Genomic DNA, 278,304 nt, shown 5'->3' on the forward strand with positions numbered 1-278,304 from the left:
ACTAAAAGCAGACGCCTGTGGCCATTAGCTCTAACTAGGTCACGGGCCCATTACACATTAGTCCGATACTCACAATTCACCATACCGCGTTCAATATAATTGTGATTTTGGTCAAATTCATTTCGCTTAAATCATAAAAAGAAATTGAATAAAACACATATTACCAATTAAATAAAACGGATATTACCAACAAGATAAAACACATATTATGAATTAGATAAACACATACAATGTATTACCAATTAAATAATACACATATCATCAATTAGATAAAACACATATTTCCAATTAAATAAGTACATATAATCAATTAGGTAAAACACATGCATGTATTACCAATTAAAACCGCCAAGTAAATAGTTCTCATTGAATACTATTTTCTTTAGAAAGAGAGACAATCACTCACCTATTATGAGAATGCACTGAAGTGTACAACTTTTTATCAAATTTTGAAAATCTCTAAGGACATTATTGTCATTCCGTTTTCAATCAATAAAGAAATACAATGTTTTTTGGACTGATTAATCAAACTGCATTATATAATAGGATTGATAAATTGATAACGAATTTTTTGTCTGTACTAAGCGTTACATCTACACCAAATGGTATGCCTTTAGTTAATTGCATTAAAGATTGCTATACGGTTCTGAATATATTGCATATTGCAGAATCGGATAAAATCAGTTGAACTTGTCTAACCCTGACAGTTATGCATCTCACAGTATGTCTACACGTATATTATCCTCCCTTTTATACCTATTATGTTATACTTTCTAATTCTGTCGTCTTCACTTTCGATTTTCAGTAACTTGATTTAAATAGGACCATATATGGAACTCATTTTCCATATTTTAGTTATTTTTTCATGTAAAAACGATACATACAGGCTTGACTATGCCTGTTCGTTAAAATGCTCGTTCCCTTCTCCTGTTTTTCTCCATTCAGACATCTTCATCAATGCCTCTATCTATTTCTTCTTTCTTTGTTTTATTTTTCCTTTTCTATTTCCTCTTTTCTACTTTCCTTTTCTCTCACTAAAAAATGAGAGAGAAAATATGAATTTCGTGGTGTATGGATAAAAATCATTTTGTATATTGACACAAATATATTATTTTGTCATTGTTTAAAACTGTTGAAAAAAAATAATAATAAAACATATTATCAATCAAATTAAAAACATTACCAATTAAATAAAACCTATTACCAGCAAAATAAAACACATATTACCAATTAAATAAAACACATATTACCAATTAAATAAAACACATATAACCAATTAAATAAAACACATATTTCCTAATAGATAAGACACATGGGTGTGTGATTAAGTATATGTATTGTAAGGCTGTTAGAGTTATACTACTACATACCACTTTCGGTACCCAGTAACTATTACTTACAGTTACAATACTTGATCTGCTTAAATGATATTCTACAAACGGTAAAATGGAAGACTTGTCCAGAACCCGTTGAGAAATTTAGCAACATTGTTTTAAGACATTTAAGACGGATTGGTACTAAACATTCTGTTACATTTTGTATGTATTGATGGAAAGACACAAAACAAAAGAGCACATGTTCCAAAACACGCTGCATTAAAAAACTCAACAAAGGGAAACCGAATGTTGTTATGGCCAGAATTACTCAGAACGGCTGTGCGACAAATGTCACGTGACTGCTTCGTGTCAAGGTTTGTTTTCAATGTTCTAGAAGCATGAGGTAAGATTTGAAAAATACATCGGAGTTTCCAGTCCAAAATAAGCCATTCACGTGATAACTGATAATGATAAACAAGGAAGCTTTATCACACTGTTATGCAATAGATTGTATATTTAGTGTAGGCAAAATCATGAGTTGTGACTTTAAAATAGAATGTAAGAACGGAAATGCGCCAGTCTTACATAGACATTGCCTGTGTATGTTGGTATAGAGTTATATACAACTGAAAAATGGATAACTATGCCCTCAACTGTTACTGTGATGAAAAGGTGTTGATGAAGAGAAACGAAACAAAAAGGAATGTCAAGGAAGTGCTTCCTCTTGTCAATGAGATATTGAGATACGTAAATGAACGAGACAAACGTTTTCTGATACAACCACTGAGGATGGGCAGTTATGATACGCACCTGAAGGTGGAGAGGGCAGACGAATTTTGAATATACATGTAGATATATCTCTTTTAATCAAGGATATCTGTAATTTAGATACAGTAGAGACATATATCCCTATATACATGTATATGTCTCTGGAAACAGGCATGCATATTGTATTTTGTCAATGAATACAAATATCTCTAATTTAGATAAAGATATCTGAATTAAATGGGTACCCATCGTACAATAAGTGTTTAGCACGCTAATTAATCAAATATTGGTATGACATTCTATGTAAACACACTCATTTGTCAAATAGGGATTGAATGGATTTTCATTCCGGCTATGAATAGCAGTAACTACATTGTATATATCCAGTGGCGCGCGTTAGCGGGGAATGAAATTTAACACCATATATAAAACACACACACATTCTACTTCGAACGGACCACGGACTTAGATATAGTGTTTTCGGACGACCTTAAATGGTAAAACCCACATTTTAAACATCACAAACATCTTTTTAATCAGCGCCCCTGTGCACCCAACTCCAAAACACTCCACGAAATCGTCATTATTGACGGAAGGGAGTTATCATAAGAAGAAGAAGAAAGCTAGATCAGCCCTTTGCTTCCCAAAATAAACCCGAAACGCTGCCCATTGTTTTCCTTTATCACCAACGATTTCATTACAAGGGAAGAGGGATTTGTCACACAGATGCCCGAGGACCCGTGACTACTTACACTTTAGACTAGGCGTGCACAACAATTTAAAGAGTGGCTTTTATGTACAAGACTGTTGAGGGAATGTTACAGCCATATCTCTGAACGAACACCTTACAAAACAACGACCAAAGTAAAGTTTTAAATATAGAAATAACGTTGGCTTTTACGTACATCACGTGTCACAAAAAAAACACCAAAAAAACAAAACATAAACCCGAAACCTCTTGCAGAACCAACACACAATTGTCATGACTCTGAATACCGGACGCTTTCTTTGGGATACAAACAGTTACATATAGTCTGGAGGAATCATTTAGATAAAATAGTGTGTGTGCTCGAAAATTGGTGGCTTCCAGAGGTGCAATAATGCATCAAAAGACTCTTATCCCCTGTGCACCACAAAAGAAACTACCAATATTTGTATGAATTTGGCTCTTTGCACGAAGTGCGATGCAATTTAACTATTTGTTACCTTGGTTACAGGAAAAATTATATACATGTATATAGAAAACGCAAACCACTCCGTACCAAAAGGCACAACTAGACCGCTAGATCAATACGTGAACCAGGTTTTGTGAAGTTACCTTATTAAAAGTTTAAATGTTTTGGAATTAAGTTTCGGAAACAGTAACATATAGCTGTCAACACTTGTTTCCGTGGTTACAAGATGATAAGAGAAATGCAAACATCCCCATACCAAAAAGCACTGATAGACCACTAGAGCAAAACGGTAGTCGGACAGGCGGAACCCGCTAACACGTTTCGCGGGGATAAACATATGCACATAGGAAAACAAACATTGGAAAGGGAAGAATTATATACGGTCTGAACAGTAGGACACTTCAGTCGACGTGGAAAGAAAGGGATATCAGAGTTTTTGTGGATGAAGACCTTACAATGGAAGATCTACAAAAACAAGGCAAAACCCCAGACACTCGCCTCCCGATCGCTATTCTTCATAAATTGGTTTCTACATTGTCAAACATATAGACTTGACACACTATGAACAATTGACTATGGAACAAGTTTATGTATTTGTTAACCGTTGATACTTTCTTACGGGTAGGTGAATCGGCTGCTGTTCAGGACAAACACAACCCTTTGAGCCTTGCTGACATTCAGTTTTTTTGACTTTTTTACCTCTGCCCTGTGAGTCGTGTAGAACTCCAATGAGATTAAAAATAACTTTAAATCTTATAAGGGTTATTATCTCACTGATCCGCCGGCATTCTCGTTGAGGAGTCGTTATGATAATACGAACTGCCAAGTGCTTGCACTGTAGCCCTTTGTACAGCTGCGCGGCTCATCCCCAGGTCCGAAATTGATCATTTCGTCTGGTAAGACATTTTCATATGCTTATTTCGTAAAGATAATGAAGCATCCTTTGTAAGTTCCAGTTTATAGCTCTGATTCCTATAGGATTCATAGTTTTAGGATAGGTGCAGCAAGCTCAGCTGCAATGATGGGGTCCACGAATGTGATATACAGGAAATGGGTAGGTGGTATCCAGGTGCATTTAAGCGTTACCCACATATTCTTCAATTTTATCATTTTGGTTTGGTGGATGTATGTCATCTGCATACCTAGTTTTTATTTGTTTGATCCTAATCTTCACAGTAGCCTTTGTGTATGATTAACTATTTGTTACAAGTTGTTCATGTTATTAAGTGCTCAATGGACTTGTATGAGCATACATAGGAATTTTCATTTACGAGGTTATTAGTTGCAACTGATAGGCATGGGAAGATGTAACTCTGCCTTTCTTTTGATGACCAGTCCGACAAGATATACTCGTACATCTGAGGTTGCTACCACTTCAGGATGCGAACATTTCTCCTCGCTTTCACAGTCTCAGACATAGTGTAACACGCTTCTGTGGTTCTGCATTATGATGAATATGCGGTGGACATCATTGGAACAGAGCTGCTGACGCTGAGTGATGCACCTCTGCCCCAACTTCCATAACAAGTAATAATAGATAACATTTTTATGAAAACAAATAATGCAAATTGGATACATGGGATGAGGCATCTCTGTTCTCACTTGTCTGCATCCTTTCTATGTTTGCTTTTAACCTATTTTTGATCTTCATCGGAATATGACACTTTGCATGGGATGACGCATCTCTGCTCCAAAAATATGAGAATTCGTGCATATAATGCACATGTACATATTGTTGTTTATTGCAGTGTTTTATAATATTTGTTGGCTACACTAATTTCGTCTGATTGTTCCCAGTCATACTGCGGCGGGTGGGGGATGAAGTCATTTTTCTCGTCGAGCAAGGGGACAACAGAATAAATGTTGGCAGAATTAACAAGATACTTTTGTTTTTCATTCTACACGATTAAAAAAATTGAACAAACAATAAATAATGTCATGTAAATAGAGGTTACAAAATTAGTGGTTGCTGTATATGGAAAATCTTTCACGCGAGTTAGTTATTTTTCAAAAGTTACAACAACGAGCTTCTCATTGAAGTGAATAAAATCTTGAGTAAATAAATAAGAAATAGAAAACCTCTTGCATTTTCTACTCAATGTCAATATTTGGCAATAAAAGTGGCATAGCCTTGGTAGAAAATGATCATAAAATTCCGTAACACGAACTCGTTCGAGCTATTGTGGTATAGAATATTTGAAGCAAGTTTCATATATATATATCTGTTGATAAATAGAGCTAAGAGAGTGCTAACAAAGAATTCTTAATGAATGAGCTTTACCTGAACAAAAAATATAAAATGTCGTTATGCCAATGGTTGAAACACGAACTAAAAACCGTAATCAATGTTAAACTTAATTGCTTGTAGTTGTATTTAGAGAATCTTCGAGAAAAAGAATAAAAAATAGAAAACTTCTTGCATTTTCTTCACATTGCCCATATTTGGCAATGAAAGGGGCATAACTCTGCTAAAAATAGTCGCGAAATTCTGTAATACGAACTCGCTTGAGCTATTGTGCAATATAATATATTCTTAGCAAGTTTCATAAAAATCAGTTGATAAATATAGGCTAGAGAGCACTAACAAGAAAAAGTTAACGGACGGACGTACGGACTGCGCAGGGTATACCATAATACGACCCGTCGATGGCGGGCGTATACAAAAGTAGTCCCGGTTATATCTCACCGTGCCAGCCAATCGGAACTCGTTTACAGCTTATTACACATGTCGTATAAAGTGTTTATTTATACAACAGTTGCAATGATTAATTGGTGCATTGTGAGTTGAATAACACCCACCTTTTGTTGTAGAAACTTAGGTTTAGCTAGCCCGAGTTCCCTCTGGCCCTGACACAGACATGGTGTCAGGGCCAGAGGAAACTCGGGCTAATGTTTAGCCAGCAAACCTTCATGTTTTAATTTCACTGTTTTTAACATGCATCAATGAAACGATATCACAAGGAAATAAAATGCTATGCATTATTTATTGTCATCACCGACATCCTTTACAATTGTATCTTTATATGGAGTCTGTGGAATAGGCAGAGGTAGAATCATTGTTATTAACCAGTATCTTCCGAAAACATCCAGGAAATTATCAATCTTTGATTTAGAAACTGTTCCACCTCCAATCGACGTGGCTTCATGTGTAGTCTGTCCCGCCATAGTGATTTGTAACTGCCAAAACCACAAGCCGGCGGCTATGAGTCCTGCCGTTAGACAAGCATACATGAGAAACAAAAGGAATATATAACCCAGCTCAACTTGACCATTCGTGGCTATTTTTCCAACCATGTCAATCAACAGGAATATAAATGTCTGTGGACCATGGAAAGTGACATTATATAACTTTTTTAAGTGTACCACAATCATAATCATTCCATAGAACGTGCCGACCATCATGTAGAAGCAGTACATAACGAAGAACTTCTGGTTGAAGTAGCCGACGCACACAGTCATAAAGAAACAGTGGTGATCGCGCTTTAGGATGCAAGTCTGACACAACACACAGTGATGTGACCTGGGAGGAGGAACTATGTGACAAATCTCACAATACTTCTGGTCGTTGTCCGCATTTTTACCTCCTCCGTCATTTTTCTTGCCTTTACTCTTTGTCTCACTTGTTTTCCTTTTCCTTGCCATGCTAGATCCATTTTCCACCAACCGACCCTTCTTGTCAGTATGTTTCACAGTGTGCTTTAGTTGACAACCTTTGTCGTTACATGGACTGTCAGGCTTAGCTAAGCTGTTAACTGCACTCACTTTCATGCTATTTCCGGATTTTACCGCACGTTTGATACTTGTATCAGTGAAGACACACAGAGCGAAGTTACCTACAGCATTGATAAATGTAAACAAGACGAACAATCTGTGTTGGCGTAATCGGCCTCTGTCACCCACATACAAGTCCGGTAGTATTTCTGACCAACATACCACAGTAACGACAAGGGTCATTAATGTAAAGTAGAAACAGAAGAACAAGTTTCCAACTGCCATCAACCGAATCCTGAATGGTACACGCCATCCAAAGACTAAGCCTAGCGACACCATGTCTATCTCGTGTTGAAAAGTGTAACAACACAGACTGGCTACACTCTGTCCGGACTTGAGCACACAAAGTTGTGTTAGTATACTAAGTATCTGGACTGTTGTATTTGACTTGCTGTCATACGACTGGCGATCAGTAATCCGATAAGTAGATCAACATTAGCGGTATAAAAAGTGTGTGTATTTGTTTGAACATATGCAGTGACACACAGTCGATGTTTACAGGTAAACCTATATTGTTCATATTGCCTACACAGGTAAAACACCCCGGCAGATCAATAATGTAAATTCCCAGTATTGATAAGCAAGTCTTACCGAGGCAACGACATGCCTTGCTGGTACGATTTATCATCCTACAATTTCCGTTGAACAGAAAGCGAACTTTTATTCCTTCAAATATTGTAATTTAACATTTTGGCTTGACAGGAGTAAGTCGATAACCATCCATGACGTTAGTCAGCATTTTGTCAAATAAGAACTCTCCAATCCTGAAGTGATTTTGCAATGCGTTCGAAATGTCTGGGTTTAAAAAAAACTTACTTACGATTTTAGGTATTATATTCGTGTGTTAAATTTAACTGGAACATACTTGAATTCACCGTGGGTTTGTGAACCCGGATGTGATGTACAATTTAGTCGTAATCTGCCCATGTTTCAATGTAATTAACGATCGAAGTGATAGGCTGACGTGAAAGAGACGTGGTCTACATTTTTTTTCTTTATACAACACTTTTTTGGATTTGTTAAGTGTCCACATTACGCTATCGTTCACTTTGGTGAAGCGGATGACAATTTTGACGAAGACTTAATTTAACAATGGGTCGAAACTTCAATAAAGTGATATTTTGGAATACAATGTAAACGAGACCCTACATCATTTAATGTGGTCTTGGCATCGAGATTGAATTATATTTTTAAGCTAATTAATATTTTGTGATGATGGATTTATTCCACTCCAACAGCATATTCCGAAGTTTCAAAACTTCAGTGCCTCAATAGCCGTTGGATCCTTGGTTTTTACTGCAAGTTTCTCTCATAATCAAAGACAACATCAGCTTTTTTTGAAATCATGTTAAGTAAAAATAAAAATAATTCGATTTACATAAACGCAGAACATCTAAAATTATCTTACAAAGGATACCTTTCTAAGCAAATTGAGAGTTACGTCAGTAGAGTCAAAATTAATGAGACTGCAGCATACATCTCGATATTCAGAAAAGTGTCAGTACACTGTATTCACATGAACTAAAACGTGACAAGAAAGTTAAAATGGACCTCGAGGATTGAAAATCAACTAGCAGTCCCCACCTGCAGTCCCAAAGAATTGTACCAAAGACACATAATACATTAGATAAAACTATAAAATGTGGTTTATTTCATTAAAGAATAATCAAGTACATTGTTTACAATGTTCAAAAGTGGATTTCGAAGTGTACACTATGTGAACATCATGCTTTTATTACATGTACGTTATTTTTTACTATCGTTAACTAAAGCACCTTACCTAATACACTGTCAATTTATAACTGTGGAGAAAAAAATATATATCAGTAACATCAGAAAGAAGAGGTACATGAATGTCAGTAAAAAGGGATACATAAAGGTCAGTAAAAAGATACATAAGTGTCAGTAAGATGAGATGCATAAAGGTCAGTAAGATGAGATGCATAAAGGTCAGTAAGATGAGATACATAAAGGTCAGTAAGATGAGATGCATAAAGGTCAGTAAGATGAGATACATAAAGGTCAGTAAGATGAGATGCATTAAGGTCAGTAAGATGTGATACATAAAGGTCAGTAAGATGAGATACATAAAGGTCAGTAAGATGAGATACATAAAGGTCAGTAAGATGAGATACATAAAGGTCAGTAAGATGAGATACATAAAGGTCAGTAAGATGAGATACATAAAGGTCAGTAAGATGAGATACATAAAGGTCAGTAAGATGAGATACATAAAGGTTAGTAGGAAGAGATGCATAAAGGTTAGTAAGAAGAGATACATAAAGGTTAGTAAGAAGAAATACATAAAGGTCAGTAAGATGAGATGCATAAAGGTTAGTAAGAAGAGATACATAAAGGTCAGTAAGATGAGATGCATAAAGGTTAGTAAGGAGAGATGCATAAAGGTCAGTAAGATGAGATGCATAAAGGTTAGTAAGAAGAGATACATAAAGGTCAGTAAGATGAGATACATAAAGGTCAGTAAGATGAGATGCATAAAGGTTAGTAAGAAGAGATACATAAAGGTCAGTAAGATGAGATGCATAAAGGTTAGTAAGGAGAGATGCATAAAGGTTAGTAGGAAGAGATGCATACATATCAGTAAGAACAGATACATACATGGGAGAGTATGCCAGTCCAAGAGATTATGTGTTCTATAACCAGTCATGGAGAGTGTGTGTTCTGTAACCAGTCATGGAGAGTGTGTGTTCTGTAACCAGCCCGGGAGAGTATGTGTTCTTTAACAAGCCCGGAAGAGTATGTGTTCCCTTACCAGACCGAGAGAGTATGTGTTCCCTTAACCAGCCTGGGATAGTATGTGTTCCCTTACCAGACCGAGAGAGTATGTGTTCCCTTAACCAGCCCGGGAGAGTATGTGTTCTTTAACCAGCCCGGGAGAGTATGTGTTCCCTTACCAGACCGAGAGAGTATGTGTTCCCTTACCAGACCGGGAGAGTATGTGTTCCCTTACCAGCCTGTGAGAGTATGTGTTCCATTTCCAGCCTGGGAGAGTATGTGCTCCCTTACCAGCCTGTGAGAGTATGTGTTCCCTTACCAGCCTGGGAGAGTATGTGTTCCCTTACCAGCCTGTGAGAGTATGTGTTCTTTAACCAGCCCGGGAGAGTATGTGTTCTTTAACCAGCCCGGGAGAGTATGTGTTCCCTTACCAGACCAAAAGAGTATCTGTTCCCTTACCAGACCAAAAGAGTATCTGTTCCCTTACCAGCCTGTGAGAGTATGTGTTCCCTTACCTGTCCGGGATATTATGCGCTCCCTTACAGATTTACAGTTGTACCATCAGACAAAGGGTTATCTATCTGACTCGCACATCTCGTGATTTACAGTTGTAGAATGGGTCCTGGCAGTAGATATTTTAACTTCGTACATCTAACCATTCATAGTAAAAGTACTGTACATTCCAGCACCCTTTTTCGGTACATACAGCTCACGATTCTGTTATAGAGTAAGTTATAACCGCTTAGTAAAGGCGAGACGATAGCTTATACCGTAAAGTTCTGTTCTCTTTCTTATGTAATTATAGACGTGATAGAATAACATACATTTGTATATGGCATATTAACATATATATTGAACTGGGAATAATATACCGAAACAAAGCACTTAAGTAAAACAATTGATCATTTTAAAGAGATATAATTTATTCAGATAAGGAATCGATAATGACATTGAAACAAATGTAATACAGAATGAATCTGGTCAACATCTACATTAAGATTATTTTCTGATTTTCTTATCATATATGACATAATTTTCAAATTAAAAATACAAAATATGTTAAAATAATATTAGATGTGCAGTTACTAGTATATTCATATTATATGTACATCAAATAAAACATATATACAGCTAATATACCGAAATAACCGTTGTCATGAGAACGTATAACAATGTAGTAAGCCGACCTTGTTATAAGTGCATATTAATTATCATGAAGCAAATACATTTTGTATATTGTTACAATGCATAAATCAATATCACTACATTAAGATATCACTTCATCATCTGTATCTGTATTTTGGTGCAAAAACATATGATGCAGAAGTTGAATAAGATTTATACTTCGATTCTCAGCATTACAAATTGTGTTTACGTTACAACTACTACATGGAAATGATACCTAATCTGGCGGGATTTATTGTTTTTTAATATTTTAGTAATTACCATACTGTAAGTCACTTTATACTTATACTCTACTGCGCAAAATATATGCAATTGTAGGATTCGTTCGCCTATGTTTAAATATCTTTCGAAAGAACTATATATATTCTATTATTAATATATGTTACCAAACTACCGGAAGTTATTTAAACTTTCGAGCGTAATTGAATAAATATTTCTTCTTGAAAATAGTGAGCTTTACAGGAGTCGATTGTGTGATAAAAACGTAGTTAAAATACTTTGTATTAAATTTCATTTCTGGGAAAACATGTACAACGCCCATGGGCATTACACCTACAAATATTTCTTTGGCTGCTCAACAAATGACTTGATATTATTTGCTACCTGCTGCAGTACGTCTTTATCCTTGCTGGAGAGCAGATTGACCCCGGTATGGAAGTACAGCGGAAGATTCCCTCTCTGGAGATAACCCAACAAACGATATATCATTGTCCTCACCCGGGTGGCCAGAAGTTCCTGCTGCCATTCGGTATCGAATGGGTGATCCTCACACTCCCAGAACAGTACGTTCTTCAGGTGGTATGATGTTAGACCTTTTCTGGCATTATCAGTGCACCATATTTTTTCTTTCAATGTCTTCAGAATACGAAGGCATTTCCTCCTGCATGTCCCGTTTTCGTCGATGCTTTCTAGAAGCTCCTTTTCACATGCAGCAAAAGACAATGTCCAATAAAATGGCGCTTTGGCTACTTCATGTATCCCGATATCCTTGATACAGGAAATCTTGTCACCTGACGGCCATTGAATACCCAGTCTTGGCCAATTGAATTCATTTTTAAATTCCAGTCTGGCTTCAATCATGGGGCACAAATCAATGCTGATTGGATAGCTAATATTCGGAAGTGTTATAGAAAGTGTTATTGCTGGGGACTCCGACAAACGATCTGCCGTGACACGGTTTCTCATCTTCGGCTGGTTCACCGCCTCGGCTACAAGAGCCTTGAATCTTCTCTTAACTTTGATCGGCACTATATCGTTATTAAACGTCATGCTCGCTCCACCATCGTTAAGTCCTTCGGAATCCCACCTTGCTACTAGACTGCCAATTTTAGTGAAACATTGACCAGTAGGAGGGTTTGGTAGAGCAATTGCCTTGCTCTCTATATTTTTCTTAAATTCATCAAAGCCATAGTTTCTTGGATAAGAGTTTGACCAATACAGTTTCCCTACATCGACGACTACACTGAAATCAAACTCGTCAGGCCTCTTTACTTTGAGATGTGTGTGGTAGCTCCCAACTTTCTCTGTTTTTATCAGAAATCGGCTGTCTCTCTGATTAACATACCTTAGTAACTCGTCCACAAGTGGTAGCACCTCTTTAGTAACCCTCTTTGTTTCGTCACGTCTCATTTTCACATCATTCTCATAAAAATGGTTCAGAATTGTGTTATCCATTGCTATTTAGTAACGTTCATACAATCTGCCGAGGTATACCTTCACAATTCGGGAACAGACCGGTTGAATGTGAGTAGCAAGCACTGCGATAGCTAGGCCTATTGATATCCCGGGATTTCCGTCTAATTATAGAGCTGACAACTAAAGTGTATCTATTTTTAGCTCTTCTCTGCTTTCCAGAAACATGCAAGTACACTTTGTATATTGATTCAGTCAAAGTTTTTAATATAGACTGTCATCCGTAGGAGGTGTAGAAGTACGGAATGGTATCAATCTGTTAACAACGTGTTAAACCGTTGAATACAGCGGTAAAGTCCCGTTCTGATCGTTTATATGAATATCCTCCTCTATGTTGAGGTCCCATTACAAAAGTATCGAGTTCCGAGAAAATCAAGCGGTTACTTTCATTTTCGCTTTTGGTAAATTCCTAACGAACGCTTACTATCTGGTCAATTATTACGTAGTTAACATATTAAACACGAAATAAACCCTTTCTTGTTTACCTGGTTAAACACGAGTTAAACCCCGTCGCGTCAAGTGATTATTACTTGGTTTAACACGCAGACACGAGGTTACATTGTTTGTGATTATGATATCAAAATAGTAAATTGTTCACAAAATGTCCCAACCCATATTGTCACGAAGACAATATATATACAACTCAACTTTACCGAAACGTAGCTAAATTAGATCTATTGATAGTTTGGCCAAGCTAACCTGCAAAATGTACACAATTCATGTATAATTGGTATGATTTCATAAGTTTATACAAACAAAACGATCAAAATTGCACATAGAAAATCGCAAACATAAAAAAATGTAAACATGAAGGGGTTAGTAAGTTTCTATTTATAGGACTTCACCTATATAGAGATTTGGAGTTCTGAGTAAATCCGGTGGTTTTATTTTCGATTTATGCTAGAATACTCATGGAAGAGATACCATCCATAAGCATTTATTGATTTAAGCAGAAAACTAATTCTGGAATAAATTACAGGGATAAATTATTTGCATCAAAATTGACACATTTTTTTGCTATTCAAACTCATTTTCGCTTTTCATTTGTCATTACACAGACGCCTGCTTCTGATTTGTATTTAAAGAATTAAGAAGAAAAAGTATTAGGAGTAGGTGTTATTTTTCAATAAATACTAACCAGAAGCAGACGCCTGTGGTCATTAGCTCTAACTAGGTCACGGGCCCGACTATTACATATTACACCTTAGTCCGATACTTACAATTCATCATACCGCGTTCAATATAATTGTGATTTTGGTCAAATTCATTTCGCTTAAATCATAAAATGAAATTGAATAAAACACATATTACCAATTAAATAAAACGTATATTACCAATAAGATAAATCACACATTACGAATTAGATAAAACACATACAATGTATTACCAATTAAATAATACACATATCATCAATTAAATAAAACACATATTTCCAATTAAATAAATAGATATAACCAATAAAATAAAACACATATTTCCAATTAAATAAATACAGATAACCAATTAAATAAAACACATACATGTATTACCAATTAAAACATTTTTCACCAAGTAAATAATCCCCATTGCATGTTATTTTCTTTAGAAAGGAAGACAATCATTCACCTATTATGAGAATGCACTGAAGTGTAAAACTTTTTATCAAATTTTGAAAATCTCTAAGACATTATTGTCATTCCGTTTTCAATCAATAAAGAAATACAATTATTTTTTGGACTGATTAATCAAACTGCATTATATAATAGGATTGATAAATTACATACAGGCTTGATTATGCCTGTTCGTTAAAATGCTCATTCCCTTCTCCTGTTTTTCTCCATCCAGACATCTTCATCAATGCCTCTATCTATTTCTTCTTTATATGTTTTATTTTTCCTTTTCTATTTCCTCTTTTCTACTTTCCTTTTCTCTCACTAAAAAATGAGAGAGAAAATATGAATTTCGTGGTGTATGGATAAAAATCATTTTGTATATTGACACAAATATATTATTTTGTCATTGTTTAAAACTGTTGAAAAAAATAATAATAAAACATATTATCAATCAAATTAAAAACATTACCAATTAAATAAAACCTATTACCTGTAAAATAAAACACATATTACCAATTAAATAAAACACATATTACCAATTAAATAAAACACATATAACCAATTAAATAAAACACATATTTCCTAATAGATAAGACACATGGGTATGTGATTAAGTATATGTATTGTAAGGCTGTTAGAGTTATACTACTACATACCACTTACGGTACCCAGTAACTATTACTTACAGTTACAATACTTCATCTGCTTAAATGATATTCTACAAACGGTAAAATGGAAGACTTGTCCAGAACCCGTTGAGAAATTTAGCAACATTGTTTTTTAAGACATTTAAGACGGATTGGTACTAAACATTCTGTTACATTTTGTATGTATTGATGGAAAGACACAAAACAAAAGAGCACATGTTCCAAAACACGCCGCATTAAAAAACTCAACAAAGGGAAATCGAATGTTGTTATGGCCAGAATTACTCAGAACGGCTGTGCGACAAATGTCACGTGACTGCTTCGTGTCAAGGTTTGTTTTCAATGTTCTAGAAGCATGAGGTAAGATTTGAAAAATACATCGGAGTTTCAAGTCCAAAATTAGCCATTCACGTGATACTCCTGATAATGATAAACACGGAAGCCTTATCATACTGTTATGCAATAGATTGTATATTTAGTGTAGGCAAAATCATGAGTTGTGACTTTAAAATAGAATGTAAATCCTCACTAATTATATGGTATAGATATATGTTCTAGAACGTAAATACGCCAGTCTTACATAGACATTGCCTGTGTATGTTGGTATAGAGTTATATACAACTGAAAAATGGATAACTATGCCCTCAACTGTTACTGTGATGAAAAGGTGTTGATGAAGAGAAACGAAACAAAAAGGAATGTCAAGGAAGTGCTTCCTCTTGTCAATGAGATATTGAGATACGTAAATACACGAGACAAACGTTTTCTGATACAACCACTGAGGATGGGCAGTTATGATACGCACCTGAAGGTGGAGAAGGCAGACGAATTTGACTACAATGTCATCGTCGATGTCGGTAAGCTGATATGGGGATCTGGAAAGACCAGATACTACGGATTTAACGACACCAGGGATCAAGTAGTGGAGAAAAAAGGATACGCATTACCGAGTCCGTCAGTTGGCCAGTGTTTTATTGAAATCGGTTCCTTAAAGAAGAAATGGGAGGCTGATGGACTTGAAGACGGAGTGTCGAGCATGACATTTGACAATGACATAGTTCCAATCAAGGTCAAAAGAAGATTCAAATCACTTGTCGGTGAAGCTGTTAATCAGCCGAAATTCAGAAATATGATAACAACCGACAAAATATCAGCTTCTCCTGCTACCACACTTTCTGTGCAGTTCCCAGACATTCCATATCCAATCAGCATTGATCTGTGCCCGATGATCGAAGGTCAATTAGAATTCAAACCAGAGTTCAATTGGCCTAGACCAAATAGTCAGTGGCCATCACGACAGAAGAAGTCGACCATAGCTAAAATTGGCGTGAATGAAATAGCAAAGGCGCCATTTTATTGGACACTGTCGTTCGCTGCCTGCGAAAAGGAGTTATTGGAAGGAATTGACATTGGAGGAACACGTAGAAAGAAAAGCCAGCGGATCATGAAACGACTAAAAGACGAAGTATGGTGTCCACCTGGATTAAAGAAAGTCCTTACATCATACCACCTGAAGAACGTGCTGTTCTGGGAGTGTGAGGATCACCCATTTGATGCCGAATGGCAGAAGGAACTTCTGGCCACCCGGGTGAGGGCAATGACATATCGTTTGTTGGGTTATCTCCAGAGGGGAAATCTTCCGCTGTACTTCCATACCGGGGTCAATCTGCTCTCCAGCAAGGATAAAGACGTACTGCAGCAGGTAGCAAAAAATATCAAGTCATTTGTTGACCAGCCAGAGAAATATTTTTAGGTGTAATACCCATGGGCGTTGTACATATTTTACCAGAAATGAAATTTAATATAAAGTATTTTAACTACGTTTTTATCAACCAATCGACTCCTGTAAATCACAATATTTTCAAGAAGAAATATTTATTCAATTACGATCAGACTCGCTCGAAAGTTAAAAAATATTGAAATAACTACCGGTAGTTTGGTAACTGATATTTATATATTTATGTACATATAATATGAATATGCTAGTAACTGCACATCTAATATCATTTAAACATATTTTGTATTTTTAAGTTGAAAATTATGTCATATATGATAAGAAAATCAGTGAATAATCTTAATGTAGATGTTGAGTGCTGGTTGACCAGATTTCATTCTGTATTACATTTGTACTTGATGTTTCGATGTCATTATCGATTCCTTATCTGAATAAATTATATCTCTTTAAAATGATCAACTGTTTTACTGTAGTGTTTTGTTTCAGTATATTATACCCAGTTCAATATACGTGTTTTATGTTAATATACCATATACAAATGTATGTTATTCGATCACGTCTATAATTACATTAGAAAGATAATAGAACTTTATGGTATAAGCTATCGTCTCGCCTTTACTAAGCGGTTATGTCTTACTCTATAACAGAATCGTGAGCTGTATGTACCGAAAAAAGGTTGCTGGAATGTCCAGTACTTTTACAATGAATGGTTAGATGTACGAAGTTAAAAATATATACTGCCAGGGCCCATTCTACAACTGTAAATCACGAGATGTGCGAGTCCGATAGATACCCCTTTGTCTCACTCTACAACTGTAAATCACGAGATGTGTGAGTCCGATAGATACCCCTTTGTCTCACTCTACAACTGTAAATCACGAGATGTGTGAGTCCGATAGATACCCCTTTGTCTCATGGTACAATTGTAAATCACGAGATGTGCGAGTCCAATAGATACCCCTTAGTCTCATTGTACAACTGTAAATCACGAGATGTGTGAGTCCGATAGATACCCCTTTGTCTCGTGGTACAATTGTAAATCACGAGATGTGTGAGTCCGATAGATATCATGCCATATCCTTTATCTAAAATGTAAATCTAAAGTGTATGTCGTTAAAAAGACACTGACATGTACCATCCTACAACTGTAACAAATCACCAACATAACTTTCTTTTCAGTCTAGCACTCGGGAAATACTGAAGAGACTTTTCAAAAACCGACAAAAAAAAAATAACGAAACGTAATTTTAAGTGGAAATAGATAAGACGAGCGGAAATACTAACAATGGTATAGATTTTCCTTGATAACCTTGAAAAAACACACGAAAAGACACCGTGTGTTCAGAAAGGTAAAGCGTCTTCTGCTTCATCGACGACGCCCGTCATACAAATCTAGGTCACGGCGACACCCGTCATACAAATCTAGTTCACGACGACGCCCGTCATACAAATCTAGGTCACGACGACACCCGCCATACAAATCTAGGTCACGACTACGCCCGTCATAAAAATCTAGGTCACGACGACGCCCATCATACAAATCCAGGCAAACTCGAGGGTAACTTGACTTGCACTTTCTTCAGAAAATTTTTATTATTTTATCAAAGCATCTTTAATAAATATGTTTTTTCACGTCGCCTTTCGTCTGATGTCAACCAACAGTCATTCTATTAGATTTTGCATATTCCTTTTGATGCTAGTTGTGCTATATTTCCTTTATTTTTATATCAATTAAATATGGTCGCTTTCTAACGTTCTGACTGTGGCTGTGTCTTCTTACAAATACTGTCGTACTGTGGTTCCGCTTTTATTCTGGTTGTGCAACACCACCTTGCTGTATTGTCAAGAACAGAGGTCAATAGCACTGTTTTTCAATTTCCGCTTCCACAAACATTGATCCTAACACGAGATAATGAAACCAATTTGTTGAAAATAATAGCAATTGTTTCGCAATAATATAATGTGTAGGGAATATGGTGAAAGGTCAAGGTCGTCGTGGTAAAAACTGTCTAGCATAATGATCCAACGATTCAATGATCCTCCAATGATGCAATGATCCAACGACCCAATGATGCAATGATCCAACGACCCAATGATGCAATGATCCAACGACACAATGATACAATATTATGATACAATGAAACAATGATCCAACGACCCAATGATGCAATGATACAATGATCCAACGACCCAATGATACAATGAAACAATGAACCAATGATCCAATGACACAATTATACAATGGAACAATGAAGCAATGATCCAAAGATCCAATTATACAATGTCCCTTGTTCAAAATCCAATGTTTATCCCTCTCTGGTTGAACACTGTGACGTAATATTATTGAGACTTAACTCCGAAAGGAACACTTCATCTTATCTTCTACGTTTAGATATTTATCTAGTTACATGTAGTTATGTATTTAGTACAGTAATTGGCATTTGAACAAGTAATGTATGCCATATCTAGATATGCTGATAAATCGTGTATTCTTATACATGACCAATGGTATTTCCCGTTCCAGTCTCACAAATGAATTTTTGATTTCAAAGTCAAACAGAATAAACGTCATAAACACCGTATTGTCACCTCTTAGCTACACCGTGGAGAAGGTTGACGGACATGGAGGGCACAGGACGTGCGTTCCCTTGCATCATGCGACGCGGCGACACACTCTGGAGAGAAGCGTGAATATGGCGAGAGATACAAGCAAGAACTTTTTTTCAATCAGATCTCAGAGAGAGATATCGTTTGCTTGTCTAGTTCTGATCAATTTATTTTCGCACGTTCAGTTAAAACAAATCGTTGTACAGTGTTGATTTCAGCGAAGAGTTCGCGATTTTCTCAGGCTAATACACGTTAATGACGCGATTGAAGACGAAGGATGGTTGTTTACGTTTTCACTGCTAAAAACGGCGAGCCTGTGACGGTTTCCCATACTTTATTAACTTCGTCTGTGATATATATGGCTTGGTCGATGTCCCCAGAATATTTCTGTTTGTGTTATTTGTCTGTTTTCTGTGTCAAAGCCATGAAATAGCGAAAAAATTGGGGAAGGAGTAATGAGGGAGAATAGCGGGAGCTGGCGACGGTGTTTGTTTGGATTGAGGTATTTGCCGAAACGGAAATGAATAGAAGTGAAAGACGTTTATCGCAGTAATTATAGCGTTTATATAACTCTTTCCACTAGGTTTGACAGGTTAACATATGCATTTATTGCCAAGTCTTACATTTGAAAATCTATCCATTCACAACAAATTGTATGACGTTACAGAAACTAAAAAAAAAAATACAAAAAAAAACCGTAACGTCGACTATGTGTTGTATTTGTGCAATGTCAATGATCTTTAAAACCAGTGAATGGATTGATCATCTAATTAAAAAAAAAAAAAAACGAAAATTTCTTCTCAAATATCATGGAAGATACATGTATGACAGTCAGTGGAGATACATTTTGAGGATTCATTTGAAAATGTCATCAATGTGATTTCAAAATGGAAGACGAGAGATATTGTTTATGACATTGTCACCGCTACTGTGTATGAACACCATGATGATGACCAAGAAAATGTATAGTAATTATGTTTTACATCTTTTTCTTTTTCGTGACTGATAACGAACCACGAAAACTAACACAACAAATGTTATCTCTAAACTATTAGATTATGTGGAGCATCCACGGAAGTCTGTACCACAAGCTATGCCTATTTAACAGCTTGGTAAACCTTTAACAGTTCGTATCACGCAGTAAGAGGCTGTCACGGCGCATTACCTATACATTGTTAGCATTGTCATCAAATTCCAGTATCAGTCATCAGAAGAACCGTTTTCTTTTAGGCTGACGCCATTTAAGGAGAAACTTTAAATAACGTGTAGCCGATTTGTTTCTGATCAGGTGAACGATGGCAATCAAGTGCTTAAATGATTGGGACAGACAGTATTTTCAAAATCAAAGCTGTAGTCCACCTTGGTACTAAACAGTTTGTTACATTTTGTATGTATTGATGGAATGACACAAAACAAAAGAGCACATGTTCCAAAACACACCGCATTAAAAAACTCAACAAAGGGAAACCGAATGTTGTTATGGCCAGAATTACTCAGAACCTCTGTGCGACAAATGTCACGTGACTGCTTCGTGTCAAGGTTTGTTTTCAATGTTCTAGAAGCATGAGGTAAGATTTGAAAAATACATCGGAGTTTCCAGTCCAAAATTAGCCATTCACGTGATACACCTGATAATGATAAACAGGGAAGCTTTATCACATTGTTATGCAATAGATTGTATATTTAGTGTAGGCAAAATCATGAGTTGTGACTTTAAAATAGAATGTAAGAACGGAAATGCGCCAGTCTTATGTAGAAATCGCCTGTGTATGTTGGTTTATAGTTCTATACAACTGAAAAATGGATAACAATGCCCTCAACTGTTACTGTGATGAAAAGGTGTTGATGAAGAGAAACGAAACAAAAAGGAATGTCAAGGAAGTGCTTCCTCTTGTCAATGAGATATTGAGATACGTAAATGCACGAGACAAACGTTTTCTGATACAACCACTGAGGATGGGCAGTTATGATACGCACCTGAAGGTGGAGAAGGCAGACGAATTTGACTACAATGTCATCGTTGATGTCGGTAAGCTGATATGGGGACCTGGAAAGACGAGATACTACGGATTTAACGACACCAGAGATCAAGTGGTTGGGAAAAATGGATACGCATTACCGAGTCCTCCTGTTGGTCAGTATTTTATTGAAATCGGTTCCATAAAGAAGAAATGGGAGGCTGATGGACTTGAAGACGGAGTGTCGAGCATGACATTTGACAATGACATAGTTCCAATCAAGGTCAAAAGAAGATTCAAATCACTTGTCGGTGAAGCTGTTAATCAGCCGAAATTCAGAAATATGATAACAACCGACAGAATATCAGCTTCTCCTGCTACCACACTTTCTGTGCAGTTCCCAGACATTCCATATCCAATCAGCATTGATCTGTGCCCGATGATCGAAGGTCAATTAGAATTCAAACCAGAGTTCAATTGGCCTAGACCAAATAGTCAGTGGCCATCACGACAGAAGAAGTCGACCATAGCTAAAATTGGCGTGAATGAAATAGCAAAGGCGCCATTTTATTGGACACTGTCGTTCGCTGCCTGCGAAAAGGAGTTATTGGAAGGACTTGACATTGGAGGAACATGTAGAAAGAAAAGCCAGCGGATCATGAAACGACTAAAAGACGAAGTATGGTGTCCACCTGGATTAAAGAAAGTCCTTACATCATACCACCTGAAGAACGTGCTGTTCTGGGAGTGTGAGGATCACCCATTTGATGCCGAATGGCAGCAGGAACTTCTGGCCAAACGGGTGAGGGCAATGACATACCGTTTGTTGGGTTATCTCCAGAGGGGAAATCTTCCGCTGTACTTCCATACCGGGGTCAATCTGCTCTCCAGCAAGGATAAAGACGTACTGCAGCAGGTAGCAAAAAATATCAAGTCATTTGTTGACCAGCCAGAGAAATATTTGTAGGTGTAATACCCATGGGCGTTGTACATGTTTTTTTCCCAGAAATGAAATTTAATACAAAGTATTTTAACTACGTTTTTATCAACCAATCGACTCAATTACGATCAGACTCGATCGAAAGTTAAAATATATTGAAATAGCTACCGTAGTTTGGTAACTGATATTTATAATAGAATATATATAGCTCTTTCAAAAGCTATTTAAACGTTGGCGAACGAATCCTACAATTACACTGTACATATATTTTGCGAAGTAGAATATAAGCGAAGATAAAGTAACTTACAGTATTGTTAATTTAACTTCTGCATCATATGTTTTTGAACCAAAATACAGATACAGATGATGAAGTGATGTATTATTGTAGTCATATTAATCTATACATTGTAACAATATATAGGCTTCATGATAATTAATATGCACCTATAACAAGGTCGGCTTTCTACATTGTTATACGTTATCATGACAACGGTTATTTCGGTATATTAGCTGTATATATGTTTTATTTGATGTACATATAATATGAATATACTAGTAACTGCACATCTAATATCATTTTAACATATTTTGTATTTTTAATTTGAAAATTATGTCATATATGATAAGAAAATCAGAAGATAATCTTAATATAGAGGTTGAGTCCTGGTTGACCAGATTTCATTCTGTATTACATTTGTACTTGATGTTTCAATGTCATTATCGATTCCTTATCTGAATAAATTATATCTCTTTAAATGATCAACTGTTTTACTTTAGTGCTTTGTTTCAGTATATTATCTCCAGTTCAATATACGTGTTTTAATATACCATATACAAATGTATGTTATTCTATCACGTCTATAATTACATAAGAAAGAGAATAGAACTTTATGGTATAAGTTATCGTCTCGCCTTTACTAAGCGGTTATGTCTTACTCTATAACAGAATCGTGAGCTGTATGTACTGAAAAAAGGTGCTGGAATGTCCAGTACTTTTACTATGAATGGTTAGATGTACGAAGTTAAAAATATATACTGCCATGACCCATTCTACGACTGTAAATCACGAGATGTGTGAGTCCGATCGATACCCCTTTGTCTCACTCTACAACTGTAAATCACGAGATGTGTGAGTCCGATCGATACCCCTTTGTCTCACTCTACAACTGTAAATCACGAGATGTGTGAGTCCGATCGATACCCCTTTGTCTCACTCTACAACTGTAAATCACGAGATGTGTGAGTCCGATCGATACCCCTTTGTCTCACTCTACAACTGTAAATCACGAGATGTGTGAGTCCGATAGATGTCCCTTTGTCTCACTCTACAACTGTAAATCACGAGATGTGTGAGTCCGATCGATACCCCTTTGTCTCACTCTACAACTGTAAATCACGAGATGTGTGAGTCCGATAGATGTCCCTTTGTCTCACTCTACAACTGTAAATCACGAGATTTGTGAGGCCGATAAATACCCCTTTGTCTCATGGTACAACTGTAATTCACGAGATGTGTGAGTCCGATCGATACCCCTTTGTCTCACTCTACAACTGTAAATCACGAGATGTGTGAGTCCGATAGATGTCCCTTTGTCTCACTCTACAACTGTAAATCACGAGATTTGTGAGGCCGATAAATACCCCTTTGTCTCATGGTACAACTGTAATTCACGAGATGTGTGAGTCCGATAAATACCCATTTGTCTCGTTGTACAACTGTAAATCACGAGATTTGTGAGGCCGATAAATACCCCTTTGTCTCATGGTATAACTGTAAATCACGAGATGTGTGAGTCCGATAAATACCCCTTTGTCTCACTCTACAACTGTAAATCACGAGATTTGTGAGGCCGATAAATACCCCTTTGTCCCATGGTACAACTGTTAATGACGAGATGTGCAAGTCCGATAAATACTCCTTTGTCTCATAGTACAATTGTAAATCACGAGATTTGTGAGTCCGATAGATATCATGCCATATCCTTTATCTAAAATCACATAATGTATGTCGTTAAAAAAGACACTGACATGTACCATCCTACAACTGTAACAGATCACCAACAGAACTTTCTTTTCAGTCTAGTACTCGGGAAATACTGAAGAGACTTTTCAAAAACCGACAAAAAAGGCATAACGAAAGCGTAATTCTAACTGGAAATAGATAAGACGAGCGGAAATACTAACAATGGTATAGATTTTCCTTGATAACCTTGAAAAAACACACGAAAAGACACCGTGTGTTCAGAAAGGGTAAGCGTCTTCTGCTTCATCGACGACGCCCGTCATACAAATCTAGGTCCCGGCGACACCCGTCATACAAATCTAGGTCACAACGACGCCTGTCATACAAATTTAGGTCACGACGACGCCCGTCATACAAATCTAGGTCACGGCGACACCCGCCATACAAATCTAGGTCACGACTGCGCCCGTCATACAAATCTACGTCACGACGACGCCCGTCATACAAATCCAGTCAAACTCGAGGGTAACTTGACCCGCACTTTCTCTCAGAAAAAGTTTATTATTTTATCAAAGCATCTTTAATAAATATGTTTTTCACGTCGCCTTTCGTCTGATGTCAACCAACACTCATTGTATTAGATTTTGCATATTTCTTTTGATGCTAGTTGTGCAATATTTCCTTTATTTTTATATCAATTAAATATTGTCGGTTTCTAACGTTCTGACTGTGGGTGTGTCTTCTTACAAATACTGTCGTACGATGGTTCCGCTTTTATTCTGGTTGTGCAACACCACCTTGCTGTATTGTCAAGAACCATGGTCAATAGCACGATTTTTCAACTTCCGCTTCCACAAACATTGATCCTAACACGAGATAATGAAACCAATTTGTTGAAATTAATAGCAATTGTTTCACAATAATATAATGTGTAGGGAATATGGTGAAAGGTCAAGGTCGTCGTGGTAAATACTGTCTAGCATAATGATCCAACGATTCAATGATCCTCCAGTGATGCAATGATCCAACGACCCAATGATTCAATGATCCAATGTTCCAACGACCGAATGATGCAATGATCCAACGACCGAATGATGCAATGATCCAACGACCGAATGATGCAATGATCAAACGACCGAATGATGCAATGATCCAACGACCCAATGATACAATGATGCAATGATCCAATGATACAATGATGCAATGAAACAATGAACCAATGATACAATGATGCAATGATCCAACGACCCAATGTCACAATAATGCAATGAAACAATGATCCAATTATACAATGTCCCTTGTTGGCGAAAGATCAAAATCGAATGTATATCCCTTTATTGTTAAACACTGTGACGTAATATTATTGAGACTTAACTCCGAAAGGAACACTTTATCTTATCTTCTACGTTTAGATATTTATCTAGTTACATGTAGTTATGTATTTAGTACAGTAATTGGCATTTGAACAAGTAATGTATGCCATATCTAGATATGCTGACATGACCAATGGTATTTCCCGTTCCAGTCTCACAAATGAATTCTTGATTTGAAAGTCAAACAGAATAAACGACATAAACACCGAATTGCCACTTCTTAGCGACACTGTGGAGAAGGTTGACGGACATGGAGGGCACAGGACTTGCGTTCCCTTGCATCATGCGACGCGGCGACACACTCTGGAGAGAAGCGTGAATATGGCGAGAGATACAAGAATTTTTTTTTTCAATCAGATCTCAGAGAGAGATATCGTTTGCTTATCTAGTTCTGATCAACTTATTTTCGCATGTTCAGTAAAACAAATCGTTGTACGGTGTTGATTTCAGCGAAGAGTTCGCGATTTTCTCAGGCTAATGCACATTAATGACGCGATTGGAGACGAAGGATGGTTGTTTACGTTTTCACTGCTAAAAAAGGCGAGCCTGTGACGGTTTCGCATACTTTATAAACTTCGTCCGTGATTATATATGGCTTGGTCGATCGATGTCTCCAGAATATTTCTGTTTGTGTTATTTGTCTGTTTTCTGTGTCAAAGCCATGAAATAGCGAACACATTTGGGACGGGGTTATGATCGAGGGAGTGTTGGGGTATTTGCCAAGCGGAAATGAATAGAAGTGAAAGACGTTTATCGCAGTAACTATAACGATTATATTATTCTTTCCAACAAATTGTATGACGTTACGGAAACTTAAAAAAAAAAAACAACGTAACGTCGACAATGTGTTGTATTTGTGCAATGTCAATGATCTTTAAGACCACTGGACGGATTGATAATGTCATAAACTAGAAAAAATAAGCATCTAATTAAAAAACCGATAATTTCTTCTCAAAAATCATGGAAGACACATGTATGACAGTCAGTGGAGATACATTTTGAGGATTCATTTGAAAATGTCATAAATGTGATTTCAAAATGGTGGACGAGAGATACTTGTTTATGACATTGTCACCGCCACTGTGTATGTTCTTATTTTTCGTTGCTGATATCGAACCACGAAAATAAATACAACAAATATAGTCTCACAACTATTAGATTACGTGGAGTATCCACGGAAGTCTGTACCACAAAGCTATTTAAACAGCTTGGCAAACCCTTAACATTTCGTATCACGCAGTAAGAGGTTGTCGCGGCGTATTACCTACAGATTGTTAAACATTGTCGTCAAGTTCCAATATTTGTCACCAGAAGAACCGTTCGTTCTGTACATTTTCTTTTAGGCTGTCACCATTTGAGGGGAAACTTTAAATAAAGTGTAGCCGATTTGTTTCTGACCAGGTGAACAATGGCAATCAAGTGCTTAAATGATTGGGACAGACAGTATTTTATTTTCAAAATCAAAGCCGTAGTCCAACTTTAAGACCATGTAATATAGAAGGTGCTTCAAGGGCAATAGATTGTGGGTTCAAATTAGTTCCTGACCCATGGTCCATATCATTATATACATGTATGCATTTATATGTAATAAATGTACATTAATTATATAGATACATGGCCAATATATAATGGACCTAGAATTTGGAGTGCCAAGTTGATGTGGTATAACTGATTGACGCTGACAAAATATAATTTTTTATTAAAAGAAGAAGATGTCATTTAAAAGGCGATTACATCCTCTCCGGTGACATAAAATGGTATCCAGTTAGAATCCAAGTGTCTGACAAGAATTCATTGGATATCAAATCCGTCAACACGATTTGTAAGCGTACGCGCGCCACATGCGGTCATTTACTCACAATTACTGACTGCTCCCTGTGATCGGTGTGGATTCGCTACAAAACACTACCAGATGGTTATAAAAATAAGGGTTCTATTTTTTCTATCAGCTTTAGGATTAATTGTCGATAGGAAAACATCGCTTAAACAAACACACAACTTAATCATGTGATACAAGTAATAATAAATGCTCCCCACACTAGGAGAAAAATAAGATGGCGGAAGGCGTACGTGACATCCCGAACGAACACATCGTGTGTCAGTTGTGTGGGTCTCGCGATGACCTCCAGTTATGCAGTAGGTGTAAGACGACTTGGTATTGTAGTAAAGAACACCAAAAATATGATTGGAAGTATCACAAGAAAATATGCAAGAAAAAAACACACAACGACACTAAAACTAATGGTAGAAATGACGGCTTCAACATGACAAGCGCGGAATTACAAACCGGAGTGGGCGAGGTCAACAACCCTGGTATGGAATGTGTAGGACGTGACAATATCAGTGTATCACATTTAAAAACAAACACATCATGTGGTTCATCAACACATGCGATAGAAGTTGCCAAAGATGTCAAAGACTGGACTGGTGAATCGGATTCTGCATCTCGTGGACCAAAATTAAATGTTAAGCTGCCTATGGACTCTGATGGGCAAAGTGGTGTACGTGAGAGCTCGGACATAGACGACAGGGATGTGGAAAACATGTCATTCCGTAGCATGGACTTGTCTGATAAGGTTGTTTCTACAGGTTCTTATTCGGAAAGTAACGATACATTTATCACAGAAGGTAGTTCGGAAACCTTTATTTTAGAATCTGACGATTCAGCCTTGTGTAAGCCTGATTATAGTTCAAACAAATCCCAACATTCCGAGAGTGCAATGTACCCAAAAAGTGATGTAGACACCCGACAGACATACATTTCTATTATTGAAAGCAGAAACAAGGCTGTGGCCCAGTATGTTGTTAATTGTCTCAATAAATATGGTATATGTGTGGTTGACAATTTTCTGGGTGAATCCAAAGGACAAGAAATCTTGGAAAATGTGCTGTCATTGCATAAGTTGGGGACATTTTCGGGGGGACAGGTTATAGACCAGTCCACAAAATCTACGAAAAGAATACGTGGTGACATTATTACCTGGGTAGATGGAACAGAACCAGGCTGTGACGATGTCCAGTTTTTAATTTCCTCTGTGGATGCTGTGATTTTACAATGTGCTGGACAACTTGGAAACTTTGATATCAATGGGAGAACAAAGGTAATCAGTTTGTGGTTTTAGCAAAAACATAGCATCAAAACATATGCATGGGATTTAGGCCTAAAGATTTTAATGGGGAGATGAGTTCTTTAAAAAATAATAGTTCTTTAAATTGTAATACATAATTATTGAACATTATAAGCCTACAGTAAATATAAGTGCTTTACAAAATCTAAATAATTAAAATAACTATTACATTTTTACGGTTCATCAACAAAAGTCATCAGTGCCAATAAAAACATAAAACAAATTAAACTAAGTACACTCACTTTTACCAGGTATACTATTCAATGGGGAACATTAGTCAGTTACCGCCCCTGAATGGTATAATAGGTGGCGCTCTAGTTGTTGCGGTCCCAGTGTATTTCCGGTAAGTACACTTGAGATTGGTAAGAGAGTGGACGTAAAACCCGTTAAATGATCCAGCGGAGAGGATATGCCGAAAACGTGTTGCTGTGTCCCGTATTGTAGTGAAAGAGGGGGGCATGCATTCCCGAAGGATGAAAGACTCAAGTTATTATGGTTGTCGGCTATCAAACGAAACTCGTCGGAGAAAAGATTCCAGCGGTGGACCCCAACAAAGTCGAGCGTCGTTTGTTGCGGTCACTTCAGTGATGCCGACTACAAAACAGAGACCTCATACGGTGAGTCATCGGCTTTGATGTTTCGATTATTGTTAATTTTGACGAATTCATCATGTTTCTGTAATGTTAAAGCTAGATGGTTTTGAAAACGCATACCCGTGTTTTCCCACCTAGGGTCTGGGTCGTTATCAATATCGGTACTGTGGCTATTATTAAACCCGTACATATGTATACAATGCAAGTCGAGTAACAAGCAATAGCAAAAGCAGTCATCGGTATTCTTATAAGCGTGTCCGCTTCTTGACCATCTGTTTTTTAATTATTCTATTTACAGTACGCATGCTCAAATCATGTATCAAGTATAGTAGATTCCTCACCCATTCATAATGACCCAGCAAAAAAAATCTTTCACTTGTTTAATTTCAACATATATGCTGTTTACTGTTGTTGTTGTTTTATTTTCTTTTGTTTAATTTACTTTTGTTTTGTTTCATGTCATGGCCGAGTCTAATGCAGCAACTACTAATGATCAAATCAAAATGAACTATATACTAGCCAAGCGTTCTGATAATATTGTTTGGATATATGTATAGTCATTTTGTTTGATTGATCTTACAACATTCAAGCTGCCGAAGGATGGATAGTATCATCTGATGGTGAATCTATTTGTAAACAATGATTAAAGGGTAAGTTTTAACAGTTTGACCTAGAAACTATATCACGACAGCAACACTATAATCTTTGGCCTTTGTGAGGCATCATATCTGCATTATAATGCTTGAATTATTGATATTACTCATGCATAAGCACACAATTTGATTTTGAAAAAAAAAATATTGGCTATGTTTATATTGTGTTGGATTTGATAAAAACAAACATTTCTTAAAAAATCATTTTAATCAGTGGATGTATTACATGATTATAGCAAAAACTCAATCTTAGATGCCTTACTTTTAACTCATTTGATTAGCAATGAATGAATATCAAATATTACAAAGACAATATCTTTTATACCAGGTACTTTACCATTGCGCAAGCAACTGAGGGATGGAGCTGTCCCAAGCATTTTTGCATGGAAACCAACAGAAAATTCCGGTCCCAGAGCAAAACGTCTGTGTGTACGAAATGCAGAAAAAGAATCTAATGGTAGATTTGTAATGAATGATTTTTTATATGATAGTCGCTGTCCTTCTTCAGATGATCAAGAGGTGGAAATTGATCCTTCTAGTGACTTGAATGTTGCTTATGAGGAGTGTGTTACTGACTCATCTCTATCGATCTACATTGAAGAAGAATGTATTGATATTGCAGAGTCACCGTTGCTGACAAATGCATGTACACAAACACCACATCTACCTGTACTTTCCATTGAATATTTTGTAAGTGATGATGCTGGAACCATGTTTTACACAGGATTGTCTTCGTACAAGGATTTTAAGTTTGTGTTGGCATGTCTCGGAGATGGTGTGAATCATCTGAATTATCTGTACAATCGGGTAGAAAATGTTTCTATTGAAAATCAACTCTTTTTAACTTTAATTAAGTTAAGACAGAACAAAACAAATTTTGAACTCAGTCGTCTTTTCAATATTTCTGAGACATCTGTTGCTAACATTTGGATCACATGGCTTAATTTTATGTATCGACAATGGCAAGAGATACAATGGTGGCCTGAACGAGATCTTGTAAGATATTTTTGTCCAACTGATTTTTTGTCCAAGTTTCCTACTACCAGAGTAATTGTTGATGGAACAGAGTGCCCTGTGAAAAAACCTAGGCCTCCTGTTGCTCAACAGTCAACCTATTCAACATACAAAAATAGGAATACGATTAAAGTGTTAGTAGGGACAACTCCAGGTGGATTAGTCTCCTATTTATCTCCTGCTTATGGAGGGTCAGTCAGTGATCGTCAGATTGTTGAAAGGAGTAATTTGGCCAGTATTTGTGACCCAGGAGATTCTATAATGGCAGACAAGGGATTTAATGTTCAGGATTTGTTTGCTGTTAGAGATGTAGCTATTAATATACCTACTTTCTTTAGAAAGAAAAATAGGATGACAGGCAAAGTTGTGCTCAGAGACAGGAAAATATCAAGTAAGCGTGTTCATGTTGAACGTTTAATTGGCCTAGCAAAGACTTATAAAATACTAGCAATGCCAATGAACAATACGCAGACAAAGCTTTCGAGTGAAATCACATTTGTTTGTTTTATGCTTTGCAACTTCAGAAAATGTATTGTTCCAAGACATGCATGAAAAGATTGACATCAAAAGTCAGATTACCGGGTATATAAAAAGATATTTTGTCATAAAGATTTTACTTACAGTTGTAGATTTTATGTATAACTTCATTGGCAGTTCTATCACTATCAAACTTTGATATTCCATATCTGAACTACTTATCTCCTATCTTCACACAGTATGATTAATATCAATGGGTCATTTATACAAAATCTGTTAAATAAAAAAACATCATTTAATTTTGGTAGGCAAATAACTTTATGATCAGGAAGTAGTGTTGATTAATTTAAACAAGGCTTTTTGAAATATATTTTTGTATTTCAAAATCAAATTCCAACATTACAAGTAAAATGAAGATAATACAAGTCCAACTTTTAACTGGCGGTCATTATCACAAATGTTACACACCTATATATGTACTGGTAGGTTTGGTTTATAATATTTTACATCCTATTAGTATAATTACTATAGCAGCCATGGTTATTAAAGGAATTGCCGGGCTAAGGTGGATGAGAAAGCCAGTGTACCCGGAGAAAAACCATGTTTATATGCCCTGCATTTGTTTTCAAACTGGTAACCTAAAGGTAGATGGCTAGTGATAGCATTCAGCCACCAATATCTATACATATAATGTACACATTTATCATCTTTGTCAAATATAGAGTACATACCAAACACAATTGTTGATCTAATTCAAAGAAAGAAGACCAAAAAGAAGTAACTGATATCAAAAGTTCCATCTTATTTCATTTTTTTCTGTTGTGTGTTTACATTCAAGATCTTATACTTTTTAAGAAAATCTTCTGTCCATATATGGTACCCGTGTAATTATTTTCATGAACCCCAACTTAATGTATTCAATTTCCTTACAGTTTGAGAAGGTTGAACAATAGTATAGTTTATCATCACTATTTGTCTTTGTAGTCATGGATTTGAGATGACTACTAGTAGGTAATCAATGTAACACATAATTGAGAAACTCTAACTACGGACTTTTTGAGTAAAATATCTTTCCCATCTCTGGACTCGGTATTAAATATGGGTACTATGGATATATATCCATATTAAGTATACTTACATAGAAGGGAAATCAACCCTTTGATATAAAGTGATTTAGCTTCGAGTCTATGGTAAGATATTTCGATTGAATAGTCCTTAGTTTAAGTTATGATGTCTCTAGTTTTGAAATGAATATCTGTTGTAATCTTTGAAGTAGAACCTTTCCAGAACAGCTGCTTTAAAGTTAAGGTTGAAAAAAATCTCAAGTTCTGTAATCATGTCCTCTATAAATGTGTCATCACGAGGGACACTAATGATCTTTGTGTCTTTGAAGGTGTACACAACTAGTTTGCACAGATTACGTCCTGTACAGAACAGCTGCCCCTGAATTTGGTAGTAGTAGTTGTGAGTTTGGTCAAGTACCAGTTCTCCACTAACAAAGTCTAGGTAAGGAACAGTTTCAGGAGTGATCTCACTGTCTTTTGCACTGTATGGACATTTTATTTCAACTAGTTCAGACTCACCTAGCAGTGCATCAGGAGAAGATGCTAAGAAAGGATAAGATTTACTAACAAATAAACCACATTTCTGTGTTTGCACACCAGTCATATCCTCAAATTTACTGAGGGCAAGTGATTCATATGTCTGTCCATGATGAATAGGTGCAGGGGATGTTGATGTTTCTTGGTCATTGTGTACATGTGAAGTGTTGCTATGTTGTGTCAATGTCCTTGCCAGTTTTACCATGTTGGTCTTGTTTGTTGCTTTACTGATTCTGCCAAAATTCGATGAGGTAATCCGTATGCATCTTTCTTGAAACCAACTCTTACTTGAAGCTTGATCGCGAGTGTTTTTTTCAATTTGTGTTATCTCGTCAACAGTTATTTTTGTAATTTTCATTTTCTGCAACCAAATGTCGGAGGATGTTAATTCAAAATAGTCATGATCTTTATCAAGGGCATATGGGTTTGCTGGTTTGAAAAGTTGTGATACAGGATAGTCATTAACTTGATTGTGGTTCATCCAAATTGACCTAAAGTGATCATTGTATCCTGGAATATTTCGGTATTGCTGTGGACGTGGATCAAAATTTACACATTTAACAGACTCTTTTGCAAGTGGAAGTTCACTGGCCTTGATTGGGCTTCCATGGTAGGGCTTTGTTTTGTGAAATGATTGTAGTTTTTGAGTACAAGTTTCCTCTGTAAATACTTCCTTAGTAACTGAAAATCTATGGCATGCAAAAAGAACAGCACAAACATGTTTACAGTGGGCTTTCGGACCCATGCCAGCTGCACATTCACACTGTCCCTCAACCACACAACCCTTCTTGTCAATACATACATCTACAACATATGATACACTTTTCTTCATTTGCGCACGGCATTCAGATCTTATGTAAAAGCTGTCAGCCTCTGATGCCAAACGTAAATATTTGAGAAATCGATTTGAGTACAAATCTTTAGCGTCACTGTCTATAGTCTTTTGTAGTGGAAGGAGATATGACTCTACTGCCTCTAATGTCAAGTTTGTGAAATCTGTGTCTTGGTTAATATCTCTATAACTCTCGAAACCTGGCACACTCATACTAAATTCAGGCTCTAACTCTTCACGACCAAAATCTTTGTTTCTATCATACGCCTCAAGTCTGAAACATGCAAATTAGAATATATATTATACATGCAACTATGTATAGATTTTTATGGCTCACAAGCTAAAAGTTGACCCTCACATGTCTAATGCTATTTTCATTTGAGCTGATACATGATCCTATTTGAAGTATAAAAATAATCTAAATAAAATTTAACAATGTAATTAAATTATCTTCACTTTACTGGAGTTGGTCATCAGTGTTTACAAGTGTTGAAGTAATAAAACAATATCAAACACAAATATATTGTTTATTTATATTGTACAGTTATCAGTATCCTGCAGTGAAATAGGAAAAGTGGTTGGAACTCAATGACGATTATTCCGGCAAATTCATAGGCCTTTCAAATAAGACTAGCTCACAAATTTAGGCCTATAGTATATAATCGCCTTAGGGCCACGCCACTATCGTATCGTTTTGTAAACACGTAATATGTCTACCCTACGATAGATTATAAACATGTAATTTTTTACAAAACGAATTATATTGACGTGGCCCTGTGAATCGACGAACGAGAATCCGTTATTTGTTTACATTACAATAGGAATAACGGACTTTACAGGATGACGGACGGACACTGGACTTTCATTATATAATTTTACATTTATATTTGAAACCATTAAACGATGACCGATCACAAAAGATTTAGACCAGTGCGGTATAACAAACCGGGGCTTCACGGTAACGTAACGTTCACGTAATGGACTAGCCGATCCGACAGTTTACAATGCAACGTAAAATAAAACGAACCTCTCAATCAATTCATTCTTTCGACCAGATACACGAGCTCCACGGGTTCGCAACTCCTTCCTTAGCTTTGGAAGGTCCCACGATCCATAGGATAAGGGTTTACTCAAAGACATAATTATCGATAGATATATATGATCACTCTAGAGGTCGTTGACATTCAGATTTCGCGGAATGTCAGGACCGCAACGTACTGTGCGCCACCTATAATCAGGGGAGTTAACTCTAAATGAATTCCTACCGATGTTCCCCATTAAACTAATTGTAATTTGATGGCTAAACAATGAACAAAACAGAAATAACAATAAAATAATAAGATACAAATTATTCTTAACAAATAAGATCAATAAAAAAATCAAATGAATCATTTCTTTTTCTAAAAAATATATAGAGAGTGAAAAATGTTGAGTCTCTTAATTATGAAGACCAATTAAATGCTCTGTCCAAATTGCCAAAAGGGTTTTTGATAACCAGCTTTAGTGACAGAATATGTATATATATATATAACATCAGGTATTTTTCCTGGTTTAAACAATGTTTGTAATATAATTTGATAAACAGGCAGAGGATACTACACAGGTATTCACATCTAGATCCTGTTTCACGCTGTGAATATTAAACAGTAATTATATAATCTGTCCGTGCTGCTAGGTCTATTTCAGATAATTAAAAGATTTAAAGAAAGAAATATAGCTTTTGTCATTTCTGACAGAATAAAATTTAACTTGTACTTAATAATTATTAATGACTAGCTATATATATGTATAGGCTATGTAATTATATATGCCATACCATCAACACCATTCTTGCATGTTTGCCATATTTATTAGTTTCCAGAGATTCAAGTGTTCAGCTTCAACTTCCATCATCTTATCATTACATTAATCACTTCTGGAATCTGGTACTAGTGTCAGTACCAATCTGGAATCACTATCATTATGATCATGATCATAAGTGTTCTAAAAAATTTCGTTGTTTTACAGCCAGTACCATTTTGAAATGTATTGTTTATTGAATTATTATCAGCACCGTTCTAAATTTAAAATGTTTATTGCATTACTGTCAGCACCGTTCTAATTATAAAATGTTTACTGTATTACTGTCAGCACCGTTCTAATTATAAAATGTTTATTGTAGTACTGTCAGCACCGTTCTAATTATAAAATGTTTATTGTAGTACTGTCAGCACCATTCTAATTATAAAATGTTTATTGTAGTGCTGTCAGCACCGTTCTAATTATAAAATGTTTACTGTATTACTGTCGGCACCGTTCTAATTATAAAATGATTATTGTATTACTGTCAGCACCATTCTAATTATAAAATGTTTATTGTAGTACTGTCAGTACCGTACGGCCCGCGTTCTAATTATAAAATGATTATTGTAGTACTACCAGCACCATTCTAATTATAAAATGTTTATTGTAGTACTGTCAGCTCCGTTCTAATTATAAAATGATTATTGTATTACTGTCAGCACCATTCTAATTATAAATTTTTTATTGTATTACTGTCAGCACCATTCTAATTATAAAATGATTATTGTAGTACTGTCAGCACCATTCTAATTATAAAATGTTTACTGTAGTACTGTCAGCACCATTCTGATTATAAAATGTTTACTGTATTACTGTCAGCACCGTTCTAATTATAAAATGATTGTTGTATTACTGTCAGCACCATTCTAATTATAAAATGTTTATTGTAGTACTGTCAGTACCGTACGGCCCGCGTTCTAATTATAAAATGATTATTGTAGTACTACCAGCACCATTCTAATTATAAAATGTTTATTGTAGTACTGTCAGCTCCGTTCTAATTATAAAATGATTATTGTATTACTGTCAGCACCATTCTAATTATAAATTTTTTATTGTATTACTGTCAGCACCATTCTAATTATAAAATGATTATTGTAGTACTGTCAGCACCATTCTAATTATAAAATGTTTACTGTAGTACTGTCAGCACCATTCTGATTATAAAATGTTTACTGTATTACTGTCAGCACCGTTCTAATTATAAAATGATTGTTGTATTACTGTCAGCACCATTCTAATTATAAAATGTTTATTGTATTACTGTCAGCACCGTTCTAATTATAAAATGATTGTTGTATTACTGTCAGCACCGTTCTAATTATAAAATGTTTATTGTAGTACTGTCAGTACTGTCAGCTCCGTTCTAATTAAAAAATGTTTATTGTAGTACTGTCAGCACCGTTCTAATTTTAAAATGTTTATTGTAGTACTGTCAGCTCCGTTCTATAATTATAAAATGTTTACTGTATTACTGTCAGCACCATTCTAATTATAAAATGTTTGTTGTAGTACTGTCAGCTCCGTTCTAATTATAAAATGTTTATTGTAGTACTGTCAGCTCCGTTCTAATTATAAAATGTTTATTGTATTACTGTCGGCACCGTTCTAATTATAAAATGATTATTGTAGTACTGTCAGCTCCGTTCTAATTATAAAATGTTTGTTGTATTACTGTCAGCACTGTTTTAAAATGTTTATTTTATTACTGCCAGCACCGGTACCGTTGTAGAATGTTTGTTGTACATGTATTACTATCAGCACAAGCTGCGCAAAAATGTTTATTACATTACTGCCAGCACCGTTCTAAAATGTTTATTGTATATTACAGCACCGTTCTAAAATGTTTTTTGTATTACTGTACATATCAGCACCATTCTAAATTGTTTGTCTGTATTACTATAACTATGTCAGCACTGTTCTGAAATGTTTGTTGTATTAATGCCAGTATTTGATAGTGTGTATTTTAAAAGTTAGGATTGTGAACAGTAACGTTGTAAATTTCAAAATTGTTCCAGAATCTATCAACATTTTCTCAAAATCAATTTCTTCTCAATTCTGATAAAATAACCAATTGTGGAAGAATTTCTGTTACATTTCAATATACCGGTATATAATGCAAAATGTAAGATGAATACCTTACCAGTGAAATTAACTTGGGGAAATCACATTAATGATGATTTAAGTTAAATAGGATGTCCTTTTTTCAGTAGTCTGTTTATATAATTAAGATGAGCTGGGGATTGTTATAATGTACATATACTTGTTGTAGTTAAATTACACTAAAGGGGGAAGTTTTTGTTCAACTAAATAAAATAGATGGTTGGAGCAAAAGCAACAAAATTTTGAAATAAAATGAACCATATTTTTCACAACTGTTAATCCCTTTGTTACAGGCGATGGTAGCATGTTATCCAGGGAAGGGTTCTCATTACATGCGACATGTGGACAACCCTAATGGTGACGGGCGTTGTGTCACCTGTATTTATTACCTCAACAAAGATTGGGAAGCAAAGGTTTGCTGTTTATATCCATTCTAGTGTTTTTTATGTACATTTTGTACAATGTACCTGGTCCAAATACAGAGTTAATTATAGAAGAGTCATTACCATAAATTTAAAAGTTTGGTTAATTTCCCCTCGGGAAAGGCTTTTATATAAAAATTTAAAGTCTAATTTGAAAATGAATGATGTAAACTTTATTTATTTTGCAACAATTGCAATTCCAAAACAAATTATATCAACATAATATATTAATGATGCTTGTTGGCTCAGATGGAAAGCATGAAGGGCACTTAGTGTGGAGGAAAGCTTTTTTTCTGGAGGAAACTCAGTATCCTTAATTAATTTGAGAAGTTTTACCCCTTTTTAAAACAAAATTCCACTTACAAAGACTTAAAGTTACATATTATTAATTGATCAATGATCATGACAATAAAGTTAGTATTTAGAACATTTTAGGTCAATTTTTTTTTAAACCCATATGCCAATTTCAATGAAACTTTGCAGAAATATTCCATGGCCAAAGGTCAACCAAAATTGTGAGTTATATATGGTGCCAATTGATCCACAAGGTACCTAAGGGGCAGGGCAAAAAGGGGTCAAATTTGTTGAGATATATATATCAAAAATCTTGTTCACAAGACACAAATTAGGTAGAATCAAATACTCGATCTACATAGATGTAAAGGTCTGAATTTCATGACCCTGGGGTTCCACTTTTCCCCCTGGGAAGGGAGTAAGTTTTACTTAAGAAATAATTAACGATGACTCATGTATTGTTGCAGGATATACAACTCTGACTCGGATATTTTGCAATTTTAATTAATAACTCAGGCCGCAGGATATACAACGAGGACGAGGATATTTTGCAATTAAATTAATAACGAAGGCCGCAGGCCTGAGTTATTAATTAAAATTGCAAAATATCCTCGTCCTCGTTGTATATCCTGCAACAATACACGAGTCAAAGTTGATTATTTCTATTCTACCATGTACTGTTTAGTTCTGTGATCGACCTCTTTCTAATAGGAAAACAGCAAAGAAACCCCGGGAAAACCTTGTAATTTATTTCTTGAGTATTGCATTATTTGTTGATGAAATATACATTTCTTTACAGGCACTACAGTACTACGATCAAGAGCATCTATTATATGGCATTGATTATGAAAATTAAAAAAAAGGGATATAGAAAAGAAAAAAAAAGAAAAAAAGGGGGCCTCCGTAGGATTCGAACTCGCGTCGTGATAAAAATTTAATGAAAGACTAACCCATTAGCCCACTCGGCTATTGTAACCTTGTAAGAAATAAGTGAATATTAGATATATAAAGTTGTAACAGCCGTGACTCACGAGCGTGTATTATTGGCACGAGCGTGTATTATTGGAAAATAATACATGGTTTTAAACCAATCAAAACTGGCGTTGCAAAGCAAACATGGTAGAATATGGTTTATATAGGGATATCACATTTTTTAGCATCATTTGCTGGATTGCCATTGAAAATATTTCAATCTTGATTAGAATTTTCAGCATGGGATGACAATTTGATGATATGCACATTTTATCCCTGACTGACTCCAAGGGACCTAAATATTCTGTAATTGTACTTAATTTGAAAGACTCAAATTTTAGCACAAAATCAAATTAAAACATTACTGGAATGATAATTAATAGTGCACCAACAATATGATTGCCATAAAAACCAATGTAGATAAATTACCTTTAGCACAATCATATTTAGCAGAATGCTGCAAGCGTGGAAAATGTTAGAATATACAGTAAGGGGTGGGAACAAAATGGGTCAAACTGACTGAAATTTCAAAAAATCTTCTCAATACCCAGGTATGGTAGAATCAAATTCTCTTCAGATTCACAGATAGAAAGGCGTGAAGAAATTGCTTTACCAAAATTGTAAATTTCATGACCCTTAGTGAGGTCTCGTGTTTCCCCTTTAGAATAGAAGGGCTAAATTAACTTTAGTTTATTATTTGTTGACTTACTGTTGGAAATAATTAAAACTTAGTTAGTAATATCATTATTGGATGGCAATTTAAAAAAAAAATATATATTTTGCATGACTGATACCAGGGGTTGATGGGCAGGGTCAAAATGTGTCGTGTTGACCGAAATATTATGTGTATATTAGAGTTCAGGTGACCATATGATATAGGCCTGAGCCTCTTGTTTATGAACAAATATAAAATATAATGGGTCCTATTTTAAAATTCATATTCAGATTCATATAATACCTTTAAGTCAAAATCCAAATATATGCAGTTCACTCCTGAAAATCTCTTCCCCATTCACCACTTTTTTTCCCAAAATGAGACAAAAATAATCCTGTCCTAAGCAAGTAAAAAATCTCTGGTTATTTAATCCACAGTATTTTGTTACATATTCAATCACAGTACTAGTTTTGTTCATTACTATTTATTTAAGAGTTTAATAAGTGTTGGCACTTTATCCTGCATTGTTACACTTGGACAATTTCAATCTGAAAAAGACAGCTCAAATATCAGTTTATTGATTAAATGGTCAGCATGCCACTTAAAATTGTAATTTTGCAATATAATTCTTGTATTTTTTCCACAAAGGACAGCTGCCTGGTTGTGAAGTTTATTGTTTTGTTTTAGTGAAAAAACATTAGTTTTTCAATAAAAACATATATTAAATAATAATTTGATGACAATATGAAACAGCACTGTATTTTACATATGGTTCCGAGAATTCTGAGTAGTTATCGTCTAAGAGGCCTCATACCTTTATATCACTGACACCCGTTTTTTATCCCTAAGTTTTTGGTTAGACCTCAGAGCAATATGTCTTATATTCCTGTCGTTGCTTTTCTGTCTGATATTATCATCATACAGTATGATTACTTACTATTGTCATGTCACATCACATCACTCAATTTCACAACAATAATGTAGACTTACTGTGATGTTATCTTTTGTACTTATACTGGGTACACTCACTGTCATGTGATCAGGCATTGATAAGACAAATCTTAATGTCTTTACAGTAGTTTTCTCTTCAGTATCATAACCATTGGTATATATTTAAAATAAACCCTCTATCTCTTCATATAGGTTAATGGTGGGCTATTGAAGATTTTTCCTGAAGGGCAAAATTTAGTGGCTTCCATTGAGCCCAAATTTGACCGCCTGCTGTTCTTTTGGTCGGACAGACGAAATCCCCATGAAGTTATGCCAGCTTACAAAACACGGTAAGATATCAGAATACATTCATATAAGATATCTAATTGATGTTAGAATTAAAAAAAACTGGTGTAAATTAAATGCAGCGAAATTTGGGTCCAAAATATCCAGTTAAAATTTGTTTTCCCAATTGCTAATCTACCATTATGTCCAAAAATAGCCAAGTAGAAGGGCATCTCATAATAGATTGTAAATGGTCTTTACAAGGTGGAAGAGACAGATGGTCACAGTTTTGTTTACTTGACAGAAATTGTAAAAAATAAGAATGCACGATGCCAAAGTAATCAATGTTGTTTGTTTGGCTAAGAGTATCCTAGCTTGGTCAATGACTACCAATTTACTGTGTATTGTACAAATTTGAAGGTGTAACCAATAACAACTTCCAACTCCCAGCACAAAAAAAAAGTTTTATTTGTAAGTAGTGTGGTGAGATTGGGTCCAAACTACCGGGAAAATAAATATGATTATGGAATCTTATTTTTTAAAGTAGGATACCTTGAATTGATAGATATCATTTTCTGAATTTTTCAGTTCTTCTTGATACATTTCCATTGTTTTAATCTTTTTGATACAGGTATTTACATCACATTGGTGCTTGGTAAGGACATACAATATGCCATTGGTTTATATTGACAGGTATGCCATAACAGTATGGTACTATGATTCTAAGGAAAGGAAGAGAGCTGTGAAAAAGTTCAAAGGTAAGAGTTCCTTAGGTAAAATATTTTTTATCTGTATAATTGATGTGCATTGAGGAAGACAGGAAGCCAGACTGGCAGACTCTATAGTAGTGTGATCATACTGTGTTGATCATGTGTCTTGGAAGACTGCAGTCTCCTGTCCATCAAAATCATCTAATTTTTAGCTCGCTCAGACGAAGCCCCCTTGGCATTGGCATTGGCTGTAGATAACTAGGTTAAAGTTTTGTGTCCATACTAATGAGGATGCAGGTTAGGTATTTGACATGTGTGTGGACCTGCAGACCTTGACCATGACCTTTGACTTACTTAAGTAAAGAACTGATTTTGAATTTCAATCCACTTAGCAAACTACAGTCGAACCTGTCATATGTGACCTTCCAAGGGAGTCAGTAAAAAAGGTCACATATGACAGGTGGTCTCTTAATCCAGGTTCAAAGAAAATGACCCGAAAAGGAAAGTTCATAATTATTCTGCCACATGTAATATTTATCAGCTACAAGTATTAGTACATACATGTATATGAAAAGGAATTACCTCAGTCATCAATTAAGATTGTGAATGTAATCAAATCTGTAAGAGACCTCTTGAGGAAAACGAAAGAAAAAAAAGAAAAAAAAGAAAAGTCACCATTCACTTAATGAAATAAAATGCTTATAATAATGGACAATATATAAAAATATCCCCATTTCTACATATGTAGTACAATATTTATTTTTTTTAATTTAATTCAGTTTCTTTTATTTTCATTAATACATGTATATATATATAAATTCTTTTAGCAGGTTACAATAAATTTATTTTTTTATTTTAAAATACAAAAAATAATCAAAGAATTTGAATGGCTAATTTGATTATTTCCAGTACTGGATACATTTACATAAAAAAAAAAAAAAATGATTTTTTTTGCGTTCCTGAATTCCTGGCCCGGACTTCCGTCCGGATTATTAGTCACGTAACTGCATTTCCTTCATAACGATGGAGACGTTTTTAACTGGCAAATATCTGTCCTAATGTCTCAAAAAGAACATAAATTTCAGTTAAACAGTAAGTTGACTGTTTATTCACTCTTTTTCATACTTCCCAAGCAAATGTTTTTATTTATATCTATCAAAATTTCGTGAAAATCGTCTGAATGGCGAGGACGTTTTTTCGCCATATCCCATCTCCTTTCATTCTTTAGAAGTTAAGTACAGTTTCGTTCGTTTTTGGGTGTTATCAGGGCAAAGATAATAAATTCAATAAATTTTTTGAGACAGAATCAGACATTTCATGCATTTCTGAAGTATTTTTTAATCTTTAAAAGCAGACAAGTTCGTCCGGTTTCTTCTTGATTAGGACTTCTGCTTCCGTTTTAAAACTCGGAAAGTCGCTGAAAAAAGTCGCTTTTCAGCATTTGGGACACGGAAATGATGGTCGTTAGTCGCGTCTGACAGGTAGTCGCTTAATCCAGGTCACTAGTATAGTAAATAACGTTGGGAGGAAAAAATACGGTCGCATATGAAAGGAAGTCGTTTAATTCAGGTGGTCGCTAAGGCAGGTTTGACTGTATGTTGTCTTCTGGCAACTCTTGTTTTAGACTCGTGAAACCAGAAGTGTGAACGAAAAATATTATGTAATCCCTATCGCTGTACCGCTCAACCTGTTCATGTGTATCAGAAAAGGTGTAGGCACAAGTAGCCTTGCATTTAAAACGAGAGCCGTGATCGTTTGAAACGAATGCTGTGATTGGTCGATCGCGAGTGTACACATATGTGCAGATCCAGTTGACACTGCCAAGCACGTGCAAAATGAAGGACGATCCTGATAAGCTTTATCAATGTTTGAAAGGAATCAACCCTGGATTGTCTTAGTTTCGAGATGAATTTAAAAAGATCGCTTTCTCAGACCACAAGAAGTATTTAATATGAATTTACCCCTGGTGTTTAAACGGCTACTGGTGGATCGCATTGTTAATCTGCAGACGCCAGAAACAAAACAAAAAATGAAAAGGTCAGCAGAAAAAGATGACGACACCACAGTTCATGATACTCGAAAACCTAAAAAAAACTGTGAATGTTAGCAGGTAAATGCAAAATCCTGCATCCCAGTGTATTTAACGAAAGATTCATACAATGTTTACAAACACATCATGCACCCGTACCTTCATTTAGGTTAGTGACCGCCCGCCCGCTATCGAATACACTTGTAACTTTATTGACATGTAGGCCTACCTGTGACAACATGCACTCCTGCACACATAACTTGCAATTCCGACCAATCACGGCTCTCGTTTCAAACGCACCTCATGTGATTGGCCTAGCAAAGTTACTGTACACCTTTCTGATACACCTGAACGGTTAAGCAGTACAGCGATAGGGATTACATAATATTTTTCGTTCACACTTTTGGTTTCACGAGTCTAAACAAAATTGCAAATGAATTGAACATGCCTATATGTACATATTAAATCTGTTCATGAGAAAAAAGATGGAATTAAGATATTTAGTTTAGAAGGTTCAGTTTTGTAAGGAATAGAAAAAAATACTGAAATGAAATATGTACCCTGTATCTATGAATGATTTTGAAAATATTTACAAGATTTCTTTTTTTTAATTTTCAGGTAATAAAAGCCCTGAACAGTCTTCTGTTCCTCTAATTAGCAGTCAGAAGTGATGACATTGTGATGTTTGGTATTTAATTGTGATTGCTGGCTTACTGTGACCTCATTTGCATTAGTGACTGATATGTGGATGTGTCGGCTATTTGATCATCAAAGTAGGTCAAACCTATACTGGAGAGGATTGAATCGTACATCTCATTGTGGACAGGCAACTTGCTGCTTTGATCGGTTCACTGTACAATTTACAATTGTTTACTGTTTGTCACATGACCTCCCTTTGACTTAACCTAGAAAAGTAGCTCTTAAAAAGGGACAAGCAATGTAGACGGATCATGTTCATTCCTGCAGTTCACTATAGACTGGTAATGTTCCTACACCTCATTGTGGACATTGTTCACTTTCTACAGCTCACCGGTATGGTAGACAGGTCTCATTAATGGCTATGGCTCACTGTATACAGATTCTGATCATTCCTGCAGCTCACTATAGATTGGTAATTTTCGTACACCTCACTGTGGACATATGACTTTCTACAGCTCACCAGTATATTAGACAGGACTCATAAATCATTGGATGACTATAAGCTCACTGTATACAGATCCTGATGATTCCTTATAGCTCACTATGGATAGTTAACTCCCAATTGACTTTGACAAAGGTCTGATTAAATAATCTATTTTGCTTGTTTGTGGTTGATTTTGTAAAATTTACCATCAGCAGGCTGTAAAAGTCTTGAAAAGTGTTGAATATTGTCCCATGGCCTTAAAAAGTATTTTAATGTGCGATAAGTGTTCCTTGAACAGACATAAATATGAGGAAGTTGAAATCTGAAATTGGAACAGCAAACTTTTGGGGGCAATAAAAGGTGACAGTTCAATTGACAGAAATTAGCAAATAAGTGCAGAAATTGTGCATGGAAGATGTCCTGCATCAGGCATTGTAAATGCAAATTTTATTTTTTTCTGTATGAGAAGACTTTATAAAGGGATAATCTGTACAAGTTCAGATTTAATAAGATACTTTTTATAAAAATTGTACATAAGTATCTACTTATGCTCTTATGGGGATTGTTCACCTTAATTTACCATATGAATAATCAAAATATGATTTGTGGAAATCTTTATAGATCTCTATCTAAATCAATTTACTTACATGGCATCATGACAGGTTTGCATTGTATTAGCTGAACAGTATGAAATAATTGTGAACATTATAAATCAACCATAAATAAGCCTAAGGAAGCAATGGAATTGGCATCCCAGCAGACATTATAAGTGATCATGCAGTGTACACACTTGTGTAGTTACTGAATACTTTGCATGAAATTAGTGGCTGGGTGGTTAAGGTGTCCCAACACTTGATCACTAACCTTCCACCTCTGGGTTGCCAGTTCGAAACCCATGTGGGGCATGCACAGTTGCCTGGTACTGACCGTTGGCCGGTGGTTTTTCTCTGGGTATTCCGGCTTTCCTCCACCTCCAGAACCTGGCATGTCCTTAAATGACCCTGGCTGTTAATTGAACGTTAAACAAAATAAACCTAAATGCATGAAATCTATGATAAAGCCCTCAGCTCTATTTTCCCAATATACTCTATTTAGGTAGTCTTCCAGTTAATTATATCTGTAGCTCTGCCATAGACAGGACTTTCTTAAGTCAGAACACTGTCCTACATCAGTTTCCAGCAGCTAGGATTTGAAGCTGTGTCATATATAGGTCTTTCTATAGTCGGACAACTGTCCTACATTGGTTTGTCTGTTTGTCCAACAGCTAGGATTTGTAGCTGTGTCATATATAGGTCTTTCTATAATTAGACAACTGTCCTACATTGATTTGTCTGTTTGTCCAACAGCTGGGATTTGTAGCTCTGCCATAGATAGGACTTTCTATAGTCGGACAACTGTCCTACATTGGTTTGTCGGTTTGTCCAACAGCTAGGATTTGTAGCTGTGTCATAGATAGGTCTTTCTATAGTCGGACAACTGTCCTACATTGGTTCGTCCAACAGCTAGGATTTGTAGCTGTGTCATAGATAGGTCTTTCTATAGTCGGACAACTGTCCTACATTGGTTCGTCCAACAGCTAGGATTTGTAGCTGTGTCATAGATAGGACTTGTTACATATCCAGAACATTGTCATACATCAGTTTTCAAGATCTGCCATAGACTGGACTTGCTATAGTTAGAACACTTTCCTACAGTAGTTACAATGTTAAGTTTCCGATAGCTAGGACTCGTAGTACTCAAACAATGTAAGAGGTTTACTCAGCGAGAAACTTGTGACTGGTACCCGTCACTGATGGCACAATAATGTCATGCACCACTTCCTATAGTCAGAATACTGTCTTAAATCAGTTAAAATGTTATATTTCTAATAGTATGACTAGTCTTAAAATCATTCCATCCGACAAAAATGTCTCAGTGAGACTCTGTTAATGTAGCTATGTTTCCAAAAGCTAGGACAATTACAGATTTTTAAATGAACATTAATGTTCCTTTATTTCAAATGCACGATTTAAATTTGAATCCATATTGACCTTGAATAAGGTCATTAATTTATAAAAAGTGATACATGATCATGTTCAGCAGCTGGTATGTGTGAACCATCCTTACTCCTTCAACCCATATGCATGCTGGGCCTAGTTTCCTCTACCTAAGTAAACTCCTAGGAAAGCATTATTGGATTTTAGGGGAAATCCTTAGACAAGGATCTTAACTTAAAATCTTTAATGCATTCACATAAAAAATTTCTGTTAAGGAGAAAGCTGGTTTAGAAAGGTTACACTATATTGATTGGATATTAAATATAACAGCATGTGAACATTTTGAGCCATTATAATTAGCATATAATGGGTTATTTTAGCCAGTGTAATATCTAGTTTTAACATAAAAATTCAAGAGTTTAATTTTAGAGTGTATGGTTTTAGCTATTGTCCTACCTAAGATCTTATTCTAGCATTTAAGAAATAATGTACTATGTTCCAACATTTTCCACACTTTTGACTTGTCTGTTCATAATTGTTTGAACATTGTTATTAATTACACTCAAAACATGTGGTCCAAGAATTTTCTCTAGATGTAAGGGAGGTAACTTAGGCTGTACCTATTTTCAAGGCTTTCCATTTACCTGGTTGCTATTCTTCCATGTTCTATTTTCACAGCCATCGTCAGAAAATTACATATTACAATGACGTTAAAACCCCTATCATTACATTTCTTGTCTAACAATGAAATACAATGTACATTTACGTTAATAACAATGACTGGCTTTGCAGGTAATTCAGTGTTGATGCCTTTAAACTTATCATACCTTAGGTATATACCATTGTTTAAGAGTTCATGTTTTTACTTTATACAAATTTGTTGACGAATCCCATAATAAATTCTTATTACATGATATGTTTTGTTTGTTGTGTTTGGATATTCTAAAGGAAGCAATATTTAACACATTTATGTATATATTGAATGTGCATATGTATATTTTGACACTGTACAACTACGACAGAAAATTTAAATAATTAACTTTCAGATCTATCATCAAATAGACAAAAATAAAATAAAATTTAGTTAAGATAGCTCTGTTAATTGTATATGTTGGCTAATGGTGACCAATGAAGGCAAATTTAATTCCTAATTTGTTGTCTCAAACATTAACCATTACCAAAACAAAAGGCCCAGATGGCATGAATTGCTCACCTGGATAATTCAGTAATTAAGGCAAAATAATCCAATTTTAAGTTATACTAGGTATTTCAAATATTTTCCTACTTTTTAACTGCCTCTCCAAACAATGGTTCCAACTACAGGTGGACCAAATCCTGTTATTCTTGAAAATAAAGTTTTAATTTTTTTTTTTGCTATACTATCCTGATTAGGCCCCTTTTGTCCCACCCTAAGTGGGTCACATCCTTCGTTTAAACAACATAAGATGTCATTTAGCCAATTATGTGCCAAACCAATTTTCATCAAAATCCATTCAGGACTAGTGGCAATTTAAAGGATTAACCTTAATTTCCCTTATTGGGCCCGGCACCTCCTGCCCTAGAGGAGTCACAACCTCCGTTTATACGTTTGCCAATAATGCTCCAGACCAAATTTCATCAAAATCCATTCAGGCATTCAGGACTAGTAGGGATATAAAGGAAATGGTGACGGACAACAGATGCTGCACCATGGCATCTTCGGGCCAGGTGAGCTAATAAACTGCTAACAAAATCACATGGTGTCCTTCACTGCCTAGAATATAAAATATCAACATGATCATGTGAAAAATGTCCTATTTCACAGCAGTTTGTATTACAGTTCCTGTGCTATAGGATGTAACAGTGTCTTTCCAGCCTAATTGTACCTATAAACAGATTACATGTATATCACCCTTGTACTTGTTTGTAGTAAGAAATACAAAAGTACTGCAAGTCATATTTAAGAACAAACAAGAGGCCAAGAGGGCCTGTATTTCTTGCCTGGTTCACCTGGTTGGATTTGACCAAACATCAAAATAATGTTCATGTTCAATTCGATAATCGCTTTACTTGTTGAATTTGAATAATGTTCTATATGGTTATGGGGTGGGGATCTCAACTTCTTTCAAGGATATAACCCAGATATGAAGTCTAGACTCCCTTGGGGTGTGAAAAGAGGGATTTTTTTTTTTACATATTGTGTTTCAAGAAAATAAGTCCCTTGGGGTGAGGAAAATTCCCATGGCCTACTTTTACATCAGGATTATGTTTATCTCTTAATGCCCAGCAATGTTATTGCTATAAGTCTTCAGGGGAAGGGAAAGACCACAGGGCCTATTTTTACAACAGGATTGTGTTTATCTCTTGATGTCCATCAATGCTATACAGAGCAACCCGCTTATTTGCATAGCCCTTTTTCCATGACAAAATATGCAAATAACCGGAGTATTCGTATAGGCGGAGTTGGGTTTTGGCCCCTCTAATACACATGTAGATCGTCAGGTAGGTACTCAAAACGGGCGCTATGATTGTTTACGTTATTTGCATTAAACATATATTAAAACAAAATATCTAAAATATAAGAGTAAATACGAAATACATGGGTTGTTATTCTTTGTAAATGTACAAATAAAAATATTTGCATACACTTCATTGTTTACTAAAGTTACTTTTCACTCTGGGTCCTGGCCAGCCCCACAACTTGTAGCTTCTGAATCCCCACCACCTAGGGATGCTACCAGTAAAATATGGGCAATATCTATAACTTAGTTCCAGAGAAGAAGTCATTTTTAGCAATATAGCTTCGGACCAGATGAGCTAAAAATAAATCCTTTAGTAGGCTTCTTAAAATAAACTTATCATGGCATTTGGTTGCTTTAAGACTATCTAAAAACTTAACACTGTTATGGTCACATATATAGAGTTTTTTAAAAGGAAACTCCAACATGAGTAATCCCAGTACAAATTTGAGGGATGAACAAAGCACTTTCTATCGGAGGATGTGCTACAGCATTGGACTGGTGTGAAGATCCAAGGTGTGTGTTTCCGAAACCGAGATCACATACCATCTAGTGTTGTCCTGGTTGAGCCCTTGGAAAGACTTTACCCCAGTCAGAGATGATCTGCATAACATGTCACAAACCCCCCATATATCATTCGGTGAAAGAAATCACAATCTACTACAAAGAGACCCTGTCTCAAAATGTTGAGCAAACAATTGATCTTTTTACCCAGGTAATTGACTGCTTACTTAATGACACAACATTACTGATAATGCTTTTTTGTAACAGATCCTGTAAAAAAAAATTTAATTAAAGATGTTGTTGTGCTAGAGCATTACTGGCACATTGCTAAAACTGTAGTATCATCTGTTCCAAAAAATATGAAAAAAACAACATTTTGGATATTGGTAAGACATACAAAAATGTAGATGTTTCATGATTTATTGCGTTGATCAGATAGATAAGATAACAGTTGTATTGGCATTTTCATTTTATTTTACATTATATATATAAGTACACAATGAAAGAAGCTTTACACAACATAAAAATTGTGCATTTCATCAAATTCAATATCCAATGCAAGTCATCCCATATGACTTGTATAACATAAACACCATGTAACTACAATCTCATTATTATGGAAGATTGTATCCTTTAGAGATATCCAACAGTTGTTCAAAGTTCTGATAATCAAACAATATAGTTGTGATATTGGAATCAACAGATCCACACCTCACCATATGAATACTCTCACAGCAATATTGAATCATTCAAAAGTTCTGATAATCAAATTATGGAGTTATGATTTCAGACTTCACAAAGTGCCACACTTGGCAAAATAAAGCTGGTTTGACATCAGGATGTGCTATTTTTCTGCAGAGATGTGAGTTTGCTGTGCCAATCCTCCTCAGAGATATTCTTGGCCCATTCAGGAATATTGGTCGCAGGAAGGTGGATAGAAGACATAGCGGCCTTCACACTCTCTTCTTGTCCTGTTTAACATAAACAACTCTGATTATGTTCATCTTTTATTCAGAGGATTTTACAGAAGAAATACTATACAAAATAAGGAGAAAAATGTAAAACTATTTAGTTCTACAGTTCACTGCCTGGCTCGAGTATTTGGGACGGCCTTTGTATCACTACATGACAGATAAACAAGAGGCACATGGGGCCTGTATGCTCACTTGGATATTTCTAGCAAAACACCAATGCTTTTCCCATATTCAGATCCCCTTTAACTAAAATTTAACTGTCATTTTCCAAGGAAGATTAAAAGCAAGTTCGGAAGCAAATCACTAACATAATAACCATTTTTGACCATTTATTCAAAGCTGATTTCACTTTCCCCAAGTATTCTTCTGACCAAATTTGGTTAAAATCCATTCAGCCAATTTTCATCAATTTCTCTTAATTATAACAGGACATCGTGATGAAATATTAAGGGGAGATAACTCATCTTTACTTTCATGGTAAAAGTAATGTTTTTATTCTTTCATAATTGAATATTAATTAATCATAAGCAATGACTGCATGAAAGGTTATCTGATTTCCATTCATGACAAAATAGTTTCATTGAAAAAAATGTTCCAATTTCCGTATCTTGGTGCAATAAAATGCAGCCAAAAATACAATTCTTACTTGTGATTAAAATTTCTCAACTAAAACATGATTCTCCTTGAAACACTAAACATTTACAGAGAAATGTGGTCTTTTATCATCCTTATTTGAAATAATCACTTTTTTGAAAATTGTATGTTTTCTCTAAAACATTTTGATACATGTATTGAGAAAATGGTGGCACAAAGATCACTCATGTCAATTTTTATGACAATGTGTTCAGTATTTCCTGACCGTGTCGTATCCCCTTAATTACTTCTATTTCCCCTATTGGACCCCCACTCCTGCCCAAGGCGAGACCTTTATCCCTATTTATCAGATGCTATTGGTAAGTAGATTTCCCCAGTGGAACACTATTAATTTGTAAGTAGATTTCCCTGTGGAACACTATTTATTGGTAAGTAGATTTCCCCAGTGAAACACTATTTATTGGTAAGTAGATTTCCCAAGTGGAACACTATTAATTGGTAAGTAGATTTCCCAGTGAAACACTATTTATTGGTAAGTAGATTTCCCAGTGGAACACTATTAATTGGTAAGTTGATTTCCCAGTGAAACACTATTAATTGGTAAGTAGATTTCCCCAGTGAAACACTATTTATTGGTAAGTTGATTTCCCAGTGGAACACTATTTATTGGTAAGTAGATTTCCCAGTGAAACACTATTGATTGGTAAGTAGATTTCCCAGTGAAACACTATTTATTGGTAAGTAGATTTCCCAGTGGAACACTATTTATTGGTAAGTAGATTTCCCCAGTGAAACACTATTAATTGGCAAGTAGATTTCCCCAGTGAAACACTATTTATTGGTAAGTAGATTTCCCCAGTGAAACATTATTAATTTGGCAAGTAGATTTCCCCAGTGAAACACTATTTATTGGTAAGTAGATTTCCCAGTGGAACACTATTCATTGGTAAGTAGATTTCCCCAGTGGAACATTATTTATTGGTAAGTAGATTTCCCCAGTGAAACACTATTGATTGGTAAGTAGATTTCCCAGTGAAACACTATTGATTGGTAAGTAGATTTCCCCAGTGAAACACTATTTATTGGTTAGTAGATTTCCCCAGTGAAACACTATTTATTGGTTAGTAGATTTCCCAGTGAAACACTATTTATTGGTAAGTAGATTTCCTGAGTGAAACACTATATATTGGTAGTAGATTTCCCCAGTGGAACACTATTTATTGGTAAGTAGATTTCCCCAGTTGAACAATTTTTATTGGTAAGTAGATTTCCCCAGTGAAACACTATTTATTGGTAAGTAGATTTCCCAGTGAAACACTATTTATTGGTAAGTAGATTTCCCCAGTGAAACATTATTTATTGGTAAGTAGATTTCCCAGTGGAACACTATTTAAGTAGATTTCCCCAGTGGAACACTATTTATTAGTAAGTAGATTTCCCTGTGGAACACTATGAATTGGTAAGTAGATTTCCCAGTGGAACACTATTTATTGGTAAGTAGATTTCCCCCAGTGAAACACTATTTATTGGTAAGTAGATTTCCCAGTGAAACACTATTTATTGGTAAGTAGATTTCCCAGTGGAACACTATTTATTGGTAAGTAGATTTCCCAGTGGAACACTATTTATTGGTAAGTAGATTTCCCAGTGAAACACTATTTATTAGTAAGTAGATTTCCCAGTGAAACACTATTTATTGGTAAGTAGATTTCCCAGTGGAACACTATTTACTGGTAAGTAGATTTCCCAGTGGAACACTATTTATTGGTAAGTAGATTTCCCAGTGGAACACTATTTAAGTAGATTTCCCAGTGGAACACTATTTATTAGTAAGTAGATATCCCTGTGGAACACTATGAATTGGTAAGTAGATTTCCCAGTGAAACCCTATTTATTGGTAAGTAGATTTCCCAGTGGAACACTATTTATTGGTAAGTAGATTTCCTCAGTGGAACATTATTTATTGGTAGTAGATTTCCCAGTGGAACACTATTTATTGATAAGTAGATTTCCCTGTGGAACACTATTGATTGGTAAGTAGATTTCCCTGTGGAACACTATTTATTGGTAAGTAGATTTCCCAGTGGAACATTATTTATTAGTAAGTAGATTTCCCAGTGGAACATTATTTATTGGTAAGTAGATTTCCCAGTGGAACACTATTTATTGATAAGTAGATTTCCCCAGTGGAACACTATTTATTGGTAAGTAGATTTCCCAGTGGAACACTATTAATTGGTTAGTAGATTTCCCAGTGGAACACTATTAATTGGTAAGTAGATTTCCGAGTGGAACATTATTTATTGGTAAGTAGATTTCCCAGTGGAACATTATTTATTGGTAAGTAGATTCCCCCAGTGAAACACTATTTATTGGTAAGTAGATTTCCTGAGTGAAACACTATTTATTAGTAAGTAGATTTCCCAGTGGAACACTATTTATTGGTAAGTAGATTTCCCCAGTGAAACACTATTTATTAGTAAGTAGATTTCCCAGTGGAACATTATTTATTGGTAAGTAGATTTCCCCAGTGGAACATTATTTATTGGTAAGTAGATTTCCCCAGTGAAACACTATTTATTAGTAAGTAGATTTCCCCAGTGAAACACTATTTATTGGTAAGTTGATTTCCCAGTGGAACATTATTTATTGGTAAGTAGATTTCCCCAGTGAAACACTATTTATTAGTAAGTAGATTTCCCCAGTGAAACACTATTTATTGGTAAGTTGATTTCCCAGTGAAACACTATTTATTGGTAAGTTGATTTCCCAGTGAAACACTATTTATTGGTAAGTAGATTTCCCCAGTTGAACACTATTTATTGGTAAGTAGATTTCCCAGTGGAACATTATTTATTGGTAAGTAGATTTCCCCAGTGAAACACTATTTGTTAGTAAGTAGATTTCCCCAGTGAAACACTATTTATTGGTAAGTTGATTTCCCAGTGAAACACTATTTATTGGTAAGTTGATTTCCCAGTGAAACACTATTTATTGGTAAGTAGATTTCCCCAGTTGAACAATTTTTATTGGTAAGTAGATTTCCCAGTGAAACATTATTTATTGGTAAGTAGATTTCCCAGTAGAACACTATCTAAGTAGATTTCCCAGTGGAACATTATTTATTGGTAAGTAGATTTCCCCAGTGAAACACTATTGATTGGTAAGTAGATTTCCCTTTGGAACACTATTTATTGGTAAGTAGATTTCCCCTGTGAAACACTATTTATTGGTTAGTAGATTTCCCAGTGAAACACTATTTATTGGTAGTAGATTTCCCCAGTGAAACACTATTTATTGGTAAGTAGATTTCCCCAGTGAAACACTATTTATTGGTAAGTTGATTTCCCAGTGAAACACTATTTATTGGTAAGTTGATTTCCCCAGTGAAACACTATTTATTGGTAAGTAGATTTCCCCAGTGAAACACGACACTATTTATTGGTTAGTAGATTTCCCCAGTGAAACACGACACTATTTATTGGTAAGTAGATTTCCCATTGAAAACACTATTCATTGGGCAGTAGATTTCCCAGTAGAACACTATTTAATGGTATGTATTGGTAATAGAAATTCAAGCTTGAATTCTATTCTTACCTGGCTCCATTTGTATGGAAGATGTTCTCTGTTTGTTCCATAATAAATCTTTGGATTCAGGTTTTGGTAATTCAGGTAACTGTAAAATAGAAGTACATATGTAATCCTATATACCCAGTACCAGCTGGCATACTGTAATACAGCCAGTGTGTACATGGTTTGTTCTTTACTTGAAGTGGTACATACATGTATATGTATGGATGATATGGAGAATAGTCACAACTACTTTGTTGATGAATGTATAGCTATCAACATTGATGTAAACAATTGACAAACATTTCATCATCCTAAAGACCATTGTGTTAAACCCCATCTGGCTAATATCACCTGACAGCTTAAAGGGTATTTTATTGAAATACACGATAAGAAGTAAATAGACTAGAATTACAATATTTTACTATTCAGCAAACAGATTTACTGAATTTTAAAATGTTTTCTGTAAAGTGTCTAGGAATTTGTGGATGGCAGTGTATTTTAATGTTACCTTGCAAATGAATATGTACAATATACCTTCATATAACCTGCTGCCTGTCCGCCAGTGTTTTTGTGTAGCACATAGTGATCGAGCTTATTTAAATGTTCTGAATTGTCTTTATCACAGTCAGCAGAGTTAGGGCCCTCAGCACCTGCCTCAGTTGAGCTCGCACTGCTCTGACTTGATTGGCTGTGGTCATCTGTGTTCATTACACTTGTGCCTGGCACATCATTAGGTATATCATCAGGTTCCTGTGGCAACATCTGATATCCATAGTAACTGTCCCCATCCTCACTTTCGCTCTCGGAATCAGAGTTAGCATTGTCAATGACAAACTGGGGGGTGGGGATGTTTTCCACTTCCTGTTCGTCCTCGTCTGAGGGGGGTCCCTTGTCTGTTTCACCATCTGGCTCAGGCTGGGGAGACATTCTATTAGTCTTTTGGTGTTCCTGTAATTATATTTATATAAATATCAAACAATTTTATCATAAGTAAACCTAGACACAAACTTAAGAGTTTAATAGGTTTCAAAATGATGTATTTCTTACATTTTATTTGAGCTACATACAAGGAAATATCGAAAATATCATTCTATTTCCAACTAAGCTTACATTAATTAATTGACCAAGAAAGGAATTAATACCAGGGGACTAACTTTCTTTTTTACAGCTTACAGACTTCCATCATTAGTAAAGGATATATCATAGGTTTTTATTTAACAGACTGCTCAAACTCTAATCTCTGATCTCCCTGTGACCTATTCCACCACCTTGTATAGGTTATATATGCATGCACTCTATCAAAAAGTGCAAATGCAAGGGGTTCCTGGACAACATTATGTAAAAACTATGAAGCGATTATATTTAAAAATTTGGTGTTTCTTCTTGACTTCATGATCAGAACATATGTAATATATATATTACGAGGGCTGATTGATAAGTTATCAGCCTCGTATTGAAGGAGGTTCTCAAGGATGTTATTTTTAAGTCCTACTATTATTTGACTACCGGGTATATAGGACAGTGTTCCCAAGGACTGGTCTCATTTGGTTAGTTTATATCATCGAGGTAGCACTCTAAAAAGTAAACAAGACAAGTGGCTTTGCAATATGGACAAACTCAGTTAGGGTGAAAGAGTCTGTCATTGCTATGGCTGCCATTCACGATTGTGGCTTTAAATTGATTGAGTATCTACCTTATTCACCTGATCTTGCTCCATCAGACTTACCATCTTATAAGTCATGACACATTCTTATAAGGCATAACACCATAATGATCTTACAAGTCATAACACCATCATACAAGTCATTACACCTTGTAAGTAATAACACCATCTTTTAAGTCATAACACCATCTTATAAATCATTACACATTCTTATTTGTCATAATACCATCTTATAAGTCATGACACATTCTTATAAGTCATAACACCATCTTATAAATCATAACACATTCTTATTAGTCATAATACCATCTTATAAATCATAACACATTCTTATTAGTCATAATATCATCTTATAAGTCATGACACCTTATAAGTCATGACACCTTATAAGTCATGACACATTCTTATAAGTCATAACACCATCTTATAAATCATAACACCATCTTACAAGTCATAGCACCTTATTTGTCATAACACCTTCTTATAAGTCATGATCATAACACCTTATAAGTCAGAACACCTTCTAATAAGTCATAACACCATCTTGAAGTCATAAACCTTCTTATAAGTCATGACACCTTATAAGTCAGAACACCTTCTAATAAGTCATAACACCTTCTAATAAGTCATAACACCATCTTGAAGTCATAATACCATCTTATAAGTCATGACACCTTATAAGTCATGACACCTTATAAGTCATGACACATTCTTATAAGTCATAACACCATCTTATAAATCATAACACCATCTTACAAGTCATAGCACCTTATTTGTCATAACACCTTATAAGTCATAACACCTTATAAGTCAGAACGCCTTCTAATAAGTCATAACACCATCTTGAAGTCATAAACCTTCTTATAAGTCATAATAGCATCTAATACAGTAAATCATAACACCTTATATTTACTGTTCCATGTCATACAATATAGACATTGCACCACCTTACATTGTTATCTGATATATTTCAAGTAACATCATCATATACTGTCTTGTGTCATTACAAGACATAACCCCATCTTATATTGATCCTTTATAAGACAGGACACTATTATAGTTCATATGTACCTTTAATTAAAAAGTAATATATTAAGCTCTTTATTTGAGGACCCGATTGGAAATAATTATAAGCTTTCTTGGCTTAATTTTATAGCTGCTGTCAGAGACATATATACAGAGAGATTAGTAACATCGCTATTTCCCCGTACACGTAGTGGCTCCCTTTATTCGTGACCACTCTAGCATATCCCTTATCGAGAGCGTCCTGTCTCCTATCAAACACATGCGAGCGCAGGTAAATCGGGCTTTGCGTATGTGTGTATCGTAGTATTGGAACTTATTCGACATGTTCTGGTTAATCCGCCATTACGTCAGACCAAAACATCATCATTTTAAATACACACAGAAAGCACATCGTTTTATTTTTGCCACTACAAAAGTTACCACATTAACCAAAAACTATCAAACTTATGGGATATAGTCTTATTGATCATGCATATTGTTGTCATTTATCCGTATTTTCGAAAATCCATTGAGTCCTATTCGACATGTCCAAGTTTGTAATTAAGCCGCCATTACGTCAGACCAAAACATCGTCAATTTTAAACGCACACAAAAAGCACATCGTTTTATTTAGGCCACTACAAAAGTTACCACATTAACCAACAACTTTCAAACTTATGGGATATAGTCTTATTGATCATGCATATTGTTGTCATTTATCCGTATTTTCGAAAATCCATTGGGTCCTATTCGACATGTCCAAGTTTGTAATTAAGCCGCCATTACGTCAGACCAAAACATCGTCAATTTTAAACGCACACAAAAATCACATCGTTTTATTTTGGCCACTACAAAAGTTACCACATTAACCAAAAACTATCGAAGTTATGGGATATAGTCTTATTGATCATGCATATTGTTGTCATTTATCCGTATTTTCTAAAATCCATTGGGTCTTATCGACATGTCCAAGTTTTGTAATTAAGCAGCCATTACGTCCGACCAAAACGTCGTCAATTTTAAACGCACACAAAAAGCACATTGTTTTATCTAGGCCACTACAAAAGTTACCACATTAACCAAAAACTATCATACTTATGGAATGTGGTCTTGATTATCATGCACATTGTTGTCATTTATCCGTATTCTCGAAAACCCCATAGGGACTTTTCGAAAATTGGAGATTCCCGCCGATCTTTCCTGCGTTGTGCTTGACTTTCATACTCAAAATACAAACACTTGGACAGCAAATTGTGATATATTTCATATTGATGACACTTCTGCACTTTGATATTAATAAAATTAAAGCACATAATTGGATCTTGGTGATGATTTCAAATAGAAATTATCGATAATTATGTGTCTGGTTTTCAAGTTTTCTCCAATATGGCGTCTGGTGAAGACTGAACTGAGCGACCGCAAAGGATTGTGGGAAGGTCAGGGGCCACTATGTAAACACAAGGGCAAATAGAGAGCTGCCAATCTCTGTATATATGTCTCTGCTGCTGTGTATACATTGTTTACCATGTATGGTGCCTTAAACTTTGTGTTATACTGTGATAATTTTTAACTCAAATACTGGTGATATATATATAATGTATTTAATTAATATGTGATCTATGTATTTGTAACATGCTATTACCTGATGTATGAATAAATAGAATTATTTTAGTGAAAATCAGCCATAAACCTTATTTAACTTTACAATTGTATTAGGCCTTTACATGTTCTTTGAAACTGTGATGTATGTTTTGATTGTGATTATGTTTTGTTGAATTGGGTTTATAGTTTGATAACTCATGATCATATCATGCAGGTCATTCAATCGACAGTTACAGAAAATTCATAAATTCATCAACAACCCATCGTCCTGTCTAAGTTTCGTTATTAATAGTCTACCACTCAGGAAGAACATGGAAAACCAACACCAAGCATTACAAGAACTATGAAACAGCAGCAAATCTAAACAGAATCATTGTACCATTGCAGGATATAACCCCACTTGACGATATAGTGTCTTGAACGTAGAAAGAGTAGAGGGATTCAGATCAGCCCTTGCAGAAACCCACTAAGATATGTCTCTCTCTCCCGTCATGTTATGTCATTCTTGGTACCTACGACGTATCCAATGTAAATGTAAAGGAGACTTATTTTTAGAACTGACTCAGATGACCCAATCCATGAAAATTGTAAATTAAATCAATCACCGCAGGAAGGGAGATAATTCAATGTGTTTAAAAACTAGCTGTTCACAAAATGACACTTGGAAAATAAAGCCTAAAAGACAAAAAGAAAGTAAGTAAATTCAACAAAAATGTGAGCAAAAACTCCATACACTTGTCAATACTGATTATTTCTTGAACCACAAGTCCTCTTCGATTATTTGCTAGTCCACAGTAGAATTATACTCAATCTCCCTGCCATACACTCCTCTGTCAGATGATAGCCTAGCTCCGTGTTATTTCCGGAAATTGTCCAAGGGAGACAATTCTGGCGAGTGCGCATGCCTGCTGTTCTGTTCCGGTTACAAAATGGTAAGAGTGTGTTTTGTCATGAAAGAGGGGATTTTTAGTTGATTTAAGACAAGTAATCCATCAAGTATAAATAACTAGTACCACGTTTATTTGTGGCAATAACCCATTACGGTTTGAATTGAAATTTGACCATATCTTCTTTCTTCGTCCGAAAATATTCCAATATCTTGATTCCATGACTTGCTATTTTGAAGACCCCCCCCCCCCCCCCCGTTTTTCAATTTACGTTATACAAATCTTGATAGTTTTAAGAAAAATGATAGCTTTTATTACCATTTTCCATTGAACATTACTGAATATTTTGATAGTCTTATCATTGTTTTGTTTTTAACGTTAATTTGTTTAATTATGGGTATTTATTTGCCTAATTTCCAGCTTTTGTCAATATATAAGAAGTAGAATACTATCATTGTAATCGTATATCATTATGATAATCCCTATATGTTATAAAGTTAAAATCATATTGTGGCATGGCTGACATCATACAAAGTGATTCTGGACTTACAAAGCAATCCATAGTATTTGCTTCCATGATGCTAGCTGGTTGTGCATCACATACATGTGTATATGGGGCGAGTACAAAACCTGGAATGCACTCAGGCGTGAAGAGATTTTTGTTGATTTATTGTGTTTATTAAGTCATATCTCCGTTATTACTGAATGGATTTTGTTCGGACACCAGCAGTAAAAGGGTTGATTTATCCCCTTTAAAATGGTATAAGTTATATTGAACAGTATCAAAAATTAGAAGTGAAAGTGGTGGCCGGAATGAACCCATATGAAATAAAAACCTCGATATTGACAACTGTTTTCGTTATAATAAATACCCATATCTAAAATAATACTGAACAGATTTTTGTTGGGAAACCACCAGCAAACGGAGAATTTAGTACTCTTTCACGTGATATAAACTGTCTGAATACATGTTCGATATTAATCGCAAAAGTGGTGGCCGGAATGAATTGATGTGGTGTGAAAAATTGATAAAATAATCAAAGTTACATGTAAATTTCCATCTTTATTGGCCCATAACTCTTTTATTACTTAGCCGATTTATGTTTGGGAAACACTCTAGCCAAGATAATTTTATAGGCTTTAAGCTGATATAACTTTTAATAATATTCATTACAAATTTGGTACAAAAGTGGTGGCCGGAATGAACCTAGGTGAAATTCACGGACGCCATTTTACGAGTATGTCCAAGCCGATACCACACTACGTCTTATACAAAATGTACTAACATTAAAACAACAAATAGGACTACGTATACGTATATACACGGTACACTGGTCACCATGACCAGGTAACGGGCGGCTCGTTCACACCTTGATGAATATAATTAATCTTTAAATTAGCTTATACTGGTCAATGTCGGTTAACTAGAAAGCCAGTTATATACTACTTATAAGATACTCCAGTCCAGCTTGCAGATTTAGAGAAGATGTAACTGATGGGTTATCAAATAAAACGCCAAAATCTACGAAAAAACTAGGTACGTCAAAAACTCCTATTCAACAAATAAAAACTCCCACAAATCGATCTATTAAAAAGGAAACCTTAAGTCCTGTAAAAAAGGAAACCACGTGTTCCAAAAAGAAATTCAAGATTTCAGTTAGAAGATTATGATACTGTAATATATGCGAAGGTAATGTACAACTTATTAAAAAACGTTAAGTTGCTGAAGACGCAGAGTCGCTACAAAAGCCATATGTAAATAACTTGAATGAAGGACATAAACTTAAAATTTCCAATAAAGAATAGATTTGTTCTGATATTATAAACGCAGTACAATCAATAATGTCTAAACAATTTCCTGGTTTGAATGGTTTTCAGTTGACAAACTTAGCTCCAGTATATGATTCAAATAAATGCAAATGGAAAAACCAAATAACTTTTCAAGCTGTAGTTGCACCTTCTGTCCAAATTCACCATAATGGAAGAGACCACTGCATGGGTAACAAGTTTTCAAACAAGTAATGGAGATATATCAGTTCTAGACAGTCAAGCACCAAAAGAAATTCATACAGTTACTGTTAATACTCCGTCAATCAAACTTCAGCTTTGTAGTATTTACGGTAGCATCCCGGTCAAAATTCTAGATGTACAGGAACAAAATAACGGTAACGTTGTGGGCTTTATGCAATAGCTAATATGGTAGAATTTTGTTTTAACGGTAATTCATTCAAACAAAAAACTCATTTCATTGAAAATCAAATGCGGGATCACTTAATTTGGTGTTTAGATAAAGGTCATTTCATGCCGTTTCCACAGTTCGTTAAAATAGCATCACAACTAAAAAAGGCAAGTAATAACAGTATAACAATAAATTTTAGTTGTTCTTGTGGGTTTCCAGATTGGATGGATGAGATGATTGGCTGTGACTGGAGAACATTGCAAAACGTTGAAGCATAAAGGGTGTGCAAATATTAGAGATTCGGAAGAAAACTAGTCATGTTCCGAACATCGTAGGTTTTAAAAATTCATTTTCATATAACAATGAAACAAAAATATATTGACTCTCTATAAAAATAAAAAGAATAAAAAAACTTATAAAAAAAAAGATAGACATATAAATGGGCTCTGAAGTAGAACTGCGTCCACGTCTCAGAGCCTGGTAACAGAATGGCTTAAAGTTATACAGGTAATTTTTTTCCCGTTTGAGTTACTTCCCTTGTAGTCCAGAACCTACATGTAGCTTGTGTTGTTTTTACATTCACATTTTGTTCAAAATGGCGTCCGTGAATTTCACCTAGGTTCATTCCGGCCACCACTTTTGCACCGAATATGTGATGAATATTTTTAAAAGTCATATCAGCTTAAAGCCCATAAGATTATCTTGTCTAGAGTGTCACCCGAACAAAAATTGGTTCAGCAATAAAAGAGTTATGGGCCGATAAAGATGGAAATTTACATGTAACCGTGATTATTTTATCAATTTTTCACACCACATCAATTCATTCCGGCCACCACTTTTGCGATTAATATCGAACATGTATTCAGACAGTGTATATCACGTGAAAGAATACTAAATTCCCTGTTTGCTGGTGGTTTCGGAACAAAAATCTGATCAGTATTATTTGTGATATGGGTATTTATTATAACGAAAACAGTTGTCAATATCAAGATTTTCATTTCATATGGGTTCATTCCGGCCACCACTTTCACTTCTAATTTTGATACTGTTATATATAACTTACACCATTTTAAAGATGATAAATCAACCCTATTACTGCTGGTGTCCGAACAAAAATCCATTCAGTAATAACGGAGATATATCCTAATAAATACAAAATATTATGAAAAATCTCTTCACGCCTGAGTGCATTCCGGGTTTTGTCCTCACCCGTGTATACGTATCTGGGGGGAAGGGGGGAGTCCTGGTATGATCCTACATTACAGAAAGGGCTTATGCTGAATCATATCTGTTCGAATGATCACCTGTTGTCCTGGTATATGAACATGTCAAGTCCTAGCTATAGCCAAGTCAATATATAGGAAGCAGTTAGTATTAACAGTGTTACATATATAATTCTCATCCAGGAAAGGACTTCTCTCAAGTTTTTCTTACAGCATATTAACTATAAGCAATTACTAAGCTTGTGGAGCAAGCTTGTGGAGAATTTTGTCAGTAATTCCTGGGTTCCTTCATGTACTTCAATGTAACAGAGCAAGGTTATTATCATTTCCAATGTCTCCACTAATAATCAAACTTTAGGCTATTATTTTATACAAGAGTTAGCCAAAGCTTAGTAGGTGTTTCTACCCAATTACTAAATCACTCAACCATGTCATTATCATCAATATGACATTTTGCATTGGTAAACATGTACAAATACCAAACCCGATAATATTATGTTTTGTCTAATCATGACCTATCAGTTGATTCTACTTAGATAGATATCCTTTTGTGAATTTCATTTCAGTAGTAACAATTATTTTGTTAAATCTTTACCTTAATATATATGGATATTATTCAGTAAAATTCACAACTGAATGTTCTGTTGAAAAGCACAGTCTTTGACGTGGTCATGTTTAGTACAGGGGTACAGATTGCAGAACAAGACAGTCTATAGACTTATTCCTATGTAAGATCATCGAGAATAGAAGATTTCAAGCTTGCAAGTAACAATTGCAAAAGATAAAATGACATAATTCTTATGTAATGCAGGGAACAATTTTAAAAAGACAAAATGGTCACCTGTGTATGTTCAGTTTGTTGATTGTTTATATTTCAGGGCCAACAACAGTCCGGTGGGGCTGGAGGCCAAGGGGAAAAGAAAGATGACAAGGTTTGTATAAAGGATGCCAACTTTCAAATAATTGTAAAGCTTTATACGAAGTAACCTGAGAGTCTGTTTGACATCATTCGAGATCATCAAATATTTTCATGAATATGGAGTGATTTATCAGAAGTCAGATTTTATGTATTGTATGACTGCAGGGGTTGACACTAACTTAATCACCTTGACAGACCGCCTGGCTGCCAGGTTTTAAAATGAGGCAGCCTGGGCTGCCAAAGGTGAAGCCCTATCTTGGGGGATATGGAGGCATGTCCCTCCAACCCCTAACCCCAACACTGAGGAAAACATTGAATATTCTAGATGCAGTTTCCTACATTCTAGTTCATTCTGAGCATAAAGATATTGGATATAACACCAGAAGGTTTTATGAAAAAAGTTTTGAAAATAAACTTATTGAAGTAAATGAAGAAAACTTTAGCTGGACATTACCAGGTATACATTTGACTGAAAAAAAACTGATTGGTTATGTATACTATATGCAGTCTGCAAATACATTTTTGTAATGCTGTTTCAAGATAAAAGATTGCTTGTATTATAATGAAGTTTTGAATTCATATTATAAATGCATATGTTATCATAGTCTTATATAGATTTATATTGGACACATTTGCTTATTTCAAAGGAGAAAAAGAAGAAGTATGAGCCCCCAGTGCCGACTCGTGTCGGCAAGAAGAAGAAAAAGATGAAAGGTCCTGACACCGCCAGCAAGCTCCCTAAAAGTACGTCATCATTTATTTTTCTATTCATAGTAGCGCATTAAAAGCACATAAACTTTGTAAAACCAAGAAACACAGCCTGAGAAATAAACCTTTATGCACAATGCAACATATTTGATATATCAAACTAGGAATGTAAAATAAGGCTTCTATTTACATATAATAGATCATATACTTTAATATGGTTAACCTAATATCAGTATCTTTGCTTCATTTAACGAAGTTTCATGTGTGATGTTTCTTAATACCAGTTAGTATGATCCTCCTGATATTGAACCACTGTTGTAACTATCAGGAAAGGTGTAGAATACAAAAAATACTTTTCTATTTGACAGTTACACCACATACAAGATGTCGACTGAAGCTATTAAAGATGGAAAGAATCAAAGACTATTTATTATTAGAGGAAGAATTTATCAAGAACCAGGAGAGACTGAAGCCACAAGAAGAGAAACATGAGGTAAAGTTTTATTGAGACTACATCTTTGGAATATACAAGGTTTCCACTCTTGCTACTCATGTTGTCTCTTCTGCAAAATGAAAGACTCGCTCATCAATAGGTATTTGTTGTCCAAATTATTAAAATGATTCATTAGCTTTTCCATATTGGTCTAACATTGATTAACTTTGCATCTCCCACCCTCTAAAACATAAAGAAATATTTTTATTCGTGTCATTGAGCAACATTGTTTGTGAAAGTGACATTTTTTTTTTACAGTAACCTTTGAACACTGACCTAGGTTATGTCACTTAAGTTAATTACTTCCTTTGTGTTAAAAATGACCACAGCTCGGATCGTAATCAAAGCCATACCTATATCAAAAGGGCTGATAAAATTTCGAAATAATTCAGACTAAAGTGATTTGTTGAATCCGAGCATAAAAACTTTGTTGATAACTGTCTTATTAAGATGAAAGAGGAGTTACAGAAATTTAAACTTACACTAAATTAAAAGAGAAAAATCTCCAGTCGGAGAGATTCTGAGGAGGATACTTAGTGGCATGCATGACCTTAAAAAAAAGTTGTAAACAAATGAGAAAGAAGAGGTCAACTCCTGAAACCAGGTTTCCAAACAGTATATTCTAATTTCTTCTTCTTTAGCTGGATGCCAACATGTCTCCACGTCATTAGGGCACAGCTTACATGGTGTACATATAGCTAGGAGTAACAATAGATTATAATGTCATTGTTAAGTTACCACAGAAGTTGTTAAGTATCATAGACAGAGCTCATTTGTTATTAGTCTAACACATTACAGAAGATATATATGTTTGCAGGATTTTGGTTCTTTGAGAATCTCTCCAACTGGAGATTTTTCTCTACTTGTTATATATATTTGTGCTGAAGTTGAATCCCTGCTTTCCTTATGGAGAAGAATCTGTACTCTCCTGACCTTTTCTGACTCTCTCACCATTTGGATGAAGATCGAAAACCTTATCTGAACATAAAATTTTGACACCCTGTGTTCTACCTACTCCGTGTTGTGGATGGAATGACAAGCACTACTTCTTATGCCTCACTTACATGAATGCCAAACTTCAGGCCTTATATATATATAATGGACTAAACACTTGATACATACTGTATTTCTTGAATGCAGAATAAAACTCTTGTCTCAAGACAGCAAATGTCACCCAAGGAAAAATTATCCTATTATTTTCATTCAACAAAAGGAGATGGATCATTGAATACTGCTCAACACACTATTGCTCGGCCATAAGAAGTCAAATCCAAATCTACTGCATTCTCTACTTGCAAACTGCATCCCTATATATATACCATTCTTCAGCTGAATATAACCAAATCTATGAAGAGCCCGTTATTTGTTGGTACGTCCATAGAAGATGTCTTATTATTTGTTAACAATTCACTATAAAATAATCTTTTAATTGTTTACAGGAGGAACGGACAAAGGTAGATGAACTGCGTGGCTCGCCCATGTCTGTTGGTAATCTGGAAGAAATTATTGATGACAACCATGCCATCGTGTCAACATCTGTAGGAAGTGAGCACTACGTCAGTATTCTGTCGTTTGTGGATAAGGACCAGTTGGAGCCTGGCTGTTCAGTCCTCCTCAACCATAAGGTCAGTACAACTTGTGCTAGCATGTCATATTTCAGGTCAACATGATGCACTGTTAGGGTTATTCTATTAAAACATCTATCTCACCTCAGAACTCTAGTAGATTTTGTACAAGGACCCAATGAAATTTTAATCTGCATTGAAGTAATAGGCAGAAAACTCAACATAGGCAGGTTCAAAGCAGAGCATGAATTCTAACCTATATTCATATACTAATTAGTTGGTATATATAAAGCTATTTAACTTGAGAGGTTTTAGTTTTGTTGTAGAACATTAGATGAAGTGAAAAATCAAAATTCTAGGATTGTGAATGTCTTCCTCCTTGGAACAACAGATTGCCTGGGGGGTGGGGGGCTAATCCTAGGGCTCTTTGGCAGTCTTTGACATTTTGCTGGGGAAAATAAAATACAATTTTACCTTAATAAAGAATAAAAGCTGATTTGTATCTGATCTTCATTTTACTTTGAACAGGTACATGCTGTAGTGGGTGTACTGTCAGACGATGTGGACCCTATGGTGACAGTGATGAAGCTAGAGAAAGCTCCACAAGAGACATATGCCGACATTGGTGGTCTAGATCAACAAATTCAAGAAATCAAGGTTTGTGTGAATACTTGTTTAAAGTGGTGTATAGCCTATAGCCAGGTAACATCTATTTCAGCCACAAATGAATTTTGAAGGAGGGGGAGACACTTTAAATGGATAACAGTTGATACATATTTGGGTGTGAAAGTTAACATCAGACATTGTATATCTGGTCATGAATGGAAAAAAATAGTGGTTGGCAGGCGTCTTAAAATCATGCTTTCTTTACTCTGAGGAGTTGATTTAGGAATACATTCATTTCATGTGATTTTCAAATAGTAATCTTCACATTAAAAAAATGACTTGAAAGTCTTGTGTGCATTCCTTAAGCTTACACTTTCATATTTTCTTACCTCTCCCACCATTCTGGAAATCATATTAAACAAAACTGACCAGCTCTGACAGAACAATAGTTGCTGTGTCACAATAAGTGTAGAGTGGATTGTCGCAGAAAAAGGTCCAGTCAGGTTTTGTGTTGCTGCTTATAACATGCAAGTTAGACATAATGGATTTGCAATTAAACAAAGATTTTCTGATAGATTTTGGTGCGATAATGTGCATCAATATCTATTATTTCATGAATTTTTGTACATTTGTTTGTGCAACAAATTTCTATTGTGCTAATATGATGTTTCAGGTGTTACAATTTGAGTAGACTGTATGTCTCTTTGTATTACTGACTCAGTCACTATATGAATTAAAGAGTCATTAAAACTTCAAAAATCTTTATTCAAAAGTTGAACATTGATGTAGCATGTTCTATTATATAATTATAGGAGTCTGTAGAGCTGCCTCTCACACATCCAGAGTACTACGAGGAGATGGGAATCAGACCTCCAAAAGGTGTTATATTGTATGGTCCCCCTGGTACCGGTAAGACCTTATTGGCCAAGGCAGTGGCCAATCAAACTTCAGCTACCTTCCTCAGAGTGGTCGGCTCAGAACTTATACAAAAGTATCTCGTAAGTTTTGGTTCATTTAAATTTTCATGAGGAGGGAGGGGCTCTTAAATAAGATCACCCTTTGATTATCAGATATCCTTAAACAGGTCGTGTTATTGGTATTTCACCAGAAATATTGGAAGGATTTTTCTTCAATTTCAAATATAGGTTCCTTTTGTCCCTTTACAATTGTGTTCAATTTGAAACTGATCATGGAAGCAATATGCGAGACAGACTGCAATGGATTATTTCATTTGTAATTTGTTATTGCTATTTCACAGATTGGTCAATATTGATCTTTCATCCACTTTCATCAGTCTTATTCTCTACGCAGTTGTAAATGTTTACTTTTGGAAATGATCAGAATAACAAATGCACAGTCATATTTTTGTTATGCAACATGTCAATATAAAGAAGATTAAAGGGAAAGACAAGAAAAGTACATCAAATGATACCAAGAGATCAAATTGTTAGATTGACCTTTACTTGTTTTCATATATAGGGTGATGGGCCAAAGCTTGTTCGAGAGCTGTTCAGAGTTGCAGAGGAACATGCCCCATCTATTGTGTTTATAGATGAGATTGATGCTGTGGGAACAAAAAGGTGGGTTAACCAACAGTTGGATTTCCATGGGTGATTTCAAGGCTATTCTATCTAATGCAATTACATAATTATGGGGATAAACATCAACCAATCATTGCTGTGCTTCCAAATGGTGATGCTTGTGCAGAATTTAGTGGTGGGACATCGGTTGGGAATTCAAACCGATCCGATGATCGGATCGGCTAATGCTGCCGATGTCGTTTACCGATTATTTAATGGTTATAAGAATATCTTCCACAACAAAGTGCAGAGTTATTTTATTGCTCTCAAACTACTAATAGTTGCTTAATTGGTTGTGTGTGTGTTTCTAACTTATTTTGCTTATCATTTATTGATATACAGCTTGCATTATTGTTGATATTGTGTTACTCTATTAGTGTAATATCAATAACCCTCACTATTGGTAGTTATGTACTTAGTAGAAGTAGTAGTACGGACTAGTACCACTAGTACACTTGCATGAACTCGCACATTATATTGGATATATAATCCTATAGTCCAGGAGTGTTGTGGTAGTTTAGTGCACCGATATCCTGCACATTGTTGTTGTCTCTGAGATTGACTTTTGTCGGCGGCAAATTATCAGAAATTTTAATAAAATCCGAAATATTTCCATACTTCGCTTTTGGCTTTACTTCCGGGATGAGGGTATATTGTCTTATTTTCCAGTTGTTCATCGTCAGATTTAATTGTGACTGTAATACTACTACTAGTATCATCCTTAGCGGTGTCACTTCCATCAACACGTGCCGCCATTTGCAATGGTTTTTAAAGGCTAAAGAGTAGTCTCCCTTCGGTCATGTTCGAATAGTATTCAAGGGTGCGTTCGGCCGAACTATGATCGATTAATCGGTTTCGGGAAACAAGAACTGATGATCGACATCGGAAGGCTCTAACAAGTTGTCAATCGATTATATCCGATGATCGACCCACCACTAGTGCAGATGTATCAAGTTTTAACACTGCAGTTTGCAGTTTTAATCATAACAGTTAAAAAGATCAATATGATGAATTCTAAAGCAGATTGACAGATATATATTAAGATTACAGGGATCTATTTATGTTGTGGGAAATTTTCACCTAGTCACATAGATGTCATATACGTCATGTAAAATTTATGTTTGCTTTGTTCAACACTCCATATTTTATAACCACATAGGTAAAGAATGTGTTTGCTGATATTTTTGTAATAATATTGTTTGCCCTTATTGGGAATGTTAGGCTTAAAAAGGTGGGGAAGGTGTGAACATAAGGTCTTTTACAGTACATGTAACCATATATTGGAGTTACCCTGTCTTGGCTTTACTTAATAAGGATTATTCCCCTTTAACTCTATGTGAGAGTTGGGGACTTTACTAAATTTGGTGTATGGTTTGCAGTTCTAGTTTTATTTGCAAATTGATAAAGCAGGTATTGTTATAACTTCAGTTTTGTCACAGTAATTTATTTTTGTTTTAGATACGATTCCAATTCTGGAGGTGAGAGGGAAATCCAGAGGACCATGCTCGAGCTGTTGAATCAGCTTGATGGTTTTGACTCCCGGGGAGATGTCAAGGTGAGTACATTAGCTCTGCTGTTATATCAGCTCTGTCACAAGCGTTGTTATAAAGCAATTTCTGGAGAAAAACCATTTGTTGCAATTTTAAAATAAATAACATTGATAGTTCTTTTTAGAAAAAGGAAAAAAATGTCACAGAAGGAAACTTTTGTCACCTTATGAAAATCCTTTTCTGAATATCAGTCGGTTCATCTGTACATACTGACCAGTTTAGCTAAATCTCTATTTTCTTCATGGATTCGTCAAGGAATACAATACTGTACTTTATGAGAATTTCTATACTGTAATCTCACCCAACTATGGTTCAACCATGTTTAGCTACAAATTCTTAAATATAGGACTAGAGCATACCTATACCTGAAGAATGTATCACAAAGTAAGATTGAATTTTAGTTATAGGACAGGATACTCAAACATGAACAAAAGATAGGGACACGTACATGATATTCAGCCACCTATTAGATGGATTACATTATGAAGTGTTCTGATGCATTTTCTTCTAACTATACTTGAAGGTTGTAATGGCTACAAACCGGATCGAGACTCTGGATCCTGCCTTGATCCGACCTGGTCGGATTGATAGGAAGATCGAGTTCCCATTGCCTGATGAGAAGACAAAGAGGAGAATATTTAATATCCATACAAGTAGAATGACCCTTGCTGAAAATGTCAACATCGATGACTATGTCATGGCAAAGGATGACCTGTCTGGGGCAGATATCAAGGTGAGGAATATGAGACTGAGCTTGGCCTCTTTAGCTACCATTGAATCTCTGAAGTTTTTTTGTGACAATGTGCTGTATAAATTATAATATCACTCAGTTTCTTCATATTAAATTACATTCTCTTCTGTCAAAAATGGATAATTTCATTGCATCAAATGAGTGTCTACAATGATGTCTTCAGCACATTCATTGAAACTATTTAGGATTCGTAAATCTACATTTCCTACACATTACAAACTCCCTCTGAAAACTTTCCTACATTTTACAAAATCCCTCTTGAAATGAGTTACTTAAATTGAACTATCTTCATACAGGCAATATGTACTGAAGCTGGCTTGCTTGCTCTCCGAGAGAGGAGAATGAAAGTGAGAAATGAAGACTTCTCAAAGGCAAAGGAGAATGTGCTGTACAGGAAGAACGAGGGAACTCCAGAGGGCCTTTATCTCTAATGTCTGTTCACAGTAGTGTCATGCTGGTAATAGTCACCATTCCTAGGACCAGCACAACCAAGTCATGGACTTTCTGATATTTGTAGTGCTAAGTTTAAATTATCAGGTGGAAACTTGTTCTGGAAAAAAAAAAGGATTCTATGTGTGAAAATCATCTAACATGAAAGGAAGTATGTGTGAAAGTTATTTGTATGATGAATAAAAACTTTGTTGTCAACAAATTAGGTGTTGTTTTAATAGAATATTATCTTCCCATCTAGCTGTCTGTCTGGGGATATATAAAGTGGTCTAGAGACCTGATATTGGGTCTGTAGTATCCTGGGGTGAATGACCTTGACCTACATGCAAGGTCACATGGGTAAAATATGCTTAAATCTTTAAATGACGACTTCTGAATAACCAAGAGGCCCAGGGACCTGATACAAAACATGTAGTATTCTTGGTTGACGGGCCATAAAGTTTGTTCAAATGATGACCTTGACCTACATGCAAAGTCACATGCGTCAATATGCTTAAATCTTAAAAGACTTCTAAATAACCAAGAGGCCCAGAGACCTGACAATAAACATGTAGAATACTGGGTTGAGGGGCCATAAAGTTTGTTCAAATGAATGACCTTGACCTACATGCAAGGTCACATGGGTAAAATATACTTAAATCTTTAAATGACATCTGAATAACGAAGAGGCCCAGGGACCTGAAACAAAACAAGTAGTATTCTTGGTTGACGGGCCATAAAGTTTGTTCAAATGAATGACCTTGACCTACATGCAAAGTCACATGCGTCAATATGCTTAAATCTTAAAAGACTTCTAAATAACCAAGAGGCCCAGAGACCTGACAATAAACATGTAGAATACTGGGTTGACGGGCCATAAAGTTTGTTCAAATGAATGACCTTGACCTACATGCAAGGTCACATTGGTAAAATATGCTTAAATCTTTAAATAACGACATCTGAATAACGAAGAGGCCCAGGGACCTGAAACAAAACAAGTAGTATTCTTGGTTGACGGGCCATAAAGTTTGTTCAAATGAATGACCTTGACCTACATGCAAAGTCACATGCCTCAATATGCTTAAATCTTAAAAGACTTCTAAATAACCAAGAGGCCCAGAGACCTGACAATAAACATGTAGAATACTGGGTTGAGGGGCCATAAAGTTTGTTCAAATGAATGACCTTGACCTACATGCAAGGTCACATGGTTAAAATATGCTTAAATCTTTAAATGACATCTAAATAACGAAGAGGCCCAGGGACCTGAAACAAAACAAGTAGTATTCTTGGTTGACGGGCCATAAAGTTTGTTCAAATGAATGACCTACATGCAAAGTCACATGCGTCAATATGCTTAAATCTTAAAAGACTTCTAAATAACCAAGAGGCCCAGAGACCTGACAATAAACATGTAGAATACTGGGTTGACGTGCCATAAAGTTTGTTCAAATGAATGACCTTGACCTACATGCAAGGTCACATGGTTAAAATATGCTTAAATCTTTAAATGACATCTGAATAACGAAGAGGCCCAGGGACCTGAAACAAAACAAGTAGTATTCTTGGTTGACGGGCCATAAAGTTTGTTCAAATGAATGACCTTGACCTACATGCAAAGTCACATGCGTCAATATGCTTAAATCTTAAAAGACTTCTAAATAACCAAGAGGCCCAGAGACCTGACAATAAACATGTAGAATACTGGGTTGACGTGCCATAAAGTTTGTTCAAATGAATGACCTTGACCTACATGCAAGGCCACAGGAGTCAATTATGCTAAAATATTAAGGACTCCTGCTATACAAGAGGCTCAATGACCTCATTAGTCTCATAGGTCTACAAAATTAGTCTAAATGAATAAAACTAGCCTACTGAATCAGGTTAACATTTGCATAAGACTTTGATCGACTTCAAACTTTCATTAGATATAGGTGATCGATACAGGCCCATTTGTCACTTAGACACATGTGTTAAAAAATCACAAATCAGCAAAGTTCACAATTACACCGAACATAAATATAATTCCACTTAAAGTAATCTTTAATCTATTTACTTTTATAGTTTTACTCAGACCTTTCTGGGCTCTGAGTCAGTCTACTATATTTGGTAGCGATGTGAACCATGGTTTTGGTACTACTATATTTGGTAGCGATGTGAACCATGGTTTTGGTACTACTTTCATGTAGTATGTTATAGCGCCGATTTCTAAGGTTTTGGAGTCGGACTTTGCGTGTCCTATCTTTTACTAGTGACATCACGTATATGGCTGTTTAAAACATTGGCAGTTTCAACGTAGTTCGAAGCAACGTCTCCATCTGATGTTGTAATTTCGTTTGGTCGTTAATGGAGTCTCTCGCGCTTCTAAAGAAAATGATACGCGCAACCTCAATGCAGTAAAACCTACTGGTTAAAACCGTCAAATGAACGTCATTTGCTCCATGGCCGGTGTGACCAAGCAAATCCAATGGCCATTATGAATGGAGGCCATCCTCTCGTGAAGGCTCTGAACAAAGTTATTGACGTCAGATGTTCGTCCGCCATGGTAATGTTAGTCGCGCTAGTGTCTGGGCCGGTACGGTTCCGATTTATTTTTGTCCTGATAATGCTGCCGAATGATAATCCATCCCGTCAAGATTCTGCAGCGCCCTCGTGATTCCGCCGAATGAGCGTCTATCCCGTCAAGATTCTGCAGCGCCCTCGTGATTCCACTGAATGATCGTCTATTCCGTCAAGATTCTGCAGCGTCCTCGTGATTCCGCCGAATGATAATCCGTCCGGTCAATATTCTGCAGCGTCCTCGTGATTCCGCCGAATTATCGTCCATCCCTTCAAAATTCTACAGCGCCGTCGTGATTCCGCCGAATGATAATCCATCCCGTCAAGATTCTGCAGTGCCCTCGAGATTCCGCCGAATGATATATTTATAATCCACCCCGTCAAGATTCTGCAGCGCCCTCATGATTCTGCCGAATGATCGTCTATTCCGTCAAGATTCTGCAGCGTCCTCGTGATTCCGCCGAATGATAATCCATCCCGTCAAGATTCTACAGCGTCCTCGTGATTCCGCCGAATGATAATCCATCCCGTCAAGATTCTGCAGTGCCCTCGAGATTCCGCCGAATGATATTCTGCAGTGCCCTCGTGATTCCGCCGAATGATAATCCATCCCGTCAAGATTCTACAGCGTCCTCGTGATTCCGCCGAATGATAATCCATCCCGTCAAGATTCTGCAGTGCCCTCGAGATTCCGCCGAATGATATTCTGCAGTGCCCTCGTGATTCCGCCGAATGATAATCCATCCCGTCAAGATTCTACAGCGTCCTCGTGATTCCGCCGAATGATCGTCCATGCCGTTACGATTGCCCTCATTATTCAACCTAGTGATTAATCATCCCCTGATGGCTGTAATAGTTTGCGGAATGGTCGTTAGTATTTTGTGATTTCGTTCAGTGTTCGAGTTGGTCGTTCATCTTGTTAGGACCACAATGATTGTTCGTCCTCTCTGTCACAAGTCTCCTTTCCGAGATGATTGCGATAAATTGTCAATTTTATCATGATTTTACCGTCTCGGCGTTGATACTGGTGCCAATGGTCAGCTCTGCTGTGATATAATTCGTCTATCCCGCTTTACGTGTCCCGATTGATCTTGACCGACGTTAATCCGTCATGAACTTGAAAAGAGACCATAATTTCCATCATATTTCCGTGGATGCCAAAGGAAAATGTCGAGTAAATCCGCCGAATTTGGGAAAGTGTCTAGAATCGCTCTTTTGATCGAACTCGTTAACGGTTAACGCCGTAATTAACTGTATGGAATGGTGCTTACTGCTTAGTCTTTATCCTCGTCAAATTCGTCAAGTGACCGCCATCCCGTGATCGCTGTGGCGGTGTGAATCCATCATGGATCCTAAGTGAGCTAGCGTTACGTCAACGATCTCTCCAGCGTGTATTGCTGTCCCGTTTGTGCAAGGACTCTCTAGTTCCATCATTTGTCGCTGAGTGAGCGTTCATTGCATCATGACTACAATCTGAAGAAAACATACAACGAATAATACGAGAATATCGAAGTGTAAATGAAGCATAAACATAATCCATGTTCGATAAAACGATGGCAGAATATCAACAAAGTGTGTAATTGCATGGATGTCATTGAAACTGAATGTAAAGGAGAATAGGACCATATGTTCCAGATGTGTAAGCGTCTTCTGCTTAATGGGTCACCATCAACACTCGTTTTGGTCGTTGTCAAGTCTATTCATACTGATGGTTGATTCTGTCACAAATGCTGTATCACGTCTTCGCAGATATGGTCTTCCAGTCGCGTAATCACCAGATCCGGTATACCATTCACATATCTATTTTAGATTATGTTAAGCTGTTAATGCCGTGATCGTACAAGGACAGGCGTGATCCGCCCTTCTTGACTTCACGGTAATAATTCCAATGTGGACTTAAAATGTCCAGGTCACGTTTTCCATTGTGTACTACCGGTCTGTGCGGATGTTTCAAAGAAGCCTGAAAGTCAAAAGACCATCTGCGCGTCGGGTATTTTCATAAGAATTTAAACGCAAAGTATAATGTTTGATGTATCGAAGATATAATAGCTTACCATATCATAAATAAAAATTAAATATCTTACATGAAAAACACTGATGTGTAGTGTGACTACTGAACCGCTACATCTATTGTAGTTCTCCAAAAGGAGGTGCGGTGGACTACCTGGGTCGATTTAACTTAGAATGTCAAAATAAAGGCTACTTTCAATTTCACAGTAACATTCTATATTGAAGCAAACGGAGGAAGGTAATTTGTATAATATTTTACCTCGTGTGGTTTCCTCTTTCGAGTGAGGTAAATACCTGGATAGTGACATAATATCACAGGTAGATTTTAGTACTGATGTAATCATTGACGTCAAAGAAAGATATTTTTAATATATATATATTACTACATAGCACTACATCACCAAAACTACAGAGAAAACAAAAGGACGGCCCTTTAAAATGGCAGGTGCTATAGAAGGCTATGTACATGTAATTGTTAACTGCCGCTGTGATCGGCTTTACGTAAATAAAAACATGTGTTGGTTGGGAAGCAGACAGATCTACCTAATACCCGATTATACAGTTATTTGACGGGGCTTTAATTCGTCATACCAAAATGTTAGTGACACACAACCTCACCTAATATCGCAACAATAACGTGATCTATTTAGCGATTTATGTACTGTTTTATAGACCCCCAACACACCCTCGGAGTTCTACCGCGTTCTTCTAGAGTAAAACCACAAAAGGTACCCGTACGTGCCACATTTAACCAACTAACGAGAGGTATAGTATACGGAAATTCTTGGATATTAAGTTCGGGAAGACTGGCTGTGATCTGGTGTATCTACATTATGAGTAAGTTATCCGAGTCCATTTATATATCATTTCCGAAGGAAAAAAATTGTGGTCGAACCATTCTTCCATTGCGATAGTGAGTCCAAAGATAGGTAATTTTACTAGTAATCCAAGTGTTATTTATGAGGTTTTTTTTTTACATCTTTCGTTAATGTGTTAAGTGCGTATTTTAATATACATAGTTCGATACTATCATTACGGTAATATACCGATTGAAGTAGTTCTACTTAGTTAGATTGTATATGTTTTGTGGATCATTTTGTATTCGTCATTCTTACTAAACCTGTCTATTTACCTGTTTATTGATAAACATTTCTATGCATTTCATTGTTATTTGGCCTACATCACAGATGAGTAATCAAATATTAAAATTAATATCCCACATACGGACTGGTACAAGAACAGCGGGTCTCGTCATAGGTAGTCATTTAATAGCATTCTTCTGGTTTTGTTTTGTTTTTTGTTTTGTATTTTTAGATTTTGAAGTCTGTTAATGTGATTTCCATTGATGAGCATTGGTATTTTATCTTTAAAGTGACCATCCCAAACATATTTTTAATTTGTAATTACCCTCCTTCATTGACATGACATCGTATAATTAGTTATTTACTGAACTGTGTAGAATACAATCGATCTATATATAATACACGTGTATACTACATTGTTTTGGGAAGCAAATATCACCTAACAGATTATTTCCCTTTCGAACGTTGTTTCTGGAAGTAAATTGCAGGTAAGTCGTACGCACCCACGTGTCTCATTTGCATGTATTGTTCGGGTGGCGATATACTTGCAGTACGTGTGACATGTCGTCTGCTAATCCTTCGTCAGATCGCTAGCATGTGAGGTGTTGTAAACATGGAGACAGACATTTTAACCGATTTTCTTTCAGATTCTGGCACCCGCAGAGGATTTTCTGTGATTTAAGTAAGAACTTGGAATTAATGTGTGGTGAATTCATGTGTTCAACGGTTCCATAGTGCCCCTCTAAGCATTACAACATGCCGTCCAATTCTGACAGTGTGAAGGTGGCCGTTCGTGTCCGGCCATTCAATCAGGTAATGTATTGTTTTAGATTTATTACTGAAAATGTAAATAGTTTATGTATAATAACGAAGACCATGTAGCGAAGTCCGTGACTATGTACACACGTTAGGGACTAATGGTGTCAGATATGACTACACGGGCGAGGTAGATGAGCAATTGTATCGGCAATCTGTACCTGTCTAAACACAGGTAACACGGGTAAAATAGCAGGGCATTCCATCACTCTATTGTTAACGTCACTCAACGAAATCAAAACAGATAAATAGAATATCGCTAAGGCTGTCGAAAGGTAGACAAACATCTAAACAATACACTATTGTTTGTTACTTACCGGCTAATTAAATAAATATGTTAAAATTCATTTATTCCTAATAACACATATATGATTTCATTCCAACCCTTCCCCCTGATTTCTCTAGATCTTGACTTAACTTTGGTCACAGGTACCTTATCACGATTGAGCCAAACATGTACACTAAAATATCAATTAACAAATCGTATACTTTACTGTTTCTCATTGATATCAGACAGAATTTAGTTTCAATTCATTGCAGTAACTTAAATTTGTGCTGAATGCATAATTCATGAAGCTAAATTAGGCACGGTTTAAACCACAGTTTTTACATTGAATTATGACTGTGAATTCATACATCCTTTTACCATGGTTTACAAATAATAAAAACTAACACTACCTAGCTGAAATTTGTAATTTTTATTACTAAAGCACATATATGTCATGAAATATTACTCAAATAGAATCGTAATATTTCAGAAATATCTGAGTCTCCAAACAACCAGTGAAGTGGTTCAGACTCGTTTCAGATTATAAATCCCATATTTTGTATAAAATAAAACAGTTTTAGCAACTGATGATATTACTGACAACCTTGTTTGAATTGGTCAGTTCTGAAGGTCTGTCCGGATGCATTAAGAATCAATATAGGGTAGCATTGCTTTTATTTACTTTGTTGGCATTTGTCAATAGAATTTGCATAAGGAATTATAAAAATCATCAAGGATAGCATTTATTTATTATTATTGACATTACTAGTATTAATTTAAATCTATATATTATTTAATTTATTATTATTTATTTTGCTTTAGGGAGAGCAAGGTGCCCACACAATGGTCATTTTACTCCTTGATTATAACCACAGCCTTTTCTCTCATAAAAGGAATGTTTTTATGTGTGAACAATTGATTTTATGGTCAATAACTATTTATGACAGGCACACAGTCACTGTAGAGCCAGAGTGATAAGACACTCGCTTTTGTTTATAGGACCTTATTGAAGATCCCATTGTCAATAAAAAACACCCCCTAAAAGGTGATATGGGCAGTTAAATCAAAAGACCCTGGGTCTAATGTGAGTGAATTCAATGGAAGATAAGGGCTTGAAAAATGGATTACCATTGGTCAGGAGATCAAAATCTTCCTGGTTGTGACATGAAAAGCATTCAGTACTTAGAACTGGACTTTGTGTGACAAGAGCCTTAGCTTTATGATAGGTTGACCTCTTTACCAGTCTAGAAATGTAGCCTTAACTTCATTGTATAACAATTTTAAAACAAATTATAAACTTATATTAATCACCTTTGTTGGCCTGGATGAAAACACAGGTGTTTGATTTTTCTGGAGAAATCCCACAGTCAGGAATGTGACCCCATTCCTTTCCATTTGGGGAAATCACCCGCCATCCAACCATTCAGTAGGCATTAATTGATTCAAATTTAATACTTTGATCATCTAATTAACTTAATAAATTTATCATTTAAGTTATTTGATATTAAGATAAAATGTCACTTTCTTGAGAGGGAATTTGACAACCTTTGTCTCGATGGACACAAATCTGCTGCTGTGAAAAGGAACATCATTTTTAGGTTTGTTAGGTTTCTGGATTTCTTGTTGGATTTAAATTTTGATTTCCTGTTTCCTTGTAATGCAAATCCTAATTTCTGGTCTCACTTGTTGATAAACACTATCAAATATCTTGTTGGGTGAAAATCTCAATTTTCTTTGGTATGCAAAATACTAAATTCTTTTCTTTTGTGAAAATACTTAATTCTTTTTTTTTTCTTCAGTGAAAATCCTAATTTCTAACTCAATAGGTCCAAATCCTATTTTTGCATTTGTTGTGAAGTGGACAAAATGGCTTAAACTCCTGTTTTCTCTTCTTATTGACCCCTTCATTTAAAAGGATCAATACAGCCAAGAATGGCATGCTCCAGCTTTTACATAACTCATTCTTTTTGAAGGACACAATTTCTTTATTGACTGTGGGCCATATTGCCCATTAGCACATATTTCAATATACAAAGTCATAATATACGTGAACAGCAATAGAAATTACAAAGTGGAGAACGAGTTCAGAGTTTGTACATATAGCCAGGATCTTATTGGCTTCGAAAATAAGATTTGCATATACAATTCACTGACATAAGTTATATTAAATATAAAAGTCTATACTTAGTCAAATCATGTACTATTGGTTACATATAATATTGATATAATAACAGTATATTAAAAGCTATGTATTTGATCCAAATGAATGATCTCAACGGTGAGGGAGATGCGAGAGTGGTTGGGGATACCCCTACCAGAAACTCGCACATCCCCCGTTGAGATCAGGCAGATCTGATTGTATGGTGAAATACTTATGTGTATCAAGTTAAAATATATGGAGCGAATGTAGGGGAAAGTGAACAAGTTAAAGACATGCGGCTCGAATCTTATTAGCTTCGAAAATAAATTTGCCTAAACGAGTTAGCTGTTTGATATTATTTACATTCAATAGCTGTATCAATTTAAACATTGAAGGTTTCTGCCAGTAATATTTTTTAATGAGACGACGTCTTAAGTTATTGTACATGTTACATTTCAATATAAAATGGTATTCATCCTCTACTTCAGTCGTTGAATTACAAATTATACAATATCTCTTATGTCGATCAATATTCTTGTAGCGGCCGGTTTCGATTGCTAAAGAATGCGCAGACATACGAATTTTCGATAAACATATTCTGTAATTCATAGGTATATATTTTGTTAAGTAAAATTGAATGGAAAAATTGTCCACAATATACTGATATAAAAAGCATTTAGAAGACTTTTCTAAGAGATCTCTTAAATATTGCCTAGCTTGATCAAAAATTCTTTGACGTATACAAGATAAAGTAGCTTTAGAATTATGTGATGATTGGCAGAGCCATACATCACCAAAACCTAAGGAGCAAAGCAGATCCTTTACACATTGTACCCAATTAAAACATGACCCAGTGTTCTTAGTTAACAAAAAGTTGTACGCAGTATTTAAAATACAATTTTTCGTGTCAAGTAGTTTGAACCAGTATTTTATTATCCTATATCTCCTTGTGTATTCTAAAGGGAAACGGCCAAGTTCCCAGTATACCATTGCATTATTTGTAGATTTTTTAACTTTAAGTAATCTCTTACAAAAATGTAAATGGACCTGTTCAATATCTAACCCTTTGGTCGACCCCCAAACTTCACATGAATAGAATAAAATGCTACTTACATAGGTGTCAAACATACTCAGCATGGTTTTACAATTTAGATTCATGTTTACACATTTAGAAAACAAAGCAAACATAGCTTTACGTCCTTGGTCAGACAATTTTTTTTGTACATTCGTGAATTTATTATTGTATCTAAAGTTTACGCCAAGATAGGAGAAATCGTCAACACAATCAAGTTTTTTCTCGCGGTAAGGCCATATTTCACAGTTACGGATTTTCCCGCCTTTACGGAAAACCATAACTTTTGTTTTCTCAATATTAACTGTTAGTTTCCATTTGTCACAATAAGTTGCGAGATTATTTAATAATTCCTGTAAGCCTTCGACAGTTTCAGAGAACAAGACTAAATCGTCAGCATACAGCATCAGAAATAAGCTTAATTCGCCAAAATCGTAATTTTGGTTACATTTCGATATAAAAAAAGATTCAAAATCATTTACGTACATGGAAAATAATATCGGCGACAAAGTTTCGCCTTGCATTAAACCAATATTGTTTGAGAAAAAATCAGATAAACAACCTTTAAATTTGACACAAGATTTAACATTGTTATAAATTGATTTAATTATTTGAAGAAGCTTGCCCCTGACACCTAATTTCGAGAGTTTATACCATAAATTAATTCTGTTCACATAGTCAAACGCCTTGCGAAAGTCGACAAAGCAACAATACAAACGTTTATTTTCACTTAAGGATTTAGTAATAATAGAGTGTAAGGCAAAAATCGCATCTACAGTGCTTAATCCACTACGAAATCCAAATTGTGCATCTGTAATTGTCTCATAAGTTTCGGACCAACGTATCAATCTTAAATTCAGAATGGACGTAAATAGTTTGCCCAAACAACTTAGCAAGCTGATACCTCTAAAATTGTTGGGATCAGTTTTTACACCTTTTTTATGAACAGGAGTTATTATTGCCACAGACCACTCGGTTGGGAAGTAACCAGAGTTCAAAATTGAATTAAAAAGTGTACATAAAACAGGCATAATTATTTCTTTTCCAACTAAAAAACATTCGTTCAAAATTCCATCTATTCCATGTGACTTGCCATGATTTAAATTATTAATAGCCTTCTTAATTTCATCAATACTAATTGGACTGTCTAATTCCTCATATAATGGGACAGTATTTTCTTCAGAATCGTGATTACAAAAGGTACCAGTTTCATCACCATCATTGGTGGCTAAACCTTTGAAATGTTCAAACAATGTACTGATATTCATTTCTGGACCTGATGACTTGGAAGATGAAAACTTTTTATAGAACTGTTTTGGGTTGTACTTCCTTAGGTATTCAAGCATATCCCCTTCAAATCTAATATACATCCTTTTCTTTGTAAGTTCGGCTAATTTATATAACCTTTTCTTATCAATTAATATTTTATGATTATTTATGGATTTACATCTATTGAAAATATTCAATGCGTTTTGACACATCATGACTATATTTTTTTCTCATTTGATTGATTAAAATTCACTGTATTGAATTTGATTGGTATATATAATGCATTTCTCACTGACAATAAATTTAGAGCTTTTGTAAGTATAAATATATATTATGAAAGAGACACCATATATTAGGATTATTTATGTCACACCACATCAATAGATTTTTATGAGGTTTTCCTAAATTCTTGAAAAGTCAAGTTTTCCCTCAACTAGTACTGTATCAGTATTGACAAATACACAAAGCAAGCAGATGGTTCAGGTCTCTTACTATAAAATATGTATCATGACTAGAACCATAGACTGACTTGTCGAGAATTGGAAAACCTGGAATAGAATTAGCTGAATTATTCATAAAACATGCAGTGTATCAAAACCCAGAAAGGTGTTTACCCCTGTCAGCTCTCATCTGTTTGGGAACATAATTAGTAGATTAGAATAGCTACGTATACATTGTTAAGTTTTCACCTGTTTGGCCAAGATTAGGATAGCTACATTGTTAGTTTTCACCTGTTTGGCCAACATTCGGATAGCTACATTGTTAAGTTTTCACCTGTATGGCCAAGATTAGGATAGCTACATTGTTAGTTTTCACCTGTTTGGCCAACATTCGGATAGCTACATTGTTAAGTTTTCACCTGTATGGCCAAGATTAGGATAGCTACATAGTAAAGTTTTCACCTGTATGGCCAAGATTAGGATAGCTACATTGTAAAGTTTGCACATACCTATCGTCTATATAAAAATGAAATTGGTACAAGTTGCTGTGTTGAAAATGTTAGAAATAGATATAGAAGAATTTTGTCTAACTTTAAAAATGGTTCTCTGCCATTAGCTATTGGAACGGGTAGATACGTCACGCCTACAATACCTTTACAAGAAAGGAAATGTCAATATATTGTACATCAAATTGTGTTTAGGATGAAACTCACTTTTTCATTGACTGCGTTTTTTATTCTGATAGTAGACTTAAAATTTTCGATAAGGCAGAAGCATTATCACAAAATATTAACTTTTCAAATAGTAAAGATTTTTTATGAAAGAATATCATTGACAAAAAGATGTTGCCAAATAACATTGTTTTATATGCATTAGCGAAGACAGAACAGTCTAGTAATAGTGTCTCATAAGCCAAATATGGCTGGATAATGATGTATTTTAATGTTTAAATGAAACTATGCCTATATTCTATGTATAATGTATGTATCGATACATGACACTTTAATAAACGTATCTGAATCTGTATGGCCAAGATTTGGAAAGTTGCATTGTTAGTTTTACCTGTATGACCAAGATTTGGAAGGTCGCATTGTTAGTTTTACCTGTATGGCCAAGATTAAAAATTGCTTGACCACTTCGTTCTAGATCTCTTGCCATTTTGAGTGGAGGGTACCTGGTCTCATTTAAACCCCGGACTATTGGAATACTTTCAGTCTGATATTGTTTTCATCTGTCATTGCCTATATAAACAACCAAGTACATGATTTTAAATCAATACTATACTGAAAAAAACTTGTTACGACTAATTATAGTCATAGACAGTTGTATAATTATCCTGTGAGACACTTAGTTTAGGTTGAAGATTTTAAAACTTGAAGTTGATCCAACTCTGATTTCAATTATGTTAATTCTAATTTGTATGGATGACTATCAGGTGATTTCTTAGCTTTACAAAAATCGTGGCATGCAGCAATACACAGAGATTTAAGCATAGTGCTGCTTGTTTTAAATAAAACAATCTCAAACCTGATTTGAATGATTTTAAAGTTGTAAGTATCATCTGTTTTATCAATTGGAATTTCACGAAACTGGGAACAATTGGAGAACCACCTACAATAAAAAAAATTCATAAGAGGTATCGCAACAGTATTTCAATAGACACCTATGTCTTAGTTTAAGGGCAACAAGTATAACTTTAAATGTGTGGAGCTCCAGCCTTTACTTATATGACTTATGATATAACCTGTGTCAACATTACAAGTACACTTATCACCTCCGTGACAATGAGTGTCACTTTAAGGGCCACCAAGTAATGGGTGTCAATGGTATTGTTTTGGTGGTTTGAGATTGTTTGATTTATCCCGGAGGTGCTGTTATATATCATCCTTCTATAAATAGCATCAATACCAAAAGATGACTAAAAATATTAATTGCAATTTTAAATTAGACATTTAGATGAAGTTATCAAGTTTTTCTGTGAACCATTGTACATGTAATACTACTTGTTTTGATGTTAAATTACATGTATACAAACATGTATCTGTAGTGTTTATTAAGTTCTTTATTCCCTGTAAGTGTGTATAGGTACATTGGATGACAGCCTATCTTGTGTCCATGCAAATTCAAATTCATTTATTATCTCAACACCTATACAGGTATACAGAGATAGACTACAAAATACAATACATGTAAATTTACAATAATATGAAATTTGGTGAACATGCGTGGATATACAGAGGGATGAAAGTATCATAAAGATGTGAACTTATATTTGAATTAAAATATCTACTCAGGGGAACATACGAAATTGATTTTTTTGATAAAGTTACATAACTTTTTTAAGGAAGAGAGTCTTTTGGACATCATGATATCTTGCAATGAAATTACACTATGTCGGATGATTAATTTTTGAGGTAAAAAACTTCTCCTTTCAATATCTAAGGTTGAACATTCAAAAATATAGTGATATTCGTCTCCAATATCTCTTTTATGACATTTCTGACAGAGACGTTCTTCCCTCGGTTTATGTCACCAACTTCCAGTTTCAGAAGAATCTTTTGGCCATTGTACAGCTTGGTTTTGAAGCACAACACAATTGATATATATTTCAAATTCCTAACTACAAGAAAATAGCAGTAAGAATGCTAATAAGCCACCATGGCTCACAAAATACATTTACTTTGGTAGTGCATCTTCAGATACCACAGATGACAGGACATGTCTGTTATTAGTCCCCTACCAGTGAAACAGTCAGCGCTTCATTCCTTGAGGAATTTTCATCAAACTTAATTAACATTGTAAGAAAAACACCTCGGACAAGTTCAACCTTCAGGGTTACTGTTGACCTCCATAGTAAGTTTAAGATGTCAACAAACAGACCTTACTTACGGGGTCTGAGGGCACTGCAAAAGGGGAGCAATTTGACTATTGCTATAAACAACTTCATGTATCTTTGAAACTGTTGAGTTCCCCACCCCCTAACCATATATACCGTAGTATTGCTGGCCATCAAAAGATATACACATTCATACTGTAAAAATAGGCCTTTGAGTCTTTCCCCATCCCTGAAGAATTAGTTCCTTTGTTATATCTTTGAAACCGATGAGATCCCTACCCCATAACCGTATATAGTATTCCTGTGCATCTAAAGATAAACAGATATAAAAAATAGGCCCTGGGGTCTTTCTCCACCCTGAAAGATCTTTGCATTGTTCACTCGAACCAACCAGGTGAGGGATATACATTGTAGGCCCTCTGGGCCTCTTGTTACAAAATGCAATAGACATCAGTGGCTAATCGGAATGGCCTGTGAGATAATATAGTAATAATAATGAATCTTAAAATATTATCCTATTCATGATAAAACCAGATTTTCTCTCTAAAAATATTATGTCTATAACAATTTTCTACCTAAAATGACATCAAGTCTTGTATTAGTATAAGCAAATTGTTCAATTATGCCTTGTTTGTCTTGCTTTGTTGCACAGTTAGTTGGGGAAAAAAACTATTAATTTTTTATCACCAGAATAAGTTAATTAAGAAGATATTTGCATGCTCTTGAACATAAAGATTTGTGTAATTTCTAGATGCATTATCATCCATGGTTTTATCTAATAAGAAAATATGATGGGATTTTCAGATGATTAGGTTTTAAATATGATTGATAACTTCTTTATGATCAGGAATCTACAATATTGTACGAGGTTTACTTCAAAAGATTTAGTGCAAGCTACATGTGTGTAGATGTAACATGGCCTAGGTTTACATTCAATGCTAAACAAATATGACTGCAACTTTTTTAAGCGGCATTGGAATACTTCCAAGCTACTGTAGAATATTCCTCCTTTGTAGACAGATTCAGTAAGGGGGGTGTATAGGAATGACAGGAAAGGTCAAGCAGGTGCATTTGGAATCAGTTTACCAGTCTTGTTAAAGTATTGAATGTGTTTTATACAAGTTCTGATCAAGAAGGATGATCACATTTCAACTTAGTTAAGAAAGACTATACCATACCCATTATGGAAATAGGACATTTTTAAGTATATACATTGGAGACATTTCCAGGCTAAAGGTATTCTAGATAAGTATATTAATCCTGGCATCCACTCAAAGCTCATTTATTCTAAAAGTAACATTGAGCCATTTTTGCTATTTCGCATACATGGGGCATTATGTTCACCTACGTGAGGCTGTGTGTCAAGTACCAAAAGTAGGTCACTCTGACCTACATTTTGACCTTTGACCTATACCAAAGAAAAACCTTGTCTATAGGCTTTACCTTCTACACTAATTAGTCACTAGAACTTCATTTTTGGGGCATGAGTTCACATAGGTGGTGTGGTGGGTTCATCTTACTTGGAGCATGGGTTCACTTGTTTTGAATTTCTGATATCACCTACAAAAATTAGCGATATTCCTGAATTATTCACATTACTATCACCAAATGCAATTTAAACATGGTGAGTCCATCAAAAAATATGTGCAGAATTAGTTTCAGCATGAGTTGAAATTCATTAACAATGTATTCTTTGCATATGAATAATTTTACATCCATGGGGGACTGAAATTCATGGAATTGTCTTCTTTTATCTACTTTCAAACTTACATTGGGTAGGGGTCTCTGATTTCCCAATCCCTGATACTGATATGTGTTACATACTGTGCCCTAGTACTGTATCTGGTCACATTGTTTGTCATTATAAGATGTTTTAACAAATCTGTTAAAATGGTTCATAAAATAGTTCAGGTATCTAAACATCACTTGTCAGGTGTGACATTCTGAGAGACTGTTGTTAAATAGGTAGTCAGCACCACCCTTATCATCTAATGGTATTGTATGACCTCAACAGCTCTCTAAATATTCAGGAATAATTTGCTGGAGATCAAGGGGCTATGTCAATACTTAGTGGTATAAGAGGACCACTTAGCTGGTCCTTGATCCTGTACAGTGGCTACTTTAATTCATGGCACTAGGAAGTAAAAGTCAGGTATACACAAAACCAAGCATGGATCTGGCATAATTTCATCTCGCCTTGACATGAAGCCAGTTAGTCAAGTATCAGTGTATAGACTTGTTATTTAGAGATTAAATACATCTTGAACAGATATTTTGTTGTCAGATGTATCCTTTTTTTTTTATCAATCAGAAGCACAAAATCCAAGTCTTTATGAGCCAAAGACACTTTGAGTAAATTACACAGGTTTTTACGGTACTAAACTGGATCAGTTATCAGAGTATTATCTCATGCAAACAACAAATATAAGTACATTGTTTGGTTAAGGTTATTTGATTAAAAGTATTGAATCTGAATCACTACACATGTATAAGTCTGGACTGATAAGAAAATTCCATTGTGATTCACCTGAGGTCAATCAGGTGAGGCAGGTTCAGCACACCTGTATAGCAGTCAGCAGGGTCCTCTTCATAACCTTGTCAGCTTAGTGCAGCAGTAATTGAAATCAAATTTTGTTTTTAAAATGCTGTCTTACTTTGTAAAAAAATATATCCCATTATTATATTTAATACCATATTAAAATATTAAGGAGTATTTTTTTGTTCTTTTGGAAAATGCATGTAGAAACAATGTATCTAAATCTGTTAAGCAGACCATGCTATTATCCTGTTATCGTATGTTTATTATATTATTATCAACATTGACCAAAATCAATAGCTATTGGTAAAGACATGCATTATCTATACTTGTATCAGGTTCTCTCTCCAGGGAATTCTCAAATGAACCAGCTCCAGGACATATTGATTGGACCTACCTTAATTTGTTGTATTATTAATACTTCACAACATCATTGCTAAACATGAAAAGATAGACAAGGATTAACATGTTTTTAAGAAATGATAAGAATCAAATCTAATCAATGAAAGTTTCTTTAATAACTTATTTTCTGTTTGAATAGGTAATATTTTGGTTGATTGGAAACTATCATTGATTACTGGTTAAAAGTGAATTAATAATTATCAGTTATGTAATCAGTTGGTCAATGTCACATTAAAATTTTCTTAGCATTTTAATGAGATGTTACATTAATTCTATTACCTTGATCCTATAGTTAACTAGCTTGTAAATAAACTCATTTGTTAGATTTATACCAGTCTTAAACAGTTTTCTGACCTCAGCACTACATCAGAAGAAAATAGACAATAATTGATTACGGAAATTTTACATTCAATTTACTTATTGCTTAATTGTTACCAAGTGGTTATCAATTTTAACTAGAAATCCTGAACACTAATTGATTGCATTTGGTAATGTTTTTATGCGATTTTAGAAATTGTAATGATTTAGTCTTTACTTATTATATTTTTACATTTTTGATTTAATATGCATTGAATACATGTCGTATTATACAATTATGGACTTTTTCCTTGGTTAATATGCTCTGATATTAACCAGAATGGAACTAATATTGACCGAGGTGAAGCCGAGGTCAATATGGTTACATTCTGGTTAATATCAGAGCATATTAACTAAGTAAAAAGTCCATAACTGTTTTATTGTATAATCAAAGTATATATGATGAAATGATAAACGTACTCAACTCAAGAAAACAGTCAACATTGTATGAAGTTCGGTGCTGTCTAAAGTCTCAACGTCCTCTGCCACATTCTTTTCTTTTAAATATTCCTTAAACATTTTTACAGCCGAGTCTGTCGCTCTTCTTGTGTTTATGTAATCCTTTTCTGCCATTAACTTGTTGATGTTCTCATCATTTAGAGACGCAAATCGCTTTTTTTAGGACTCGAAGCCGGCGAAACAGCATACGCAGCCATTTCCTATGCGTTGCTATGTTATTACGTAACTTCCGTTTGGGTATTTCCAGAATCTATTTTTAGCGGAGGTGTTATTAACTGGTTTTTCATAATCTATTTTTAGCGCCGGTGTTATTAACTGTTTTTTTTTATATTAACTGGTTTTGCTTTGGAAACCAGTTAATATCGCTATTTATCAAAAGTCACATGTTAGCGATTTAGCCAATGAAAATTTGGATAAATACACATTATATAATAATATAGGTTATCATGAACCTATATGTAGCATATGATCTACTGTGTAAATGATAATGAAATTACATATGTGTATACATCAAAATGGATGCACTATAGATATAAAACCAAGATTTTTTTATAGCATGGAAAAGTGTGTTCCTGCAATACATTATGTATTTGTAAAAAAAAAAAAAAAAATATGCAGTAAAAAAATATCTTAGATTTGCTAAATTTGTATTTGAAATTGATGAAATGTCACATTTGTTTTTTTTCTATTTTAGCTCAGAAGCTTTCTAAAAAGAAAACTTCTCAGTCTTGATTATTGAATCTTGACTCGATGTCATGTCTCAATTCATGTTGCTTTTGTTTCTTCAGATAATAGCTTCAATGTTAGGTCAATTTGTGTATTTTACAGAGAGAGTTTTAATGTTGGGTCAAGTTGCGTTATTTCTTTAATTGTTGTTTTTGACTGTTTTTTCAGAGAGAAAAAAATGCTGGGTCAGCTTGTATAATTTCTATGAAGGGAAATTCCACTACTATAACAGATCCTAATTCTGGCCAAGAGAAAACATTTTCATTTGACCATTCCTACTGGTCACATGATGGCTTCATCGAGGACAAGGATGGAGTCAACAAGTCTGAATCTGACCATTACGCTGACCAGGTGAGAACTTAGTTAGAAATAATGGCTTATTTTTTTTTTAAAGACTGTCTGATATGTGTTGAATTTTACTCTGAAATCATTTATGAATTTATGATTCATTTGATTTATAAATTCAATTTGTTAGTGGCTAAATCCTGATAATATTTTATTACATTGACAGCATTAGACCACTGAAATCGCAATCATTATTTCCTAATTGGTAAAATGTTTACCGTGTTCTTTTTGTTGACAGAGGCGGGTGTTTAGTGACCTTGGAAAAGGTGTGCTGGATAATGCCTGGCAGGGCTACAATGCTGCCTTATTTGCTTATGGCCAAACAGGATCAGGAAAAAGCTACTCAATGATAGGATATGGTCCTAATAAGGGGATAGTTCCCATCACATGTGAGGAATTATTCAAGGTCATAGAATCCAACAAAGACAAGGACAAACAGTTACAGGTGAGTTAATAATAAGTTCAGTATTGTTTCTAACTTGTAGGGATAGGTCCAGGGGAGCTATATTGTTATAACCCCAAACGTCGTTGTCTTTGTGTTACATTTCTCTGAATGGCCAGTCAAATGAAATACATATCATATAATTACCTGTGTAGCACAGTGTATGATAACTTAAATTTAAATCACTGCCTCTGCTTGGAATCAAACCTGGGACCTCTGGCTTACTTGTCTTACGCTCAACCGATCGAGCTAAAGAGAAGATCTCTCTAGCCAAGCGGTATATTTTGGCTAGTATTTACCAGGGTTACACGATTCTCTCTACCCGAGCGGTATATTGTGGCTAGTAGTTACCAGGGTTAACGATTCTCTCTAGCCTAGCGGTGTATTGCAGCTAGCATTTACCGGGGTTACATGTATTCTCTCTAGCCTAGCGGTATATTGCGGCTAGTATTTACCAGGGTTACACGATTCTCTCTAGCCTAGCGGTATATTGTGGCTAGTAGTTACCAGGGTTACACGATTCTCTCTACCCTAGCGGTATATTGTGGCTAGTAGTTACCAGGGTTACATATATTCTCTCTAGCCTAGCGGTATATTTTGGCTAGTATTTACCAGGGTTACACGATTCTCTCTACCCGAGCGGTATATTGTGGCTAGTAGTTACCAGGGTTAACGATTCTCTCTACCCGAGCGGTATATTGTGGCTAGTAGTTACCAGGGTTACACGATTCTCTCTACCCGAGCGGTATATTGTGGCTAGTAGTTACCAGGGTTACATGATTCTCTCTACCCGGGCGGTATATTGTGGCTAGTATTTACCAGGGTTACACGATTCTCTCACCTGAGCGGTATATTGTGGCTAGTATTTACCAGGGTTACATGTATTCTCTCTACCCAAGCGGTATATTTCGGCTTGTAGTTACAAGGGTTACATGATTCTCTCTACCCGAGCGGTATATTGTGGCTAGTATTTACCAGGGTTACAATTTGTATTCTCTCTAGCCTAGCGGTATATTGTGGCTAGTATTTACCAGGGTTACATGATTCTCTCACCCGAGCGGTATATTGTGGCTAGTATTTACCAGGGTTACATGATTCTCTCACCCGAGCGGTATATTGTGGCTAGTAGTTACCAGGGTTACACGATTCTCTCTACACTCGCGGTATATTGTGGCTAGTAGTTACCAGGGTTACATATATTCTCTCTAGCCTAGCGGTATATTTTGGCTAGTAGTTACCAGGGTTAACGATTCTCTCTACTCGAGCGGTATATTGTGGCTAGTATTTACCAGGGTTACACGATTCTCTCTACCCGAGCGGTATATTGTGGCTAGTATTTACCAGGGTTACACGATTCTCTCTACCCGAGCGGTATATTGTGGCTAGTATTTACCAGGGTTACACGATTCTCTCTACCCGAGCGGTATATTGTGGCTAGTATTCACCAGGGTTGCACGAATCTCACTACCCGAGCGGTATATTGTGGCTAGTATTTACCAGGGTTACATGATTCTCTCTACCCGAGCGGTATATTGTGGCTAGTATTCACCAGGGTTACACGATTCTCTCTACCCGAGCGGTGTATTGTGGCTAGTATTTACCAGGGTTACACGATTCTCTCTACCCGAGCAGTATATTTCGGCTTGTAGTTACCAGGGTTACACGATTCTCTCTACCCGAGCGGTATATTGTGGCTAGTATTTACCAGGGTTACACGATTCTCTCTACCCGAGCGGTATATTGTGGCTAGTATTTACCAGGGTTACACGATTCTCTCTACCCGAGCGGTATGTTGTGGCTAGTATTTACCAGGGTTACACGATTCTCTCTACCCGAGCGGTATATTGTGGCTAGTATTTACCAGGGTTACATGATTCTCTCTACCCGAGCGGTATATTGTGGCTAGTATTCACCAGGGTTACACGATTCTCTCTACCCGAGCGGTATATTGTAGCTAGTATTTACCAGGGTTACATGTATTCTCTCTACCCGAGCGGTATATTGTGGCTAGTATTTACCAGGGTTACATGATTCTCTCTACCCGGGCGGTATATTGTGGCTAGTATTTACCAGGGTTACATGTATTCTCTCTACCCAAGCGGTATATTTCGGCTTGTAGTTACCAGGGTTACATGATTCTCTCTACCCGAGCGGTATATTGTGGCTAGTATTTACCAGGGTTACATGATTCTCTCTACCCGAGCGGTATATTGTGGCTAGTATTTACCAGGGTTACATGTATTCTCTCTACCCGAGCGGTATATTGTGGCTAGTATTTACCAGGGTTACAATTTGTATTCTCTCTAGCCTAGCGGTATATTGTGGCTAGTATTTACCAGGGTTACACGATTCTCTCTACCCGAGCGGTATATTGTGGCTAGCATTTACCAGGGTTACATGATTCTCTCTACCCAAGCGGTATATTGTGGCTAGTATTTACCAGGGTTACACGATTCTCTCTACCCGGGCGGTATATTGTGGCTAGTATTTACCAGGGTTACACGATTCTCTCTACCCGGGCGGTATATTGTGGCTAGTATTTACCAGGGTTACATGATTCTCTCTACCCGAGCAGTATATTGTGGCTAGTATTTACTAAGGTTACATGATTCTCTCCACCCGAGCAGTATATTGTGGCTAAGTATATACCAGAGTTTCATCTGGTCCAGTATATTAAGCATCAATTAAATCTCAAAGGTCAAGCAGTTAAGGTATCTTTTGAAAGTCAAGTGTTCACAAGTGTATGTCTAAGATCAAACAGTTCAAGGAAATCACCTTTGAAGGCCAAGTAAACATTAACTTTGTGCAAGTTAAAGAGTCTCCAAGATCAAATCATATTACAATATAGATATAAGGAATTGTCTCTTGAAGGTCTTTTGAGGGTTTGTTTGAATGTCCAGTTTTCATAATTTATGGGATTATATAAAGTTTTAGTGTTGACAGTTATCTAGGGGAAACCTTTGTAAGATCCAGTGTATATACAAGTCAAACAGTTATTTCTTTGGGATACATTGTGCATTTGGGGTATATTTTAGGAGAACGATCCAAATATACCATGTAACCTTTTCAGAAATCAATTGCTGGAATAATTTATTGAAAATTTCATTAAATCATGTGCGCTTAGGTAGATCAAGAGCCCCCCCCCCCCCCCCCTCCCCCCCCAAAAAAAACCCCACAAAAAAACAAAAACCAAATAAATAGCCAAGTAACCATTTTTGGCAATAATTAAAACAATATTCTAAAGTCCATCTCAGACCAGTTTTTCAAGGTACAATCATGTTTATACTTGTGTGGCAGTTCCTTGATATATATTCCAAACAGAAGTGGCATAAGCTGTCTGTAAAGCTGCGTCATTCATATAATTGAATAAAAATGTCATATCATGACTGTTCGATGTGTTAGTGATTTACACTATAATGTGCCTCATTCCCTAGAGAAATGTACAGGTCATGTCTGGGAAGGTTCAGGGCCTTTACCTGATGGATAGGTACTATACTGTAACAGACAACCCTATATAGAGAACAGTTCCCTTGGTAAAACTAAAGAGGGCAATAATTGTTTATGTCGTAGATGGCTGTAACAGTTTGATCATGTTATATCGGTTTGTATTGTTACAGTACCTGGCAGAATTTTCATGCCCACTAGTCCTTGTTAGTTCATTCAGAAGTGTTTGAATGTAAAGAATTAATAATACAATAGTGAATGGATTGGGCATGTGTATTATTTCCTAACTATGTATAGCTCAGTAATTGACTGAATCAGCAGGGCTTATACAAAGGGATATTTAACTTAAAATCTATAGCCCCAGGATTCAGGCTAAGGTCTGTTGGATTCTATTGTGGTGCTTCCTGGAAGTGAAGCTAAAAATGAAACCCTTCTTCTATAGCTTGTCTGTAGTAAAGATACAGAAACATTTTATATGCCAGTGTAAGATCCAAACTCAAATTCAAGAGAGAAAGTTTTCTGAGTTAAATATCTTGTCATTTGAAAATCAATAAACGATAATTAAATTTGATTAATTAACTCATATAAGTTAGATATGATAAAAAAGATAAAGGAACCAGAACCTACTTTACAGACAATGCTCATAACAATTTCTAGCCTGATTACTGATGGTCCCTGAGATTGAGGACCGCAATATTACCAGTACCTATATTTATAAAGCATTATGAATGCTGCTAAGAACAAAAGCTTCATTGAAACTTTTTTTTATCTGCTTTTTGTGTGTGTTTTTTTTATCGCCCATTGACAGTTGGAGTCATTTATGGCCAAACTTGAAACAGAATGACATTGGGTAATTACTTAGAGACAGTTGTGAGTTAAAAAATCGAAAATGTCATAGAGTATTTAGGACTACAGTCACTGTAAATAAGCTCATGCAGCAATATTTATTGTCTGCCATGTCTGCATCAGTTCAATTTTACAAGAGGTATAACAGGCTTAAAGGTGTGCAATAGAAATATTTTTGATTGGTGTCGTAAAGAAATTTTTATAGTGACTGGATGTAAATTTGCCACCAGGAAATGCACAGATGTTTATAAGATACATACGACAATTGTTGAATTGCTACAGAAAGCTGTGCAAGGCGTCAACCCTAATCCCTAGATGATTTGTGTGTCTGAAGATCTTCAATATAGTACATGTAACCTTCTGAACTTTAACTGAACACAGTATAATCTGTCTGGTATGGTAAAATTTCCTTAATTTTCCCATCATTTTACTCATAAATCAGTAGTGGGAGTGCATGTTAATGAGCCCATGTCCCCCTTTTTGGGTCGAGTTTTTAAGATTGTTTACAACTTATTTTTGTAACTTTTATACACCTGTCAACATAAATAGGAGTATTTTGTTACAGAATTGTTGGCCAATTTTTTTTTATCTCTGACAGTTTTTGATCAATCACTTTGAAACTTGGAGGCAATGATTTTGATCACACAATTATTGACAGAGTTGTTGCCATTTTTAGTTCTTTGATATTTTCTAAAGAACTCCTTTTTGAGATTTTAAAAGTCTCTAACTTATTCTGCCTTGTAATCATTTTAAATTAAATAGAGTTATTGCCCTTTGTTTAGCATTATCTTGTCCAGGGACCTTCTTACTCAATTTTTGACTTGATTCCTATGAATTTTGTTTAGACAATTCATGTTTCTACATTTCAATATTCATCTTTAAACAGATTTCAATTATTTGGCATTGACGGACATTTTAGAACATATTTTCGGAATCAGTCAAGGATATATTATTACATGTATATTTAATTGATGAATTTGCAAATGAAATCTGTTAATTACCAATAGAAAAGAAATCATTTTCAAATTACGCAGTAACCATTTTCAGTATTGTTTAAGAAAATCAGAATATTATATATTTACTGTGTATTTTGGTATCCAATGCCATCAATCATCATAGAAATATAAATTACACTGCATCTTACACATTTGTTTATATAATCAGTGTTTGGGATGTTTGGCATAGGTTTATAGGTTTTTTTAAGGCTGTAAAAAAACATTTTCCTCCTTCGAAAAAGGGGACCGCTAGTGTGATTGATCTCATGGGGCCATACTAGATGATTTCTTGTTGAAATGAAAATGTTGGGAAATAAATGTACGGGTGTAGCCTTAGCTGTCTGTAAAGCTGCGTCATTCATATAATTGAATAAAAATGTCATATCCTGACTGTTCAATGTGTTAGTGATGTACACTATAATGTGCCTCATTCCCTAGAGAAATGTACAGGTCATGTCTGGGAAGGTTCAGGGCCTTTACCTGATGGATAGGTACTATACTGTAACAGACAACCCTATATAGAGAACAGTTCCCTTGGTAAAACTAAAGAGGGCAATAATTGTTTATGTCGTAGATGGCTGTAACAGTTTGATCGTGTTATATCGGTTTGTATTGTTACAGTACCTGGCAGAATTTTCATGCCCACTAGTCCTTGTTAGTTCATTCAGAAGTGTTTGAATGTAAAGAATTAATAATACAATAGTGAATGGATTGGGGCATGTGTATTATTTCCTAACTATGTATAGCTCAGTAATTTACTGAATCAGCAGGGCTTATACAAAGGGATATTTAACTTAAAATCTATACCCCCCCAGGATTCAGGCTAAGGTCTGTTGGATTCTATTGTGGTGCTTCCTGGAAGTGAAGCTAAAAATGAAACCCTTCTTCTATAGCTTGTCTGTAGTAAAGATACAGAAACATTTTATATGCCAGTGTAAGATCCAAACTCAAATTCAAGAGAGAAAGTTTTCTGAGTTAAATATCTTGTCATTTGAAAATCAATAAACGATAATTAAATTTGATTAATTAACTCATATAAGTTAGATATGATAAAAAAGATAAAGGAACCAGAACCTACTTTACAGACAATGCTCATAACAATTTCTAGCCTGATTACTGATGGTCCCTGAGATTGAGGACCGCAATATTACCAGTACCTATATTTATAAAGCATTATGAATGCTGCTAAGAACAAAAGCTTTATTGAAACTTTTTTTTATCTGCTTTTTGTATGTGTTTTTTTATCGCCCATTGACAGTTGGAGTCATTTATGGCCAAACTTGAAACAGAATGACATTGGGTAATTACTTAGAGACAGTTGTGAGTTAAAAAATCGGAAATGTCATAGAGTATTTAGGACTGTCACTGTAAATAAGCTCATGCAGCAATATTTCATGCCATGTCTGCATCAGTTCAATTTTACAAGAGGTATAACAGGCTTAAAGGTGTGCAATAGAAATATTTTTGATTGGTGTCGTAAAGAAATTTTTATAGTGACTGGATGTAAATTTGCCACCAGGAAATGCACAGATGTTTATAAGATACATACGACAATTGTTGAATTGCTACAGAAAGCTGTGCAAGGCGTCAACCCTAATCCCTAGATGATTTGTGTGTCTGAAGATCTTCAATATAGTACATGTAACCTTCTGAACTTTAACTGAACACAGTATAATCTGTCTGGTATGGTAAAATTTCCTTAATTTTCCCATCATTTTACTCATAAATCAGTAGTGGGAGTACATGTTAATAAGCCCATGTCCCCCTTTTTGGGTCGAGTTTTGAAGATTGTTTACAACTTTTTGTAACTTTTATACACCTGTCAACATAAATAGGAGTATTTTGTTACAGAATTGTTGGCCAATCTTAATTTTTTTTATCTCTGACAGTTTTTGATCAATCACTTTGAAACTTGGAGGCAATGATTTTGATCACACAATTATTGACAGAGTTGTTGCCATTTTTAGTTCTTTGATATTTTCTAAAGAACTCCTTTTTGAGATTTTAACTTATTCTGCCTTGTAATCATTTTAAATTTGATAGAGTTATTGCCCTTTGTTTAGCATTATCTTGTCCAGGGACCTTCTTACTCAATTTTTGACTTGATTCCTATGAATTTTGTTTAGACAATTCATGTTTCTACATTTCAATATTCATCTTTAAACAGATTTCAATTATTTGGCATTGACAGACATTTTAGAACATATTTTCGGAATCAGTCTAGGATATATTATTACATGTACATTTAATTTATGAATTTGCAAATGAAATCTGTTAATTACCAATAGAAAAGAAATCACTTCCAAATTACGCTGTAACCATTTTCAGTATTGTTTAAGAAAATCAGAATATTATACATTTACTGTGTATTTTGGTATCCAATGCCATCAATCATCATAGAAATATAGATTACACTGCATCTTATACGTTTGTTTATATATCAGCGTTTATATGAGTATGTAAACAACAGGTGTTGTTGGCACTCTGGTGGCTATAGTGTTAAAAACTGTCTGTGCCAGGTAATTACTTTACTTGATGATGGTTGCCATAACAAAATGTATCTGAATATCGATTAATACAGGTCAAAATGAACGCAGAATAATAACCTTTTCATACAGGCAGTATTTAACATACAGAACATAGTTAAATCCTACCACAAATCAATTAGGAGACCTGTTCACTCTGTTATGAAAGAACAACATGATTACTCGATGTAACATTATAATCCATATCTGAGTAATTAGTAGTGGTGGGGCCCATAGTCACCACATCCATGATTACTAAGGGACAAAACCAACACTATTTACATGGGGATATGGATTCAATTTTATACTTAGTTCTAATGAAACAAATAATTCCTAATTGATTAAAACACCTCGAAATAAAAGCTTTTATATGTATATATGAACATCAGCTTTATGTGTATAAATTTCTACTGTGCATGTACATGTACATTGATATAATTCTGGGTAGTGTTCTGTACAGTCCAGTGTACATTGATATAGTTCTGGGTAGTGTTCTGTACAGTCCAGTGTACATTGATACAGTTCTGGGTAGTGTTCTGTAGAGTATACATTGATACAGTTCTTCTGGGTAGTGTTCTGTACAGTCCAGTGTACATTGATACAGTTCTGGGTAGTGTTCTGTACAGTCCAGTATACATTGATACAGTTCTTCTGGGTAGTGTTCTGTACAGTCCAGTGTACACTGATACAGTTCTGGGTAGTGTTCTGTACAGTCCAGTGTACATTGATACAGTTCTGGGTAGTGTTCTGTACAGTCCAGTGTACATTGATACAGTTCTGGGTAGTGTTCTGTACAGTACAGTGTACATTGATACAGTTCTGGGTAGTGTTCTGTACAGTACAGTGTACATTAATTGATATAGTTCTGGGAAGTGTTCTGTACAGTCCAGTATACATTGATACAGTTCTTCTGGGTAGTGTTCTGTACAGTCCAGTGTACACTGATACAGTTCTGGGTAGTGTTCTGTACAGTCCAGTGTACATTGATACAGTTCTGGGTAGTGTTCTGTACAGTCCAGTGTACATTGATATAGTTCTGGGTGGTGTTCTGTATGTACAGTCCAGTATACATTGATACAGTTCTGGGTAATGTTCTGTACAGTCCAGTGTACATTGATATAGTTCTGGGTACCCAGAACTGTATCAATGTACACTGGACTGTACAGTACACTAGTGTTCTGTACAGTCCAGTGTACATTGATATGGTACAGTCCAGTGTTCAATATTATCTTTAGAGTTCCAGTACAGTAGATGATCAGAAGGTGTTACACAATTGATTTGGAAGTGGAATTGACTGGCAGACAGGTGCTCATCAATCTTTAAGGGGATCAAGTTTTGGCCTGATCAGGTATCCCCTGGTTCTGCAATGTCCCAGACATCGGTATAGAATTCCAGCAAGCTTACATTATCATCTCACGTACTTTTATTATTTCAGAATAAAGTAGATTTTAAAACTTTTTACCAATATACACTCCAACACAAATGTGAATACAAGTTGTGTCAGGTTATAGGAACAATTAAGAGTTGTTTTGTTTGTGTGTCCCCCCCCCCCCCCCCCCCCCCCCCCCCCCACCTAAATTAAGATAGGTGAGCTCATAAGACAATTAAATCACATACTGAAAAGCACACCTGTGTAATGCACAGCACATACCTGTAACCTGTGTAATGCACAGCACATACCTGTAACCTGTGTAATGCACAGCACATACCTGTAACCTGTGTTATGCACAGCACATACCTGTAACCTGTGTAATGCACAGCACATACTTGTAACCTGTGTAATGCACAGCACATACCTGTAACCTGTGTAATGCACAGCACATACCTGTAACCTGTGTAATGCACAGCACATACCTGTAACCTGTGTAATGCACAGCACATACCTGCAGTCAGAGGTAGTTTGACTTTAACAACGGACATGGTTATCTCATTACCTTTGTCGGTATAAGCCATTTTACAGAGTGGTAGAACATGAGTATTATCTAATTTATTACCTGTGTACACCTTTGATATTTCTTAATGAAACTTTTTCTTTTTGTGATGAAAAAGCATTATTGACTTGCACTGTTGCAAGACAGGTTAGAAGATTCATTTAAACTGCACTTGACACTGTTGTGATTGCAGCCACGAACCAGTGTAATAAACTTTATTATGCTTTCCCAAAATATGATTTTCTCATCACGTCAGTAATACAGTCTGGCACTTTCAAACTTGTAACAATGCATACAATAGTTTAGTTGCAATACCCAGACATGGTATAGCATGTAATCTATCTCTATGGAGAATGGGGCCATGATCTAGTCCTCTCCACTCTTGTCTTTTACTCTGCTTACATCCACTCATGATCTAAAACTTAGTGTCCTTCTGCTCTCCCTCTACAGTTATTCTCCATGTTTCCTTTGGTCTTCCTCTCTTTCGTTTCCCTCTGGTGTAAATGCTTGTTCTTATTCAGACACAGAACATGTCCTATTAACTTCAGTCTCATTTTCCTTATGAAAACAATCATCGACTCCTACAGCTCCTTCCATCACTGTCTCACTTCACAATATAATAATATAACTAGCTAATCTCAGGAACTGCTGACAGGGTGTCAAGTGAAAGCGGAGGCAATTATGTCTTACGGACATTTTCTAGTTCAAAGATATCATTTGACATGTCATTGAGATAACATCTATTAATTTGATTGTTTCTTCTGTGGATACTTAACCGTCGTATTACCTTAGCTGGTGCGGGTACCAGAAAAAGTGCAGGATTACTCTTGTTATCATTTTATAAGTATGATAAAACTTACATGAACCTAAAATTACACCTTTTGCTCAGGGTTATAACCATGGCTATAATTACCGGACATGTTTCAAGACAGTGATTCTTTTGTCATTCTGCCTTTCCTGATTTAAAAAAAAGTTCATACATTAGAGTTTTAAATGGCTAGTACATTAAGTACAAGAAAGTAAAATACTTTTTAAAAATATACATATCAGATCTCTCCTGCAAAGTAAAATTCACTATCCCACTATGACGTCACCGATATTTATTCATCGGAACAGGTATTTAAATTTTTATATCGTATATACCTTTAAATATTGCGAAGGAATATCATTAGTGGGACGAGTAGTATGAACCAGGAAGTAAATTCCAGTACAGCTAGTGAAGTGTACAACATAATATTTACTGTATATAGTAGACAGTGATTTAAATTCATCTTCAACAGCAGATAACCAGATATATCAAAAGTCCAACTTCACAGTAAATTGATTGTTCTTTTGATTGGTGAACAGTTCGGAATAACACTCCAAACTAATCATTTATCAAAATAATAAGACCTAACCAGTAGTCAATTTAAAGTAGGATTATCTGCTAGATAATTTGTACTTCTAATTACAAAGGAGATCTGTTCACTGATATATACCATTTTTAAAGTGTCCAGTCTAGTATCATTTTGTTCACTTTGTATGCATTTCTTATCAGCAATGTACTGATGATCAATCACAAATTGAATGGTTCAAACCTTTACCACTCAGTGTTGACCTCTTTCTCAAGAGATCTTGCTGTGCTGCTAATCCAAGTATATTAGGATATATCTGTTTTGTTTGGATATCCTGCACATTTGTATTGTGCATATGTATTAAACTCCGCCAATATTTATAGTTTTAGTGAGGTCTATAGCTCGACAATGCAGGCATATCTGTGTAATTATTATCTGTCTATTCTATCTGATATCGAGACAATTCTGGTAAATAGGATTCTCCCCAGATAGTAAGCAATAGATGTATGGCCCTATCTTGGATCTTGTTTGAGGGGGTATTTCCTGTTAATGTGGACTGAATGGTGTCCTTTATTTGTGAGTTCCTGAAATGGATGTTTACATTGTATAAAAAATGTTAAAGAGATAAAGCATGTTTGTTGAATTGACCTGTCTCAGTTCTGATCAGCTGTTATGCATAACCTAATCCCCTACTGCTGTGTTTGTCTTGTAATAAGCTCTTTGGACAAACTCAATGTCTTAATCGTTGTTTTTTTAGCTTTTCTACTTAAATGTGATACATGAAGATATTTCACCGGGAATCAGGTTATTACTGGATAAATACAGTAATTGAAACACATCAGATCTCCCCAATGATCCATGGCACAGATACCCATCCCATGGTTGGGTTTATGTTCCTGTGTTGTATTACACAGGTGTGACACATGTCCCCTCCCCACAGTCTATGTGCCTGTGTTGTATTACACAGGTGTGACACAGGTCCCCACCCCACGGTCTATGTGACACAGGTCCCCACCCCACGGTCTATGTCCTTGTGTTGTATTACACAGGTGTGACACAGGTCCCCACCCCACGGTCTATGTCCTTGTGTTGTATTACACAGGTGTGACACAGGTCCCCACCCCACGGTCTGTCCCTTTGTTGTATTACACAGGTGTGACACAGGTCCCCACCCCACGGTCTATGTCCCTGTGTTGTATTACACAGGTGTGACACAGGTCCCCACCCCACGGTCTATGTCCTTGTGTTGTATTACACAGGTGTGACACAGGTCCCCACACCACGGCCTATGTGCCTGTGTTGTATTACACAGGTGTGACACAGGTCCCCATCCCACGGTCTATGTCCTTGTGTTGTATTACACAGGTGTAACACAGGTCCCCATCCCACGGTCTATGTGCCTTGTGTTGTATTACACAGGTGTGACACAGGTCCCCACACCACGGCCTATGTGCCTGTGTTGTATTACACAGGTGTAACACAGGTCCCCACACCAACGGCCTATGTCCCTGTGTTGTATTACACAGGTGTAACACAGGTCCCCACACCACGGCCTATGTGCCTGAGTTGTATTACACAGGTGTAACACAGGTCCCCACACCAAGGCCTATGTGCCTGTGTTGTATTACACAGGTGTAACACAGGTCCCCACACCACGGCCTATGTGCCTGTGTTGTATTACACAGGTGTGACACAGGTCCCCACCCCACGGTCTATGTCCTTGTGTTGTATTACACAGGTGTGACACAGGTCCCCACCCCATGGTCTATGTCCCTGTGTTGTATTACACAGGTGTAACACAGGTCCCCACCCCATGGTCTATGTCCCTGTGTTGTATTACATAGGTGTAATATGTCCTTGTGTTGTATTACACAGGTGTGACACAGGTCCCCACCCCACGGTCTATGTCCCTGTGTTGTATTACACAGGTGTGACACAGGTCCCCACCCCATGGTCTATGTCCCTGTGTTGTATTACACAGGTGTAATATGTCCTTGTGTTGTATTACACAGGTGTGACACAGGTCCCCACCCCACGGTCTATGTCCGTGTGTTGTATTACACAGGTGTGACACAGGTCCCCATCCCACAGTCTATGTCCCTGTGTTGTATTACACAGGGGTGACACAGATCTCTTGTGAGAAATACACAAACATACCATGTATTTCAAATTTCATATTTAATTTCATTTTACTTATTGGAATTTAGAGGATCTAACTGCATGCAGTTCCTGGATGCAGGTTTAAAATACAATTTTATATTAACAAATAAAATTTAATTATTACTGCCTTTCATAGAAATAACTGGTGATGAATAAGGCTTATTGTTTTCCAGGTATCCTTCAGTATGCTAGAAATATATAATGAGAAGGTACGGGATCTACTGGTGAAGAATAAAGCCGAAACTGGAAGCCTGAAGATTCGACAGGATCAAAAGATGGGATTCTACGTGGAGGGCCTAAAAGTAGGATTTGTTTTATATATCTAGGGTGCCAATCTAGTCTATGTTCTTCTTTTCACATTTCTTTAGACAATTTAGAATTCTGAAGAAAACTTTGTGTCATTCTTATGTGATTCCCTAACATCCAACTTTAATGTAAAACTTCTATCGAAATGATTTTATGATACTCAATGTTTGCAGAAGTGCTACCCTGCATGCACATGATTAACATACTGATAGCATTAAATGTCTTCATTCAGCATGTGCCTGTGCGCAACTACAAGGAAATAGAGAAGTTGATGGAGCAGGGTACAGTGAACCGGACAACTGCCTCAACCAACATGAACGCAACCTCATCACGGTCCCACATGGTCATCACCATACGCTTCAATCAGGTAGGTTATTGCAGTTTTATACTTAACATCACCGCCATACACATCATATAATATCTCATGATGTAAAATTAACATCATCATCAGCACCATCATGGTACCACCACCTCCACCAGCACCACCAGCACTACCTTCGTACCACCACCACCACCACCATGTAAATCTGATCCAACATATATCACCATTTCATTAAGTACATCATCTGTACCACATTGGAAATACATTTGTACACAGATAAATATACAATGTATCATATTTTCCGTATACTATTGTAATGTCCTGGTGTTAAATCTCAATGGCTGAGTTAAACGATCCTTCTCAGACATCAGAACAGTGATCATATTGAAGGCTGGCACATCTCAGATGTACCTTAAAGAATTAAACGATCCTTCTCAGACATCAGAGTAGAGATCATGTTGAAGGCTGGCACATCTAAGATGTACCTTAAAAATTAAACGATCCTTCTCAGACATCAGAGTAGAGATCATGTTGAAGGCTGGCACATCTAAGATGTACCTTAATAAATTAAATGATCCTTCTCAGACATCAGGATTGTGATCATGTTGAAGGCTGGCACATCTCAGATGTACCTTAAAGAATTAAAAAAAATCCTTCTCAGACATCAGAGTAGAGATCATATTGAAGGCTGGCACATCTCAGATGTACCTTAAAAATTAAACGATCCTTCTCAGACATCAGAGTAGAGATCATGTTGAAGGCTGACACATCTAAGATGTACCTTAAAGAATTAAAAAAAAATCCTTCTCAGACATCAGAGTAGAGATCATGTTGAAGGCTAGCACATCTCAGATGTACCTTAAAAATTAAACGATCCTTCTCAGACATCAGAACAGTGATCATATTGAAGGCTGGCACATCTCAGATGTACCTTAAAGAATTAAAAAAAATCCTTCTCAGACATCAGAACAGTGATCATATTGAAGGCTGGCACATCTCAGATGTACCTTAAAGAATTAAAAAAAATCCTTCTCAGACATCAGAACAGTGATCATATTGAAGGCTGGCACATCTTAGATGTACTGTAAAACATTTTTGTATTGAGGGCTCTGATGGTGACATTTCAGGAAGATAATATCGCCTGATTTAAAAAATTACTGCTGAATATGTCGCAATTCAGGCAATAATAGATTAGATATGATTGCGCATAGCTATTTCTATACATACACAACAAAAAGCTGGTTTAAACCTGAACAATGAGAAACATACAACTAATTAGTTTCATTGTGTGTTGATACTATCTTTGGGATAAACATTCTGTTTACATCTTGTTAAAGGTTTTATTGGCGTGAGAAAATGGTGTCCCATAGGAGTGTTCCAATATATAATGTTGACAGATTGGCAAAGAAATATTTTTAAATATTTGATTCAATCCTAAAAAGAAGGCAAATTGTTCTCTGAAATGCTGTCAACATGATTCCAATAAAGGACAAACCAGGATGCATTAGGTTTTACTGAAATAACAAAGACACCTTATACAATTGTCCTTATTTTACTTTGTAATGCCACTAAACAGTGGATGGTTCTGGAAACATTTTCTGTATTTGATCAGTTAGTAGAAACAGTTGACAAGGTTCCAAATGTTTACGGCAGTCAAGGGAAATAAATACATTAGTGGCTATAGTGCTGGAACAGTTCTAAAGTTTTGCTAGTGAAGAGCAGTTATAACTCTTTGCAGCTAGGTGACTCTTTAGAGGTTATACAACAAGTGGTTGTTGGATATGGAATTTATTTCACACAAGTTAGTTATTTTTTAAAAGTTACAAAAGACACAAGCTTTAGAGAGTGTCTTTTGTAACTTTTAAAAAATAATGACTGTGAAATAAATTCTATATCCCAAAATCACGAATCTTTTGACCTGTTTCTACCACAATGATATTGGCTTGATTCGAAGAATAAACTACCTATGAAATTAGAGTTCTACTTATAAAACAAACTACATGTACCTATGAATTCAGAGTTCTGCCTATAAAATAAACTACCTATGAATTCAGAGTTCTACCTATAAAACAAATAACCTATGAATTCAGAGTTCTACCTATAAAACAAACTACCTATGAATTCAGATTTCTACCTATAAAACAAACTACCTATGAATTCAGAGTTCTACCTATAAAACAAACTATCTATGAATTCAGAGTTCTATCTATAAAACAAACTACCTATGAATTCAGAGTTCTACCTATAAAACAAACTACCTATGAATTCAGAGTTCTACCTATAAAACAAACTATCTATGAATTCAGAGTTCTATCTATAAAACAAACTACCTATGAATTTAGAGGTCTATCTATAAAACAAACTACCTATGAATTCAGAGTTCTACCTATAAAATAAACTACCTATGAATTCAGAGTTCTACCTATAAAACAAACAACCTATGAATTCAGAGTTCTACCTATAAAACAAACTACCTATGAATTCAGAGTTCTATATATAACAAACTACCTATGAATTCAGAGTTCTATCTATATAAAACAAACTACCTATGAATTCAGAGTTCTATCTATATAAAACAAACTACCTATGAATTCAGAGTTCTACCTATAAAACAAACTACCTATGAATTCAGAGTTCTCCCTATATAAAACAAACTACCTATGAATTCAGAGTTCTACTTATAAAACAAACTACCTATGACTTCAGAGTTCTACTTATAAAACAAACTACCTATGAATTCAGAGTTCTACCTATAAAATAAACTACCTATGAATTCAGAGTTCTACCTATATAAAACAAACTACCTATGAATTCAGAGTTCTACCTATAAAACAAACTACCTATGACTTCAGAGTTCTACTTATAAAACAAACTACCTATGAATTCAGAGTTCTACCTATAAAACAAACTACATATGAATTCAGAGTTCTACCTATAAAACAAACTACCTATGAATTCAGAGTTCTATCTATAAAACAAACAACCTATGAATTCAGAGTTCTACCTATAAAACAAACTACCTATGAATTCAGAGTTCTACCTATAATACAAACTACCTATGAATTCAGATTTCTACCTATAAAACAAACTACCTATGAATTCAGAGTTCTATCTATAAAACAAACTACCTATGAATTCAGAGTTCTACCTATAAAATAAACTACCTATGAATTCAGATTTCTACCTATAAAATAAACTACCTATGAATTCAGAGTTCTACCTATAAAATAAACTACCTATGAATTCAGAGTTCTATCTATAAAACAAACTACCTATGAATTCAGAGTTCTATCTATAAAACAAACTACCTATGAATTCAGAGTTCTACCTATAAAATAAACTACCTATGAATTCAGAGTTCTACCTATAAAATAAACTACCTATGAATTCAGAGTTCTATCTATAAAACAATCTACCTATGAATTCAGAGTTCTACCTATAAAATAAACTACCTATGAATTCAGAGTTCTATCTATAAAACAATCTACCTATGAATTCAGAGTTCTACCTATAAAATAAACTACCTATGAATTCAGAGTTCTATCTATAAAACAATCTACCTATGAATTCAGAGTTCTATCTATAAAATAAACTACCTATGAATTCAGAGTTCTATCTATAAAACAATCTACCTATGAATTCAGAGTTCTACCTATAAAATAAACTACCTATGAATTTAGAGTTCTATCTATAAAACAAACAACCTATGAATTCAGAGTTCTACCTATAAAACAAACTACCTATGAATTTAGAGTTCTATCTATGAATTCAGAGTTCTACCTATAAAACAATCTACCTTCCTAATGTAGAGTTCTGCCTACTACCTACATACATCTGATATTTGCAAGATAATGTGTGTTAAAAACAATGTAATTGTATGAATATTTTGTCCTGGTTCTGTATGAATAGATACACTCCCTATACAGAGAAAATGCTTATAACAAACTACCTATGAATACAATACAGCCTATAAGAGACAATTAATACAGAGATCTTTCTATGTTTATATCAATCAATAAACCTAAAGCCTTGCCAACCCAAATAAGCTTTTAATATTCCATTATATACTATTTTACACAGTATGGCATTGACTGGTTCTGTTGTTATTTTGTCTGATCAAATCATATCCGTAAATGTAAAGCACTTTAGAAAAAGTATTTGTATAAATTGAAAGGATGCACTGAACAAACATTGCACATTGTAATTGCCAGGTATTATCTAAAAAATACAGTGTACATAGGTCTGGACTATGGTTTCTGCAATTTCTCCCGTCCTGCCACATACAAGTTGAATGTGACCTAACCAGAAATAATGACGGTGATAAATGTGACTGGTCTCTGTAATAATGTTTCCTTTGAAGCCTTCGATAAAGCTCCCTTCATATTGATGTATATAGATAATAGCTGTATGATTGAGTTTTTTGGCGATGAAAACTTTGCTGTGGTCCATTACCTACAATCCACACCTTATTGTTAGACTTGAATATCACTACAAACCTTGGGATGTTTTTCCGGAAAAACCTAAAATCTTGAATATCACTACAAACCTTGGGATGTTTTTCCGGAAAAACCTAAAATCATGATGTTGATCCTTATCAGACTGGTAATCAATATCTGTTATGTGCATTATAAACATGTACATGTTGAAACTATATCATGATCTATGAAATGAGTATTAAATGCAAGAAATAATCAAGTCAAGATCCTTCAGAGGATTTTTTTGAACAGAGGGTTTTGTTATTTCATTAATTTTTTATTTATGATTCTCAACGTTGCATAAGAGGCCATATATTTAGTTTAAAAACCTTAAGCTGGTGCAAATATTTCATGTAATAAATGAAGGTGAGAGGTTAAATACAACGGTGACACTTATTTACTGTAAGTTGGTAAGACCTTATCTGTATGTCTGGCGGGAGTGTAATATGGTAGATAATGTAATGTGGTGCACCAGACACTCAGGGGTGGACTTTGTGTGAATGAAGATTTAAGCTGTCTACACTGATAAGAGTACATGAAATAAATTAGTACACACTGTCTGAAACATTAAAGAGCATCATTGAATATTGATTTATGAGGCTGGCACTTTACTGTATATAGGTTGTAAATTGAGTGAATTATTGTACTAAGGTATTTTTTTAATCTTCATGTGTTGATATAGTTACAATGTACAAGATAAATGACTCTTAATAGCCTAATGTACTGAAATCCAGGAAGTCATTTATAGGCTGCCTTTATACACCAAAATGTATGTGTCTTCATATGATACCAGGATGAAACTCCAATCAAGCAAGTTCATACTATTTTATTTTTTTTCTAGTATTTATTTAAGATTCCTGTTGATTCTGTTGGTTAAAAATATTTTTCTGTGCAATGTTCTGCAATGTTCTGCAGCAATTCATCATTTCCTGCACGGAATTTACGTCAATGTCACGTATTGAGAAGTACCTCACTATAATAGTTGTTTGCTGATATGCATGTTTGTTATCCATGGAGTTATGTCCCATTTATTTATACCCTTCTATAAAGTTGTGAGAACAGGGGAGTTATGTCCCTTTATTTGTGGCCTTTTATAAAGTTGTAATAATAGGGGAGTTATGTCCCTTTATTTATGACCCTCTGTAAAGTCGTGAGAGCAGGGGAGTTATGTCCCTTTATTTATGTCCTTCTATAAAGTCGTGAGAGCAGGGGAGTTATGTCCCTTTATTGACATCCCTTTATCAAGTCGTGAGAGTGGGCAAGTATGCCCCATTTATTGATATCCCTCTGTAAAGTTGTGAGAGGAGAGGAGTTATGTCCCTTTATTTTATATCCTTATATAAAGTTGAGAAACAGGTGAGTTATGTCCCTTTATTTTATATCCTTCTATAAAGTTGAGAACAGTTGAGTTATGTCCCTTTATTTGATATTCTTCTATAAAGTTGTGAGAGTGGGGACAATTAGGCCAGTCTAGAGTTTACAATCCTGGTGTGTCTTAATCATTTGAACTTAGGTAATGAGATCAGGTATATGATCAGGGGGTCCAATGTGTTTGGTATGATGAGCGCATATTTTGGTATGAGAAGATCAATATGGCTGACAAACACTGCTTCAGACCCCACCGGTGAGTATACAAGGCGACACATACCAATGATTGCGTACACCAAACTAAACTGATCGGTAATGGGAATATAGGGCATTATAGCGAGTCAAATTTGGCTTGATTATGGTTCGATAGTGATAGTAGTTGATTATATGTGCTACAATGCTATTCCAACTCGACTTGAAAGTATCAATCTAGTGGAAAATAGGTGCGAGGTGTTGATTTTTGTCTCAAAATATCACGTTAACTGCTCAATAACTTCTAAACCATATACTGTCAGCAAATATATCATACATGATTGGAAACTGCAAACATTTCGTCACCGAAACGCAATCTCCATTAATCTGTCATATTCTATGTTAACGAAATATCAAGGATTTTGTACTCACCGGTGGGGTCTGAAGCGGTGTTTGTCAGCCATATTGATCTTCTCATACCAAAATACGCGCTCATCATACCAAACACGTTGGACCCCCTGATGATTGCATCTAGGTGATAAAGATAAATTAGGATTGTTATTAATATTTACCTGTATTTCGTTGAACTCATTTAAAATTTACAATTTTATATAAAAAAGTAATTTAAAAAAAAAACATCTTTGATAGTTTTGAACAAAAGAATAAGTTGATAAGCTGACTGTCAAAGTTAAAACAGATAGGTGTGTTTTCAATTGTGTAGCTTTTCAGAATCACTTATAATGCATCTTATAAGTTTAACATAAAATGAAAAGAAAACAGGAAGGTTTATGTAAGGATGAGTTGGATGATTATATTTACAAGTGTATTGCTATTGCTAACCACCACTGTCCACTTAAAATCTTGTAACAATAATCCTAACAAGGATCCAGGATTCAACTCGTAAATATACAGGTTGATGTTAGGGTTATATTGTTTTTATTGGAGAAGCGTTCTCAATATTTGGTGCATAGTAATAAACTAATCTGTTGTGTAATAAAACACTTGAAATAACGTCACGTTGAATGCTATGTACATGCTATCCTTTTTGACTTGTGTCAATATAGAAGTGTGTGTAGATCTTGTGTGTATAGTTACCTATTGTTATTTATTAAGTATACACAGGAAGAACAAGAATTATTGGTTTCTTCAAGTGTTAGTGTGGGATTAGTAGTCAATACTATTAATATCAAATCAATAAAATAACACCCATTATGAAAATGATTTACTTCGGTCTATTAACAAATCAATCCCATCCCACTATACAGAGTAGCTACTTTTGTGCTTTCACTTTTACATACAACTACTAAATATTATAGATATTCTCTTGGGAGGAGTGTGAGAGTGATTCATAATGAAATTGTATCTTCATAATATTTCATGGCCCTCTGTCACTAAACATGCCCAAGACAAAAGTACCTCACTGCATGTAATATTATGAAAGCATCTAATTTTCATTTTCATTTCATATTTCATTTTGTTTGCAGGCATAGCCATAAGAATCATGTTAAAATCATCTGTCCACGACTTCATTACTTAGTCTGAGCATATAAGTGATGAAGCCATAGAGAGATGATGAGATCAAACCCGTAATCTCAAAATTAGAGAATTAGATGCTATGTAAATTCACACATTGTCATAAATTATATTGCTACTTGACTCTCTATGTAAAAAACTTATTATTTTTGACTGTTTCCCAGCAAAAAATATTTACTGGCAACATTTTTGACTGTTGACTGTCGGCGAGAAACATCCGCAAACGCAAAAACATTCAAATGATTATGATGAAGCATCTTTCTGATCACGATTTGTAAAAAGTATCCATAGAAATGCTTAATGATGGCTGCAGATTCAAAGTCAGAAATGTTCGAATAAATCTTCGACCAGGGTTTGTTGTGTCTAGGTGACAACAGGGATTCGCCTAACACAAAGAATGTCATGAAAGGGTCTGTAAGAATTGTTACAGCAAATGCCGACTTTGGAGTTCGAAAATTCACAAAAGGCAAAAGCCAGAATTTACAGTTGACTGATGAATTTTTATGAAGAGCTCAGCCTAATAAGATAACATATATCTGAATCTTGTTGATTATTCAGGTAACAAAATAATCTAGGGGAGAGTATACAGGGGAGATAATCTAGGTCATTGAGTAATGGTTAGTCCAAACACCTTGGGGAAGAGTTTTGAACATTGGCTGATAAGGCATGAAAAAACATGATTCAAAGATGTATATGTAATGAAAGCAGCAAGTGAGTGTGAGTGTCATGATAGATGGTCAAGGGTACATGGAAATTTGGCCAACACATGTTACGGTGTTCAGAGTCTGCATCCGATGTTTGAATGATAAGATATTCATTGTTACTTGTTTTAACTTTAGGTGATCATGGGTGCTGACGGCAAGAGCAATACCAGGAGCAGTGATATCAATTTGGTAGATCTGGCTGGGTCAGAGAGGAGTGCTTCTACTGGGGCTACTGGGGACAGACTGAGGGAAGGATCAGCCATTAACCAGAGTCTGTCCACATTAGGGAATGTCATCAGGTAGGCACCAAGATAATAATGTACATGGGAGATAATCTGGGTCAAGGAATGAGGGACAGGATACAGGGGAGATAATCTAGGTCCTAAAGAAGGGGACATGATACAGGGGGGATCATCTATGTCATCAGGGAGGGGGCAGGATACAGGGGAGATAATTTAGGCTGAGTATTGAACATGGTACGGAGGAGATAATCTAGGTCATTGAGTAATGGACAGGATATATGGAGGTAGTCTAGGCCAAGAAGGGGACATGATACAGGATAGATAATCTAGGTCATTGAGTAAGGGACGGGATACAGGGGAGATAATCTAGGTCATTGAGTGAGGGATAGGATACAGGGGAGGTAATCTAGGTCATAAAGAAGAGGACAGGATATGGGAAGGTTATCTAGGCTGAGTAGGAAACAGGTTACAGGGGAGATAATCTAGGTCATTGAGTAAGGGACATGAAAAAGGAAGATAACCAAGGGGACAGGATACAGGGGAGATAATCAAGGGGACAGGAAACAGGGGAGATAATCATGTGGACAGGATACAGGGGAGATAATCTAGGTCATTGAGTAAGGGACATGAAAAAGGAAGATAACCAAGGGGACAGGATACAGGGGAGATAATCTAGGTCATTGAGTAAGGGACATGAAAAAGGAAGATAACCAAGGGGACAGGATACAGGGGAGATAATCTAGGGGACAGGATACAGGAGAGATAATCTAGGGGGACAGGATACAGGGAAGATAATCTAGGTTGAGTAAGGGACCTGATACATGGTAAATCATCTAGGGGAACAAAGTAGAGATGATCTAGGTCATCATGTAGGGAACAGGATACTGGGGAGACATTTGGTGTAATTAAGTTATAAAGATTTTCTGATGATGTATAATCCTCAATCTTTTCAGTGCCCTTGCTGACCAGGCAACATCAAAAAAGAAGGTCATTGTGCCATACCGCAACTCTGTACTTACTATGCTGTTACAGTCAGCGTTGGGTGGGAACAGCCGCACCATCATGGTAAGTAACACCACATGGTCAGCTGTCAAACCATTGTGGTAAGTAACACCACTGGGCCACCTTTCACACCACAGTAACACCGCTGGGCCAGCTTTCACACCACAGTAACGCCGCTGGGCCAGCTTTCACACCACAGTAACGCCGCTGGGCCAGCTTTCACACCACAGTAACGCCACTGGGCCAGCTTTCACACCACAGTAACGCCACTGGGCCAGCTTTCACACCACAGTAACGCCACTGGGCCAGCTTTCACACCACAGTAACGCCACTGGGCCAGCTTTCACACCACAGTAACGCCACTGGGCCAGCTTTCACACCACAGTAACGCCACTGGGCCAGCTTTCACACCACAGTAACGCCACTGGGCCAGCTTTCACACCACAGTAACGCCACTGGGCCAGCTTTCACACCACAGTAACGCCACTGGGCCAGCTTTCACACCACAGTAACACCGCTGGGCCAGCATTCACACCACAGTAACACCACTGGGCCAGCTTTCACACCACAGTAACACCGCTGGGCCAGCATTCACACCACAGTAACACCACTGGGCCAGCTTTCACACCACAGTAACGCCACTGGGCCAGCTGTTACATAGTAGATTTAAAACAAATTCACAATTAAAATTTTGAACCTTTTTAAAGATATTTTATATGTGTAAGAAAATATTGTTGATGTGGAAGCTGATTTTACACATAGTTCAAGAATCTTTGATATAGTACATCACCTTGTGACATTTAATTGAACATTTAATTTTTTCTCCTCACGTTTACTGAAAGGGAAAAGATTAGGTCAAACAGTTGTGATTTGTGATTCTTCATATAATAAAACAAAGGAATGCACTTCGTCTTTAGAGTTAGTCAGGGGTGACCTCACTTGACTGTTGTCCCCAATAACAGACATCTTGATTGACCCAACCTGTTTAACCTGTGTGACCTCTGTGATCAGTGCATAAGTGCACATGTCCTTAATCCTTTCTGCTGTCTCCTTATCCACATTCCATTACATTGTTTGGGAGACCCACACGTTGACCTGTTCAGTTGCCTTGTTGTGATAAAATTTATAGTAAATTTATGGTTAATTCACCTTCTCTGACTGTTTCTATTGGATATCTTCTAAGGTAGACACATTTCATCTCCACATTTTATTGGTCATTTCTGATAAAGGTAGTTATAAATTTACTCCATTATGAAACTAGATAACCTCCTAGCTAGGGTCAATCCAACACCCATCAGGTTTTATATACCATTCATCACTGGTCACTTTCAGTTTAAAAGTTATACTTTGCCATAAAAATCTGAAAATTAATGTTTCTTTTTGGTTTTTAAATATAATTGTCATGGTTAAGTTATTTTTATACAGGAGGTTAGTTCAGGGTTATTGATTAATTTTTTTTAGTTATTTGAATTGATCTATCCAGTGATTTTATAGAACCTGTACTTGACTAATGGATTTCATAAACCCATGAGTCCTTCTATACTATATCTGTCACATTATTTCTAGAAAAAAAATCCCACAAACTTTACAGTCCTGGATCTGTTTCACTTGTTAACAATGGACAGTCCTTTGTTAATTAAGTTGCTTGGTTAGAGGCATACATAATCAATATAAGGTATTTACACTGCCAACATACATATTTAGTTTAAATCCTGCTATCAGATTTGAATTTTTTAAAGATCTATTTAGAATAAATTTATGAATTTTGTAATCATTACTTGTATATAGCCCCGTCACATTATAATTTAGGGGCCTTTAAAGATTAAATTATGTCTAGATTACATTTTGTATTTAAATCCATTTCTCCTTTACCATATTTGTGAATAAGCACATCCCTGGCAATAAGCACATCCCTAGTAATAGTGGTAAGCCTGTTTCTGGTAACAAACCCATCCCTAGTAATGAGTCCATACCTGGTGATAAGCCCATCCCTCAAGTAATAAGCCCATCCATGGTAATAAGACCTTCCCCAGCAATAAGCCCATCCCTGGTGATAAGCTTGTCCCTAGTAATAAGCCCTTCCTTGGTAATAAGACCTTCCCGAGCAATAAGCCCATCCCTGGTGATAAGCCTGTCCCTAGTAATAAGCCCATCCCTGGTAATAAAACCTTCACTAGTATTAAGCCCATCCCTAGCAATAAGCCCATTCCTGGTGATAAGCCCATCCCTAGTAATAAGCCCATCCCTAGCAATAAGCCATTTCCTAATAATAAGCCCATTGATGTCTTTTATTTCAGTGAAAAATTTTAACAAGTGCAAAGTCATTGTCCTGTGATAATGCCATCTCCTATTTTGTGTAAAAGTTTGTGTTTGTTCCCCAGGGTTGATATAGGATAAATACGGTATTACAGGTGCCGAGTGTGCATGTCACAGTGACTAACATTAATAACCCTATTAACATCAGTTATAATTTGTATTCAGCCATGTTTCTTTGGTTAGAATTTGTGTTTAACTCCACTTTGATCATAGTCAGAAGAGTGAGACATTTATCTATTTTTACAACCATTTTCTATTTCATTAAACATCTCTGTAAAATGTTTGCTGCTGCCTTTCTAAGTTTTATTGCATATTTTAAAATAAATGTGTTTTTCTGTGTTACAGATAGCGGCTCTTAGCCCAGCAGCTATAAACTATGATGAAACCCTCTCCACACTCAGATACGCAGACAGGTGTGTATTGCATAGCTAATTATCTCCACACTCAGATACGCAGACAGGTGTGTACTGTATAGCTAATTCTCAGAATGTGCCTGCCCGTGTAACAAGGGAGATCAATACTGCTATCTCAACTTAAAAATCCAACAAAACACTGGTTAAATACAGGTCAGTCATTTAGATAAATAAGTGGCCAGTGCATTTTTTCCTGGTCCCTATAATCTGACTGGAATTGTTGATTTTTAAGTTTGAACCTCTTCAGTTTGATTTACAAATCAATATCTTGATAACTTGATACTTGAATAACTTGAACTTTATTATATTTAAGATACAGCCAAAACTTATCAACCCACTGTGACTTCCTGTCTTACTGACCTTTTCAGAGTCCCCCTGATGATTTTCACAACCATCTCGTAACCGTATTGAATGAATCCTTGTGTAATGCAATCAACTACTTTGATTTTGCATACCAATTTTACCCTAATGAACACCTGTTGAGGGAAATAAAGCATGTTCCTCAGGTTGTGTAATGAAATATAAGACACACAACTAATCTGTTATAACATTTTTGTTATCAAATCACTCTTTATCCGTGTTCTGTGGCTGTCTGTTCATGTGTTCATATGTTCTTAAAAAGTCCTTGTTATTGTTTCTTCTGGCGAAGTACTGGAGGGATATTTCTCAAACTGCATATGTTGGTTCAACGTCAGTCAGCAGTTTTGCGGATTCAATTTTGAGTCTGATCCAGAAATAATATGGCTGATGTCAGCCATCTTTTATTTTAACAGCTGAAGTTTGTTATCTCAATTTCTTGAGAAGTAGTCATATGACTTTTCTCAAAATGTATATGTAACCCTTTGGTCCTTAACTGTGCCCATTCAATGTTGAGTCTGACAAAATGGCCAATGGGCTGCCATCTTTGATTTAGACTGTTGAAGTTCGATATCACAATTTCTTGAGAAATACTCAGTAATCATTAATGTAGAGACGAGATCATAGAGGAAAATCATTATCTTTCAATGGTGGGCACCAAGGTCCCTCTGAGATCTCTTGTTGAAACATGAATGACAAGAGTTTGCCCCTGGGCCCTTAATGTGTCTTTCCTATCTTTTAGAGAAAAAATGGTTCTCCATACCATAATGAATTTCGTTTGGTGATTATGGAGATATGTAGGACAAGGTCAGGGCCCTTAATGACTTGTCAAATGGTGGATATCTGAACAGTCAAATTTGTTGATGATTGTAAACAAAGTTTTGAATCTAACGATTCTCCAGTTATCACAGTTCAGATCCTTAATAGAAGTATGTATTACTATATAAAGGGCACAATGCTGTTGTAGGGCCAAACGAATCCAGAATAAGGCTGTGGTGAATGAGAGCCCCACAGAGAGACTGATCCGTGAACTGAAGGAGGAGAATGCCAAACTCTTGTCCATGTTGTCTAAAGGTGGTCGTGGAGGACCAGACTCCTCAGAAGGTAGGTCTCATTGTAAAAATAGGTGTAACACCATGTAGGAACATAGGCATTCTTTGTCTTCATGGCAGATTTAACCAATTTAGATTTGGCAATTAACACTTCAAAAAAAAAAAAAAAAATGATCATTCAAAATGTTGTTTTTTTTTTAATGGCAAAAAATTGTTAGAATAGAGTCTGATTGATTTTAAAGGAATGGTCTCATTCAAATTTTTCATAATTTAATTATTTACTACTTCCACAAAAATTCTCTATTTATCATCTTTTCATTCCTTGAATGGTCCTCGGATGTAACTGTGATTGATATCATTATATGCTTGTTGGCTAATTTCATGAAACACAAGTCTGATATTCGTTACCATCAAGTTACCAGTCAAGAGGACAAGTATGCAGACTTTGAAAAAGCTGGTGATTTTTTGTTCTGCATGACTATCGACATTGACGAATCTGTAAATATGTTGAAGTGTAAACATGGAATGTGCTTGATACCTGATGTTGTGTAGACACCATGTACGACAGAAAACATGTCCGTAAAACTACAATATTTTGTCATGTGATAAAGCATGCCTCCTTATCATTGTTATGACTTTGTGTTTTCTGGCTAAGTTCCATTATTGTGGTGTATTTACCTTGAATTCACTAAAACTACATTTTTGTTCATGTATATCAATGTCTACCAGTAAAATTCAGTTGATGTTGAAGTCCCAATACTTGAGCAAATTTCTAGTTATACTACTTCAGCAAGTATCTTGGTATGGTACTTCAGCAAGTATATATAATAGAGTTGAAGTTTTGATAACTGTTCTTCAACAATTTAGTAAGGGTTTGGCAGTTGGGATGATGTAATTCTGTGCTGCAAACTTTACTACTTATAATGATGATTTATTTGGATAGATTATCACTCTTAGATAAGAAGCTTATTGCGGACACTTAGAGAGATCGTCATGCGTCAGTGTCAGCACACTTTAGTTATCTGGACTTTTTTCACTACTATTTGCCACGTCAGTTTGTAACTTGGTTCATGGCTTTATCATTATAAATTACAGATCAAAATCAAATCCTGTGTCATTATTCTAGATTGCTGGAGTTATGGCCCTTTGCATATAGGAAATTCTCATAATAAACTGTTTTCCAGACGTTTGTTTTGCTACCACTTACCACATCAATTTGGTACTTGGTATGTGGCTTTATTTTCATGGATTACAGTGTTTTCATGGATTATTCCCCCACCAAGAAATAAATGGGGAAGAAGGGGGCATATAGTGTTACTCGTGTCAGTCCCTTCGTGTCTCATCGCGCCCTGTTTGCCCAGTCATGATGCAATGTAACTAGCTAATCTCAGGAACTACTGGTTTCGGGATGTAAGGTGGAAGCAGGGCATTTATGTCTTACAGACATTTTCTAGTTTTCTGGAGTTATGGCCCATTGCACACAATACTAAAGTATCTCATGCACTCCACTATCCCCTTATGATCTCCGATGTTGTATGGACGTTCAGCTCCATTAACCAAACAGCAACAGAAAGCATGTGTTTTTTTATATGGTTACCATAACATTTCCAAAATAAAACACGTTTTATTTAAGTGGGCGCAGACAACACATCCACTTTTGTGGAATTCTAATGTTCACGTGTGTTGTAGAATAAATTGGTTGTCAGTATTCAAATAAGGGGACATCCTTTTATTGCAGTGATATCATCATCAACAATTACCTCTGGAGTAAATTGTAAAACAGCTCAGCTCACACATAACAATACTTAGATCTCATTAGTGATCTGTAGATTTCGTATAGAATTTCTACATAGTGATTTGTAATGGAATATATCATTATATCTCACTAAAGAGCCAATTAGAGCCACTAATTGTCATAGATGATATTGACTAGAAGGTGATATCACTACCTTATGTATAATACTGATGTGTGTGTATGTATCTGTATACTGATGCTTGTTTTGTTGTAGGTCGGAGAGGTATGTTACTGAGAGACCATTACATGTTAATCACATCTCTCCACTGTTAATCACCTGGGACCAGTGTTCAGAGCTTAATTAGCTTTTCAAAAATTCCAATCTATTTCAAATCTTGTCAATTTTTTTTCATTTGCTACCAGGAATTCAATAGAATCGCCTGAGAACATAATGACAATCATAAAACTGAAGATATCTTGTTTTGATATAATTTTCAAAATTTGTGAGATATTGTCTTAAACTGCAAAATATTTACATATTTAGGATCCATGCAGTCCAAAGCATTGTCAGAATTTTTACTTTTAAATCTATTTAACTTCATGTATGTCTTCAGACTGCCCTGATGAATAATATGTTTATCAGTGGTGTTTATAAATATCTGTATCTGAAAACAAGGAATGAATGTTGAAAGGCTAATCAAGCTTTAAGCAACAGGGACCTGGACTGTAGATTTTGTTTTAGCTTACTTGCAATAAGCCCAAAGAAGGAGGTTAAATATCTTTTAATGTCTGATCCAAGACATATATAAGCATTTTTTGTATCTCTAGGTGTGCAAAAATGGGATGGCTTAATGATCTTGTACATGGGCTTATTACATGTAATCTACAGTATTCTTTGATTGATGCTGTCAGTAACAAACTGGACAGATGTCACCTGTTGATTCACACAGGCGCTATACTCACCCTAAAATCATAATGTGGACAAGGTTGTCTCCCCTTGAATGGTATTGAGGTTTACAGTTAAGTGAGTTTGTGTGGATTTATTACCAAAATACATTTCTGCTGTGTTATAGATATTAGTTAATTGGTTAAGTATGATAGCTGTGAGTGATTCTTTTTCGTAGTTTTATAACTAAAAAAGGCCCAATTTCTAATTCCTATATAAAAATAGGTACTATTTTTTCTCCCCTCACCTGTGTAAAAACCTTGTGACATGCATTACAGTTCAGCAACCATAGTCTATGTATGGTCATGTTTTCTTTTAAACACTCTTATTCCAGAACACCTGAAAAAAGCCTGTCTGAATTTAGTAAAACATCCATGGGTGAAAGCGACAAACATTCAATATTTAAATATTTGGACACATGTTTTAAGGAACAGGGGTTATGAAATTGTGAAACAAATTGTCATATACTTTCTTCTGGTTTAAGTTTTTTGTTTATTAATGATTTGTATTTTATGGTACAAAATCACTGTTTTCTTGAGGAAGAGTACTTTGGCTACAAAGTTGAGATAACAAGAGTTCCTGATCAGTGAAAAAGTAGTGTGAGAAACCAACCAATTGATACTGTACTAGTTAGATACGATGTGTGGTGATACTGTACTAGTTTGATACCATGTGTGGTGTTATTGATACGATGTGTGGTGTTATTTCCCTGTGATATCCAAATATGTATTGTTATATAACTAGATATCTGGAAGTACCCTGCTAGTAATTAGTGATACTATTCTTGCTCTCGAGTCATTTTTCTTCTTAGTACTGATATCATTTTTCATCACTTTAACAGACATTAAGAATTTCCCAAATAGTTGACATTTAATATATCTTTCCTGTATTATCTGGTCTCTCACACTCAAGGTCATTTCAAGGTGGTTGGTGTCTGATATATAATACTTTGAGAAAGACTTTCATCTTTCTCTTCTCACTGAATGCTCTCACTGTCACTCATGTGTCCCGCATAAAATTTCTCAGTGTAGCTGGCCAATATTGGAGTGTTTTACTAAGAAAAATGTTTTGAAGTTTTTTCACCTGGTAACTTAGAGAACAGCTGACATGTTATTTGTTTTTTAAAATATTTTATAAGTTAACAATAAAGCAAACTAATTTTTTTTTTTTCTCAGTTTTTTAATCAGTCATGCTGGTATCTATTTTCCCTAAAGAGAATCTTGTACATCAAATAATCAAATGAATTTTTTCAGAATTGATTTGTTATTTCATGAATTCTACACAGAGATACACTTGAAGTATAGCACACTATTTGTTATTTTTGAACATATTTGAATTTTTCATTTAACTTAAAAATTCACATACCGGGTAATCTTTCAGCATTGAATTATGAAGTTCCAAAATATAGGAATCCTCCAAAAATGCATTTACTTTCCAGATATAGACAAAGACAACAGAAGGATTATCAAAGTACACAGCAAAATATACTTATACATATATTGATATAATTTTTGTCATATGACATAGTGTTGTACAGATGATCGATACATCAGATGTTCCAACCTTTTAAAACAAATTGAGAGACACAATAAAGGCAATATGACTGCACCAAAGTTAATGGTGAATTATTTTTGTCTTTATTTTTTTAGGTTAGATTTTTGCATGCTAATAAAGAACACATATTGCTTCTTTAATGTCTTTAACCTTGATGTTCAGAATTGCAGTCTAAGTGTCTTATTTTCATTTGGAACAGAACTACAGAGGATGTTACAGGAAAATGAACGCCGTATGAATGATATGAACCTGTCATGGGAACAACGACTTGAACAAGCAAGGTCTTTATTTGTCTTAGAGTGCATTGGTTATTTAACTAAAACTGTAATTAGTTGGAAAGTCTAATTGATAAATTAAGCTGAAGTATCATTCTAGTAATTTCTGGATCACTAAACAGAATCTATAACTCAATCCACAAATAGAAACAAATAAATGTTACTGTATTCAACCTAATAAGCACCACTTCCCTTTTCAGAAACATGTCCATCCTTGATACGTCCTCCACTACTTCACCTGAAAATTGTTTGTCTGATTCATATATCCTACCTGATCACCACAATTTACCAACTTACTTGGATAAATATTAATTATGATTTCTTTTGAAAATTTTGATATGTTTTGTAAATATTTTCATTTTTCCAAACTGCAAATTGCTGAGAAATCATGATGCTCATTAGGTTAATTATGGTAACGCAGATCCTGCAAGGTCAATGTCAGAGAAATAAGTCATTTACCTAAAATGAGGGTTTTCTATATATGTGCATTTTGACTTTTTAATCTATTCGTATAAATTTTACCATGCTTAATTATGGCCGGGTACATGTTTATCTCCAGGTACCAACTGGGAATGCACAGGGTCTACTGGATAACAGAAGAAGAAATATGTTTATTTTGATTAAAACTATTAAGTTGTCTTTTGTTTGTGCTTGGTAACAACAGGAAGGAATGGCAGAAATCAGTCAGTGTTGGAGATGATCAGAAAAGTCTGGAAGAATTTCAACACAAACCTTACATAACCAATATAAATGAGGATCCCCAGCTCTCTGGCATAATCAAACACTGCTTCAACAAAGGTATTACACCAATATAATATATTTCTAAAACATTTCAGATACTGCTTCAACGAAGTGCTTCAACAAAGTCATTAAGCAATATGATATATTTCTATAAAGTTTCAAATACTGCTTCAACAAAGTGCTTCAAACGTAATACACCAATATAATATATTTCTATATGATTACAAATACTGCTTCAACAAAGTGCTTCAACAAAGATATTACACCAATATAATATATTTCTATAACATTTACAAATACTGCTTCAACAAAGTGCTTCAACAAAGGTATTACACCAATATAATATATTTCTATAACATTTCAAACACTGCTTCAACAAAGTGCATCAACAAAGATATTACACCAATATATATTTTTACAAAATTTCAATCATTGCTTCAACAGTAGATCATCATACAGCAAATCCACAAGTAAAGTAGAATATTATACAGCAAATCACAAATAAGTTCATGTTACATATTTGATAGAACTGTAATATTTTGTTTCTTTTGATTTTAAGGAAAGACAGTTATTGGAAAGACGAAAACAGGTGATGTCAATGTTCAGCTTCGAGGTCTGGGGTAAGGTTCAGAGCATTGGAATAATTCTCACGTGTTCAGACTTGTCTTATTTAATAGTTCTCATCTGATGGTTTGTTCAAAGGAAAGAAAACCACATTATTGATTCATCTATGATTTTCACTGTGATAGTTTGTCTAGATTAGAGAGAGAACTATTTTTTCCTTTATTGGTATTCCTAGGTGATGACAAACGTCTTCAGTGTTAGGGAGTATGATAAACTCCTTAATAGTTAACACACAAATTAACACAGTAATCATTGGTAGTAATCATTACTGGTAGATGTTCTCCAGTCAAAGGTTTTGTTAAGATTATTTATAGCTCGTCTATGACATTACAAGTTGATAATTTACTTGATTATGCTGACTGTAGATTACAGTAGATTTTTTTGTTTATACAGTATACAGCCGAGACATGCCATCATTCATCACACTGGCAGTAAGGTATATATTGAACCTGCAGAGAAATCAGCGCTGGTGTTTGCATCCGGTCACAGGGTCAGGGAAAAGTTTTGTCTCTCTCATTTGGTAAGTTCTTCTTATTCCAAAACATTCCAACAAAGATTAATATCATCTTTAATTCTGAATCTGGTTGACAGATTTTTTATACTGAAACAGATTTTAAACTGAAGCTTAAGAAAAATTCCATCTTTACTTTCTGGATTATCGCGTATAGGTCACTATTCATGTAACTGGTATTCTTACAGGACCGTATCCGCCTTGGCTCCTCCTGTCTGTTTTTATATATCGGCCTACCTGAACAGCGTACCCCTAGTGACCAAACAGACCAATACAACTATGACTACTTCATGATGGAACTGGCAGAGCATGAGGGAGTTACAGTAGACCTACAGACTCCCCGTGGTACTGAGGCTGTCGATGAGGCATCCTCCGAGCGTGCCTTCCAGGAATATGTAAGGCTAATGCCACTTATATCTGAAGCCAATGCCATCAGTGAGGAGTTATCGAAGGTAAGGGAGATAACTTTTTTTGTTTAGGAAAGTAAAGGGAGATAACTTTTGTCTGTTTAGGGTGTTCAGGGGAGATAGCTGTTGCCTGTTTAGGTTGGTAAGGGGAGATAACTTTTCTAATCAAGGCGAGATAATTATAAGTCATGTCTATATTTTGGGTACTACCCATACATTTCAATATTAAAATGAAACCAGTCAAAAGGTAGGAAGCCAAGTAAATGCATTGTAGTGAAGTGGTTTTCATATCATGTTTTCTAACTGAAGAGAAAATAATTATGTTTTAGTATGAATTAAATTTGTGTTTATTTTTGTTGTGATTGTACATGTCAGGGTGATTATGTATTTTAGTATGGTTGTATAATATTGGTAATTAGAGTAAGACTGTTTGTTTCAGACTGTCCATTTTGATGCAGAAATTAAAAGTGATGCCAGTCATGACCCCATGGGTAAAGCGACAGGTCGGGAAGTCATTGTTAGAGTAACAGATACAAAGACAAAGAAGGTATGAAACAAAATCAGTACACTGGCACTGTCAGACTGAAATAAGTAGAGTCTTGGGTAAATGCCAGTTTTAATTGAGTTAATGATGCTACATTGGCATTACAATCATGTTGTAAAAAAGTTTTGACATTTGTGCTCAGATTTGGATGTGGCCCCACGACAAGTTCCTCCACAGGAAAGACTTGATGGATGAACTGTACAGCCAGTTTATGGAGGATAGCTCTCTCCATGTAGCCAAAGAGAAAGACCCTTTCTGGGACCCTGTGGAGGACATCTTCCTTGGAAGGTAGAAAACTTTATATCAGCTCATGAAAATTTACTTTAAGTTCATATAATGCAAATCAAGACTATTTTCCAGAAAGGTTCTTTTTCATATGCTGTAACACCTTGTGATGCTACCATTTGTACAGTGATGTTTTGCATTATAATTTGGTTCGGTGGTATATAGACGTGTAAAAATGATGGAGAGAACCAAAGGAAAAGGCAACTAAAATTGCTCACAGAAAGAATTAACAATACTAAACTGATCACTCAAGCATTTCACAGAATTAACAATACTTAACTGATCACTCAAGTGTTTCACAGAATTAACAATACTAAACTGATCACTCGAGCGGTTCACAGAAAGTTTGTCTCACATCTGTAGTTTGATCACCACCTTATTGACATTGTCTGTTTACAGCTGCCATATTCTGCTACAAAGTCTGTCATACGGCCTGGAAGTTGACGAGCATTTTACCCTCCACAACTACCATGGGAAGGAAGAGGCAGTCATGCATGTCCAGCTGCTGCCATGCAATGCTAAAGGCCAGCTTCTTAGTGAGGACGACAACATTTACGAACCTGCAGAATTACTTGGCCAGCCATTCCACCTGTCTTTGATCCTCAACCAGTACATGGGTGTACGCTGGAACAAGGAGGACAAAAGTAGAGGTGTCTACTGCAGGTAACACAACTCAGATCGCTGGCTGTTTTTTTTTTTTTTTTTCCAATTCGGGTATTATTTGTTTTATTGAATCTATAGTTAATAATCTTTCTAACATTTCATGGCTACAATTTTTTTTCTTTTATAAATTAAATAATTTTTGTCTCTTTTAAATTTCACCTGTATAGGAATGATGTAAATACCCTGTGTTGATATGTTTTAGTGCAGCAGGGCTTGCCTTCAGGAATGTTGCAAACTTAATATTCTTTACTTTCACATTTACTCATAATGTTTAAGCAAGTTTGATTTCTGTAATGCATCACATCCATATAGTCAAAAGGGTATTTTTTAACATCAAACTTGTAAATATTTCACAATTTCCATAAACCCTAAAATAATTTGTTTTTGAAAATTAATGATTCAGGAATGACATGAAAATATCTGTTTCCCAGGTATAAATTCTTCGACAGCAAAGTATTGGCTACAGATACGCTGTGGGGTAAGAGTACAGCAGAGGTCAACTACAGCAAAGACTTTGTCTACAGGAAGTTCACGGAGGACTTTCTAAGATATCTCAGTACACAGTCTCTAGTGCTGGAACTCTGGGGAAAACAAGGTAACACTCGATCCTTTCTCATTCACATCCTAGCTCCCAAAACAATGATGTGGTAATATTGAGTTGTTCATTCACATCCTAGCTCCCAAAACAATGATGTGGTAATATTGAGTTGTTCATTCACATCCTAGTTCCCAAAACAATGATGTGTTAATATTGAGTTATTCATTCACATCCTAGCTCCCAAAACAATGATGTGGTAATATTGAGTTATTCATTCACATCCTAGCTCCCAAAACAATGATGTGGTAATATTGAGTTACTCAGGTTATAGAGCAAAGTCTTATGTAAATATCTTTGGGAACAGTAAATCTGAAAGAAAAAGAAATGTCTCTTCAGATCTCAAGCGCTACATATTGAATGTGTTGGGAGGAGTGGGGATCAGGCTTTAGATCATATATCTCTCAAGATATCAAGCACAGCATATTGTATTGGTGGGAAGGGATGCATGCAGGGTTCTTAGATTTTGGATGACATATCTCTCTCAAGATATTGAGCACTACATGTTGTATGGGTGGTAACATATCTCTATTGTTTTCAAGGAAAATATTATTTCACCTTTTGGGCTTTCGAAGTTGAGCTCACAACTGTACCTGAGTTATCAGATCTGCAGCACTGTTTAGGGAATATTACCTAAGAAATACTGTCCTAGCTTTCAGCCAACATTTTAGAAAACCAAATTAATGTGAAACCTACTGGTAGTTACATTATATAGTACATGATATCATATTAATCCCATTTTTAGCTCACCTGGACCGAAGGTCCGGTGAGCTATGTCATGGCGCGGCGTCCGGCGTCCGTCCGGCCGTCCGTCCGTCGTCCGTCCGTCAACATTTGCTTCAAATCGCTACTAGTCAAAAAGTTCTTATTGGATTTTTACCAAATTTGGTCAGAAACATCCTTGGCAGAAGGGGATCAGAATTTGCATAAATGGTGACTCTGACCCCCCAGGGGCCGGAGGGGCGGGCCCAATAGGGGAAATAGAGGCAATTCCTTTAAATCGCTACTAGTCATAAAGTTATGAATGGATTTTAACCCAATTTGGTCAGAGACATCCTTGGGGGAAGGGGAACAGATTTTGCATAAATGGTGGCTCTGACCCCAAAGGGGCCAAAAGGGCGGGGCCCAATAGGGGAAATCGAGGTAATTCCTTTAAATCGCTACTTGTCATAAAGTTATGAATGGATTTGAACCCAATTTGGTCAGAGACATCCTTAGGGGAAAGGGAACAGATTTTGCATAAATGGTGGCTCTGACCCCGGAGGGGCCAAAGGGGCGGAGCCCAATAGGGGAAATAGAGGTAATTCCTTTAAATCGCTACTTGTCATAAAGTTATGAATGGATTTGAACCCAATTTGGTCAGAAACATCCTTGGGGGAAGGGGAACAGATTTTGCATAAATTGTGACTGTCACATACCGGTTCGGGAATTAAATATATGTATTGTGTAAGTATGATATTTGTAACCTTTTAAATTACGCACCGATTTCTCGCGCGTAACTTTTGTATGTTACTGCGCATGCGAGGACGCGAAGGTAAGCATAGCGGGCAGCCATATTGACAGGTAGAGAGGTGAATATATCATGCGGTCATAAGGAGCGTGAAATTCAGCCACGGTAAGTTGATATGGTTTTATTTCAGGGTATGTGTCGTATATATGAACGACCGTGAGTGTTTATGTGTATAAGCTCGTGCGTGGCAAGCTATTGGTAGCACTGAGCTAACAGGTGCGCGTACGTGATATTTAGAGAGCGGTTATGTGTATTGCCATGTTTGTATAAAATAACTATTGAATGAACGTTAATTATATTGTTAGGGTATAGACTTATCGGGATTGTTATTTATATATTGTAGCTCCATTCCAATGGCCATATCATGACCATGTCCTGTCAACGATATATACATACCTATTATCTATGAGCTGACGGTGAATGTATGGAGGCCCTGAACAGCCGTATGCAGACGATTGTTTACCAAAATGGACACATGTTCGTCTTCTTATAACGCCTGGCGGTGTGGTACTACAATGACTGTTATGTCGTTGCAGGAGTTCTGATATTCTCTGACATATGTATCTGAATATTATGGAGGCCCAGCTGTGTGTTGTGGCTATATTAACTGTCTGGTCATTCATTGATTGATTTACGACCATTTCATGAGAACGTTCGACTTGACTGTACTATATGTACATGATGCTGGTGTCTATTTGTTTGGTGAAACTCTCTCCATGCGGTGCCTGATAGCTGACAGGTTATTTGGATTTCACAGACATCTATGGAACATCAGTGGGGACAACAACATGAATACACCAAGAGGTCCAGGAGGGTTATATTGACATTTTATGTGTGGGATCTACTGCGCCAGTCACCACCAGTGCTCATGAACTTTAGGGATGTTAGGTGTAAATATATTTGTGTAGTATAGCGACCAGTGTTGTGAATATATTAGTGAATCATAATATTGGAGTGAGACAACATCATTTAGAGTGAGAGAGGGACTATCATGTGTGCAAGTGTGTATTATATTGTAAAGTTGTACATTCACTTTGTAAATTGTAATAAATGTAAATATTGTAACCCTTTGTCTATTTCATTTGTTAAATATGTTGCAATCCGTCTCGGTTAGGTTACAGTGACTCTGACCCCAAAGAGGCCAAAGGGGCGGGGCCCAATAGGGGAAATAGAGGTAATTACTTTAAATTCCTACTAGTCATAAAGTTATGAATGGATTTTAACCCAATTTGGTCAGAGACATCCTTAGGGGAAGGGGAACAGATTTTGCATAAATGGTGGCTCTGACCCCGGAGGGGCCAAAGGGGCGGAGCCCAATAGGGGAAATAGAGGTAATTCCTTTAAATCGCTACTTGTCATAAAGTTATGAATGGATTTGAACCCAATTTGGTCAGAAACATCCTTGGGGGAAGGGGAACAGATTTTGCATAAATGGTGGCTCTGACCCCGGAGGGGCCAAAGGGGCGGAGCCCAATAGGGGAAATAGAGGTAATTCCTTTAAATCGCTACTTGTCATAAAGTTATGAATGGATTTGAACCCAATTTGGTCAGAAACATCCTTGGGGGAAGGGGAACAGATTTTGCATAAATTGTGACTCTGACCTCAAAGAGGCCAAAGGGGCGGGGCCCAATAGGGGAAATAGAGGTAATTCCTTTAAATTGCTACTAGTCATAAAGTTATGAATGGATTTTAACCCAATTTGGTCAGAGACATCCTTGGGGGAAGGGGAACAGATTTTGCATAAATGGTGGCTCTGACCCCCCAGGGGCCGGAGGGGCGGGCCCCAATAGGGGAAATAGAGGCAATTCCTTTAAATTGCTACTAGTCATAAAGTTATGAATGGATTTTAACCCAATTTGGTCAGAGACATCCTTAGGGGAAGGGGAACAGATTTTGCATAAATGGTGGCTCTGACCCCGGAGGGGCCAAAGGGGCAGGGCCCAATAGGGGAAATAGAGGTAATTCCTTTAAATAGCTACTAGTCATAAAGTTATGAATGGATTTGAACCCAATTTGGTCAGAGACATCCTTGGGGGGAAGGGGAACAGATTTTGCATAAATGGTGGCTCTGACCCCAAAGGGGCCAAAAGGGCGGGGCCCAATAGGGGAAATAGAGGTAATTCCTTTAAATTGCTACTAGTCATAAAGTTATGAATGGATTTTAACCCAATTTGGTCAGAGACATCCTTGGGGGAAGGGGGACAGATTTTGCATAAATGGTGGCTCTGACCCCCCAGGGGCCGGAGGGGCGGGCCCAATAGGGGAAATAGAGGCAATTCCTTTAAATCGCTACTAGTCATAAAGTTATGAATGGATTTTAACCCAATTTGGTCAGAGACATCCTTGGGGGAAGGGGAACAGATTTTGCATAAATGGTGGCTCTGACCCCAAAGGGGCCAAAAGGGCGGGGCCCAATAGGGGAAATAGAGGTAATTCCTTTAAATCGCTACTTGTCATAAAGTTATGAATGGATTTGAACCCAATTTGGTCAGAAACATCCTTGGGGGAAGGGGGAACAGATTTTGCATAAATTGTGACTCTGACCCCAAAGAGGCCAAAGGGGCGGGGCCCAATAGGGGAAATAGAGGTAATTCCTTTAAATCGCTACTAGTCATAAAGTTATGAATGGATTTGAACCCAATTTGGTCAGAAACATCCTTGGGGAAAGGGGAACAGATTTTGCATAAATGGTGACTCTGACCCCCCGAGGGGCCAAAAGGGTGGGGCCCAATAGGGGAAATCGAGGTAATTCCTTTAAATCGCTACTAGTCATAAAGTGATGAATGCATGCATGTTCTAAAAACAATTCTTGAGTTCTTTCAGACCTTAGAGAGTCAGGACTTCATTAATCTTTAAAGCAGTTCGGATTCCCTCACTATAACCATATATAGCATTGTTAGAGATTTACAAAATAACAAATTGAATATGAACATTATTTTGACATTTGGTCTAATCCAACCAGGTGAGCGATACAGGCCCCATGGGCCTCTTGTTAACAAAACAAATCATACAGGCATGCTTAATGTTACATGAATTCCCCTACTTGTTTAGGGGCGTTCTTCTAAGACTCCATGTATGATGTATATTTTGTCTAGTTAGTTGAACAAAGTGATCCCAATGATAAGATAGAAGTTTTGTTGACAACAACAGGTGGTGCTAAAGGTATGTACGTGCATGTAGATTAACAGTGCTGGAGGTGACTGATGCTGTTGCCAATGTTCATAATGACGCTTTTTAGCCAAGTGAATCAAAACCATTTCTGATGCTTTTTGCCTTATTTTTATCACAACTACATGTAAATGCTATTAGTATTACATTTTTGCTGTGTCATTTAAATAAATGCTGGTTTATGTTTTATACAATATATTCTATGGACTTTTAAGCTTAGTTAGGCAAGTACCAGTACCAAGCTTTCAGCATGACCATAAGTAGTTATAACATGGTGCCATGTAAACTGCGCAAATTACACAAGTTTTTACGGTACATATAAAAGCTTGCTATTGCATCTAGATAAATGCTGTTTTATTTTTTATATGTTCTATGGAATTTGAAGCTTAGTTAGGCATTTACCAGTACCAAGCTTTCAGCATGATCATATGTAGTTATAATATGGTGCTGTGTTCTCTGGTGTTAGTTGTATATTATTTATAAAGGTTGTTTTTTTTAAACAATGTTTATTGTTCACAGGAAATATTGGTGATTTGGAACTATAACTATACAAGTTTTATAAACTGTTAGTAATTGAAATATTGGATTTGATGGCTAGCCTGTACCAGGATTTTTAACTTCTTAATTCTCTGCTGATATTTCAGGGAGGGCTTTAAGATATATCATTCCATGCAACATATTGTCTGAAGCATGCTTGTTGTATCTAAAACAGTGAGAAATATTTCATTTTCTCAGCTGTGTGATAAGAACAGCTACATTTTTGTGTATCTTTGTGACCCAGAATCAATTAATGTAACAATTTATACATATGCCACATTATATATAATCTTAATTATACTGTCATCTTTACACACCAAAAGGTTTGTGTAGTAAAATCTGATACTGTATAATATCAAATATTGGTGGGGAGTTCTGTTGATAGTGAAATCTGATGCTGTGTTATATCAATTATTGGTGGGGAGTTCTGTTAATAGAAAAATCTGATACTGTATAATATCAAATATTGGTGTGGAGTTCTGTTAATAATAAAATCTGATACTGTATAACATCAAATATTGGCGGGGAGTTCTGTTTATAGTAAACTCTGATGCTGTGTTATATCAAATATTGGTGGGGAGTTCTGTTTATAGTAAAATCTGATACTGTATGAAATCAAATATTGGTGGGGAGTTCTGTTAATAGTGAAATCTGATACTGTATGATATCAAATATTGGTGGGGAGTTCTGTTAATAGCAAAATTTGATACTGTATGATATCAATTATTGGTGGGGAGTTCTGTTAATAGAAAAATCTGATACTGTATAATATCAAATATTGGTGTGGAGTTCCGTTAATAATAAAATCTGATACTGTATAACATCAAATATTGGTGGGGAGTTCTGTTTATAGTAAACTCTGATGCTGTATAATATCAAATATTGGTGGGGAGTTCTGTTTATAGTGAAATCTGATACTGTATGAAATCAAATATTGGTGGGGAGTTCTGTTTATAGTAAAATCTGATACTGTATGATATCAAATATTGGTGGGGAGTTCTGTTTATAGTAAAATATGATACTGTATGAAATCAAATATTGGTGGGGAGTTTTGTTTATAGTAAAATCTGATACTGTTTGATATCAAATATTGGTGGGGAGTTCTGTTTATAGTAAACTCTGATACTGTATGATATTAATTATTGATGGGGAGTTCTGTTTATAGTAAAATATGATACTGTATGAAATCAAATATTGGTGGGGAGTTCTGTTTATAGTAAAATCTGATACTGTATGATATCAAATATTGGTGGGGAGTTCTGTTTATAGTAAAATCTGATACTGTATGATATCAATTATTGGTGGGGAGTTCTGTTTATAGTAAACTCTGATGCTGTATAACATCAAATATTGGTGGGGAGTTCTGTTAATAGTAAAATATGATACTGTATGAAATCAAATATTGGTGGGGAGTTCTGTTTATAGTAAAATCTGATACTGTATGATATCAAATATTGGTGGGGAGTTCTGTTTATAGTAAAATATGATACTGTATGAAATTAAATATTGGTGGGGAGTTCTGTTTATAGTGAAATCTGACACTGTATGATATCAAATATTGGGGGGAGTTCTGTTTATAGTAAAATCTGATACTGTATGAAATCAAATATTGGTGGGGAGTTCTGTTTATAGTAAAATCTGATACTGTATGATATCAAATATTGGTGGGGAGTTCTGTTTATAGTAAACTCTGATGCTGTATAACATCAAATATTGGTGGGGAGTTCTGTTTATAGTGAAATCTGACACTGTATGATATCAAATATTGGTGGGGAGTTCTGTTTATAGTAAAATCTGATACTGTATGATATCAAATATTGGTGGGGAGTTCTGTTAATAGAAAAATCTGATACTGTATAATATCAAATATTGGTGTGGAGTTCCGTTAATAATAAAATCTGATACTGTATAACATCAAATATTGGTGGGGAGTTCTGTTTATAGTGAAATCTGATACTGTATGAAATCAAATATTGGTGGGGAGTTCTGTTTATAGTAAAATCTGATACTGTATGATATCAAATATTGGTGGGGAGTTCTGTTTATAGTGAAATCTGATGCTGTATGATATCAAATATTGGTGGGGAGTTCTGTTTATAGTGAAATCTGATACTGTGTGATATCAATTATTGGTGGGGAGTTCTGTTAATAATATCAAATCTGATACTGTATAATATCAAATATTGGTGGGGAGTTCTGTTAATAATATCAAATCTGATACTGTATGATATCAATTATTGGTGGGGAGTTCTGTTTATAGTGAAATCTGATACTGTGTGATATCAAATATTGATGGGGAGTTCTGTTTATAGTAAAATATGATACTGTATGAAATCAAATATTGGTGGGGAGTTCTGTTTATAGTGAAATCTGATACTGTGTTATATCAATTATTGGTGGGGAGTTCTGTTTATAGTAAACTCTGATGCTGTATAATATCAAATATTGGTGGGGAGTTCTGTTAATAATATCAAATCTGATACTGTATGATATCAATTATTGGTGGGGAGTTCTGTTTATAGTGAAATCTGATGCTGTGTGATATCAAATATTGGTGGGGAGTTCTGTTTATAGTAAAATATGATACTGTATGATATCAAATATTGGTGGGGAGTTCTGTTTATAGTAAAATATGATACTGTGTGATATCAAATATTGGTGGGGAGTTCTGTTTATAGTAAACTTTGATGCTGTATAATATCAATTATTGGTGGGGAGTTCTGTTTATAGTGAAATCTGATGCTGTATAATGTCAAATATTTGTGAGAAGTTCTGTTTATAATGCTTTTCAGCTATTCAGGTAATTTTGTGGTAAAATGTTTATACACATCATGGACATTTCAAATTTTGCAATGTACTGAAATAACTCTGTTTTCCCAATTTCAGTTGCCATTACAAAAAATCAACACAAATTTTGAAAGTACTACCATAGATGAAGGCTCCATAAAAATCACTGCTGAAATAAAACTAGATATGTTGTTAATTATAGTTTCACAAGTTGTTGCTGTTTTTACTTCAGTTGAGAGCGCCACAGAGCAGACCAATGGCTACACCAATGGAAATGTAAGTGTTGGTGCTGTGTGTTCTATGGTGGAACACTAACATTTTTCCTGTTAAGGTTGCTTTCTTTTCTTTTAAAGCTTTACATGTCCATCTTGTCAGAATCTTTTGATTAAAAATGAGATATTTTTGAGTGCAGAAAAATAGAGGAAAAGGGCAATAAAAAAAAACATATAAAAGAAGAAATGTCATAATGGTTAACTCTAGATTTTCATTATGCCTAAAATAACTGAAAAACTGCAGGGAATTGAAGTCAGATTAAAGAAAACTACTAAGTAACACAAAACACAAAAGTGTAGATATGTCTTTGCAGATGAATTAAGCAAAATGTGGAACTAGACTGGTTAAGAAGATTGTAATTGAAGTATCTCAGAATACCAACTGACCCAACACTTTTGCAATGTCTTTGAGAGGTTTTGTGTGCTGTCACTGTTTGTGTTTTCCTTACTAACTGGGTTACCTCCCTTCCTGCAGGCAGAAGTGGATAATGACATGTTGAAGATGACACACCAGGTGAGCACCTGGTCACACCTGATAGGTTAACACTTAGTAACACATCTGATCGGCTGATTTTCACTCTGATTAATTTTTCAGCTTTTTAACATATAAGCTAAAAAAGTGCTTTTCTACAAGTAAAGTGTCTGACTTTGTGAGAGAAAATAAGCAGGCCTTACAGGTGTGTTAACGAAAATAAGCAGGCCTTACAGGTGTGTTAACGAAAATAAGCAGGCCTTACAGGTGTGCTAATGAAAATAAGCAGGCCTTACAGGTGTGCTAACGAAAATAAGCAGGCCTTACAGGTGTGCTAACTCCTTTTGAATTTTATTATTTGATTGCTATCCTGGATTGAATAAGGACACATTTTAAATTGAAGATTCAAAAGTTTGAAAATATTTAACGAGTCTGAAAATTTTGTAAGTGAAATTGATATTTGGACATAACAAGAATATGCTCAAATTTATTTGAATTTAAATACTAGTTGATGCATGTTAATTTGATAATTTTGTATCATCTTGTGTTAATATGTTGATAATGAAGAGCCACTGCAAAAATAACAAGTGAAATTAATTTATATTTTTGTGATGGAATCTTATTAAAAGTTAATTTAATGGTAACAACTAAATATGATAAAAAATAACAATGTAGTATTTGTTGAATTTCTTTTTTGAAAGGAAAAAAAGTAATGTGAAAATAATTCAATATCAAACATATTCACAGAAAAAAAATGAAACTTGAAATATTAAATTGGTAATGTATGTATCATTTGATCATGAATTTTGAATTGAAGACCGTGATTGATTTATACTGTGTGTACAATATGACCAATTGAAATCATCAATTAAACTCAATATTTTGAATATACTATGTACACATTTAAATTCTAATATTGCATTGTACTTGAATGTTTAAACAAGATCTTGTGTTATTTTAAAATAAAATGAACATGTGTTGTATATATTTATAGCATGTCCCTTTCTCATGATTAGGTGCAGTACTTGAAGGGGGAATGTGAGGATTTGAAAAAGGAAAACTTTAAACTAAAGAAAACTGTAGACACCCAAAAGCAAGCCTTAGAGATGAGCAAAGCTAAACCCAGAAGAGGTGAGTGTCTGTTCCCAAGGGAGTTTGATAAGATTAAGTATAGGAAAAGTAGGAGTGTGTTCACAGTAGATGTGGATAAGGTTAAGAGAGGTAGGTGTCCATTCACAGTATATGTGGATAAGATTAAATATAGGGAGGTGGGTGTTAATTCACAGTATATGTGGATAAGTTTAGTATAGGGGAGGTGGGTGTTTGTTCACAGTAGATGTGGATAAGGTTAAGAGAGGTAGGTGTCCATTCACAGTATATGTGGATAAGATTGAATATGGGGAGGTAGGTGTTAATTCACAGTATATGTGGATAAGGTTAAATATAGGGAGGTGGGTGTTTGTTCACAGTAGATGTGGATAAGATTGAATATGGGGAGGTAGGTGTTAATTCACAGTATATGTGGATAAGGTTTAATATAGGGAGGTGGGTGTTTGTTCACAGTAGATGTGGATAAGATTGAATATGGGGAGGTGGGTGTTTGTTCACAGTAGATGTGGATAAGGTGAGGGGAGATGGGTGTCCATTTATAAGGGTGGTTTGTATTCGTTTATAAAATAGGTAGGTATCCGTTTATAAGGGAGTTTGGTATCCATTATAAAGTAGGTTGGTATCCGTTTCTAAGGAAGGTTGGTATCTGTTTTTAAGGTTAGTACTTAATCATAGATATTGATGTCACAATATCAAAAATCACAAGAAAAAGCAAAAGAAGAATGAACATAATTGAAGAGGTTTTCAATCTTGTACATCTTAGTTTCTTCAAGTCTTCAACCAGGCCTAAGGCACTGGAGAATCATGAAGCATTTTCAGCTGACCCGCCCGAAGGGCAAGTGAACTTATGCCAGGTGTGGCGTCCATCGTCCCTCCATCCGTCGGTCTGACCGGCCGTCCGGCATCAACTTTTTCCTTTAAACTTTTTCCAAATAAACATGAGATACTGAGACCTGATATTGGTCCTGTTACATTCTGGGGCAAAAGGGCTACCAGGTTGGTTCAAATGAATGAAATTGATCTAAATTCAAGGTCACAGGGGTCATATACGCTTAAATATTTAAATTGATTCTTTTCAATAACCAGGAGTCCGTGGGAGTTAATATTGGGTCTATAGTATGCTGGGATACAGGGCTACAAAGTTTATTCATGGTCACAGGGGCCAAATAGGCTAAAATCTTTATATGACTTCTTCTCAATAACCAAGGATCACAGGGAGTTGATATTGGGCATGTGGCATGCTGAGATAAAGGTCTACCAAGTTTGTTCAAATGAATGACCTTAATCTACATTAAAGGTCACAGGAGTCAAATAGGCTTAAATCTTTTAACATCTTCTCCATAACCAAGAGGCTCAGTGACTTGATATTAAGCCTATAGCACACTTTGATAAAGAGCTTACAAGTTTGTTCAAATGAATAACCTTGACATACATTCAAGGTCACAGGGGTTGAAATTGGCTATTTTTTAAACAACTTCTCAATACTAGTACCCAAGAGGCACAGGGCCTTGATACTGGGTCTGTTGTGTGATTGAATGAAGTCTTTCAGGTTTGTTCAAATAAAAATCTTGACCTAAATTAAATGTCATGGGGGTTCAAATAAGCTCAAGTCTTTAAACAGTGATTTCCCGATAGCCAGAAGACTCAGTGATCTGATATTAAGCCAATAGTATGCTGGAATAAAGGACTAGAAAATGTGTTGGCATGCATAAACTTAGCCTACTCTGATAATCGAGCATGACCTAGATCATCTGCAAAGTTGCTGTAGGATCAGGTGAGCAATACAGGCCCATTGGCCCTCTTGTATTATCAATGGTTTTTGTGGAATATTTTTGTTATAACTGTTTTAGAAAAGTACATTATTCCTGTACTGAATCCTTATTGATTCATATATTATACAGTTTATCTGTAAAGACCTGTACCCTGTTAGTGCTTGCTGGTATAGGAAGACTTGTAGGATTTTTGTATATGGGTTTGTATTGTCAAACACTTAGTTTTACATCCTGCATGCTATGTTCATACAGGTAGTATAGTAGAGGCAGAGAAGAAACGTCCTGTTACAGAAGGCCCCAATAGAGCTGTGGGATTAGATGTGGACCTGGCCAAGGCACTCAAAATTTTCTTCAAGGATGTGAGAGATGTGCAAAACCAGGTGAAAGAAATGAGACAGCAAGGTTAGTATTCTGAATGAACAGTATAATAATGTATTGGATAGAATAGTTGTATATAGAACTTGAGAATAAAAAAGTGATATACATATGTTTGAAGGGACCGTCTTTGGTGGTTGCAACTGAGCTGTTTAAAGACTGAAATAAGAATATAAGAATTGTGAATATAACCAGTGTTTGTGTGTAGAAAGGTATAAGGGAAGCAAGGACACCAGAAGTATTTATCTTGTGTAATTTCACGGAGGGAGTATTAACATAAAAGGTAATAGTCAGCTGATACCAAGGAGGGAGTAAGGGTATCAGACTTAATAGCAGTCAGCCATTTTTAGGTCATCTGACCCAAAGGGTCAGGACGACCTATAGCCATCGTGCTTCGTCCGTCGTCGCCCGCCGTGCCCCGTCCGTGAAGGACCAAGGTGAGCTTATGCCATACCGTGGGGTCCGTCGTCTGTCATCTGTCGTCCGTCTGTCGTCCGTCCGTCCGTCAACAATTGACTTCTTCTTCATAACCGCTGATCAGAATTTGATAAAATTTGGTCAGAAGCATCCCTATGGGTAGGGGACTCAAAATTGTACAAATGATGAGGCTGGCCCCCCAGAGGCCTGAGGGGCGGGGCCAAAAGGGGTCAATTGGGCTATATTGATATAAACGACTTCTTCTCTGAAACTGAGCAATGGATAGCGCTCATATTTGCCTGGTAGCATCACTATGGGGTGAGGATTTAAAATTGTACAAATGATGGGGCTGCCCCCCCCCCCCCCCCCCCCCCCAGGGGCCTGAGGGGCGGAGCCAAAACGGGTAAATTGGTCTATATTGATATAAACGACTTCTTTTCTGAAACCGAGCAATGGATATCGCTCATATTTGCCTGGTAGCATCACTATGGGGTGAGGATTCAAAATTGTACAAATGGTGGGGCTGGCCCCCCAGGGGCCTGGGGGGCGAGGCCAAATGTGGTCAATTTGGCTATATTGATATAAACGACTTCTTCTCTGAAACCAAGCAATGGATATCGCTCATATTTGCCTGGTATCATCAATACAGGGTGGGGATTCAAAATTGTACAAATGATGGGGCTGTTCCCCCTGGGGCCTGAGGGGCGGGGCCAAATATGGTCAATTTAGCTATATTGATATAAACGACTTCTTCTCTGAAACCGAGCAATGGATATCGCTCATATTTGCCTGGTAGCATCACTATGGGGTGAGGATTCAAAATTGTACAAATGATGGGGCTGGCCCCCCAGGGGCCTGAGGGGCGGGGCCAGATGTGGTCAATTTGGCTATATTGATATAAATGACTTTTCTGAAACCGAGCAATGGATATCTCTCATATTTGCCTGGTAGCATCACTGACGGGTGGGGATTCAAAATTGTACAAATGATGGGGCTGATCCCCCAGGGGCCTGAGGGGCGGGGCCAAAACGGGTCGATTGGTCTATATTGATATAAACGACTTCTTTTCTGAAACCGAGCAATGGATATCGCTCATATTTGCCTGGTAGCATCACTAACGGGTGGGGATTCAAAATTGTACAAATGATGGGGCTGTTCCCCCAGGGGCCTGAGGGGCGGGGCCAAATATGGTCAATTTAGCTATATTGATATAAACGACTTCTTCTCTGAAACCGAGCAATGGATATCGCTCATATTTGCCTGGTAGCATCACTATGGGGTGAGGATTCAAAATTGTACAAATGATGGGGCTGGCCCCCCCAGGGGCCTGAGGGGCGGGGCCAAATGTGGTCAATTTGGCTATATTGATATAAACGACTTTTCTGAAACCGAGCAATGGATATCTCTCATATTTGCCTGGTAGCATCACTAACGGGTGGGGATTCAAAATTGTACAAATGATGGGGCTGATCCCCCAGGGGCCTGAGGGCCGGGGCCAAAACGGGTCGATTGGTCTATATTGATATAAACGACTTCTTTTCTGAAACCGAGCAATGGATATCTCTCATATTTGCCTGGTAGCATCACTAACGGGTGGGGATTCAAAATTGTACAAATGATGGGGCTGATCCCCCAGGGGCCCGAGAGGCGGGGCCAAAATTGGTCAATTTGTTTAAACGACTTCTTCTCTGAAACTAAGCAATGGATATTACTCACATTTGTATGGTAGCATGGTTATTGGGTGGGGATTCAAAATTGTACAAATGTTGGGGTTGACCCAGGCCACCAGGGGGCTGAGGAGTGGGGCCAAGAGGGGTCTATTTGGCTAAATTGATTTAAACAAATTATTCTCTGAAACTTAGCAATGGTTTGACTGGTAGCTTCCTATAGGGGTAGGGATTCAAAATTGTATAAAGGAAGGAGCTGACCCCCCAGGGGGCAGAGGGCAGGGTCAAAAGGGGTCAATTAGTCTTAATAAGATCTTCTCTGAAACTAAGTAATATGGATATCACTCACATTTGTGTGGTAGCATCCCTATGGTGTCGCGCCAAAAGTCCATTTCATTTCATGGATTAATGCACTTTTTGACATTTTTAGCATTAAAATAAAACCAATGTACATGTACCCATATAAAATGCTTATGATATATATTGACATAGCAATACCAGCGACAAATATACTGAAGCATCATTCTTGTTTCATATCTCATGAAACCAGGTGAGCGATACAGGCCCTCTGGGCCTCTTGTTCTTGGGTGGATTACAACTAAATTTGGTTTGAAACATCATTAGGGGAGGGCAATCATATTTTCTATAAATGAGGCTGGTCTGACCCCTGGGACCCAAGGGGCGGGGCCCCAAAAAGGGAACTTTCGTGAATATTTGCTATAAAATCCTGCTCCTCCTTTACCCTTGGGTGGATTACAACTAAATTTGGTTTGAAACATCATTGGGGGAGGGCGATCATATTTTCTATAAATGAGGCTGGTCTGACCCCTGGGGCCAGAGGGGCGGGGCCCCAAAAAGGGAACTTTGGTGAATTTTTGCTATAAATTCCTACTCCTCCTTAACCCTTTGGTGGATTTCAACCAGATATGGTGTGAAACATCATAGGGGGAGGGCGATCATATAAATGAGGCTAGTGTGACCCCTCGGGCCAGAGGGTCGGGGCCCCAAAAGGGGAACTTTGATGAAATTTTGCTTTTAAATACTATTCCTCCTAACCCCCATAGTGAATTATTACCAAATTTGGTGTGAAACATTATTGGAGGAGGACAATCATATTTTATATAAATGATGCTGGTCTGACCCCTAGGGCCAGAGGGGCGGGGCCCCAAAAGGGGAACTTTGGTGAATTTTTGCCATAAAATCCTACTTCTCTCTAACCCTTGGGTGGATTAATATGAAATATGGTGTGAAACATCCTTTGGGAAGGGTGGTCATATTTTATATAAATGAGGCTAGTGTGACCCCTGGGGCCTGGGGGGCAGGGCCCCAAAAGGGGAACTTTGGTGAATATTTGCTATTAAATCCCTAATCCTACCTAACCTTTTGGTGGATTACAACCATATTTGATGTGAAACATAAGGTGACGGCAATCATATTTTTTAATGAGACAGGTCTGACCCCTGGGGAAAGATAGATGGGGCAAAAGGAGCGCTTAGGTTAAACATTTCTTAAAAATGCTATTCATCCTTAATGCCTTAATTGATTACGACCATATTTAGTATGAAACATCATTGGGGAAAGGCAATCCTAATTAATATAAATGAGTCTTGTCTGACCCATTGGGACAGAGGGGCATGCCCCAAAAATGGGAACTTGGATAAATGTTTGCTTTAAGATGCTGCTCTTTCTGGATACGCTAAATGGATAAAAAACAAATTTGATCCGAAACATAACTGGCTGCGATAAATAATTTATGGTAATAATTCTGGATTGAGGAGTGTGTCCCTGCTGTAAGTGTAAGTGTTTGTCAGATGACCGTTAAGGCCCATGGGCCTCTTGTATTGTTTTTGGGGGGTTTTTTTTCAAGAAAACAAGAACAAAATATCATGTCATTCTTTGATTTCAAAGAAAGTTCTGTCATGAATACTCAATCTGAATAGAAATCTATGTTACTCTTTATAGTGATGGAGGTGAACCAAGACTCCAGACAGAATGGGAATCTCAAGGTCGCACTTGAGAAACAGGACAAAGGACTCCATGACATTGACAATCATCTTGCCTCTTGTGTACAGAATCTTAAACAGACTGTAGCCTCCACTCTGAGGAAAGGCAAGAGCTAACACAACCCCGATCAGTGTTATCAAAGGACCCTTTCCTTCATACATTCAACTAAAGGTACAAGAGTTTTGATGACACTGATTAGCAACATGTCTTTTGAGGAAGATGTTTGTCCTGATCAAGGTTTTTACCAAAACATTCTTACCTTGTCGTCAATGTCTGTTAGCCAAACAACTTGTCTTCTTCACTTTGACAATCAAGGGAGTGATTGAATAGGATGTTGTCTTGTAAAAACCAGGATCTTCTTGCACAGGCAGAGTTGGACCACTCTTCAACAAGGTTATATCCTATACAGTGTAAAACATGATAAATCAAGCAACAGTGTTATTACCTGTATCATCAACAAAAATACATCGTATTGCAATCTGAGTATTGCCATCTGAATGCAATGTCAGAGATATGGTCTAAGTATAAGCTTGGTATTGCATTGGAGTCATAAGATTACTATCATATAGATTGTTTTAAACTGTACATGCCTAGAATTTGACATGGCGACCATCTGACAGAAGGCCAGTGTAAATGAATACCCTATATCTATGCTGTATACACCACACATCAGTCTAGTTGTAAACTCTTGTAGATTGTTGACATGTCTTCTAGTATGTATAAGCTATACTACCGACCATTCTTATTGTATACCGTACTCAGTTTTGTCACTAGGCCAATTCTATGTCATGAAAACACTACTTTAATTTGATGATCGTTTATCAAACATTGCTGTACAGATACACCAACTATATTTCAAGTTACCAATATGCATGAAATGCTCATTGTCAAGTGTGATAAGTCCGTCCACTATTTATTACCAATAAAACATATAAAACAATTATGGCAGTGTCTTTTGTGTTTCTATTTCATACAAAATTCCAACATAAATGGTTAATTGCAATTTAACTTAATTTAACCGAAATCATCCTTAGGTGGTGAGAATTCAAAATTATACAAATGGTGGGTCAGACCCTCAGGGGGCTGAGAGATGGTGCCAAAAGGAGCAATTGGGCTGGATATCGGTCATATTTGTACAGAAGTAAAATATTTATGCAAACAAAAAAAATGATGAAGTAAACAGATATATTTGCCCCACCGGTGTAACGTGAAAAAAATGACCCGGGGTAGAAAAAGTACCCGGGGTCATTATTCTACGAAGGAAAAAGCTACCCGGGGTCATTATTCTACAGTAGAAATCATACCCCGGGTGCCCATAGAAAAACGACCCGCCTCGATAATTTCGGTTTTTCATCACGTGAAAAAGTGACCCGTCGTAGAAAAAGTACAACTTAAACTTAATGAGTTCCCTGGGAAGGAAAATGTTACTTGAAAGAGTTTTTGACGTTTTTCTGATATTTTTTAACCTTGTTAAATCGGATGCTCTCTCCAGCACACATGCACACATTTTATGCTCCAAATTATTTTCAAGGGATTCCACCCATTCCTACACAATTATAGTATCACTGTCATCACTAATCATTGGTTGGTAAAAATGTTTCCTCTTCTTTAGAGGTAAGTGCTGCTCCTGGTTCTTGTCTTCCTTTACCTTTTACGGATCTACACCGTTTATTGTTTTGGTGGCCTATTCTCCCGTTTGATAACTTTGATTTTCATTTTGAATTGTTTTGTGTGCAGATTTTGTCCAGTTTCCTTTCAAGGTTTCTTCAACAGGCATTAAATACATTCGTAGAACCATCTGCATCTGTTTTTGTTAGCTAACTGGTATGATCCTTTCCCATGAACTTCTTCGGATCGAGCTTTCCTCCGTTTCTGCTGTCTTTCCGAAAGTTGCGAAGCAATACCTGTCCTCAACCTGGAAGAACATCGTCTTCCCATTTTCATCGTGATAAAACTGTTTTTTGCTCTGGGACTTTATGTTCTGTGCTGCAGTTTCTCTTTGGCTGTGAAGTGCCACAGATGCCCCAATCCTTGTTTTAGTGAGTCTTCAACAGGGATTCTTGCTGATCGGCAGCCTCGCCTTTCTGCCATAAACAAAAGAGGATTGGGTTGCCTTTGTCGATTCGTGCTCAGATGTCCTGTCGGCAGCAAGGGCTAAAGATATACGTTGATAAGGATACACAGATAGCTCTTAAGTATCTTCCAATCAACCTTCCTGCTTTTGGAAAACGATAAACCCATGAAAATTATTCATTGTAGAATTTTGGAACGGGTCACTTTTTTTCCAAAATAGAAAATATATGCGGGACACTTTTCCACAGAAGAAGATATACTCGGGTCACTTTTTTCCATATTAGACAATATACCCGGGTCACTTTTACACCATAGAAAATATACCTGGGTCACTTTTCCACAGTAGAAAATATACCAGGGTCACTTTTTTCCATTGTAGAAAATATACCCAGGTCACTTTTTTCGATTGTAGAAAATATACCCGGGTCACTTTTCCACAGTAGAAAATATACCTGGGTCATTTTCCACAGTAGAAAATATACCCGGGTCACTTTTCCATTGTAGAAACTATACCCGGCTCACTTTTCCACAGTAGAAAATATACCCAGGTCACGTTTTTCGATTGTAGAAAATATACCCGGGTCTTTTTTCCACAGAAGAAAATATACCCGGGCAACTTTTACACCATAGAAAATATACCCTTGTCATTGTTTTCCATAGTAAAACAATATATACCAAGGTCATTTTTCCACAATAAAAAATATAGTTCATGGTTTCGGGTCATTTCATGTAAATTTACCATTTTCTGTGTCAACCAATGGACCTGTTATATCGGGTATGTTAACATTGTCGTAAAATTGTGTAATGAAATATGGTATTAGTACATGTTTATTACTATGTAAAAAAAAAACCTCATTGGCTGAGGATGAGTAACCTTATAATTTATATTTTCGACTTACAATATAACACGTTTGTTAAAACATAATGTTATAGGATTTCATCACAGGAATCTTGGAATTAATTACAGTTCATTGGTATTTTGACCTGTGTCCTAGTCTGTATATTTTCACGCGTTTTTAGGGATCTGTATGGTAGTGATAATTGATGAAATGACAAACAGAAGTTTTACAAATTGGACAAATGGACAGCTTTTTCACTGTGTACCTCTTACAGAAAAAGGAAATAAATTACTGGATAACATTTTATACTCGAATATGAAAATACTTAGAAACATAATTCAACGTCGGTTAAGTTATTTTGCCAGTATCTGCATGCAAATACCTGTATATGCCTAAGTCATTTGAAAACTTAAAAGAATCGAAGCTTGATGAAAGTTGTAAAATTTGATTATATTATATTGAATTGGTTTTCAACGATATAAGAGCTAAACGTTTATAAGGTGTTGATGCTGAAAAATATAGATATATGTCCAAAATTGCGGTTCTCCTTCACGTGGAATGGCATGTGGTTTTTTTCTAAATACCGATTTATTAACGGAAGGACATGGAGCAGTTCAATCAAAATTTGATTGTAGTCCACATCAGCGTTGTCAAAACAACGTTGCCCCCTGAATAATCTTTTGATACCAAGCAGCAATTGCTGTCTATCGTCCATCTTGTTTTAAAGTGTAATCCCGTACAAAATGGCGAAAATAATTATTTACAGTGGCTCTACACATTAATTTATTGATATCAATAATTCGAATTAGTGATAACATTAAATTCATTAATGATATCACTAATTCGATTTATTGATATCATTATTTCCAGGAATAAATAATTTCTTTAATTCAAGTTATTGATATCATTAATTCGAATAAGTAATATCATCACATTTTGAAAATAAATACTAAAACGGTGCCCCATAACCCCACAGCCCGAAGATTTAATCATTTTATCATATTATTCTTCCTATAGAAAAACTAAACCTTAGTAATTTGACCCGGTTTCCGGGTCATTTTTAACACCCATGGGTCATTTTTCTGCAGTTGTGCGGGTAAGTTTTCAACGTAGAATAATGACCCCGGGTACTTTTTCTACCCGGGTCATATTTTCACGTTACATCGGTACTTTATGGATTTTTGGAATCCAAAGCAATCGAGATTATAACAGGAAGTGATATTATGAAAATTGAAATAAAACCACAAGGATATTTTATTCTCGACCACTAGATACTTACCTTGATGGGTTTAAATGTCCAAGGTGAGCTTATGCCATATCGTAGCGTCCGTCTGCCCGTCCGTCCATCAACGATACTTTGTGAACACGATAACTTGAGTGGATATCATCCAAGTTTGATGAAACTTTATAGTCAGATATCAACAGGATTTCGGAGACTGGAGTAAAATATCAACTAAATTTGGTGAAACTTTGTATGCAGCCATATATCGACAAGATCGTTATTCGACAGTTATGAAGTTATTGCCTTTGTATGATATTATTGCACATGACTGGAGTAAATATCAACCAAGTTTGATGAAACTTTGTTTGTAGCAATATATCGACAATATCTCGGACGAGTTCAGAAATTGGAAAATGCTTACCTTTTGGTGCGGCCATGCTGATTTCTCAGCCACTATTTATTACATCACCTTAGATACGTCTCAACTGTAGGCTACTACATGTATTCTAATCGCCCTTTGTCCGTCGTCGTGTGTCGTCCTTTGTGTATCGTCCTCGTGCGCCTGTTAACAATTTACATGTTTGACCTTTCAGAAAATCCTGAACTAATTTTTTTGTTAAACAATATAGCACCAGGTTTTTTGAACGCTTACTCCTTGAACATTGAAAGTACAAGATACAGTGCTTTGGAGGTAGGGGGTCACGTTACAGACAATACTATAAGAGAAGCCTTTCCATCCGACGTCAATTTTTTTAACAAGAGAAAATGTTCAGGTAAGCATTTGTTTTTCTATTGCCTTTGTAGCTTACATTGAACTGTTTGCCTTTGTGATATTTATTTCTGTGGCCTTTGTGGATTACATAAAACTGTTTAGCCTTTGTGGCATTTGTGGCTTACACTGAACTGTTTAGCTTCTGTGGCATTTGTTTTCTGTGGCCTTTGTGGCGTACATTTAACTGTTTAGCCTTTGTGGCATTTGTTTTCTGTGGCATTTGTGGCGTACATTTAACTGTTTAGCCTTTGTGGCATTTGTGGATTACATAAAACTGTTTAGCCTTTGTGGCATTTGTTAGTTGAAGTTACAAGGTTGCAGTCTGCATTGTGGCCAGATTTCCCCTCACCTACATTAGTCAATTATAATTATGTAATTATGTAATGACCTGATATTATGTAAGGTTTTGTAATTTGATTATAAATGTCGTTGTAATAAACGACCATTTCAATCTATACATATTTGATCAGTTGTTTATTGACTGATGAACAAGCTAGCAGTGTGATTGATGTTGTGAGAAACAATCATCTGAATATAAATAGCATTAAGATTCCGTGTGTAGTTTAGTAATACCGCAGAATGATTTTGGTTCGACCTCTAGAGGACAGAGGGACATGGCCCTAAAAAGGGCATTAGCTAGCAGTATCATTTAAACCTACTCCTAAGTGGACCACAGCCAAATATATTGGGCGGACAGAGTGGCAGTACCCAAAATGAGATTTTTTCTTCCAAATACAACTTCTTATTTATGCCTGTGTAGTTGTCAACCAAAAATGGACAGCACGAACATCAGTTGGGGAGGGCAATACTTTATCTAGTAAAATTTGATGAGGTTGGTTCCATCCCTGTTGAGAGGGGGCAGGGCCTTATAAGGGGAACTTTAACAAAAATGCTTTAAAACGCTAATCCTAGAGTACCACCAAATGTTGTCGGAAAAAAAATGGAAATGGCAATCACTTGTTAAATATATTGGGCTCGTTCGACCCCTGTAGACGAAGGGGTGGGGTCTCAAAAGGAAAATGGCTTATCTATCGAAATTTGTACTGAAACTTAAAATACCACTGAAAGAGGGACTGTTAGACCCGTAGGGACGAAGGGGTACAAAAGAGGAAAATTAACTCAAAATTTCCTTTAAATGCTTTTTTTGATGACTATACTGACATATAATTATACATGTACCTACTGCTGACCAAAACTACCATCACGGAAAACATTCTTTAAAAATGAGATAAATATTATCATCCAAGCTGTAAGTCTTTGTAGTCAGACAGGAACTATTTCTTGTGTAAACTATATCAAAGTAATTTGCACACCTTACTTGGAACATTTCCATAAACATATTCCAGCTAAATGATCATTCTGATAGTTTGACAAGCGTATACAATGTAAATGGTTACATGATTGTTCCGTAGTCCATTCCAAAGCAGTTATAATATCAAGGTTTGACACCAAGCCTATCTAATTACTTCATAGTATGTGGTGTACTTGTAAACACCCACTGGACAAATTCTGATTTATCTCATAACCAGTTGTCCGACTCTTAACGAACCGCCGAATACACATATCAACTATTATGTATACAAAGCATATATTTGTAGAGATTTGTTCATGTCTACCGTTTTAATAGTCATAGTTAAATAACGTGGAAATGAATTACGCAACTGTACACAAATAATGAAATTACATTTTAAGGTCTAATGAATCTGATCAGTTCTTGAACAAATAAAGAATGTTTGGTCTCCAATGAGATAGACTAAGGGTCCGAAAAAGGGGAAGCCTTTGATGTTTTGTGATGACTATACTAACAAAGAGCTACCCACTGCTGACAAAAAAATTGTCATAGCGTCCATTTTATTTTGCATCTATTATCTGATACAGATGTAATTACTTTATCTTGTTTCCTAAACGAGGAACTAAAGAGAATATTAGATAGAACACATAACTGTACTCCAAAATATAGCCTGTCAATCATTAAGATGATTGCATTTTTATACCTTAAACACACACATACTGTGTTCATTATAATATTATTGGTACTCATATGAGTGTAATCTAATATAGATGCTAAATGTGCTTTAACTTTCCAGAATAAATCGTAACTAGAACTGTCGCCAGGATGGCTGACTAGACCTCCGCAATCTGCACGAGTCAATGGCGAATTGAAACTGTTAATTAGAGGTTAAGTAAAGAAACCCAGTAATATAGTTTGATTTACACATATTTTATTTGTATCAATATATACAAGAGGATTGGGCACAAGTTTTCAAACTTATATGAAGCTCTTTCCTTATCAGAAAACCTGTTTATAGTGACCAGTTGCCATAGCAACCATAATTTTGAGAAAAAGAAAGTGGCATGCAAATCTACCCATGGTCTTCTATATTTGTGTGAAGTTTCATTGAATTGGCCATTTAGTTTAGGAGGAGTTGTCCGGACAAACTTAAAGTTATGATTCTTATCAGAAAACCTGTTTATAGTGACCAGTTGCCATAACAACAATAATTTTGAGAAAAAGAAAGTGAAATGCACATCTACCCATGGTCTTCTATATTTGTGTGAAGTTTCATTGAAATCGGCCTTTCGGTTCAGGAGGAGTTGTCCGGACAAACTTAAAGTTAAGGTTATTATCAGAAAACATGTTTAAAGTGACCAGTTGCCATAGCAACCATAATTTTGAAAAAATAAGAAACTGGCATGCACAACTACACATGGTCCTCTATAATTGTGTGAAGTTTCATTGACATTGGCCATTTAGTTTAGGAGGAGTTGTCCGGACAAACTTAAAGTTATGGTTCTTATCAGAAAACCTGTTTATAGTGACCAGTTGCCATAGCAACCATAATTTTGAGAAAAATAAATGGCATGCGCATCTACACATGATCATTAATATTTGTGTGAAGTTTCATCGGAATTGGCCCATCGGTTTAGGAGGAGTTGTCCGGACAAAATACGTCTACAGACAGACGGATGGACGGGCGGACGACGGACAGACAACCTGATTCCAGCATACCCCCTAACTTCGTTGCGGGGGTATAAACATGAACATAGATGTAGACTTATAACGTGAAGTCCCATATCAGAAGAGTACTTATGTTAACATATGTTACCATGTCAAATAAAATTTGTAGATATAGTATTTCTTTCTTTGGAAATGAATTGACTAGTATTATACTTAAGAACTTAAGTATAGATGTACATGTTGATAGAACTTACGTCCTGTAATTATATTCCAGAAATATATTGTCAGTAGTCTTGAGATTTTCTCCATATTAAGATATACTGTATTATGTATATCCGCGGTAGTTCTGCCAAATTTAGGATATTACATGTACATATACAATTTTGGTATTTAGCGATCGATGTTCACAGTTAAATAGCAAGTAGTTTTTTGGTTTTTTTTTAATCTGGCCGTTTTAAGTAAACTTTTGTCACAATCATACACACACAGAAGATAGCCACTTAGAGAAGGTAAATCGTTAATTCATTACATATATAATTAAAATGTAATAGTTACAAAGTACCCAGTGGTAGGATTCGAAGTTTGAAACCTCAGTATGTCTCTGTAATATCAGAGATAGCCGAGTTACTTTGTATACATATCGTTAAGATTCCGTGATTTAAGAAATACCGAAAAATAATGTTGGTTCGACCCCGACAATTTAACATGCGTATACAATGTATACGGTAACATGAATTCATATAAAAACTTTTACAAAATCATTCTTTAAAATAAAGTCTTTGTAATTATTATTAGTTCTATGATCTCCCTTACCCAAAACTACCATAATGAGCTGCTTATCCGACTCTAAAGCCATTATGTAAACAATGAGTATAATAGTTTGATGTGCTGATGAGATGACACAAAAGTTGGACAATTTCCATAAAGATATTTGACATGCGTGTATATGTTACAAACTTATCAGCCTTGATCCGGACTTCGTTGTAACTGGTTCAAAGTGTCAGCAATTATGCAATTACCGATACTGATACATTTCATTACAAGTTAATCTATTTTACAATGCACAATCCTTCACGGCCTTTATATATATATATATATATATATATATATATATATCACGAGACAAAATTGTTTAATTGGCTACTTGTCAACATCAAACATAAATGGTTATAATGACTCATCTGTACTAAGAATAATATCTTATCTTTGGTTGTACTACGTCGGCTGTACAGATACAAGTTTGGTTGTTGAGATCGCTGATCTCGGTTAGATAGAAGATTGATTGTCATGAAGGTTGTATGTTTTCACACAGAATATTAGCATCCAGAGGACTTAACTACGGGATGTAAACTCACTCGAAGAGGTAAATTGTTATGACTGGTTACATATGTAACATATATACAATATATACACGTTCATCAAATTAACAAATTAAGTTTTTTATATGTCTATATCATTCAAGAAGAGGGAAGTTGAAAAGAACAGACTAGAGATTGAAGATAAGTAAAGCCACATCGTCGGAGACTCACAGTTGATTGCACTACGTTAAGCTACACTTACCACCGGGTGATAAGTGTAGCGTAGCGCAGTGCAATCAACTTTGGGTATCAGATGGTGGTAAAGCCATGGAAGAAGCATATTCAGTACATTTATACATGTACATGATAAACAGAGCTCTTTGTAACATCTTCACAACATCTACTGTATGTACTTACACACATCTACATAACACCATTCGTACATCTGCTCATACATTGTTACATACACATATACAGACGAAATTCTGTATAATGATTATTACACAACTACATAACACCACTCGTACATCTGTTCATACATTGGTACATACGCACACGTATACATAAGAGAACATACATATTCTAACACATTAAGGTGATAATGACGTTCTGCCCCATGTTTTTAGTAAAGAATTTAGCTTGATAATTTTTTTGTCATAGTTTAACTTTGGTACTTCATGGAAGTTGACACTGAACTCTATCCCTAACAATGTAAATATTTTCTTTCCCCACTGAAGATTAAGCTCTGGTAAGAAACACTCATCACTGTATTTTATCCCAATCTATATTACTTGAGTTTAATCTACATTCATTTCCGGCACAGAAATTTTAGCAAAACTGTTTAACTCATAAATTTATGCCCTTAAGGATTTTCAGACCAGTCAATTATCAGTGAAGTATCATAAGCATAATGTGACAATAAAATAGGACAATTTTCAATTTCAATACCCTGTATATTTCTATAATTTCTCACTTTTGTGGCTAAGATTTCGGCACATATGATGAATAAATATGGTACAATCGGGTCCCCTTGTCTACAACCCCTCTTTATATCGATAAAATAAGATAAATTCCCACCCTGAATAACTGCAGAATGAACCTCATTATGCAATGTTTTGAACCAATTATTAATGCTGTTACCAAATCCAAAAAGAAGCAGAACTATTTCAATAAATAGCCAAGATACAGAATCAAACGCTTTCTCAAAATCAATCTTTAACAGCATACCTGATATATCATTTACTTCACTGTAATGCATAATATCATATATAAGACGTGTATTTACCCCAATATCACGCCCCGAAATAAAACCAGCTTGATCCTCACTAATCAATTTGTCAAGAACATGTTTAATCCTATTAGCAATAGTGCCAGATGCAATTTTGTAAACAACATTCAACAGTGATGTTAGTCTCCAATTTTTAATAAAATGCCTAGGCTTATCAGCTTTCAATATACATGTAATTATACCCTGTCTTTGTGTTATTGAGAGTTGTCATGTACGGTAAACAAAATTAATAAATCTAACAATAAAAATCCCCTAATTTTCCCAAAATGCATCTAAAAAACTTGATTGTAAATCCATCAGATCCAGGGCTTTTACCATTTTTCATTAATTTTAATGTATTACCTGCCTCTTTAAAAGTTATCACCCTTTCTAAATTATCTGACTCACATTGGGAAAGTTTGGTCATATCAAAATCATTTGAATATCAAGGAGGTTAACATTTTGCAGGTCTTCTGTTTTAATACAAGAACATTAAAGATTTCTATAAAATGAACACGCCTCTTCCAATATATCTTCCTGTTTAGTTAGAGTAATATCATTAGTGGTTTGTAATTTGGGTATTATTTTTAAGTATAATTTCCATTTTCCAAGTGAAAAAACTGATTAGTAGGTATTCCCACATCTTCCTCCCTATTGGATCGTGATCTGATAATGCTACCTTTAATCTTATGAGATCTTATTTTTTCCAATTAGTTCTTTTTAGCAATCAGTTCTATGTTATGATTATCTTAAGATTTCAGGACCCTCGATACTTTTTTGAGAAGAGTTTACTGAATGTTTTGCTGTTTTTTCTTCAGTGATGCATATGAAATTGTTTTTCCAATGAGTTCCATAAGTAACGTTTCTAAGAATAGCTGATCACCGATTGTAAACTGTATTTCTGAATTAGGAATTTCTTCAATATTATTTAAATCATAAATTGGTGCGCAATATCGCTTTTTATACGCCCGACGAAAGACGAGACGTATTATGTTATCATGTTGGCGTACGGGCGTACGGGCGGGCGCATATGTTGTCCGGACCATAACTCCAATACTACTTGACCCAGGCTGTCCATTCTTGACACACATATACATATTGATGAGCGGGAGTGTCGCATACCAAAACCATGCCCCTTACCCCCTTATTTGTGGAGTTATTTCCCTTTGATGATTTTACTCCGGGCACATATGTTGTCCGGACCATATCGCCAGTGCTACTCGACCCAGGCTCTCCATACTTGACACAAGTATACATCTTGATGAGCCGGAGTGTAGCATACCAAAATCATGCCCCTTACCCCCGTATTTATGGAGTTATTCCCCTTTCATGATTTTACTTGTCCGGACCATAACTCAAGTACTGCTCGACCCAGGCTCTCCATACTTGGCACAAATATACATATTGATGAGCCGGAATGTCACTTACCAAAATCATGCCCCTTACCCCCGTATTTTCGGAGTTATTTCCCTTTGATGATTTTACTTGTCCGGATTATAAATCCAATACTACTCGACCCAGGCTCTCCATACTTGATACAAATATACATCATGATGAGCCGGAGTGTCGCATACCAAAATCATGCTCCTTACCCCCGCATTTGTGGAGTTATTCCCCTTTGATGATTTTACTTGTCCGGACCATACTCCGGTACTACTCAACTCAGGCTCTCCATACTTGACACAAATATACATACTGATGAGCCGGAGTGTTGCATACCAAAATCATGACCCTTACCCCCCATATTAGCGGAGTTATTGCCCTTTGATGATTTTAATTATCCGGACCGTAACTTCAATACTACCCAACCCAGGCTCTCCATACTTGACACAAATATACATCTTGATGAGCCGGAGCATTACAACCTGTGAAACTACCCCCTTCCAAGTGACAAATATTGCGTCGGGCGTATGTTGTGGCCCTCCAACGGGCCCTTGTTAATCTCAGTATTACATTATTAACTATGTTATTATAATTTAATTGATATAAGAGTGATTTTTTTTAGTTTCCATATTCCCTTACCCCGTTTGAACTCATTAAGTGTAGCTGTTATTCTTGGAAATGAATGATCAGTTCTATTGCCGACACTTGAAACTCAGAAACAAGGAAATTATCATAATCATAATAACATGCATGCACTCAAAGCTTTATTCTTCGTCATAAAAATATTTTCATTCGATTTATTACTTTTTGTGATGAAAATTTCTTTTTTTTTCAGAAACGAAATGCTTCGAGCAGTAGCTTTCGAGAATTTTCTATGCTTTGAGGATTACCAGTCAGTGGAATTTAAGAATGGTCCTAATTTCATTGTTGGGGCGAACGCAACGGGGAAAAGTACTGTTTTTGAACTGATAAGACAATGTTTATCAAAAACAGCAAACAGTTCAGGTTCGAGCGTAACTGTCGAAACTAAAGATGCTTTCGCTATTTCTAAATTTGAAATAACAAGGAAACTGTCAGACAAAGTGCCTGCAGGATGTTACCTTTATTCCCTCTATGTCAAGCGTTCGATAGGTAGAAAAAAGAGAAAATACAAAGTTGTTTGCATGACAAATGAAGAGGAAACACATTGTTATCTTGATTGCTATGGTAGTTTTAAAGCCACACTGAACGGAGATGAAATAGACGTATTAGAAGCAATGAAATGCCTTATTACCGAAGGCAACTATGCAAAGCAACATCTTGAAAAAATCAATAAAATGGTTCTGGTAACAGAACGAGATACTGAAGGGGCTGCTTCTGATTGTGAAGCTATACTCCAGACACTACACAAAGCTGTTGTCGTCACGTTCCCAATGCGTTCTCCTGGACCGATACAGTGGAGCAATTCTGAAAATATTGGCGAAGGAAATGAGCATTACGTTACAGCTTCCAACAATGCTGAGATACTTCAGTGGCTTATAGGATCTGAAGATGTCGACGAAGAAATGTCGGAAGACATATTCCAGACAATCATCCATCCATTGAAATACACCTTCCAAAAAAATAAAAAGGTTCATGATTCAATTATAACTGTTAATGATGGCCAGAGGCGCATACCATTACTCACGGTTCCGGAAGGGATAATCGAAGCAAAGCAGTTTTCCTTGATGTTTGCACACAAAAAATTCCAAACAATACTGCTGGAGCAACCGGATAGAGCAATGCATCCCCAAATGATTAAGAAGTTGCGGGACTTATCGATCAGGAGATGCAAGGACCAGAAGACACTAATATTAACTTCACACCAGTCAGAGATGATTAGCCAATGGACCATGCCTCGATTGTATGTTTGCAGGAAGAAGAGGGATAAGGACGGTAACTTTAAGCACTTCATTTGCAACTTGGGCAAAGACTTCAAAAGTACCTGCCAACACCAGGACCAGCTGAAACAAATGTTGTACTGTACAACTGCATTGTTTGTTGAAGGTATTACAGACAAATCGGTCATTGGATGGGTATTCGATCGGATTTTGAACGTCGACCTCACACATCAGGATGGCTTTGTCAAAAAGGACCTGACAACATTGAAAGAGATAATTGCTGGAACTCAAATCATTTCCATGGAAGGAGGGAAAGGATATCAGTACATGAGACAAGCGGCAAACTGTCTTAAAGTACCGTCTGTGTTCCTCCTCAATGCGGATACGGTATTCAAATATCCAAAAGACGAAAAGCAAAAAACAAAGATTAAAACTATTTATGAGACCTTAACAAAAGAGAACACGAGATTGGTAATGGAATCTTTGGAATTGCCGTCAACGTTTGAGTTAAACGCAGAAGCAAAACGATCCTTTGATTTACCGTCAAACAGCAAGGACGCAAAAGTCATAAGAGACCATTTAAGAGAAAAACACATTTTCCTTTGGGATTCTAGAAACCTAGAGGTTATGATTCTTAAAACCATGTTAGATATCAGAGGTCAATCGACTCCAACAACGTCATATCGATCAATTCTAACAACGTTAGATCGACCCTTTGAGAGCTTGGACGAGAACGTGATTGACTTTTGGAAACATCAAAACAAAACTACGCTCTTAGAAATGGATATGGCAGCTACGGAAAAACTTGCGAACTATCTGTTGAAAGGAGTAGAAATGGAAGCATTTTTAAAATTCCTGTTAGAAAAACAATGCAGTATTAATATTATACAGAACAGAGAATTCCGAGACAGACAGACAGACAGACAGAGAGGTAAGTCAACTTACAAATTAGAGAGTTGATTCATTATCTAATGCAATATATATATATATATATATATATATATATATATATATTCTTTACTCGTGAGACAAAGGTTGAGTGTAACAGAACGGAGATGCAATGTCGGTGTGATAGAAGTTGCAAAGATGTGAAAGTCCCAACTATTTTTAACAAGAGACCCAATGGGCAAGCATCGCTTACATGGTATTCACTTGCTTGACACTTATCTGGCTTTCGTTTTATCAAAAGAACTCGATTCTAAGCCATTCAGTTAATCACAAAAATACCTTTATATGTTTTAACAAATTTGACCCCTGAGGCCCTTAAAAGGTCTTTCCATTTCTATTGTACATTGAGGGACTCAAATCCTGATTTTCTTTTTTCTTTTCACTCAGAGCCGGGTAATGCGACCTACACTTGTATCAACGAGCAACAACACAGCATCTGTTATGATTCCTATAATATATTATGTTTTCATAAATGTCGTTCATACCTGTACAATTTATACATACGTACACTATTACATACACACATTCGTCTAAAAGCATAGCCTCACACTCCCTCACACATTCACACGGTACGAAAAAAAACCGCAGACTGACACGGAAAGTGGATACACACACAAATATACATGTCCTTTCATAAGTACAAACATTCGTTAATAAAATCATACACACAACAAGATACAAAAAACAATCATCACCTACACAAACAGAATCACTACGTACTTCACAGACATGCAGATGCAAAAATAACAATTTGCATACGCTCACGAAGGACTGGGACATACTTGGATAGACATGTAGGAAAACAGAACAAAGATAATTCCAAGCCAAATACACCAGGCAGTCACTCCCTCAACTACGAGTATATACACACTGACATACATTTAACGCATACGCACATGCACATACACCTACTTACGTGGAAAGTTTAGCATATATCTTCTTTTTTTTCTCGATTTCGTGTAATGCTTTTGCTGATATTATCTCATTTTGTTCTCATCATTGTATTTCATATTTCTATATTTCTTTTTATATCTACACACGTTTTTCTGTAACGTTATGAATACAAGCTTATTTTATAGAAAAGTATATAACAAAGACAGCCTTTGGTATTTTAGTCCCCTACCGGTCAAACTGGGGGGACTATAGGTTTTGCATGCGTCCGTCTGTCCGTCAGTCCGTCCGTCCGTCCGGTTAAAGTTTTAGTTAAAGTTTTATAATGGCACACCAATTACTTAATAATGGGATTATGATGCTGATTCTTTGCATAGAGGTTATTTTGGTGTGTGGCATTACTTTTGTACGGATAAAACTGAAAAAAATTATTTTCATTTTTTGAAATTTTTGCATATTATGAACTTAACTTTTTTCTCTGTATTTTGGTTAAAGTTTTATAATGACACACCATTCACTTAATACTTAGTAATAGGATTAGGATGCTGATTCTTTGCATAGGGGTTCTTTGGGTGTGTGGCATTACTTTTGTACAGTTAAAAATGGAAAAAAATCATTTTTTAAATTTTATTCCATAGTATGGACTTAACTGTTTTCTCTGTATTCTTGAGGTTAAAGTTGTTTAATGGCTCTCCATTCACTTAATAATGGTATTACTACTATGCTGTGCTATGTAGAATCATGTTTATATTTCAATCCAAGGCTGTTATTACACATTTTACTTTAAATTCTTTTACTCTGTACAGTAGACATACCAAAAGAATACCTGAATGTCTTTTAGGGGCAGGAAACATTGTTTATTCATCCCAATAGAGTTGAATTTACACTTTGTTTGGAATGAACTAAGTTTCATAAAATGATCATGTTTCAGTTTTGGCTAAACCTTTTTACTCAAATTTGGCTAAAGTTTTAACTTGAGGGCACCGGTAGGGGACATGTATTGGTTTAGCAATACTCACAGAATGCTTGTTTTAAATAAAATTTTCTTAATTCATGCTTAAATAATTTGACTATATCCACACTTTTTTTTCTTGTTTCACTAAGGTGCTACCATTTATATATAACAAAACTGATCAGTGTTTAAAAAAAGACAGTAAATATCGTAATAAGCAGTATAAACAATATCATACCCCAGTACTATAAACTTCAAATTCCTTAAATCAATAGTGTATCCATCCAAGTTTGTCGTTGATGCTAAAGTGGATCAATACAACAACATTCAACAAAAGAGTGATCATAATCATTCTTAATTTTACAAACATGACAGCTTTCGCTTAACATAATGTTCCATCTCTTTAATAATACTCCATTTGGAATAATATTGTGAAAAAGTTTCCAGCGAAATATTTTCTCATCATTTTCTATTATTACTCTGAATATGAGATCAAAGAAGCTTGTAAAAGTTTGATGAATGTTTTCTTCAATACTGAATTGATTTTCCATCTATTGAAGTTAGGTGATATGATGTTTTTATCCCGTAAAATTGCATAAATATCATAGTTACTTATATTTTCTACTAACGTTACACAATTCTAAATCCTATTATTGTAAAGACAAACATCTTTCCAAACAAAATTGACTTCTTTTTGCATCTCCTCTAACCAAATTCGAGGCATTGCCCGTTCTACGGCTGATATTTCAGCAATCCAGTTACTTTTACATGTTAATTTACTATATATAAGATCATCATCATCAATATGTCCATTACTACCAATAATGTCCTGTATGTAAACCATACCAGAATCAATCAAGTTGATATAGTATAAAGCTTCTCCTTTAAAAGTCATGTATTTATTTCCCCAAATCACTTGTTGTTTTATCTCTCTGTAACACTAATATCAGTCTGTATTACATACCATGCTCTTAGTAAATCTAAATTTTAAAAAAACTGTTATTTCGTGCTTTATTAGTTTTTTAGTAGGAGTTTTATAGAATCTGCATTCGTTGTTAATAATAAGTTATTTTTCCTAAATTGCTCGAAATAAAAATGTGGAATCAGTTTCCATGAAGCTTCATTTTCATCTAACAGACGTTTTATCCACGAGATGCGTAAAACATTAACATGACATTCAATGTATCCTGTTTTCAGCCCACCCTTTTCAATATCACCAATCATTACAGTTCGCTTTATCCTATCAGGCTTTCCATGCCATACAAAATTATATATCATCATATCTAAATATTTTACTGTATCAGTGTCTAATTCCAATTGTACAAGAAAATGTACAAGATTGGAGCATGCTTAACTGTTTCTTCCAAAATAGACGCCAATCGATATGGCTAACTTTACCCATTTACAGTGCTAACATGCAAACCGTTGACGGTTCAGGCCGTGTATCACCTGGCACCACCCGACAACTCGGTGACCCATTTGTCGAACATCGTTGTGCAATACAGAAGACAGTGGGCGGGACCACAATACCAATTACCGCAGCTCATTATAACACACGAGCGAATCAGCGCTCTCGGATTGACAGGCCACGTGCGACAGAAATAACAGACCGATTGTCTGTCTTGTGGATCGCATCATTTCATATAAATACAAGATATATATGTGCTACTGCATTTGAATAAAGGGTAGATTGTGAAAATAAAATATTTATGGGAATTGTGTACTTTTCCCAAGTGGCAAAAGAAATACCTTTGAATTAAAAGGACTGTTTTACTCTCAACGTAACCCAATTTAAGTATTTAAAAAAAAATCTCAATTCGCCCCCAAGTATCACTAATTGGTTAATTAACCGTAAATAGACAGATGACATTTGTGTACGGTAAGTTATTCTGTATATTTTCGGTGTTTATTTTAATATTGGTAGGCACAGAAACTCGTCCAATTCTCATTTGCGCACACATGTAGTTCTCATCGATATATAGATATACACATTTCTGTTGTCGGAACGATAGCGATAACGTGAAATTGAGGTTTTGGGCAATACTGTATGTCCCCTTGTGATAAATGAGCATGGCGATTGTTTAAACATTTTCTCATAGATTTTGATTAAAGGAATGTTTTTGAAAATCCTAGCTTATTATTATCGCAGGGACTTGACATGTTACCTTGACAGAAGAACATTAAATGTTAACAAAATTATTCTATTTACATGTAATCCACTTCATATCCCTATGTATTGAACACGTTTCCGTGATAATAATAATATATAAATCCTACTCTAGATCCCTATTTTAGGGTCAATTTGAGAAAGGAAACCGAAAATCGTATGTGAAGTAAATGTTTTACACTGTGTGACGGGGCTGATTGTTGTACAATGTTTTGATGAACCGATCACGGGTGTCGTATCACTGTCGGCTGATTGTAAGGTCCTGTCAAACGCATCTGGTGTTTTGTCATAATTTGGCATGCTATAACCACAGGTGCCTGACTCGTTTTATAAAATAATAACATATAAGAGTACATATCTCATTTATATGTACTCTTATATGTTATTATTTTATAAAACGAGTCAGGCACCTGTGCTATAACCAGTGCCTTTTCACTTGAAGTCAGATTTGTCTCCGGTTGTGTGCAATAATGGAGAAGAATAAGTTTATCATCCTGGAAAACCAGCAAATGAAAGTTTACGTCTTACGGTTTTGGAACTTTTTTCCAATGGATTATCCTACGGTAAAATTAGTAGGAAGTGCGGTTTAACCAAAGAAGGCTGTACGAAAATTGTAAAAAAAATCTACTTCCGTGAATACACCGCTGCAATGCACTACCGACCGGAGCAGCTTCATTTTTTCGACGAATCTTCCGTTATTAAAACTGCAGGGAACAGGAATTACGGACATAGTTTTGTAGGTACACCAGCCGTCGAGGTTCAGAGATATGCAAGCAATTGTACGTACACAGTTAACTTGTGTTGTGGGTTTTTTTGGGGTGGACTTCTTTGATATTATTCAGGGGCCGTCAAATGCCCTAGAAATGATCAACTTTTTTGACCAACTTTTACAACAACGGAATGAATTTAGAAATCCGATTATTGCTAGGGGTGACTGTATTATTCTTGATAACTGCGGATTTCATCATCACAGGGTCGGAGAACAATTACTACGTAATCTTCTTGGTCAACATGGCGTGGAATTATTATTTCAACCCCCGTACAGTCCGGAACTGAACGCTGCCGAGTACATTTTTCACCTCATAAGAAACGGTCTACGGGAAAATGCTACGTTAACATATAACTTTACTGAACTCGCAACGACATTGGCAATAACTGACATTCCCAATCATGCCTGCGAAAAACTGTTTAAAAAATGTGGATATGTATAGTGACTACTGTTTACATTTCTAATTTAGTACTATATATATCATAGACACGGTGAAATTTAAAAGAGAAGTCTAATAAAATCCTGTATATAATTGAACATTGTATCAATCTCATGTTGTCTGTTATTTCTGTCGCACGTGGCCTGTCAATCCGAGAGCGCTGATTCGCTCGTGTGTTATAATGAGCTGCGGTAATTGGTATGGTGGTCCCGCCCACTGTCTTTTGTATTGCACAACGATGTTCGACAAATGGGTCACCGAGTTGTCGGGTGGTGCCAGGTGATACACGACTTGAACCGTCAACGGTTTGCATGTTAGCACTGTAATACCTTCGTAACTGTCATTTTTATCTTTTTTCCTGCCGACAAAAATTCCTTCGGTTTTATCTTTATATAATTCCAAGCCAGACACTTTTCCAAACTCTTCAACCAACTTCGGTGCGTTGTTAACGTCATAATACCTCATAAACAACGTCGTATCATCAGCTAGCTGAGATACCTTTGCATAAACAAGACAAAGGGCAGCCTTGCTTTATACCACGCGATATCTTGTAACTTCCAGTTAACCAATTATTATTTTTCACACAACCTCTAATGTCAGTACATATATAAAGTTTTGACCCAATTTATAAAAGATACCCCCGAACCGATTTTTTCCAAATTATTAAACATAAATTTCCACTCAATGGTACCGAAGGCTTTTAAAAAATCTAAGAATATTATACAGGAATAGAGATAAAATTTTTCGGAAAAATCAATTATGTCTTGAATCAGTCTGATATTATACCCGATAAATCTATTCTGTATATAACCATTTTGATCTGTGCTAATTATTTTTGCTATCAAATGTTTAATTCTATTCGCTAGAGCATAAACCGCTATTTTGTAATCCGTATTTAAAAGAGTTATTGGGTCTCCAATTTCGTAATGCATCATTCTTTTTAAAAGCAAGAGAAAATATCCCTTTCTTTTGAGAAGTATAATGTAATTAGTTCACCCCTTCTATAACCACTATTCAAAGCTTCAACTACAGTTTTACTTATTTTTTCCAGAATGTTTTGTAAAATTCAGCCGTCATCCCATCACTACCTGGACTTTTATCATTTTTCCTCAATTGTGTAAATGTATTTTGTATTTTTCTTTGTTTATCCATGCCCATGAAGTATTCTTTTCCCCGTTTTCCACCCAGTTGACTTATTTGAGCACCCCTTGCTCGTTCCTGATACAAACTATTTGACTGATTCTCAATATCATTTATTTTATTTAGTGTCCTATTGCATGGCTTCTCGTAATATTTTTCATTCTCTGATACAATTTCTTTTTTCAAAAGAGTAAAAGAGTTCTTTTTACGCATATGTTTACACTTACAATGTTCGATTGTTTTGAATTTTATCATTACTTTACAGTTCTCCAACAAATCAACAGGATTCAAATTTTGCGAATTTTCTAGGATTTCGTGAATAACTTATCCTATTAAGTGCTTGTATTCGTCATTTTCTAAAAAGCTATTATTCAATTAACACTGTTATATTTAAGTTTCAATGATACTGCCAAATGATCAGTGTATATATTTATGCTGGTCTTATATCACAGCTTTTTATATCATTTATATTGTTTTTCAATCAGAAAGTAATCGAGTCTACCAGAGTCTCCCGTCGTTTTTCTTCTCCATGTAAATTGTCTTTTGTGTGAATTACGTACTCTCCCTATGTCAATTAAATCATTGCTTTTTGTGAATTGTTTCAGTCCAAAAGTGTTTTTGAAGATTCTATTCTGATTTCCTGAAATTCTATCTATTCTTTCCATAGCTTCGTTAAAATCACCCCCTGTAATAACCAGCCCCTGCTTAAAATCGTTCTATTCTCTATTTTCATTTTTCAAAAACAAAATTAGCTTTTCATCATTCGGAGCAAACATATTTAACATAGTATAGATGTTGTCCTCAACTTCTATATTTATCATGCTATATCTACGGTTATTATCCATTTACTGTCTTTTACAGATACTATCATTCTTTTATTGATTAGGATACTCACACCTCGGCTATTTGTTTTACCGAAACTGTGATAAGCCTTAGCAAAATCATACGCCTGTCTATAAATTTGATCACACAAATCTTTAAAAATGTGTTTCTTGTATATTTTTTTTCTTTATTTTTTAAGCCATTCAAACAGCCTATATCTTTTTATTTCTTTTTTTTCTCGCAAACCCTGAACATTCAATGTTAACAAATGTAACACGATCATGTCATTTTATGTGTTCCATTTTTCTTTGGTTTTTTAGCCCACCATCATCAGATGGTGCCTAGACTTGGTGCCTAGTTATGCATATTGCATTTTGAGACCAATCGTAAAACAACATGGCCGACAGGCAGCCGTCTTGGATTTTGACAATTGAAGATTGTTATCGCTATTTCTGAGAAAAAACAGAAGAGATCTTTCTCAAATTTCATATGTAGTTTGCCCTTGGTGCTTAGTTATGCATATTGCATTTTGAGGCTAATCAGAAAACAACATGGCCGACAGTCAGCCATCTTGGATTTTGACAACTGAAATTTGTTATCGCTATTTCTCAGAAAGTACTGAAGGGATCTTTCTCAAATGTCATTTGTAGGTTGGCCTTGGTCCCAAGTTAAGCATATTCCATTTTTGGACCAGTTAGAAAACAACATGGATTTTGACAATTGAAGTTTGTTATCGATATTTCTTGGTCCCTCGTATTGCATTTTGGGACCAGTCTGTTCTGAAAACAATCTGGCAAACAAGCAGCCATTATCGCTAAATCTCAAATTTCTTATATAGCTAGGATTCCCTTTTTTGAAAAGTACTGGAGGGATGTTTCCCAAGTTGCACATATTAGTAAAATGAAGGAAAAAATTGGGAGAAGATCAATCTGACATGGAACGTATAAAGATCATTCAAAGGTGGGCGCCAAGATCCCTCTGGGATCTCTTGTTGTTTTCTGCCTCCTCTATCGGTGTAGGAGGTGATCTATGTTTATATTTGCTTCTTTCCCCTTTTCTGTTTGGTGTCTGATCCTTTTGTTGAGAGGCTGACTTGAGGAAGCGCTCCATTGGTCCTGTAGTACTCGGTGTACGTGCTTCCTTACCACTCTTCCTTTTCTGCTCTTTATACTTTTTTCTTTGCATTTTCTTCGTCTTTCTTCTCCGTTTTCCCATCTTCCCCCTCTTCGTTGGTATTTGTCGATTCGTTTCCTGCAAGGCCGTTATATTCACATTAAGTTTGTTTATGTCCAATTTCGTTACAGTACTTACATACCCACCCTGTCTTGCAATCTTGGGATACGTGATCATCTCCTTTGCATTTGACATTGATACTTTTTTCATTTCCAAACCGGAAACTACCGTTTCTTTTTGTTGGCCATAGTACCAAAGCCCAGGATTGTACTTACCAACTTTCAACAACTTTGGGAGATGGTTAGATAGCTTTTCAACAATCACAATCCTGTCCCTAGTATCTCAATTAGACAGTTTATTGTTCACCCTTTGTTTCTCACGATACAAATAAATAATCGTACAGCTTTTGAGAGTAAGGGCACGTCGTATCTGACCGTCGTTAGCTGACAGCGGTACACTAGCCACACGCAATTTGATCGTCGTAACGGGATCATATTTTTGGTTATTTGGATTCTCGGGTAAAAAGCATAATCTCCTTCCCCATAATCACAGCCCATTCAGTTAACAACTTTGTTCTGTCCGAAGTATTGTCAACATACAATCTCCAAAACCTACCAGTACGCTGAATCCCACTAATATTTTCAGGTGATACAACATTCCCTAGAGAAATATATATTTCCTCGTGTTTCAACCACATTTTTTTGTCGATAACCCGATAGCCGAATACCTCCTGCTCGCTGAGAAATACCGGCTTGGCTTTCCCATATCCCGTTGGGTACACATTATTTTGTTTATTGATTTCCGTTACTGAAACGGGTACAGTCTTTTCATTGCAATCATTACTCACCGTCTCTGTCGAAACCGATTGTTGTTTTGATGTGAGTTCCCACTCACCTGACTGTAAAAATAACCGCTCGGACTCCGGCAAATCGGACACATCTCTATCGATTGTATAGCCTACCTGTTCTGCCTGATTAGCTTTCAACTGAAACAATTATCCACACATGTAGTAGTAATCCTTATAATCCACCACCTCAAATTTTAGGTCTCAACACGCAATATTTCGATCTCATTACAATAGTATCATACCGTAGTCAGGTCCGATAACTCCCCTCCAAATCATGATTCTAGGCATTTTGTTTGATAGGAAGTCGTTTCACGCTTGACCTCTGAAAGTCAATGGGCTTTATCATTCATAGGCTATTTATTACAAATAGAAAAAAAATTAGTAATATTTATAGCTTTTGTATTCTGTTTATAGGTATTCAGGTTGTGATATTTAGTAAAAGAAAGGTTTAGTTTATAATAAGACTTTCCCATTTATATAGATTGCCTGATTTTTAGGTAGTATAATCATAGAAAAAAGAGTATAAGCACAGGCGTCTGTTCTGGTTAGTATATATATAAAAGAAAAAAATATATAAGCCTTACTCCTATGTTATATCAACAAGGTGCAACATTTGAAAAACTGGAAGTGGGGATGATCTTCGGTTCGCTTAAAGATGGATCAAAAGTTATCGTGATAGCCGACGATGCATCGACTAAGGAACATAAGTCGTCTGTATATTTATCGACAAAATTATATTTGAAATATTAAATTAAATTAGACTGCTTGAATACCCAAACAAGCGATAAGGCCATCTCTTGTTTATTAACAGCGTATAAGGTTCTGAAGTATGTCGTGCCAAGGCGAGCATACGGACGGTTGGACTACAGCGCAACAATTGCACACGAGATACACAATGAACTTCAAAACACGGATCTGCATGAGCCTGATATCATCAAATGTGACCATCTTTCCTTTTTGGCATTGATGCCAACAATGAGAGCTTTTGAAAAACTCAACAATAATGAGCAGATAACGGATATCACGGAAGGTAAACGTTTATTTTGTCATATTCATCTATACACTGTGCGATATATACACATGGACTTTTCATCTAAGTTTATTTATGTTGGCTTTGCCTGTTTTTCTATCCAGTTGATTGAAAACAACTGAGTTAATAAAGTTTGTTGAACTGGATAATCTGTGAAATGTATTATTGACAAAATTGAAATCGATTCAAGTGAGTGCTAACGAAAGACATGAAACCGTTGAAGACGTGTTTGTTGATTATGTTGATAACAAATTACTGGCATACAAATAGAAGCACATGGTTCTCTTATCTTGTCCATCTTTATTCTTACGAGGCTGAATATATTGAAAAGGCATCAACTTCACTTAGATATATATGTACATGTATTTTCTAAGTGTAGTTCTTAAAATATCAGACACACACTTATAAACGGTACTTTCTCTTTGTTAATGTGTGCTATCAAAATTTTGCTATATTCAGACTTACATTTGCAGGTGATTATTGATAACTATTTATGCATGAGGCCGAAAAAAGCCACAGTTTTAATATAGATTTTATACTTTTTACTGGAAAATACGTACGCAGAGACGTGACATAATGCGTCTATCAACCTCCAAAATGCAACGAAAGAGTTATGTAAGAGGTAAAGCGGCACATTCTGTAACTTCGTTTCATGATATATATCCGAGATGCAACGTGTGTAAAATCTTGCATAGTTTGTTCACTTAAAACACCCTAGCTTCCAAGCTAATACTGCTCTTCCTAAGGAATTTCTTCTCCTACATCTTACATATAGCAATCTACCAAAACACACACATTCACTACATATAGGTATCGCCGACACAGCGGAGGCCATTTTAAAATGCTGATAGGACATTAAACTATACAAAATCAAACCAAGCCTACATCTTACTGCTATGTGTTGCTGCATTCAGATGTCAAATAGTTGTTTAATATTTGTGTCATGACAAATGGGTAGTTTGCCTCGAAAATTTTATAATTCACCAGTACTTAATCTTCATACTGATAATTGTTTTCATATATCTAGATGTATTGACAGACTTGAATATAAAGAAGAGGAAGACAATGACGAGATGGATTATCTTTTATCCGAAAAATAGCGCACCTCTGGAGGTAGATATAGATTTTTTTATACTTATTCTATGTACAAGGAGGAAGTGAGCTATATGATGTATTTCATTCAAAGGTAAAGATGAAAAAAGAACACGCCTACTGTAACATACAGAATGTTCGTAAAAAATTTGTTTGCCCTGTATAATTGATGGTCATTATTTTCGGTGGGCTGTAACTTAAGGGACAATTTAGTCAAGCATCCTTTTTATAATTCAAGCAGAATCGATAAAACATATACCCAGACTACATAATCTGCGGTCAACAGTTATCTGCTACGTAGCCAATGTCCATTATGGTCAGTTTAAGTTTTGGGAAAGCCCACGTCAAATATAGCAATGCTCCAAATATAGTGTAACTTGTTGTGCCCTCTGGCGGGAACAGAGTTGGTTGTAAGTGACGACACGGTAGATCCGATGTATACTTATTTCTTTGTATTTCGATTTAACAACATGCGTGGCAAACAGTTGTTACATGTATAGACAATTCAAATCGACCAAACACAGGTTTATTCCAGAATCACCGAACGGGAATTCGTGTTCATGTAATTGTGTACACACATGCATTTATACGGCCGATACGTATGCAGAAAAAAGATTGTATTTTCATTTGTGTACGAATGCAAACAAACGCTAACACCAATCTAGGTGATTTATTCCATCCATGTTGTAATCAGAACAATACTTATAACAAGTACGAATGGAATTATGATAATGGAAGTTGTACAGATCAAAACTATCACACTCAACATAACTCCGTAGATCCGTTCGAAAAACTCACATTTGTTATATTCATGACCTAACAGTAATTTTTCATATATTTTGTTTATCCATTCACTGTCTACGTTTGGTACGAGACCTGCAACCTATAGTTAAAATATCCGTTAACAGCTTCAAATGCAAACCAATGTTGTTTACAGTCACGAGACGGGGCTGTCCTTGCACACATGTATACAAAGAGTGTAGAGAGACCAGAGACGACTTGCTCATTTGCATATAAATCGTATGGTTATACGATTAGGATCCGCCTTACAATTAATTAAAAAAACGCATGGAAAACATAAACTTGTATCAATATATGGCCAAGGATAGTTCATAAGGAGAACTGAACTACACTATCATGAAATGATGTGTGAAATCATGAAAAAGTAATCAAACTTGACTAAATTGTCCCTTTAATATGAAAGTAAAAATTCGAACCACCACTTCATAACTAGTATTAACTGTAAACGTATGTTGTGTATCATATTGATGAAAAGTACAGCTTTTTACAAAACGTTCTTTTTTTATGTTCAGATTCCCAAGCAAGACGAAGTCTTTTATCCTGCGGAGAAACAAGTTGAAAACTTGAAGACGGGTTCTGATGTTAAAAGATTCCTTACATTTTCCTTCGAAAACGAAATATTTGCTTACGCTGAACGAGCTTTCAAATATGTCCAATCTCGCCTGGCAGAACAAACGGAACAACAAGAGATGTTGGGAATGGTCGACTTAACAATACGTTCTCTTCTTGTGAGAAAACTACCGGAACACAACACATCTGCCTTCCTCACATCCGACGATCACATGTAAGTGAATGTAACTACCCTACAAATAAGCGTATGCAATATCAACGTATTTCAATTAACCCGTAGTGGTCTCCTGCATAACTTCAAAATTATTTTTCTTAGAACATATGAAACGAAGCCTGGCCTCATCGTAGCACTTCTGATATAAAATATATTCCTCTGGTGTTTTGACCTAATAAAACTGAAAATAGCGTTTGATGACATATTTACATTTAACATTTAACTTAACTTTTAACCTTTTTGGTTGCACAAGATATGTAAATCAAAAAGGAAAACAGTATTCTGAATGAAAATGTTTTTGACAATTGATTTCAGAGTGGACACCAGCATGTTCAGGTTTCCCTCTTTTGGGAATGTTAAAGGGAGGCTAGAAAATAAAAGGTATACTATAGTGTATTATGAATGATTTATAAAATAAAAAAGCATGATTTACTGAATAAAATGGGTTTTTTTTAAAAGCTTAAAATTTATTTCTAAACTAAACGTCTGGAGATATTAATGCATACATTTTTTCAATGGCTCAAAGTCATTTCTCTATCATTGTGAACATTAACCTCTTTAATTACTTATTTGATTTAGAAAAGACAAGATTGAAATCAGAAAGTTATGAAATTATGTTAATGTAAACCTGAGCAGACTTAAATAAGCGAATATTTATGTCATAGTCTATTATTATCTTTAACCCTATGATAGAATGAGCCAAAAAGTTAAAAAGAATAGAGAATTTTATAAGCATTATTATAAAGCGATTCCCTTTAAAAATTCTAGACTTCGAATTTTAGATTTGTAATCCTTTTTTAATTATGATTATAATCGATTTTCAGTAACTCTGTCCTTGACATTTGTTTAGTCTACAGGATTGTGATATCCGGGGATTTTGCAACAATGCTTATGGGATCCTGGTTTTTGCAGTCCAGTCTGAAGAACATACTGACAGGATAGATATTGTCAATCGCATTGAAGAGAGTCTGGGAGGAAAAGAGAAAGTGACGGTAGTGTGGGTCGAATCCATTAAGACATCAAACTTAGCTGCCAATGGAGATAGACTTACCTCCAGGACAGAAGACAGCTGGGGAACCCTGGGTTATTTCCGTGAACAGGGTGATTCTTTGGTAGCCATCACTGCAGGACATTGTGCACAAAAAGGGGAAATAATGCAAATAACAGACAATGGCATTTTGGAGGAGCTTGGTGACTGCACAGAAAGCTACGATCAACATGATGTCGACATCGCAATCATAAGGATCAGAGCGGACATGGTTAACCGTTGTGATAGATACTTTCATAATGAAAACGGTGAAGTTTGCGAGGCGTCCGTATATCAGGCAGATGAATTAGCCAGTTGGAAAGTACATAAAATAGGAGCAGCAAGTGGACCAACTTCCGGAGTTGTATATTGTGGTGGTGCCCATGTGAGTGATGAAGGCGGTATCATAATTAGCGGGAAAACAGACGCCGACAACTTCTCAGAACATGGTGATAGTGGCTCCGTCGTATTCTTCTATGATCCAGACGACGTTGACAACACAAGTGTAAAGCTTCTATCCATCGTCTCCAAACGTATTGAAATAAGATCACCAGGAACTATTCCTATTGGTCTCTCCAGGAGGCCAACACTGACTCGAAGATTGGATCTTGGATTAAACCAGGTTGCTAACAATATACCTCAACTTGGTCAAGTTCGTCAGGATGACATATAGCGATCGTGTTTTATCCGTCATCGTCCATCATGCACCATACCCTGTCCGCCGTGTACAAACTTTTTACACTTCAAACTTCTCAAGTTCAATCGGTAGAATTCAGCTAAAACCTGCATGAAAAGATCCTGAAATGATCCTCATCAAGTGTTATGATTCCTCGGGTTGGTCTAAAATCCAACATAGCCGCCATGTCAACAGTGCCACTATACTTGTTACTGAGTATGTATAACTACAACAGTACAAAGGTCTTCAGAGTCAGATGTATTTAATTATTTAATATACTTCCTGTGAAATATATTATCGCCTTTTATGGATGTCGATTGATGAATATTCTAAATGTATAAATGTCATTCTTGTTTAGTAATCAGACGGTTATTTGTCAAAAGCGATTCAATATTTTCAGGTCAAAATATTTAATAGGTTAATTTGGTTTTGTTTCTGTTTTCCCCTCATGAAGTTTATCATATGATACGAAATGAGCTTGACGTGCTTTGTTTCCTTTTAATGTATATATGTATATCAATGTCTTAGGATTGTATTGTTTCACTTTAAACTTCGTACATTCTTCAATAGTTTCTTAATCTATTTGCAAATAAACTTCAGTATTTTATCGGTATAATTTTGATATATCACTACATTGTATAGTATCATATGACTATCATGTTTTATCATCCGTACAGCATGTATGTTTTTCACACAATCATCAGGTGATGAGCTTATTGAAATTGCCCTTCGTTCTTGTTCCGTCCATAAACAATGTTTGTGATCGCTATTTGTTGACAGGCACTAGTAAATATTTCTTAAACTTCATATAGAGGTTCACTTTGGCTCCTACATTGTAGTTGTGTCGTGTAATTTTGAGTTTGGTTCAATAACGAAAAATTCTAACAAGCGGTCATTTTCGATTTGGAAAGTTAATGTGTGTTATCACTATTCCATGAGTACTGAAGGGTATTTCTGATATTTGATTTATAGGTTCCCCTCGGTCACTAGTTATATTCGTTCAACGTTCAATTTAGAGACTGATCTGGAAAACAAAATGGAATACTGGCAACCGTTTTAAGTTTTGACAAATTAAGTTTGCTATCACTATTTCTTGAGAAGTACTGGAAGGATATTTCAGAAACTTGAGTTCCGCTCGGTCCTTAGTGATACCCGTTCAGTTTTGAGAGTAATTGGGATCAAATATATAGGTTCCCGTCATTTTCTTCTATCAATTTCATTTTGAAGCAGGTCAGAGAAATTGAATGGCTGACAGAGACTCGGCCATATTGGAATTTGTTGATGTAAGTATCTCTCAGAAAGGTTTGAGATTCTCAATACTTATATGTTAATAATATGTCTTATACTAGGACATATGGTTACCAACAACTGACTCCTGTATATATAAAGACATATGGTTACTAACCACTCACTCCTTTATATACTAGGACATATGGTTACTAACCACTCACTCCTTTACACTCACTCCTTTATATACTAGGACATATGGTCACTAACCATTCACTCCTTTATATACTAGGACATATGGTTACTAACCACTGACTCCTTTATATACAAGGACATATGGTTACTAACCACTGACTCCTTTATATACTAGGACATATGGTTACTAACCACTGACTCCTTTATATACTAGGACATATGGTTACTAACCACTGACTCCTTTATATACTAGGACATATGGTCACTAACCACTCACTCCTTTATATACAAGGACATATGGTTACTAACCACTGACTCCTTTATATACTAGGACATATGGTCACTAACCATTCACTCCTTTATATACAAGGACATATGGTTACTAACCACTGACTCCTTTATATACAAGGACATATGGTTACTAACCACTGACTCCTTTATATACTAGGACATATGGTTACTAACCACTCACTCCTTTATATACTAGGACATATGGTTACTAACCACTGACTCCTTTATATACTAGGACATATGGTCACTAACCACTCACTCCTTTATATACAAGGACATATGGTTACTAACCACTGACTCCTTTATATACTAGGACATATGGTCACTAACCATTCACTCCTTTATATACAAGGACATATGGTTACTCACTCCTTTATATACTAGGACATATGGTTACTAACCACTGACTCCTTTATATACTAGGACATATGGTTACTAACCACTCACTCCTTTATATACTAGGACATATGGTTACTAACCACTCACTCCTTGATATACTAGGACATATGGTTACTGACCACTCACTCCTTTATATACTAGGACATATGGTTACTAACCACTCACTCTTATATACTAGGACATATGGTTACTGACAACTCACTCCTTTATATACTAGGATATATGGTTACTGACCACTCACTCCTTTATATACTAGGACATATGGTTACTAACCACTGACTCCTTTATATACAAGGACATATGGTTACTAACCACTCACTCCTTTATATACTAGTACATATGGTTACTAACCACTCCTTTATATACTAGGACATATGGTTACTAACCACTGACTCCTTTATATACTAGGACATATGATTACTAACCACTCCTTTATATACTAGGACATATGGTTACTAACCACTGACTCCTTTATATACTAGTACATATGGTTACTAACCACTCCTTTATATACTAGGACATATGGTTACTAACCACTGACTCCTTTATATACTAGGACATATGGTTACTGACAACTCACTCCTTTATATACTAGGATATATGGTTACTGACCACTCACTCCTTTATATACTAGGACATATGGTTACTAACCACTGACTCCTTTATATACAAGGACATATGGTTACTAACCACTCACTCCTTTATATACTAGTACATATGGTTACTAACCACTCCTTTATATACTAGTACATATGGTTACTAACCACTCCTTTATATACAAGGACATATGGTTACTAACCACTGACTCCTTTATATACTAGGACATATGATTACTAACCACTCCTTTATATACTAGGACATATGGTTACTAACCACTCACTCCTTTATATGCTAGTACATATGGTTACTGACAACTCACTCCTTTATATACTAGGACATATGGTTACTAACCACTCACTCCTTTATATAGTAGGACATATGGTTACTTACCACTCACTCCTTTACATACTAGGACATATGGTTACTAACCACCCACTCCTTTATATACTAGGATATATGGTTACAAACCACTCACTCCTTTATATGCTAGGACATATGGTTACTAACCACTCACTCCATTATATACTAGGACATACGGTAACTAGCCACTCACTCTTTTACTCCTTTATATACTAGGACATATGGTTACTAACCACTCACTCCTTTATATGCTAGGACATACGGTTGCTAACCACTGACTCCTTTACACTCACTCCTTTATATACAAGGACATATGGTTACTAACCACTGACTCCTTTATATACTAGGACATATGGTCACTAACCATTCACTCCTTTATATACTAGGACATATGGTTACTAACCACTCACTCCTTTATATACAAGGACATATGGTTACTAACCACTCACTCCTTTACACTCACTCCTTTATATACTAGGACATATGGTCACTAACCACTCACTCCTTTATATACTAGGACATATGGTTACTAACCACTGACTCCTTTATATACTAGGACATATGGTTACTAACCACTCCTTTATATACATGTACTTAGACATATGGTTACTAACCACTCCTTTATATACTAAGACATATGGTTACTAACCACTCACTCCTTTATGTACTAGGACATATGGTTACTAACCACTCACTCCTTTATATACTAGGACATATGGTTACTAACCACTCACTCCTTTATATACTAGGACATATGGTTACTAACCACTCACTCTTATATACTAGGACATATGGTTACTAACCACCCACTCCTTTATATACTAGGACATATGTTTACTAACTATGTACTGACTCCTTTACAAAGTTCACTATCCTTTTTATTACGTGAAGACGTTGGACACGTTTTACAAACTATAATAATGATATATTTACTGAATTGATCACCAAATCTTTTTTTTCTTAATGCTCAGATATAGGCTCATAGATATATCTTAATATTACATGTATATAGTCCTTTTACATTTCTCGTTATACATATCATACAAACGTAGTGTTCATCCTAGTAATAAAGCAAAGTAATAATCTGTCTCTCTCTCTGTCGCTGTCTATGTCTCTCTGTCTCTGTCTCTCTCTGTCTCTGTCTCTGTCTCTCTCTCTCTCTCTCTCTCTCTCTCTCTCTGTCTCCCTCCCTGTCTCTCTCTGTCTCCCTCCCTCTCTCCCTCTCTCCCTCTCTCTCTCTCTCTCTCTCTCTCTCTCTCAAGCACACACACACACACACACACACACACACACCCTTGCACACACGTACCCTTAAAACAGAAGTAGAAACTCTATACTAACGGCAGCATATTTGCATATACGTGCTTGTTTATACACAGACCCACATAAAAATAGAGAATACTCATAGTAAAAACACCATCACCATCAGTACACACGCAGCGTATATATCACCAATACGCCGTTTTCTTGTAAACATAATACTTTCATCTACCCATCTTTACACAAAGATCATAACTTTATATTTTAGTACATTTTAGGAGCTAATAAGCTCGCAGAGCCATATTTATCATCATTGCACATTCTCTAATGATTCTTTTAATCATTCTTTTTTATTCGTTTTTTTACATGTTACTCGTTTAAATACATTGCTAAGCTTTTCAATAATTTTATATCTCTATATCGTTGTAGGAGTAATTTTCTCTCAAGAAAATTTTTGAATAAAGACACAATTGAACAACTGTCTACCCTTCTATTAGAGATGTGGTAGTGTTTATATATTGTATAACCAATCAGAGACATAAGAATGTTAAATTCTTTGTACTTCTTATCAACAATCTTATATCCTATCACGATGTTATACATATTTCTTAGCTGAACATTGTAATTATGTTTTTGTAAAAGATCATGTATCAAATTCCACAAGGGGTCTACACATTGACATTCAATAAAATAGTGCTTATAATCATCCTTAACTTTACATATACAACATGCATCATTATCAATAATATTCCATCTTTTAGGTAAGATTCCATTTGGAAGAATATTATGGAAGAGCTTCCATTTCAAAATTTTTTCGTTATTCTCTATTAAGATATCATTAATAAATTCAAATAATTCATGAAAATCGAACCACTACTTTCTAACTTAAACAAATCTTCCCACATACCTCTGCAGTATGACTCTGATTTCTTTTTTCGTATAAATGCTAAGTAAAGAAACTTATTATTTACCTGATCAATTTTTACACCCACTCCTTTATCAAAGACTAATAAATCAGAGTCAGTTTGTACATTTGCCCGTGCATTATCTCCCTTGATTTTGTCCTTCCATTCTTTAGGAATAGCTTTCTTTACCTGACTTACCTCACTTATCCAGTCTCTCGTTTCTTTTAATTGTTGGTAAATTTTTATTTCATTTATACTATCATTATCAATTATATCGTTTTTAAAAATTAACCCGGACTCAATCGAGGTCTTAAAAATTAGCGACCTTCCGTTAAGTTTGATGTGTTTATTTCCCCAAATGATCTCTTGACAAATATCTGTAAAGTTATAATCAACGATCGGCGCGTTATTTTCTCTAAGTTTCACGTTTTACAAACTATAATAATGATATATTTACTGAATTGATTACCAAATCTTAGCTAAAATATTTTCCTTTTTGGAAAACTTTTTACCATGTTCACATTTAGTTGAAATACGCGGTTTTCAATTGATCTCTTTATACTATTTTAGCCTCTTAACACGTTGATATTTATTGAGTGTTTAAATCGAAGTGGATTTTTTGTCGACTTTGGTTTATTACATATATATGTACGCCTATTGTATGTTACATAATATCTTACCTGTGTCTTCAAAAGATGTGGTAAAATTAATCGTTGGGAACTTTTGTTCAACCCTAAAATACTATTTGTTATGATATACTAAGATATAACATTTACATATTTTAAGATGTTTTAAATCTGGATACCCTTAGTACCAAAACTTCGCATAGCGATAGTCTGAAGCTAAATATACCACTCTGCTCCGGATCCATTGGTGCGCTCTGGGATGTACGAAGTAAAATTGACCACAGGTGTCTGTATCTGGTTAGTATTTTCAGAAAAAAGTTGTTTACCCCCTACTAATATTTTAACATTTTACTTTGAAGGGATTAAAGAAAAAAACTTATATGTATGTGTGATATCTTCAAATTCCACTTTTTGTATTGTTATCCATTCTTTAATTGGACCTTCAGGTCTATTGAATTGAATTAAAAATAAACAATAAGTTTGTAATTAAAAACGTAACACAATATCAAAAGAGAAATATTGGTTGTTCGAAATTCGAACATTCAGGCTGTTAAGCGGCGGCTCTACCATCAGGCGTGTTTGGAAATGAAGCTGATGTTATGATTCATAATCCGTCTAACTAATGCTGAATCTAAAATATTTCATCAACTACGTTTCTCAATTATTCGATACCAGCGAGGCGCCTCGTTGGACCACTTTCAAGGAATATGATTGAAGATGTCTTTTTGGTATTTAGAATGAAATAGGATATTGTAAAAGTTCGCCTCCAATGCGCCCTTTGTTAAAAATGAATTGAATTCGTGAAACTCCTCATGTTATATATCAATGGTTTGAACAAAAAAAAAAAAAAAAAAAAACCAGTTTTGACATTGATTTTTTTTTTTTTTTTAAACGGTCACCTTTAGATCGAAACGTGCCAATATGTACCAAACACCATCTCAATTTTCCTCTCATAATTCGTAGGACCAGTGACGTCATGACACAAATTACGTCGTCTGTCAACTTTTCTTGTAAATTGGTTCGACTAAACGAATTTTTGTAATTTTGGTCTTAATAATTATTAGATGAAGGGTGAATGGAGTGTGTTTCTCCAATGATTCCAATTAGTAAAATAATGGAAAAACCTGTAAAACTGCTACTGCTAATGAACAACTGGATGAGTTTTCATCAAATTTGAGATTTAATGGTAAACGGGAACTAAATTTCCATGCGAATTCACAGCCTACGCACCTTGTGACAGAGGCTAGGCAACCAAGGCGGAGCGTCAAAACTGATTACCAAAATTTTGACTGAATTACTTTTGAAATGGGAAGCGCAATGTTGTGTGACTTCCATGATACCAAATGGTTGATCCCTAAGTAGGAACTCGTTTGCAGTATTGCTTGTGAATCCTGTAATGGGGATAGTTGGTAACTTTGTCTGCTCTAGTCAGAACATAACATTGATATATCTAGATTGATCAGCAATTAGATGATAAAGATTTCTTTAAAGCAAATGTGTTATAGTCCTTTAACTTAAAAATTATCATGTTTGTGGAATCCTAAAATTGGATGAAACAAAGACTATAATTATATATGTGTGTTTAGGCTGAGGACCTTCAAGTTAACATATGTATGCATTGTATTTATAATAATAATATAATGTGTAACATTGTTTATAACGTCAACGTCATTTCCATTTGATGTCAAATAAGGTTACTACATTAATACTTTATCGAGTCGATCAAACCAGTTATCTGATTCTGAAGAAGTTATGCCCATTTAAGTAACTTACATACCGAATGAAAAGGTCAAAATTATGCGAATGTGCTATAATTCATTCGAAAAAATTCGTCACTTCAAACTAACAGAACTTGTTGTTTTTGTGCAGTTTAGTTACCATATCAATTACATTTACATTTTTGTATTTTGATATTTTTTTCACAATTGTAATGATCTGTTTATATTAAGTATTGCTTACTTTTGTCCTATAATTATAATGATTTGTTTATATTACGTTTGAATTACATTAGCCCTTAATGATACATTGGCCCTGTAATGATTTGTTAATATTAAGTAGTTTATCGGTAAGTATATGAAACGATGAATGTTCGTTCCCTCATTGTTTAAGGGCATCTAAACCACAAATCCAGTGATAATTTACAAGCCTTCTATTCCTTATATGGTGCCACTTAACAGAAGTAACTTGATCACCTTTTAATGTGAAGCGTGGCAAACAGTGGGCCTTGCTGTTGACATGTGTTATGTTGTTAAGGTTGTTAAACAAATCGTTAAAAAATGCATGTTTCAGGGGGACAATTAACTCATTTGTATCGCATTTATGGCACAAAATAGCCATGTCGTTTTGCTCACAGGTGTCTAATTAGACACCGCACAATAGGAGCATTGGTTTGGATGTATAAACACCGATTCTATTTTTACCTTCAAATGCATGTGGCGGTTATACATATAATCACACAAATATAGCATGTAAAGAGGTAATGCTCTTATTAGACATTATAAAGAATTCTAGACATGACAAGAAGACTGTTCTTAGGACAAAGTGTTCAACCGTTGAGTTTGGGGTAAAAGATGCATATTTATGAAAAAACTCACCAGTTTATCAATTTATCTTAAAAGGTATAATTCTTACTTTGATTTTAAATGTCTTAAAAGTATGATATAGGAGCATTTTTATTTATTAAAATGTCTCTATTTACATCCTATTTGTGTAATATTATTCACTGCCGCCATTTGCATTTCAAAGTCAAAACAAAAGTAAGTGTTTATATGTACATAAATTAAAATCCGGTCGAACAAATGATCCTATCATGAGCTGTCAACACTTACATTATAACAGTTTGGCTATTTTTCAGGCTTGATTATTTGTGTGATTTAGACTCATTCCATGCTACATCTTACCACAAAGTTACTCTGTAAAAGAAACTGATAGCATCTACAGCAATTTATTGGTAATTTTAAGAAACTACTGTACATGACCAAATACATTTTTTGTGTGTAGATATTTATTCATGTTTGAAACTCAACATTTTTATATACATGTATAGGTGACCCTTAAGTCATAGCAGATACATTGTATATATATTAATTAGTAAGAAAGCGTGTTGATATTTTGAACTAATTAAATTGTTGGCAATCATTTGTGATAAGAAAGTGATATTTTGGTATTAAACGATTATAAGCAGACGATAGGTTTGTCATTATGTGTTATCTGATAATCTGATATATTACGGCTGAAACATATTTTCACGTATTCCATTCAGTCTCTCGTCCATATGTTTTATCCGCCGTTACAGCCCAGTAAACACGTTTCGTCTTTACAGACAGTCATTATTGTTTGTCTTTTCGGAACCTCTTTAGAGTTATCTGCTTATAACATCTATTAGCAATCTCTAACATTACGGTTCCCTTCATAACACCGCAGTAATTAATTGTATAGAAGAAAACAGATTTTACAAGTAGATAATAGGAGTTACTAGAAGAAACTAGGAGAAAGTTACTACAATGAACTAAATACAAAACTGAACTGTTCATTATTTGTAACAATCTGGTCTGCCAAACTCAGACCAGAGTCAGAGGTAAAGATGAATCAGTGTAATTCGCCGGTTTTTTTTTCTAAACTGAAAACGGTTCTTCACTTTAATAGGAAAACCAGGTAAATCAATAACATCTATGTCGTCTGTTCTTGTCTCACATAGGTAGCAGTGTACAATAAAAATGCCCAATTCTGAAAAATAAGGCACATGTTTTAGATATGTGAACATTGCCAGTTAACCCTACATATTACCTCTAATAAAGTATATATATTTGTAATCTGAACAACATTTGCAATTTTAATACAGCTCTGAAGGATAAGTGAACTTATATTTTCTGTGATTTTTAGAGCTGTGAATACCATGGTAACAGCTTAAAAATGCTCAAAATTGCAAAATATTAAGATATTTGACCCAAAATGACACAATTCTCTACACATTTTTTTTTCTGAAACCTATTTGAAATTAAATATCTCTATCCTAAAGACAGAATTAATCTTGTTTTGATATATGTTGAAAATTAAGTTTTCCTGCTATCTTATCTTTTCGGTGGGCTTCCATTTTTCGCTGTAGGCAAAACTAAATTTCCTGTGTAAACACACTTTCGGAAAATCCGGAACCAATTTATTGATATTTGTTTTAACAAACGTGAAGCCTGTATGTACTACTTCATACTGAATATACCAGTTATAGTGTACTTTTTTTTTTTCATTTTTTATGCATATCATAATACAGGAGTTATTTACTTAACAAAAAAATCGCCCATGGCCAGCCTGTCCTACTGTAGTGTGCTACCATAGACATATTATAGCAAAACTACATACAAAATAAAAAGTCGGGGTATTGCATTTTTTCACAATACCACAAACATTTGAATATAATATTTTGATATTATAAACTGTACACGAGTCCAATACACAGTTGATAGTTTCACTACAGGGTCAATAAATAGTTTGTCTCCGACCAGAACAGCTTTCCCCTTTCTTTACTTGCACGTATGTATCGGATATAATTTTTTTTCGGACGTATTCTTTTTCTTTTGATATTGTTCGTTAATTCCGTATTTTGTCAATACATACACCTGTACAAAGGAAATCACGGAATGCCTTTAAATGACCCAAACAGTTATAGGAGAGGTACTCTGTTACCAGGCATCTTTATTTATTCTATTTATTTATTTATTTTTACCTATTTAACTTGGAAATAAGAACCAGTTCTTGATTGTAGTAACTTTCCAAAGAGACTGCATTCTGCAGTTAACTTGATCTAATTTGCAAGAATGTGTATATCATAATTTTAAAAGTGTAGAAGATGTTTACGTAGACTTGTTTGGACAGCAACAATGCATTTGATACTGTAAGGCACGATGGTTTATTATACTAACGAAATGAGATCGGTATCACTTCAAAGATATGGCATACATTTGTATTATGTATTATTTATTTATATACAAAGATAGAAGACAACGTGTTGCATTTAATGGTTTTAGTTTAAGATGGATCCTGAATCCGTATGGAGAAATGGATTTTTCAGGTGAGAGCGTTGTCTGCCAAGATGTACCTTGTATTCATTCTTGAGATAGAAGTGGAAAATGTCAGAAGGAAACACTTATTGCCGATTTAATAACCAAAATACCAACACAGGCCGATAATGTACGTCTAGTTATTGTACAACGTAAAAGCTAATAATACATGCTTGAGTTAGGCGAAGCGTACAGTAAAAGAATTTGAGTATAGCAAATATGTGAGGCTCGTTCGACCAAGAACAAAAGAATGGGTCTCAAGAGGATATCGGCTTGTTATCCAAATTTGGACTGAAATTTATCACTGAAAGAGGGGCTATTGGGCCCTAGGGACGAACGGGTGGGATACAAAAGGAGGAAATTAGCTTAATTTACACCCTTTAAAATACTTTTTTGATGACTATACTGATATGTATTTTTACCCATTGTTCACCAAAACTAACGTCACGAAAAATATCCTTTGTGGAATTTTACTGTAGGTAATATGAATATCATTATCTATGCTGTAGTTCTTTGTAGTCAGACAGGAACTCCGTGTATGTAAAGGGATTTGCACACTCAACTTGGAACATTTCCATAAAAAAATAAATCAGTTAGATAATTATTCCGATAATTGGACGTATACTGTAATATAAATAGCTGTAGCTCATTCCAAAACATTTACGATATCATATTCTAATCAATCAGATCAGTTCTTAAACAAGGTATGTTTGGTCTCAATAAATACCTATGATCAGCCTTGATCCGAACGTTTTTGTAATTGATTCAAATTGTCAGCAATGCCATGATTTTACATTAAGTCTACAAATGACTTCACGGTACACAGAATTCTTTCTAAACATATATTGGACAAATTCACCTTAATCTCAGAATTAATTGTCTCCCTCGTCTCATCTATCTACGGAAGCGTATTAGGGCCACTATAAAAAAAATTAAATCGTACGTACGATTTACTAATTCGTACGTACGGTAACTAATTCGTACGTACGATTTAATAATTCCAGAGACATATATAGAGAGATTAGTAACATCGCTATTTATTCGTGACCACTCAAGCATATCCCTTATCGAGAGCGTCTTGTCCCCTATCAAACACACGCGAGCACAGGTAAATCGGGCTTAGCGCATGTGTGTATCGATGTACTGGAACTTATTCGACATGTTCTGGTTAATCCGCCATTACGTCAGACCAAAACGTCGTCAATTTTCAATATCATACACACAAAAAGCACATGGTTTTATTTAGGCAACTACAAAAGTTACTACATTATCCAAAAACTATCATACTTTTGGGATATGGTCTTGTTTATTATGTACATTGTTGTCATTTATCCGTATTTTCGAAAACCCCATCTTCCCTGTGGTGTGCTTGACTTTCATACTCAAAATACGAACACTTTGACAGCAAATGTGATATATTCCATATTGATGACACTTCTGCACTTTGCTATTAATGCAATTAAAGCATATCATTGGATCTTGGTGATGATTTCAAATAAAAATTATCGATAACTATGTGTCTGGTTTTCAAGTTTTTTTCCATTATGGCATTAGGAGAAGACTGAACAGAGCGACCGCAAAGGAATGTGGGAAGGTCAAGGCCACCACGTAGACATAAGGGCAAATAGAGAGCTGCCAATCTCTCTCTATATATGTCTCTGCTAATTCGTACGTACAAATTAGTAAATCGTACGTACGAATTAGTAATCCGTACGTACGAATTAGTAAATCGTACGTACGGATTAGTAATCCCTACGTACGAATTAGTAAAGCGTACGTACGAATTAGTAATCCGTACGTACGAATTAGTAATCCGTACGTACGAATTAGTTATTCGTACGTACGAATTAGTAAATCGTACGTGCGATTTAATATTTTTTTTGATATTGGCCCTAATACGCTGCCGTATCTATCTGCCATATTGAATGTCTTTAAATTTGTAATTGTCACGTCGATTACTGGTACATTTCAATAGATTGGATATATCATTACCGCACAATCACCCACGGCCTATTTTTTTTATAACGAGACAAATGTTTTAATTGGACTCTTGTCAACATGAAACATAAATGGTTATAATGACGCATCTGTACTAAGGTAGACTATTTGGATTATGCAATATCCTGTCTTTGGTAGTACTACCTTGGCTCTACAGATACAAGTTTGGTTATTGAGTTTGCTGATCCCGGTTTTGAAGACCTTTGACACAAATATACCCATACAGAAGATTAAGAGAATGTAGCTACTGGATTTTAATTCGAAGAGGTAAATCGCTTTAATTTGTTACATATATAATTGAAATGTACAAATAGCTAGTGGTAGGATTCAAAGTTTCGAAAGTTTCAGTTTCGGCTTTATACTTACCGTAACGATTATGTGTGTAGTATGGTAATAACTTTAAAGATTCAGATTGTTGTCTGTGTTTCAAATGTATTTTATTAGTTAATGCAACCAACCTTCTTCAAAACAGAAATGATTTGGTGAATACCGGATATGGCGTGATTTGACGACAATTAATTCATTGCCACTTTTAAACGAATATCACGTTCTATGCGTTTAAATCATAAGATCCTAAGGGTAAAAATGACCTAATGTCATCATGCTTTGATCGTCATCCCGCACCGTCCCTAAACTTGCCCTTCCAAAACGCTACTCTCGTTAACATTACCTAAAAAGACCAGTTCGATGGCTGGTGACAGGAGAGCCCGAGAAGGGGAACTAAGCCAACATTTTTCTTTGAACGCTACTCTTCCTGAATGCCTGAGTGAAGTATAGCCAAATTTGCTATGAAACGTCACAGGGGGGGGAATTATTTTTCAAATAAGTGTGACTGGTAGGGAATTGAGGTCTCACAAGAGAGTTGTCTTGTTTCAATCGTCGTCAGATGACCGTTTAGGACCGTTGGTTAATTTTAATGTGAAATATACTATATGAACAAACCCGACTCTATGATAGGCCGCTGATCACGTATATCAAACATTACATAAGCATTAGTAGGTCAAATACTTTTCATCGTATACGTATGTGGAAATTAATCTACGTCTTCGGTTTGAATACTGATAGCCAAGTAACATTAAATGTTCTTTTACATGTCGCTGCACACAAATAATTAACTTTGCATTTTGAACCGCTATCATTCTGTTCCATATGGTTAAAAGTAGCGTTCGGAAAATTATTCATATTCTATTCATATTGCCTAGTAGGGCATTTCCGCGGGGTGAAATTTTTGCGAGCTGTGAATCTTCAATGTTCGATGGAAATTATACGACTCGGAATCCTAACCCGTGGTAAAGGATCTCGGTACCTTGTTTCACGTATATGACAAGAAATGACACAGAAATCGTCTAGGTCTCTTATGATTTGTTCGGAAGTTGTGTGTATAAGTAACTCGCGTTCGACATTTATTAGACTTAATCGAATATCAAACCGACTTTCGATTTAAAAATTTGAATCATTATATTTGGCTAATCAAACGATGAACCAATTCTTGGAGGAGATGAGAAATTTGTTCGGGGAATATTTTGTTGAGTATTTCGACATAACCACATTGGCTGCAGAGTAGCGGGACCTAAATTGGTGTAACAGGAGAAGAAAGATGCAACGACCTGACCGAGACTCGAATCCGAAACCTCCAAACTCTATACGGGCGCTCTTCCCATTTGAGCTACATGTGCCACTAGCGTTCAGCTTCCCCAGTCAAGTTCCGCTACACTAGAATAAAAAATACGTCAATTAGGAATACCAAGTAGAGGATAAGGATAGTTGATTTTTGTAGACATATTATACGTATGGCGCGGTTATTTTCTAAGAAATAGATATCTTATTATGGGAATTTCCATTTCGGGTCACGTCATATTGGTATATCAGCCATCGCGTGACCCTTGCGATTCATCTGCGATTTAGGCCAAATCAGAAATAAGTATCAAGTGTCAAAAATAAATTTCATGCTGTTCACAAGAAAATAAATGTCATGTAATCGAATATAAGTACATGTAGTTTCATCATATTAACTAGATAATCTGTTACAATTGTGATGGTTTGATTGTTTGCAGGAAAATGTTGAGGACACTGATAATTGACAATTTTCTGGAATTTCGGAGCACGCAGATTCTAAAATTTGAGGAAGGACCCCATTTCCTAGTTGGGCCAAATTTGACTGGGGAAACTGCACTTTTTGAACTTACCAGAAGATGCTTATCACGAAAAAGTAATCCAAAGATTTCTTACATACCCGACGAATCCAAACCAGCTTTTGTGATATGTAAATTTAAACTTAACCCGGAATTAGCGTACACCATAAGTGAAATTATTAATGGTGCAAATGATTCTCCATTGCCTTCGTCGCCAACAGGTTCCGTGGACCAACAAAATAAATTACTGCATTCATGCTGTTTTGTAGATGAAAAGCAGCTGTTTAAATTGGTCTGTGTGAACGACAATCAACAGGATGCTGAAAATACACGTGTATACATAGCACGTTACGCACTGAATGACAACATAATTCAGCAATCAGAGGTAAGTCTTCACAGTACAACTCCAAAGTTCGCGGAAACAATTTTGAAACATTTGGTTAAGTGTGAAGACCCAAGAGAAGAGAGTCAAGCGGGGGCAGTAAGTCTGATCAAATTCATGAAAGAACACACAGAACTAAAACATGTGGGAAAATATGAAAACCCAACTATTGAAAATATTCTGCGACATCTTGAGAAGGTTGTTGTGGTTACTTTCCCTGTTCGAGGTCATGGACCGCTGCTTTGGAACCAGAATCCTGAAATCAATGGCGGCTATGGAAAATACAAGAATGCATCCGACGCAGCTGTCATACTACAGGAGCTACTTGGGTCAGACGATGTAAACTCTGTGGAGGCAGACAAGACATTTACTGAAATAACCATTCCTAATAAATTCGTGTTTACAAAGCAAAAAAAGCTCAAAAACGGGAATTCAAGCAAGGAAAACGAACACGAGTACGACATAGTCGTGGAAAAAAACTGTCACTCTATTCCATTGATTAAAGTTCCCGAGGGTATTCTGGAGGCACGCCATTTCAGTTTGATACTTGCTCATAAGAAGTATCAAACGATATGTCTCGAGGAACCTGGTCTCGGTATGGATCATTCAATGGTGAAAAGAATGCGTGATTTGCTGTTACGTAAGCAGAAAGATAAAACTGTTATAGTGATTTCACACAAACCAAGCATGATTGATTTCTGGGCCTTTGACCGATTGTTTGTAAGCAGACACGACACTAGTGACAACACTCCAAATCACAGTGTCCGGAGACTTGATGGCAGTGTGATACGGCGTTACCAAGAAGAATCTTTCAAGCAAATGCCTTTCTCGTCCTCGGTTTTATTTGTAGAAGGTCCGACGGACCGGGTTGTGTTGGGTGCAGTATTTGACCAGATTGTAGGAATGGATTTAAACGCCTCCGACGATGGTACCAAAACCAAAGTAGAAAAGTACGGGTTTACAGAGGCCGAAATACAACAATTACAACGATTATTTGCAGAAACAAACATGATTGAGATCGGCGGCACCACTGGCTACAATCCATACAAAAAACTTTCCCATGCAATATCTACAATGTTTAAGCGTTGGTTTGTTTTTAACAAAGATTCGATATTCATTTCAGAATCCGAGGTAAAATTAGACATGGAAACAAATACAAGAAAAAAATCCTTGGGACTTGTATGGAGTTAGATGGTGCAAAAGAAATTGATAAACTTCTGAGCCAAGATGTTACAGAAACTGAACCAGGAACCTCATGGAAAACAAAGTTAAGGGAATCCCTACAGCTTGGTCAATATGAACCACCAGTTGCAAAGAAGAGAGCCGTATTGAAAAAATCGTATCTTCCAAAGCAAGTCGATGGATATGAGATCAAGGGGAAATATATTCCTACTACATTTAATCTGGGAGAAGATGACCCCTGTAAAATAGAGATGTATTTAAACCAGATATTCACGCGGAAGACAGGTAATCTTGAATATGTCATCGTGAAAAGCATTATTGACATTGGGAATGAGGACGGGATGGAGCTTCTTCGTAACATTGTACTGGCAACAGATCAAAAGGGTAAAACACTTTAAAGAAAGGATTAATGGAAATGAACAAAAACACGTCACAAGAACTGGCACGGCACCTACTGCGATTTGATGAAATCAAAAAACTTTTAAAATTCTTGCGGTATGGATGTCTTGACCCCCCCCCCCCCCCCCCCCCCCCCCCCCACACACACACACACACAAAGCTATTTGGATTCATACTTTGGCAATAGCCACTCTACAATAATTTATCATCGACAAAATCCGAACTAGTAATCACGGATCGGTACAGACGACAACTCGACTCTTTTCATGTATGAGTATGAGTAACATGTGTAACAGCTAATTTGAAAGTATAGACATAAAACGACTTCGAATAGCAGTAATAATTGAAATTGTTAAACTATAATTGGAAGTTCCAAGCTATTGTATATATGGGATGGACACATATTATTGTATTAAATTGACTATCGGAAGAAAACGTTTTCTGTTAGGAAATATTAACGTAGAAAAACGAAGTTATCGTGGATACTTCGGGAGGTGGCTTGGGCAAAGTCAAACAAACTTATACGTATCACAGATACTTCAGAAGGGGGCCAGGGACAGCAAAAGAAACTCTAACGTGTGTCGGATTCTTCGGAATGTAGCCAGGAAACACTGAAGTAAACGTATACGTATTATGGATACTTCGAAAGGTTTCTGGACGACAGAGACACAAAATGCGCTTTTGGTTTTATGTTTATTATGGATACGAAGGACACGGGCAGAATATTATTTTTTTCTATGTCAGTTAATTGATCAGTGAATTGCCAGTCGCGATGCAGGCTTTTGGAAGAATCTCGACTGGTAACTGCAGCAAGGCTAATATAAGGTAGTTAGTTATGGTATAAGGAAATGGAACATGTTACCGGCAAAACGTTTCCATTAAACAATTTATTTGACTTTCATCATTCAGAAGGTGATCCGTTCAGTGGTTAATGCTTATTACAGTTGAAAGTGGTTTTATTACATATTCGATATGAAATCTACCGATTCTACATTAGTGGTAAACATTCTTGAGGGTGTCAAGTAAAGTATAGATGGGTGGCGATTAGCTTGGATGTTTATCCATTCAGCCAGTGTCCTGTTTAGTTATAAAACCTGCGATGCTGTGTGAAAAATGCGGTTTTATATTGCCATTTAAGAAAGCCTTCCTCGCAGGGGAGATGCCTGGGTATGGTGAGTGTCAGTGTTTTGGGTGTCTGCGGTATGTTTGTGTTTGTCTCATCATGCCGACTTCATAGTGCTAGCTCGCAAGGAACATACTTCGGAAGGCAGCCAGCAGGACACTACACCCAATCACTTTATAGTGACTGGGTATTTAGCGATTCTGGTATCTTAATCTATCCATCGATTTTTTTTATTTTTTATTTTTTTGTGACATTGAACTATTTATTATAGATAGAAGCAAGATGTGTTAAACCTTATCATCATAGTTTCAAATTTGTATCAGTTCAGGTTGAACGACAGGAATGGTCTCCAAACCTGATATATATTTTTTTTATCTCATAGTGTCATCAAGTAAATTCATCCAAGTAAAATGTCAATAGTGAAATATACCCTGGAGTGTATTTTATTGGCTGTGCCAGTCACAAATTCATTGTGGCGTCATATTATGGGTAATTACAAAAATTCTTACATAAAAATTTTACCTGAGATTTTAGTACTTGTTCAGGACTGTTAAATATATAAGTTAACACGAGCACGTTACCTTATCGTGTTATTTAAATACGCATACCTAAGATGTTATAACACGACGTTACCGGTGGTTAAAGGGAGACAACCCTTACATCAATATCAAACTCTTGCAACCTTATATGTAAATATTTAAATAAACTAACCAAAACAAAGTGTTGTCTATGAGAGTATAACTGACACCCAAAGCATGCCATGATTCCAGTGCGTAAGAATACATGTACAATGTAAACAAAGATGGCGGCCAATGTGAATCGAACTCTGAACTCATGAGTGACCAAACACAAGACATTTGAAACAACTACACTAAATGGTATAATATCGACAAAAACACATTTTGTGTGGCAATCTGCACGTGAGAAGAAAGGCTGTTCCAGTTTTGAAACGGTGATTTCGCGATTGACGATAAGGCGGGAAATTTAAATTATAAGTCGAAACCAACATATTTTTTAAATAAAAACAATTCATCAAACGTAAATATAAGCATTAAACGGTCTTGATATGGCATCTCTGTTCGATATAAATGACAGAGCTTTGCAGACAAACTTGTCATAATGCGCTATAAGTTTAATGCTTAAATAGATTTTTCTTGAGAGTTGTGTCATGATATTTTGTTTACCAGTATTTATTGACAAGTGGTTATTTACATGAAGTGTGTTAAAAAAATCTAGAAAAAGATAGTTGGAGAATGTACTGAAATATTTGAAAATATAGTATAAATACCACGAGAGACAAATTGTTATTCAGAACTGGTTTACAATTTTAAGTAGAGCTACATGTATATGAATTATATTGCATTACTAATAGCCTGATACCAAGAACTGGTTTACAATTGTCAAGGAGGAATATGAAAATTCTGTTAGATTATTAATTTCCTGATACGTAGAACTGATTAACCACTGCTAAGGAGAGCTTTGTGAATTCTGTTGTATTATCAATTGCCAGGAACAGTGGGATTTATAAACATTATTAATTCTTGAGAAACGGATAGGAAAGGTTACTCAATGACAGCTATTATAAGATAAATTATTAGCAGATTTGATTTAATACACCACCTTTAACACCACTTAATTTTAATTGTGAAGTAACTCTGTAACTTGCTTAGTTTTGTATAATATCATTAAATTTTGTTTTAAACTTGGCTACTGGGTTTCATCCTTCTGTTATTATCACGTTACAACGACCACATTACCTTACCAGGATATTCAATTACGTATACCTGAGATGTTAGTACTTGTACCAAGATTGCCCTAATCGGTGACATTCTATGTATCAATTGCCGAAACTGTCAACTAAAGTGATTATACAATGTAAAGTGTATTAAACACACCAACAAGGAATATCGTCAGAATAATACAAACAAAGCATGTAGGTCGGCATGGAGATAAAGTACAATGAGAGTTAGACCAGGTGTTTCGGAAGGGTAAGCGTCTTCCGGTTCATCGATGACATCCGCAATACAAAAGAAATGACAAATGGGAAATTGAAAGCATAACGTATATCATATAGCTTCGTTGTAAGTTGTTCCTTTTGGTAATGTTGTAAGTAAAGATCGAGGTAAGTGGCTGGTGTTGAAAGGTATGCAGTGTCCTTGATTTAAAGTTCTACAGGGTATATCCGATTGCCACTGGAGTACTTTGTAAGGTTTCTGTTATCTATTCTGATCAGCTATAGATAGATTAATGAAGTGTCATGTATTATGAATTGTGTAAATAAAACTGTCATTCTAAATCGAAATCAATAAAACAAGGGGAAATATATACAGCATGTATTTGAAAAATAACAGACTACATAAACATATTGAATTCAATCTAGTTCACTCTGCTACTCCTGATCGACTTTTGAGTTATCTGGCTACAATATCGTGTATGTTACATATTTTTATTGCCCAAAAAACAAGAATCAACGTATATCTACGATGTGTTAATCACGATTTAGGCGTTAGGTTTGTTTTGCGTTGCAACGTTAATTGTTATGGAATTTCATACGGTGTTTACTTATACTTAGCCGAACAACTCATCAAATATCGCTTCGGATATTCATAGCAGAAATCATCTTTATAGCTTTTAAGCAGACGACATTCGATCGAGTAATCACCAAATTTACGTCGGGCTTTTATACAGAACAAGCATAAGTAGATTTTATATCGTTGATAATGAAAAGGCAAGGGAAGGTGAAAGGAAAGGAGAGATTTCAGTATCTGAGATGCTTGTTCCGGAAGTTTTTTCTTCGAAAGGAAATGAGTGACGGACAGAAAGATGAAGGATGAAGAAAATAATGAACCCATTTTCATCTCCGTCATACAAAACGACATCTGTATTTCATTTCCTTTTCATCTTTGAATTGGTGCAACATCAATTAACTGTTAATGTAATTATCAGGTTCTGATTCAGGTGTAATTGGATGTCAACACTAAACAAAGGAGGGTTGTCAAATTGAGACCTCTGGTGGCCATATACAATACACTGAGGTTAGGTAGTCATGATATAACATTAAATTAAGCTCGGGTCAGTGACCATTTCGAGTTGTGAGGGGGTAAATTGGAGGGTCAATTTCCCAATTGGCCCAATTTTGACTAAACTTAATAATAGTTTTGGAATCTTTCTTCCTAATTATAATGCATTGATATGTTGAAAACAAAACCAATTGAAAGTTATTTAACTTATAGTCAAAATTAGGTCACAGTGACCCAGTTTTATAAATGCCAATTATGTCAAATATATATTCTATGCCTTAAGGAACCTCTTTGGAACCAGTCCTCTTCACCATATACATGACGTTCCAGACTACTTTGTATACAACACACTTACATTATTCACAGACGCCTGCGAAATATCAAACAGCAAATACCGAAAACGTAAACTTCAGACAAACTGTAAACCCAGAAAAAAATAAACTAGTTATTATATGTGCTACGTAGGCGAGCAAAACGGACCAGGTTGCATAAATATTGATCATCACCGCACACTTCATGGCCACACAGGAATCTGTCGGGGTAGATACACGTACATCAGGCTACAATACAACCAAACAGGGGACACATATCGACATATCGTCATACTCAAACAATTAAATGGGATTTCGTGCAGACTAATGTATGATTACCGGACAAAAAAGAACATGGCAGGCCTATTGTAGGGACCGTGGTACAGACATGGACAGGCCTATTGTAGGTTTGGGACCGTGGTACAGCACGTGGGTACAGACATGGACAGGCCTATTGTAGGTTTGGGACCGTGGTACAGACATTGATAGGCCTATTGTAGGTTTGGGACCGTGGTACAGACATGGACAGGCCTATTGTAGGTTTGGGACCGTGGTACAGACATGGACAGGCCTATTGTAGGTTTGGGACCGTGGTACAGCACGTGGGTACAGACATGGACAGGCCTATTGTAGGTTTGGGACCGTGGTACAGACATGGACAGGCCTATTGTAGGTTTGGGACCGTGGTACAGACATGGACAGGCCTATTGTAGGTTTGGGACCGTGGTACAGCACGTGGGTACAGACATGGACAGGCCTATTGTAGGTTTGGGACCGTGGTACAGACATGGACAGGCCTATTGTAGGTTTGGGACCGTGGTACAGACATGGACAGGCCTATTGTAGGTTTGGGACCGTGGTACACAGAAAGGATAACCCAGACAGAAAACGTACAAAGATCAGGACGTGCAAACAACCTCGGTTCAGGCTATCAAACTTCGGCGATTTACTTCCTCATAAGACATACGCATATATCTAATTCATCAAAACTATTTACAAAATAAAAAGTAAGGATATTGCATTTTCTCAGAATAAATAACACCAACATTTAAACCCAGCAGACATAGACATAAAAAATAGACATATTCAGTTGTTAAATATATATAAAGCACTCTGTCAACTAAATACACGCACCACATCAGTATACTCGAGGGGCTATGTTACATTACCTTTGATCTACGTTATAATCTTATAATTAGAAAATACACCGTAAAAATAACCACACCGCATACAGTATGATCATCTATTGTATTTGTTGAATGGTAGTGTTCTCTAAGACAACGCTTGAGGACTATCTAGCTCTCAAACTTTTGCAAATATTGGTAATAAAAAAGCCAGTCGCAACAAAAGTTGCAGGACATTTTGTTTGTGGTTATATGTGAATGCAACTTTCATCATACCGTACATGTATTAACGAAGATCACCGAAAATAAATAATTTTAATAATAGCATTACAAGTAATTAAGGACAATATTCAATAACTCCTGGCGGCGTCCATGGTCAACGGGCCATAATGCCTTTGTACATATATCTATATAAGTACGAGTGGACGGAGAATTATACAATGGAAATGTAACAATGGAGAGGAGCCATGATTAAAAAACGACAGGCCGTTAACGGTACGACTGCCACAGCACACCTGGTTACGGCCAAACAAACGTCCAGACGACCGACCTCTGGAGTGTTTAAATGTTCTGTGCGTCGTTAAAAACACCAACATCGATTACACGAATTCTAGAAAAGGTTCCGATATGCGGCCATTATCAGTCAGGGACCAAACAGCAATATCAGTGTATCTAAGAGGCTTGGAATACAAGAGACAGTTGGCTGTCCAGTGCCATCAGACGACTGGGTGTTCACGACTCGTACACATTTACGGACTAACGATCAAAGTAAGTATTGTTTATTTTGTACACCATACATTGAAATACAACGTGTATATGTTAATGTACGCGTAACTTACAATTTCTTAGTTGTTTACTACATGTAAACTCGATCATGTATAGATGTGCGTTGTTAACACAGCCCAGCCTTGTCGACTCGTATAATATATACTTCTTAAATGAACTCTATTGACATACACGTACTCAAATCTTAGCAAATACATGCAGCTAAACTGAAACAAAGTGATGCAATGCTGGATATTGGCGCAGATAAAGTGAAACCGCGTATTATAGCAGAAGGCTTTAAGCAGGAAAACCGCTAAATAAGATTAACATTAATATTTGTATGGCTTGCACAGCTTTGTAACTTATAATCTGGATCTTAACATAGTTGTGTACTATTCTATTATCGAAATTAACCTTGGCGTTTACAAGTAAAGGTAATGACACTCCATTGAGATACATATGATGACATTTCATCATTATCAATCCCTGCGAGATCTATTCTAGCAACTCGACATTTTGTATTCACGTAGACCAGGTATATTTCCAGGTACGATGCCTAATGTGCCACACACGGATTATAAGTTTTATACATATTTCGATTGAGTATTGACACGACCCAGTGATACTTATTGGATTACACTTCCACGTGACGAAATTTTATACACTTGATATTGAATTAAACATAATACTGACCTATGGGGTGCCGTTTTAGTATTTATCTACAAAATGTGATATCAGGAATTATTGATATCAATAAATGAATCAATGATATCAATAATTCGAATTAATGATATCACTAATTCGAATTAATGGTATAACTAATTCGAATTAATGGTATAACTAATTCGAATTAATGGTATAACTAATTCGAATTAATGGTATCACAAATTCGAATTAATGGTATCACTAATTCGAATCAATGGTATCACTAATTCGAATCAATGGTATCACTAATTCGAATTAATGGTATCACTAATTCGAATTAATGGTATCACTAATTCGAATTAATGTTATCAATCAATATTTAATAATATCAATAATTCGAATAAAAGATATATCTATGATTCGATTTAGTGATATCATTTATTCATTAAGTGATATTATTAAATCGAATTATGATATCACATTTTGCAGATAAATACTAAAACGGCGACCCATATACTAACCACGGTGTTATGTCGATAGTGGCGTCATCGGACATGTCTGATCACCACACGAAATGTGGTGTATTTCGTAATTCAGATTCCCGATTTCAACTTGTCGGTTTCTGATCTAACTCGTGACCAATGATATCAGGTTGCTTTACCTTTGTATTATGTTTCGTGATTTAAATTCGTGATGACAGGCCTGTCCTTGTCGGTTTCTCTTCTATTCCTATAAATATATCTAATTAAGCATATACATATATATATATATATCGACCCACTTCCGTGCATGTCGACCTTGTTACAGGTTCAGTTTAAATATAGAAAATAAGAACACTTGATCCAAAAAATGACACGCAATATTGCTTAGAGTAAACATTGGCAACTTTCCAATATGATCTTTAAGTATTGCGAAATGACAAAAGTAAATAAAAAACATGTTTAACCCCCGTTCTCAGTCGCTCGCAAGCCCACTCGGTTAAAATGTATTTCTCACTCGATAATTATGTATGTATTTCCAACTCGGTTATAATGTATTTCTCACTCGGTAAACATGTATTTCTCACTCGGTTGTAATGTATTTGTAACTCAGTTATTATGTATTTCTCACTCGGATATCATGTATTTGTAACTCGGTTATTATGTATTTCTCACTCGGATATCATGTATTTGTAACTCGGTTATTATGTATTTCCCACTCGGTTGTAATGTATTCGTAACTCGGTTATAATGTACATTTTTTGTATTTCTCACTCGGTTATGTATTTCTCACTCGGTTATTATGTATTTGTCACTCGGTATTATGTATTTGTCACTCGGTTATCATGTATTTCTCACTCGGTTATATTTACATTTACACTGCAGCCTCACTATATAACTTTACCAAGCTTACTTGAAGTTTACGAGTCCATAACTTCCAAATCTTTATTATAGTGACGTCATATTTGTAACGTCGGCGATAACGAAAGATGGCTGATGAAAAGCCTGTTCCGTCTTTGACAATAATAATTTGTTCATTCATCGTTGAAGCCAAATTCCTGGATATAGCCTTTAAAAATCGTTGTCAAATGTAAATATAAGCATTGAACTGCTTTCAGTTGGAGGTTATGGGCTGATGAATGCCAACTTGATAAAGGCAAATTCAACATGAAGCGCTAGCGCGCTTCATTGATTTGCCTTTGTCCAGTTGGCATTCATCAGCCCATAACCTCCAACTGAAAGCAGTTCAATGCTTAAATAAAGTATTTATCACTCGGTTATTATGTATGCCCCACGCGATAATTATGTATTTGCGAGATTACATTCCTGGTCTTCAAACCCAGAACTCGCACTCATAACTGTATTGAGCTGATAGAATGTCACATTTTTTTTCATTTCTGAATGACCGCTCAATTCTGAACAGAGAAGGAATTTGCATAGGAATCATTATTTGGGACCAGTCCGTAACCAAAATGTTTCTTTTTTTTTGAACCAATTCGTAACATTTTCCGCTGAAGTTGCAGTTAATTTCGGAAGACCAGTCCATAGTGTAAACAAAACCGTTTTATTTTTGTGTTTGTTAACATTTGATATGAGCAAAAACTCCTGACGAATCACGCCTTGATGCTGAGCTTCACAGTTCGCCCCACTATGCGAGGGATCCACAGTTCTTTATTAACTAAAAAGTATCCGATGAATGTGTTGTGACATAAAGTTTTAACTATTTCTGAGTTAGACTTTGTACTTGTCTCAGTTAGATTGTTCTTATAAATACTTAGTAAGTTATTTTGTAGCTTAAATGCACTATAACCTTTTGTGCTTGTGGTGGCCCGCCATCTAGAACAGACCAATCCCTTTAAAGGGTACTGTACACGACAGTGCATTTCACACTTTTTGTGTCCGAGTTCCGCGTGAAATTCTCCAGTAGATTGTTTTATGCATTCCGGCTTTGATGCAATTTCCAGCTCAAAAGTTGACTTTCTTTGACCTCACAGTACGCTGTAAGATTTCCTTCTGAGTTCGATTTAGCCGAGCAGTCATTATTTACTAGGCATTTCTAGGGATACTCTTTCAAATCACGATCAGAGAGTTTGGGCGCGTGCAGATGTTCCTCGCTGGTTAACATTTTGAGCATTGAGGTTTGTTAAGATTTTCCAGCAATGTTCTGGGAAAAAGTCGAAATTACTTAACTTACATTTACATAGAGAGTCAGGTTAAACTGTGCATTTTTTAAATAAGCTGTATTTTTGTAAAGATGAAATTTCTTTTTCAGACAAATAAGGATTCCAACCATGGGCTGTGGCAGTAGTTCTGAGGTGAGGGCTATATCACCGAACAGTAGACAGGTTTATAACAACAATGATACCGCCATCAAGCAAAGACAACAGCATCAAGGACAACAACAACAGCATCATCCAAATAGAGTAGAGAATAAAAACGACCATCAGGAGGAGCAGCAACAGGCTGTCTCACTCCAACAACAACAACAGCAACAACAACAACAACAACAACAACAACAACAACAACAACAACAACAACAACAACAACAACAACAGGCAGCATTAGCTCAACAACAACAGCAGGCAGCATTAATTCAACAACAACAACAACAACAAGTTATTCAACAAGAACAACAGGCAGCATTAATTCAACAACATGCGGCATTAATTCAACAACAACAACAACAACAACAACAACAACAACAACAACAACAACAACAACAACGACAACAAGATATTCAACATGAACCACCGAGTCCCGGCGAGTCGACTCCGGAGGAGACGTTAGACCAAGCCCGAGACCGTCTGGCAGTGTACGGGCAGTACAACAGGGGCTATACTGTCAAGCAGATATCAGCAATCAACCAGGAAAACGGCCAGAGTGTGCTCTTTATCTGGGGAAAATTCGTCCATCTCACAGCAGCATTCAAAGACATCATAGAACCAGAAGTGTCAGCTCGGCAGGCTGAGCTCGAGCAAGACTGCCCAGGACTGTTCGAAGAAGATATGCTAATACACTTGCGCCAAAAGTCGGCAGTACATCCGGTTAGCATAATCTATCGAATTGGAATCAAAATGTCAACAATTCTAAGGTATGTTCCCAGGTGTAAAGTGGCAACACTTGTCGTACTGGATAAAAAGGACTACTGGTCCGATGTTCGGACTGACGCGGAAGGGGTGGCCGAGGAGATTCGAACTTATGAACACATCAACACGTACCAAACTGAGTACCTCGAAGTTCTTGAACGATTTTTAGAATTATATGAACAGTCAGGAGGGTATGTTCCTTTGGGTCCTCCACAAGCGGAGGGAGACCCCAACATGTGGGCCTATCCACTACCTAAATCTGTGGCGGCAGACCCCGAGTCGTTACGGCGCTGGGCGGAGACGTGGGAGGTATTTGACTTTGTGGTGCCAGATGATGGTGCTTGGGGCTGGCATGGCTTTGACAATCTAGTGTTTTCTGACATAAAGGAGTGTGTTGATTTCCCCGAACAGCTCAGAGCACAAGAAAATGGCGACGAAGAGCTTCCGGAATTCAATACTGAAGTAGAAGGGGAAGTCGCATGGGAGGTCATAGAGGTAGATTTATTTAAAAATGACGTCACAACGGAAGGACAAGACGAGATATGGGCCGAACGAGAAACCCGTTCAGATTTCGATAACCCGGACAGAATGAAAAAGAGGAGAAAGAAGTTAGAGAAGTACTTTATTGTTAAGTACGAATGGGATTTCATCGGCTCTCGATGGTTACCGTGAATGGGCAGATACATTACAGACAGGATGGCAAAAATTTCAGGCACTCTGTGACAATTAACGATTCAAACGAGATATTGGGGTCTGTGTCCTGCAATACTCAAGGCAGCCCTATCAATCTCGGCCTCGCAATGTCACGGGCTGACTTACATGAAGCACAGGGTATCATTGTATCTTTCATGGTGTACACGTCATTTTTGACCCGTAGCAGAAAAATCGGTACCTCTGACTGCAGAACAATGCCTTCTCTCGGTGAACGGGAGGAGTATCTGAGTCATTCGGAATCAGTTTATCGTCTACATGAGACGACGACTCTCGTGTCATTCAAGCACATGTCCTCAATGTTCGACTGAAGACATTGGTAGCAAACCAGGCCAATCCAACATATTAATCATTTGAACCCAGTTGTTCAAACGGATGATTAGCCTATTTAATAAGTTAACAACAATTTTACAATCTTAATAAAATCTTTTCTGGTAAAATTAACTTCACAAAATGTCCGACTACGAAACCAATATGGCTTTAGTATGGCGATTGTAACATAATACCAATAATATATAAATATTTATCTGGTGTTCAAATCTATACCACATCACTAAATTGTTATACTGAACAATGGGAATGTCAAGGTCCGTAACTCACAAAAGTAGCTGCCAATGGCGGACAGACAGTGGTGCAGCTAGTTCATGTAAAATGAAGATTATAAAATGCATATCGGTGTAGATTTGGTATAGCCAAAATCAAAGGACCGATAAATATGGGCAAATTAGACAAACATGCTGCATGTATATGGTGCTAATTACCGCCCAGCTGCGTGCCAATTATTAATTTGTTGTTATTGTTAAGAGTAAGGTACACGCGTATGAACATGTTGTTAAGCTGGAGCGTCTGTCCAACTGTGTCCAGTGGTTTGAAATTAATCTCTATGAAGACAACAGACATGGTGTAATAGTTATGTGTTGTACTAAAACTCGTTCTGTCGCCAATAATCACTTCAAACGAGTAATTATATTGTTTTACTCTTGGAAGTCTATATCATTTTCATCATGTTTTGTTCGGCCTTGGGTCAGAATCCCTCTTGGGTACTTGCTGATTATCCTTGTTTACATTCTGGATAGTTCCAGTATAGGGCTATAAGTTTATCGGTTTGCTTCGTTAGTGAATACTGTCGAACCACAGGGGTTTGACACATTCCTAAGACCTGGGCTTGTTTTTTTCCATTTCGGGTCATCATAGGACATGTCAAGCCCCCTGTGTGTCGAGCCCGTGCTGGTCTACCATAGCCTTCTAGAAATGGTCAGCTTTTCCATTCAAAAATGATTTACAAGTACATGTAAAGACAAAAGAGAATAGAACATTTAAGCAGTTTTTTCACGTGCAATAAATTACTTTCACTAACCTGGTTGCAAATTTCATTATTTATAGTAAATTTATAATGATTATTTTGTATGATTATAACGTCTGCGAAGAAAATATAAATATATTATTTTCTTTAAATTGTTCATGTTCCTTCTTTCCATATTATCTGCCTATGCCAACACATTTTCCCGTACATCTGTTAGTGTTCCGGGGGATCTTTTAATTTTCCCTGTTTTCTGATCTCGGTATCTGTATTGTATATTGTTTTTCGGCATAGCCGTATAATATTCTTTTGGCCCCGCTCACTCTTTCAAAGGCCTGGTCGTATCATTTCCCTGTATTCTACAGGAGTGCCTGTGTAATGTTATTTTATGTTTTCTTCATAAAATATCCTCTTTTATCGGCTTAAATTACGATGTCATGTGATTTCACCAAAACAATTGTTACTTTATGATACTGATTAAAGCAATATGGATTAGGAAATGTTTTTGTTGGTTTTTGTCACCTCCATTGAGCCTTTTCTAAATAAACCATTAAACGAAATTTTGGAAAGGTGTAGATTTGTTAATCTTAAAAAAATTATTTTTATGCACGTACAATATTCTACAATAAAAGGGAGTTAACTCGGGTATATCTAACAGGGACTACAACATTACGATATGACAATGTAAAGATACAATATGTACAGTGATGTTACATCAGCTGTTTCATACAGAAATCATTAAAACTTGTAATAGACTTAAACATCTTGAATTCCTTTTTTTCTTTGCCAACAGAAATCGGGCACACAAAAGAACAGGAGCATACAATTTACAATACTGTAGTTTTTGTCACACAGTATTTTCAAAAGCCGGACAGAACTTCATCCAAAATAATTTACGGGTACTATGTATCTTTTAAGTCCACATAAATTTGTAATTCTGATAATGGGTGTGCTCCCATACGTCTTGTGAACAAGCTCAGTCGCAGTTTCTTCTAAACATGCCTATTCAATCAAAGTTATGTTAGCTGTACAAGGGTCGTGTCATTTCTATATTTGGATATAAGTTAAAACTGTATATCGGGTGGTTTATATGCATACACTGCACACTGTTTAACGTTTAGGTAAGTATACACGCTACATTCATAATGATAAAATCTAATAAATTACCGTAATTCAACATCTGGCAGCTCGTCACTAATTTGATACGGTAGAATACGTACATACGTAAAGACACTACAAGAACCTAAACTGAAAAGGAACTCGAATAACAATGATAAAAACAAATCAATAAAAACACTACAGTTAATTTGTACATCAGATTCTCGTCCAGGAATACAGGTAATAAGCTATACCCATGTAAAAGTTGTTAATTAGCTACACTTTATTGTACCTATGTAAAAGTTGTTACTTACATATGTAGCTACCTATGTAAAAGTTGTTAATTAGCTACACTTTATTGTACCTATGTAAAAGTTGTTACTTAGCTACCTATGTAAAAGTTGTTAATTAGCTACCTATGTAAAAGTTGACAGTGTATATGACATTATATAACTAGCTTGGTTTATCCAGGGACATGTATACGTCCCTGGTTTATAAACTTGTGTTCAAGTGGTCCACAGGCCTTGACAGTGAATAGGCTGTGTAAGGCTATGTGTAACCTCTCGGGAGTCACCGTGTACTCCTGGCCTATACTTCGTACTAGTGCATGCCTAGTCACTGGCGTTTTATACGTAGAGCAGTGTTGGCGAGGGCACTCGGCTGTAAGCAGACGTATTTTGTTGTGATCCTGCTCTGCGAGTGTCAAGTCATGATCTGTTTGTTTTCTCGATCGAAACCAGGATTTTGAATGTGTATACGATTCCAATGGTAAAGATGAGGAAGAGACCTACATATGACGTGACAGCCCGGCTTGTCAGCTTAGTATGGTATATATTTGTTATTGACGTGTGTGTCCTGAGGCTTTGTACTGGTCATCCCCAGTGTCTAGACTTCCGGCCTCCGTTCCAGGCCGGTTCTGCCCTCACATTCTGCCCACAATACTCTACTTTCGGTTGCTGTACCGCAGACAATGATCGTCAGCTGATGACAGACTATGGTGACATTCGGAACAATGTGCCGTCTGCTCTTTGGCGGGAATGTGGTGGTTACCTAAGGGAGTTCATGTGTCTCAAATGTTCCCCATATGCCGCTCACATATTTGATGCTGAAGACTCGATGGTTCCAAGGTCATTTCCTGGTCTGTGTAATGGCTACTGTAAAGCCTTTCATGCCAAATGTTCGAGCATTATTAGATACATGACTGATGACACTTCCCTGCTCCAACGCTTGTCTCAGGGAGCAGACGCTTTTTGCCAAGAATTAAGACTCTCAGACAATGACTACTGCTTTCCAGATTTGAAAACTAATGACATCCTCAACAAGAAAATATCAATCGTCCAAGTAACATCAGAAGGCTGTATTTGTATGGAAGAAATTGCTTCTGGACTCCGAAATCCAGTGTTCGCACGGCATGCGGGCGATGGTACCAATCGCCTGTTTGTGGGAGAAGTGACAGGACGGGTTCAGATATACTTTCCAAATGGATCGAGAATTCGTGAACCCTTTCTTGATATGCAAGATAATGTCATGAATACGGAAAGTGAAGGCGATGAACGAGGGTTCTTAGGCATGGCGTTTCACCCACAATTCAAACAAAACAGGAAATTTTATATTTATTACTCAACAAGGCCGATTTCTGGAACTGGTGATCATGCTACAAAGATCAGTGAAATGAGAGTTTCAGAAAATGACCCAAACAAGGCAGACCCGAAGACAGAGAGAGTCTTGATGACGATACAGCAACCCTACTGGAATCACAACGGAGGGGAGGTCGGTACATATTTATTCACTCTGCATATTCGGTTCAGTCCGCTAGGAAAATTTGCATCAAAATAACGAAAATTCATTGTACCATAGCATGATGAAACAATACTAAGTACGTCCCGTGGTTTTACTGTGGTAACCAATATATGTTTGGTTACCATGGTATTACTGTAGTTACCAATGTACTGGTGGTTACCAATGGTTTTTACTGTGGTTACCAATGGTTTTACCGTGATTACCAATGAACTAGTGGTTACCAATGGTTTTACTATGATTACAAATGAACTTGTAGTTACAAATGGTTTTACTGTGGTTACCAATGTACTTGTAGTTACCAATGGTTTTACTTTGGTTACCAATGGGTTGGCTATGGTTACCAATGTATTGGTGGTTACCAATGGTTTTTACTGTGATTACCAATGTACTTGTAGTTACCAATGTTTTAACCGTGGTTACCAATGGTTTTACCGTGGTTACCAATGAACTAGTGGTTACCAATGGTTTTGCTATGATTACAAATGAACTTGTAGTTACCAATGGCTTTACCGTGGTTACCAATGTACTTGTAGTTACCAATGGTTTTACTATGGTTACCAGTGTACTTGTGGTTACCAATGGTTTTACCATGGTTACCAATGGGTTTGCTATGGTTACCAATGCACTTGTGGTTACCAATGGTTTAACCGTGGTTACCTATGTACTTGTAGCTACCAATGGTTTTACCATGGTTACCAATGCTTTTACTATGGTTACCAATGAACTTGTGCTGACCAATGGTTTTACCATGGTTACCAATAGGTTTGCTATGGTTACCAATGTATTGGTAGTTACTAATGGTTTTTACTGTGATTACCAATGTACTTGTAGTTCCCAATGGTTTTACCGTGGTTACCAATGAACTAGTGGTTACCAATAGTTTTGCTATGATTACAAATGTACTTGTAGTTACCAATGGTTTTACTATGGTTACCAGTGTACTTGTGGTTATCAATGGTTTTACCATGGTTATCAATTGGTTTACCATGGTTACCAATGTACTGGTGGTTACCAATGGTTTTTAATGTGGTTACCAATGTACTTGTAGTTACCAATGGTTTTTACCGTGGTTACCAATGGTTTTACCGTGGTTACCAATGAACTAGTGGTAACCAATGGTTTAACCATGGTTACCAATGGGTTGGCTATGGTTACCAATGTAAACCAATTGGTAACCATGATTAACCCATTGGTAACCATGGTAAAACCATTGATAATCACAAGTACACTAGTAACCATAGTAAAATCATTGGTAACTAAAAGTTCATTGCTTACCATGGTAAAACCATTGGTAACTACAAGTACATTGGTAACCATAGTAAAAGCATTGGTAACCATGGTAAAACCATTGGTAGCTACAGGTACATAGGTAACCACGGTAAAACCATTGGTAACCACAAGTGAAACCTCTATATAACACACATTTGTAGAGAATAGTTCAGTAAAACCTCTACATAACACACATTTACACAGAGAATAGTTCTCTACATTTTACTGAACTTTTTTCTCTACAAATGTGTGTTATATAGAGGTTTTACTGATCTATTTGTCTCACTACGATTGTGTTTATATAGAGGGTTTACTGAACTATTCTCTCTACAAATGTGTGATATATAGAGGTTTTACTGATCTATTTGTCTCACTACGATTGTGTTTATATAGAGGGTTTACTGAACTATTCTCTCTACAAATGTGTGATATATAGAGGTTTTACTGGACTATTCTCTCTACAAATGTGTGTTATATAGAGGTGTTACTGAACTATTCTCTCTACAAATGTGTGTTATATAGAGGTTTTACTGAACTATTCTCTACAAATGTGTGTTATATAGAGGTTATACTGAACTATTCTCTCTACAAATGTGTGTTATATAGAGGTGTTACTGAACTATTCTCTCTACAAATGTGTGTTATATAGAGGTTTTACTGAACTATTCTCTACAAATGTGTGTTATATAGAGGTTTTACTGATCTATTTGTCTCACTACGATTGTGTTTATATAGAGGGTTTACTGAACTATTCTCTCTACAAATGTGTGATATATAGAGGTTTTACTGGACTATTCTCTCTACAAATGTGTGTTATATAGAGGTTTTACTGGACTATTCTCTCTACAAATGTGTGATATATAGAGGTTTTACTGGACTATTCTCTCTACAAATGTGTGTTATATAGAGGTTTTACTGAACTATTCTCTCTACAAATGGTTGTTATATAGAGGTTTTACTGAACTATTCTCTCTACAAATGTGTTATATAGAGGTTTCACTGAACTATTCTCTCTACAAATGTGTGTTATATAGAGGTGTTACTGAACTATTCTCTCTACAAATGTGTGTTATATAGAGGTTTTACTGAACTATTCTCTCTACAAATGTGTGTTATATAGAGGTGTTACTGAACTATTCTCTCTACAAATGTGTGTTATATAGAGGTTTTACTGAACTATTCTCTCTACAAATGTGTGTTATATAGAGGTTTTACTGAACTATTCTCTCTACAAATGTGTGTTATATAGAGGTTTTACTGAACTATTCTCTCTACAAATGTGTGATATATAGAGATTTTACTGAACTATTCTCTCTACAAATGTGTGTTATATAGAGGTTTTACTGAACTATTCTCTACAAATGTGTGTTATATAGAGGTTTTACTGAACTATTCTCTCTACAAATGTGTGTTATATAGAGGTTTTACTGAACTATTCTCTCTACAAATGTGTGATATATAGAGGTTTTACTGAACTATTCTCTCTACAAATGTGTGTTATATAGAGGTTTTACTGAACTATTCTCTACAAATGTGTGTTATATAGAGGTTTTACTGAACTATTCTCTCTACAAATGTGTGTTATATAGAGGTTTTACTGAACTATTCTCTCTACAAATGTGTGTTATATAGAGGTTTTACTGAACTATTCTCTCTACAAATGTGTGTTATATAGAGGTTTTACTGAACTATTCTCTCTACAAATGTGTGTTATATAGAGGTGTTACTGAACTATTCTCTCTACAAATGTGTGTTATATAGAGGTTTTACTGAACTATTCTCTCTACAAATGTGTGTTATATAGAGGTTTTACTGAACTATTCTCTCTACAAATGTGTGTTATATAGAGGTGTTACTGAACTATTCTCTCTACAAATGTGTGTTATATAGAGGTTTTACTGAACTATTCTCTACAAATGTGTGATATATAGAGGTTTTACTGAACTATTCTCTCTACAAATGTGTGTTATATAGAGGTTTTACTGAACTATTCTCTACAAATGTGTGTTATATAGAGGTTTTACTGAACTATTCTCTACAAATATGTGTTATATAGGGGTTTAACTGAACTATTCTCTCTACAAATGTGTGTTATATAGAGTTTTTACTGAACTATTCTCTACAAATGTGTGATATATAGAGGTTTTACTGAACTATTCTCTCTACAAAGGTGTGTTATATAGAGTTTTTACTGAACTATTCTCTACAAATGTGTGATATATAGAGGTTTTACTGGACTATTCTCTCTACAAATGTGTGTTATATAGAGGTTTTACTGAACTATTCTCTACAAATGTGTGTTATATAGAGGTTTTACTGAACTATTCTCTCTACAAATGTGTGTTATATAGAGGTTTTACTGAACTATTCTCTCTACAAATGTGTGTTATATAGAGGTTTTACTGAACTATTCTCTCTACAAATGTGTGTTATATAGAGGTTTTACTGAACTATTCTCTCTACAAATGTGTGTTATATAGAGGTTTTACTGAACTGTTCTCTCTACAAATGTGTGTTATATAGAGGTTTTACTGAACTATTCTCTCTACAAATGTGTGTTATATAGAGGTTTTACTGAACTATTCTCTCTACAAATGTGTGTTATATAGAGGTTTTACTGAACTATTCTCTACAAATGTGTGTTATATGGAGGTTTTACTGAACTATTCTCTACAAATGTGTGATATATAGAGGTTTTACTTAACTATTCTCTACAAATGTGTGTTATATAGAGGTTTTACTGAACTATTCTCTCTACAAATGTGTGTTATATAGAGGTTTTACTGAACTATTCTCTCTACAAATGTGTGTTATATAGAGGTTTTACTGAACTATTCTCTCTACAAATGTGTGTTATATAGAGGTTTTACTGAACTATTCTCTCTGTAAATGGTTGTTATATAGAGGTTTTACTGAACCACTTTACTCATACATAATGTCAGTTGTTTGTCGGTACATTAGCACCAGAATGATTATTTCTGTCCCTGTGAATGTGGACTAATCTCAGCATCGCTAGGGAATGTCAACAAGCTGCAGATGTTTGAACCGTTATAGGTGTAGGGTGACATCCTGGAGTGTGTATAGTCTTGTATCAGTGACAACCAGTCTCACAAGGTCTGGTGATAATACCGGTTTGTAAATATTGGTTAAGGACACAAAGCTTGGATCTGAGAAAACCCAGGATTCTATCAAAGCCATCCATTCTTTCTAGGTTTGTTGATATTGTTTTAGGGCACCCATCTTAAAGCAACCAAAATAAATGTGATTTTGTCAGTGACAACCAGTCTAACACAGGCTGGTGATTTAGGTTTCTTAAACATTGGTTTAAGTCAATCAAGCTGCAAAAAAGGGTTCTAGAGACGTGTTAACTTGTGTGATACACCTTCCAGCTGTTATTAACCTTCCACAAAGAATGTGCTACCATAGCCATGCAGCGCTCCCCGTCTCCCTTTCTGCTCATTACCTTTAGTATTTATTACTCACTTTCCTTATGTCATATTTTGTGATTTTATTTACTTGTTCAGAATTACGACTGATTTTTTTCCTGTTTCTAATACAAATTTATTGCCCGACTCATCACTACTACTGTATACCATAGGGGTCTTGTTGGTTAGATAGTATTTGTGTTTTCAGGGGAGATAATAATGCTAGAAATAAATCAAGTGTAATATATCATGTAAAAAATTAATAATCTTCCATATGACAGCTCTCGTTCCTTGTGTTTGGTGCCTTACTCAAGTGTCTGAACATGTGAAGCATTTTTGTTTATAATTGTTTAACTATAGGTATAGGTCATTTTGTAATATAAGCTTACAAATGAAGCAAGCGACTCACATTTTGGGTATGATTCACCTGGTCAGTATGCCTGAACCATACTACACCATAAGGTCAGCTACAAGGTCAAACAGGTCATCGTCCCAGAGGCCAGAGCTAAGGACACATGATGACATCTTACTTCACCATGAGTAATGTACAATTGTACATAAGTGACACTTACATTACACAACTTAATCACATCAGTTTGTACTTCATCATGTATATCAAGCACTTATAATTGTCATTATATTCCGGAAGTTGTCTATTCAATGGTAATTGTTAGCTAGACTTCTTGTCCTTTAAACTTTTATATTAAATGTTGACTTTTTCTTTGATCTTAGATAATTATTTGAATCATCAGTCAGTTAAGTCAGGAGGTGTACTGGTAACTATTTTAATCATCAGTCAGTTAAGTCAGGAGGTGTATTGGCCACCATTGGTTAGATATGGCCACTGGTGTTGATGAATATTGCTTAAAAACCCCCACAAAAGTCGGTGAGTTGATGGATGATGTATAAGAAGTAATCTCCTGTTTGGAGATTTGGTTGTTTTATTGGTTTCCACAGATCTATATCCTAAGTACCTGATAGGTGTATCTTATGGTGGTCAGCTACAGCTGTCCGTTAGCTATGTGTTTGTAGGCCCATTGAAATAGGATACAGTTTTCTTTGATGAAAGTCATATCTGGATTAGTTCAAGGTTTCAAATTATCCCTGAAGAGTTCTACAACTGATACTGATGGTTGAAGATGTTAGTTATAAAATTATGGGTCAAGTGTGTTTTCATTGTAGGGGGTAAATTGGATTCTTTTTCATACTGTTGGTGTTCTTAAAAGATACATTGCGATATAAAGTTGGTAAATATCCTCCATAACTATAAAATTTAGTTCTTTTGAACATTATTTGGAGAATTCAGAATATTTCTATTGAATTGTAGATACAACATCCAAGTTTTATGAGAAAAGTAGAGCAACATATCTTGAGATGCTTCAGATGCCTTATCTTATGATGTTCTTCCAATGTTCAAAGAAAAAAATTATATAAGTACAGTAATCTACATGTATATGGTTCAGTAAACTTAAATCATGACTGGAATTGAAGTCTTTTTGGATGTCTAATATGGCTGATTATTTTCATTCTTTCCACTTGTATGAATTGTGTACATGCTTAAGGAATTATCCTACCCATGCAGGCTAGTGCTTAGTTACAGGAATGGGCAGGTCTACATTTTTCCAGCCATGTAGAAGTGTAAAAATCTGTTTGGTCAGCAGTCAAATACAGAATTTAATATTTGTTCATGTCATTTTTCAGAATTTCAAAAACTTCAAACTAACTCATGACATGTTATTTCATTATGATTAATGCTTGTATTGATGTGTTAACTGTGAGAAAGTGCATGTTTAGTGTTTCATTTCCATTGAGTTAGTGTTACAGTACTGTTAGCGTCAGCATGTTGTACGACAGGATTGTTCTGGAATGCTGCCACGTATACAGATAAGCCACAAAACCTGTATTAAGGACACAGGTCATTTTGGTGTAATTGTATCAAATTGTCTACCCTCCGCAGCTGATGAAGACAAAGTTTGTTGACAACTTAATATGTTAATAATATGTTATATTATTGTACTGGACACATGTAAATATCTGTCCAGATCAGATGTTCCCTTACAGTACAATATAGCTTTATCATTGTCAGTTCATGCTTGACTCTTCACCTTACAATATACCAATATTATATACAAAACAAAACATGATTTACACTTCCTTAGATCAAGGTGAAAGGGTCAAAGATCATCTGATTTCAGTGATCATCAGTCAAGGTGAAAGGGTCAAAGAAAATAAGATCATATGATTTCAATGATTATCAGTCAAGATGAAAGGGTCAAAGATCATATGATTTTGATGATCATCAGTCAAGGTGAAAAGGTCAAAGATCATCTGATTTGGTGACCATCAGTCAAGGTGAAAGGGTCAAAGATCATATGATTTTGATGATCATCAGTCAAGGTGAAAAGGTCAAAGATCATCTGATTTGGTGACCATCAGTCAAGGTAAAAGGGTCAAAGATCATATGATTTTGATGATCATCAGTCAAGGTGAAAAGGTCAAAGATCATCTGATTTGGTGACCATCAGTCAAGGTGAAAGGGTCAAAGATCATATGATTTTGATGATCATCAGTCAAGGTGAAAAGGTCAAAGATCATCTGATTTGGTGACCATCAGTCAAGGTGAAAGGGTCAAAGATCATATGATTTTGATGATCATCAGTCAAGGTGAAAAGGTCAAAGATCATCTGATTTGGTGACCATCAGTCAAGGTGTTGTGGAAAAGGTTAAATCGTGTGAACAATTCCAGTAGTGGCCATAATAGATGAGGTTAAATTATTCTGATTTCTTATTACAGATATCAGAAACTTGGATGTAATGAGTGTTTTGAGGGATGGAGGAAATCAAAGTGATAGATTTAAGTATCAATCTCAGTTATTGTCAGCTGCCGCTGGGAAGGAAGTAGAATGTTTGATGCAAACTTTAGTTGTAGTATCAGGTTTCATAAATTGATAAAATTTCATCTCTGATTTGTTTAGATCAGCTGTATCACCATTTCTTTGCCCAATTTATAAATTAATTTGCATCTTTGAGAAATCAGATTTAAGTATGATTTGGATTTTACTGATATTCTATTTTGACCTTTGTATGTTATCACTATTAAAGTGAAGTCATCAGTAACACACAAAAAGATGTATATTTGAATTAAAGGAGCGAAGCATGATAGGTAGCTCGCTGGTTGTATGGGTGAGTTACATTTGAAACAGAAGCAGAGAACAGTATATGAATGCTGTCAAACTCAATTAGTATCAGCTGTAAGCATTCAGTTAATAGTCATTGAAACTTTCAATTGATTTACATTAAACTTAAAGGATTTTATCCTATGTTACGGTTAATATTTATAACATTTGGTTATAGTGTAGATTTGTAAATTTAAATGTACTTACTACACATTTCTAGTCAAGTCGTATTGGACAAGACTAATTTCATAAGAGTTTTAATAAACACTCACTGCAAGCAAATTCTTTTCATAATCATGAAGAATTATCTGATATGTGCCTCCTAAAATGGCTTCCCCTTAACCTAGAAGAGATTTTATCATTAGGGTACCAATGTTAATTCTAATTAGAGCTTTAGCAGTAAAATAAAGGTTGAAGGATGAGAGAGAGATTTGGGAGTTTTATCAGTAGATATCAGGAACAGTAACAGCCTGGCTCAGCTTGTTTGAAGGGGTTAACCCCAAGTAGCACTTAACGATAGGTGTTTTCATGGATACACATTAGCACTTTGTACACATGGTTTTAGCAATTTTTTGTTGGGGTATCAAAAGTTGTAAATGAAATCTGTTGTGTTGAATTGTGCTAAGAATTACTCTCCGATAATGAAATTTTCAGGTACTGAAAAACATGTTTTACAGAATTTTTTCCATTTTGTTTATACACATATTCCTTTTCATTCATTTTGTTAAAGTGAGCTTGATTAGCAAGGAAAATATTACAAAATACCCTGATTCTGAAATATAAGACTTTCATATGTGGGTATGTAGGATAGGGATATGCTGTCCGAGGGGTCACAAAATACAGTGAAACCAGAGGTTTTGATCCAGATTTCAAAAGCAACAAAGAAACAGATTTCATGTCAGCAGAAAAATTAATTTCATACATATCCTTTATCTGCCTCAGTAATGGAAAAAAGCCTACAGTGCTTTTTTACAGTAGATAATGAAAATTTCAATGACCATTTACTGAATGCTTACAGCTGAAACTAATTGAGTTAAATTTGACAGCAGTCAAGTACTGTTCTCTGCTTCTGTTTCAAATGTAACTGACCCATACAACCAGCAGGCTGCCTATCATGTTTCTCGTTTGTTAAGGATTTCATTTGATCATCATATGCATAAACAGTGTGAGGAGGAAGTCTGCTGGAGAATCTGATAGGGGTCCAAGTGTTATTTTTCTTCCTAAATATTTCTCTTAACACAGGGCCGAAGTATCAAGTCATATAGAAATTAAATAGGTATTAAAGATCAGGGACATTGGTTTCTGAACAGGATCTATCACTGTTCACATAACATGTGGTTTCTGAACAGGACCTATCACTGTTCACTTAACATATGGTTTCTGAACAGGACCTATCACTGTTCACATAAGATATGGTTTCTGAACAGGACCTATCACTGTTCACATAACATAATAGTTTCTGAACAGGACCTATCACTGTTCACATAACATATGGTTTCTGAACAGGACCTTTCACTGTTTACATAACATATGGTTTCTGAACAGGACCTATCACTGTTCACATAGCATATATGGTTTCCATTTTCATAGGATGTTGTATAAGATTAATGAAACGAAGTCTAAGAATTTTTCATTTTAGAAAACTCTGTTATCTGTAATCAAACACAGGGCAAAGTGATTTTGTATCAACATATTCTACAGGTGTGTGACATCATATCATGATAAGTTTATACATTAGGTAGCACACCACAGTAAGACAGCCTGGCCATGGGCAATTTTTTTGTTAAGCAAATAACTCCTGTATTATGATATGCATAAAAAATGAAAAAATAAATGTACACTATAATTGGTATACTCAGTATGAAGTAGTACATACAGGCTTCACATTTATTAAAACAAAAATCAATAAATTGGTTCCGGATTTTAAATATCCGGATTTTCCGAACGTGTGTTTACACAGGAAATTTAGTTTTGCCTACAGCGCAAAATGGAAGCCCACAGAAAAGGTAAGATAGCGGAAAAACTTAATTTACAACATATGTCCAAACCAGATTAATTCTGTCTATGGGATAGAGATATTTAATTTTAAATAGGTTTCAGAAAAAAAATTGTGTAGAGAATTGTGCCATTTTGGGTCAAATATCATAATATTTTGCAATTTTTGAGAATTTTTTAAGCTGTTACCATGGTATTCACAGTTCTAAAAATCACAGAAAATATCAGTTTACTTATCCTTCAGAGCTCTATTAAAATTGCAAATGTTGTACAGATTTCAAATATATATACTTTATTAGAGGTTATATGTAAGGTTAACTGGCAATGTTTACATATCTAAAACATGTGCCATATTTTTCAGAATTTGGCATTTTTACTGTACACTGCTACCTTATAAGGGCTGAAAAATGTTATTTTTTGGAAATTGTGCTTAATTATGCTTGATTAAGCTTCATTTTAATTCATTATTGCTCAAAAATGCATAAAAACAATCTAAAACTTGTTTATTATCTGGCTTGTCATATTAGAGGAATCAAGGGAGGTAACTCGCATATCTACCCATTTTAAGGGTGGGTTAATTAAGCATAATATTAATGAGTCAGTGTAAATTGAAAAGATATTCTATGTTTTATAACAAACCAAATATAACTTATTGGGTATCTAACAAACCATATAGACTGAATTCTGGTTTGTTTTACCTGACTTATTACCCCGTATCCATGGAAACTATTACAGTAAGTGTTATTTTTTGAAATATTTGGTGAAACCATTATTTTCAGTTTAATTATACAATGGTAAGCATGTAATTTCAGTTGATTGAGTGTACGGTTGACACAATATTGTCAATTATTGTCATTTCCTTCGGTAAAGCAGAAAAAATAGCATTTTCCGCATAAAATGGGATCAGCGGACACTTTCATATGATCATTGGTACATATCTGAATAACCGGGGTGGAAACAGATGATTGTGATGTCATAGGCATGACATTTTGAAATCTTGGATGTCATGTCATGATTTATCAGTTAGAATATTGCATGTGTTGCTAAGCTGAGGTTTGGAAAGGAATTTGGTTATTTATTATGACACCATTGAGTATTTATGACGTCATAGATACCATCTGATGACGTCATAGTTACTGATGACGTCATGGTAACTATGACGTCATATTACAAGGCTAAATTTGATAGTTGTATAGTATTTTTTGCTTGATTACATGCACAGAGACTCAAAGTACCACATTCAACTCAAAAAACAACTTTATTCAAGAGATATACAGAATTATGGGAGTTTTCATCTTTAAAATTACCTCCCCTTATTACTAGATTGGGAGAAAAAGTTGTCAAAATACACCTCTCAGGGAAATCAGCAATACTCGGTGACTATTAAAGATACACAGTAACCGGATATGTCATTTTGTTCGTCGGAACATGTTCTAGACATTCATGGGGTTTTTAGTAAAATTAGAATTTAAAAAAGTGATGTATAAGGTAGCACACCACAGTAAGACAGCCTGGCCATGGGCAATTTTTTTGTTAAGCAAATAACTCCTGTATTATGATATGCATAAAAAATGAAAAAATAAATGTACACTATAATTGGTATACTCAGTATGAAGTAGTACATACAGGCTTCACATTTATTAAAACAAAAATCAATAAATTGGTTCCGGATTTTAAATATCCGGATTTTCCGAACGTGTGTTTACACAGGAAATTTAGTTTTGCCTACAGCGCAAAATGGAAGCCCACAGAAAAGGTAAGATAGCGGAAAAACTTAATTTACAACATATGTCCAAACCAGATTAATTCTGTCTATGGGATAGAGATATTTAATTTTAAATAGGTTTCAGAAAAAAATTTGTGTAGAGAATTGTGCCATTTTGGGTCAAATATCATAATATTTTGCAATTTTGAGAATTTTTTAAGCTGTTACCATGGTATTCACAGTTCTAAAAATCACAGAAAATATCAGTTTACTTATCCTTCAGAGCTCTATTAAAATTGCAAATGTTGTACAGATTTCAAATATATATACTTTATTAGAGGTTATATGTAAGGTTAACTGGCAATGTTTACATATCTAAAACATGTGCCATATTTTTCAGAATTTGGCATTTTTACTGTACACTGCTACCTTAGTTATATATTACGTCGGCTCATTCAGAAAATTATGACTTGGGTGCTGTCGATATGGTGTTAACTATAATTTGAGTAAATCAGATCCTGTTTGAAAGCTGAACATGAAATTATCTTTGTGTATTACAGATCCTGTTTAGAGATAGAACATGGTGTTAACTTTGTGTACTGTAAACGTGGTTATTTTCGTGGGGGGTTAATTTCGCGATTTCGGTATGTAAACTATATGTGTTGGGGTAATTCGCGATCGATCCACCTTCGTTTGTAGTCTGAGATTATGCATACTGCATGTAATTAGCGTAAATTTCCCCCTCGCGTAAATTTCCACGTTTACAGTATTACAGATCCTGTTTAAAGATGGAATGTGGTGTTAACCTTGTGTATTACAGATACTGTTTAGAGGTAGAACATGAAGTTAACTTTGTGTATTACAGATATTGTTCGGAGATGACAACTACCTCTACCTGTTTGTGGGTGACGGAGGTGCAGCCGGTGATCCAGAAAATCGTTCCCAGAACAGGTGAACTTTAAATACAAAAATCTCTTACCTAGACAAAAATTGTCTGATATCTAAGGGATGAATAGATTTATCAGAACATGTTCCTGTCCATAGACCCTCATAAGGTATGGTAATTAATTTATAGGTAATACAGATCATTAAAAAACTCCCAGACTTTTTATCTGAATGAGAGTGTATGACGTTTGGTAAGTGTTAAATTTGATGTAAACTGGAATCTAAAATAACTACCGTATTTAAAACTACACTAATTTTGAAATATCTATACCAGAACAATAACCAAAATATATATAAAATATATAGCCTTATAAAAAGTTAATTTCATATACTTTCAGATGTAATAGTAAGTTAATTTAAAACACTAAGTTATCCTGGACGTGAAGCTTCTGTATATGACACAGTTCTTGGTGTATTTAATCCTGTGATAGTGTGATGGACTGGATAATTAACTCAGTTTATCTCAATTGAATACTTCCATTCCTGTTTAACTAATAAAAATGTCAAATTAATTGTCTGACATGCAGGACTGCTGAGTCAGGAGAGAATGTGTTATCCTCTAACATCTAGTGTATAGGGAACAGGCCACATGTGTGTTAATTGTTTACAGTAACACGCATGTACACTATGTATATAGAGTACTGATGGCACGGCTCTGTACACTATATAGAGTACTGATGGCACGGCTCTGTACACTATGTATATAGAGTACTGATGGCACGGCTCTGTACACTATATAGAGTACTGATGGCACGACTCTGTACACTATATAGAGTACTGATGGCACGGCTCTGTACACTATATAGAGTACTGATGGCACGGCTCTGTACACTATATAGAGTACTGATGGCACGGCTCTGTACACTATATAGAGTACTGATGGCACGGCTCTGTACACTATATAGAGTACTGATGGCACGGCTCTGTACACTATATAGAGTACTGATGGCATGGCTCTGTACACTATATGTATATAGAGTACTGATGACACGGCTCTGTACACTATATAGAGTACTGATGGCGGGGCTCTGTACACTATATAGAGTACTGATGGCACGGCTCTGTACACTATATAGAGTACTGATGGCGGGACTCTGTACACTATATAGAGTACTGATGGCCCGGCTCTGTACACTATATAGAGTACTGATGGCGGGACTCTGTACACTATATAGAGTACTGATGGCCCGGCTCTGTACACTATATAGAGTACTGATGGCGGGGCTCTGTACACTATATAGAGTACTGATGGCACGGCTCTGTACACTATATAGAGTACTGATGGCACGGCTCTGTACACTATATAGAGAAGTGATGGCACGGCTCTGTACACTATATAGAGTACTGATGGCACGGCTCTGTACACTATATAGAGAAGTGATGGCACGGCTCTGTACACTATATAGAGTACTGATGGCTCGGCTCTACACTATATAGAGTACTGATGGCGGGGCTCTGTACACTATATAGAGTACTGATGGCGGGGCTCTGTACACTATATAGAGTACTGATGGCTCGGCTCTACACTATATAGAGTACTGATGGCGGGGCTCTGTACACTATATAGAGTACTGATGGCAGGGCTCTGTACACTATATAGAGTACTGATGGCACGACTCTGTACACTATATAGGGTACTGATGGCGGGACTCTGTACACTATATAGAGTACTGATGGCACGGCTCTGTACACTATATAGAGTACTGATGGCGGGGCTCTGTACACTAGAGTACTGATGGCACGGCTCTGTACACTATATAGACTACTGATGGCACGACTCTGTACACTATATAGAGTACTGATGGCATGGCTCTGTACACTATATGTATATAGAGTACTGATGACACGGCTCTGTACACTAGAGTACTGATGGCTCGGCTCTGTACACTATATAGAGTAATGATGGCACGGCTCTGTACACTATATAGAGTACTGATGGCGGGGCTCTGTACACTATATAGAGTACTGATGGCACAGCTCTGTACACTATGTATATAGAGTACTGATGGCCCGGCTCTGTACACTATGTATATAGAGTACTGATGGCACGGCTCTGTACACTATGTATATAGAGTACTGATGGCACGGCTCTGTACACTATATAGAGTACTGATGGCGGGGCTCTGTACACTATATAGAGTACTGATGGCACGGCTCTGTACACTATGTATATAGAGTACTGATGGCACGGCTCTGTACACTAGAGGAGGGGTACTGATGGCGGGGCTCTGTACACTATATAGAGTACTGATGGCGGGACTCTGTACACTATATAGAGTACTGATGGCAGGGCTCTGTACACTATATAGAGTACTGATGGCACGGCTCTGTACACTATGTATATAGAGTACTGATGGCGGGGCTCTGTACACTATATAGAGTACTCATGGCACGGCTCTGTACACTAAATAGAGTACTGATGGCGGGGCTCTGTACGCTATATAGAGTACTGATGGCATGGCTCTGTACACTATATAGAGTACTGATGGCACGGCTCTGTACACTATATAGAGTACTGATGGCACGGCTCTGTACACTATATAGAGTACTGATGGCACGGCTCTGTACACTATATAGAGTACTGATGGCACGGCTCTGTACACTATATAGAGTACTGATGGCATGGCTCTGTACACTATATAGAGTACTGATGGCACGGCTCTGTACACTATATAGAGTACTGATGGCGGGGCTCTGTACACTATATAGAGTACTGATGGCGGGGCTCTGTACCCTATATAGAGTACTGATGGCACGGCTCTGTACACTATATAGAGAAGTGATGGCACGGCTCTGTACACTATATAGAGAAGTGATGGCACAGCTCTGTACACTATATAGAGTACTGATGGCACGGCTCTGTACACTATATAGAGAAGTGATGGCACGGCTCTGTACACTATATAGAGTACTGATGGCACGGCTCTGTACACTATATAGAGTACTGATGGCACGGCTCTGTACACTATGTATATAGAGTACTGATGGCGGGACTCTGTACAATATATAGAGTACTGATGGCCGGCTCTGTACACTATATAGAGTACTGATGGCGGGGCTCTGTACACTATATAGAGAAGTGATGGCACGGCTCTGTACACTATATAGAGTACTGATGGCACGGCTCTGTACACTATATAGAGTACTGATGGCATGGCTCTGTACACTATATAGAGTACTGATGGCACGGCTCTGTACACTATATAGAGTACTGATGGCACGGCTCTGTACACTATATAGAGTACTGATGGCACGGCTCTGTACACTATATAGAGTACTGATGGCACGGCTCTGTACACTATATAGAGAACTGATGGCACGGCTCTGTACACTATATAAAGTACTGATGGCTCGGCTCTGTACGCTATATAGAGTACTGATGGCTCGGCTCTGTACGCTATATAGAGTACTGATGGCGGGGCTCTGTACGCTATATAGAGTACTGATGGCGGGGCTCTGTACACTATATAGAGTACTGATGACATGGCTCTGTACGCTATATAGAGTACTGATGGCACGGCTCTGTACACTATGTATATAGAGTACTGATGGCCCGGCTCTGTACAATATACAGAGTACTGATGGCATGGCTCTGTACACTATAAAGAGTACTGATGGCACGGCTCTGTACACTATATAGAGTACTGATGACACGGCTCTGTACACTATATAGAGTACTGATGGCGGGGCTCTGTACACTATATAGAGTACTGATGGCACGGCTCTGTACACTATATATATAGAGTACTGATGGCCCGGCTCTGTACACTATATATAGAGTACTGATGGCACAGCTCTTTACACTTTATATACTGATGGTACAGCTCTGTACACTATATAGAGTACTGATGGCACAGCTCTGTACACTATATAGGGTACTGATGGCCCGGCTCTGTACACTATATATATAGAGTACTGATGGCCCGGCTCTGTACACTATATATATAGAGTACTGATGGCACAGCTCTTTACACTTTATATACTGATGGTACAGCTCTGTACACTATATAGAGTACTGATGGCACAGCTCTGTACACTATATATATAGAGTACTGATGGCACGGCTCTGTACACTATATAGAGTACTGATGGCCCGGCTCTGTACACTATATATATAGAGTACTGATGGCCCGGCTCTGTACACTATGTATATAGAGTACTGATGGCCCGGCTCTGTACACTATATAGAGTGCTGATGGCCCGGGTCTGTACACTATATATATAGAGTACTGATGGCCCGGCTCTGTACACTATGTATATAGAGTACTGATGGCCCGGCTCTGTACACTATGTATATAGAGTACTGATGGCCCGGCTCTGTACACTATATATATAGGGTACTGATGGCCCGGCTCTGTACACTATGTATATAGAGTACTGATGGCCCGGGTCTGTACACTATATATATAGAGTACTGATGGCACGGCTCTGTACACTATATAGAGTACTGATGGCACGGCTCTGTACACTATGTATATAGAGTACTGATGGCACGGCTCTGTACACTATATAGAGTACTGATGGCGGGGCTCTGTACACTATATAGAGTACTGATGGCACGGCTCTGTACACTATGTATATAGAGTACTGATGGCACGGCTCTGTACACTAGAGGAGGGGTACTGATGGCGGGGCTCTGTACACTATATAGAGTACTGATGGCGGGACTCTGTACACTATATAGAGTACTGATGGCAGGGCTCTGTACACTATATAGAGTACTGATGGCACGGCTCTGTACACTATGTATATAGAGTACTGATGGCGGGGCTCTGTACACTATATAGAGTACTCATGGCACGGCTCTGTACACTAAATAGAGTACTGATGGCGGGGCTCTGTACGCTATATAGAGTACTGATGGCATGGCTCTGTACACTATATAGAGTACTGATGGCACGGCTCTGTACACTATATAGAGTACTGATGGCACAGCTCTGTACACTATATAGAGTACTGATGGCACGGCTCTGTGCACTATATAGAGTACTGATGGCACGGCTCTGTACACTATATAGAGTACTGATGGCATGGCTCTGTACACTATATAGAGTACTGATGGCACGGCTCTGTACACTATATAGAGTACTGATGGCGGGGCTCTGTACACTATATAGAGTACTGATGGCGGGGCTCTGTACCCTATATAGAGTACTGATGGCACGGCTCTGTACACTATATAGAGAAGTGATGGCACGGCTCTGTACACTATATAGAGAAGTGATGGCACAGCTCTGTACACTATATAGAGTACTGATGGCACGGCTCTGTACACTATATAGAGAAGTGATGGCACGGCTCTGTACACTATATAGAGTATTGATGGCACGGCTCTGTACACTATATAGAGTACTGATGGCACGGCTCTGTACACTATGTATATAGAGTACTGATGGCGGGACTCTGTACAATATATAGAGTACTGATGGCGGGGCTCTGTACACTATATAGAGTACTGATGGCGGGGCTCTGTACACTATATAGAGTACTGATGGCACGGCTCTGTACACTATATAGAGTACTGATGGCACGGCTCTGTACACTATATAGAGTACTGATGGCATGGCTCTGTACACTATATAGAGTACTGATGGCACGGCTCTGTACACTATATAGAGTACTGATGGCACGGCTCTGTACACTATATAGAGTACTGATGGCACGGCTCTGTACACTATATAGAGTACTGATGGCACGGCTCTGTACACTATATAGAGAACTGATGGCACGGCTCTGTACACTATATAAAGTACTGATGGCTCGGCTCTGTACGCTATATAGAGTACTGATGGCTCGGCTCTGTACGCTATATAGAGTACTGATGGCGGGGCTCTGTACGCTATATAGAGTACTGATGGCGGGGCTCTGTACACTATATAGAGTACTGATGACATGGCTCTGTACGCTATATAGAGTACTGATGGCACGGCTCTGTACACTATGTATATAGAGTACTGATGGCCCGGCTCTGTACAATATACAGAGTACTGATGGCATGGCTCTGTACACTATAAAGAGTACTGATGGCACGGCTCTGTACACTATATAGAGTACTGATGACACGGCTCTGTACACTATATAGAGTACTGATGGCGGGGCTCTGTACACTATATAGAGTACTGATGGCACGGCTCTGTACACTATATATATAGAGTACTGATGGCCCGGCTCTGTACACTATATATATAGAGTACTGATGGCACAGCTCTTTACACTTTATATACTGATGGTACAGCTCTGTACACTATATAGAGTACTGATGGCACAGCTCTGTACACTATATAGGGTACTGATGGCCCGGCTCTGTACACTATATATATAGAGTACTGATGGCCCGGCTCTGTACACTATATATATAGAGTACTGATGGCACAGCTCTTTACACTTTATATACTGATGGTACAGCTCTGTACACTATATAGAGTACTGATGGCACAGCTCTGTACACTATATATATAGAGTACTGATGGCACGGCTCTGTACACTATATAGAGTACTGATGGCCCGGCTCTGTACACTATATATATAGAGTACTGATGGCCCGGCTCTGTACACTATGTATATAGAGTACTGATGGCCCGGCTCTGTACACTATATAGAGTGCTGATGGCCCGGGTCTGTACACTATATATATAGAGTACTGATGGCCCGGCTCTGTACACTATGTATATAGAGTACTGATGGCCCGGCTCTGTACACTATGTATATAGAGTACTGATGGCCCGGCTCTGTACACTATATATATAGGGTACTGATGGCCCGGCTCTGTACACTATGTATATAGAGTACTGATGGCCCGGGTCTGTACACTATATATATAGAGTACTGATGGCACGGCTCTGTACACTATATAGAGTACTGATGGCACGGCTCTGTACACTATGTATATAGAGTACTGATGGCACGGCTCTGTACACTATATAGAGTACTGATGGCGGGGCTCTGTACACTATATAGAGTACTGATGGCACGGCTCTGTACACTATGTATATAGAGTACTGATGGCACGGCTCTGTACACTAGAGGAGGGGTACTGATGGCGGGGCTCTGTACACTATATAGAGTACTGATGGCGGGACTCTGTACACTATATAGAGTACTGATGGCAGGGCTCTGTACACTATATAGAGTACTGATGGCACGGCTCTGTACACTATGTATATAGAGTACTGATGGCGGGGCTCTGTACACTATATAGAGTACTCATGGCACGGCTCTGTACACTAAATAGAGTACTGATGGCGGGGCTCTGTACGCTATATAGAGTACTGATGGCATGGCTCTGTACACTATATAGAGTACTGATGGCACGGCTCTGTACACTATATAGAGTACTGATGGCACAGCTCTGTACACTATATAGAGTACTGATGGCACGGCTCTGTACACTATATAGAGTACTGATGGCACGGCTCTGTACACTATATAGAGTACTGATGGCATGGCTCTGTACACTATATAGAGTACTGATGGCACGGCTCTGTACACTATATAGAGTACTGATGGCGGGGCTCTGTACACTATATAGAGTACTGATGGCGGGGCTCTGTACCCTATATAGAGTACTGATGGCACGGCTCTGTACACTATATAGAGAAGTGATGGCACGGCTCTGTACACTATATAGAGAAGTGATGGCACAGCTCTGTACACTATATAGAGTACTGATGGCACGGCTCTGTACACTATATAGAGAAGTGATGGCACGGCTCTGTACACTATATAGAGTATTGATGGCACGGCTCTGTACACTATATAGAGTACTGATGGCACGGCTCTGTACACTATGTATATAGAGTACTGATGGCGGGACTCTGTACAATATATAGAGTACTGATGGCGGGGCTCTGTACACTATATAGAGTACTGATGGCGGGGCTCTGTACACTATATAGAGTACTGATGGCACGGCTCTGTACACTATATAGAGTACTGATGGCACGGCTCTGTACACTATATAGAGTACTGATGGCATGGCTCTGTACACTATATAGAGTACTGATGGCACGGCTCTGTACACTATATAGAGTACTGATGGCACGGCTCTGTACACTATATAGAGTACTGATGGCACGGCTCTGTACACTATATAGAGTACTGATGGCACGGCTCTGTACACTATATAGAGAACTGATGGCACGGCTCTGTACACTATATAAAGTACTGATGGCTCGGCTCTGTACGCTATATAGAGTACTGATGGCTCGGCTCTGTACGCTATATAGAGTACTGATGGCGGGGCTCTGTACGCTATATAGAGTACTGATGGCGGGGCTCTGTACACTATATAGAGTACTGATGACATGGCTCTGTACGCTATATAGAGTACTGATGGCACGGCTCTGTACACTATGTATATAGAGTACTGATGGCCCGGCTCTGTACAATATACAGAGTACTGATGGCATGGCTCTGTACACTATAAAGAGTACTGATGGCACGGCTCTGTACACTATATAGAGTACTGATGACACGGCTCTGTACACTATATAGAGTACTGATGGCGGGGCTCTGTACACTATATAGAGTACTGATGGCACGGCTCTGTACACTATATATATAGAGTACTGATGGCCCGGCTCTGTACACTATATATATAGAGTACTGATGGCACAGCTCTTTACACTTTATATACTGATGGTACAGCTCTGTACACTATATAGAGTACTGATGGCACAGCTCTGTACACTATATAGGGTACTGATGGCCCGGCTCTGTACACTATATATATAGAGTACTGATGGCCCGGCTCTGTACACTATATATATAGAGTACTGATGGCACAGCTCTTTACACTTTATATACTGATGGTACAGCTCTGTACACTATATAGAGTACTGATGGCACAGCTCTGTACACTATATATATAGAGTACTGATGGCACGGCTCTGTACACTATATAGAGTACTGATGGCCCGGCTCTGTACACTATATATATAGAGTACTGATGGCCCGGCTCTGTACACTATGTATATAGAGTACTGATGGCCCGGCTCTGTACACTATATAGAGTGCTGATGGCCCGGGTCTGTACACTATATATATAGAGTACTGATGGCCCGGCTCTGTACACTATGTATATAGAGTACTGATGGCCCGGCTCTGTACACTATGTATATAGAGTACTGATGGCCCGGCTCTGTACACTATATATATAGGGTACTGATGGCCCGGCTCTGTACACTATGTATATAGAGTACTGATGGCCCGGGTCTGTACACTATATATATAGAGTACTGATGGCACGGCTCTGTACACTATATAGAGTACTGATGGCACGGCTCTGTACACTATATAGAGTACTGATGGCTCGGCTCTGTACACTATATTGAGTACTGATGGCACGGCTCTGTACACTATATGTATATAGAGTACTGATGGCACGGCTCTGTACACTATATAGAGTACTGATGGCACGGCTCTGTACACTATATAGAGTACTGATGGCTCGGCTCTGTACGCTATATAGAGTACTGATGGCACGGCTCTGTACACTATATAGAGTACTGATGGCACGGCTCTGTACACTATATAGAGTACTGATGGCTCGGCTCTGTACACTATATTGAGTACTGATGGCACGGCTCTGTACACTATATGTATATAGAGTACTGATGGCACGGCTCTGTACACTATATAGAGTACTGATGGCACGGCTCTGTACACTATATAGAGTACTGATGGCTCGGCTCTGTATGCTATATAGAGTACTGATGGCACGGCTCTGTACACTATATAGAGTACTGATGGCACGGCTCTGTACACTATATAGAGTACTGATGGCACGGCTCTGTACGCTATATAGAGTACTGATGGCACAGCTCTGTACACTATATAGAGTACTGATGGCACAGCTCTGTACACTATATATACTGATGGTACAGCTCTGTACACTATATAGAGTACTGATGGTACAGCTCTGTACACTATATAGAGTACCGATGGCACGGCTCTGTACACTATATAGAGTACTGATGGAGGGGCTCTGTACACTATATAGAGTACTGATGGCACGGCTCTGTACACTATATAGAGTACTGATGGCACGGCTCTGTACACTATATAGAGTTCTGATGGCACGGCTCTGTACACTATATAGAGTACTGATGGCACGGCTCTGTACACTATATAGAGTACTGATAGCTCGGCTCTGTACACTATATAGAGTACTGATAGCTCGGCTCTGTACACTATATAGAGTACTGATGGCTCGGCTCTGTACACTATATGTATATAGAGTACTGATGGCACGGCTCTGTACACTATATAGAGTACTGATGGCACGGCTCTGTACACTATATAGAGTACTGATGGCTCAGCTCTGTACACTATATAGAGTACTGATGGCCGGCTCTGTACACTATATAGAGTACTGATGGCATGGCTCTGTACACTATATATATAGAGTACTGATGGCCCGGCTCTGTACACTATATAGAGTACTGATGGCATGGCTCTGTACACTATATATATATAGTACTGATGGTACGGCTCTGTACACTATATAGAGTACTGATGGCACGGCTCTGTACACTATATAGAGAAGTGATGGCACGGCTCTGTACACTATATAGAGTACTGATGGCACGGCTATGTACACTATATAGAGTACTGATGGCACGGCTCTGTACACTATATAGAGTACGGATGGCTCGGCTCTGTACACTATATAGAGTACTGATGGCACGGCTCTGTACACTATATAGAGTACTGATGGCTCGGCTATGTACACTATATAGAGTACTGATGGCACGGCTCTGTACACTATATAGAGTACTGATGGCCGGCTCTGTACACTATATAGAGTACTGATGGCACAGCTCTGTACACTATATAGAGTACTGATGGCTCGGCTCTGTACGCTATATAGAGTACTGATGGCACGGCTCTGTACACTATATAGAGTACTGATGGCTCGGCTCTGTACACTATATAGAGTACTGATGGCACGGCTCTGTACACTATATAGAGTACTGATGGCTCGGCTATGTACACTATGTATATAGAGTACTGATGGCACGGCTCTGTACACTATATAGAGTACTGTGGCACAGCTCTGTACACTATATAGAGTACTGTGGCACAGCTCTGTACACTATATAGAGTACTGATGGCACAGCTCTGTACACTATATAGAGTACTGATGGCTCGGCTCTGTACGCTCTATAGAGTACTGATGGCACGGCTCTGTACACTATATAGAGTACTGATGGCTCGGCTCTGTACACTATATAGAGTACTGATGGCACGGCTCTGTACACTATATAGAGTACTGATGGCACGGCTCTGTACACTATATAGAGTACTGATGGCACGGCTCTGTACACTATATAGAGTACTGATGGCTCGGCTCTGTACACTATATAGAGTACTGATGGCACGGCTCTGTACACTATATAGAGTACTGATGGCACGGCTCTGTACACTATATAGAGTACTGATGGCTCGGCTCTGTACACTATATAGAGTACTGATGGCACGGCTATGTACACTATATAGAGTACTGATGGCACGGCTCTGTACACTATATAGAGTACTGATGGCACGGCTCTGTACACTATGTATATAGAGTACTGATGGCACGGCTCTGTACACTATATAGAGTACTGATGGCTCGGCTCTGTACACTATGTATATAGAGTACTGATGGCACGGCTCTGTACACTATATAGAGTACTGTGGCACAGCTCTGTACACTATATAGAGTACTGATGGCTCAGCTCTGTACACTATATAGAGTACTGATGGCCGGCTCTGTACACTATATAGAGTACTGATGGCATGGCTCTGTACACTATATATATAGAGTACTGATGGCCCGGCTCTGTACACTATATAGAGTACTGATGGCATGGCTCTGTACACTATATATATAGAGTACTGATGGTATGGCTCTGTACACTATATAGAGTACTGATGGCACGGCTCTGTACACTATATAGAGAAGTGATGGCACGGCTCTGTACACTATATAGAGTACTGATGGCACGGCTATGTACACTATATAGAGTACTGATGGCACGGCTCTGTACACTATATAGAGTACGGATGGCTCGGCTCTGTACACTATATAGAGGACTGATGGAACGGCTCTACACTATATAGAGTACTGATGGCACGGCTCTGTACACTATATAGAGTACTGATGGCACGGCTCTGTACACTATATAGAGTACTGATGGCACAGCTCTGTACACTATATAGAGTACTGATGGCTCGGCTCTGTACGCTATATAGAGTACTGATGGCACGGCTCTGTACACTATATAGAGTACTGATGGCTCGGCTCTGTACACTATATAGAGTACTGATGGCACGGCTCTGTACACTATATAGAGTACTGATGGCTCGGCTCTGTACACTATGTATATAGAGTACTGATGGCACGGCTCTGTACACTATATAGAGTACTGTGGCACAGCTCTGTACACTATATAGAGTACTGATGGCTCGGCTCTGTACACTATGTATATAGAGTACTGATGGCACAGCTCTGTACACTATATAGAGTACTGATGGCTCGGCTCTGTACACTATGTATATAGAGTACTGATGGCACGGCTCTGTACACTATATAGAGTACTGTGGCACAGCTCTGTACACTATATAGAGTACTGATGGCTCGGCTCTGTACACTATGTATATAGAGTACTGATGGCTCGGCTCTGTACACTATGTATATAGAGTACTGATGGCACGGCTCTGTACACTATATAGAGTACTGATGGCACGGCTCTGTACACTATATAGAGTACTGATGGCCCGGCTATGTACACTATATAGAGTACTGATGGCACGGCTCTGTACACTATATAGAGTACTGATGGCACGGCTATGTACACTATATAGAGTACTGATGGCACGGCTCTGTACACTATATAGAGTACTGATGGCACGGCTCTGTACACTATATAGAGTACTGATGGCTCAGCTCTGTACACTATATAGAGTACTGATGGCACGGCTATGTACACTATATAGAGTACTGATGGCTCAGCTCTGTACACTATATAGAGTACTGATGGCACGGCTCTGTACAGTATATAGAGTACTGATGGCACGGCTATGTACACTATATAGAGTACTGATGGCACGGCTCTGTACACTATATAGAGTATTGATGGCACAACTGCAGTTACATCTGATGTCGAAGTTTCGTTGCTCAAACATACCTAGGTCATACCTAGGTCATACCTAGGTCATAACTAGGTCATGACTAGGTCATACCTGTAACTAGGTCACTTCAATGTGGTCAAACATGGATCATTTTCAAATTTCATATGCAAGGTCCCTTTAGTTGTGCTAGCTCAATTTTGAGATGGCTAACAGACGACCATCTTGGATTTTGACAATGGAAGATTTTTATTAGCTCACCTGGTCTAAAGGACCACAGTGAGGTCATGCCATACCATGGCATCCTTCGTCTGTTGTTGTCAGTCATTTAGACAGTCAGTCTGTTGTTATCAGTCGTTCAGACAGTCTGCTGTCAGTCATTCAGACAGTTAATCTGTTGTTGTCAGTCATTCAGGCAGTCAATCTGTTGTTGTCAGTTGTTCAGACAGTCAATCTGTTGTTGTCAGTTGTTCAGACAGTTAATCTGTTGTTGTCAGTCGCCCAGACAGTCTGTCTGTTGTTGTCAGTCGCTCAGACAGTCTGTTGTTGTCAGTCGTTCAGACAGTCTGTCTGTTGTTGTCAGTTGTTCAGACAGTCTGTTGTTGTTGTCAACTGTTCTGACAGTCTGTTGTTGTCAGTCATTCAGACAGTCTGTTGTTGTCAGTTGTTCAGACAGTCTGTTGTTGTCAGTTGTTCAGACAGTCTGTTGTTGTCAGTTGTTCAGACAGTCTGTCTGTTGTTGTCAGTCTTTCAGACACTGTTTTTTTTCAGTCTTTAGACAGTCTGTTGTTGTCAGTCGTTCAGACAGTCTGTTGTCAGTCATTCAGACAGTCTGTCTGTTGTTGTCAGTCGTTCAGACAGTCTGTTGTTGTCAGTCATTCAGACAGTCTGTCTGTTGTTGTCAACTGTTCAGACAGTCTGTTGTTGTCAGTTGTTCAGACAGTCTGTCTGTTGTTGTCAGTTGTTCAGACAGTCTGTTGTTGTCAGTCGTTCAGACAGTCTGTTGTTGTCGGTTGTTCAGACAGTCTGTCTGTTGTTGTCGGTTGTTCTGACAGTCTGTTGTTGTCAGTCATTCAGACAGTCTGTTGTTGTCAGTTGTTCAGACAGTCTGTTGTTGTCAGTTGTTCAGACAGTCTGTTGTCGTCAGTTGTTCTGACAGTCTGTTGTTGTCAGTTGTTCAGACAGTCTGTTGTCGTCAGTTGTTCTGACAGTCTGTTGTTGTCAGTTGTTCAGACAGTCTGTTGTTGTCAGTTGTTCAGACAGTCTGTTGTTGTCAGTTGTTCAGACAGTCTGTCTGCTGTTGTCAGTCGTTCAGACAGTCTGTTGTTGTCAGTCACCCAGACAGTCAGTCTGTTGTTGTCAGTCGTTCAGACAGTCTGTTGTTGTCAGTTGTTCAGACAGTCAGTCTGTTGTTGTCATTCGTTCAGACAGTCAGTCCCTCTGTCAGCACTTTCTTCAAACTATGTCTTGTTATACCACTGAATGCTATAATTGATGATCTTCTCAGGAACTAAACAATAGATATCACTCATATTTTACTGGTAGGTGTTTCGGATTGAAAAATGTACAAATAGTGGTGCTGAGGTGCGGGGCCAAAAAGTGACAATTTGCATGACTATTGCTATAAACAACTTATTCTCCGAAACTAAGCAATGGATATCACTCGTATTTTATATTTTACTGATGAGCATACATAGATGTTGGGGGATATAAAATTATAAGATATACCCCCGGTAAGAATGATGGGGCTGACCCCATCCCCTCGCATTTTATATTTTACTGATGAGCATACATAGATGTTACGGGATACAAAAATAGATATAAGGATGATGGGGCTGACCCCCTCCCCTTGCATTTATGTCTTCCAAAATTTTAATGATTGAGGGTAATGGATCTGTAAAATTCTGTTGTGTGACTAACATTTTGTATCGTTGATTACAGGTCTTTACTTCTGGGGAAGGTACTGAGGATAGATGTAGACAGTCAACCTCGATGGAATCCCTATGGTATCCCACCAGACAACCCATTTGTGGGTCAAGATGGGATCCGACCAGAAATATATGCCTATGGCGTCAGGAACATGTGGAGGTGTGGAAAAGATCGGGGTGACCCAGTCACTGGTAGGTTGGAGAGAGGATGGGTAAATAAAGGGGAAGGATGGCGGTAAATTTGGGACAGGTATTTGTCGGAAATATATGGCAGGGTAGTTATGGAAAGAAGAAGGGGGCAGGTAGGTATAGGATATGGCAGGGTAGATAAGGAAAGTAGAAGGGGGCATGAAGGTATGGGAAATGGCAGGGTAGGTAACGGAAGTAGAAGGGGGCAGGTAGGAATGAGAAATGGCAGGGTAGGTAACGGAAGTAGAAGGGGGCAGGTTGGTATGGGAAATGGCAGGGTAGGTAACGGAAGTAGAAGGGGGCAGGTAGGTATAGGATATGGCAGGGTAGTTATGGAAAGTAGAAGGGGGCATGAAGGTATGGGAAATGGCAGGGTAGGTAACGGAAGTAGAAGGGGGCAGGTAGGAATGGGAAATGGCAGGGTAGGTAACGGAAGTAGAAGGGGCAGGTTGGTATGGGAAATGGCAGGGTAGGTAACGAAAGTAGAAGGGGGCAGGTAGGTATGGGAAATGGCAGGGTAGTTATGGAAAGTAGAAGGGGGCAGGTTGGTATGGGAAATGGCAGGGTAGGTAACGAAAGTAGAAGGGGGCAGGTAGGAATGGGAAATGGCAGGGTAGGTAACGAAAGTAGAAGGGGGCATGAAGGTATGGGAAATGGCAGGGTAGGTAACGAAAGTAGAAGGGGGCATGAAGGTATGGGAAATGGCAGGGTAGGTAAAGAAAGTAGAAGGGGGCATGAAGGTATGGGAAATGGCAGGGTAGGTAACGAAAGTAGAAGGGGCAGGTAGGAATGGGAAATGGCAGGGTAGGTAACGGAAGTAGAAGGGGGCAGGTAGGAATGAGAAATGGCAGGGTAGGTAACGAAAGTAGAAGGGGGCATGAAGGTATGGGAAATGGCAGGGTAGGTAACGAAAGTAGAAGGGGCAGGTAGGAATGGGAAATGGCAGGGTAGGTAACGAAAGTAGAAGGGGCAGGTAGGAATGGGAAATGGCAGGGTAGGTAACGGAAGTAGAAGGGGGCAGGTAGGAATGAGAAATGGCAGGGTAGGTAACGAAAGTAGAAGGGGGCATGAAGGTATGGGAAATGGCAGGGTAGGTAACGGAAGTAGAAGGGGCAGGTAGGAATGGGAAATGGCAGGGTAGGTAACGGAAGTAGAAGGGGCAGGTAGGAATGGGAAATGGCAGGGTAGGTAACGGAAGTAGAAGGGGGCAGGTAGGAATGAGAAATGGCAGGGTAGGTAACGAAAGTAGAAGGGGGCATGAAGGTATGGGAAATGGCAGGGTAGGTAACGGAAGTAGAAGGGGGCAGGTAGGAATGGGAAATGGCAGGGTAGGTAACGGAAGTAGAAGGGGGCAGGTAGGAATGGGAAATGGCAGGGTAGGTAACGGAAGTAGAAGGGGGCAGGTTGGTATGGGATATGGCAGGGTAGGTAAAGAAAGTAGAAGGGGGCATGAAGGTATGGGAAATGGCAGGGTAGGTAACGGAAGTAGAAGGGGGCAGGTTGGTATGGGAAATGGCAGGGTAGATAAGGAAAGTAGAAGGGGGCAGGTAGGAATGGGAAATGGCAGGGTAGGTAACGGAAGTAGAAGGGGGCAGGTTGTTATGGGAAATGTCAGGGTAGGTAACGGAAGTAGAAGGGGGCAGGTTGTTATGGGAAATGGCAGGGTAGTTATGGAAAGTAGAAGGGGGCAGGTAGGAATGCCAATGCTTTGTGAAAGAATGAAAGGTTGATGTTCTTAAACGAAGAAGCAATAAAGAGAAGGTTGAATAGGTGTCTTATGTAACTTCTAATTATATATAAGTAATTAAAGAACTTTTCCAGTGGGTCGGGAATGGATGTGGCAGGGATTTGGATGAAATGTTGGTTCCTATTCAGTCAATTTATTGCCCAACCTAAAATATCACAAAAAGGCCTGATGCTCAATTTAAAAAGAAAAACTACAGTTGGGTTATACTGTCTCCCCCCTGAAAGTGGATAAAAATGCTCTAGTGGTACAGGATAAGAAGTGATTATTATTGCAGTGACTATCATCATAACAAGTCACATTGAATATGTTTAGGTGCTGGAAAAGGTCGAATTGTGTGTGGAGATGTAGGACAGTCAGCCTTTGAGGAACTTGATCTGTTGAAAAAGGGAGTTAACTATGGCTGGAATGCACTGGAGGGAATGTCTTGCTTCAGAGAAGATTTGTGTGACTCTATAGGTGAGTGAAACAGACAAGTTACATGATTGTTCTTGATGCTTTATTAGTCCCCTACCAATAAACTGGTGGGGGCTATAGGTTTTATCTCCATCAGTCTTGTATGTACAAAAATGTATGTACCTACGTAATGCCAAAGTTTGTCAGCTCCCAAGCGGCTTCATTCCTTGAGGAATTGTAATCAAACATCATGCAATGATAAAGGGCAATAATATCGCAGACAAATTAGAATTTTTGGGGGGTTTTGGGTCAAGGTCACTGGTACTATTTTTAGAAGGGGCCGGTAGGGCACTTGTATTCCTTTAGTACTACCAAGTTTGCTTGTTTTGGCTTAAGCAATGCAAAATCTTAATGACTGAATCAAACTTGTATACATGGTATAAGGCTTGATAAACTTTATCAGAAATGCATATTTATATGATCTTAATCAGATATAAGAGACTTCAGAAAGCATTTAAAAAACTAAAAATAACACATAGTGAGACGAGAAACAATGATAAAGATGTTGACACCGTTCTGCCATTTTGACAGGTCCAGTGGAGGACCCGATCCATCACTACCCTCATTACATGGGCAAGTCTATCACTGGTGGCCATTTCTACCGGGGCTGTAACAGTCCAAACCTCAACGGCTTCTACATATACGGGGACTTCATGTCAGGGTAAGGACTTCATCATGTTGTAGTTATAACCTTGGGGGACTTCATCATGTTATATTTATAACCCTGGGGGACTTCATCATGTTGTATTTATAACCCTGGGGGCTCCATCATGTTGTATTTATAACCGTGGGGGACTTCATCATGTTGTATTTATAACCATGGGGGACTTCATCATGTTGTATTTATAACCCTGAGGGACTTCATCATGTTGTATTTATAACCCTGGGGGACTTCATCATGTTGTATTTATAACCCTGGGGGACTTCATAATGTTGTATTTATAACCCTGGGGGACTTCATCATGTTGTATTTATAACCCTGGGGGCTCCATCATGTTGTATTTATAACCCTGGGGGACTTCATCATGTTGTATTTATAACCCTGGGGGACTTCATCATGTTGTATTTATAACCCTGGGGGACTTCATCATGTTTTATTTATAACCCTGGGGGCTCCATCATGTTGTATTTATAACCCTGGGGGACTTCATCATGTTGTATTTATAACCCTGGAGACTCCATCATGTTGTATTTATAACCCTGGGGGACTTCATCATGTTGTATTTATAACCCTGGGGACTTCATCATGTTGTATTTATAACCCTGGGGACTTCATCATGTTGTATTTATAACCCTGGGGGACTTCATCATGTTTTATTAGCTCACCTGGTCCGTCGTCTGTCCGTCCGTCCGTCCGTCCGTCAACAATTGACTTCTTCTTCATAACCACACATCAGAATTTGACCAAATTTGGTCAAAGCATCCCTATGGGTAGGGGACTCAGAATTGTACAAATGATGGGGCTGACCCCCTGGGGGCCTCTGGGGCGGGGCCAAAAGGGGTCATTTTTGCGCTATTGATATAAACGACTTCTTCTCTGAAACCAAGCAATGGCTATCACTACTATTTGCCTGGTAGCATCACTATGGGGTGGGGATTCAAAATTGTACAAATGATGGGGCTGACCCCCCAGGGGCCTGAGGGGTGGGGCCAAATGTGGTCAATCTGGCTATATTGATATAAACGACTTCTCTGAAACCAAGCAATGGCTATCGCTCATATTTGCCTGGTAGCATCATTATGGGGTGGGGATTCAAAATTGTACAAATGATGGGGCTGACCCCCCAGGGGCCTGAGGGGTGGGGCCGAATGTGGTCAATTTGGCTATATTGATATAAACGACTTCTTCTCTGAAACCGAGCAATGCCTGTCACTCATATTTGCCTGGTAGCATCACTATGGGGTTGGGATTTAAAATTGTACAAATGATGGGACTGACCCCCCCCAGGGGCCTGAGGGGCGGGGCCAAATGTGGTCAATCGGGCTATATTCATATAATTGACTTCTTCTCTGGAACCAAACAATGGATATCTCTCATATTTTACTGGTAGCATCACCTTGGGGTAGGAATTTGAAATTGTACAAATGACAGGGCTGACCCCCTGTGGTCTGAGGGGCGGGGCCAAAAGGGGTCAGTTTTACAGAATTGATATAAACGACTTCTGCTCTGAAACTAAGCAATGGATATCACTCATATTTACCTGGTAGCATCCCTATGGAGTGGGGATTAAAAATTGTACAAATGGTGGGGCTGCCCCCCATGGGGTCTGAGGGGCGGGGCCAAAAGCGGTCAATTTGGCTCTCTTTATATAAACGACTTCTTCTCTGAAACCAAGCAATGGATATCGCTCATATTTGCCTGGTAGCATCACTATGGGGTGGGGATTAAAAATTGTACAAATGATGGAGCTGACCCCCGGGGGCCTGAGGGGCGGGGCCAAATGTGGTCAATTGGGCTATATTGATATTAGCGACTTCTTCTCTGAAACCAAGCAATGGATATTGCTCATATTTTCCTTGTAGCATCACTATGGGGTCAGGAATCAAAATTGTACAAATGATTGGGCTGACCACCCCAGGGGCCTGAGGGGTGGGGCCAAATGTGGTCAGTCGGGCTATATTCATATTTTACTGGTAGCATCACCTTGGGGTAAGAATTTTAAATTGTACAAATGACGGGGCCGACCCCCCTGGGGCCTGAGGGGCGGGGCCAAAAGGGGTCAGTTTTGCAAAATTGAAATAAACGACTTCTGCTCTGAAACTAAGCAATGGATTTCGCTCATATTTCCCGGGTAGCATCCCTATGGGATGGGGATTCAAAATTGTACAAATGGTGGGGCTGACACCCCCCCCCCCCCCCCCCCCCCCCAGGGGCCTGAGGGGCGGGGCAAAAATTGGTCAATTTGTTTAAACAACTTCTCTGAAACTTAGCAATGGATATTACTCACATTTGTATGGTAGCATGGTTATGGGGTGGGGATTCAAAATTGTAAAAATGTTGGGGTTGACCCGGGCCGCCAGGGAGCTGAGGGGTGGGGCCAAAAGGGGTCAATTTGGCTAAATTGATTTAAACAACTTATTCTCTGAAACTAAGCAATGGTTTGACTGGTAGCATCCTATTGGGGTAGGGATTCAAAATTGCGTAAAGGAACGAGCTGACCCCCAAGGGGGCAGAGATCAGGGTCAAAAGGGGTCAGTTGGTCTAAACAAGTTCTTCTCTGAATCTAAGTAATGGATATCACTCACATTTGTGTGGTAGCATCCCTCTGAGGTCGCGGATTAATGCACTTTTTGGAATTTTCAGTATTAAAATAAAACTAATGTACATGTACCCATATAAAATGCTTATGTTATATATTGACATACCAATACCAGCGACAAATATACTTCAGCATCATTCTTGTTTCATATCTCATGAAACCAGGTGAGCGATACAGGCCCTCTGGGCCTCTTGTTTTTAACCGTGGGAGACTTCATCATGTTGTATTTATAACCCTGGGGGACTTCATCATGTTGTATTTATAACCCTGGGGGACTTCATCATGTTGTATTTATAACCCTGGGGGACTTCATCATGTTGTATTTATAACCCTGGGGGACTTCATCATGTTGTATTTATAACCCTGGGGGACTTCATCATGTTGTATTTATAACCCTGGGGGACTTCATCATGTTGTATTTATAACCCTGGGGGCTCCATCATGTTGTATTTATAACCCTGGGGGACTTCATCATGTTGTATTTATAACCCTGGGGGACTTCATCATGTTGTATTTATAACCCTGGGGGCTCCATCATGTTGTATTTATAACCCTGGGGGACTTCATCATGTTGTATTTATAACCCTGGGGGACTTCATCATGTTTTATTTATAACCCTGGGGGCTCCATCATGTTGTATTTATAACCCTGGGGGACTTCATCATGTTGTATTTATAACTGTGGGGGACTTCATCATGTTGTATTTATAACCCTGGGGGACTTCATCATGTTTTATTTATAACCCTGGGGGCTCCATCATGTTGTATTTATAACCCTGGGGGACTTCATCATGTTGTATTTATAACTGTGGGGGACTTCATCATGTTGTATTTATAACCCTGGGGGACTTCATCATGTTATATTTATAACCCTGGGGGACTTCATTAAATTATATGTATAAGCTTATGGGATTTTATGTCTGGGTGAAGCTTCCATTGGTTATATAGATTTAGAACCCTCAGGTGTGCCTCGAGTGTCAAGCTGATGACTTATAACATTGTAATGATAGTAAGTTAATATGATGATGGTGTATTGATGGATTGACCTCTGTGACTGGTGTTTCTGTCCTCAGTAAGATGTGGAGACTGTTGGAGGACCCCATCACTGGGGGCTGGCAAAATGAGGAGCTCCAAATGTGTACCTCTGCTATGTGTCGTCCTCCACTGAAGTCCACCTATGTGACCAGCATCATATCATTTGGCGAGGATGAGGATGGTAAATATACATACAGATGTAGTGAAATATATATAAAAAAGGGGGGATTCTTTTACCTTTGAATGGTTACAACATTACTTTTCTGAAAAGCTGGTGTGTAAGTTCCTAGTTGAACAATTGAAATTACATTATGTAATTTCCTGCATATTGCCACCTGGCTATAGGACTTAAAACATTAAATAGTGTCTTCTGATGTCTATCTGATGAAGTGGGCTATCTGACAAAATGTTTATATTCACCTGTCTGTAGACATACCTAGTAAAACAACTTAGAAGTAGGCCTAAAAATATTTTTCGAGGATTCTTGATAGCATACTTGTTTTTGAAACTCATTACGTAGCTGATTTAATGTATGTACACTACATATAAAACTTACTGGTATATGTTGTTTATCATGGTAATATTATAAGCATTAGCAGCATCCATATGTTTCTATGAACTAATTCAAATGAAAATCTGTTTTTCAGGTGAAATCTACATGGTATCGACATCCACAGCCAGTTCTGGTTTACCGTATGGTAAAGTCTATCGCATAGTGGATCCTGCAAGGTAAGCAAGCTCTGGTTTATTGTAGGGTAAAGTCAATGGTATTGTGGATCCTGCAAGGTAAGCATGCTCTGGTTTACTGCATGGTAAAGTCTATCGCATAGTGGATCCTGCAAGGTAAGCAAGCTCTGGTTTACTGTAGGGTAAAGTCTATCGTATTGTGGATCCTGCAAGGTAAGCATGCTCTGGTTTACTGCATGGTAAAGTCTATCGCATAGTGGATCCTGCAAGGTAAGCATGCTCTGGTTTACCGTAGGGTAAAGTCTATCGCATAGTGGATCCTGCAAGGTAAGCAAGCTCTGGTTTATTGTAGGGTAAAGTCAATGGTATTGTGGATCCTGCAAGGTAAGCAAGCTCTGGTTTACTGCATGGTAAAGTCTATCGTATGGTGGATCCTGCAAGGTAAGCAAGCTCTGGTTTACCGTATGGTAAAGTCTATCGTATAGTGGATCCTGCAAGGTAAGCAAGCTCTGGTTTACTGTAGGGTAAAGTCAATGGTATTGTGGATCCTGCAAGGTAAGCAAGCTCTGGTTTATTGTAGGGTAAAGTCTATCGTATTGTGGATCCTGCAAGGTAAGCAAGCTCTGGTTTACTGCATGGTAAAGTCTATCGTATTGTGGATCCTGCAAGGTAAGCAAGCTCTGGTTTACCGTATGGTAAAGTCTATCGTATAGTGGATCCTGCAAGGTAAGCAAGCTCTGGTTTACTGTAGGGTAAAGTCTATGGTATTGTGGATCCTGCAAGGTAAGCAAGCTCTGGTTTATTGTAGGGTAAAGTCAATGGTATTGTGGATCCTGCAAGGTAAGCAAGCTCTGGTTTACTGCATGGTAAAGTCTATCGTATTGTGGATCCTGCAAGGTAAGCAAGCTCTGGTTTACTGCATGGTAAAGTCTATCGTATTGTGGATCCTGCAAGGTAAGCAAGCTCTGGTTTACCGTATGGTAAAGTCTATCGTATAGTGGATCCTGCAAGGTAAGCAAGCTCTGGTTTATTGTAGGGTAAAGTCAATGGTATTGTGGATCCTGCAAGGTAAGCAAGCTCTGGTTTATTGTAGGGTAAAGTCAATGGTATTGTGGATCCTGCAAGGTAAGCAAGCTCTGGTTTACTGCATGGTAAAGTCTATCGTATTGTGGATCCTGCAAGGTAAGCAAGCTCTGGTTTACCGTATGGTAAAGTCTATCGTATAGTGGATCCTGCAAGGTAAGCAAGCTCTGGTTTACTGTAGGGTAAAGTCTATGGTATTGTGGATCCTGCAAGGTAAGCAAGCTCTGGTTTATTGTAGGGTAAAGTCAATGGTATTGTGGATCCTGCAAGGTAAGCAAGCTCTGGTTTACTGCATGGTAAAGTTTATCGTATAGTGGATCCTGCAAGGTAATCAAGCTCTGGTTTACCGTATGGTAAAGTCTATCGTATTGTGGATCCTGCAAGGTAAGCATGCTCTGGTTTACCGTATGGTAAAGTCTATCGTATAGTGGATCCTGCAAGGTAAGCATGCTCTGGTTTACCGTAGGGTAAAGTCTATGGTATCTTGGATCCTGCAAGGTAAGCAAGCTCTGGTTTATTGTAGGGTAAAGTCTATGGTATCTTGGATCCTGCAAGGTAATCAAGCTCTGGTTTACCGTATGGTAAAGTCTATCGTATAGTGGATCCTGCAAGGTAAGCAAGCTCTGGTTTACTGTATGGTAAAGTCTATCATATAGTGGATCCTGCAACGTAAGCATGCTCTGGTTTACCGTAGGGTAAAGTCTATGGTATCTTGGATCCTGCAACGTAAGCATGCTCTGGTTTACTGTAGGGTAAAAGTCTTCTGAGAAGGTCAGTATGTTTTGGCATGAGGATCATTGATTTGGAAGTCACTATTTTTGAATGAAGATCACTAGTGTAGAGGTCACTGTGTTTTTGTTTGACATCGGTCCGAAAGTCTCTGGCTGGAGATCACTGGTGTGGAGGTGAGGTCACTGGTGTGGAGTTGAGGTCACTGGTGTGGAGTTGAGGTCACTGGTGTGGAGGTGAGGTCACTGGTGTGGAGGTGAGGTCACTGGTGTGGGGGTGAGGTCACTGGTGTGGAGGTGAGGTCACTGGTGTGGGGGTGAGGTCACTGGTGTGGAGGTGAGGTCACTGGTGTGGGGGTGAGGTCACTGGTGTGGAGGTGAGGTCGCTGGTGTGGAGTTGAGGTCCTTGGTGTGGAGGTGAGGTCACTGGTGTGGGGGTGAGGTCACTGGTGTGGATCGAGGTGAGGTCACTGGTGTGGGGGTCACTTTATTTTGGAATAAAGATCACTGGTGTGGAGGTGAGGTCACTGGTGTGGAGGTGAGGTCACTGGTGTTGGGTGAGGTCACTGGTGTGGAGGTGAGGTCACTGGTGTGGGGGTGAGGTCACTGGTGTGAAGGTCACTTTATTTCGGCCTGAAGGTCACTGGTGTGGGGGTCACTTTATTTTGGCCTGTCTGAAAGTCACTGGTTTGCATGGAGTCATTGTTTTTGTAGGGTAAGTATCAATATGTTATTCCATTAGATGCAAAGTTCTGCATACTTGATGAAGGTCAATAACTTGTATATGAAATGAAAATGTACTATGATGTGGTAGTATTATATTTATGTAATGTACACAATGATACTCGGTTTACAATATTAGTCTGTGCTTTACAGGAGAGGTAACCCAGACAACTGTAGATCTGCACGCCATGAAGGGTACGATACTCGCCGTGTGAACACCACATTGTACAGACATGGTACGTCCGGCGGACAACACTCTGGCATGTTTGCTGCCCTTTCCCTGCATGTTCAATCGTCCATAGTCGCCATGGGAACAGTACTGATGTTTGCCTTGTTCTAGAAAAAACTGCATCATGTTCAACATGAATGTTTAAATCTGTGTAAAACTGACATCCTGAGGACGGCCACACATTTCTCTAGGGATTGAACCAGGATCCCTTGATTGATTAGATTAATGCAGTAGGAGTTGAAAGGAATTTCTCCTTAACTGAGCTAATATTCCTGGATGCCAGTGTGATGTGTATACATTGTATATAAACTTTAGTTCAAGAAATGGTGAAAGAATTGGATTTCACATTTCAAATATTTAATACAGTATGCCTGACCAGTATACAGGTTTATCTAGAGGACCTTGTTATTCCGGGCTGTAGTCCTTTAACAGCATTAAGCATGTGCTTGTCACAGCTATTTTGTGTGAGTTGTAACTCACTACCACACAATCTGTGGGAGATTTAGGCTTTAGTCCAAGTCAAGCTTCTTACTAACCCTGCTGATCATGGAAGCTTTCAACATGTTCAATGTTAAATTGATAACTTGTACCGACAATCAAACTGAAGTTATCTAAAACTAATGCAAGCAATACCTTATACCTATGTTATAAATATATAACATGGAACCTTTGGTTCAAAAACTCTATTGAATTATTTAATTACATGTATGGATATTTTATATGGTTTTACAGGGTATAAATTTTTTAAATTTCAGCTAGAAGGAATTTTGACTGTCAATTTAATATAATATGCTAATTAGACTTTTAACTTTATTTAAATGAGATGTTTCTAGTTAGGTTTTTATATTTTAAAGCTGTGTATATGCTTTAGCTTTATGATCTGTCCAGAACATGCAGTACACGTCATGTTGTATAACCTTGACTTAGTGCAGTATTAGTTTTCATTTTTAGCTCACCTGGTCCAAAGGACCAAGGTGAGCTTATGCCATACCGTGTCGTCCGTCGTCCGTCCATCAACAATTGACTTCTTCTTCATAACCACTGATCAGAATTTGACCAAATTTGGTCAGAAGCATCCCTATGGGGTGGGGACTCAAAATTGTACAAATGGTGGGGCTGACCCCCCAGGGGTCTGAGGGGCGGGGCCAAAAGGGGTCAATAAAGCTATATTGATATAAACGACTTCTTCTCTGAAACCGAGCAATGGATATCGCTCATATTTGCCTGGTAGCATCACTATGAGGTGGGGATTCAAAATTGTACAAATGATGGGGCTGACCCCCTAGGGGCCTGATGGGCAGGGCCAAATGTGGTCAATTGGGCTATATTGATATAAACGACTTCTTCTCCGAAACCGAGCAATGGATATTGTTCATATTTGCCTGGTAGCACACTCTTAGGGTAGGGATTCAAAATTGTACAAATGACGGGGCTGACCCCCCTGGGGGGCTGAGGGGAGGGGCCAGAAGGGGTCAATTTGGATAAATTGACATTAATAACTTGTTCTCTGAAACTAAGCAATGTATATCGCTCATATTTGCCTGGTAGCATTCCCATGGGGTGGGGATTCAAAACTGTTCAAATAGTGGGGCTGACCCCGGGGGTCTGAGGGGCTGGGTCAAAAGGGGTCAATTTGCCTTAATTGATATAAACAACTTCTTCTCTGAAACTAAGCAATGGATATCGCTCATATTCGCCTGGTAGCATCCCCTTGGGGTAGGGATTCAAAATTGTACAAATGGTGGGGCTGACCCCCAGGGTGCTGAGGGGCGGGGCCAAAAGGGATCAATTTGGCTAAATTGACATTTTTAGAATTACAATTAAACCAATGTTCATGTACCCATATAAAATGCTTATGATATATTGACATAGCAATACCAGTGACAAATATAGTTCTTGTTTCATATCTCATGAAACCAGGTGAGCGATACAGGCCCTCTGGGCCTCTTGTTATTTAGAAATGCTAATTCTTGTAGTGTTAAGATTTTGAAATGTTTATATCTGCACTGTTACTTTGTATATTAGTTACATTATAATATTAAGCCTAGCGTTAATTAGATTTCACCACTGGCATGTTCATAAATCTGTTCTGGTATCAAGCATATAAAAATAATGCTTCTGCATTAATATTCCAGTATATTAGTATTTGCCTTGGTATCTAGAGATAAAGTTTCAACAATCTTTAGTTTCCAGCTAAACACTCATACTTCAAAGTCAAATGAATTTCTCTGTTGGTTGTTTACTGTCATCTTAATGCTGCATGTCTATAATTATATAAGAGTATGTGTGTAGGTAGAGGAAATACGGTATGTAATATTGATAGGAGGCCTTATTCCATTGCATTTTGTGTACTATGTGTAGTGATGTAATTTTGTGTCCCTATATAATTATTATGTAGAGATGTAATTACCTGTAGCTATGTGTACTACAGGTAGAGATGTAATTACCTGTAGCTATGTGTACTACAGGTAGAGATGTAATTACATGACTCTGTGTGTACTACAGGTAGAGATGTAATTACCTGTAGCAATGTGTACTACAAGTAGAGATGTAATTACCTGTAGCTATGTGTACTACAGGTAGAGATGTAATTACCTGTAGCAATGTGTACTACAAGTAGAGATGTAATTACCTGTAGCTATGTGTACCAGTAGCTAAAATTGTTTTTGCACTTGTGTATATGTTGTATTCGCTATGAGACAGTAGAACACAATATTTAGTTAAAATTGAATCATCTGTGAATTTATATACAATTCTCGTCACATAAAAGCCTGCTAGGACATGAAATAAAGACATAGTGTTAATTTTTAAACTTTTTGCTTAATTCATGTGAATATTGAATATAAATTATGTGATAAATATCAGTGTTATAAGAAATCATTCAATAAGGTAAATAAATTCAAAGTGACATGGACATGTTTGTAAGATGATGTGTATCATGTTTTATCACCTCAGGTAATTTAGTGCAGTCATTAATAAGATATATTTTTTAGTTTGACAATCTAGTGCTCTAAACATGTATACAACAAAAAGATCATGTATGTATTTATAGTAATACAACATATCTGGTTTGGTACATCGCATTAATAAATAACTATATATGTATATGTGTGTATGTGTATACATGTAGTTAGTCTGAATGATTCTGACTCCGAATAAGTAATCAAACAGATAGATAATCATATATCACTTGGACTAGACAGTGTAGAGTGTGAAGTGTAGTGGTACAATGTATTGTTGTACCATGTATAACTATAGTGATACAGTGTATAGTGGTATAGTGGAACAATGTATAGTGGTACTATATGTATTGTTTTATAGTCAGTGTATAGTTATAGCGTTACAATGTGTAGTTATAGTTATACAATGTGTAGTTATACAATATACAGTTATACAATGTATAGTTATAGCGATACAATGTGTAGTTATAGTTATACAATGTGTAGTTATACAATATACAGTTATACAATGTATAGTTATAGCGTTACAATGTGTAGTTATAGTTATACAATGTGTAGTTATACAATATACAGTTATACAATGTATAGTTATAGCGATACAATGTATAGTTATAGTTATACAATATACAGTTTTACAATGTATAGTTATAGTGTTACAATGTATAGTTATAGTGTTACAATGTATAGTTATAGTGATACAATGTATAGTTATAGTGATACAATGTATAGTTATAGTGATACAGTGTATAGTTATAGTGATACAACATATAGTTATAGTGATACAATGTATAGTTATAGCGATGCAATGTATAGTTATAGTGATACAGTGTATAGTTATAGTGATACAATGTAGTTATAGTGATACAATGTATAGTTATAGCGATACAATGTATAGTTATAGTGATACAATGTATAGTTATAGCGATACAATGTAGTTATAGTGATACAATGTATAGTTATAGTGATACAATGTGTAGTTATAGCGATACAATATATAGTTATAGTGATACAGTGTATAGTTATAGCGATACAATGTAGTTATAGTGATACAATGTATAGTTATAGCGATACAATGTATAGTTATAGCGATACAATGTATAGTTATAGCGATACAATGTATAGTTATAGCGATACAATGTATAGTTATAGCGATACAATGTATAGTTATAGTGATACAATGTATAGTTATAGCGATACAATGTATAGTTATAGTGATTCAATATGTAGTTATACAATATATAGTTATACCATGTATAACTATAGTGATATGATGTATAATGATATAGTGATATAATGTATAGTATTTGTAACTGTATTATGATGCCAATATATTTTCACTATCTATTCAATGTTCCACAATCTCTGTGAGGAATCAATTCTACAACATAAGTTAACTCCAGACCATTGTCTTCCCTGTCATCTTGAGCTTGGTTGTTCTAAATATTTTAAAACTTCTTTTCTTAGATATCAATTGAGGTATTCCATGTGTCAATATATACCAAACTCATATTCTTTCTTGCACAACATATACAATTCCTTTTAGCTCACTTGCCTGAAGGGCAATTGAATTTATTCCTTTGTGCAGTGTCAGTCTGTCTGGCATTAACATCCAAAAGGCACAGGATCATAATATCAAGCAAATAGCATTCTGGGATAAAGGGCTACCAAGTTTGTTGAAATGAATGACATTTATTTACTTTGAAGGTCACTAAAGGATCACATTAACTTACTTTGAAACAATTTCTCAATATCTAAGAGGCCCATGGTCATTATATTTAGCCAGTAGCATGCAGAGATGAAGGGCTACCAAGTTTATTGAAATGAAATGGGCCGAGATGTGTTTAGTATTGGTTTAAAAGCAAAACTTCTATCAGTGGCCCCTGGCCTCTATGCTCATGTTCCAGCACATTTATATCAATGAAGTGTTGACACATCTATGATGCCAAACTTTTGTTTTCAACTCATGCTAGTAAAAAACCTGAAGTGCTTAATTGTATTGAAGCTTCATACCGAAGAGAACAAGATCTTAATCATACCATAGGATGTTTGTATTATGTAAGCCTGACTAAGGCCTTGTCAAAGTACACTTAGTATTGCTTAGATATGTAGATGGAAACATCAGGCAAACATAGGCTAAATTATTACTATGTACTTGTCATGCAAGTTTGCAATCATCTTGACACTTACGTAACATGCACCACACATACCCCCAAGTAAGAATTAGTGACACATTCCACTACCCATATTAAAGTATCGTATCCATCTTCATGATAGGAACCACAACCTCATCTAGAATAAACTCATCTCAAGGAAGGAGGAGGTCTCGGACCTCACCATCAAGATCAAGGTCAAGATCAAGGTCAAGGTCGAGGCCAAGGTCAAGATACCAAAACAGATCTAGAACAAGAGCAACAACAAGAACAGAATCTAGACAAAGACCACAACCTCCAAACGAAGCAAAAACCACAGAATCTTCTATAATATCATGGATACAAACAACTTTAAGGCCAACATTCTCAAGGTCAACAACAACACCAGCGACAAGTACGACAGAAAAAAGTGAAAGGTCAGTAACAGAGACACTTTTTGTCAGATCAACCACCTCGTCACCTTCAAGGTCAAAAACTAAATCCAGGTCACAAAAAATTCGGTCTCAATATGTATCATCCTCCCGGGCAGCACCAGGTCAATTGGAAGAAGATCTCTCACAGATTCAGCTATCACGCAAACTACCACGTAGATATAATTACCAACCAAGGTCATCTCGGAGGTCACAAACCCAACATAGATCGTACAAAAACAGAAGCAACTCAAGGTCATTAAAAAGGTCACATGCACAACGCCAGTCAAAAAGAAGAAGCAACCATAAGTCCAACTTTGCCCTGTCGCAAAACAGATTTTCAATAGAATCTCGAACTATTTTTCGAAAGTTATGTAAATCAAGAAGAGGAAATGCTTTTTGTCAGAAATATGGATTTTATTAAGTTAATTCACAAGATTTGAAACATGTCGGTGTCAGCTACCCTTAACTTGGGACATTTATCCTGATCATCTTTAGCATCGTTCCTCGCATATGCACACATAGATGGTAATCTATATAGTATATCATATATATGTTAGGTACATGTACCCATTCTTGCCACATGAAATAGATAGATAATATAAAGTGAATTTGTAACAACTAGATGAATGAGATTTTTGTTTGTTTTTTTTGTGAAGTGCAACTTTTTCCATCTTAGTTGATAAAGGTTTATGAACTTGTACCAATATACAAATGTAATTGATTTTTATACAGTATAAACAGCAGTAATTGATAGGCAAGATTCAATGGTTGCTAGTATTCCTGATCTAGTATCATTATATGACATACATAGCATTGTAATTACCATTTGAATTTGATAGGGTTGTGTAATAGCAAAGTCCTTTGAATGGAAGTATCTGAAACAAAACTAAAGGTGAATTGATTCATGTAGTTGTTGCTTATCCATAACAGATTTATACCAATGTTGTTTACAATGAACTAAGTTTTATTTTATGTCATAAGTGCTATAAATTACAACTTCAATAAAATAAGAGTTTTAGAATTGATATTTTTATCTCAGTTTAAATAGTATTTATTTTGATAGAGTGTTTTCTAAGGTTGCTGATGAATTAACCCTTGATTATGTACCTGTAATTGAATCCATCTTTTAAAGAAAGCAAGGAGTAAAAATGTTAAATTTTAAAATTACAGGAAATATGTTTTAGGAATTTTCTGTGTGAAAAAAAAAAAGATAGTAAAGAATGATATTTCTGAACATTGTCGTGTGTCTTTTTATCAGAGATAAGTGACTCTACCACACTGGATATAACACCAAAGGAACACCGACTATAGCCAGGCAAGACAAAACTTAGCAATGGGCGGTCATGTAGGCGGTAAACCAATCGCTGGCTAACACTGAACTTCTGGAAATAGTTGGGACCAGGTGTTAATCAGTACAGTCTACAGATACCATCATCTTAACGTACATCAAAATGTTCCAAAATGGTTAATAATACCGTTATAAAGGACCCCTAAAGGTCTTGGAGGTCAATGTGTTCTAGTGCATTCCCATGCATTAAATACAAGTTTCATAACAAGTTCCTAAAGTGTTTGAAGAAATTCCACATCTTCCAGATAAACCTCTTGCCAGTCTTGGTGTATTAAACAGTGATCTAAAAATAAATCTTACCTGTAAAAATACATATCTTACCTGTAAATATACACAACAAACCTGTAAGTATATATATCTTACCTGTTATATGGGACAAAGAAGTAATTCTAACAGTGTGGACAATGAAAAATGTCAAATTTTCTAGGCAATACGCCCCTTTATCAAGACACAGAATATGTACAAATACAATTACATGATGTATAAACAGTACTGGAAAATACAATAAGATACAGTATTTTTGGTAGTAGTTGAAATAACAACCATGAACCCTTCGGCTGGCGTTGGCCGAAGGTAGAGGCTAGCATTGACATGTACAGAGCCATGTTCTATGTTGGAACGCTATGTGACCAATGGCCAAGACATTTGAAAATATCCTGCACATGCAAATGTTGAAGTGTTAACAAAGTTTTGTCCCAAAATGATTATATATGGATACAGCGTTCTGGTTGACAATATTACATAAATACTTGATGTACTATCGTCCATGAAATGGTAATAGATATAACAAGTATATAAAGTATTGAGAACTCTCAAATTATCCTGTAAAGAATCAAATTGGCAAATGTCCCTGAGAGCAAAATTATATAAATTTTATGAGGACTGTACAAACCAAAATTTACGAGTGCCGAAATGTCAATATGGGATACACTACAGACTGTTGGGGACTGTCGAGATAAAGTCGACGAAGGGAGCCGACCAAATTGAGTATCGCTGCAGTAGTGTAATCTAGAAATATTATTGAAGACAGGAGGCGACCAAATTGAGTATTGAATAACAGCAATGTAATGTAGGATATATTAGGAATGCTGTTGGGGGTGCCCAAAAAACATTAATTGAGGAATTAATAAAATAGTAACAAATTGAATAATTAATCAGATGAATTGTCGGGTACCAACATGGGGTCACGTAGTAAACAAACCATTTAATGTTCGTTCAAACCTCGAGGTTAGTGGGTTTGTAGGTTGGTAGTCCAGTATGTTTCCCTTGACCGACACTTCGTTTCATCCCAGGTAGGGCAATGATCAATAGCAACCACCTGCATGTCATTCCAACTACGACTAGGTAAATTGAAATGCCTAACCTGTTAATATACACATCTAACCCCTAATATATACATCTAACCTGTTAATATATATATATCTAACCTGTTAATATATATATATCTAACCTGTTAATATATATATCTAACATGTTAATATATATATCTAACCTGTTAATATATATATATCTAACCTGTTAATATATATATATCTAACCTGTTAATATATATACATCTAACCTGTTAATATATGGGGCAAAGAAGTAATTCAAACAGTGTGAACAATAAGGCTTGTTAAATTTTCGAGGCAATCCGCCCCTTTATCAAAACACAAAAAATTACAAATACAATCACATAATGTATATAAGTACTGGAAATACAATAAAATACAATAAGAATAATGTTTTAGTAACTGGAGAAACCACAATGAACCCTTCGGCAAACGTGGGCCGAAGGCGGATACTAGCGTGACTGCATCATGTTCAACACTAGAATGCTATGCGACCAACGACAGAGATCCTCGGCCCACGTTTGCCGAAGGGTTCATTGTGGTTTCTCCAGTTACTAAAACATTATTCTTATTGTATTTTATTGTATTTCCAGTACTTCTTATATATATTATGTGATTGTATTTGTAATTTTTTGTGTTTTGATAAAGGGGCGGATTGCCTCGAAAATTTAACAAGCCTTATTGTTCACACTGTTTGAATTACTTCTTTGCCCCATATAACCATTACAAGTAATTCGTATCCTCCATACATTTATGTGAGGATCCAGTGTTATCTGGAATATACTGTTCATATTACTTCTTTGACCCATAACCTGTTAATATATATATATCTAACCTGTTAATATATACATCTAACCTGTTAATATATACATCTAACCTGTTAATATATATATCTAACCTGTTAATATATACATCTAACCTGTTAATATAAATATCTAACCTGTTAATATACACATCTAACCTGTTAATATATATATATCTAACCTGTTAATATATATATATCTAACCTGTTAATATACACATCTAACCTGTTAATATATATATATATCTAACCTGTTAATATATATACAGTATATCTAACCTGTTAATATATATATATCTAACCTGTTAATATACACATCTAACCTGTTAATATATATATATATCTAACCTGTTAATATATATACAGTATATCTAACCTGTTAATATTTATATCTAACCTGTTAATATATATATCTAACCTGTAAATATACACATCTAACCTGTTTATATATATATATCTAACCTGTTAATATATATATCTAACCTGTTAATATATATATCTAACCTGTTAATATATATATCTAACCTGTTAATATAAATATCTAACCCGTTAATATATATATCTAACCTGTTAATATACACATCTAACCTGTTAATATATATATCTAACCCGTTAATATATATATCTAACCTGTTAATATACACATCTAACCTGTTAATATATATACATCTAACCTGTTAATATATATATATATCTAACCTGTTAATATATAAATATCTAACCTGTTAATATATATACATCTAACCTGTTAATATATATATATCTAACCTGTTAATATATCTATCTAACCTGTTAATATATATACATCTAACCTGTTAATATATATACATCTAATCTGTTAATATATATATCTAACCTGTTAATATTTATATCTATATACATATCTAACCTGTGAATCAACATCTTAACTATGAAACACAATGCAAAGACGTTTGTTTTATTTTTACAAAATATAGCTTTATTGTAATCAATATAGATTTATGCATGTCCCTACCAACAACATTACAGTAACATTGTTAATGTTTTAAGTATAATAAGCACGAATACAACTGATTACCACCATACATTACACTGCCAGGCAATTTGCATAGAAAATAGAAATATAAGATGATCACATTTCAATCACATACCTTATACCTGGTCACTGTGATACAAATAGAAACATATCGAACAAATGCATCAAACCCAGAGCCCCTCCAACAGATGCTAAGAAAAATATTAAGATACATGAAAAGCTGCATGTTATTAGATATAGATAAGTCTTCAAATACACAACACTTGGTCCTCATAAATGGAATTTTACTTTGTAAAAAAACATTTTTCTCAAATTTAGAGGACTAGAAACACTGAGCATACTTGGCTATTCTGTATGTGATAACATATCTATAAACAGGGGATGCGAGAGGTCCAACATTCGGGTAAAAAGTTCAGTGTGGTATCTATAAACAGTTTGGGGTCAAATAATAATAGCAATGGTTGACTCAATTAAGTAATATGCCAAACTGCTTTCTTGAACATTACAGCTAGAACACCATGTAGTTCATGAGTCAATGAACATCACAGAACACCCTGTACAGTTCAGGAGTCTATCATCTTTACAGTTAGAACACCCTTAACAGTTCATGAGATTTTTAACATTAAAGCTAGCAGACCATGAACAACCCATGCATAGTTTATAAACAGGGTCATTTATATACACTGATTGTGGACCTACATATTTCGGTATTTCATAAAAACCTACAGCTACCAGCAATCATAGTATATATTAAACAAAAGGTATACAATTAAATGCAACAAGTACCAGGTACTTGTTGAAAAGGTAAGCCAGCAACATTACATGGGGAAAATAAAAAAAAATTAAATACATTATTTGTATAATAAATATGAATATCAATGTAAATTAAATATTTAAAGCAGTACAGCACTCGTATACAAAACAAAAATATGAAAAATGTTTCACTTTGTGAATTAGCAAGTACAGAAAATATAATATAAGAACAGAAAAATAATTTTATTAAAACTTGTGTCACATATTAATTTTGTTCTTTACTCCATGTGTATGACAATAATAAATACTGTTATTATCAACTGATCACAGTTTGCTGACGTGCACACAAGCATGATACATAGAATATACGAACAAAATGTTATCCATGTTATTAAACAAAGTTGTCATGGTATCCATGTTTAGCAACTGTCACCATGATAATCTCCATGGCACCCCTTACTGACTGCTGGGTGGTAATGTTTATTCCTTGACTTCTGTGAAGGTGACATTGTGTTTGTGGAGCCTCTCTATCAGACTGGTATTCAGGAAGGCTGCTCCTGGCGGATACACACCACCACTGCAGAAAAAAACAACTTATTAATTCTACATTTTCACATCAGGAAATTGTTGGCCTCCTGGAAGGTCATTTCTGTACTTTTCTGGAATCTTATCAGCCTTGTTGATGACATGACTGTCATACACTTATTCTCTGTGAGTTTAGCTTCCGGATTCATGGCATCATTGCAAGAAATGGCTTATACTTTGCCAATTTGGCAATTGATTTGAGGCCAAAAACAATCGTAATTGATTTTTTATTCTTTTTTTTTTTAATTTACAAGAATTCTTGAAGACATGACAATTATACCTACTCTTTAGGAAGTTTATCAGCCTCCTTGAGGACCACTAGAGCAGACTGAACCATACAGATGGGTGTGGTTATGTATCCAAGCTCTGTAATACAGGGACACACATATATTTACACAACTTGACTGAAAGATGAGGTTATGTATCCAATCTCTGTAATACAGGGAGACATATATTAACAAAATATGACCGAAAAATGTATTATACTTATTCCACAGTAGATTCTTTAAAAAGAATGTTAGTCATTTCAAATTTCAGAATCAAATCTTTTTGGCCATTGCTGACCCCCATCTCTCTTGTGAATGACAAAACATTTGACTTTCGAAACTAAAAGACATTGCTTCAAAACATCTATGCAAAATACAATGTACATTTGTATATAGAAGTTGCAAAGGACACAGCATACATGTTTGCTTTTTTCCTCTCTACTTTTCATATGATATACATAGATTGTAACTTATCCAAAAGCAGTCCAAAGTGAGCAGAATTGATGACCTGACAACCATGTAGGTGTTTTAATCTGTAACTAGTGATTTAGAGTACACTATTTCTGAAAGTGGAAGGCCTAACTTTGAGGATGACCAACCTGGCCCTGCGACTTTGGCAGTAAGAATGGTATCCGGTTTTTCCTCAGGGTCTGATAGTGGCTCTTCTAGTTTTTTGCTCCATCCTTTGGCCACAAATGTCATCTTAAAGCTACAGTTTTCAATCTGAAATATTATGGAATTGATACAATAACCAAACAAAGCAAATCAAATGTCCTAAATTGTACACTGCAGAAACATCAAGAACATCAGGAGTCCCATGAGGAAAGTTTAATAAATGATATTAAAACTGCTGTTCACTGTGGTCCTTTTATATACTATATTTTACATAACACTGACTACATTCAAGTACTTATGTGAATATGTGAATGATAAAGACCTGTTGTGCTGTGGATTAGACTTCAATTACCTGACTTTTTGTTGGACCTCCTTTCTTGAAAAATCCTGCTGTGAAAAATGATGGATACTGAAATTGAAAAGAAATAGGATTTTAAAGAAATTTAATCATTACAACACTCATTTCAACATTCCCTAACATCCTATAACAATACCTTGTATTTAAATGCAGTGTCTAACACCTCTTGTTTGCAGTACCTAATACAATGTATTAACAGTATCTTATCTTTTTCACTTAGTTCTGCACATATTTGGAATACATATATTACACTCCATTATCATAAGCTTACCTTCATAAGTAAAGACTGCCCCAGACTAAAACTTGACATGATGAGGAAAAGAAGACCAAACAAGATGTTTCCCACCACACTAATCAATCCGTCCTTCACTAAGTAGGGGACAAACTGTATCTGTAATAAAAAGAGTTTAAAGAACTTCAGATTGATTGAAGGGATGCTTCACAAATTCAAAAATGAGAGAGAACTTTAGGTTTGTGGAGGCAATGTAGGAGTTTATGTAGGTAAGATATCATAGTGTTTTAACAAAGGGAGATAAGGTAGTGAAGGTAAAATATATCAAATGTTTTATCAAAGGAAGATAAATTTGTGTAAGTAAAAGATATCATAGTGTTTTAACAAAGGGAGATAAGGTTGTCAAGGTAAAATATATCAAATGTTTTATCAAAGGAAGATAAATTTGTGTAAGTAAAAGATATCATAGTGTTTTAACAAAGGGAGATAAGGTTGTGAAGGTAAAATATATCAAATATTTTATCAAAGGAAGATAAATTTGTGTAAGTAAAAGATATCAGTGTTTTAACAAAGGGAGATAAGGTTGTGAAGGTAAAATATATCAAATGTTTTATCAAAGGAAGATAAATTTGTGTAAGTAAAAGATATCATAGTGTTTTAACAAAGGGAGATAAGGTTGTGAAGGTAAAATATATCAAATATTTTATCAAAGGAAGATAAATTTGTGTAAGTAAAAGATATCAGTGTTTTAACAAAGGGACATAAGGTTGTGAAGGTAAAATATATCAAATGTTTTATCAAAGGAAGATAAATTTGTGTAAGTAAAAGATATCATAGTGTTTTAACAAAGGGAGATAAGGTTGTGAAGGTAAAATATATCAAATATTTTATCAAAGGAAGATAAATTTGTGTAAGTAAAAGATATCATAGTGTTTTAACAAAGGGAGATAAGGTTGTGAAGGTAAAATATATCAAATATTTTATCAAAGGAAGATAAATTTGTGTAAGTAAAAGATATCAGTGTTTTAACAAAGGGAGATAAGGTTGTGAAGGTAAAATATATCAAATGTTTTATCAAAGGAAGATAAATTTGTGTAAGTAAAAGATATCATAGTGTTTTAACAAAAGGAGATAAGGTTGTGAAGGTAAAATATATCAAATATTTTATCAAAGGAAGATAAATTTGTGTAAGTAAAAGATATCAGTGTTTTAACAAAGGGAGATAAGGTTGTGAAGGTAAAATATATCAAATGTTTTATCAAAGGAAGATAAATTTGTGTAAGTAAAAGATATCATAGTGTTTTAACAAAGGGAGATAAGGTTGTGAAGGTAAAATATATCAAATATTTTATCAAAGGAAGATAAATTTGTGTAAGTAAAAGATATCAGTGTTTTAACAAAGGGAGATAAGGTTGTGAAGGTAAAATATATCAAATGTTTTATCAAAGGAAGATTTTGTGTAAGTAAAAGATATCATAGTGTTTTAACAAAGGGAGATAAGGTTGTGAAGGTAAAATATATCAAATATTTTATCAAAGGAAGATAAATTTGTGTAAGTAAAAGATATCAGTGTTTTAACAAAGGGAGATAAGGTTGTGAAGGTAAAATATATCAAATGTTTTATCAAAGGAAGATAAATTTGTGTAAGTAAAAGATATCATAGTGTTTTAACAAAGGGAGATAAGGTTGTGAAGGTAAAATATATCAAATATTTTATCAAAGGAAGATAAATTTGTGTAAGTAAAAGATATCAGTGTTTTAACAAAGGGAGATAAGGTTGTGAAGGTAAAATATATCAAATGTTTTATCAAAGGAAGATAAATTTGTGTAGGTAAAAGATATCCAATGTTTTATCAAAGGAAGATAAATTTGTGTAAGTAAAAGATATCATAGTGTTCTAACAAAGGGAGATAAGTTTGTGAAGGTAAAAGATATCCAATGTTTTATCAAAGGAAGATAAATTTGTGTAGGTAAAAGATATCAGTGTTTTAACGAAGGGAGATAAGTTTGTGTAGGTAAAAGATATAGTGTTTTAACAAAGGGAGATAAGCTTGTGAAGGTAAAAGATATCCAATGTTTTAACAAAGGGAGATAACAAACCTCAGGTTTTTTTTTAGGTTTGGGATGTTTTGTGATAAGTGAGAACTTAAGGTTTAGGTAAAGCGGCCCTTCGGTTTAGGAGGAGTTGTCCGGACAAACTTAAAGTTAGGGTTCTTATCAGAAAACCTGTTTTTAGTGACCAGATGCCATAGCAACCATAATTTTGAGAAAAAAGAAAGTGGCATGCACATCTACACATAGTCCTCTATATTTGTGTGAAGTTTCATTGAAATCGGCCCTTCAGTTTAGGAGTTGTCCGGACAAACTTAAAGTTAGGGTTTTTATCGGAAAACCTGTTTATAGTGACCAGTTGCCATAGCAACCATAATTTTGAGAAAAAAAGAAAGTGTCATGCACATCTACACATGGTCCTCTATATTTGTGTGAAGTTTCATTGGAATCGGCCAATCAGTTTAGGAGGAGTTGTCCGGACAAAATGCGTCTACCTACCTACGGACGGATGGAGGGACAGACAGACAACCTGATTCCAGTATACCCCCTAACTTCGTTGCGGGGGTATAATAAAAAATTAGATAGCTTTGATTGTGATAAAGGGAGATAATTTCAGGCTCTTATAGTTTAAGGTCTCCTTTTTGAGAAATGGCATTAAGTTCCGGTTTGGAACTTAATGTCTAATGTCGTAAAATCTGGCAATCTCAAATTCCTACACCTAATGAAGTATTTTGTATCATTGAAATCGGCACCATCCTAGGACCAGGTTATAAGATGGGTCTCATATACAAGGTAAGACTTCAACTCAGAACAGAGGAGGATATTATCATGGTTTATATGACACCTGTGTGATTTTAACTAATCTATATCTAAAGTTTCTTTCCCTAATGTATACACACAAACAAGTAATTATACAAACCGGCCTCTGCTTGAGGACATCATGTTTGTAGCGCTGTGACCGGTACACCACTGATTTGTCACTGCCCAGGAAGGGCAGGCAGTACTTTCCAATCACCTCACTCTTAAACACTGCTCCCCTGGAAGATGGAATACATAATTATACCTTAAGTCATGTTTCTGACAGATTCTACACAATTCAAAGACTTCATTCAAATTATTAAATGAACTTGGCACTGCCGAAGCATATTTGATATCTACTGTTTAATAATAGTATTTGCAAAAATAGAAATTAACAAAACTAATCTTTTCCATTTACTCTTGATAAAATATTGCATTGGTTTTCTCACACAAACAAATGATGTTTGATACCTCTTTGGTGCCTTGTGATTGGATGGTGGAAGTCGCTCTGGGTATAACGACCTTCGTAGAGATTTAAGTTCTCTGGCATGAGCTACTCCATGGATAGCTGATTCAAGAGTGCCCATGTTTAAAGCGGGACCCTACCAAAGACAAAATATTCACCTTTTGGTCAGCTGGTGTTTAAACCGAGGTAGTGATTCTGGAAACAGGGATTTGCGGAGGGATTTTAGTTCACCAGCATGTGCAATACCATGTATGGCAGATTCCAGAGTTCCTGTGTTACCTGCAACTCCCTGAGAAAGGCAAAGGGACTGAGGTAGAGGATACAACAAGCATACTGAATTTTGCACAAGGGACACATAACAAGACAAAACACAGGGAGGCAGCAGCCCAACATGTATTGAAACAAGGATTGCATACAAAGATGAAAGAACAATCTATTTGATTCTACTATAATGATCATATGAGCTGTGTGACGGAAAACAGGAAAAGGGGAACAACTCTTATATAAATAGCCAAAATAAATCGGTAAAAGGATACTATATATGTCATACCATTGTACTCCTGTCAAATTTGACAGACGTATAAACATACAAATACAGAATAAAAAAATTAACAGAAATGAAGAATGTATTACAAAGTATTATAGATGATCTATTATCCTCTGATAATTCAATGTATTGCAAAGTATTATAGATGATCTATTATGCTCTGATAACTCAATATATTACAAAGTATTATAGATGATCTATTATCCTCTATCATCCTCTGATAACTCAATGTATTATAAAGTATTACAGATGATCTAGTATCCTCTGATAACTCTAATTATGTCATTCCTATCAGAATCTGACCTTTACCATCATAAATACACCCTTATCCTTTGCTGTTGCGGAACAAGACACATTTGTTTAAAAATGAACAATTACAAATATTTTGTTCATAAACTCAATAGTTTTCCTCCTTTCAGTACAGGCTATTGTATTTTATTGTAAAGTAAAAAATCCCACAAAATCTCAAAAGTAATATTTTTAGATTATACAGTAGTATTCAATTTTTTGTTTTTTGTTTTTTGTTTTCCATTTGAAACAGGAAATGTAAGGAATTGTGTACCTAATGCTTAATCATCAGAAGTTCGTAATATAAAACTACTACTACTTACTTCAGGTCCTGACATGATCTCCAGGTAACTCTCTACAGAATTCACCTCACCTGAAATTTAAAATGTCTATAAAACAACAAATATGGATATGGTGCATCTTTCTAGATACATGTAGTTCAATGTTTAGTTAGTCGATTAATTGTCTTTCAAAGGTTTTGATTAAATAATTTTTTTTCAAATATCAAAAATAATATCTTCCTTATTTTAGTAGCTGGAGAATTATTGATAATCAAAGTGGACGGGTTTTCTTAATGTTCTTTTCATTGTAAAGCAACATGGTATTGCTATTATAGGTTCTTAAGTAGCTAACCTAACCTATAACAAATTTTCAGGCAATCTGATTAGAATCATATCTTGATCTGTGCTCCCATTATTAGACTGCACTGCGCAAAGTCAAGAAAGATTCAGATACGATTTGAATCAGATTGATGTTCAGATGACAAATTAAAATGGTTGTTTAATATCAATACAGGTGATTGTTACAGACAGGTAAGACATAACCGTTAATGATCTGCCCATGATTCTATCAATTTATTACTGTAACTTTCATTGTCAAGTATATTATGAACATGGGGCAAGAAAAGTCCTAAATTAAAGAAATTCAAATAACCAAAAGTTCCAAGGTCCAAGAATTCAAAGCTGTTGCTTGTCTTTTTCAACACTGGAAATATATTAATCTCATATATATGTAATATGTTACTGGAAGGATTCTGGCTGTAAGATTCCCTGTCTAGATTAAATCACAAATCTATAAATGTTCTTATGTATTTATAGATTTCAGTTTAAACTAAAGATTAAACAACTGCTAATGACGTTGAATCTTGCCAACCTGCATAGCAAATTCTGATGATCTCTCTACTTGACTGTCTGATAAAAAATAATAATTTAAAAAAATATACAAACTCTGACTAATTACCATTGAACTGTCTATTGACATAGACCACGCCCATCTCCGCCGGAATACTGTCAAAGCCACAGGCCCCAATGATGTATACGCCACTCTCTTTAGCCTTGTTGTGGTACTTGAGCTGCATGCTTTCCAGATACTAAAAAGAAATTGAATGAGTATTTCTAAAAATGTTTTACATTTACCTTAAATCTACATTATTTGATCATTGGTAGATAATTTGGACACTTAAATACCCAGTTTCAGTTGTTGTCCGTCAAGTTTTACCTGTATGGGATTAAAGAAGATTGTGATGTGTAAACCTGTTATTTACCTGTATGGGATTAAAGAAGATTGTGATGTGTTAACCTGTTATTTACCTGTGGTTCTCCACTGATGTCTAAATGACTGGCTCCTCCCTCTATAGCAGCTTTCACCATCATCTCACCATGGAAACGATACTGAAAATACAACAACACTCTATAACTGTCTACTGGACAAAACAACACCATCATCTCACCATGGAAACGATAATGAAAATACAACAAATCTATAACTGTCTACTGGACAAAACAACACCATCATCTCACCATGGAAACGATACTGAAAATACAACATCACTGTAACTGTCTACTAGACAAAACAACACCATCATCTCACCATGGAAACGATACTGAAAATACAACAACACTCTATAACTGTCTACTGGACAAAACAACACCATCATCTCACCATGGAAACGATACTGAAAATACAACATCACTGTAACTGTCTACTAGACAAAACAACACCATCATCTCACCATGGAAACGATACTGAAAATACAACAACACTCTATAACTGTCTACTGGACAAAACAACACCATCATCTCACCATGGAAACGATAATGAAAATACAACATCACTGTAACTGTCTACTGGACAAAACAATTAGGGATATCAAAGCATGCCATACCTACCTACCGGTAAATACAGCATGTCGAGCATACTTTAATTATATAGGAGACTTTGAATGGACATGATAGAAGTGTACTTTATCATGTCAGACAGTAACAAGTTTAACAAAATTCAACTATTCCAGGAAACCTTACAAAGTAGAAGAGGCCACTCAAAAAAGCTGCAAAAGAACCACTGTATAATAAACATTTGGAAGTACTCACTTCCCCTAACACTTAGTTTGTGGAACACGTCTGAAAAAATGATCGGATCCAGGATACTAAATGGAAAGGAAATCCAAACGAACATTTGAGGAACCAGCCCGTCAAATTCAGACCAGACTGCTACCCAGAGCAGTGGACCTTGACAGCAGGTAACAACTAACAGAATACAATATCTATTTATATCTAACAGAATACAATATCTATTTATATCTAACAGAATACAATATCTATTTATTTCTAACAGAATACAATATCTATTTATTTCAAACAGAATACAATATCTATTTATTTCTAACAGAATACAATATCTATTTATTTCTAACAGAATACAATATCTATTTATTTCTAACAGAATACAATATCTATTTATTTCTAACAGAATACAATATCTATTTATTTCTAACAGAATACAATATCTATTTATTTCTTATAGTTTAGAGCCAAGCATATGACCTTGAATTGTTGGGTGTGAATACAAGATCTATAGTATTTTACTCAATGATTGGTATGCATCTGTTGAGCGAAAACTTACTGGGCCCACACAGTTGAGTATGACCTTGGCTTGTTTACACATCTCCACCATTGAGGTCTCACTGGTTGTGTCTGCTATTAGGACTGGAGTTGAATCAAGCTCTTTACCTGTTCAAAAGATGATATGAGATGCATGTATGGGATTCTTATTTTTACATATTATTGGTTCCATCACATGACAATTAGTTATCCAGCAAAATATATTACCTTTGAACTGAAACTACTTAATACTGTGACTCTGATAGTTCATTTAAAAGACCTTGACCAGGATCAGGATCAAGTTGAGATCATTATTTATATCCAGGTTGATTACTACCGACTTGTGGAAGTTTTGGGAAGATTAAAAAGTCAAACTTAAGGAGTAGCCATGGCCATCTAATGATTTATCCTAACTTTCACAATTACCTTTCAATCTTCAGAGCGGTTAAGCTACTAAATACCCTTTATTTTCATACATTCTATATTTCCTTTGGTCCCTGGCAGCAGGATAGAGATAGGATTTTTGTTAACAGGAAAATATATATAGATACAAAAATAGAAGAACTACATCTATGTTTTTCCACAGAATATTGGTGTCATTATCTGACCAATCCTTGTCCTCATATGCTGCTAGTGTATGGATATCAAACTCTAAAAATGGTCATATAACAGCTTGAAGTATTCACTCATACCGTCACTGGGAGGACGTTCTTTAGACTTTTGTGTTATTGCTGGTAATGAGAAACAAGAAAGTGGATGTATTTCTTGCGCAGAAAGTTTGGTGATTACAATAGTTATTGTACTGAAACCAATTTTCTATCTATAGCAACAGTGACCTCTACCTTTGGACCAGTAAAAAAAAAAAATCCCATGCAAGCAGTTGTGGAAAGAAAAAACTAATGAAAATTGAGTTTGCCAGCTAAAGGAACTGGATCGACCGGAGTTGTCCCAAGGAAACAAATTTTCTCCTTTTAGTAACAGTGACCTAGCTTTGCCCTTTGGACCTGAAAAGCAATTCTAAGCAAGCACTTCTGGTAAAGAAGATCTGCATGAAGTTAGAGTTTGATCAGCCCAAGGTAACTTATTGTACGGAAACATATGCGGACACTGCTGCCGCCGACAAAGTGATACCTATGTCTTGCCTGCTTTTTGCTGGAGACACAAAAATAGCATCACATAATTATAATGGTGTGTCATCTTAGTCTGACAGATACAATATTAAATTAATTACCCCTCATTTTATCAATACAATTCAAGTTTGTTATTTCCCATACCAATTGAAATCTGGATTAAATTTTTCAGCAGTTCTAAATTATATAGACTTTTAAACGGAAAAAAATATCAACTGCTTGATGCCAGGTGCTCTTAATTTACAAACATATATGTAAAACGTGTACAATCTTTAGGCCAAAATACATTAGAATGATGATTCATTCACTGAACAGTCCATCATGTCAAAAGGGGCGTGGTTAACTTTTTGTTATAACTATTGCAGTCCTATTTGTTTTCTAATCTGATTTTGCAATATGACAGTAACCAATTTTGTTCGCAGATAATAATATAAGCCCAGTGAATATGTTTTCTTAACATTTGATATACCTACCTGTCTTTTTAGACGCCTGTTCCAGAACTTTCTGCATTTTACTCATGGTCCTGCCGGCAATAGCCCACGTCAAACCTCGCTCTTCGTCTGCTATTCGGGCGACTTCTTCGACAACGAATTGGCCGGTGAAACCAGATGCACCGAAGATAACAATGTCATACCTCTGTGTGGCCATTTTATGGATAGTAACCTTGCCTAAAAATATGTTTCAGCAGAAAATAACACGACGTCACCTTCTTGTCCGTTTGCCAAATTACTTCGACCGGACTGCACGGGACCTGCTGAAAAAAAAAACGCACCTTGTCGCTTAAGGTCCTAACAATTAATTACAAACACTTCATAATTATATATACAATGCCTGTATCCCTCACAAGTACATTTAACAGGGATAGAAATATTTTGAAATGGTATATATATGTAGGAAATATGTAGGCCTATACATATGTATATTATATTTTTTAGAGCGTAAGCGACTAATGCCGATTTATTTCCATTTCGTTTTGCAATCGTTCAGTTCGGGCCGTTCAGTTCTGAAGAAGGAAAGGCATGGATCTGTATGAAAATCACGACGATGGACCAGGATTTGTGGGGATACGGTTTTGTAAAGAATGGTACAATCAAAATGTTTAATGTTATCGTTTAAAATACGTCGATGATTGTTGAAAAGCAATATGAACATCTCGAGCTCCAAACATGTCCCGCGTTTCCTGTGCCACATGCATGATCAAGATGAAATTGAATAACATTTTGAATATGTAAATTGCCCTGCTGTAATTTCCAGCGACAAACTGACGATTATAACGTAGTTTCGACTATTCGTTTACACATTCCTAATTAATAGGACAACCTACGCATAATGAAATAAATGTTTTAGACTAGATCTAATTTATTACGCTATTACGGCCTTACAGCGCACAGATAAATACCTGCTTTATATAGCCTGCACGTGTAGAGCAGTTCGATCCTCTACCAATCGGCTGCCCTGACACAAAAGGCGTTTAGTACGGGGTCAAGTGAAGCCCGCGATATTCTGTCAACTCAACCTCAGCCTGGCCAGGACACACTCAAATCCACATCACCCACAATATAGTGAAGTTCGAGAATAGATGGATAGAAGCTCGCCTAAATATGCTGAATATCTATTTATGAAAGATATACATTCGGATCTCCTTATTTTATCAATCACATTTCTTGTACCTAGATCTACAGCTGCAAATGGTGTCAAACATCACACCATCACAGATAGCTGGTAACTTATCACTACATCTAAATTATGCTAACGAGTCAATCAAAGTAGACTATTATATCCATGTGCAAACTACACTATATTGGTGCCTGGTACGTATACGTAAACATATATATACAGCGAGCATTGTATAATGACCATTTTGGGATATATACTAAGTATTAAATAAGTGAGTAAGGATCAATCGCAACAGGCAAGGAGACCTCAAGGGTTCATCAATTTTTTTCGTTGACTGGTTTCGCCCGTTTAGGGCTTCATCAGGACATGTTAAGTATTAGATAAAAGACAAGGATTTAAGTTGATAAGTCTGATTATATTTAAGAGAAAAAGATAGCTGACCATGATTATAAATACATCCTGTAAAAACTTTGATTTTGAAGACTATGATTACTGTATGCTTTAATTTTAACCCACGTTCATCAGATGGTCATTGATATACAGTAGCTATATCTATAATTCTTTGATTCTTAATTCTTGTTATCGCTATTTTTTTAATAGTTATGGAAAAATATCTCTCAAAGTTCGTATGTAGGTTCACCTACTTGACCCCTTTAGCTGTACATGTGTATTCAATTTTGACTCTGATCAAGAAAACAAAAAGGCCAACAGGCATCCATCATGGATTTTGGCAATAGAAGTTTGTTTAATAATCGCTATTTCTTGAATAGTACTTTACTTGTACTTCTCAAACTTCACAAGTAGGTTCCCCTTGGTCCCTTATTATGTCAGATCTAACAGTACCTGTCATTGCTACGAATGACCATACATATTGTATTATAGTTCCTTTTTGATGACTTACTCATGGTAACAGTTTAGACCCACACGCTACATCTACAAAATTAACAGCCATACTAAAAACAAAATGATTATTTTATGGTACATTGATAAATATATTTTTTTCTTTTCTTTTTTTTTACAGCAACAATATGTTGTACCCAAAAGAAGATAAAGAGAAGAGATTAATGGTGTATGCAGTAAGTGTTGATTTAAAGACCTGCATAGATGCATCCTTATATAGATATACTTGTACACCGATATAGATTAGATTTTACCTATCCATATACATGTACCTTTATGTTGATAACATGAAAGCAACCCCATCTCTACATGTATCTTTAATTTGTCTTAATAAAATAAGAAATGGACACAATAAAGTACCAGGGTTAGCCCAGTGCTCCAGCCTTAACACAAGGGTATAAGTCTGTCATAATATAGAAAAATGGCAGACATATTATCACTAAAACAATAGCATTTTGCAATCAAGATTGTCATTGAACTTTGAAGTGAGCTGACATGATAAGCAGAACTCATAATACAGAATTTCCTGTTGAAATAAAAGTCAGTAGATCTTCTCTATATATACAGTTTGTTTTCAGTGTACAGTGCTAATAAAGCTTTTAAATGATGATTGTTGAAGAAAGTTTGAAAATCTTTATACTAGAGATAATTAAAGGATAGTAACCAGCTGAATTCTTGTGTATAAAAAAATCATTTCTGCTGTGCTAGATGAAAATCATTTTCTGAATGATATTTTCATTGTTTCAGTGCAGAAACTGTGACTATCAACAGATTGCAGACAATCCTTGTATATATGTGAACAAAATTACCCATGAAGTTGAGTAAGTAATAATCTACAAAATAGATTGCAAACAATAACTTAAAAAATACTTTCAAAAAGAGTCCTCAAAAATGTAAAAAAAAAAAAAAAAAAACCTGTTGTAACAATGGTAACGTGCACTGTTTATTGAGTTACACTGACAATGCAGTTGTAAGTAATGTACACTTGCCAGTAATATAGACTATTAGCATATTATATGTAACAAATATCTCTAACAAGCACCAGTAGTTCCATTGATTGTACTACAGTGTAATACATATGTACCGCATTATACCTAATAAATGTCCCTTACAAGCATCAGTAGCCCCATTTTTTTTTATCTAATATTTATATTTCCAAGTCCATTCAGATGAAACTAACTTGAGATCAGAATCTAAATCTTTTCCCATGAAAAAATTTATTGGCATGTTAATTTTATCCCTGTAGTGAGTTGACACAGATCATTGGTGATGTAATTGCGGACCCTACCCTCCCACGGACAGAAGACCATGTATGTCCCAAGTGCAATCACAAAGAGTCTGTGTTCTTCCAATCACACAGTACAAAGGCAGAGGTATGTTTACTGCAATCTTGGGTGATTGTATCTTATTCCTTTGTGATCCACATGTTTAGTCATCAGACAGCTTGGTTAAGTTATACAAAGTGTATCTTTGGGTGCATACGGTTTTGTAAAGTTCATGAAATTTGCTATGTGGCTTTTAAAAATCTATATTTACTTTCAGCCTTTTGAAGACTTTAATTCCGACCCATGACATTGAAAAGTTTTTTTTTTATGAATTCAATGCTTTATATGTATTAAATTACTCATTCAATCCAAATTCAAATTAGAAAAGTGATTTTTTTTTTTTAATCTTGGGTCTCTCACAGGAGAGAGTTAAGAAGGCATTATGTGTCTGAAACTGATAGACCTCAATAAGTGGGAAAGTCAGAATTGAAGCCATATGTGAAAAGATTGAACCCTCAGACATTGCAAAAATCGGAGTAAGAATGATTAAGACTTGCTCAGTCCTGGGATGAGGATGATTAATGAAAATCAAAGCACAAAGCTTATAGTATAGTATGGTAATAAGTTATCAAGTTCTACTGTTTGAGTTAGCAGTAAATTTCATTTACATCTGTTGTATCAGATACTAACATCATCATCTATTATCATTTAACGAATATATAGTGAATTCAGTGTTATTGTTGTTTACAGGAGGGTATGAGATTGTACTATGTGTGTACCAACCAGCAGTGTGTTCACCGGTGGACAGAATGAACAGACATACTATGTGTGTACCAACCAGCAGTGTGTTCACCGGTGGACGGAATGAACAGACATACTATGTGTGTACCAACCAGCAGTGTGTTCACCGATGGACAGAATGAACAGACATACTATGTGTGTACCAACCAGCAGTGTGTTCACCGGTGGACAGAATGAACAGACATTATTATTGCCTTTTTGTTTAGATGGTAAAAATGAAAAGATCAAGACTTGTTGTGGGATGCCAAGGAAGCATTTAGTAAATCATTTGTCATGCTCATATTCATGTAAATTTCTGTTTAACTTTGCAATTTGTTTTTATTACATAATTGGTCATTGGATGATTAGTGTGAAGCAATATAAAGTACATCATAAGGATGGAAGGAGTGAGAATGAAAGTGTGATGAAAATATGTTTTTTTCAAAGTAAAAAATAAACAAAATTTATCCAAAGTTTGATTTTGTGTAGTCTTTATTATGTAGGCTCCTTCATCCTTAGAGCCTTGTAAAGGTAAATTATTTGGGACAAGGGTTACTGTAAACATCAATGAATATTTCAGTGTTTTGACCAATGATAAGCCTAAATTAGGTTCCATAGTAACGGTTCTGGAAACACCCGATGTTTTAGATAATAGGCTTTGATAAATTACACAACTTGACAATGTTTGAATATTAATTAGCCTGTACAATGGTTACCATGACAACCAAAACTTATGAGAAAAACAAAAACAAAATAACCTGCATGCTCATCTTCATATATTTCCAAACATTCCTGTGTAGTTTCATTGAAATTGGTAAACATTGTTGAGTATAGTCAGGACAAGACATGTCTAAGTGGCTAATCAAAGGTCATAATTTGATTACAACTAGGAAACTTAGGCAAAATTATTTGCTAATGTACCTTTCATGGTAACTAGAATTGAAAATTTGTAATGGTTGCAATTTACATTTTATGGGAATGAAGAAAAGTACACTTTCTGATTAATTCTAAAAACTTGTTAAATGCTCTCTATTCCTTATCGTCAATGAAACAAACAATAATGTATACTCAAATTGATATTTTGTTCATTAAACAGAAGGCCAATATTTATAAAACCAGATGTTTACATGAGTTGCTTCTAAATTTGCTGGCCTTAGTTACTTTATTTCCTGATTACTGTAAAGTTCAGAAACAATATTCTTGGAAGATTTACTTCTGAAATGGGAAAAAATGGTTAAAATTAATCAAACTTGATCTCACTTAATACCCTGGCGATTGCCTTACATGCATGACTATATATATGTAAATTGGTAGGAATAATTCTTTCGCATACTCAAATCCTTCCTCCTGTTTATGTACATGTATATAAATAACATAGAGTAAATTAGAACGGTGACGCTTGACTATCTATTGCACATCTGCATTTCACAATTTATCAACAGTGCATTACCATATGAAATTCCAGAATGTTTGCCCTCTGTAGAAGACTTAGATATCCTCGTTTTATTCTTGTAACAGCAACTTAAACCTTAGAACTTTTAAGACACCTATTGCATATCATCATTTGAAATTTCAGAAAGTTTGGCCTTATATAAGGACCTGATATGATGTATATTTGACATTATATCCTGCAGTTCTATTTTCAGCAACATTGATGTTGACTCAAGAAACTTTTTAAAACCCCTATTGCAAATTCGTGCAACCATGTGTTAATCATATAGAGTGCCAAATCATCTAGTGTAGAAATATTGGTGTACAGTGTCTAGATTATCCACTCATCTATGGGGCGCCGTTTTACTATTTATTCCCATTTGGTGATATCACCTATTCAATCAGTGATATCACAAATTCATTTTTCAAATAAGTGATATCATCTATTCGAATAGGTGATATCACCCATTCGAATAGGTGATATCACTTAATGAAACGAATAGGTGATATCACCCATTCGAATAGGTGATATCACTTATGAAATTTTATAAGTGATATCACCTATTCGAATGAGTGATATCACCTATTCAATCAGTGATATCACCTATTCTAATAGGTGATATCACCAATCCATTTTTCAAATAAGTGATATCACCTATTCGAATTGGTGATATCACCTTTTCGTTTCATTAAGTGATATCACCTATTCGAATGAGTGATATCACCTATTCGAATTGGTGATATCACCTATTCGAATGAGTGATATCACCTATTCGAATGGGTGATATCACCCATTCGAATAGGTGATATCACTTATGAAATTTTATAAGTGATATCACCTATTCTAATAGGTGATATCACCAATCCATTTTTCAAATAAGTGATATCACCTATTCGAATGAGTGATATCACCTATTCGAATGGGTGATATCACTTAATGAAACGAATAGGTGATATCACTCATTCGAATAGGTGATATCACTTAAAAAAGTTCTCAAGTGATATAACCTATTCGAATAGGTGATAATTATCACTCATTTGAATAGGTGATATCACCAAATGGGAATAAATAGTAAAACGGCACCCCATACTCATCTCGTGTAAAAGAGGCCCAATAGGCCTGTAATGCTCTCATTATTCACTGCTTTACTGATTCAAGGTCTTTCAATTAAAAGATTTAGCAAAGATATGACTCCTGCAATATTGAGTATGGGTCAAGGTAATATATTTCCACAAAGTATGCTGGATTCCATCCTAGGCAGCAATTGGTTAAACATCATGATTCAAGGTCTTTTGATAAATAAGAATAAAAATTTGTTTGGCTTTATTACAGGAGCCTACAAGCTAATTATATACATACAACTGTAGGCCTTTTAATCAGAATTCTTGTAAGAGTTTCAGCAAATTTCACCCATGACCTTGAATACGGGTCAAGGTCAATTCTTTTCACCAACCTTGTTGGACTTCATCATGGAGACAGGTATCTACCAACTATCTTCATTCTATTTTCCATATTTTATAACATAGTACAGTTAGTGTATAGACTATGTGTAACACATAAAGAGCATCTTAATATAGCTACCAGCTCTCGCTGTTAATGACATCATTTTATCGTGTACTATGCATTACCTCATACATAATAACTTGTTACTGTCACTAGGCTAGACACCACATTCTTTACTTTAAACCTGAATGTTTGTATTTTCAATTTGTTCTGATGACAACATGCCTCGTACCAAAACTAGCCAACTATTTGATTAAAGCTTATCCACTCAGCACAATGTTATGGTCATCTTTACTTATTGGCAACTCAACTCTACGGCCGAATTTTTGTATTCCTTGTGGAATCCATCAGCTGGGTACATAATGTAACACAGAACCACACTGAACATTATACACAGACGTTGGATCTCTCATTCATCCATATATTCATTCTAGAAAGTTTCATTATTGAAAAGTCATTGAAGAGTTTAAACAAATTCTACACTGTGATGTTGGATATGGCTTAAGATAATTTCTTTTAGCAAACTTTGTTGGGATTCATCCAAGGCACCCACCTGCCAAATGTCATTGGAAACCATTTATATATTTTAACAAATTTGACCCTAGACGTTGATAATAGGTCAATGTCATTTCCATTTAAACTTTGTCAAGCTTCATCCCTGGCTCTATATCTTGATTCTAGAATATTTGGTTATTGAGAAAAATATTGTTTAAATGTTCCAACAAATTCAAACCCAGACCTTGAAAATGGGTCAAGGTCATTTGTTTTTGTAAACTTTCTTGGGCTTCAACCCAGGAGACTACAAGCCAGATATTTTGACTCTGGGACTTTAAAGTATGGAAAAGGATTTGTTTAAAGGAAAAATTAGATATTAGACGGAAGCTGCACCATGGCATAAGTACACTTAGCCCTTCGGGCATTTAGTGTAACAATAATATGTACATCATATGAATCATCCAGTTTTCTAGGACAGAAATATTGATGTTAATCAGACAGTCCACTAAAGTAACATTTCATTATATTTGTGTAAGACAAGGGATCTTCACACCAAATACTGAATGAACTGTATTGGATTTCTGTACAGCTTCCTCTTTTTCTCTTACTTATTTCAAAACAATGGGAACCTACATATGAAAACAGAGAAAGATCAATATATGAAGCTTGAACTCGTTCAAAGTATTCTCATACTTGACCATTACATGAATCGGTCAGCAGACAGATTTTCTATAAATGCCAACCATGACTGTCCTCAACACTTGGCAACCCAATGTATGAAGTTTGATTGAAAGCCAAGTAAAAATAAGATGTATATGGTCGACCTCTGACAAACGGGGAACATACAAACGAACAGCCTCAAAATTGTACTTCTACAACTAGGGACCATGGGCACCAGGACCTATGTTTGAGGAAGATCTGTAGCCTCAAAATTGTACATATACAACTAGGAACCATGGGCACCAGACCTATGTCTGAGGAAGATCTGTAGCCTCAAAATTGTACATATACAACTAGGGACCATGGGCACCAGACTTATGAAATTTGAGAAAGATCTGTTGGGTACTTCTCAAGAAATAGCAGTAACAAGGATTGATTACAGATGGACGAAGGGTGATTTAAATAGACAGTGGACTAACATACAAATGTATCCGAAATTGTCTTCCCTTCACATCTGATAGCAATGAAGAGAAGAACAGGTATTTTTTAGGACAGACCACAGACAAAGGTGGATTTGAACAGCTCACCATGTGATGATGATGGGCTACAAAACAACACGAAACACATCATTAGGTTTCATATTTATTGATGGATCGGGTATATTTCATTTTTTATATTCATATGTAACAATTTAATTCCTTACATACAATGCAATTATACACATAGCATTAGCTGACCAAGCCTGAACAAAAGTTGATTTCATTGAAATTTATAATACATGTACTATATTCCCCAAACCATCATTTTATTTTTGCAGTGCTACAGAATGCTGTTCCATTTTTATACATATATTTTTTTAATTTCGAGAATGTTCTGACAAATACCTGAACTGCAAACCATGCATATATAGAAGCTTGTTACATTATCTAGTAATATATATTTTATCAACGATTCTCAGTCAGTAGTAACATTCATTTTGGATGTTTATTTCATATCCACATGTAAGAGATAATCATGGCAGCTCCTCATCACAGTTCCGAGAGTTTAATTTTTTTTTTCATATTTCAGACCAGAATGGCCCAGGTCAAGTGGAAAAATGATCTACAACAGGGAAGCAAAATCAACAAAATAACTGAATCAGTAATAAATTGTACAATACTACAAATGAAATGTTTAGAATGTCACTGTTTACAAGTATACAGGTGTTAAGATTTCTATTAGAAATACCATTAAATTAAACATCAAAACGCCAGTTAGAAAAGCAATGATGCAAAGGACTATCTCAATACAGAAGATCAAAATTATAATTGTTTATAATGACAAAACATTGTGAGCTGATATTTTTTTCAATTTTTGAAGTGTTTGTTGATTGAAAAAGTAAAATCAAAACAAAAGGATGCCTGAACTCTATACAACCTTGTCAATTTTATTTCTCATGAAATGTGATATCACATGAACTGATAAAAGATACAGACAAAATGACTAGTTTCAAGATAAACTTCCAGCAAACTATTATAATAACTAACAACTAAGTAGTAATCCATCTATATAAATAATATAGTAACACAGATCAGTAACAATGATCTGGAGGCAAACATGAGCACAGTGTACGATTCAATAATCCCTTAACAACTCTACACAACACAGCTGAACTGTGTGAGCTATCTCAACAGGCACTCGTCTTTATAAGCCGATACCTTTATTCTCCCAGTACCAACATTAACAAAGCAACAACTAGCGTTCACATTAACAATAAGCCAGTGGGTTGTACACTTCAGCAGCCTACCCACAAGGATTCATTGTCTTTGGTCCCGACAATGGATAACCCTATATTATTGCTTAAAAATCATAACAACTACAAAACAAAAAATCATACAAATATGCTGGGTACTAAGTTGCCAAATTCCCAATCAATTTTGAAGTATTTACTGCTTCTTCTGGTAAGAAAGCCTGCACATCATTGACGTGATATTGCATACATAATCCATCTATTAAAGGTTACATATAATATCTATATAAATTTCCTAGCTCTTTTCCATAGGATCCTGTTTCCAGAGTATCACTCAATTTTTTTTTTTAGTTTAATATGAATATACATACGATGTATATCTGAACATACAGAAATGACTGTATATCCATAAGGAAGCAGCTATACCGCGGAGAGAAAAGTGACTACAGTGCATATTGATAGACTAAACATTTATAGCAAACATAAACCTAACATGAATATTGTAATATTGACCGACATCAAAGCTTTCTTTTCTCCATCATCAAAAGTATAATGCTGTGATGACAGTTGGTCCACAAGACAAAACTTGTCACCAACTTTATACCAATTAAACAACATCCTGATCAGAATCATTCTTGAAACAAGGATAAAAATGTTGCCAACTTATGGCACAATCAGCTGTCACATGTTTTGTTATACACAGAGAGATAGCTTTATAAACAGAAACACAACAATGTGACCCATATACAATTGAATCAATTACAAAGAAATTGCAACAAAAATTGAGGATCTGAATAACTGTAAATTGTGACTTGATCCAATGTAAAATGAAGCATTTTTATGATTTAAAAGATTAGGAACACCTCAAATAACAAACACAGAGAGAAAAAAACATCAAGACTTGAAGATTAATTAATACCAGGTATATGTTTTCTAAAAGCCCAAACTCAGAATTTTATTTGTGGCAAGACATTTCTTTGGGAGTTAAAATAACTTGTTAACAAAAGACCAAATCTAGCTCTTACCGAGTAATATCTATGCATTAATATTACATAGCACCTTCAGCTGGAAATCACTTTAATATCATGTAATTAAACTACATCAATAAACACAAAAGTTATTCCTAGTAAAATGTTATCACGCTTCATTTAAAACCACAATACTGGTGAAACAGAAGTACCAACAAGCTACAAAAAATGGCAGATGTTGTTGCATTAACAAACCATAGCAACAAAAGCTTGTAACAACGCAACTCTGTACAAAGGTATTTCTGTCAACAAGGATATGTTGTGGAGGTGTAGAATAATTTACCACTCCACATCTGCAATACTGCTATAATATATCTTGCATATTTTCATGCCAATTAAGTGAATCCATTATTGGTAATACTGACATTCAATCCCACCTCACTATGTTTGTCTGGATAAGAAAATCCCTTTATCTGATAACATGCCCAGTACTACATGTCACACCTAATTGTGAAAGTTTACATAGGTGCTATAACTTTGTATTCCTCAAACTTTTAAGGACATTTTTTATTGATTGCTTATCTATCATCAGTAATGCCACTAATTATTCTTCTATACATTGATTTTTATCACAAAATTTAAAGTAAATCTTTTTTTAACTTTCATAACAAAATAACATAAAACAAAATTAATTTGACTGAATTTCAAAATTCATTATAAATACATATCATTGCTATTCTAGATCAGCAAGATAAACTTTTAATTAATAAAAATAATTTTCTAATTTCATTAGAGTCCAATGCTTCAATAAATACTTCAAAAATAAGTTACTAACCTTAAATAAAACTTAATAATCACCTTCACTTTAAACAATGTGTGATCCCAAGTGGTGAAATTCCATGTCCAACAACACTCGATCAAGGAAGATTCCTTTATAATGCTCAGAATATAACAAAGAATTACTTGCTGATCTGTTCCATAAACAGTACTAGAATAAAGCTGTATATATATGGCAGTAAAATATTCTGATTTGTGACGAGTTCTAAAATATCTCTCAATAATTTCTACAAAATTTGATAAGCTTAGAATTAAAGTTACATAGTCTTTATTACCAATTACATAAATATGTATATAGAAATGGTCTGCTGACATGTTTTCATTTATCTATTTGAAACAATTCATAATTTTTTTATTCATGAGTTCACAACCCAAATACGCATATTAAATTGGCACATGTTCATGTTACACAACACATCACATAACATATAGTAAGCCATATCATGGCCGAGAAACTTAAAAGTGTTGACCCCAAACACAGAATCAACAGAAGATTACATGATCTGGGATGAAAGGTTCCAAATTAAAGATACATCCTAGGTAATTAACATCGGAGGTCAGAGTAACTTTGTATGAGAAAGAAAAGTTAAAATGACCATCCACACATATGGACATTTGAACCATTGAACAGATGTCCACACAAAATCGAATCCCTAACCTATGGAATTGTATTGGCAAATATTTCTGAACAGAGTTCAGAATTTGTTTCCTCAACATGTATTATTGCAATAGTAGAAGTATAAAGGTAATACTGAGGCACCAGTCAAGCTAAAAGTAAACACCATGTCTTATGACAGCATTGTGTCTTGGTGTTCTGCTATACATCGATCAACATAAGAAATATTCAGCACAAATAATGTCCATCTTTTTATTGAAACCAAGTGGACAAACATGATTATTGCATGATTTTTTTTAATGTCAGGGAGCATAACAAAGAGAAATTAATTAGAACACCTTCCAATGTCTTTACAACAACATATTGCATACTAAAGGTAGTTGTTGGGAGACAAATATCGTATCCAAAAATAAGTCCCTTAGTCCAACATATCAACTTGAACCCTATATCAGTGTATTACTGTCACAAAGATACA

At 36.2% G+C, this 278,304-nt stretch overlaps 12 protein-coding genes and 2 long non-coding RNA genes across 26 annotated transcripts; 10 read left to right on the forward strand and 4 right to left on the reverse strand.

Moving 5' to 3' along the window:
- Window positions 1-1,895: 1,895 nt before the first annotated feature.
- Window positions 1,896-17,073, forward strand: LOC117324077 (protein mab-21-like 3). The gene is made up of 2 exons (XM_033879706.1): window positions 1,896-2,141; window positions 15,703-17,073. The coding sequence occupies exons 1-2, from the start codon at window positions 1,950-1,952 to the stop codon at window positions 16,633-16,635; spliced, it is 1,125 nt and encodes a 374-aa protein (XP_033735597.1). The 5' UTR covers window positions 1,896-1,949; the 3' UTR covers window positions 16,636-17,073.
- On the reverse strand, window positions 10,668-12,914 carry LOC117324078 (protein mab-21-like 3). The gene has a single exon (XM_033879707.1). The coding sequence runs from the start codon at window positions 12,623-12,625 to the stop codon at window positions 11,504-11,506; it is 1,122 nt and encodes a 373-aa protein (XP_033735598.1). The 5' UTR covers window positions 12,626-12,914; the 3' UTR covers window positions 10,668-11,503.
- A 3,951-nt stretch (window positions 17,074-21,024) lies between the features above and the next one.
- On the forward strand, window positions 21,025-22,149 carry LOC117322743 (protein mab-21-like 3). The gene has a single exon (XM_033877681.1). The coding sequence runs from the start codon at window positions 21,025-21,027 to the stop codon at window positions 22,147-22,149; it is 1,125 nt and encodes a 374-aa protein (XP_033733572.1).
- Window positions 22,150-27,475: 5,326 nt separating this feature from the next.
- Window positions 27,476-48,011, forward strand: LOC117324079 (egl nine homolog 1-like). 4 transcript variants are annotated; one of them, XR_004531887.1, is made up of 6 exons: window positions 27,476-28,559; window positions 37,995-38,114; window positions 41,188-41,324; window positions 41,953-42,017; window positions 44,617-46,651; window positions 46,726-48,011. XR_004531887.1 is itself a non-coding variant. In XM_033879709.1 (5 exons), the coding sequence occupies exons 1-5, from the start codon at window positions 27,513-27,515 to the stop codon at window positions 44,667-44,669; spliced, it is 1,422 nt and encodes a 473-aa protein (XP_033735600.1). In that variant the 5' UTR covers window positions 27,476-27,512; the 3' UTR covers window positions 44,670-48,011. The 4 variants fall into 4 exon arrangements, 2 of the variants coding, with proteins under 2 accessions (XP_033735600.1, XP_033735601.1); XR_004531888.1 differs by having other exon boundaries at window positions 44,617-46,577; XM_033879709.1 differs by having other exon boundaries at window positions 44,617-48,011.
- Window positions 28,860-34,220, forward strand: LOC117324080. Its single transcript, XM_033879711.1, has 2 exons — window positions 28,860-29,829; window positions 30,161-34,220. Exon 2 carries the CDS (start codon window positions 30,301-30,303, stop codon window positions 31,396-31,398), a length of 1,098 nt encoding a protein of 365 aa, XP_033735602.1. The 5' UTR covers window positions 28,860-29,829; window positions 30,161-30,300; the 3' UTR covers window positions 31,399-34,220.
- Window positions 48,012-50,555: 2,544 nt separating the features above from the next.
- On the reverse strand, window positions 50,556-60,390 carry LOC117324083 (male-enhanced antigen 1-like). 2 transcript variants are annotated; one of them, XM_033879714.1, is made up of 4 exons: window positions 60,244-60,390; window positions 55,775-56,188; window positions 55,265-55,343; window positions 50,556-51,070 (listed from the first exon to the last, which is right to left on the reverse strand). In XM_033879714.1, exons 2-4 carry the CDS (start codon window positions 56,165-56,167, stop codon window positions 50,934-50,936), a joined length of 609 nt encoding a protein of 202 aa, XP_033735605.1. In that variant the 5' UTR covers window positions 56,168-56,188; window positions 60,244-60,390; the 3' UTR covers window positions 50,556-50,933. The 2 variants fall into 2 exon arrangements, with proteins under 2 accessions (XP_033735605.1, XP_033735604.1); XM_033879713.1 differs by lacking the exon at window positions 60,244-60,390 and adding an exon at window positions 59,890-60,117.
- A 2-nt stretch (window positions 60,391-60,392) lies between these two features.
- LOC117324082 (26S proteasome regulatory subunit 4) lies at window positions 60,393-72,623 on the forward strand. The gene is made up of 11 exons (XM_033879712.1): window positions 60,393-60,442; window positions 64,678-64,731; window positions 65,366-65,462; window positions 65,795-65,919; window positions 67,359-67,544; window positions 68,013-68,141; window positions 68,903-69,088; window positions 69,570-69,670; window positions 71,129-71,225; window positions 71,744-71,953; window positions 72,268-72,623. The coding sequence occupies exons 1-11, from the start codon at window positions 60,440-60,442 to the stop codon at window positions 72,400-72,402; spliced, it is 1,323 nt and encodes a 440-aa protein (XP_033735603.1). The 5' UTR covers window positions 60,393-60,439; the 3' UTR covers window positions 72,403-72,623.
- Window positions 72,624-77,598: 4,975 nt separating this feature from the next.
- Window positions 77,599-145,589, forward strand: LOC117324084 (kinesin-like protein KIF28P). 8 transcript variants are annotated; one of them, XM_033879716.1, is made up of 26 exons: window positions 77,599-77,806; window positions 78,699-78,864; window positions 91,541-91,723; window positions 91,956-92,162; window positions 105,568-105,696; window positions 105,933-106,067; window positions 114,430-114,593; window positions 115,490-115,601; window positions 118,200-118,267; window positions 119,592-119,728; window positions 121,686-121,694; window positions 124,111-124,192; window positions 124,851-124,984; window positions 125,487-125,547; window positions 125,945-126,071; window positions 126,251-126,514; window positions 126,909-127,016; window positions 127,156-127,301; window positions 127,698-127,961; window positions 128,393-128,556; window positions 133,218-133,229; window positions 136,792-136,835; window positions 137,307-137,345; window positions 138,320-138,434; window positions 140,438-140,587; window positions 144,607-145,589. In XM_033879716.1, the coding sequence occupies exons 2-26, from the start codon at window positions 78,808-78,810 to the stop codon at window positions 144,762-144,764; spliced, it is 3,069 nt and encodes a 1,022-aa protein (XP_033735607.1). In that variant the 5' UTR covers window positions 77,599-77,806; window positions 78,699-78,807; the 3' UTR covers window positions 144,765-145,589. The 8 variants fall into 8 exon arrangements, with proteins under 8 accessions (XP_033735607.1, XP_033735606.1, XP_033735610.1 ...); XM_033879715.1 differs by lacking the exon at window positions 77,599-77,806 and having other exon boundaries at window positions 78,576-78,864; XM_033879719.1 differs by lacking the exons at window positions 77,599-77,806; window positions 137,307-137,345 and having other exon boundaries at window positions 78,576-78,864.
- Window positions 145,590-196,968: 51,379 nt separating this feature from the next.
- On the forward strand, window positions 196,969-204,012 carry LOC117324086. Its single transcript, XM_033879724.1, has 2 exons — window positions 196,969-197,234; window positions 200,628-204,012. Exon 2 carries the CDS (start codon window positions 200,647-200,649, stop codon window positions 202,111-202,113), a length of 1,467 nt encoding a protein of 488 aa, XP_033735615.1. The 5' UTR covers window positions 196,969-197,234; window positions 200,628-200,646; the 3' UTR covers window positions 202,114-204,012.
- A 1,047-nt stretch (window positions 204,013-205,059) lies between these two features.
- On the forward strand, window positions 205,060-245,078 carry LOC117324087 (HHIP-like protein 2). The gene is made up of 8 exons (XM_033879725.1): window positions 205,060-206,320; window positions 218,786-218,871; window positions 233,920-234,098; window positions 236,155-236,298; window positions 236,827-236,956; window positions 240,628-240,770; window positions 241,237-241,318; window positions 243,964-245,078. The coding sequence occupies exons 1-8, from the start codon at window positions 205,316-205,318 to the stop codon at window positions 244,148-244,150; spliced, it is 1,956 nt and encodes a 651-aa protein (XP_033735616.1). The 5' UTR covers window positions 205,060-205,315; the 3' UTR covers window positions 244,151-245,078.
- A 1,073-nt stretch (window positions 245,079-246,151) lies between these two features.
- LOC117324088 lies at window positions 246,152-247,446 on the reverse strand. Its single transcript, XR_004531889.1, has 2 exons — window positions 246,598-247,446; window positions 246,152-246,449 (listed from the first exon to the last, which is right to left on the reverse strand). It is a non-coding gene; the product is annotated as an uncharacterized LOC117324088 (long non-coding RNA).
- On the forward strand, window positions 246,397-247,144 carry LOC117324089. The gene is made up of 2 exons (XR_004531890.1): window positions 246,397-246,507; window positions 246,545-247,144. It is a non-coding gene; the product is annotated as an uncharacterized LOC117324089 (long non-coding RNA).
- A 6,532-nt stretch (window positions 247,447-253,978) lies between the features above and the next one.
- Window positions 253,979-265,806, reverse strand: LOC117324090 (saccharopine dehydrogenase-like oxidoreductase). Of its 2 annotated transcripts, none has more exons than XM_033879727.1 (12): window positions 265,501-265,806; window positions 263,920-264,026; window positions 262,608-262,688; window positions 262,258-262,387; window positions 261,342-261,391; window positions 260,189-260,319; window positions 259,839-259,956; window positions 256,907-257,026; window positions 256,630-256,686; window positions 256,262-256,385; window positions 255,681-255,762; window positions 253,979-255,388 (listed from the first exon to the last, which is right to left on the reverse strand). In XM_033879727.1, exons 1-12 carry the CDS (start codon window positions 265,673-265,675, stop codon window positions 255,292-255,294), a joined length of 1,272 nt encoding a protein of 423 aa, XP_033735618.1. In that variant the 5' UTR covers window positions 265,676-265,806; the 3' UTR covers window positions 253,979-255,291. The 2 variants fall into 2 exon arrangements, with proteins under 2 accessions (XP_033735618.1, XP_033735617.1); XM_033879726.1 differs by lacking the exon at window positions 260,189-260,319 and adding an exon at window positions 260,342-260,472.
- Window positions 265,807-265,965: 159 nt separating this feature from the next.
- Window positions 265,966-270,063, forward strand: LOC117324091 (DNA-directed RNA polymerase II subunit RPB9-like). The gene is made up of 6 exons (XM_033879729.1): window positions 265,966-266,111; window positions 267,666-267,720; window positions 268,292-268,365; window positions 268,791-268,917; window positions 269,560-269,635; window positions 269,746-270,063. Exons 1-5 carry the CDS (start codon window positions 266,047-266,049, stop codon window positions 269,620-269,622), a joined length of 384 nt encoding a protein of 127 aa, XP_033735620.1. The 5' UTR covers window positions 265,966-266,046; the 3' UTR covers window positions 269,623-269,635; window positions 269,746-270,063.
- Window positions 270,064-278,304: the final 8,241 nt, after the last annotated feature.

This window comes from Pecten maximus, chromosome 3, assembly GCF_902652985.1.
Source record: "Pecten maximus chromosome 3, xPecMax1.1, whole genome shotgun sequence".
NCBI classification, from domain to species: domain Eukaryota; kingdom Metazoa; phylum Mollusca; class Bivalvia; order Pectinida; family Pectinidae; genus Pecten; species Pecten maximus.

Coding starts and splice junctions, on each gene's coding strand:
- LOC117324077 (XM_033879706.1), top strand. CDS start 1,950: ATGGATAACTATGCCCTCAACTGTTACTGTGATGAAAAGGTGTTGATG. Junction 2,142..15,702: donor CGCACCTGAAGGTGGAGAGG/GCAGACGAATTT, acceptor AAGGTGGAGAAG/GCAGACGAATTTGACTACAA.
- LOC117324078 (XM_033879707.1), bottom strand. CDS start 12,625: ATGGATAACACAATTCTGAACCATTTTTATGAGAATGATGTGAAAATG.
- LOC117322743 (XM_033877681.1), top strand. CDS start 21,025: ATGGATAACAATGCCCTCAACTGTTACTGTGATGAAAAGGTGTTGATG.
- LOC117324079 (XM_033879709.1), top strand. CDS start 27,513: ATGGCGGAAGGCGTACGTGACATCCCGAACGAACACATCGTGTGTCAG. Junction 28,560..37,994: donor ATATCAATGGGAGAACAAAG/GTAATCAGTTTG, acceptor CCTTTGTTACAG/GCGATGGTAGCATGTTATCC. Junction 41,325..41,952: donor ATGCCAGCTTACAAAACACG/GTAAGATATCAG, acceptor TTATATTGACAG/GTATGCCATAACAGTATGGT.
- LOC117324080 (XM_033879711.1), top strand. CDS start 30,301: ATGAATGATTTTTTATATGATAGTCGCTGTCCTTCTTCAGATGATCAA.
- LOC117324083 (XM_033879713.1), bottom strand. Junction 55,344..55,774: donor AGGCAGCAGGTTATATGAAG/GTATATTGTACA, acceptor TCTATTTTACAG/TTACCTGAATTACCAAAACC. Junction 51,071..55,264: donor TTCCATACAAATGGAGCCAG/GTAAGAATAGAA, acceptor TATGTTAAACAG/GACAAGAAGAGAGTGTGAAG.
- LOC117324082 (XM_033879712.1), top strand. Junction 67,545..68,012: donor CAGTCCTCCTCAACCATAAG/GTCAGTACAACT, acceptor TACTTTGAACAG/GTACATGCTGTAGTGGGTGT. Junction 71,226..71,743: donor ACTCCCGGGGAGATGTCAAG/GTGAGTACATTA, acceptor CTATACTTGAAG/GTTGTAATGGCTACAAACCG.
- LOC117324084 (XM_033879716.1), top strand. CDS start 78,808: ATGCCGTCCAATTCTGACAGTGTGAAGGTGGCCGTTCGTGTCCGGCCA. Junction 126,072..126,250: donor AGTTTTGTCTCTCTCATTTG/GTAAGTTCTTCT, acceptor GTATTCTTACAG/GACCGTATCCGCCTTGGCTC. Junction 137,346..138,319: donor TGTTGAAGATGACACACCAG/GTGAGCACCTGG, acceptor TCTCATGATTAG/GTGCAGTACTTGAAGGGGGA.
- LOC117324086 (XM_033879724.1), top strand. CDS start 200,647: ATGGGCTGTGGCAGTAGTTCTGAGGTGAGGGCTATATCACCGAACAGT.
- LOC117324087 (XM_033879725.1), top strand. CDS start 205,316: ATGGTAAAGATGAGGAAGAGACCTACATATGACGTGACAGCCCGGCTT. Junction 234,099..236,154: donor TCGGGGTGACCCAGTCACTG/GTAGGTTGGAGA, acceptor GAATATGTTTAG/GTGCTGGAAAAGGTCGAATT. Junction 241,319..243,963: donor CGCATAGTGGATCCTGCAAG/GTAAGCAAGCTC, acceptor TGTGCTTTACAG/GAGAGGTAACCCAGACAACT.
- LOC117324090 (XM_033879727.1), bottom strand. CDS start 265,675: ATGGCCACACAGAGGTATGACATTGTTATCTTCGGTGCATCTGGTTTC. Junction 262,388..262,607: donor ACATCAGTGGAGAACCACAG/GTAAATAACAGG, acceptor ATTTCTTTTTAG/TATCTGGAAAGCATGCAGCT. Junction 256,386..256,629: donor GAGGTCCAACAAAAAGTCAG/GTAATTGAAGTC, acceptor ATAATATTTCAG/ATTGAAAACTGTAGCTTTAA.
- LOC117324091 (XM_033879729.1), top strand. CDS start 266,047: ATGGATCTGTATGAAAATCACGACGATGGACCAGGATTTGTGGGGATA. Junction 267,721..268,291: donor AGAGATTAATGGTGTATGCA/GTAAGTGTTGAT, acceptor TCATTGTTTCAG/TGCAGAAACTGTGACTATCA. Junction 268,918..269,559: donor CACACAGTACAAAGGCAGAG/GTATGTTTACTG, acceptor TGTTGTTTACAG/GAGGGTATGAGATTGTACTA.